The sequence below is a fragment of the Eretmochelys imbricata genome, chromosome 9 (genome assembly GCF_965152235.1).
Source record: "Eretmochelys imbricata isolate rEreImb1 chromosome 9, rEreImb1.hap1, whole genome shotgun sequence".
Classification (NCBI taxonomy): Eukaryota; Metazoa; Chordata; order Testudines; family Cheloniidae; genus Eretmochelys; species Eretmochelys imbricata.
The window spans coordinates 21576039-21819831 of NC_135580.1; the positions used below are offsets into that span (position 1 = coordinate 21576039).

The 243793-nt window shown below is 41.7% G+C and overlaps 2 protein-coding genes across 14 annotated transcripts; one reads left to right on the top strand and one right to left on the bottom strand.

Moving 5' to 3' along the window:
• Positions 1-37577: 37577 nt before the first annotated feature.
• On the top strand, positions 37578-229881 carry PPM1L (protein phosphatase, Mg2+/Mn2+ dependent 1L). Of its 4 annotated transcripts, none has more exons than XM_077826893.1 (5): positions 37578-37662; positions 38244-38952; positions 173563-173733; positions 213025-213186; positions 221377-229881. In XM_077826893.1, the coding sequence occupies exons 2-5, from the start codon at positions 38550-38552 to the stop codon at positions 221721-221723; spliced, it is 1083 nt and encodes a 360-aa protein (XP_077683019.1). In that variant the 5' UTR covers positions 37578-37662; positions 38244-38549; the 3' UTR covers positions 221724-229881. The 4 variants fall into 4 exon arrangements, with proteins under 4 accessions (XP_077683019.1, XP_077683020.1, XP_077683018.1 ...); XM_077826894.1 differs by having other exon boundaries at positions 37589-37662; positions 38212-38952; XM_077826892.1 differs by lacking the exon at positions 37578-37662 and having other exon boundaries at positions 37674-38952.
• B3GALNT1 (beta-1,3-N-acetylgalactosaminyltransferase 1 (Globoside blood group)) lies at positions 228651-241339 on the bottom strand. 10 transcript variants are annotated; one of them, XM_077826903.1, is made up of 5 exons: positions 241276-241312; positions 238762-238896; positions 237784-237927; positions 235121-235225; positions 228651-233835 (listed from the first exon to the last, which is right to left on the bottom strand). In XM_077826903.1, exon 5 carries the CDS (start codon positions 233739-233741, stop codon positions 232779-232781), a length of 963 nt encoding a protein of 320 aa, XP_077683029.1. In that variant the 5' UTR covers positions 233742-233835; positions 235121-235225; positions 237784-237927; positions 238762-238896; positions 241276-241312; the 3' UTR covers positions 228651-232778. The 10 variants fall into 10 exon arrangements, with proteins under 10 accessions (XP_077683029.1, XP_077683028.1, XP_077683032.1 ...); XM_077826902.1 differs by lacking the exon at positions 241276-241312 and adding an exon at positions 240378-240719 and having other exon boundaries at positions 238762-238899; XM_077826906.1 differs by lacking the exon at positions 238762-238896 and having other exon boundaries at positions 235121-235174; positions 241276-241339.
• Between the last annotated feature and the right edge of the window lie 2454 nt (positions 241340-243793).

Below are 243793 nucleotides of genomic sequence, written 5' to 3' on the forward strand. Positions count from 1 at the left end.
TTTCCATTTGCCAAAGAATAAATTCAATTTTAAACTATTATCAGCAAAAACTATCAAGTAGAAGTTGTATGTGAAGGTGGTTTGTGAAGAAAGATGATAGCTGTATGTTATTTCTGCTACAAATTATGTGGAATGATTTCCAAGATCTTAGTAAATTTATGGTAGGATCTGACTACCAATTTTAAGAAGTATACTGCTTCCCCTAACAATTTACAAACCATAATAAGCCTAGATGAAAAGTTTATCATGGAGCTTCTAGAAACACACAATATAACTGACAAGCAATGCTGGAGAAACACCAAATAATTTTTTTTCCCAAAGGCAATATCTTTCACTTGTCTCTCAACTCCATCAGAAAAGTCCCCCTTCAACATATTTATTTATAATCTACAAGATTGTATCCAAGGAAGAGGAAACTTGCCTAGCTAGTTCTGAAAAGATCAGCATATACATATCAACCCAAGGAAAATCAGGCAAGTCCCCTCTGTGTGTGGGGATGTGTGTGTGCAAGTGTGCTTCCAAACAGCAGGAAGTTAATAGCTAATGTTAGGTATAATTATAATATATTACACTTATATAGCACCTTTCACCAATCACAAAACATTGCACTTTTTTTTTTTTTTTGTATTATCCCCTTTTTACAGATAGGGAAAATGAAGCTTTAAAAGGTCAAGTGACTTGCTAAAGGTCACATAGCAAACAATTGCAGAGTCAGAAACAGAATTCAGGCCACTTTGCCTCCAAATCCTATGCTACAGCTAGTTGACTGTGTAGCCAATCTGAAAAAGGAACAAGTGTTGATCCTGCTAATAAAGATTTACATAATCTATTCTAATAATAAAATTGCATTAGTCTCTAAAGATAAAAGGGTATGTTGCAGTTTTTATAATATAAAGGCCAGTGGTGTAGTTGTAGCCCTACAGCAAGAGCTTCTGAAACTCCTAAATAGCATATGCAATAAATATGTTTTACAATCAACTTTGCCTCCTTCTTGTGGAAATGCAGACATTAACACTGCTAAAGATACACATTTCTTCTTACAGCTCCTATTTCAGGGCAGTGCTACTGCACTCATACATCTTTAATAGCTTCACTTTTAGTGATTGAGGTGCGTTTGTGCATACTTAAAGTTGTCTGGCTATGCTTAGACTGCATCTTCATCTGTTTCCAAGGGACACTTGGTGCACATCAAAATCTTGTCACAAAGCTCACACTGAGTGCTTTATGGTGTGTACAATACAAGCTGAAATTTCTAAAAAGAATGATTACAAATTCAGGTCCCTTCATGCTTTTGAAACAAGTTGTGAAGCCTGATGTTGCTGCAGTTTTCTGAGTAAATACTTCCTACTGCATACAGTAATTTGGAGGGAAGTGTTGCATTTGTGACAATTACAGAAGAGTAAGAACACAAATCTCTGAATCTGTTGTCAAGAGGACTGCCTATAGTTGCTCTTCTTTATGCTCTCTTCCAGCATGTGTACCTTTCACTTATTAGAGCAGTAATGCCACTATATTTACGGAAAACGTTCCGGTTGATTGCTGGAACATTTGCTCTAGAAATAAAGGAAACTCATCAATTCCCTAAACTAGAGATGGATTCTGGTTACAGGAGGCCCTTTCCCAGATTATAATCTTTCCACTATCCTTACATAGACCATTTTAGATCTTTTTGATATGGAATGCGTGGAATCCCTTGCCTCGCTGCAAACAAAATCTCATCTCTCCTGCAGCCTGATACAGTAACAAAATGGCAATTCCAAAAACAATATTACATGAAACTCCAGACTAAATAAATATTCTTCTCAGGTTTGGCTATCTCTGTGCTTTGTCTTAGTCTAAATTGTCTCTAGAGGTTTTAGCTGTTTCTAGGGCTTTTTCCCTCAGGACCTGTCTGGTCCAAACCCTAGGTGTCTTCTTAAATCTTTATTTTGGGTGTGATAACAAGCCAGCTGCACCACTGAGTCAGCAAAACTGACTTAACACTTTCCGAGGAGGGTTAACACCTGCTAACAGAGATGGGTGTTTCAGAAAAGCTCTGCCAAAGTTACAACATGCCACTTTTTCACAGCATTATTTTAAGATAGCAATATAGTTATTGATCAACTTCTAAATTAGTCATAAAAATAACAGGAAAAAGCCAAATACAGTCTAACTGCAGCATCGTTCTTTTTCTGCTTATGTCAGGTCATGAGTAAAAAGGTGCTAGATGAGAAAAATAGGTCTTGCTTTTCATAAGTGATGTTTTAAAGAGAAAAAATTTAGAACATTCAGCATATTCTCTGACGATAACAGTCAAGTCTTTAGAGGAATTACAGCACTACAAGATATTAAATCTGTCTTCTAAAATTGCTTTAACTATAAATTTTAAGTGTGCCTGACAGGAATTTTTCTCTTTTCTTTCTGTCTCTGATGCAGGAAGTTATTTTTACTAGAACAAATTTAAAATGAACAGAGCTTTTTAATATTGTTTCCAAATTTTTCAGAATATCAATTTTTAATCTCGTAGGATTCTTCAGTTATTTTAGTATGGATTCTTCCTTCCCCCCAACCCTAATCCCACAGGTCCAATATTGCAAACACTTAGGCACGTGAATAGCTTTGCTTATGTGAGTAGTCCCACTGACTTCAATAGAAATACTCATATCAATAAAATTACACGTGTGTGTAAATGTTTGCAGGATCAGGGCAATAGATCCTTAAGACTGTCAGTGTCTGAGGTTCAGATTGCATGAACATTGGCAGTTATACAGAGTTTGACCCAATTGTTCACTCTGTGCTCCTCAGTTTATTGTACAGTCCAATTCCCCTTCCTACAATATTGGCAAATTTAGCCTCCAGATGCCCAGCAGATACTGCGTATTTGTTAACTCCTTGAGAATAGAAATGCTACTTAGTGTCTTTCACTGAAACCCCAATTGGCACAATGGTGCTTTTGGATTTACACACATCTCCTGGGATCAACATAAGGGAGTGAACTGAACGGGGAAGAAGGTCAAGGTACAATAGTGGAGAAAGTCATTCACCCAAGGAACACATTTTTTTCTCCTTCCACATGGGCAAGTTACAAGGCCAACAGCAGTCAGCAAACATTAAATCTGCTTTATCCATGTCTTCATTTTGAAATCTCCTCCCCACAAGATTTCTAATTTTTTCTAAATAAAGCACAATTTTGGACTTACACATTTATACCATGTTCTAATCACCACCTACCTCTCTCTAAAACATACAATAGCTTAAATAATTATGCATATTTGGAGTCTTGCACATGCATCTGAAAGCAAAATATGGCCTACAAATTACAAATGATAATGAAGGGAAAGTGACACGCATTACTCTCCAGAAATGCATCACTTTTGCTGTCTTAGGGAGTGCCATTGACAGCTCTTAGAGGGGGTTGCATCCAACCCTCCCTGCAAAAGTGAAAGTCATTCAGCCAATATACAGAAATACAACTAATCCGGAAAGGAGCAAAGGAGACAGTTCATTCTCAGAGACTGGGATTCTGTTGTTGATTTTATCACCTAGATACTACAGGAATGAGCACACATGAGATAGAAAGGAAGTGGGGTTAAGGAAAGTGAAGGGCCTTCAGAATGTACAAAGTCACCAAGGGATGTTTTGTAAAATATCCAAAGGAAATAAGGACACTCCCAGTGTTTCAGGATAGGGCCCTTAAAATGTCATCTACTTTGTCAAAATGACTACCTTGTTAGTCACCTGTACTGTGCCATGTCCATCAGTGACACTATGTAACAGTCATTAATGAATTATGGGATCTGCAGTTTTATAGGATTTTTAAGTAATCAATCATGGTTTCTGACAGAGCTCTGAAAGCAATGCAACTGGCTATAGCCAACCTATTTAAGCAGGATGGCTCCTGCAGGTTCTGCTGTCACACTCATTTGTACTAACACAATGATTTCAGTTTACAGCAGTAAAAGGTAGATGTGTGCACCAGGAGTGGATCGTGTCCTTTACTTTGACCCCCTGAACCTACTATATTGCATGTGTTCCCACAGCGAGACCTAGTGAGACTCCAACTCCAACGCTAAGGAAAAGACCAATACACAGGGGTCATCTGTGCACTGAAGAGAAAGCTAATTCACCACATGCTGCTGTTATGTCTAATACTAAGGGATTATAGTACTCCTGTTTTACAGTTGTCTCACCTCAATCAAGAACTCCTACCAGCCCTTTCAAATTGGATGCTTTAGGATTCTACACTTGTCCTGTCACCTCTCCTTGTCACAACACTGATTATCCTCTTCACAGTGAAACTGCAAAGCAGAGACACAAATCATTTTTATGTCTTGTGTTTATTTTTTTGCCATACAGAAGTTACAGAAAATATCTATGTAGCAAATGGAGGAGCATCCCTCCGCTGGAAAGTGATATAACACTTGCCAAGCAAGCTGTTATTGAAGGAGAGAAGGTGACAGCTTCATTCTCTTCCTCTGTGTGCTGTCCATGCTGCTTCTGCTATTGCTCCTTCTGTTGCTGCTATACTGGCTCTGCTTTATTCCCCGGGACATTGAAAACAGTACAGTAACTGCCTCTATTTGCTGCACTGCGGGCAGAGCTTAAAACCAGGATTTATTCTGGCCTGAACCTTGACCTCTATAAAAAAAAAAAATGGACCCAGGCTGTGCTCATCTCTCTCTTGGCTGAAGTGGCAGTATGAAAACATTTTCTCTATGCTCCGAGTCCGACAACACTTTATGGTCTCTCTCTTAAATATAATGAATGAACATTGTCACCTAATGAAGTCATCTCAAAGATTTAATTTCCCATTAAAACTAATAGTGTTAAAAAAAATTTAAAAAAAAATAGAGAGAGAGAGAACCTCACATCCAATCCGTTTTTTGTTTCTGGGTGCAGGAGGAGCAGAGGTATCCAGCTCTGCTTTGATGTATATCAGATGCATTGTCCTGGGAACATCCCTGCAAGATTCCTAAACAGAAGTTTGAAACAACTACAGGAGGGAGTGCCCCAATGATTCCCTCCCAGATCTTGCAGTGAGCCCAGTGACTGCCAGGAAAGGACTTTGAGAGTGTGGTCAGTGCTATGTGAATATGCATATTGCACAACACAGCCTAAAGTTGATGTGCCTCACTAGTAAGTCTCATTGCCTTAATTTAAGGAGCTTCACAGTAACCTAGGATAGAAGAGTTTTCAGATACCAGTTTGCAGGGCAAGGAATTATTGGAAGAACAGGTGTTATAGAAGTATTTCCCTAGTACCAAGGAATAGAATAGTCCTCAGACAACCCCAAAGTACTTTATTAACATGAATCAAGCCTCACACTAAAGCTCCAAGTCCCATTCATTCCACAATTCTGTGGTCGAAGAATTTGACACAGAATCTATCCCTTGCTGAAAAATTGTGCTCCCAATTTTTTTTCAGTTGAAATGAAGTGGCCACAAAATATTTTTCATCCTATCTAATTTAAATGTGGCTGTTCCTGTTAGCCATATAAATGTATAGTCTTTTTCTGAATCCTACTAAATTCTTGGTCTTGATATCTTCTGGTATTGAGTTCCACAGGTTAATTATATGCAATATTAAAATAGATTTCCTTTTAGACTTTTTTTTTTGCCGTTAAATTCCATTGGCTATCGCTTGTTCACATGTGCTTTATCTAGTTTATGTATAATTTAGTATAGCTCTATCATGTCACCTCTGATTCCTCTCTTTTCTAAATAGTCCCAATTGTTTCTCTCTCTTGTCAAATGGAAGAGATTATTAATATTTTCCTTCTTAGTCACTGATCCCGACCTCTATTTCTGCAAAAATAGCATGATTAACTTTTTTCAAAAAGTGGGGGGAATCACTTTGACGACTTTCATATTTTGCTAATCTTACCATTTCATATACAGGATTGCTAAGCAGTCGCAAATGGGAAGGGAGATGATCTGTGCCATTATGAATGAGAGTGTAAGTGGTCCATGAGTCACTCTATTACGGCATGGCTCACCCTATGAAAATGTTTGAGAACTGCTGATTTAAGTAAGAGAGCATTAAGGCATCACTGGTTCAGATAGCTACCGTTGATAAGCACATTAGCAGGATGTTTCTGAAATATTAATATTTAAATAGTAGTAATAAGGTTTCAAAGTTGATGCCCTTCTGAGACAAATGAAGGAGTTCACACCTCCCTGTGATGGTTTTTAGTCCTTCTGGAGGCAGACTCAGAAAGGCAAGACAATGCAAACTTTGGATAATCAAGGCTTTGGACTCTTTATTTAAAGCCTGCAGAGCCTCTATCCCTGTGGCCTGGGCTAAGGCCTGCTGAGTTCAGAAGCGATGCTGGGAGGAACCAGGAAGAGAGGTTGAAGCTGCCAGAAGCACTCTTCCCTCCTTCCAACTACTCTACCTAGTACAAATTGCTATGCGGAAGCCCTTAGGTGTAAAAAAAGGCTTACTCTAGGTCATGTCCTTTTCCTGCCACTCCCGTTTCCTCACTGAGATGAGCCAGTTGGCTACTTCCATTGTCCAGGCCATACTTTTCTGACCATGTAGATGACAGGGGTTTTTGGATAATTGATGGTTGGATATACTGCATTATTTATTCTGCAGTGAAGATACTCTATTATATTAGTTATACTGTACTGCATTAGTTCGCACTCTGTAATCAGTCTTCACAAGCAGAAAGTAGAGGAAGTGATTTTTTTCAAATGAAGGCGTAGAAGCTGGAAAATCATTCATTCATTGAAATATCCTAAGTCTGCCAAACTTGTAGATTCCTTGTGTGCTGATATTTCAAATCCTACTTATGTCTTTATGATTCTGAAAACAAAAAAGCAGAATAAAAACTCTTCAGAAGTAGAATATACTACACCCCTACATTAATTACTGCTTAAAAGATGGGACAGCTTGCTCCTCTCCAGTGTGTCAGCTCAATACTTTTCAAAGAGTTTTCCTCAACAAAAGTCAATGCTGTCCATTGATAGTAATCACTAACATTTTACAGAGAAGGGAGGCTTCCTTCATATTTTATTCTTGTAATGATTAAGATAGGAAGAAAGACTCATTCAGAATGAGAATTTGAGAAGGGTTTTCTTTATCTTGATAAATTTTCAACCAGCAACTTTCAACAAGTCCTCTGCATGTCTGCACTACCAATATAATCTGTAGTGTTGCTTTTTCTCTTCAACTGAATGTAGCAAAAGTTCAGTATTTTCCTTTATATATGGAGCTTAAGCTGATTCTTTATCCAGATATTTTACTACATCTGTCCTAGTTTCACTAATTCTATAGAATAAGAAGTAGAAAACTAGTTTTGAATAGTCAAGTCAAAATTTAAGACTGTGGTAATCAAATGCCTCTGGGGAATTTATATAAAGCTATGAAACAAAAAGGCACACTAACTTGTGTACATTTTAATTTCTTTAGCTTTTCAAGGAGACTCATTTATTAACTTTACATGAATCTGTTACCTTCCTACAGGGAGAATGAGAAGTCATCTATAAAACTGAGAAACTTTCCAGTTAACTCTAATTTTACCTTCAGAGCTTTACCATAAAAATCCCATGTTACAGCTGTATACCATTTCTGCAACCCATGTAAATTGGACAGGAGTCTCTGTAGCTTGTCAGTGCCACAGGATGCCAATGTTAAAGGAGGAGTCACTGGTGAGCAGCACAGACACTCACTACCTTAATAAGAGCTGCTGCTGGCCAGTGAGTTAATTTGTCTCCTGCATGGCAACAAAATATTATCACTTGGCAAACCATGAATTGATGGTGCCTTTTGTATACGTTAAAACAGACTGAACTACTTTCACACACCAGATGTTAACACTTCATTTGTTATAAGTGAAACCCTGTGGCCAGAAATTTCAGAGGGAAAGTGCTCTCAACACCATCCATTGATGAAAAAAGAAAAGTGCTGCCTTACAGAGCTTTATTTGCATAGGCTACTTATCTACAATCCTCTAGTGACATTTGGGGAGTCACCATAACTGGAAACTGAATTTTGGAAAGTGATGGGTTCCCAGAGAAAGAGAGCGATAGTTCTTACTTTGTGGTAAGAAGCCTGCTTCCAAACAGCCAGGATTCTGCTCGAGGGTCCTGTGATGGGTTGGTTCACAGAAACCCCCTTGGGAACTGCCACCTGATGTGCTGGGACTACCTCTGAGTCCATTTTCCCTGGCAGCTTGGGACTTCAGTGCCCTGCCTGGTTGTGCTAGACATGCTAGCCCATTACAAATACAGACCCAGGTCTGAACCATGTCCCCCAAAAACTGCAGGATTAACTGAAAACAGCTTACGAAGTGCTCCTGTCTCCAACACCCAGATACCGAGTTCCCAATGGGATCCAAACCCCAGATAAATCCATTTAACTCTGTATAAAGCTCATACAGGGTAAACTCATGAATTGTTCACCCTCTATAGAGCCGATAGAGATATGCACAGCTATTTGCTCCCCCAGGTATTAATACTTGCTCTGAGTTAATTTATAAGTAAAAAGTGATTTTATTAAATATAAAAAGTAGGATTTAAGTGGTTCCAAGTAATAACAGATGGAACAAAATGAATTACCAAACAAAATAAAACACGCAAGTCTAAGCCTAATACAGTAAGAAACTAAATTCAGGTAAATCTCACCCTCAGAGATGTTCCAATTAGCTTCTTTGACAGATTAGACTCCTTCCTAGTCTGGGTCCAGCAATCACTCACACCCCTGTAGTTACTGTCCTTTGTTCCAGTTTCTTTCAGGCATCTCTTTGTGGTGGAGAGCCTATCTCTTTAGCCAGCTGAAGACAAAATGGAGGGATTTCTAGGGGCTTATATAGTCTCTCTCTTATGGGTGGACACCCCTCTCGCCCCCTGTGTAGAATCACAGCTACAAGATGGAATTTTGGAGTCACATGGGCAAGTCACATGTCGATGCATGACTCAGTTCTCTACAGGCCGAGCCATTGCCCACGTTAGCCCGAACGTTCCCAGGCAAGCTCAGATGTGGATTGGCGTCTATCAAGGTCCATTGTTAGCCAAGTACTTCCATTTACTTGAATAACCCCTTCACACTCTGTTGATCAAATCTGCCTTAGGTGCTTTTTATAGCAAACACTTTAAATACAAGCATAGAGCCAATGCTCATAATTTCAGATATAAAAATGATACACGCATACAAATAGGATGAATACATTCAGTAGAACATAACCTTTTCAAAGATATATTACATGGCATATCTAGCATAAAACATATTCCAGTTATGACATAATTGCACTCATAACCATATTTCTATAAAAGCATTATGGGGTGCAACATCACAGGTCCTAAGCATGCCTAGTTTCCTGCCCATGGGAACTTTACTGCAAGAGATAATACAGATTGAGAACTTTGCTGCAAGAGATGATGCAGAGTACAGGAGCTGACTGGACTCTGACAAGGCTCTGCCTACCCACCACATTACTAAAGCTCAATTGCTAAGCTGGATGGTGGTGCCTCCTGGTGAGATTAGGCAAGTAGCTCCTTTGGAACTGGAGACAGACCTGCAAAGAGATACCTGAACTTCTGCTACTCATTGATCCAAAATATGAGTGGGATTGGTGAGGTGGTGCCATCAAGGGACATTCTCATTGTTGAGTGGGAAGGGAATTAGATGGAGTTACTGTCAAAGTTACTAAAAAAAGGGTATTTTACTCTATCTTAATATCTATTCTGCTGCCAGGTTTCCCCAAGTTTATGGCTATTTCCCTTTAACCTAATAAAGAGTTCATTGTCTGTACACAGTCCTAGAGTGCTTCTGATGGGAAAGTTCTGTCTGTTCAGAGCACCCAGGGAAGGTGCTTTTAATTTTCCCAGGTTTCTGGGTGGCAGCTAGACTTTCTTTATTATTTTTCAGTAGGAACCCTAGATATATTGAACCTGGCCCTTCTTGCTGCCATTAAGCAGTTGGTCGAAGGGTTACATAAATCTCATCTTTTCAGCATAGATCTTACCATAGCTATTTTGGAGGCTGTGAAAGTCCAAGCTCTCTCTCATATACTTGGATTTCTTAGCTAATCATAACCAATTAATGCTTAACATTCAAACTAGACTGGAAGTGGGCTAGGAGTCTGGGACACCCTTTGGAAACATTCTGAAATCTGTAGAACTAAATTATTTAGTTTCTACAAATTACGTCCCCAATCCCACAAAGCACTTAAATACATGAATAGTCATGCTGACTTCAAGCATGTGTTCTGGTAGATGGGGCTCTCTGGCACTTATCTTGTAATGTAGATATAGACGTAGCTTGAGTCACCTGAGTAATCCTATTGAAGTCAACAGGACTACTCACACATGTAAAGCTACATCTGTGCTGAAGGGTTTGCAGGCTCAGCACTATTTAGCTTCCAAGCTAAGACCCTCCAGGTTATCTGCAAATGTAAAACGTCAATAGCATAGACACTAAAATGGAAAGATCACTTACTACAGGAATAGAAAGCATAAATACTGTACAGGGTTGTTATAAGATAGCCATTGAGACCTGATTAAATGGATGTATGTGTGCTTGTAACAGTTCTATTTATGCCTTCCTGTGTTCCTGTTAACTGTCTAACCGTTGTTTACACTGATCTTAATGCTTGTGCACTCATTTTCTTTAATCAAATATTTAATCATTAGAAATAACTTATCCTGCTAGTTCTGGTGTCAGTCACACAGCTTCACATAATGGATGTTAAAAAACAAGAAAATAAAGATTAAACTAGCCCTATCAGGCATAATTTTTCTGTCATGCTGCTGAACTGTATTATGCATCATTCACTTTTCTCTCAAATAGCCTTCTAAGTCATAGGTTCTCAACCCACACAAGGGCTCGGAACAGGTGTTGAAGGGCATAATTGCCTTCCTTGTCAATATGGCTAGATGTAGGTCCTGAAACTTTTAAAAACTGTAACCTGGGGTCAAACATAGAAAAGCTGAGAATCATTGTGGTTTTATTTATTTTTTGCATTACAATAGTGCCTAGAAGCACTAACTGAGATCTGAGCCCTATTCTGCATGGTACCGTTCAGATTAATAACAGTCGCTGCCACAGAGAGCTTACATTCTAAATAGACAATACTGACAGAGTTAGGCTAAGTCTACATTGCAAGACAGGAGTTTCAGGTACCCACCTATTTCAGGCAGGTTTGTACTCAGCACAGCTCAGCTATGCTTCCCCTGCCAATACCCATGCTACCTCAGATACACTGCTATTTGTACTCATGCTAGCTTGAGTATCACACCCCTAGTGCGTAGTGTAGACATAGCCTAAGAGGAGGAACAGGAGCATAGAGAGGTGAAGTGACTCGCCTAAGGTCATCTGGCAGGTCAGTGGCAGAGGTAGGAGCAGAACCCACATCTCCCAACTCCCAATCCAGATCACACTACCTGTAAAGCTGAATCCTAGGCTTTGTCTACACTGGTAAGTGAAAGACAAAACTTGTTCAGAGGTGTTAAAAAACACCCACACAAAAGACAAAAGTTTTGTTGACAACAAGTGCCAGTGTGAAAAGTGCTTTGTCAGCAGGAGCGCTCTCCTGATGACAGTGCTAACGCCACTCATTGAGGGTGGAAGTTTGTCGGCAGGAGAGCTCTCTCCTGCTGACTGTCATAAATATAAAGGGAAGGGTAACCACCTTTCTGTCCCCAGTGCTATAAAATCCCTCCTGGCCAGTGGCAAAACCCTTTCATCTGTAAAGGGATAAGAAGCTAAGATAACCTTGCTGGCACCTGACCAAAATGGCCAATGAGGACACAAGATACTTTCAAAGCTGGACGGGGGCGGGGGAGAACAAAGGGTCTGTCTGTCTGTCTGTGTGATGCTTTTGCCGGGACCAGGTCAGGAATGCTCTTCAGAACTTCTGTTAAATTAGTAAGTAGCCAGAAATGTGTTAGATTTCTTTTGTTTAATGGGTGGCAAAATAGCTGTGCTGAATGGAATGTATGTTCCTGTTTTTGTGTCTTTTTGTAACTTAAGGTTTTGCCTAGAGGGATTTTCTATGTTTTGAATCTGATTACCCTGTAAGGTATTTACCATTCTGATTTTACTGAGGTGATTCTTTTACTTTTTCTTTAATTAAAATTCTTCTTTTAAGAACCTGATTGCTTTTTCATTGTTCTTAAGATCCAAGGGTTTGAGTCTGTGTTCACCTATGCAAATTGATGAGGATTTTTATCAAGCCTTCCCCAGGAAAGGGGGTGTAGGGCTTGGGGGGATATTTTGGGGGGAAGACGTCTCCAAGTGGTCTCTTTCCCTGTTCTTTGTTTAACACGCTTGGTGGTGGCAGCATAGGGTTCAAGGACAAAGCAAAGTTTGTACCTTGGGGAAGTTTTTAACCTAAGCTGGTAAGAATAAGCTTAGGGGGTCTTTCATGCAGGTCTCCACATCTGTACCCTAGAGTTCAGAGTGGGGAAGGAACCTTGACATGGTTGACAAACAGCAGCTACGCTGCGTGCCTTTTGGTAGCATGGCTGTAGCATCACAGCCATCTTGCTAAAAGCTGCATGGTATGGACATAGCCCAAGCAAAGGGCTGCAAATATGCAGATGTGAGATTTGAGGTGGGTTTTTTTTTAAAGCATCACATTCTAACCAACTGAAGTTTAATACCGTCTTCTCACCTTAACATAAACTGTCCATAAAATCAAGTAAAGCCTCTTTTCCTCTTTACCACTTTAAGAGGAAGACAGCAAGTTAGCATTTCAATTACTAGACTGAATAGTGAGGGAATCCCCTCCCAAGACAAGAGTACTTAGGTTATTCAAAACTAAGGAAAACAGCAAGGAACCACAGAAGGACTTTACAGTGTTCCACTGTTCCTGAAAGACTTCAGTGATCTGGGAAGGGAGGTGAAGGAGAGGAATATCCAGACGAATATCCAAAGAAAGAAGGCAAAAGATACTGGAGGTGAACAGCTGATTAGGTAAATAGCATAGGGGAGAAGGTTTTGGTTTTGTGGAACACTGAGGCAGCTCTATGAAAAAGGGGTTGTATTGTTCTGATGGCTTCCATGTCAGTAGCTGGGGTACCAATCTCCTGGATGATTAGTCAGAGTCAGGAGGGCTCTAAACCAATGGTTCCCATGACATTTTTTGATGGCCTTAGAGTGCAGCCACCAACTCTTGCTGGTCGCTGCTCTGACACTTTTTCCTTAATACACTTAATTAACTTTAGAAAAAATAAATAAGCACATGTACACATCCAAATCATTGCAATTTATTTATTGCTAGCTAGTAAGTCTGCTGTGAAGTCTGCACTATTAGGTGCTGTGGCTCAGCCCCAGCACAAGTGAAGCACTGGATGGGGGGAGATGGATGGGGAGGCAGTGGGGGCCACAAGCAATGGCGGGGAGCCCAGGGATGCAGTAGGGGCCCTCAGGAAGGTGGGTTTGGAACTCTCCTGCCTCCTGTGGAGTCCAAGGTTCCTCCAGCATTGTGCCCCATGTGTCTCCTGAGGCAGTGTAGGGTATCGACCCCTGCTGGTGGTACCAACAAACTCCAAGGCAGTACATCCAGGATCAACAGGCAGGGGAGGGGGCCACTGCTTTGCTCCCCCCTTACACTCAATCACCTCCCAGAAAGCTGTTGTGCCCATAAAAAAAGCCACTGGTGTCCACATTTGAAAAACGCTGCTCTAAACAACATAGGAGCATGGTGGTAATGGGGCAACCATCGTACAAACATACAGATATATAAAACAGCCTCATGGTGTCATGCATGAGAGGAATCCAAGCATGGGCATGGAAAGAATACATTTTTAAATTGTCTGTATACTAACGATAGGAGCCGAGGTTTTAAACAAGGAGTTGGAAATGGTCATATGAAAACATGTGATATGGTTGTATGCATTGTTGTTGTAGCCATGTTGCTCCCAGGTTGAGAGAAGGTGAGTGAACCAATATCTTTTAAAACCCCCTCCAACTGCACACCTCTAGTTGTCACCTACCACCCCACACTGGAACCCATACACGATATCATTGGACAGCTAAAGCCCATATTCAATGGGGACCCTATCCTGAAAGAAATCTTTCCTGAATCCCCTCTTTTGGCTTTCAAACAACCCCTCCACCTCATCAGAAGCAAGCTCTCGAATCTAGGAGACACCAGCTCAAAGTGGCACCAGAACAACAGATGAAAAACCTGCAGACATACCTCTACTGTTACAATAATCAACACCCACCACCACAACCCACCTTTCAAGAGCCACAGGTTGGATACATGCCTATCACAATATGTGTCATACTTTATCCAGTTCACTAGATGCCCCAACAGCCACTCTGTGGGCAAAACCAGACAATCACAATGCTCTCAAATGAACTCACACAGGAAAACAATAAAAGACAAAAATATCATATCACCTGTGGGTAGGGCTCCATGTCTGTCGTGGAGGTCACGGAAGTCATGGTTTCCATGACCTCCATTACTTCTGCAGTGGCTAGTGTGGCTGACCCCAGGGCCACTGCCTCTCCCAACCCATTGCCCCTGGCCCCACTACCTCCTCCAGTACCCCATGCCTTGCTACCCACCTCCCCATCTAGGGCTTAATTTGTCCCCCAGCTTGCCAGGGCTTTGTAAATTTGCTGTGAAAAGTGATATTTGTATGTTTGTTAATATCACTTTTCACTGCTTCCCAGCTAGCTAGCAAGTCTGCTGCTGTGAAAAACGATATTAACAAACATACAAATATCACTTTTCAGAGCAGCAGACTTACTAGCTAGCAAGTCTTAAAGCAAACAAAACAAGCAAGAGAAACAACAACAAAAGACAAGAACATGCAAAACACTTTATTTTTGTTTCTATTCGGTTTTGGTCCAGTAAAGGATAGAGACAGCTATACATTATTTGTATTGAGTTTAAAAAACACACCCTTACATAAATAAATTACAATGATTTGGACATGTATATGTGCATATTTATTTGTTTTTCCTAAATTAGTTAAGTATTTTAGGAAAAATTATCGAAGCAGCCACCTGCAAGAGTTGGTGGCTGCATTCTGAGGCCACCAAAAAAATTGTTTAGAACCCCAACTAATTTCCCAGACCTGAAAAGCTCTTTGTAAACACCTCTTTCTCACCAACAGAAGTTGGTACAATAAAAGATATTACCTCACCCCCCTTCTCTCTCTAATATATGGTTAGCATATGGGTCTGTCACAGGATTATCACTCATTGCTAGATGGTGCCCCCTTTGGACAATTCCAGGGATTAGCTCCACCTGATTCAGCACCCCCTATCTTCTGCTGTTGTATTCTCCTCTCACTCACAGCCCTGGTCTACACTACGAGTTTAGGTTGAATTTAGCAGTGTTAGATCGATTTAACCCTGCACCCATCCACACAATGAAGCCATTTTTGTTGACTTAAAGGGCTCTTAAAATCGATTTCTGTACTTCTCCCCGACGAGGGGATTAGCGCTGAAATTGACATCACCAGGTTGAATTTGGGGTAGCGTAGATGCAATTGGATGGTATTGGCCTCCAGGAGCTATCCCAGAGTGCTCCATTATGACAGCTCTGGACAGCACTTTTAACTCAGATGCACTAGCCAGGTACACAGGAAAAGCACCAGGAACTTTTGAATTTCATTTCCTGTTTGGCCAGTGTGGCAAGGTCATCAGCACAGGTGACCATGCACTCCCAGAATTGCAAAAGAGCTCCAGCATGGACTGAACGGGAGGTACTGGATCTGATCGCTGTATGGGGAGACGAATCCGTGCTATCAGAACTCCATTCCAAAAGACGAAATGCCAAAATATTTGGAAAATAATCTCCAAGGGCATGAAGGACAGAGGCTATAACAGGGACCCACAGAAGTGCCGCGTGAAACTTAAGGAGCTCAGGCAAGCCTACCAAAAATCCAAAGAGGCAAACAGCCACTCTGGGTCAGACCCCCCAGACATGCCACTTCTATGATGAGCTGCATGCAATTCTAGGTGGTGCCCTTACCACTATCCCACCCTTGAACATGGACTCCTGTACGGGGGAGTCTCACGCAACAGGGATGAGGATTTTGGGGATGTGGAAGATGAGGAGGAGGAGGATGAAACCGTTCTCCCCAACAGCCAGGAACTGTTTATTACCCTGGAGCCAATACCCTCCCAAGGTGGGCTCTGGCCATTGAAGGTGGAGAAGGCACCTCTGGTGAGTGTACCTGTGTAAATATAATGTAATACAGAGTCACAATACAGCTGCTTTATGACTCAGTCCTTTGACCAGGTCACACTTTAATTTCCCTTTTGGGGGAGTCTTCTAAAGTCTCTGTCCACAAGCAGGATCAGGCAGTCTTCACACCTACTGCCCTGACAAAGTCACTCCTGTAATGAGTCAGCCAACTTCCTAGTCACTACCCTATGCAATAGTGCTCTGCAATGGATAGTAGGGGAGCCAAGGCCCGCCCTCTACTCTAGATTCCAGTTCAGAGGCCTGTCATGAGCAGTGAAGGGTTGTATCTACACCAACCTTACTACTTTTACCCCAGACTCCTTCCTACTATGCTACTTCTCTCTTGCTTTCTCTCTTACTTCAAAGACAGGAATTGTGCACTGGTGCCAGCCTCCTGGCTTTATAGAAGGCCTCTCACCTGTTCCCTCACAGGTGAGATTCCTCCTAATCAGCAACCTGTACACAGCCTAAATCTCCCCTTTTTGCAGCTTAATTGGCTGATTAGGCCCATCTGGGCTAATTCAGCTCTTTCAGGGGCAGTCGGGGGAGTACACCCCATCACAGAGTCATATGACTGGAATGTTAAAATTGATGATTACAACTTGTGCCATAAGAAGAGGATAGGGAAAAGAGGAAGGAGTAATACAAAACATCAAAGACACTGTTATTAGTAAAATTAAGATTATCCTGTTACAGACCACTTAATCTCAGAGAACAGGACAAACTGCTCTTTAAGCATCTGTCTGTAATATATAGGAAGAAAATTGTGTCATCTGGGGTGACTTCAACATATTTTCACACAGGGGAACATTTGCTGGACTCCTCAGTTGGCCAATAACAAAATTCCTTAGTTTCTAAAAATATTAGATAATTCTCCTCAAAATGTTCTTTGGTCTCTTTGTCACCTTCAAGGGATATATTCAACAGAGGCTCTATCAAGCTGCATCAAGAGTGATGAAGAGTAAAGGGATTTCATTTATTTTTAAAATAATTCGATATGCCAATCATATAGGAAGGCAAATCAGGTACAAATGTTTGATATAAAAATTTATGAAACATGAAATGGGCTCTAAGAGTAAGTCTTCTCATACACCTGAAACAATAGGTCTCTCTGAAGTGTCAGGGTCCTGAATAATTTTATGGTGCTTTGTAGCTGTAAAATGATGAAATACAGTACGTGAGGAAAGAATTAAAAAGATAATTGAATACTGGTTCATAAATCCATGAAGATTCAAATGCACGCTATCAGCATTAAACAATTCTTGCTAAGAAATATTTCTCCCCAGTTAGATTGTAAAGGTTAATAATAAGTAAAATCTTCTGCCTAAACATCTCTTACATTTCTTATAAGACATGACACCATTGACCCTCAGTTATCAGTCATTTGATGATTATGCCTGCGTTTGCTAGTAAAGGTTATTCTTCACTCTTTGATTAAATTAGAACATGATCTCAGACTTTGATTAATACAGAGTAGTAATATCTCATTCCTCCATTGAGGAGAATATGTCCTAATTTAGGATCAGGCCAGGGAGTAGAGTGAATGTACTTCTTCAAGTTTTGAAAGTGATCAGTCTTCTTAGAAGACCACTCGTGATATTTGCATTATTAATCATAAAGGTGGATATTGCATATATATAAGAGAAGATATTTTTAAACTAGCCATAAAATCTGTAAAGCTCTACAATAACAAATGGCCACTAACAAGAAAAGGGGACTTTTACAGGATGGTTGGCCCCTCTAACTGAAGGAGATCCAGCACCACTGTGCCAAAACAGGTGCTCCCACTTGGGCCAATTAAGTGGGCAGGGCTGCACCAGAGGCCATAAAGGATCTGAGAGAGGCTTAGTGAGTCACAACTGGTTGAGAGAGAGAGAGAAAAAGAAAAAGAAAAAAGTACCACCACCACCACCACCACCAGAGTCCCCTGGGAAGACAGGCAGTGAGAACATGGAGTGTAAAGGGTAAGCTGAGGAACCGTTTAAGTTTGTACAATAAAACTGCCTAAGAGATGGGGGTGTAGTGGAGGGAGTGAGTCCTTACCGACCTGGTGACAACCCCTGCCTTATTACAGGTACAAAAAAATGTGTATATAAAATGGTTACTCCAGAAACCTCCTTTCAGATATTTTCATATTTGGTGGCCAGAGAAAGAGTTGACGGCTTTTGACTCCTGACAGGCCTGCAGAGTCAACATAGCTAAAATTGAGTGCCCTCCAGAATCTCTTGTCTTGTGTATCATCAGTGTAATAGCTTCCTAAATTCCAATCAGCTATGAAATGAGGCTACTTCTGCATACCCACCTTTGAGACTCACTCTTGACTGAACACTATGTAAATACAAAGCACCATTAACAACTAATAGCACCCAGTAGACATAGCTCTGAGTCTCCAGTTAAAGCATCAGATCACACTCCCCTCCAGAGCCAGGAGTAAAACCCACAAGACCTGATTCCCAGTATTCTGTTATTGTCTAGCAAATAGTTATGGCACCCAAGGGCAAAGTAGTGTCTGCTAGAGATAGCAGCCTACTACTGCTATCTGTTAATAGAGCTGTTCCTTTAGCTCCACTGGTAGAAATCTGTGGGGTGGATCTGAAAGCCCTAAGTTCAAACCCTGCTGATGATTAATGTTTTAATCATTACAAGAATAAAATATGAAGGACCATCTGTAAGATATTACTAATTAGTATGGATGGACAGTATCTTTTGTGGAAGAAAACTCTCTGAAAAGCATTGAGCTGACATACATTGGAGAGGAGCAGGTTGTCCCCTCTTTTGAACAGCAGTTAATGTAAGGATGCAGTATATTCTACTTCTAAAAAGATTTATTGTGCTGCTTTTATTGGGATTCCAAAATTGAAAGTATGGGTGAAGGAAAGAGATAAGCATGGTCATAGAAATTCATGCACAGAGGATCCACAAATTCTGCAGATTTAGCATCTCTCAACAGAGAATTTTAATATTTTTCCTAGATTTTATGCTTTCATTTAAAGAAAAAATAAGTTTTTAGCCCCTCTTTCTGGAAAGATACATTGCAGAATGTAAATTCACAGATTAATAGATTCCAAAGCCAGAAGGGACTATTGTGATCATCTAGTCTCACCTCCTGTATAACACAGGCCATAGAACTTCCTCAAAATAATTCCCAGAGCATATCTTTTAGAAAAACATTCAACCTTGATTTAATGCACCCTGTGCAGCCTCCATTATCCGAACCTCCCATGTCAGAAAGCCTGCTATCTAACATAGGGCATTGTCCCCTCACTCTGTTAGATGTTAAAACAGCAAGTGTTTCCGCATCCAAACCACAACTAAAAAATAGGCCCTTTCCCATGTTGGTGACACACCAGAAACAAAATATGAGAGGAGAGATGGGGGGGTTAGGTTTCAGTTTTCGCCCATTTCTAGTTTTAATGGGATAATGTTAATGCCCTAAGGCAGTATCTGGTTCCTCCTTGCACTGAGAAGTAGTTTTCACCTCTAAAACTCACTTTTGTTTCACATTCCAGATCTGCTCTAAGCAACGAGTAGACTTCTTCATTAGGGCACAATATTCATTCATTATATTTAACGGAGAGACCATAAAGTGTTACAGGGGCCGGTATAGAGCAAAGCAAACATGTTCTTTCGTGCTGCTATTTCAGTCAAGAGAGAGATGAGCACAGTCTCTGTCCATTTTCTATAGAGGTCAAGATTCATGCCGGAATAAATCCTGGCTGTCAGCTCCACCGGCAGTGCAGCAAATAGAGGCAGTTACTGTACTGTTTTCAGTGTCCTGAGGAATAAATCAGAGCTGATATAATGGCAGCAGGAGCAGAGCAATAGCTGCAGCAGGAGCATGAACTGCACATGGAGGAAGGGAATGGGGCTGTCACCTTCCCTCCTTCGACAACAGCTCGCATGGGGCCATGTGCAGTGTTATATCACTTTCCAGCAGAGGGATGCTCCTCTGTATGCTGCATGGATAGTGTCCGTAACTTCTGTACGGTAACAAATAAGCATGACACTCAAACATGATTTGTGTCTCAGCTGCGCAGTTTCACTGTGAAGAGGATAATCAGTGTTTGACAAGGAAAGGTGACAGGGCAAGTGTAGACTCCTAAAACATCCAATTTGAAAAGTCTGACTGAGGTGAAACAACTGTAAAACAGGAGTATTTAGTATTAGACATGACAGCAATGTGTGGAGAATTAGCTGTCTCTTGAGTGCACAGATGACCCCTGAGTATTGATCTTTTTCTTAGTGTTGGAGTTGAAGTCTCACTAGGTCTCGCTGTTGGAACATATATGATACAGTAGGTTCAGGGGGTCAAAGTAAAGGATATGATCCACTTATGGTGCTCATGGTGCACTAATTTTTACTGCTGTAAGCTGAAATCATTTGATATATGCCATCATGTGCCAGCAATGCCCCTCTGCCATGTACATTGGCCAAACTGGACAGTCTTTATGCAAAAGAATAAATGGACATAAATCTGACATCTAGAATTATAACATTCAAAAACCAGTAGGCGAACACTTCAATCTCCCTGGACACTCAATAACAGACTTAAAAGTGGCAATTCTTCAACAAAAAAACTTCAGAAACAGACTCCACCAAGAAACTGCAGAACTGGAACTAATTTGCAAACTGGACACCATCAAATTAAGCCTGAATAAAGACTGGGAGTGGATGGGTCACTACAAAAACTAATTTCCCCCTGCTGATACTCGCACCTTCTTGTCAACTGTTTGAAATGGGACACCTTGATTACATTGGCCTCATTAGCACTACAAAAGTGATTTCCACCCCTTCTTGTCAACTGTTGAGAATAGCCCACTTCCACCTTAACTGAATTGGCTCATTAGCACTGACCCCCACTTGGTAAGGCAACTCCCATCTTTTCATATGCTGTGTATTTATACCTCCCTACTGTTTTTTCCACTCCATGCATCTGATGAAGTGGGTTTTAGCCCACGGAAGCTTATGCCCAGATAAATTTGTTAGTCTCTAAGGTGTTGTTTTGGCTGATACAGACTAACATGGCTACCATTCTGAAACCTGAAATCATTGTGTTAGTACTAATGAGTGTGACAGCAGAACCTGCATGACTCTAAGGTGCCACAAGGACTCCTCGTTGTTTTTACTGTTTAAATAGGTTGGCTATAGCCAGTTGCTTTCTAAGAAGCAGTGATTAATTACTTAAAACCCCTATCAAATTGCATATCCGATAATTTATTAATGACTGTTACATAGTGTCGCTGATGGGCATGGCATGGTACAAGGGACTAACAAGACAGGATCACTTCTTTGCGGAGCTGACAGTAAGCAACTTAATATGTTACTTGATGAGTGCCCTCAACTCCCACTGATGCCATATGGAGTTGAGATACTTTCTTTTAATCTCTAAGAACTACTACCTTGCAGAATGGTAATTAACAGCTATAAACAATTGTGAGTAGGGGACAAAGGGATGGAGAGAGAGAATATAAACAATAAGAAAAGGAGTACTTGTGGCACCTTAGAGACTAACCAATTTGTTTGAGCATGAGCTTTCGTGAGCTACAGCTCACTTCATCGGATGCATACCGTGGAAACTGCAGCAGACTTTATATACACACAGAGAATATGAAACAATATCTCCTCCCACCCCACTGTCCTGCTGGTAATAGCTTATCTAAAGTGATCATCAAGTTGGGCCATTTCCAGCACAAATCCAGGTTTTCTCACCCTCCACACACAAATTCACTCTCCTGCTGGTGATAGCCCATCCAAAGTGACAACTCTCTACACAAGTAAATAAATTGCTCAAATAAATTGGTTAGTCTCTAAGGTGCCACAAGTACTCCTTTTCTTTTTGCGAATACAGACTAACACGGCTGTTACTCTGAAACCTGTCAATATAAACAATGGGACAAAACCACAGTATTTGTCTGTTCCCCCCGTCCCCCCACTGTTTGTTGTTTAAGATTTTTAGTGAGGTTATGGTCAGGCATACAGTAAAGTAGGCAGCCCCAAAGCATCTCTTAAGGTGGAAAGTCAGCTGAGAGTAGAGTGTTTTGCAGGAGTGACTGGCTATAGAAAAGGAGTTCACAGCATCTGGTTGCATCATTTAACAGAGGGGTGCCATAAGAGCAAACTGCACCCCCAGGAATGAATCTGGCTCTCTTACCTTTTGCTTTACTCCGTGTCATCATGGACTGCCTCAGATAATGTGATTGTGGCAAACTTGCAGACAATTGGGTTTATGTGAATGCTGAGAGCAGTCACCCTTGCAGATAGGAATGATGGATTTAGTATTATCCTGGTATCATTTCCCTAAAACATATTGTTGATTAGAAGTTAATATTGATTAAGAGGATGTGATGGTAGGGCAGCCTGCAACTGTTTCAAACTCATTCCCCTGAGCTGGTATCACCTTCACAGTGTGGTGCCTCGGGAGACCTAGTATAGCTGTGGGAATTAGAAAAAATAACGGCGATAGAAAGAAATTTAAAACAAAGACATTCTAGTTCACCGAAGAATGTCATGTGAGGTCTCAAATGAAACTGCTGTCACTCTGGTCCTTAATATTGTAGTGAAATGTAGGTACAGATACTATTTAAGGAGTTGTGTGTGTATATACTGCAAATATCTTTTAAGGTCTGTGTGAAGGTACCAGTAAAGATGGAAAAACAGGTTTACCTCCAGACAGGAGGTTAAACTCTCTGTTAGGATGTAAATTACTGTTTTCAGTGTTGTTGTAGCCACGTTGGTCCCACAATATGGAAGAGACAAGGTGGGTGAGGTAATATCACCCATCTTGTCTCTTGGATGTAAATTAAGCATTGTAAGCTAATGCAATGACTGTCCATCTACATACAAAGTTAACGGGAAAGGAGCCCACAGGAATAAACAAGCCACGGAAGAAGAAAAGGAGTACTTGTGGCACCTTAGAGACTAACCAATTTATGCTCAAATAAATTGCTTAGTCTTTAAGGTGCCACAAGTACTCCTTTTCTTTTTGCGAATACGGACTAACATGGCTGTTACTCTGAAACAAGCCACGGAAGGTTATCCTGGATGTGTGCAAAGATAATGAATGTTGTGGGTGGAGTATTGCTAGAAGGCAAGAAGACACCCCATCTTCCTACCCTACAAAGTAAATGAACAGTGCATTTACATTAATGAAAACAGGATCTCAACCAACCTTGGCTGAAAATCCTGCAGAGAACTTTTGTTGCGATAAACTTCTTTAGGCAGGAGGTTAACCTGTTAGTTAAGTTTAGTTTCTAGAAAGCATTTTTGTTTTATATGTAACCATTTGTTTCCAATGTTGTTACTCACTATTACCTCAATCTTGAATCTTTGATAATAAATTTATTCTTGTTTTCACTATAACTATATCTAAGTGCTAGGATGTTAAGAAAAGTGCTGATCTTGAATTGAATCTTACAAGCTAGTGTGTTCTGTTCCTTTAGAAATGGTGGACCTAGTAGTTCTTTGAGTAGCCAGTATTAGGGGATGGATATCCCAGGAGAATGTTTCAAAGAGACTTGGGGACTGAGGTGTATGTGTTGTTAAACTGCAAGGCAAAGTAAGGGCTGACATAGCCAAGAAGAGAGTACTTGAGTGGCTAACAGGCTGGCTGTTGGTGGTAGAAAGGTGACACCCAGCTAAGCACAAGCAGGTCTCCTTCATGCATGCTAGAGGGAGAGTATAACAAGGTGACTTCACAATCTTGGGTGCTCTGGCAACCAGGCCTCACCATGTGAGATATGTTGGGAGCCTGGTAAAGCGAAGGTGGCATGGTTGGAGTACTGTTGTACTCCAGAAATCCACTGTTGCTGTAACAGGTCCCTTCTGGCCTGTTGCAGCTGAATGCAAGTTAGAGTAACCCTGAGGGAGCCCAACCAGCCTTAGGATTGGATGCGGGGAGGGTATAAAGGTGGCATCAAGTCACGTTGATCTCCCTCTCACCTCAGATCTGGTACCAAGCAGAACTCAGCCAGACTAAGAATCTAGCCCAGAACACAGCCCATGATATTTTACAAAGAGTGTATTTGAAGGAAGTAAAGGTCCAAGGAATTAAAGCTTGTAAATCAAAGTTATGCACGTCGCATAATGCAAATTAAACAGACTAGTAAGTAAACCAAGTAAAAATTAATGACAAAAAATAGGATTCTTTTGTTGTTGATTTCTATCTATTTGTGCCCAAGCCTGAGAAAGATGTAATAAAGCTATCAGTTTATTGCCAATTCAAAGTGGCTCTAAACAAATATTTGTTGCTTACACCTTGTTGAAATTTTCATTGTTGGTAAGTATGTGATGCATTAATCCACCAGCCACTGTTCTGACCCATTTCCAAATATATCTTCACTTTGTAGTAATGCAAAGTTATGATGCGATATAAATATTTAATGAGATAATGCATTAGCGCAAGGCTTTGGCAGTCAAGATAATCTTCTGATTCACCCATTTAGTTGTTCTGTGATGTCCCAGTCATGTACCAACCTCATATGAATTTATAACTGGAAAATAATGATAAGAAAAATACAAGCATTGAATAATTGCAACATTAAGGGCCTAATAATGGAAACCTGTGGGAAATGAAAGGGCATTTTGCAATTAGAGGGTTTATAAGTTATGACCATGATCAGAGACTTCCAGGATGAAATTCTGCTCCTATTGGGGTCCATGACAAACCTCCTATTAACTTCAGTGGAAGCAGAATTTCATCCCTGGTTTCTAATTCCACTTCTGCCCCTGTGTAACCTTAAGAAAATTGTTTAATCTCTCTGTGTTCCAGTTTTTCTGAAAGTATCTGTTATAAATCTGGATAGTCTGGTAACTAACTACCTGTGACTACAAAGACTACAGTAACTCTTCTTGTCCACCCATTTCTCTTCTTCCTCCCTATTTGTCTATTTCCTGTTGCACATTGTCTGTATCACAGACTGTGATCTCTCTAGGACAGGGATGATATTTGTTTTCTCTTTATACAGTGACTAGTACAATGAGGCGCTAATTCCTCTTTGGGATCCGGTGGTGCTATGACAATAACTAATTAGAAATTCAAAAAAATGTTCAAGCCCAATTCTGTTTCTTGTTGACTTGGTTTATAGGTGGTGGAGGGTGGTGACCATCACAAATTATCACTTATAGAGATATTGGCCCAAATTGTGTCTTAAAACAAATGTATGCATCTTCCCTTGACTTCAGTGTTTCTCGGGACACACTTGGCCATGTGTGATGGGGTGCCCACCCCACACAGGAATGGAGGGGGTTAAGATGGCCAGACAGGCCAATTAAAGGCCTGTCTCCTGGTTCCTCCACAGGCCACACCTGGAGGAGGAACCAGGGAGTAGGGAACTAATTGGAAGCAGGTTCAGCTGGGTAGGAACAGGAGTTGGGCCTGCTAGGGAGAAGGGACTTTGCTATCCCAGAAAGGGGGAACATTGAGTGACCTGGCTGAAGGGCTCAGTCAAGAGAAGAGGATGCTGTGGTTCTTGGAGTGAGAAAGGGACTGCAGGCCACAGAAAGAGACAGAGTGATGGTGTGCGAACTGTGGAGGTTGGGAGGTAGGGGTCTCCCTCTGTGCTGTTCCTGCCTGCAAGCACCGCCCCAAAGCTCCCATTGGCCGGGAACAGGGACCTGTGGTCAATGGGAGCCGCAGGAGTCGTGCTTGCAGAGAGGAGGCAGCATGCAGAGCCACATGTCTCTCCCCTCCCTTCCTCTGACAGGGACCGCAGGGGCATGTTGGCCCCTTCCGGGAGTGGCATGGGGCCAGTGTAGGCGGGGAGTCTGCCTTCGCCTCGCTACACCACCAACTGGGAGCTGCCCAAGGTAAGTGCCGCCTGGCAGGAGGCCGCACCCCAATCCCCAGCCCTGAGCCCCCTCCCGGAGCCAGCACCCTGCATCGCCCCTGCACCCTGAGCCCCCTCCCAGAGCCAGCACCCTGAGCCTCCTCCTGCACCCCAACACTCTGCTCCAGCCCGGAGCCCCTCCTGTACCCAAACTCCCTCCCAGAGCTTACACCCCTCACCTCCTCCTGCATCCTGACCCCCTGACCCAGGCTCAGCCCAGAGCCCCCACACTGTGAACCCCTCGGCCCCAGCCCAGAGCCCACACCCCCTCCTGAACCGCAACCCCCTACCGCAGCTGGTGAAAGTGAGGGTGGGGGAGATCGAGCGACGGAGAGAGTGGGGGATGGAGTGAATGGGGCGGGATTTTGGGAAAGGGACTGGGTAGATCCTGTGTTGCCCTTAAATTTAAAAAGTGATCTTGGGCGTAAAAAGGTCGGAGACCCCTGCCCTAGAGTGATGAGGAGGAGTTGTCAAATGAGTGATGAATCCTGTGACACCATGTTATAAAAAAAAACAAAAATATGGAATTCCTCTCTCTGTGACTTTTCTACTACCTGTGGTAAAAATATTCTTTTGTTTTGGGAACTCAAATGTTAATGTTTGTCTATTGAAAAAAAAATGTGTAAACCTCACATCACTAATCATCTCTGTGTGTGCATTCCTGGGTTTTCTGTCCAGGTACAGGGTAGTGAAAACACTCAACCTTCAATCTTGTGCTTCTCACCACACTCAGGACATGCACCAATGGCCCAAGAATATACAGCTTCTCTGTATATGCTCTGTGGTTTGGTGTGTATGTATAAAGTACACCCTGTACTATGTACCCATGTTGGTATGAGCCATGCTGAAAAAGCTTACTGTTTCTAATCCCAGTGTAGACAGAATTTAACAGTGTAATAAGTGCTGTATAGTCTATAAGCTAAACTATAATAGACTCAGCTGTTTGTTCCTCTGTATCTCAGAATTTGACATAACACCTTTCTAGCAAGAACAATTTCTAACTTTATAAATCTGAACTCTGCCTCTACAGCCAAACTGGCTGGTTCAGAATGGGTGGTCCAACCTTTTCAGTGCTGTGATTTGGATGCTTGTTTTGGATGCTAGTTTTCTACCGGCCACATACATAAATACATGCTCTACAAAAAGGATTCCTCCATGCAGCATAACATCACATGTATGGTGGGTGCAAGCAGAGGTGAAAGTAACATTTAACACTTACCGGTACGGGGGCTGGGCCTTGGGCGGAAGGGACTGGGCTGGAGGTCGGCATCCTCCAGCCAGCCCATTTGCGCTGCCCGGCCCATGCTGCCCAGAGCTCCAGCAGTGATTTAAAGGGCCCGAGGCTCTGGCCACTGCCATGATAGTGGCGGCCAGAGCCCCAGGCCCTTTTAAATCACGGACCCTGGAGCACCTGCTCCTCCCCATTCCCTGTCAGTGGTCCGACGGGGGGGAGGAGAGGCAAAAGGGGCCACGATGTTAAAGCACTTTAACGTTGCCTGAGTACGGGCTGGTACCGGGGGTCACTTTTTACCAGTATGCCGTACCAGCCCATACCGGCTTACTTTCACTCCTGGGTGCAAGGTCATGCCATATGGAGTATGCCATTTTGTGGACCAGGTCTGATGTGGGAGTGGATGCATTCAGGGGCCAGACAGAATCGTCCTGCAGGCTGGATCCAATCTGCAGGCCAGCATTTGGAGCACAAAACAGTACCCCAAACTGTATTACTACACTGGTTGACCTAGACAAAACCAAACCATATTGCAGCTCTGGGACCAGATCCTTTGCTGGTGTAATGGAGCTATGCTGATTTACACCAGCTAAAGATATGGTCCTTGGTATTTAAGAGTGAAGTCAAACCCAAGATAAACCATTTTGGCCTTTTAACTTGTGTTTGGAGGTGAGAAAAAACTTGTTCTATACGTAAATTCCTCCATTTCCCCATGATTTTATCTTTACCACTCCATCCCTTTGTTTTTATTCATCTGTATTTGTCTCACCACATGTATGTAAACCCAAGAGCAGAATTTTGCCAAATGGGGATTTATGTAAAAGATGCTGTTAAAGCACCACTTTCTTGTCCCAGGAAATCGCTATCAGTCATTCATCAGTATATACTATGGGCCTGAGTCTTAGGCCCCCTTACACTGCCAGAGCATGAGAATCAGAGACTATGTATTTGGGTACCAAATGTAGCCTATTATGAGGGAAGGGAAACTGAGAATCACATTTCTCCAGCCTCACTCTATGCCTAATTGATCACCATATTTGGGGTCAGGAAGGAATTTCCCCCCAAGTCAGATTGGCAGAGACCGTGGGGGTGGGGGTTGCTTTCCTCTGCAGCATGGGGTATGGGCCACTTGCAGGTTTAAACTAGCGTAAATGACGGGGGGTGGGGCACAGAGCAAGGGAGGTGAGGTAAGGAGAAGAGAAAGGGGAGAGGAAGGGGGAGGGGATGGGGAAGAGAAGGGGATATGGGAATGGGTGGGGGGAAGCACGAGCCCAGCATGTAGCATTCCCTGGGCAGCAGCAGCCCCAGCAGGGAGGCAACTGCATCAGCACCAGAGCAGTGACATCACCGCAGCAGCCGGTGCCGGAGTGGTTGCCAGTAGCAGCTGGGGCTCCCACATTATGCCGTCCCATCCCCCACAGCACCAGCAGCCCAGGTAGCACTGTAGGTGTGGGGAAAGAGCCAGTGAACCAAGGGGACTGGCTTCAGTGTGCACGTGTGTGCATGTGCACGCGTGTGCATGTGCACGCTTTGCCTCCCTAAATATAGCAGTCAAACTATGCCTATAGCCCCGGGACTGGAGGAGCTCTAGCTCCCTGCTGCGGCCTCCAGGCTGGTGGAACTCTCCCCACTGTGGCTCGGGGCCACGGCGGGGGAGGAGGAGACAGAGCTTCTTCAGTCTTGGGGCCTCAATGCCGGGGGGGGAGAAAGGAGCAAGGTTGTGGGGCCACAGCGGCGGGGCAGAATGGCGCTGACTGTGTGTGGAACGGGGCAGGGCGGCAGGGGGAAGGGGCAGAACTGGGACGGGACTGCAGGCAGAAGGGGTGAGGAGGGGTCCCCCACTTGCTCTGGCCCTGGGCCCCACGAAACCTTAATCTGACTCTGTATATAACACAGGCCATAGAACATCCCCAAAATAAATCCTAGAGCATATTTTTTAAAAAAACATCCAATCCTGATTTAACAATAGCCAGTGATGTAGAAGCCACCATAACCTTGGTAAACTGTTCCAGTGGTTAATTACACTCTCTGTAAAAAAATATTTGCCTTATTTCCAGTCTGAATTTCTCTAGCTTCAACTTATAGCCATTGGATCATATTATACCTTTCTGTGCTAGACTGAAGAGTTCATTATTAAATATTTGTTCCCCATGTACGTACTTACAGACTGTACTCAAGTCATCCCTTAACTTCATTGTTAAACTAAATAGATTGAGCTTCTTGAATTCATCACTATGATGCATGTCTTCTAATCCTTTAATTATGCTTGTGGCTCTTCTCTGAACCCTCTCCAATTTATCAACATCCTTCTTGAATTATGGACACCAGAACTGGAGACGGTATTCCTGGAGCAGTCGCACAATGTGCCAAATGCAGAGGTAAAATAACCTCTCTACTTCTATTCGAGATTCCCCTGCTTATGCATCTTAGAATTGCATTAGCACTTTTAGCCGAAGTGTCATGTTGGGAGTTCATGTTCAGCTGATTATCCACCATGACTCCCAAGTCTTTTTCAGAGTCACTGCTTCCGAGGATAGATTCCCCCTTCCTGTGTGTATGGCCTATAGCCTTTGTTCCCAGATACTACATTTAGCCATATTACAGTGTATATTGTTTGCAATATCCCTACAGCAAATTCCCTTGGTGGGGTTAAGTGAGACAAGGAAAACTCCACACTGAGATTCCTGGCATTCGCTACAAAATTAAAATATATATATCATTCTGGAAACAATACTCTGAAAGCTTTGCTGATTTTTAACTCTGAGATCAAAAGAAAAGAGAATGTTCCAACAAGAAAGTTAGGCTCTAGTTTCCTATTGTGAAAACAATTGTACAAGACAATTTAATATCTTGCAGTGCTGTAATTCCTGTGGAGATATTCTTTTCTTTGTCATGCCTAGAAAACACTCTGAATATTCTCAGATTTGTTTCTTTAAATATCTGAAATAATGAGCAATAATCATAAATCAGCAAGAGTTATAACCACCCCAAAAAGGTGTTCCTCCTTATCTGAAATAATTTTTAAAAAAAGAATGGTTTTATAGTTAGCACTGATATTGGATTTTCTGTTACTACTTTAGGCTAATTTATATGTTCATCAATAGAAGAAAGGGAAAGATATCTTGTAAGGTTCTTTCTTTATTTTAATACGTACAATCCTAATTCTCCATTCAGCTACGTTAGTGTAAATCTGGAATTGACTCCATTCTTATTACTCTAAATTTACCCTGAGGTAACTGAGAAGAAAACTTGTATCAAAATCTTTGTCACAGAGGATATTATAAAATATATATGTTGTAGAATTTTGATAGGGTTGTTACAAGCAAACTTCCATCAAACTGAATCCTAAATTATACTTTAACGTTTACAAGGCAGATTGTAGAATTACGGAACCACCTTTTCACAATCCATCCCCAGGGTGAATAATGATGCACTCAATCAGCATCCAGAGTAAATGAAATAGAATTATAGTTTGATTATTATTTAAATTTGCCTTATACATATCTTTATATAATTACATATTCTGAGAATAAAAACTTCTTGTCATTACAAGCAAGAAATTACAGCATTAATAGTGCTGTGTAAATTACCCAACAGTAAATTACTTTCCCAACATTAATTTTTGAATTCTGGTTACCATGGAAATTACTGACAAATGAAAATCGTGTGTTGCATATTTTCAGAATCAAAAACCTTTTAAAACTGAATTCCAGAGCCCCCAAATGATGACTCCATTACCCTATGCAATATATATCTAATCTGTGTTCTACCCATCACCATAGTTTCTGAATGTTGTATTTATAGTAACAGTTAATTTGCTGTTACAATTAACACCTCAAGTAAATGGAGTCAACAACCTTAGTATTCTGGTACTTTGTAAGCAGCAGAAGGAGCTGTTGAGCAAGAAATGCCTTTACATTTTCAGAGGTCATTATGTAATGACTGTTACTATCAGTGTAGTAGAGACTATGAATTTATGGAGTTAATTCTATTATTGTTCATAATTCAGTTCAGAAACTAACAAAATGCAAAAAAAAAAAATAACCACACACCAAAAAACTTATGAATTCACTATCAATTTGCAGCACTGGCATGGGTAGGATAGGATCCTGTCAGTGTCTTTCCACTTACCCCAGTGCTACAGGAAGGTGTCTTGCCTGAGTGAGCAGTGCAGGGAGCAAGCAGATTGAACCCAAAGAATGCACTGTAAAACACTTAGGTGTTCAGTTATTCATGCTGGCTCAGATCATTGGTCTGACTGAACATTCCTTCTGAATTCTATAGCTTTGCATATAAGGTGCCTAGCTGTGGAACTTGTGCTCAGATTGTTCCATTTTAACTATTGGACAGTTCCATTTGAAATTGTGCTGAATGGAAGAAGATAGGGCTCTGTAATACATGTACAGCATACTCTAAAGATGCTTCTGTTTCTACTGCAACTACTTTCCCAAACTTTTCAATTGTACCAGTTTAGCAGATTTGAATCTGGTCTGTACCCTGTAGTATCCCTTGCTCCCTATTCAGATGTGCATGCTCTAATCTAATCTACAGTTTGGGTTCCAGAGCATTCCATGTCATCAGGAATGTCATAAGGAAGATGAGTTTGTAACAACTCAAGCTCGCTGGCAGGTTAGAACATGCACAATTCAATAAGAGGCGGACATCAGTGTCTTGTCATTAATGGCCAGATTCAGCATGGTGTGGAGCACCTTCTACTCCCACAGGACTGAATGGGATTGAGGGTACTCAGCACCATGCTGAATCAGGCCTCTAGATAAGTATGTAGAATACCAGTCACCCAACCTGAAAAACCAATACTGAGTCACGTACTGGTGGCTAGGAACCACTACTGCAAGATGTATGACTCGCACATCATCCAGGATGGAACCATTCTGGTTCACTGTGTAAATCCTACTACAGCCTGAATTAAAACTGTCCATGAAACACAACTTTAATACAAGCAGTGGTACCCACAGGATACCATATACATTTTTATTTTATGACAGTGATGATTATTCTCTACATTTTAAAATGTATGTTAAACCTTTAAACACAAAAATAAAGAGAAGTAGATGTCAAAGAGAAGCAATAATTCAGCAGTTACTAAAAGCGTTACGGAACAAATGTTGCTGTAGCAGACACAGGCATCTCTCACATAAGGCTATTCAGCTAATATAATAAAACAATTCAAAAAGAAGTTCCTTCAGTGGACAGGCAGATACAGCAAAAAGCCAGGAAGAAACAATTGGCTCTCTGAGGGCCCATCAACACAGGCAAATAGACAGTCAGGGGATTGTGTTACCACGGTTTCATCTACCTGTTTAGATGAGACTAAACTGTAGCCTGGTCTACACTTAAAAATTTTGCTGGCATACTTATCTCTATTAGGATTGTGGGGGAAAAAAAATCACACGCTAACTGACATAGCTGTACTAGTGAAAGCCTTCCTGTAGACAGTTAAATCTGCAAAAAGGACCTTTTGCTTGTATAACTTCATTGGCAGCGGGTATAATAGGCCAGGGGAGGCTAAGCCTCCCCTGGTGTAGCTGTTGGAGCCTGGGCCGTGGTGTCCCTGCCTGTGCTCCGCCCCTACTCCCGAGGCCCCGCCACCTGCCTCCACTCCACCAACCGCCCCCAGGAGGTCCCCGCTGCCCTCCTCTCCTCCATCCCCCTCTGCTGCAAGGCCGCCACATCCCTCCTCTCCTCCACCTCCCTCTCCTGTGAGGCCCCCACCACTGCCTGGTGAGTCCCTCCTCTCCTTTACTCCACCCCGCTCTCTGGAGGTCCCCGCCGCTCCCCATGTCCATCCTCTCCTCTCCCCCACGAGGCCCTCCCCCACTTGCCGTATCCCTGCGGGCGGTGGGGGCCTTGTGGGGGAAGGGAGTAGGAGAGGAGGGATGCAGGGAGTGGCAGGTGTGGGGGTCTCATGTGGGAAGGGGGTTTGGAGGAGAGGAGGGACGTGGGGAGCAGTGGGCAGGGGGGCCTTGCAGGGAAGGGCGTGTGGAGGAGAGAAGGGGTCTGGGGAAGGGCTGCATGCGGAAGAGGTGGGACAGAGAGCTAGCCTCCCCCAGGGGAAGTTTCACCTGCCACCCATGTATAGCTTATTTTGGTCAGGGCTCAGGGGTCTATTACAGGAGTGGGTAGGTTGAGGTTCCGTGGCCTGCAATGTGCAGGAAGTCAGACTAGATGATTATGATTGTCCCTTCTGACCTTGTAGTCTGAGGCTATATCTAGAATAACACTTTTGTTGGCAAGACTTTTGTCGGTTAGGGATGTGAAAAAAAACAAACCATCCCTGACAGACAAAAGTTTCACCAACAAAAGTGCCGGTGTGGTCAGCAGTATGTCAAAGGGAGAGTGTCTCCTGCTGACATAGCTACCACCACTCGTTAGGAGGTGTGTGTGGAGGGATTAATTATGCTAGTGGGAGAGCTCTCTCCCACTGGCATAGAATGGCTACACAGAAGACCTCACAGCGGCGTAGCGGTATAGCTGTGCTGCTGTAAGTTCCATAGTGTAGACATACCCTGAAAATCTGAGCTTGCTGGTAGAACTCTACCAGTAGAACACTCGTGTAAACAAGGCCTGTATTGCAATCATGTTGCAAAACCCTGGATCCAAATCTTGGCCTGCAGCTAGAAAGCTTGCAACCCAATGCAGGGGGGAGGTTTGAACTGTATATATGAAGTAGATGACACTCGCAATAGAAATGTTGGTTGCCCTGAGAATACTTTTGGAGTATTCTCTTACTATACTATACAACAAATTGTGGTCTTCCTGTAACTGCTTTTATTATGAGACCATATATATTAACAGAACTGTATTGGTTGTGTCAAAATGCAAGAAATGTAGTTTGTGTTTAAATATATTGGAATATTTATAAAAAGGGCAAAGAGGATATGTTAATATCAATTCTTTGCTGAGACAAGAGGACAACCTTAATTTGGAAAATTGTTTAGTTTCCTTTTGTTCCTGAGCTGAAGGTAAATAAAGGTCAAAGCAATTATTGGGGACATTTTATGTAAGTATAATGGTGATATTCCTGAATTAAATAAAAGACGTGTTCCTCGTAATGGAAAAGTACTTAGAAGAACATAGAGAGAAACTGATGTGAGTTTTGAAATACTGGTGTTTTTACAAAGTCCTGGTACCTACAGGGAAGTGATTACGTGAGAATCTCAACTTGTTTGTTTCTAGCTCTTGTGATTGTAGAGAAAATCCTGAAAATGTGAACTGAGCTCTCTTCAAATGGCTCAGAATCCAGAAGGTTGGGCTGAGCTTTGAGATACTGTGGGTGAGGTGCTGGGGGTGGGGAAGGAAAGAAGGTGGGAATGTCTTTATCAGTGGGGAATTACATTACAACATTAGTAAAATCTGCAATATACCTTTTCATCTGATCAGCACTAAAATAATATAATTTGATCAGCTACTAACTGTTCCCTGCCTGCCCTGCCCCCCCATAGCATATGAATTGTGCCCTGTGTAGGAAGGCAGCATAGAGTAGTGATTAAAGAATGGCTCTAGGAGTTGGATAACGTGGGTTCTGATACTACTGTCAAAAGTGTCTACTAATTTTGGGAGCCCAACTTGAGATACCTAGGGCCTAACTTTGAGGTGCTGAGCACCCTTAATGCTAATACATTTCAAGAGGAGTTGCTGGTGTTCAGCACCTCTGAAAATGAGGAGCCTGATTTACCATCATATTTCTCCACTTACACAGCAATGTAACTCTATTGAACTCACTAGCTGTCACCAGTTGGGGCACCCAAAATTAAGGGAGGCTCCTGAAAATGTAGACCTAAAAGATTTTCTCAAGGTCACACAGCAATCCAGTGTTTCTCAGTTTCCCCATGAATATAATACCAAACTTTGTGTAGGTACTTGGTATACTTGAATTAAAAGTGCTGTATGAATGTTACAATTCAGTATCTTCATACCCAGCAGTAGACCTTAACTTTCCTGCTTCTGATGCCTGGATGTGAGAGTCAGATATATACAAATAGGTGTTTCTGGTTACCATTAGGTTAAGCTGTTTGACATAATGTGCTTAAACTGATCTTTGCAAAATAAGCTAAGAAATGTAGTGCTTACATATTTCCTTCTGACAAAGAAGTACGTGGAAGGGAAGACGTGTCCCTAAATACTGAGTGTTGGCCAAAAGGCATTCTATGTTGACTGGTTTTCTTGTCTCTTGTGGTTCTCTGATTAATTTTCCAGCCACACTTGTGTTGGTGGGGGTTATGTCAGCTGTCATATTCCTTTAAGGTTGGTTGATAAATTTGGTCAGTTTCTAAAAGCACCATTAGTCAGCTAGCTGGAAAGCATCTGCAACAGAAATAATATAGTGTAATTTTTCTTCCAGCAATGGTCTCTGCAATACAGTCACCACGTGGTAGCTTTCACTGGTTTCTAATTAGTAGACACACATCTATTGGCTAAAGATAGTCGAAAAACAAAACATTTTTTAAAAAATTGTGTTTTATTTTCTATTAAAAAGTCATCTGGATGGAAATGCTAACTGGCTCTACTAGTAGTTTAATCATTTGGAAACTGAAAATCTGCTACCTTCATTCCTCCACCTGTCTGTGAATATGAATATTTGGGACCAATTACCAAGCCCATCCAAAAATATTAATATTAAACTCCCTTCAGATCCAAATTTATCACTGTTTTGTTTTTTAACTTCATTAGATCTTGACCCAGTAAGATCATACTAGGAGTTGCTGCCATTGGATTTAGAAATATTCATCTTCAGTCTCAGCTGAGCTTATGCTTTCACTGCCATGTTCTTCTGATGCCACTTCCTGCTGAGATGAGGAAGAGTATGGAAAATCTGTAATATCAAAGCTGTAGTATAGTTTCATCTAGCAGTTTGCATCCATCTTCACTTCCATGTCCTTTCTTTTAAATGCATTATTTAAAAATATATTTTTGGCCTCTACCTCTGCAAAGAGAGCTGACCACTTGTCTGACAGAATCTGTCTTTTCCCCTATGAACGGAGCTGGCTGCAGATGACAAGGTAAATCACAAAGCCACAGAAGTGTTCAGAAACCACAAAGGTGACTCAAATTAACATTCATTTTCTTCTCTTAACTAAGCTGTTATACCAAAATTCCTTAGCACTAGAGTCAGTGCTGTTTGACAAAGCATAGGGATTAAAACCTAAACAGTTTATCCATTTACTTTTTCTTCTGAGAGTGACTCTTTTGTAAGCTGGATGTGTATTTTAGTTACCAGGAAATGTGTTGTAGCCTTTATACTGGCCATCTTCACAAGCAGTGTGAAACCATTCCCACCCCCCACATTAAGAGATTCACTCAACCTGCCAAGGCCCAAATGTGTAACAAAGATTGAAAGGAAGGAGCCCTCCACCCCTCTGAAAAGCTTATTGAAGATATTCAAAATGTTGATTCCTTCTTGTAACATTAATAACGTTCTATAACTTTCATTTGATTCTTTATTTCTGTTGTAAAGAGTTTTCAATAGCAAAAGTGAAGGAACATCAACTTTGGGTGGAATGAAGGTATGGATAAGGTCCTCCAAAATAAAGGCCATGTGCGGGGCCCTGGAGGGATAGGGGAACCCAGCCTTAGCTCGATGGACCCTTGCAAAGCCTTCTGCCAGCCTTCTGCCTGACACCTCACTCTGTCTGACGAAGGTGTTGCAGATGGGAGGCAGGAAGGAACAAGAGTTGGGAATTTTTCAACACAAAATTTTTTCATCTGAAAACCTCAATTAGTTGAAATAAAAACTTTTAACAGTTTTGATGAAATTTCCTCTGTGTAGATTTCTCAGGCCTAGGATGGAATTTCTCATCAGAAAGGGACCAGACCACCCCAGGGTCAACATTTCTGCATAGGGAAGATGGAGGCTGAAGTCCCTGCTCTGAAGCAGGCAGTGAGAGATGTGAACCCATCCCAGGTGAGCTGAATGCCAGAAGCCTTGGCTGCCCTGGGCTGGACTCTCTCACTCCCTCTTTTCACAAGAAAATGTGCAAGGTCTTGATTTCCCTTCCGACCCAACTGGGAACAGATGTTGAAACCTTCATTCCTCCCAACCCTATTCCTGTTTTGTGCCCAGCCCACGGTGGGCCAAGTCACCCACCCCTCAGTGCACAGAACCTGTCCAGACCGAGCCAAGCGTTTTCAGTCCTTGTCTAGGGTCCAGCCTGCTACTAGGCCGGGGCCAGGAGTCTTCAGTCCTCATCTAGCCTGCTCCCCAGACTACAGCCCCCAGCAGCCTTTGGGCTGGTTCCTGCCACACACGCGCGAGGCGGAAGCGCACGGTCTGCTGGGGCTTGTAGGCGGCTGGGTCCCTCTGGGGAGGAGGAGGTGGCTGAGCCCCGCCCCGGCCGGGGGAGGGACAGGCGCAAGACGTGGGGGCGGGGGGGCGAGAGGCAGGTCGGTACCTGCGCGCGGCCCTGCCGGTGCCATCGCTGCTGCAGGCGGACCGCTGGCGCCGGAGCCGGGCAGGGGTGAGGCGGGAGAGCGGGGTGTGCGCCCGAGCCGCCCAGGCCTGAGGGAGCCGGTGCCCGTGAGCTCCAGGCGGGCAGCAGCCGGGGGGCCCCTGGCTTTGCAGTACTAGCGGGCAGTGTCCGGATCCTGCTCCTGGCGTCCCCGCAGCGCCAGGCAGGCAAGCCGGGGAGCCTGCCCTTGTGGGGCGCGCGGCGTCAGCCGAGCGTGCTCTGCTCCGGGCGTCAGACCAGCCCCTGCAGCAGGCAGAGGAGGGGGTGAGCCGGAGCCCCGCTGCTCGTGGGTTTGCATTGTGCGCTGTTCTCCGCTGCCTCTGTCCGAGCCACCGGGCTGGCTGGCTGGATGTGCATTAGTAGAACAACCCAAAACACGAGTCGATTTGCTGCCCTGCATCAAAGCTGGCTGCAGCCATCCCTGTGTGAGACCCCTGAAGCAGGGGCCGCAGCGGGAATCTGACCTTGCCTTGCAATAGCAGAGCATTGTGTCATCGGGCCGCGTACGTCCCGCTGTAGCATCCGAATAACCCTGCCCTTGGTTTGTTGCACTAACAGAGAGTACATTGGTCTTTGCTATCTCACGTCAGATCTGTCCCTGTGGGAGCTAGCTGAAGCAGCAGCAAGAGGAGGTGGCGGCTAACCAGCCCTGTCCTTGTTGGATTACTTTGTAGCACCAACATGCGCTGATCTCTGCCTTGCATCAGAGTCATCCCAGCCGTCTGAGTGAGTGAGCCCACTTGAAGCAGCAGCAGGAGCAAGAGGCTGCAGCTAGCCCTGCCCTCACTGGGCTTGCATTAGCACAGCATGCATTGATTTGCTGCCTTGTCTTAGACCCATCCCAGCCATCGGGGTGCGTGGTGCATGGTGTGGGAGATACACTGTCTCTATAATAAATGATAGAGGATACAATGACTTTGCTGTCTTTGCTGGGCCGGATCATGCGTTACTTCTTGCTAAGACCAGAGACCCTGTTCCTGCTATGCATCAGCCTGGCCCTCTGGAGTTATTTCTTCCACACTGATGAGGTGAAAACCATTGTCAAGTCCAGCAGGGATGCTGTGAAGATGGTGAAGGGCAAGGTGGCTGAGATCATGCAGAATGACAGGTTTGGGGGGCTGGATGTGCTGGATGCAGAGTTCTCCAAGACCTGGGAGTTCAAGAGCCACAATGTGGCTGTCTACTCCATCCAAGGGCGGAGGGACCACATGGAGGACAGGTTCGAAGTGATCACGGACCTTGTCAACAGGACCCATCCCTCTATCTTCGGGATATTTGATGGGCATGGAGGAGAGGCAAGTTTGTGGGGTGATTAATGCTCACAAGGGGGAATGAATGGATGAGTCCCCATTTCTGGGGCTTTTGGGCCAGATGTTCACTTTTTTTTTTTTAAATTCCAACAGAGTTCCTAGGCTCAGGGGCAGGGCTAAGTCTTGGGTCTCCCTTGCCTTCCAGTATCAGAGCTCTTGGAGAAAACAGGGAGAATCCGTGCATCGACACGCTTTACAGCAGGGAATTGTTTGGACAGTAAAAGCTCCAGGAGGTGGATTCTGCCTTGCAGAATAATTAATACAGACTGCCTGGATAATCTTTTGTCAGGGAATGGTGTGATCTGGGCTCCCCATTTTGTGAGGGACTGGACTCAGCAACAGCAATGGGGGTTAGTCAAGGGGGAGACTACACAGAATAAACTTTTTTTTTTGTAAAGAATTAATATGAGCAACACTAAGTTTTCATACATAGGAAGAAGCTTTATTTCCCTCAGTAAACCATCCTCTTGGTCAAGGCAAGAGAAGCCCACGGAGCTTCTCTTTATCTCTTGCATCTCTCCTGTTAATGATTTGTTTCTCCTTTTGAGGGGAAAGCCAGGGAAATTCATGTTGCCACTAAAATTTTTTGCTTGCTGTTGCTAAACCTTTTATTTCCCAGCCAAGGAAGTTTTTCCTTTTTTCACGTTGTTTTCTGTGGCTTACATTATTACTTGATGAGATGCATCTTTACCTCAAACAGTAGTTGTGAAAACCTTCTTTAGGTTTCCCCCCCCATCTAGGAGTACAAAGCTGCCCTTTAGCTGTTGGCATTGCACACAAAGAGCAAGTTCTTGTAACCGTGGCTTATTTTTCAGAGTGGGAAGGAAATTTAGAAGGAAGGTCCCTTTATGATATCCTAGCTTCAGCCCTGTTATCTGTACAGTATCAGGTTTGTGTACGATTAGGGAAGGAGTTTTTCTGGAGGAGTTGGAGAAGAGAAGCATGTTAAAATTTCTTCTCACCAGTTGAAGAGTCTGTGTGTGTGTGTGTTTGTTACTGTGCCGTGGCATGATGGCTTTGGATTTCCTTCAGCTGCTCTCACATATCAAGCAGCCAAGGTATCTTCCTAGAAAAGCTCTGACAGAGATCAGGCACTCAGGGAGCACACAAGGACAGCAGCTGCTGCCCTTCTAAACCTAAATGTGCTGTTTCTAAACCCCATGCATTGGACAGATGGGAGAAAATTGCCTTTATCTCCTTTCAGACAAAATGATTGAGGTCTACGTTTCTATTGTCTTGCCTTGGTTAGGATTTTGTCACCTCAGTAATAACAACTGATTGTATGAGTAAACTTAACACTTCGATTATTAAAGGCTTTTGTCAGGTTTTTATATTTGGTTGTGACCAATACCGTGTTTTTCCCCTTGGATTGGAAGGAGGGGTACATAGCAATGCTAGCTTCCTAGCCATCCTCCAAGGAGTGGCAATTAAGTTGTATAGAGAACAAATTCATGCCTGCCCTGCTCTCCACAAACCTAATAAAGATCACCTCTGAACTGCTCTGTCCTCTGAGCCATGTCTGAAACCAGAATGTGGAGTAGAAATGCAAGTTTAAATTTTTTGAAAACTCTAAACAATTTTCGTTGTAGACACCAGCCAGTCAAACCATGTCTGGAACAACATTGAATTTTGTTTAAAAAGCCCAGTATAGACAAATACATAGTACAATCACTGTGTGTGTGTGTGTGTTCTGCCCCTCTCCTCTGTGGGGACAGGAGGTGCTAGAGGAAATCTAAGCACTTGTTTCCAAAGCTGAAGATACTAAATAATGTAAGATTAGAAAGTGCAATTAAATAACAAAAATATTAATACAAGTACTTTCACTTTTAATAGACATAGGTCTGACCTCAGATTCTAACACTATATACATGTGATATATTGAACTAATAACTTTATATCTCTGCAAACCTCATTTACCTTCTATACTAATATCCACCTGCTTCTGGTGCCTCTGAGGATTTGTTCTAACTGATTAACATTGTGGGCAGTGTTTAAAATAAAAAGCTCTAATTTTGAGGGCTTTAATAGATCTCTCCAAACTTTACTCAGGCTAATGTCTTAAAATACAGATTCCAGTACCCATTATCTAGCTTTCAAATGAAAGTATTGTATGGGTCCTTATTTACTACTTTTCTTAAGAAGCAAGTGTCTAAGCGCTTCATACATAAATGGTTTTCTGTTTTTGTGGTGTTTCATAAAAGAAAATGAGTTATCAGAGCATGACATGCCTGGCCTATGTGCATCACATTAAACACCCTGTGGGCATAACAGTTAATTTTATCTACATATGCTCTGTTGATTTGAAGAATAGCACAATGCTTGCTTTCATTGCATGCAAAATATTTGTCTCGTTTTGGAGTCTTATGTTTAAAGAGTTTTTCTGAATATCTGGGGAGGGGAATCCTAAAACATGGTTAATGGCTCCTTGGAATACTGTGCCTAAACATATAATAAAGATTTCATAATGACTTAATTTTCCATTATTTTTCTTTTGGCTAAGTAGCTTCTATAAAACCTCTTGTCTTGCATGCAAAGGACAAGTGAATGGCAATCCCTGACTTATATGTGGAACAATACATGAAGCAGATTTTACTTTTCTTAACAAAGAGCACTGCAAACATAAAATGCCGAATTAATTCTTCCCTACTATTTGTTGCCACATCAGGTGAAGGACAGAGAAGCATCAGCCAAGTAATATTAATTGCTGTGTAGTGTTAATTTGTGAACATTTTAAGTGTTTTAATATTTTACATAAGTAATTCTATTAGTAGTGTGGGTGATTACAAGACCAGAGAGGCAATCTTTAGCCTGAATGGTCAGTAGCCATCCACTGCAAATTTTGATGGCTGCCTAGACAATAAGTAGACAGTCAAGAATAAATATTAGTGGCATTTGTTATAGTTAAAGGTCTGGTTAGCTACTGCAGTTATAAAAGTTAAAAGGAAAATTACTTTGGGGAATGAAACTTGATACATTATATCATGTGTAGTGCAAACTTTCTTTAGGTAAAAATTGATTTGACTATTTCTTGAAGAGCAATATGAACTACTCTTACAGTATGTGTAGAGAAGTGTGTGTGTGTGTTTTAATGGTTAAGGCAGATAACTGGCAGAAGAAAATATGGAATCAGTTCATTGATACTTTATGGTGTGACTTTGGACAGTTCTCTTAAAGGTGATCTACAAATGGGGGTGAAAAAGCTGGTTGGGTGCCTTTTTTAGTTTCTCTAGGATATAAAGAAGGCTTGAAAGGCTGTGTATGCATTTTTAAAAAGAAATTTAGGTCCCATATAGGCTGGAAGAGTGTGAGGAATAGAAAACTAGTTAAATGGTATAATAGCAAACCATAAGCATAAAAACAGACCAGCTGAAAGAGGAAGGGATGTTTAGCCATACTTTAACATTGATAATTTTAAATGTGTAGCTGTATTGTATATAGTTGGCTTTCCTTAACAATATAGGAAGGGAAACTTTAAAAAAATCAATAAATAGCTACGTACTGGATGCTCCCAATAACTAGGGTAAAAGGAGCATTTTGCAGTTGATATCATATTGACCTGTTTAAATGCTCAGAATGTTGAATGTTCTTTTCAACTTTTTTGGGATCTTGGGAAAGGGAGAGGGCAGAAAGCATTCACCAAATAAACAGTTAATGGCTTATTTAAAATACTTGCAAACCACTCAGTACACCCTTTTGTGCCAGAAGATCTCGAAATTAATGTCCTAAGTAATCAGCGGGAGATGCTGATAATTGATTAACTTAGCAGTGTATAAAGTGGGTGGAGTTGGGGGGCGGAGAGCAGTGGCCAGCAGATAACAGTGTAGAGTCCTTACTAATGTTGTCAGGAATGTACTGTATGTAGGTCAACCTACCCTTCCAGCCTTCTGCAAATATTGTAAAAACTTTCTTAAATTCTGTGCCCAGTAAACCAACTAGAGATGATGGCAGACTACTGGAAGGAAAATAGTGTTTGCTTTTGCCTTTTTGACCAAAAAAACCCACCACCCCCGTTTCTTTTTCTCAAGCATTCATTTTTATCCTGATAATGAGAGCTTTTGGTGAGTGCATTATAAGGAAGAAAACAGGCTGATCAGTTGTTTTGCCTTTACTGATATCTTGAACACAGAGCTTGTCAAAACTTGTACCTGACACAGAGGTAATTGTCTATTTCCTGTAACACTGAAGATAAAGTTTCATCACTAGCATTAAAACAAATTAGCTCATCTTGGGCTGATTAGGTTCATTGACATTAAAGGTTCCTATTTGCAGACTTTACTCTTGCATTCTAGAAGTATTTTAACTTAAGTTATGTCTGAAGGAAGTAAATGAGCTTTGATTTTTATTTGCCAGATAACACTATATCTCATTTTTAATATACATTTTCCAAGACAGTCAGAGTTCATATGAGCACAAGGAATTGTTAGGGTTACTAGTGGTTTTCCTTTTATAGTAACTTCCTTCATTCTTCAATCTGGGATCCTTTGCAAAGCACTTACTGTTTACTGAGTAAATATTTACAGTGATGGGGTTATATTGATACATGATTCTCAAATCTCTGTTGGCCCAAAGAACCCCCCTTCCACCCAAAATAAAATGAAATATAGCAATTTCTGTTGTTGGATAGTAAAACAGTCTCAGCTCATGGGTATGATGTCAGAGAGAGACACTTCTCACATTGCAAAATAACTCTTATATCATTCTAATTAAGACCCGCTGTATACACAAGCTTGCTGCAGTTAAGCTAAAGGTATGGTATTTTAGCCAATTTTGTTAAACTGGTGGAAAACACTATGGTGGAAAACCTTATAGTCATTTTTAAACCAGGCTTATCTGTTTGGTTTGCACTAGCAAAAGTACAGGTGCAAGCCAAACTGAGATAAATTATTTTAAACAGATGTATGTGTCCAGACACTGACTTGCATTGGTTTAACTCAGTGGTTCTCAACTGTGGTCCACTGCTTGTTCAGGGAAAGCCCCAGGCGCGCTGAGCCGGTTTGTTTACCTGCTGCGTCCGCAGGTTCGGACGATCGTGGCTCCCACTGGCTGCAGTTTGCCGCTCCAGGCCAATGGGGGCTGCAGGAAGCGGCGTGGACTGAGGGATAATGAAATGATAAACAGAAGAAATAGTATTTTTCAGTTCACCGCAGACAACTACTGTAGTGCAATCTCTTTATCGTAAAAGTGCAACTTACAAATGTAGATTTTTTTTGTTACATAACTGCATTCAAAAATAAAACAATGTAAAGTTTTAGAGCCTGCCAGTCCACTCAGTCCTACTTCTTGTTCAACAAATTGCTAGGACAAACAAGTTTGTTTACATTTACAGAAGATAATGCTGCCTTCTTCTGACTTACAATGTCACCAGAAAGTGAGAACAGGCATTGCATGGCACTTTTGTAGCTGGCATTGCAAGGTATTTACATGCCAGATATGTTAAACATTCATATGCCCCTTCATGCTTCAGCCACCATTCCAGAGGACATGCTTCCATGCTGATGATGCTTGTTAAAAAGATGTGTTAATTAAATTTGTGACTGAACTCCATGGGGGAGAATTGTATGTCCCCTGCTCTGTTTTACCCGCATTCTGCGATATACAGGGCCATTGTTAGGCATACACGGAATACGCAGCTGCGTAGGGCACCACGTAATTTGGGGCGCCAAATTTCATGGTGCCCAAGGCAGCTGCATGCTGTGTATATGGTGCTGATTCCAGCAGCCAGCCCCATTCCCTGGTCAGTCCCCCTGCTCCGCCCCCGCCGTGCCCCAATTTGACCCCTTCCCCCAAACCTCTGCCCTTGCTCCACCCCACCCCACCTCTTCCCACCCCTGCTCTGCCCCCATCCCGCCCGCATTCCACCCCTTGCTCCCTCCCCGAGTGACGTGGCCCGCGGGATTAGCGGGGGTACTGGAGCCAGCAGAAGGGTTCTGGCTCACCCTTGCACTCACCAGCGGCGGGAAGCACAGCGACCCGGCCCCAACCCGCTCCGCTCTGCCAACTCCCAGCTGTGTTGCTCCGCTTCCCGCTGCTGCCGCTGGTGAGTGCAGGGGTGGGCCTGACCCCTTCCTCTAAGCGACAGGACTGGGAGCTGGGGGAGTGGAGCGGGCTGGGGCCAGGTTGCTCTACTTCTTGCTGCCACCGGTGAGTGCGGGGGCGTGGGCCTGACTCCTGCTGCTGGCACCAGGCCCCCAGCTAATCCTCTATGCTGCCCTGGTCCTCCCTGCCATGCTGCTGCCCCCGACAGCTCCTTGCCCTGCAGCCCTTGAGCGCAACCCTCCCCCCCACCCCGGCGGAGGGGCCGGGCCCCCCAGCGGAACGGCTGCTTTCCCTGCAGAACGGGTGCAGGTGCTTGGGCTGCGTAGGGCACCACTTCAGGTAGGAACGGCCCTGGCCATATATTTCATGTTATAGCAGTCTCGGATGATGACCCAGAACGTGTTCATTTTAGGAACACTTTCACTGTAGATTTGACAAAACGCAAAGAAGGTACCAATGTGAGATTGCTAAAGATTCGACCCAAGGTTTAAGAATCTGAAGTGCCTTCCAAAATATGAGAGAGACGAGGCGTGGAGCATACTTTCAGAAGTCTTAAAAGAGCAACACTCCAATGCAAAACTACAGAACCCAAGCCACCAAAAAAGAAAATCAACCTTCTGCTGGTGACATTGGAGTCAGATAATGAAAACGAACACGCGTTGGTCTGCAGTGCTTTGGATTGTTATCGAGCAGAACCCGTCATCAACATGGACGCATGTTGCCTGGAATGGTGGTTGAAGCATGAAGGGACATGACTCTTTAGCACATCTGGCACGTAAATATATTGCAACACCGGCTACGACAGTGCCATGAGAGAGCCTGTTCTCACTTTCAGGTGACATTGTAAATAAGAAGGCAGCATTATCTCCTGCAAATGTAAACAAACGTGTTTGCCTGAGCAATTGGCTGAACAAGAAGTAGGACTGAGGTGACTTGCAGGCTCTAAAATTTTACATTTTGTTTTTAAATGCAGTGTTTTTGGTACATAATTCTTCATTTGTAAGTTGAACTTTCATGATAGAGTTTACACTACAGTACTTGTATTAGTATTTTTCCATTCACCTATTTCTTTTGTTTTTTTACAGTGTAAATACTTGTGATCAAAAATAAATATAAAGTGAGCACTGTACACTTTGTATTCTGTGCTGTAATTGAAATCAGTATATTTGAAAATGTAGAAAACATCCCAAAATATTTAAATGAATGGTATTCTAATATTGTTTAACAGTGCGATTAATCATGCGATTAATTTTTTTAATCGCTTGACAGCCCTAGTTAAAATGAATAACTGCAATTGTCTGGACTCTGGAGACTTGACTCTTCAAACCAGCCTGTGTCTTGTAGAAGTGGTGTTCTGTAGAGCCCTGCAGTGGGACTGGGATAATAGCCATAATAGCTGGAGCAGGTGGGTAGGATTGTTGTGGGTGGGATTGGGTGTGCAAAAAAGCCCCCAGACTGTGGTAATTTGCAGGAAAACACTAAATCTCTCCTCAGTTTGTCATAAATAGAATTTCAGCCATTTTTTAAAAGAAAAATTTTAATACTTAAATTTAAGCATGGAATAGAAAGAAATTTGATGTGTATTATAACAAGGTTTAAGAAAGATTTGTTTTATTCTTTTAGTGGTAAAAATTGTCTGAATTCTGTTTATATAATAACGGATCCTATTTATTTTTAGTGGCACGGGGAAGCTCTCTCTCTCTTGCAGGATTTGCGGCATCTAAGGTTTTTGTGGGTGGGAACAGGATAAAAATGCAAGAAACAATGCAGAAGCGGGTGGGAGTGGGTATTGTGGAGCAGGAACAGGATGGGAAGGGGATGGGAGTGGGATTAAAAAAATAGTTCAGTGCAGAGCTCGAGTGTTCTGCTTCTAGCTTTTGGGTAAGAGAAGAAGCGTTATCTTTTCTCCCTCTTCCAGTGTTTCCTGGATGTTACAAGACAGATAGTTCTCTTCTACTCAATTCATATTTTCCCCCAGACTTTTTGTAGTCTCTTTACTCCTCCATAAATAACTACACTCTTCTGCTTCCCACAAAGCTCAAACAGCAACAGGAAATTGACATGATTCTTAAGTCTCATTGCTGCCCATAAGGTTCTATATAGCCCCTAGTGAAACTGACCAGTATCCTGTTAATTTCACTCAATTGACTGGTAAACCTGTGTACCAGTAGAGGCACTGGAACTGTAGGAAGGCAGCACTGTATCATCAGTTTATATTGGTTTGTGTTAGGAAGACCCTTTGCATCTAGAAGGGCTAAGTAATAACTTAGAAATATTAAAATGAAAGTTTTTAAATTTGTTAAACACTGATGATTTATGCCCCCACAGTTGCCAGAGAAAGCTTCTCCAATTCTCTGAGCGGATTTTTCAAGCCCTTTGATCGAATGCACTGAGTACTGTGTATGAGCACCCTTCTGATTTTTACATCCTTTAGATTGTTATTATAAAAGGATTTTAATACTTGCTGTCAAATGAAAAGTTGATCAGGAGAGTACAGTATAGAAAACTTAAATTCTGGCATACCTACAGACATTTTTTCCTGCAAGTTATCAGAATATTAGCAAATAATTTAGTTTATTGAATGAATGGGGTAGAGAGAGGTGGGGGAAGATTTTTAATAGCAGTTTGAGAGTTGTCCATTTATGCCATAATGCATTGTAAAATGACACAGTTCTTCTTGGACCTATATAGATGGTGCTATTTCAGACTGTCTATGAGTTCAATAAGTTAGTCCATGAAATAATAAAACACAAATACTTGTAGTGACTAGTAGAGTTTCAGGTCTAGAATAACAAAGAGGCCATAAAATATTCTGATTGAATTTTTGATGAAACAATGAATTTTTATTCTAGGAAAGTAGCTCAAGGCTGAGAGGTGCTCAGGTGGGATAGAGCCTCTAAATGAGTAGAGAAGCCCCAGGATTGTCAGGTAATACAATGAAGTGGGGCAGGGCGAAGAAGCAGCAGTATAATTATTCTTCTTGGGAGCCTTAATGAACTTCAGTGAGAGAGCTGCATGACAGCATGGAGTACCAATCATAGTGCTGATGATACAAATTGATTATTATGATGCTGAAACATTGCCAGCTCTCATCATCTCCGACCTTGTCTGATTCACAGCTGTGTGAGCAGCTGACATCTCCAGCCAGACAATCAAAGTACGTGTTGTAACTGCTAAACCACAATGCAATTATCCATTGCACCGCATGTCGGCAAACCTCAAAGCTCCCCTGGAGAAATGAACATTTATTTGCATTTACTTTCAATCTTAAAATTTCTGTTATTCCTTGCAAATTTTCTAGTCATCATTTAATGTTGGCAAATCTTTTTTTAAACAAAATCCCCCTTAGGGATAAACATTAATTTAATAAAATTCAGTTTTTAATAGCAGAGACTGTCAGTGCTGCGTTCAACCAATAAACTGTTTAATGAAATAAATCTCTTTACATTTTCATTTTCTACCAGTTATAAAACTTCTGGAAGGCATTAAGCATTTCTTCTAATCAGTGAAAGTGCATGTCCCATAATGTAGTTCTCTGGTCCATCCGAGGTCACGTACCATTTTAAAACAACTAAACAAAACACAAAAACCTTGCATTTAAGTGAGGATGTGTTAATTTGCAGGTAATCTAGATGGATCACTAAACTGAAATTGCCTAAATCTCTTCTCCCAAACCAGTGAGGTAATTGTATTGGGATAACTGGTTTTGATTTAGTGTTATGTAAAATATAAATTCAGGATTCTGTGCATGTGGCATGGAATCTTAGTGGGGGAAACTTAAAAAAAATCTTTTGGGTAAGATGTGATTTTTAGACCTGAATTTTAATTAAAAATGTTATAATTTGACATAAAAACCCTCTGGATTCTCTCTAGTTTTTAAAAAAAGTCTTTTTATAGGACACTGAACAAAGCTGTGAGGGATGTGGGAGATCCCTGAAATGTTTTATGAATAGGTTCTTCTGTTTGACTGTTGTTGTCATTTGCTGTATTGATTACAAGGCGTTAATTCCAGGCAGGCAGGAAAGTAGTAAATAGTCTCAAAACCGCACCGTTCACGGAATGGACCATGGAGGTGTCATTTTCTTTTTGAAGTTTACTCTGAACATGATGATTTCAACATCCTGGCTTGGTACAGGGCTGATGGGATGGATCCAGGCAGAAACTGGAACAAAGGACTTTAGGAGGGATAAAAGCACAACCCTGAAGTGGGGCTGAGGGGGTGTGTGAAAGAGAGGCAAGGACTTTGGAGCCTGGAAAACTAGGCCCACTTAAACCTTAGGTAAGATGGTTTTGCTAAAACCCTTTTCTCTTGTTATGCTGTGTTCCTACTGCTGGGATTAAACAATTTGTTTTTTGAGAAAACTATTTTCACTGGTGGTCACAACTCCCAAAGATGTCAAACCCCATCAGACCTGCTGAGTAATCACAGTTGGCACACATGTGGGTGTGAATAGCAGTGCCTACTGAAGTGCTGCACAGTAACCCCCCCCCCATGTGGATGCTGGGGGGTGCAAACTAAGAGATTCCTAGTTTGCATTAATGTAATCGTCTTCAAACAGGGCTATATTAACATGAACTAGGAACCTTTTAGTTTCTGATGGCACATCCACATAGGAGAGTTACTTTGGTACGCACTGCTATTTAGCCCCCCCCTTCCCTGTTAGTCCAACTGCAGAGCGGTGTAGAGACACCAAGAGGCCTAATACGTGGGGGAGGGGTACAGACACAAGGGAAAGGTCTCAGGCACAACAGACACTGAACTGTGACAAAAACGGTGGACCATATTCTGTCAAGTGCATGAAAAGTGGTGTAGCCACCCTGTCTTCCTCCATAAGTGGATATGTGGGCTACTGTAAGGTGTGTTTAACATGCACTTGTACATAGGCTACTAGCAAGCTTGCCATACTACCATTATATTTTAACAAAGAGACAGAATAGTTGAGGGCAAAAGGGAGTGTATGCATAGCAGCCATTAGTGAGTCAGGGAGTATTTGTCAACTTGCAAACCATGCCCCAGACACCTTGGCTACGGCCCTGCATGGAAGGCCTATGGAGCAGCATTTCCAGTGTGTCAGCTTTCCTGATTCTGGACACTAACTTCTGCTCTGTGCTCCTACTGCTGGCAATCAGTTTGTTGGCATGTGCCTATACTCATCATGACTCAGAACTTGGCTCAGTATTTTGTTTTCCGTATGAATATTTTGCAGTAGCAATTGATGGAGTGTCACGATTCCCAGAATTGTGTGGCCTTTAATGTTGCTTCTCTTCTAAAAAGAAATGCTAACATAAGATGCTACTTAAGTTTATAAACAAATATGGGCATGTTAACATCTCCTTTTGGAAGAGAGGTGAATAAGTATTCTAAATGTTGACTTTTGCAAGAGTCTTATACACAAGAGGGAGAAAACAAAACAATGCAAAAAGGTGTGTTTTTAATACAAATGAAGTCAACATGTAGCTAACTTTATTAAGTTCAATTCCTCATAATGAAGATGGGATTGCTATGTAACATTGAAAATGATTGTTTGAACATCTTATTTGTACAAGTAAGTGAACTGCATGGCAACTGAAGAGAACTTTTCTCAAAGCTACTAATTACAGCTGTGATGTTAGAAGAAATAGCCGACCATTCTGAGTGATTGAATCCCCTTTGGACGAACATTGCATGGAAGAGCCAAAGACTGTAATGCACTGGAATAGTACCTTTTTTAAAGGTAATAATGATATTTTTAAAGCTATGGGACAGAAGCACTTTCTATCTCCTTCTGCCTCCCAAGAAATGCTTGGTGGTCTGCTTGAATATAAAATAGTTGTTCTAAGTATGGTTGTGGTTGCGGAGTTCTACATGGGTTGTCTTCAAAACCAGCTTTACTCGAGCATCAGTCTTTGAATTACTTCACTGGGAGAATATACAGAGTGCACCAGAAGTCTTCATTATAATCGTTCTTTCCTTTTTATTTTTTTTAGTTGCTTGGATTGAAGCTAACAAATTCTTAAAAATAAGTTAATATAAACTTGTTTCTGAACTAGAGTGGGAATTCTTATAGCTGTTTCAGATAAACGAAACAGCATTTTCAATTTATAACACCATGAAAAAAGAATCAAATGAAAATGCATCCAGAGTACCAGCAACTTTTTAAGAGGCTGGCCTTCACCTGCACTGGCTTCTCCAAAGAGATTTAAAAGCTTTTTTGGCAGGTGGAATATACATCTCTTACTGAAGCCTTCCTTCATAGCCAGCTGTTTTAAAACCATGTTGCTGAACGACAGGAAAAGGCATATCCTAAAACCCATTATGATTAAAACACAAATGAATAGGGTCCTACCAAATTCATTGCCATGAAAAATGTGTCACGGACCATGAAATCCGGTCTTTTGTGTGCTTTTATCCTGTACTATACATATTTCACAGAGACCACCAGCATTTCTCAAGTTGGGGGTCCTGACCCAAAAGGGAGTTGCTGGGGGTTTACAAGGTTATTTTAGGGGGTTGTGGTATTGCCACCCTAACTTGTGCACTGCTTTCAGAGCTGGGCGGCCAGAGAACGGCTGCTGTTGGCCAAGCACCCAGCTCTGATGGCAGCATCCAGCCAGCAGCAGCGCAGAAGTAAGGGTGGCAATGCTATACTATGCCACCCTTATTTCTGTGCTGCTGTCTTTAGAGCAGGGCAGCTGGAGAGTGGTAGCTGCTGATTGAGGGCCCAGCTCTGCAGGCAGCATCGCAGAAGTAAGGGTGGCTATACCATGCCATGCTATCCTTACTTCTGCTCTGCTGATGACGACGACTCTGCCTGCAGAGTTGGGATCCCGGCCAGCAGCCGCTGCTCTCCAGCTGCCCAGCTCTGAAGGCAGTGCCACCAGCAGCAGCAGCACAGAAGGAAGGGTAGCAGTACTGCAACCCTCCCTTAATAGCCTTGCAAACCCCCTCCACCCCACCCCCCACAACTCCTTTTTGAGTCAGGACCCTGACAATTACAACACCGTGAAATTTCAGATTTATCTGAAAACATGAAATTTACAATTTTAAAAATCCTATGAATGCGAAATTGACCAAAATGGACTATGAATTTTGGTAGGGCCCTACAGATGGGAGAGAGAGAGCTGAAAATAAGACATAGTAATTATTAGAATTCTTGAAACTAAATTCATGAGCACCTGTTAAGCTACTCAGCATTTCTTTTCTTGGCAAGTTAATCAAGAAAGTGGTGACATCTAAGCTCCAGCATCACTTGTCCTCCATCAGCATTGTGTATCCTTCACAATAATTCTTAGGGCAGAACATGGTATAGCAAAGACCCTGCTAATTTTGATTAATCTAATGGCCTCAGATTAGAAACAATGCTGAATGTCTTTGCTGAATCACAATAGGATAGGTGCTTCGATCGCTTGGAGTCATGGAGGACACTTCTAATCAAGCAGACCCCTCTATTTTGTGGCTCCCCATAATACACAAAATTCTTTCCTCTCTAAATATCTGCATGAGACCTCTCAAGATGTACAATGTCATGGACTCGTGCTAGCAGTACTTTTAATGTGCAGAAGATACTTGACTACTTCGCCAGCTATGCACCTTTTGCTTCTCACCCAGGTGTTCTAATACGTGGAAGAGATAAATGGAGGGATAAAGAACAGGTAGCTAAAGCTCAACGGGAGGAAGACATAATTACTTATGGCATTATGAACTTTGATGGCTGGCTGTCTATAATATTGCACCTTTAAATTGTGAACTATGTGGAATGTTCAAAAACTGGTCTGTAGGTTTTTGTTTGATAATCCAAAATAGTTTCTTAGGGCTTGTCTTCATTACTGGGAGATTGATGCAGGTGCAATCGATGCAGCGGGGGTCGATTTAGCAGGGCTAGTGAAGATCTGCTAAATTGATGGCATAGCAGTCTCTGGTTGACTCTGGTACTGCAGCTCCCCAAGAAGAGTAAGGTAAGTCAACCAGAGAGCGTCTCCCATCAATGCACTGCAGTAAAGACGCTGTGGTAAGTCGCCCTAAGCTATGTCACGCAGCTGGAGTAGAGTAACTTAGGTCGACTTACCCCAGTGTGTAGACAAGGCCTTAGTTTTGTAAGATTTGTAACTGCACTGTGCTTACAGAGATCATCTTACTTACTAGTAGTCTAACCTCATTAACAGTAGACAACGTCAGACCAGTTGTCAAATTAGTATGAAGTCTAAGTCATGCAGAACTTCCCCCATATGGATTTCTCACAGATGGATTTCTTTCCTCTCTGACTGGCCAGGCAGACATGTACACTTTCCACATTGGACCACTGTTGTACATGAAACAGAAGCCACAGCCTCCTCACACCTGTTCACATCTGAACTCTACTAGTTTCCTTGTTCACTTCTGAACAGAATATAAAGTACTGGCCTATCTACAGAGCTATAAAAGAGAGGGACCTGGCTGCTACAGAAATTGCCTTACCTTCTGTGGCCTTGCAAAGTAGTTGTACTCCAGAGTGCAGCTGATGTGGCTATAAAGATCTAAATTTAGGTTATTGGTGGCTGGGAACAGAGCTTTCCTAGTAATAGGACGCTGGCTATAGAATTCTTTGCTTAAGAGACTGTATGGAGCCCAACCCTAGCTTTGTTTATTTTGAAAGGTAAGATTTAGCTTTCTGTAAAAAGTCTCTTCCATGGGAATGATGCCAATAAATAACTTGGCCCTTAAACGGTGACAGGTTTCAGACTGGTAGCTGTGTTAGTCTGTATCAGCAAAAAGAACGAGGAGTCCTTGTGGCACATAAGAGACTAACACATTTACTTCAGCATAAGCTTTCGTGGGCTAAAGCCCACTTCATCAGATGCATGCAGTGGAAAATACAGTAGGAAGATAGATATAGATATATACAGAGAACACGAAAAAATGTGGGTTGCCATACCAACTCTTAATGAGGCCAATCGATTAAGGTGGGCTATTATCAGCAGGAGAAAAATAACTTTTGTAGTGATAATTAGAATGGCCCATTTCAAGCACTTGACAAGAAGGTGTGAGTAACAGTAGGAGGAAAAGTAGCATGGAGAAATTGTTTTTAGTTTGTCTAATGACTCATCTACTCCCAGTCTTTATTCAAGCCTAATTTAATGGTGTCCAGTTGGCAAATTAATTCCAGTTCTGCAGTTTCTCGTTGTAGTCTGTTTTTGAAGTTTTTTTGTTGAAAAATTGCGACCTTTATATCTGAAATTGAGTGTCCAGGGAGGTTGAAGTGTTCTCTGACTGGTTTTTGAATGTTATAATTCTTGACGTGTGATATGAGTCCATTTATTCTTTTGCGTAGAGACTGTCCAGTTTGGCCAATGTACATGGCAGAGTGGCATTGCTGGCACATAATGGCATATATCACATTGGTAGATGTGCAGGTGAACAAGCCTCTGATAGTGTAGCTGATGTGATTAGGTCCTATGATGGTGTCCCTTGAATAGATATGTTGGCAACGGGCTTTGTAGCAAGGATAGGTTCCTGGGTTAGTGTTTTTGTGGTGTGGTGTGGTGCTGGTGAGTATTTGCTTCAGGTTGGGGGGCTGTCTGTAAGCGAGGACTGGCCTGTCTCCAAGATCTGTGAGAGTGAGGGATCATCCTTCAGGATAGGTTGTAGATCCTTGATGTTGCAGTGGATTGGTTTTAGTTGAGGGCTGAAGGTGACGGCTAGTGGCGTTCTGTTACGTTCTTTGTTGGGCCTGTCCTGGAGTAGGTGACTTCTGGGTACTCTTCTGGCTCTGTCAATCTGTTTCTTCACTTCCGCAGGTGGGTATTGTAGTTGTAAGAATGCTTGATAGAAATCTTGTAGGTGTTTCTGTCTGAGGGGTTGGAGCAAATGCGGTTGTATCGTAGAGCTTGGCTGTAGACGATGGATCGTGTGGTGTGGTCTGGGTGAAAGCTGGAGGCATGTAGGTAGGAATAGCGGTCAGTAGGTTTCTGGTATAGGGTGGTATTTATGTGACCATTGCTTATTAGCACCATAGTGTCCAGGAAGTGGATCTCTTGTGTGGACTGGTCCAGGCTGAGGTTAATGGTGGGATGGAAATTGTTGAAATCATGGTAGAATTCCTCAAGGGCAGCTTTTCCATGGGTCCAGATGATGAAGATGTCATCAATATAGCGCAAGTAGAGTAGGGGCATTAGGGGACGAGAGCTGAGGAACCGTTGTTCTAAGTCAGCCATAAAAATGTTGGCATACTGTGGGGCCATGTGGGTACCCATAGCAGTGCCACTGATTTGAAGGTATACATTGTTCCCAAATGTGAAATAGTTGTGGGTGAGGACAAAGTCACAAAGTTCAGCCACCAGGTTTGCCGTGACATTATTGGGGATACTGTTCCTGACGGCTTGTAGTCCATCTTTGTGTGGAATGTTGGTGCAGAAGGCTTCTACATCCGTAATGGCCAGGGTGGTGTTTTCTGGAAGATCACCAATGGATTGTAGTTTCCTCAGGAAGTCAGTGGTGTCTCTAAGACAGCTAGGAGTGCTGGTAGCATAGGGTCTGGGGAGAGAGTCTACACAGCCAGACAATCCTGCTGTCAGGATGCCAATGCTTGAGATGATGGGGCATCCAGGATTTCCAGGTTTATGGATCTTGAGTAGCAGATAGAATACCCCAGGTCGGGATTCTAGGGGTTTGTCTATGCAGATATGTTCTTGTGCTTTTTCAGGGAGTTTCTTGAGCAGATGGTGTAGTTTCTTTTGATAACCCTCAGTGGGATCAGAGGGTAATAGAGAGCTGCCTAGCAGCTTCTCGTTCATATTCCAACCTATTCATGATGAAGACAGCACCTCCTTTGTCAGCCTTTTTGATTATGATGTCAAAGTTTGTTCCTGAGGCTGTGGATGGCATTGTGTTTTGCACGGCTGAGGTCATGGGGTAAGTAATGCTGCTTTTCCATAATTTCAGCCTGTGCACGTCGGCGGAAGCACTCTATGTAGAAGTCCAGTCTGTTTCAACCTTCAGGAGGAGTCCACCCAGAATCCTTCTTTTTGTAGTGTTAGTAGGATGGTTTCTGTGGGTTAGCATGCTGTTCAGAGGTGTGTTGGAAATATTCCTTGAGTCAGAGATGTCGAAAGTAGGATTCTGGGTCACCACAGAACTGTATCATGTTTGTGGGGGTGGAGGGTCAGAAGGAGAGGCCCCGAGATAGGACAGATTCTTCTGCTGGGCTAAGAGTATTGCTGGATAGATTAACAATATTTTTGCGTGGGTTAAGGGAACCACTGTTGTGGCCCCTTGTGGCATGTAGTAGTTTAGATAGTTTAGTGTCCTTTTTCCTTTGTAGAGAAGCAAAGTGTGTGTTGTAAATGGCTTGTCTAGTTTTTGTAAAGTCCAGCCACGAGGAAGTTTGTGTGGAAGGTTGTTTTTTATGAGAGAATCCAGTTGTGAGAGCTCATTCTTAATCTTTCCCTGTTTGCTGTATAGGATGTTGATCAGGTGGTTCCACAGTTTCCTTGAGAGTGTGGCACAAAGTGATCACTCTCCTTACAATGTGTATGATAATCAAGGTGGGCCATTTCCAGCACAAATCCAGGGTTTAACGAGAACGTCTGAGGAATGGGGGGGTGGGGGTGGGGGTTAGGAAAACAAGGGGAAATAGGTTATCTTGCATAATGACTTAGCCACTCCCAGTCTCTATTCAAGCCTAAGTTAATTGTATCCAATTTGCAAATGAATTCCAATTCAGCAGTCTCTCGCTGGAGTCTGGATTTGAAGTTTTTCTGTTGTAATATCGCAACTTTCATGTCTGTAATCGCGTGACCAGAGAGATTGAAGTGTTCTCTGACTGGTTTATGAATGTTATAATTCTTGACATCTGATTTGTGTCCATTTATTCTTTTACGTAGAGACTGTCCAGTTTGACCAATGTATATGGCAGAGGGGCATTGCTGGCACATGATGGCATATATCACATTGGTAGATGTGCAGGTGAACGAAGAAATAGATTGATAGAGCCAGAAGAGTTCCCAGAAGTCACTTACTACAGGACAGGCCTAACAAAGAAAATAACAGAACACACTATCAGAGGCTCGTTCACCTGCACATCTACCAATGTGATATATGCCATCATTTGCCAGCAATGCCCCTCTGCCATGTACATTGGTCAAACTGGACAGTCTCTACGTAAAAGAATAAATGGACACAAATCAGATGTCAAGAATTAGAACATTCATAAACCAGTCAGAGAACACTTCAATCTCTCTGGTCACGCGATTACAGACATGAAAGTTGCAATATTACAACAGAAAAACTTCAAATCCAGACGCCAGCGAGGGACTGCTGAATTGGAATTCATTTGCAAATTGGATACAATTATCTTAGGCTTGAATAGAGACTGGGAGTGGCTAAGTCATTATGCAAGGTAACCTATTTCCCCTTGTTTTCCTAACACCCCCCCCCTCCGCCCCCATTCCTCAGACGTTCTTGTTAAACCTTGGATTTGTGCTGGAAATGGCCCACCTTGATTATCAAACACATTGTAAGGAGAGTCATCACTTTAGATAAGCTATTACCAGCAGGAGAGTGGGGTGGGGGGAGAGAAAACCTTTTGTAGTGATAAACACGTTTTTTTCATGATTTGTGTGTATAAAAACATCTTCTGTATTTTCTACAGTGTGCATCCGATGAAGTGAGCTGTAGCTCACGAAAGCTTACGCTCAAATAAATTGGTTAGTCTCTAAGGTGCCACAAGTACTCCTTTTCTTTTTGAATAAATTAGAGTGCTGAACAAATGTCCACAATCTTCATATTAGGGATGTTGCCGTTTCTGAAAGCTAGTAGTTCAGGAAACTCCATGGTTACTGGAGAGAATCCTGTGTGCAAATGAGAGAGCGTGCAGACGGTATATTACTGTAGTTCTTACAGTAGAGAGAGAGAGTGGTCAAGTTTTTGTTGAGAAGTAGCTCAAGGAAACCCTTGAACTCAGAACAAACTTACTGAGTAAGGCTAGAAGGGCAGGCTTCAACCATTGAAGAAACTGTGTACTCCAATAAACAGTTTCAAGGATGCAAATTTCTGCATCACATCTTAACCCACGTCATTAACCATTAAGCTTTCTTAGCCAAAGATCAAATAATTAGCAGAACTAACTTCAACAAATATCAGAGTGTGGGGATCATTGTTCATGAAAGCTTGCTGTACAGGTCAAAGAGAAGGCAGATTAAACACCCCTGATTTAGGCTAGCTTGGTCATCTCCAGGAACAAAAAAGCACAACATTTTCTTCCAGCTTTGTGGTTTCTTGCATGATGCTGCTGCCAGGGCTACCAAAGGTAATATCAGGCAAGACTTCCTTGACATACAGTGGAAACTTATTTACTACATTGCCTTTTGATAGAAGCACAGAATGCCTTCAAATGACAAAAGTGGAAATATTGGATGGTGACAAACATTACTTGTCTCACGTAAAGTTTGCTGGGCACTTTACAGGCTATAAGAAAATTATTTCTGGGAAGAGCTTAAAACTGTAGTGCAGGCATAATACAGATAAACAAGTGAGTTGGGAGGTATGAGGAACTAAAAGGAGGAGGGTGGAACTGAGCAGCCTAAAGAAGGGAAGAGGAGGGTTGTATGATGAGGGTTGGATAATGGTAAGAGGAGGAGGTGAGGTGGAGGGTGTGAATAGCAAGTGAGATAGCTTTAGTAAAGCAAAAGAACTTGGGTGGGGGTGCTGGTGGAGCAACGAGTTTTAGCAGGCTTAAGCCCTTGTTTAGTTTAAATATAGTTCTGCTCTGTAGAAATAGTGTTGTAGAGTTCCACACGAATGTGGAATTTTCAGAAGCACTGAAGTCACTTAGGAATACAACTCCCATTGGATTTGTGCTCTAAATTCACATAGGTGCTTTTGAAAATAACACCCTTTTTGTGTCAGTGAATTGTGGCTCAAATTGGCTCAAGTCAAGCCTCTCAAAATGGGTGCATATCGTTAGGTTCCTAGAGGCATATGCAGACACCTTAATGAGTGGCCTAATAATTGTGAGCACTCATTGACCTCAACAGGAGTTGCTAGGTACATTCCATTCCTGAAAATCAGGACGAAGTGAGGATTTAAGACCATAGGCATATATTTTGGAAAAGCTTGGCCTCAGTTCATAAATAGAAAGAGATGGTTTTTTCAGACTGTTGCATCTGTAAAAACTCAGCCTAGCATCTAACACCTAAGCTGGGTTCTTTCTGGTTTGTGCTTTACAAACAGTAAAGAAATGTTGAAGCTTTTCATGCCAAATTCTGCTGTCAGTTACTTGTGCAGCTACATTGTCCTCACTCAGTTATATCTAGTGACAGAATAAGAACTGGAATTTTGCTAAAATCTCTGATGCATGAGCCAGAGTTTAATTTGATTAGCAGTGTTGATTCTGAAGCACTAACAGGAGTAAAAAACCCTGTCACTAAAGTTAGAGTATTCTCCAAATACCCACTGGGGAGCAGATATTTAGGGTTAGATTTTTGTGATACTTTTTCAGTAGGTCTATGATTAATCACAGTTGTGATAAATGAAGGGGGTTAGCTCCCTTTTATGGACACCCAGCCAGCCAGTTAGCTATAAAATTCCTGTTAGTAGCTGTTCGCTACATGCTTTACCTGTAAAGGGTTAAAAAGTCCATAGGTAAAAGAAGGGGGTGGGCAGCTGACCAAAAGAGCCAATTGGAAGGCTTTCTAAAATTGGGAAAAAAGACCTTCCCTTTGTCTGTTGTGGCTCTCCGGAGAGGGGGGACAGAGCAGGGATGCTGTAAAAAGCTTTGGACTAGGTATGAAATCATCAGATCATACCTAGAAACTACTCATTTGAAACCCCGGATATGTAAGTAGATCAGGAAATGTCTAGGAAGACGCGATTAGGTTTATCTCTGTTATTTCTTTATGGCTTGTGGACTCCTCTGTGCTTACTCCAGGTGCTTTTGTTTTGCTTGTAACCCTTAAGCTGGACCTCAAAAAGCTATCTTGATGTTTAATCGGTGTAATTGTTTTTTTAAAACCTAGCAAAAAGCCTAAGTTCCAGATGTATTTCTTTCTTATTGTTTTAATAAAATTTACCTTTTTTTTTTTAAGAACAGGATTGGACTTTTGTGTTCCTGAGAGGTTTGTACATATGTTATTTGATTAGCTGGTGACAAAAGCTGATTTCCTTTGTTTTCTTTCTCAGCTCTTCCCCAGAGTGGGGGTGAAAGGGCTTGAGGGTGTACCCCCCACAGGACGGAATTCCCAAGTGCACCTTCCCGGGCTCTCAAAAGAGTTTTTGCACTTGGGTGGTAGCAGCATCTACCCATCCAAGGTCAGAAAAAAGTTGTAACCATGGGAGTTTAATAAAAGCCTGGAGTGGCCAGTATTAATTTTTAGAATCCTTGCGAGCCCCCACCTTCTGCACTCAAAGTGCCAGAGTGGGGAATCAGCCTTGTCAGTAGTTAACTCATGCAATTAACTCAAAAGAATTAATTGCGATTAAAAAAAATTAATCATGATTAGTTGCACTGTTAAACAATAGATAACCAATTGAAATGTATTAAATATTTTTGAATGTTGCTCTACATTTTCAAATATATTGATTTCAATTACAACACAGAATACAGTGTACAGTGCTCACTTTATATTTCTGATTACAAATATTTGCACTGTAAAAATGATAAAAGAAATAGTATTTTGCAATTCACCTCATACAAGTACAGTAGTGTAATCCCTTTATCGTGAAGGTGTAATTTACAAATCTAGATTTTTTTTTTGTTTCATAACTGCACTCAAAAACAAAACAATGTAAAACTTTAGCGCTTACAAGTCCACTGAGTGCTACTTTTTGTTCAGCCAATTGCTAGACAAACAAATTTGTTTACATTTACAGGAGATAATGCTGACTGATTCTTATTTACAATGTCACCTGAAAGTGAGAACAGGCATTCGCATGGCACTTTTGTAGCCGGTATTGCAAGGTATTTACATGCCAGATATGCTAAACATTCATATGCCCCTTCATGCTTCAGCCACCATTCTAGAGGACGTGCTTCCATGCTGATGATGTTCATTAAAAAAAACGCATTAATTAAATTTGTGACTGAGCTCCTTAGGGGAGAATTGTATGTCTCCTGTTCTGTTTTACCCACATTCTGCCATATATTTCATGGTATAGCAGTCTCAGATGATGACCCAGCACACGTGCATTTTAAGAACACTTTCACAGCAGATTTGACAAAATGTAAAGAAGGTACCAATGTGAGATTTCTAGGGATAGATACAGCATTTGGCCCAAAGGTTAAGAATCTGGAGTGCCTTCCAAAATCTGAGAGGAATGAGGTGTTGAGGATGCTTTCAGATATCTTAAAAGAGCAACGCTCCAATGCAGAAACTATAGAACCCAAACCACCAAAAAAGGAAATCGACCTTCTGCTGGTGACATCGGACTCAGATGATGAAAATGAATATGCATCAGTCCACTCTGCTTTGGATTGTTATCAAGCAGAACCCGTTATCAGCATGGACGCATGTCTTCTGGAATGGTGGTTGAAGCATGAAGGGACATATGAATCTTTAGCACATCTGGGACATAAAATATCTTGCAACACTGGCTACAAAAGTGCCATGCGAACGCCTGTTCTCACTTAGAGGTGACATTGTAAATAAGAAGTGGGCACCATTATCTCCTGCAAATTGTAACCAAACTTGTTTGTCTGAGCAATTGGCTGAAGTAGGACTGAGTGAACTCATAGGTTCTAAAGTTTTACATGTGTTTTATTTTTGAATGCAGTTATTTTTTGTACATAATTCTACATTTGTAAGTTCAAGTTTCACTATGAAGAGATTGCCGTACAGTACTTGTATTAAGTGAATTGAAATATACTATTTCTTTTGTTTTTAGAGTGCAAATATTTGTAATCAAAAATAAATATAAAGTGAGCACTGTACACTTTGTATTCTGAGTTGTAATTGAAATCAATGTATTTGAAAATGTAGAAAACATCCAAAAATATTTAAATAAATGGTATTCTATTGTTTCATAGTGTGATTAATCGCAGTTACATTTTTTAATTAACAGCCCTTTTGTCGCTTTAAAGAGAGCCAGATACCTTAAATTAATTATGAAATGACAAAGAGAAACTGAAGTTCAAACAAAACATTTATTTTTTTACTTGAACTGATTTTTTAAAAACATGGTCTGTAAGATGTTTGTAAAATCTGGTTATATTTTACATCCTCTTTCCTGAAGAGTCTGAATTAAAATGTCATAGGAAATGGTATCCGAGCAGTGTATACCTCCCTCTGTAATCACCAACTGCCTGGTTGAGAGAGGATAATGATTCTCAGGTTGCTAATTAGCCGTTCTTCATTGCAGTAGCTGAGGTTACAGCCTTATGTGACACCACAATTGAGGCCCTACGAAGAGCTTGCCCTGGTATAGCAAAGCGAGGGAAACGGGGACCTCATACTTCCAAAATATGCATGTGTGGTTAGGAAACAAAACAAACATTCATAAGAGATTCCTTTGAAAAAAAATCCATTTTATTCACCATAATGAAACACTAAAAGGCAAAAAATAAATTTGTTTGGGGCACATTTCATTTCAGCACAAGTAAAAGATCTCCAGATTTGTAGGCACTGCAGACTATTTTCTTGGTATGATTCCCAAAGAATTGGGATTTATTCCCTTTTAGGAATAGAGGCTAAAGCTGCCTTTTCAGTTTCGAAATGTTCCTAGAAGGACCTGTTGAGTTGAGTGAGATGTAGAAGTTGATGGTGTCAGAAGTGTTGGAAGACTTTTTCAATAGGATGTTTAGGGGAGAGAGCAGCCCAAGTGCCAGTGAGATGATTGCTACAAACAAACCCTTTTTTTAAACAAAAACAAAAAAACCCTGCTTAAGCCTTGTCATGGGCCAGTTGAAGTTCATATGCACCTGTGAAATTGTTGCTGTAACAGTCAGTGTTTTCTGACACTGGTGGATTATTCATTGTGTTGCCTGCATCCTGTCTACATTTAGTGTTCCAATAGTGGCTACAAGTGATAAAGCTGCAACCATAGGGACATATTTAGGAAAAAATGTACTGCAGACTTGGTTAGATCAGTGGTTCCCAAACTGGGGTTCGTGAAATGTTACAGGGTATTCTCGGGGAAAAAATTCCCTAATGGCGGACAGAGTTGTCCCTAGGAACACTGGGCAGTGCGGGGCCAGCAGCTGAGAGCCCCTAGATTTCCAAAAGCTAAGCAAATGAAAGCAAGCGTATCTATCACACGGAGGAGATTTAAACTGCAAGACTCCTTATAAGAAATAGAAAGGGAGGTGGATATTTTTTGCTGTTTTTAAAATTAAATAGGCAACTAAGTGTTGTTTTTTAAAATTATGATGAAGAGCAACTTTAAGCTTTGTTGTAATGTGCATTGTTTGCCTGGACTGTTCAAGACCTGAATGCTTGTGTAGGAGGAACTCTGAGTTGGCTCCTTAAATACCTTCATGCTGTTTCACATCTGATACTCCTTGATGAAACATAGGAGCCTTGTCTTATAACAGACTTCTTCAAAGTGACAAACTACGAAAGAGTGATCTTGGAAGAGTGTTGCTGTTTTCATAATGTAATAAAAATACTGTAATGATAAATAATTAATAATAAATAGTGTGTAATAAGCATGTCATAAAAACAAATTTTATATTTGCAAGATCAATATTTTTATAATTTATACTCAGGTAAAGGAGAAGATCCCTGGAAATATTCATTTTTAGGAGGGGGTTCACAAGACTTGACATTTTAGTGAAAGGGGTTCACAAGTTGTCAAAGTTTGGGAACCACTGCCTTAGATCCTAACCTTTTACTCACAATTTACATGGAATTCTTCAGTTCACTAAGAAATAATTCTATCTACTGAATGAAAAGAGTGACAAACTCAGAAAAGTAATATATCCTTTGATAAAGTTACAGGGAAGAAGAAACTTGAAGTCTTGGTGCTTGTATTGCTAATTCAATCTGTAATTATGGCTGTAGGGCATGAAGTCAGTAACTACATGACAATTTGAAATCCTATACAGAACACTAAAAAAGTTATGTCTAGCAGCACCATATAGTTGCAATTACTGTTGACCTTCTAACATCTGCCACATGACTGCGGTGACTATAAGTATCATGAATTGTAACCTGTGAAGAAAGCTCGTGTATAAACAAAACTGAAACATGACAGACTTTATTGTAATTTGCAAGTATCTTACTCTATCTAACTGAACTGTTGTACAGTGTTTAACTCCGCATTCAAGCATTAGAGTTTGTGTGGCTGCTTTCAGCAGACAGGTTGTAGCTTTTCTCCAATACGTTCTCCAAGCAAGTTCCAGAGTTTTCTGATGTCTTCATCAGTTCCCATTTGTCCCCTGTTTTTTACAAAAGCTATCAATTTGTGTATTAGTTGTTTAGCGCATACTAATGAAAAGGAGTAGCATTCTGGGGAAACCATTTTGAGAGCTGCAGGAGCTCTGGATATCTTTTGGGTGTGCTTCATAATATTGGGGTATTGTGATATTGTAATGATTGATATAGTATAAGAACTTAGATGGATGCAAAAATAAAATTTCAGATAGAATATAGATGCAATTTCAAAGGTCTGTTGCCAGTACAGCCGTATTAGAGATGAATAGGTTGCACACTAATTGCAATGCACCTTGATATTGATAATGTGCTTAAAGGTTTGCAAAGAGCCAAGTCTTGCTCTGTGATATAACATCTAATCAGGGAAAAGAGCATCTTGTGCACAACCCTGAAGCTTTAATGGATATTGGATAGTGCTTTAAATCTTCCTTAAGAAGAGAGAAATAGAGCTATAGACTACAGAATAGTATCAGTTTATGAATATTTGGAGATGCAGCCACCTCCTTCAGTCCTGCTTGATCCCTCTTTATTTCCTGCAAAGCAAGCAGAAATCTTTAATTACTTAAATATAATCTTTGGTAGCCATAGAGGAGTGAATATTTGATGCTCTTCTCCATGGTTTTCCTCCTATCAGTCATTGAGGAAAAAGCTGCTGGAAGGGCTCTCCCAGCCTACTCTATTCTATATAGGTTTTTACACCATGCTCGTTGCTGTATCTGAGTACCTTCCAGTTGTGCATTAAGCCACATGACTTGCATCTGTTACATGTTTGTCTTCTCCTCCACTCCCCAGGGGCAGAAGTGTATGAAGTGTTGTTAATTTATTTTCTTACACGGTTACAAACACATGGCAGTATGAATGTGTTTGAGAAGATCATGAAGTTTCTGAGTCCCTTAGCTCCTTTGGGAATTTGTGTCTGTTTTTGGCCCCTGAGAAAGCTCTGTCTTCTGCATAAACACACTTTACCATTATTATAGAAGGTTCTATTGTGCCATAGGAGTAATGGTTCTTGAACACTCTTCATCCTGGAGCTTTAAAGTTTAGATGGTCTTTTCAGTACTCAGGGCCTAGGCCACTGAGTGGCTTGAAGATAAAGATCAAGACTTTGAACTTGATTAGATATTCTTTAGGAAGCCAGCGTAGGGAGTGCAAGATAAGTTTGATGTATTTGTGGTAGCCAGTGGTGCTGGGGGAGACTTGCTGCTGGAAATGAGGTAGTGGTCCCCATATTGCTGTTAGTGGGAGTTGGGCATCTATTTCCCTTAGGCACTATTTAAAATCACACTCCAAATTAACACTGAAGGTCAGGATGGAGGTGCATTGGAAGAGCTTGCACAGTACTTACCTGTACTGTATTGGGATCTAGTCAGTGACATTGAGCCTTCTTTTTCATGCACACCAAAATCACACAAGTGTTTAGTTCATTGAGGAGGTGGGGTAAAAAAAAAGTCTATATTTATTTCATGATAGGATCACAGTGCATGCATACATTTTTATTTTGGAGGGCATTCTGTGCCAAAAAAATTAAAATTCTGCGCACAATATTTTAAAATTCTGCAAATTTTATTTGTCAAATAAATGTGGAGGCTCTAGCATGGCATTGGGGAGCACAGGCCACTGGCTGCACAGAGCTGGGAGCTCACTGTGCAGCTCCCCTTCCCCTGGGACACAGACTTAGTGGTGAGGCTTCACCCAACCCTGACACAGTGCAAGGACCGCGCCTCACCCAGAAACACCCCAGGGCCCTGCCCCTCAATGCCAGGTGCACCAGGTGTGGGCAGGTAGGCTCAGCAAAGCAGGATCCAAGTGTGGAAGGACTTAGTATGGGGTGATCCAGGTGTGGGTTGAGAGGGTTCTGTGTGGGCAGTCTGGGTGCGGGTGGTTCAGTGGGGGATCCGGGTGCAGAGAGGATCTGAATGCACAGGGGCTCGTTGGGGGTAGGGGTGGATGCCATGGTAATGGGACTCTGCAGGGGGGTCCAGGCGAAGGTGATCCAAGTTGCAGTGGGGGAGGTTTAGGTTGGATATTAGGAAAAACTTTTTCACTAGGAGGGTGGTGAAACACTGGAATGCGTTACCTAGGGAGGTGGTAGAATCTCCTTCCTTTAGAAGTTTTTAAGGTCAGGCTTGACAAAGCCTTGGCTGGGATGATTTAATTGGGGATTGGTCCTGCTTTGAGCAGGGGGTTGGACTAGATGACCTCCTGAGGTCCCTTCCAACCCTGATATTCTGTGATTCTGTGATTTGGGATAAGCCGGGAGGGGCGGGGGGGGGGTCTGGAAATGGGGGAGGATAGGTCTCAGCAGCGGGGTCTAGGTGTTAGTAACTCTGTGGGGGGGTCCAGTGGAGGAGTGGGGTGGGAATCCAGGTGCAGCTGGTTGGGGCTTGTTGGGGTGGGGATCCGGGTGCGGGTGGCTTGTTAGGGTGATCCAGGTGCAAGGGGAGCGGGGCTCATCGTGGGGGATCTTGGTTTGAGGGGGTCTGGATGCACGGGGTTGGGTGGATGGGGGAGCAGCTCCCTGTACAGGGATCCCTCCCCCTGCAGCTGAGAAGCAATGGGTGCAGGAAGGAGGGGGAGGGGAGTGCTTCCTGCAGCCGGGGGGGATGGGTTTGACTCTGCCCTGGATGCTGTCCATGGGAAGAGGAAGTCCCATCCTCCCCAGCCCAGACTACCAGCTGAGCCTGGCACAGGTTAGGAGCCATCAGCCAGGTCTTCCCCAGTCTCGCCTCCTGCCCCACAGTGATTTACCTCTCTGCCGGCTGCCCTGGGCACCCAAAACATACTGCTGGGGGCAGTTGCATAACCGCTCTTCTGACTTCCATTTTTTTCCTTGTCAGACAATCATTTTTCTGTGGGGAAGCAAAGAAATCTGCAGGAGACATACACTCTGTGCATGCGCAGTGGTGCAGCATTCCCCCAGGATTAATAAATGTTGTGAGATCATGCTTAGAAGTTCTTGTAAAGCTGAGAGCAGATATAACCATAAACATGGTTTGTACCCTGAAAATATATTTAGTAGGAAATTTTAACTGCTAAGATAGATGTCTGCGTTTGGAGTGAGAGCTGTTCTTGCCTGCATATGCATGTAAGATCAATGATACTGCTATATCCTCATTGATTTCCATGTAGTTTGTTTACTTGTGGGTGTTTTAATTTACAGAAGCTGGTTAAATGATATCCTTTCCTTGTGCGTGTAGATTTGACTTAACGGAGAGGAATGTAGAATACGGGGAAATATTCTTTTGCTCCCACTGTAGAAAGGTTGCTTAGGGCTGCCCTAAAAGTGAAGTTCACAAATATTTTACATCACCCACACGATAAAAATTGCAGCTGTACGTTGGCTGAATAATTTATTTCTCCTTGGTTTAAAGCCTGTGCCTTCCCCACTATAGATTTAAAGTTCTCTAAGACCTTTCTAGCTGTAAACTATCAAGGCATATGACATGAGAGTAAAATGAAAATCTAAATTGAGATTTAACCAGATCCTATATACGTAAAGAAAAAAGTGGTGGAGTGAGGGGGGGTGGGGGTGGGGGGAGGGAGGTGAGAAGAAAAAGGTGTCATGCAGCTTGTTGTCTTGATTTTGATTTATTTTTTTTATTTGGTAGGAGGCGTAGGGGTAGTGCTCAGTACTTCTTGTTACCAGCCCAGATTGCACTTTCAGTTCTAATCTGACTTTTTGGATCAATAGGGGCTAGAAGTGCTGCATGGAGGGTACTCACTGGGTACAGGTGAGTTCCTTGCGTGAACTGCAGTCTCTCACTGCTCAATTAAGGACTGGTATTGAGTTGGCTGTGAAGGGGGGAAGGTGTTGTGTTCCTCTCAAGCATGGAGGAGGATAGTGGCCATGGGGCAGAGCTTAGACGAAATATGTGAAGTGTGATGTATTGAAAAAGAGAAGGGGGCAGAAAAGTGCAGGACACTCCCCACCATCCTCAAAGACTGTTTTTTCCCACCAATTCAGTATTTCTAGAGCCGTGGTTCCCTGAGGCTGTTATTGGAGGCTATGTGCCTTGGGGTGGCTTGGCAGATAGCAGGTGGATTTCAAAGCCATCTAACAGTGGGACAAAGAGTAGTGGCACCTGAATCCGCTCAATCACCTGCCTGCAGCTCCTGGAAAGTAGTATCTCTGCCTTAGATCACATAACTGAAATATTGGAAACCGAGGCTGCGGACTCACTATACAAGTTGGCTTCCATGAAGGAATGGAAAACTCCAATCCAATGAACTTTTTCCAGAATGGATCCCAAAGTTACTATGTAAAAGGTAATAAAATTAAAAACAAAACCAAAAACAAATCAGACACCAGGAATGGCTAAGTAAAACAGACTTAGCACCGCACCTTCACTTATTGGCTTTCAGAACTTTAAAGACAAGGAATCCATTTTACAGGCTGCCATGAGAGGGATCATACTGAAAAGGGGAAACTCATTTTTTCCTGTTTTTTTTTCTCTCCCCTTTTTCAGAGGCAGGGAACTACATTCAGCCATCAAGGACTCTACTCAGTGTGTCAGATATCTTACTTTCTACCCAGCAACCCTGAAGGCCCAAGATTTTCAAAAATTGAAGCCTGAAGTTAGGCTCCTAAATCTGTGTAGGCACCTGCTTGACCTTCAAAAGTGCTGAAATCAATAGGAGCTTTTGAGTTTTTTTGGCATTTTTGAAAATCAGCAGAAATTCTATTTGAAAAAACTATAGATTCCATTTCCAGTATCTTCAGCATTATCCTCTGAGTGGGCGATCTTGTTTTCCAGGAACTGCAGGCATCCTTCCTCCTCCTCCCCTCCTCCCACATTGATTGAAGACAACCAACTAAAATGTTTGAATGATATAATTCAAAGTTTGTCATGATTACTTTCATTTACTATTAAACATGCTCAGCAAACTTCATAGTGCTTGAAAAACTCCATCTCTTATGAATATTATAATATGGGTATTTTAAAAAAAGGCGGGGGGGAGAACATTGTCTGTTACCTTATGTTCTTTCGTAATTATAAATCAGACAGGAACCAGCAGACTATTATTGGATGTTTCTGCAATAACTTTAATTATTCAACCTCTGTTCTGTCTATAATGTTGGTTGTTTAATAAGCAGTCCATTTGTTTCTGAAAAGGAGGGTGGAAATTGCTCTGAGAACATATTTCCTTAGCAACAAGAAGGGGGAAACGTGGTGGGGAGAGAGGAAATGTAGCAGATACTTCACCAGCTGAAAGAACGATGCAGTAAGTGGTAGCTCACTGCAAATTGATCAGTTGAGGGCAGCTGCTTGGCCCTCTCAAACTTAGAGCTAACCCCACTAAGTTGTAGTGTAGACATAGCCTGAGTTGTGATGCTTTTCAGCCATCTGCTTGGAGATCTCCACAAATAGTTTCTTCTTGTGGTGGTTGGCTGTGAGCTGCTTGCACTGACGTTTCTCCCCAGACAGCAAGGAGATCAAGGATGTCACCATGGCTCCAAGTGTTTGCTTGAGGCATATTGAAAGGCTTCAGGCGCATTATTGCAGTAATTCTGATATATTCAAATCCAGATTAAAATGGGCAAATTCTGGGCTTGTGCCAGGTTTTTTTTAATGGGGGAGGGGACATCTGATCAACTTGACCCCAAAGCAGTGGAGGGCACACAGGTAAACAGACAGGTTGGTTACAGATGCTTGCAAAGCAGAGTGGGATAGCAGTTGGAGGATGCATCAGGCGAGGTATTTCCAGTAGAGACAGGGAAATGTTAATATCATTATACTGTACAAGGCACTGGTGAGATCTCATCTGGAATACTGTGTGCAATTCTGGTCTCCCATGTTTAAGAAAGATTAATTTAAAGTGGAACAGGTGCAGATAAGGGCCACGAGGAGGATCTGAGGAATGGGAATCCTACGTGATGAGAGGAGATTCAAAGAGCTTGGCTTGTTTAGCCTAACCAAAAGAAGGCTGAGAGGAGATATGATTGCTCTCCAGAAATACATCTGAGGGAAAAATACCAGGGAGGGGGAGTTGTTATTTAAGTTAAGCACCAATGTGAACACAAGAACAAATGAATATAAACTGGCCATCAACAAGTTTAGGCTTGAAATTAGATGAAGGTTTCTACCCATCAGAGAAGTAAAGTTCTGCAACAGACTTCCAAGGGGAACAGTGGGGATAGAAAACCTACCTGGCTTCAAGATTGAGCTTGATAAGTTTTTATGGAGGGGATGATATGATGAGACTGCCTAGAATGGCATGTAGCTGATCTGCGACTGCTAGCAGCAAATATCTCCAGTGGTGGTTGATGGGACACTTTAGCTGGAGTAGGCTCTGAATTACTACAGAGAATTCTTTCCCAGATGTCTGACTGGTGGGTCTTGCACACATGCTCTGGGTTTAACTGATTGTCATATTTTGGATCAGAAGGGAATTTCCCCCCGGTCAGATTGGCAGAGACCCTGGGTTTTTTTTGCTTTCCTCTGCAGAATGTGGCACAGGTCACTTGAAGGTGTAAACTACTGTAAATGGTGGATTCTCTGTAACTTGAAGTCATTAAATCATGATTTGAGGACTTCAGTCATTCAGCCAGAGGTTAGGGTTTATTACAGGAGTGGGTGGGTGAGGTTTTGTGGCCTGCAATGTGAAGGACATCAGACTAGATGATCATGATTGTCCCTTCTGGCCTTAGTCTGTGAGTCTGAGTCTTGGGACTTGTCTACAATGACACTTTACAGCACTGCAACTTTCTCGCTCAGGGGTGTGAAAAAACACTCTCCTGAGCACTGCAAGTTTCAGCGCTGTAAAGTGCCAATGTAGACAGTGCACCAGCACGGGGATCCGTGCTCCCAGCGCTGGTAGCTATTCCCCTCGTGGAGGTGGGTTTTTTTTATAGTGCTCTCCCAGCACTCGGCTGCAACTACACAAGCCACGTTAAAGCGCTGCCACGGCAGTGCTTTAAGGTCGGTAGCGAAGACGTGCCCTTAGAGACTGCCGAAGTAGTGCATAATAGCATTGCGTCCACACCAACAGTCTGCACTAACTCAATTCACATCAAATTTCCACCAGAATAGGGAGTAAGTGTGCTTTAAGAGTTTGCATCATTTGTACATAGGCTTTTTCAATCTGCACTAACTCAAGTTAGTACAGACTAAAACCCCCGTGGTAGCCAGCCATACCCTAATTTATGCAAAAAACGAGAGCAATTGCTCATTTTATCCATGAACATAAATAGCATTATTTTGAAATAAATGATCAGGAGGCAGACTCTGCACAGGTTTTGTAGAAAACCTATAGAATTAAACACTAGAAGAACGACCATTCCATATGTGACACACAGAAGAAAAAAAAAAACAAAACTAAATCTTGAATGGATTTTTAGTGCTTTCCAAGAAGCAAAAGGAGAAGGTGAAGCAGCTCAGTTTGACAGTGTTCCTGAATTGAGGGCACCAAGAACTTTCTTCCATGCCCAGAACTTTTTAAAAATAGACAGATGTATGCTTTCAAAAATATCTGTGTTAATGTTTTGCTATCCTGCCAATTCTCCAAAAGTCACGTCCATAACTACACCAGAAGAAAATAAAAACTGATAAAGCATTAATATAAACACTTGATTCTACAAAATTTTATTCACCCTCAGTAATTCTTGATACAACATAAATACACAATTTTTTGAAGAACCTAGAAATCTGGCAGATGCCTAAGAGCAAAAAGTACATTTTGAAGTAGAGAGATCACAGCTGAAGTTTAGAATACTATAAAGGACTTTCTAAATGGTAAAACTCCAGTTGGTGGACAGTGTTGGCAGGGAGTTCTAGAAATCTTTACAGGAGTTTCTAATACTTCAAATGTTCACTCACACTCTTGAATAAGGAAAACTTCCCCAAAAAGCAATATAACCTACTTTATCCCCCACCCCAGAAATCTAGAAGACTATAAATTGTACCAATATAATTAATTTAGACATTCAAATACCAGAAAAAATAATTGTAAACCATCTACTTCTAACCCCATCATTACTAATTCACATGGACTAATCTGGATTTATTCTAGGGAAAGCCATAAATCATAATACTTAATGAACATTAACCATTCTTCACGTTAAACAAACAAAGGCAGCTGCTTTACAGCATTGGATGTAGAAAGGCATTCAGTAAAGTGCTTTGGATCTATATTTTTGTAGTACTGGAGATATTTATTTAATCTGACATCAATTTATAACCTGAATCAAACTGTTCTAAAATTTTCCATATGCATTGGTTTATTTGAAAGCTTCCAGTGGAGACTTTATCCTTTGAATATATAAATAGGGATGATTGTAGCAGGGTGGCTCACAAATGAAGTTTATTGCAAGCTACTTTTGGCTGTCTGCTGTGTTGAACCATTTTTTTCTTCCTCATTCCCTCTTTGTATGCCCCCCTCCAGCCGCACACTTTCCTTGAACTGAATTATGTCCTTGACTATGTATTGTCCTTGTTGTAGTCTATTTGTAGTAGAGATAATAGAAAATTTATTATCTTACTGTAAGATTCCCCTTGATGACACTGATTTGATTCTGCATTCAGCTCTTTGCCTTCAGGACACTGAAAAACCTAGCTCTCTCGTAAATCAAAAAAATGAGCTCCCTAGGACTTTATTACAAAAACAGACATTTGCTTCTCTCCTTGGTTCTTGAGTTGTGCTTTGGCTAATCTAAATTTATATATGAGATTAAGAAAACTCTTCTTCTGGTCTCATTGAGCACAAACATATGGAAAAATCTTAATTTTAAATGTTTCCACCTGTCAAGGAATGTTTGGTTGTTTTTGGTGGGAGGGGAGAAATTATTTGGTCATATCAGAAATGTCATGCCCCTTTCACCACTAAGGGACACACATACGTGCGACCTAGTTCACGTTCTCTGAAAGGAAGTGCGCCTGAGACAATCCTATTTTCATTAACATTAGAAATGTAGTATATGGAAACATTCTAACTTGACATGCTGAATGGCTACAGACTTAAAAGAAATCTGTCAGCTAGTTACCAGTAAATTTTGCACGTGTTTGATTTGCTTCAGTAATTGGTTGCAGCTGTGCATGTGTGATTTTTTATATATATATAGACTTGCTTATTATTTGAATTCTCATTTTGAAATACAGAATTAAAAATTCTCTGATGTGGGATGTTTGTTGTGATGTCTTACATAAGTGTCTAGCACGTTGGGACCACAAAAAATAGCAAAGATGCATTGCGACTTCATCATAACTTCAGCTGTGATTATGGAAGCAACAATAAACTATTGGAATTGACCGCATGGATTTTGCACTGTAAGTATAAGGCTGAGGCTCTTCAAAAACAAGAGGACCCATGTTGAACAGTTTGCCTTTGTTTTGACAGTTATTGGTTCTATCAGCAGACAACTCATAAACAATCTCATCTTGGCCTCATTGTTGAACATATCTTACAAGTTCTTATTATGGTTCATTTTCACAACGTAATCAAAAATGTCCATTTGCCCAAATTAGCTTTCATGCATCTTGACAGCTTGCACTGTTTCATTTCAGCCATCTTTGAAATGATAAAGAATCTAGACTTTAATAAACCACTCCATAAGTAGGTCTACTTCTGATGTTAGCTGTCGTTTCCTTTCTAAGTGACTTTCCTCTAAACTTTAAGTTAGAGGAAAGTCAAATCATATTTGTAAACTTAAAAAATGTTAACCCTACTGCTCATTCCTTATGGGAATAAAAGGTGGGTTAATGTTCTTTCTACACTACACAAGCAACTGACTGGTGGCAGTTACTTCAGTTACTTGACTGTATTCTGACACAGTTTGGCCTGGGTGGGGTAAGACTGTAGAAATGGTATTTTCTTTTAAATAAAAAAAAAACCAACCCTCTTAAACTAGAATAAATTCTAGGGTTATTTGTTTTTTAATCTCCTAAACCTTCCCCTTCAATGTAATTGCCTGAGCTTAACATTGTTGGGCAGCAAACTGCTCTCCTGTTGTTGCTAAACTCCGTTGATTGCTTAGTATGGTTGGGAGCTCTGTTTTAAAGAGATACAGAACATAAAATGAAAGGGAAACCATTTTAATTTTGAAACTGGAAAAAAAATTTAAATAATCTTAATTGAAAGTTTGTTTGGAAAACTTATAGTACTGGTTCAGATCCTTAATCTTCATAAGGGTAGCATTTTTTCTTGCTTTTCTTGGAGAAAAATCAACTGACTTGCTTTTTATCGTTTCTCAATTTGTTTTAACGTTTTTAAAGAGATTTTTTCAAATTAAAGTTTGATTTCAGAAATTGGCTGAAGAAAAATATTTTAAAATTACTTTAAATGTGCTCTTTATTGCAACACTAGATGAATATTCATACTTCTCCTTTTCTATAATTTGTCTCTCCAAATATAGACTCATATTGAAAGTGATTATGGCAGTAGTCAGAGACAGTGGCAGCCTTCCAGTGTATTGGTTTGGGATTAAGATCTCAGTCTGCAGAAGTATTTGCTTATTTGGTATTTTCAGTTCAAGGATTCAGTTAGAAAAATAAACAAAGTAACACACTTCTAGCCTGGCAAGATCATTTGAAAACCACTATGAATTAGAGCACCACGTAATATTGATTTTCAGTTTTTCTTATTTGAGATGTGAGGTTTATAAAGTCATTAAGATATGGTAAAACTTAATGGTGACAAACAGCAATATAAAAAGATGGAAAATTCAGTAATGGCATTCTTAAAAGGCTTCAGTGAGCTCTCTTCGGAGCATGTCTTCTGTGAAGCCAGTATGTGTAATCTGCCTCCTGAAGAGGCATCACTATTTGACTTTTTTTTTTTTTTAAACAAAAGGCAGGTGAACCTGCCCAGGTGAAAATAAATATTCATATTAATTTTAAAATTGAGTGTATTTACTTAAATAAAAAAGTACCTGTGGTGGGCTAGCTGCTTTATGAATGAATATGAAGACAGAAACCTTATCTCCAAAATGTACAGGAGTATCAACATGTTAACTTCTCAGCCTTTTGCTTGAACATATTGGACAGCGTTGGAAAGCAGAGAGATCAGACTAAAAATGACTTTCTACTCTCATCTGTTGATTACCATAGTTACAAATGAGTGGGATTTGTGTTAAATTCATGTTGTGTGACATAAGGTTGTCCAGCTGTTAGACAGGAAGAAATGGATAAACAAGGTGAGAGAAATCTCTTGTATGCATTGAAAGGTGTTTCAAGAGGCTAGTTCAGGGGTCAGCAACCTTTCAGAAGTGGTGTTCCGAGTCTTCATTTATTCACTCTAATTTAAGGTTTTGCGTGCCGGTAATACATTTTAACGTTTTTAGAAGGTCTCTTTCTACAAGTCTATAATATATAACTAAAGTATTGTTGTATGTAAATTAAATAAGGTTTTTAAAATGTTTAAGAAGCTTCATTTAAAATTAAATTAAAATGCAGATTTTATAAGTTTAGTGTGATCCTTGCCCGTGCTTTTCCTTGCTGAGGTTTCCAATGTCTGGCACATATTTGGATACTTTAAGCTGCACACAGGCTTCTGCGTGATCAGTTGTTAACCGGCTCTGAGAGGGACAGAGGACAGATTTCTTGTATGAAAATACCTGTTCACACAGGTATGTGGATCCAAATGCTGAAAGCATTGCAAACACAATTTTCTTCAAACAGGGATATCCAAGCAGGTCAGAATAGAGGCCATGATCTCTCTCGGTAGCTTCAAGGGCACTCTGCAGATCTCCAAACTTTGATGCCCACAATTCTGAGCTTTTTTACTGAATGAGCTGCATTTCAAAATCTTCAACACCTATCCACTGAAATACAGACAAATCCAAGTCGCTTTCGTTGAATTTTTCAGGTTTGATTAGAAAGGAAAGCATGAGGCCAAATTGCCGGAAATCTTGAAATCAGTCAGAAAATTCTGATTCCAGTTTTTGCATGTACATTCTAATCTCAACATCAAATGCAGTGTGCTGTTCCACGTGGCGTGATAGTGATGTAAGCAGCAAATCAGGACTTAAAAATATCGCAGTACAGTGGCACTGGAAGAATTTTTAAGGTGAGGGTGTTGAGCTGTGTCCCCTCTTGCCCCGTCTGCACCCCTCACTGCCCCTGGCTGGGGCCAGTGGGCTACAGCTGGGGCCAGCTGCAGAGCCCCAGGCCGGCGGCTGGGACCCCAGGCCGGCAGCAGAGCCACCAGGACTGGTGGCCGGGATCCGGGGCCGGCAGCGGGCTGAGCAGGGCCAGCGGATGGAACCCCGGCTGGCAGGGGGCGGGCAGCGGAGCCCCCGGGACCAGTGGCCAGGACCCGGGGCTGGCAATGGCCTGAGCGGGACCGGCAGAGGGAACCCCAGCTGGCAGGGGGCTGGCGGCTGGTACCCCAGGCCAGCCACAGAGCCCCCCAGACCAGTGGCCGGGACCCGGGCAGTGTGAGTGCCCCTGAAAACCAGCTCACGTGCCGCCTTTGGCACACATGCCATAGGTTGCCTACCCCTGGGCTAGTTTATTGGCTAGAAAATTACAAAGATATTACAGATTCAAGTACTCCCAAAGGGATATTTTTAACTAGAGGAGCTATTTTGTTAACATACATTCAAAATTATACAGAACACAGTTTTAAATGGTAAAAATAGCTAGCGAAATAATTCTGATTTTATTGTTGATTCTTCTTTTGTACATTGCCCCTTTTTAAAATTTGAAAGACTAGTGAGTTCATAAATCCTAGTACAGTTTTTTTTAGAGTTTCTAGGTTTTTCCTTTTAATAGACTAAAGATAGCTGGTTTACTTCTCAGCTATGACTACTAAAAATAAAATCCTATTTTTAATTACTTGCTTGTAAATAGAGATTTAGGTAGTATGTATATTATAAATGGCACCATTTTATAAAAATGTCAGAGGTTGGAGAATTAAACTAAACTATTGGAGTTTAAACTCCAGCAGTGAAATATAGTGCAGTACAAAATAGGAACAAAACCTGAGGGCCAGAAACAGTTACTTTAGAAGACTTCTTAATTACTTTAAATGTGTGAAGGAAAATTTGATCTGCTTAATACATATATAAATGTTTCTTTTTAAAAAGTGTGCCATAGAGAAGAAGCTCTTCTCAATCCTGTAATTGCTTCGAGAAAAAGCTCTTCTCAATAACTGTAATTAATGAAGTATCTGCATCAAAAATCGTAATTATTTTTTTATGTATCCGCATGTAGCACAGTCTCCTTGGGAACAGGTACGCATTCTGATGTATAGAATTCAGCAAAGTGATTTGATATGGGAGCTACTTCAAAAGCCAGTTGGTTATACAGTTCCACTCCACACTGTAACATTACTGTGGTGGGGGACCAGGTTATAACCAGGTAATGACCTGATCGTTAAGAGTTCATTTGTCAGTGTAGATGAGACTAAACAAACTTAAGTGTTTCTTTCCAAATTGTACTACAGATTGTTTGGTTTGTGTCTAAAACAATTTGGTCCAGTTTACACTGGCAAGACTGAACTTTAAATGTAAGAGCAGTACTTTTTGTAAAGTCATCCAAGTGGTAGCATTATGGGCTCCCCTGGTAGACAGTGCTCGCTAGGTGTCACAGATCTGGTTGAGCTCAGTCAGTTGGACACTCATCAGACTTCTGTGAGGGGATCCAAATGCCAAATTCCCCATGCCCTTAGCTTGCTGTGTCTGGGCAGAGTTTAGGCACTGTCTGGCTTTGGGTCCCTAGGCATTTATTTCAGGTACAGGCCTCATGTCCAACACCTCTCTTGGCAGTGGGGACCTGTGACGGGTTGCTCAACTAATTGTTAGGATGGTGCCGCCTCCTAGTCGTTTTGGGGAATAGCTCGCAAGATCAATACCACTTCCCACAGTTGCATGCAGTCTCTCACCACACTCTCTGTGTCTGCAGCACCTCTCTCGCTCCAGAAGCTGCTGCTGCTGCTGTCTCTTCATGACTTAGCCCTCTGGCCAGGTCACTCTACGTGTTTTCCCCTTCTGGGGTACCAAAGTCTTCCTTCAGCAATCTAGGCAGATCTCCCATTCACTGCCTTGTAGTGCCACTCGCTCAATGGCTGGCAGGGGAACCCAGGCCCGCCCTCAGTTCCAGGTTCCAGATCAGGGACCCTCTAGCCAGCAGTCAAGGCCCGTTCTTTTCTAGACTTTTACTGCCTTTCCCTAAGCCGTGTCCTACCTTCCTGGCTTCTCCCTTCTCCCAGAGAGTGACCTCAGACTTTCCCAGCAGCCCCCTTCTGCTGCCGATTTCCTGCCTTTATAATCCCAGCATAGCTCCTTCCTCCTCAGCATGGCTTCCTCATTCAATCAGGAAATTGCTTAGCCACCTGATTACTCTCAGCTGTGGCCTGTTGGGTTAATTAGCCCCTTCTCAGACTGCATTAACCTTTTCAGGGCAAGTGTGGGGTGTACACCCCATCACAGGACTGCATGGTCCAATTGTCTAGGCCCTGGAACTAATGCTGTCTCCCTTGAGCCTCTCTAGAGTCTCTTGCCCGTTCCCTAGAATCCCATCAGATGTGTGAACCTTCCGGTTTACTGTTTACCTCTTTGGGGGAATTTGACAGTGAAGGCCAACAGACAGAGACTTTGCACAGAATTCTAAATTGCTCTTTACTTAGCAGAACACAGGTTTATACAAAATAATAAACATACCAATATATGTTTCTCTGTCTCAGGTTCCTCACAACTCATGAGGGTTTTTTGGGTAGAGTCTTTTGACTTGTCAAGGGTCCTTTGCCTGCAGTTCATGGCTTCTCTTCAGAATCATGAAGCTTTTCCAACTCAGCTAGTTTTCTCTGACCTTGGCTGGTCAAGCAATTATACCGAAATCCAAACTGCTCCTGCTACAAAAGCCTGCCCATCTCTTTCTGTCTCCTGCCCAAAACTTCCTGTCCCTTCAAAAGCATTCACCTCTGTTCCTCTGTGAGTACTTTTCAAACCCTTTCATTGTCACCTCACTTCCTTTGTCCTGTTTGGGAATTTTCCACTCTCTGTACTTCCCCCTCCTTGCAGATGAGTTGTAGAAACTAGCTGCAGCCAGTCTCCTTAACGTGCTCAGTGTTTTGGTCAGAGTACAGTTGTTAACATAACGTTAGCAACTCTCCATTTCCCCTAGTTTGGTGGGTACGTTCTGCAGCCCATATCAGCAAGTGGTGGATGCCACATCCACATAGAGACATTCTCAGTTGTACAGACGGTTTCCCCAAATCATTCTACCAAGACCTATAATGACCTTTAGCTGGCCAAATTTCAGGGTCCATACTCTATCCTTCTCCTCCTTGATCTGGTCTGTCTACCTTTTTGTGATGTTGATCATACTGGACTTGAAATTCTGTCATCCCTGGGCTTTTATGACTGCATCCTCTCCTGGTTCTGGTTCTCTTCCTCTGTTTTGGATTGCTTCAGTATCTTGTTTGGTGGGTCCTTCTCTTCCTCTTTTTGTGGGAGTCTCCCAGGGTTCTGCTGTTGGCCCCTATTTTTCTCCTTCTTAAATATGGTGGTGACTACAAACTTCATGCTGTTGACTCACAAATATCCCTCTCCACTCTGGACTGGTCTCCCTTCATCCAAACTAAAATGTCAGAATTCTTGTCTAAACTCTGATCCCCTTGCACTGTTACTATTGTAATACTTCTTGACATTTTCTTGTCTGAGGACCAAGCCTACCAGCCGAGATGAAAACTACCTGCACTGCCATAACACTCCACTACCTGAGCCATGCTTTATACGGTCACATCAAAGGTTCCAAATCAATTAATTAATTTTTTTGCTCCCTCCCCAATAATTTGGCACCTCTTCCAGTGCGCGCACACCAATTCATGTATTCTGAATCCCCGTCTTTCCCAAATATGTTAATACTGAGCCCTTTTACCTGTTTGCAGGGTTCCTTTTGAGGCTACCCCTTCTTGGACATACACAAACCATCAGCATCCTACTTCCTTTCTCTACCTGTTTCCTCTCATTTCTGGTAAATCAGCTTGCATTCCCCCTCCCTTCTTAAAGGAGAAGCTGCATTTTTGCCCAAATTATAATGGCTTTTTGGCAGGGAGAAGGTTTGCAGTGTTCATTCACAGAGGTTCTGGGCTGTTTTAGAGTGAGCATGCTTCCAGGGTTGCTGGGGCACAGTTACAAATGTTACAGGGTTTGAAATGAAAGTAGTTACTTGTCAGTAATAAAAGAAGTCACATGAGAACATTTTCAGATACTTTCCAGTGGCAGAGTCATTTTCAGTGCATAATTAGAATTACTGTTTTGCTTTAGCATTTGGGAATACAAATCTGAAACGCAACCTAGAAAAAAAGTATAGTTAAATTTGTCATTTGTAATGTTGAATGAGTAGCATTACCTTTAAAATTCGATGTTTGCAGACTCTTAAAATGAACACTTTTTGCATCATGGTTGAACCTCTTACAATTAAACCGCTGACTGTCCAATACAATTCTCAGCTGGGGAAAAAGACCAAAGTTGAATCTGACAGTGCTCTATCACTCTATGGGTTTCTCATTTTGATCACCCATACAGAATTATCAGCTATAAATAGAGATAAGCTAATTTGATGAAGAGGCTGTGGTTCTGCAGATAATTGAACAAATATGTCCCTGTACTAAAAACACACAACTTCTCTCCCACCCAATCCCGAAGAGACAACAGTTGTGCTGGGGGTATGGGAAGTAAAGAAAATAGAGAAGAACAATAATGGATTGTGCAAAAAAAAAAAATCCCCCTACTTTGCATGCTTTCCTAATAGAAGGCAATTGTTCCTTTGAAAGCTTTCTGCTCTGTTGGCTTCCTTATTCTCTTGCAGGAATGGCGTGCCTACTCTGAAGCAGGGTATGCTGTTTTGACAAAAGGGCTTTTTATTTATTTATTTTATTTATTTATTTGCATTCACAAATGTTTTTGGTTGCCAGATCTTTTTTTTTAACTGATTTTTACCTTCGTATTTGGAGTGAGTTTTTCCTAACATCACTTATTTTTGTCTTTTAATCACAGTAAATTAATCCAGTGCTATCTCTTTTTAGTTCTGATTCTTATGCCGACAGCAGAGTTTTTGAGAAAGGTACAAAATGTAAACAGAGAGAAAAAACTGTGTAGCACTTCAGCGCTGGGTGGCAATAATTTAAATATTCAGCCAGTGTCGGATGACTTTGGTGGGTTCCCTGTACCTCGGCTACATCTTACCCTCCACTCTTTTCATCAGTCCTTTACTCCTGTTTTTAAGTTTCCTAATCATGTCAGCCATTCTTTCAGGATGCTCATATCTGCACCTTCCAGCTGAGCACAGTACTTCCTCTGGAACTCCATCAATGCTTTTCATTAGATGTCTCATCCAAAGTTTTGTGAAGATAATGGAAAGGCTTTCATTGACTTCAGTGGGTTTTTGGGTTAGGCCCTAACTGGTTTGTGGCAGACAGATGTGGATTAGATACTGTCTCTTGCATACGCAGTAAAACATTAGGGCCAGAAAATCACATAGTGACTTCTAAGTGTGTGTAACTGGCTACAGGATGTGAAGGGCAAAGACTTTGCATCTTGTCTAGGTACAGCAAAACCCTCTTGTATCTGGTCGCTCAGCCTTGCGTAGGCTTTGTCTACACACCCAGTCCAACATAAGTTTCGCTGCCAAAAGTGCTGGTTGGCAGGAGAGGCTTTTCTGCTGACATAGCTATTTGTTGGAGGTGGTTTAATTATGCCAGCAGGAGAGCTCTCTTGAGCAGTACAGCTGTGCTGCTGTAAGGTCCGTAGCGTAGACACAGCCTTAGGGATGGAGTTCATTCTTTCTCAGCATTCTCCTAGGATGTGCATCCTCTATACTTAGCATCTGATCTTATTTTCTGCTGTGATCTAGTCTTGTGAACAGCTCCCCGGGAACCAGTAAAAAAAAATGAAATACCTAAAGGTTTTCAAACTTAAGGTAGGTAGGTGATCACAGACCCATGTCTGTCTCATTTAAATGCTTCCACGTTTGTAGCCTTCAATTTTCCTTTTTTATTAAGAGCTATACTATGAAGTTGAAACACTTCCTGTTTAACTTCTAGACTGTTAAGTTTTAAGTACCATGTAATCACAGTTGGGTAACTCATGAAAGTCATGACCATGGAAAGCTGGGAGAGAGGATTCAAGATCATCAGGAGGATGAAGCTAATATATCTTTTTTTTAAAACGATTCTTCATATAGTGAATTCTGTGGCTTGGTTTACTTGTCATTTCATGAAGAACTGCTTTTTTGTGTGTTCAGCCTTCACTGCTAGCTTGGCAGAAGTTACACATAAGTGTCTCAAAGATACTTATGTAAATGGGAAGAGGTATTGATCCTACTTTCCAATATGTAATTTTTTATTGGGTTGTTAGTACAAATGATGTGCAAAGACTGTCTGCAGTGCTGCTTCTGTATTTTTCACATGCCTTCAATGATTTTTTTAAATGAGATTTTATTTTCCTAAAACTGGTGAAGCTGACATTGGGTGATTGATGTCCCAAAAGTGAAGAATTATTTAAAAAAAAAATTGGTACCGTATGTTCATCCTCTCCAAGTATAAACCTTTGGCTCACCCTTCTCTGTCCATAATTCTTTAAAACTCGGAATTCTGTGGTAGCCATATACCCAAGGTATCTGGAGTCCATCTCCTTACATACGAGATGGGACTCCTCCCTGAACGTATGGGGGATGTAAGGCACCAGTCAACTGATATTACACTGCTCTCCTTTTCTAGTGTACTTGCTGGCTCATCAATTCCATTGAAAATAAATACATAGCTGCATATTCTAATAGGAGTGCATATAATCCAAATGTTTCTGTTGTAGTGAAAATATTGAGTCAGCCAAGTATGAAAAATAATGTAGTGGCAGATTAAATATCAGTCAATAAGAATACAGCGCTCCGTTCTATATTTTAGATTTGTGTTCGTGAGTTAAACAAAGAAGTAACTCTTTCTTTATCCAAAATAACAAAATTATCATACAAATAAATGTGAACAGAACAGTTGCATAAACGTACTTAAATGTATTAAGAGCTTTAAAATGCAGTTGTATTCTCAGGGAGGTACCATAAGAAATTGAGAAATACAACTTTCTGCATACATGTTGGACAACGTCCTAGAAAAAGGTTATTTTCATCTCCTTTCTTTTCACAGCCCATTGCATATAATATGATCATGTTTTCTTTACAGGAAGAACCGAAATCTAGTTGCAAATATTTAACTTATTGCTTCTCCTTCAGTGAGTGTGAAAGTCTTTTAGAAGACCTGCACAAGCATAATTGAGCATATATTTTGCTTTGTCTTGCAGAAAAAGGAATGTAATGCATATAATATATGGAGAATTGGTGGAAATAAAATTTAAAATAAAAAGTACCAAGAGTATGTCTGTGTAGATTATGCTCTTGTTCTGGATCTTTGAAGATCTGGCTTCAAATTTAACATAAGGGTGCAAGTGAAAATAATTTGTTCTGTAGTAGGTGGTGTTCCCTTCTTCAAGTGACCACACAATTCAGCACAAGTGACAGTATGCACTTGGGAGAAGTACAGCACTGAAAGAATGGGAGTCTTGCATGTGTGGTAGGAAAAGCTGGTGCTTGGCATGAGCTCATGTTAAGGGTGTCTGACTTTCAGGAATAGTAATATTTTATTAAATTTCACCCCAAAATGAAAAAAAAAATCTTGCAAAGGAAAGCATGATTGAATAGGAAAGAAACTTGAACAGAGTGGGCCTGAATCTCGGTTAGGCAAACAGCTTTTGATGCATCTTTTGCAGCATAAACGGGTCTTAAAGTAGATGGAAATTACTCCATGCCTCCTAGAGGAAAGCTATCATAAGAGCTCTACACTGTCCCTGCTTCTAGCCCACTGTCCCTGCTTCTAGCCTAGTGGGTCTATGAGGAGCATACCAGAGTGCACTTCACTATGGCTGTTTTCTGTGTCCCAATGCCCAAAGGGGGCTGTGGAAGAGAGTATAAGTCAGAACGGTTCTGTGGCTAAGCTAACTTGTGCCTGGAGAGGAGCAGGCTCCCTACATTGCCCTAGCATACAGGGATTACAAAAGTACTGTAGTCCTCTTTTTTTTTCCCCTCCCACTTCCATTGTTGCCTGAAGTGTAGGAACTGAGTAAATGAAATATCAGGGCCTGTGTATCTTTACAAGACTTTAAATCAACATCAATGTAAATAAAATTGCCTGTCTGTTTTTTCCTAACCAAATAAATAAATAAAAATTCAGCTTCAGTGTGACAATCCAAATTGCCTGTGTGTGCAATTCTGATTGTTTAAAAATGTTTTCTACTGCTCATTATACAGTTTCATTAGTGACTTTTTGAACATTGGATTGGAAGGTGGACATGTAGCAAGTCATACCTCACTAATACAAATATAAATCTTTCGTGTGTGTTTACGTTCTCCCTGACTTCATTTCAATAGACCAAAACGTTCAGAAATTGATAATTAGTTTTTCTTTCCTAAAGAACATCTCTTCACTCAACATAGTTGTTCAAAATGCATGTTTTGTATTACTCTCTACTTTGTATTAGTTATGTCCATGATTCTAAAATAAAAATCCAGGTGCTTTTGGACATCTGCTGTAGATCACACTTTCTTTAAAATGTTGGTTCCTGTTCCTCTAAGTTTTCAAAGTGGTGCAGAGAAATTTAGCCATGTAATGGCTCTTGCTATTAAAGGGTGTTTCCACTGCTAAATCCTACTTTAGGCCTCAGGCAGATTCTCTGCTCTCTGTGTGCTGCTTAGGTGGCACAAAGAGCATGGCAACTGACTGCAAACCCCTAGCTGAGGATTCCCCAGGCAAGGAGCCGTTTACAGGAAATGTGGAGCCAGTTTTTATGCCATCTTCTCCATATTCCCCAGCAAGTATAGCTCGGTGGCAGGGACAGGGATTGGCCAGAGTGCTCCAGCAATTTCCAGTTGGCAGATAATATCTTGTGGGGTTGGGGGCTTAGCCCATGGCGTAGGTGCAGCCAGACAGAGAACCAGAACCAAAATGAACCTAGGTTCAGGAGAGAATCTCTCCCTGTGTCTCTAAGTGACATCCTCACTTATTTTAATGTAGCTTTCTGTGAACTTTATAGAATGAGACTGAAGTTTGTCATTTTATTCAAAATAGAATCTTGTGGATTTCCACATGTCTCTGCTATTGATCACTCACTGAACTGCAGGAGCCAATCCAAATGGTTATTGCATTTTCCATGTTGACTGTGGCCCTGAATGATGAAGAGTCCTTAATCTACAGCACAGAAGACAACAGATTTAGCTAGATATATACTGTTTTTGTCTCTTGCTCCAGATTGTGGTACAGGTCAAACTGACTGCAAGTTCAGGAGTTGGTTGCTGTCTGTACAGAATGAATTTATTGAATGATTTTTGATGAATGACTAATTATAGAGCTCTCCAAGTTCCAGTGTTTAAGGAACACACACTTTTAAATGTGTTACAAATGTAGTCTGCTCTGTTTCTCTCAGAGGGTCAAACTCTAAATGCTGGAGGTAACTGAAGATTAGTTAAGATATTTTTTTAAGCAATGAATGATGCTTTTAGTATGTATGGCAAGTGTTTCACAAAGCAAGAGATCAGATGGTATGCTAACACTGTAGGAATTGGCTGGAAATAAACAGTCCTGAGGAGGAAAGACTTATTTAAAAAAAAAAAAAAAAAAAGGAAATAGAGACAACCTGGGGAATTACAAACCAGTCAGCTTAACTTCAGTACCCGGAAAGATAATGGAGCAAATAATTAAGCAACCAGTTTGCAAACACCTAGAAGATAATACGGTGATAAGTAACAACATGGATTTGTCAAGAACAAATCATGTCAAACCATTCTAATAGCTTTCTTTGACAGAGTAACAAGCCTTTTGGATGGGGGGAAGCGGTAGATGTGGTATACCTTGACTTTAGTAGGGCTTTTGATACTGTCTCGCATGACCTTCTCATAAACAAACCAGAGAAATGCAATGTAGATGGAGCTACTATAAGGTGAGTGCATAACTGGTTAGAAAACTGTTCCCAGAGGGTTAATCATCAGTGGTTCACAGTCAAGCTGGAAGGGCATATCGAGTGGGGTCCTGCAGGGATCAGTTCTGGGTCCAATTTTGTTCAATATCTTCAATAATGACTTAGATAATGGTGTAGAGCAGGGGTTGGCAACCTTTTAGAAGTGGTGTGCTGAGTCTTCATTTATTCACTTTAATTTAAGGTTTCGCGTGCCAATAATACATTTTAATGTTTTTAGAAGGTCTCTCTCTATAAGTCTATATATTATATAACTAAACTATTGTATGTAAACAAGGGTTTCAAAATGTTTAAGAAGCGTCATTTAAAATTAAATTAAAATGCTGATCTCACGCCACTGGCCCGCTCAGCCCGTTGCCGGCCTAGGGTTCCTTTCACCTAGGCCGGCAGTGGGTTGAGTGGGGCCTGGGGCCGGGACCCCGGCTGGGAAAGGGCAGGCAGCCAGAACCCCAGACCGGTAGTGGGCTGAGCGGGACCAGTGGCCTGGACCCCAGACTGGCAGTGGGCTGAGTGGTTCAGCCCGCTGTCGGTCGGGAGTTCCGTCCGCCGGCTCCTGCCGGCCAGGTCCCAGCTGCCGGCCCCGCTCAGCTTGCTGCCGGTCTGGAGTCCCGGCCCTGTCCACATAGAGTAGGTACCTACCTTCTTCCTGGTTCTAGCCATTCTCTTTCTCTCTCTGCCCTGAGATGAGGGTGGGAGTGTGCTGAGAACAGGGCTGGGGGTGAAGGAGCAGGCTGGGGTTTGGGGTGCAGGGTCTGGCCAGGAGCTAGAATGAGGGAGGGGGCTCCGGATTGGGGCAGGAGGTTTGGGTGTGGAGCGCTTACCTGGACAGCTCCCATTTGGTGCGAGGGGTTGTCAAGGTTCCTCCCCCACTCTGAACTCTAGGGTACAGATGTGGGGACCTGCATGAAAAACCTCCTAAGCTTATCTTTACCAGCTTAGGTCAAAACTTCCCCAAGGTACAAAATATTCCACCCGTTGTCCTTGGATTGGCCGCTACCACCACCAAACTAATACTGGTTACTGGGGAAGAGCTGTTTGGACGCGTCTTTCCCCCCAAAATACTTCCCAAAACCTTGCACCCCACTTCCTGGACAAGGTTTGGTAAAAAGCCTCACCAATTTGCCTAGGTGACTACAGACCCAGACCCTTGGATCTTAAGAACAATGAACAATCCTCCCAACGCTTGCACCCCCCCTTTCCTGGGAAATGTTGGATAAAAAGCTTTACCAATTTGCATAGGTGACCACAGACCCAAACCCTTGGATCTGAGAACAATGAAAAAGCATTCAGTTTCTTACAAGAAGACTTTTAATAGAAAATAGAAGTAAATAGAAATAAAGAAATCCCCCCTGTAAAATCAGGATGGTAGATATCTTACAGGGTAATTAGATTCAAAAACATAGAGAACCCCTCTAGGCAAAACCTTAAGTTACAAAAAAGATACACAGACAGAAATAGTTATTCTATTCAGCACAATTCTTTTCTCAGCCATTTAAAGAAATCATAATCTAACACATACCTAGCTAGATTACTTACTAAAAGTTCTAAGACTCCATTCCTGGTCTATCCCCGGCAGAAAACCAGCATATAGACAGACACAGACCCTTTGTTTCTCTCCCTCCTCCCAGCTTTTGAAAGTATCTTGTCTCCTCATTGGTCATTTTGGTCAGGTGCCAGCGAGGTTACCTTTAGCTTCTTAACCCTTTACAGGTGAGAGGAGCTTTCCCCTGGCCAGGAGGGATTTCAAAGGGGTTTACCCTTCCCTTTATATTTATGACAGGGGTGCAGGTGGGAATGTGGGTGTGTGCGTGTGCAGGAGCTCCCGTGTGGTGTTCAAGGTGTGAGTGGGGATGTGGGGGGTGCAAGAGTCAGGGCAGGGGGCTGGGGGTATGTGAGGATGGCGCAGGAGTCAGGGCGGATGGCTGGGTATGTGTTGGGGGGTGCCGGAGTCAGGGCTGGAGTTGTGGGGGCGTGCAGGGGTCAGGGCACGGGGCTGCGGTGTGTGGGGGGTGCAGGGGTGAGGGCAGAGGGCTGGGTGTCTGTGAGGAAGGTTCAGGGCAGAGGGCTGGGGGTGTGGGGTGGGGTCGTGGGGGTGCTCCCAGCTCCCTGCCCTGAATGGCTCACAGCAGGGGGTTGGAGGGGGTATGCCCTGATTCCACCCCCCTTCCCCAAGGTCCCTGGAGCAGAGAGCCTGCTGCGGCTCCACTTTTACCTCTCCTGCTCCGTAGCAAGGGCTGTCAGCTGATGGGCTGCAGGGAGAGAGAGGAGGGGGGGGGGCAGGAACCCAGCACGCTGGGGGAAGAGGCAGGGGGAGGGGGAAGCTTGCCTGCCCTGCAAGGAGAGAGCGGGGGGGCGGAAAAGAGCTGGCCGGGCCAGGCAGGATTTTTAGTGGCACGCTGCTGTCCGCCCAGGTCCGGCAGAAAGCAGCGTGCCATTAAAAATTGGCTCGCGTGCCGTGTTTGGCACGCGTGCCATAGGTTGCCGACCCCTGGTGTAGAGAGTATACTTATAAAGTTTGTTGACAATACCAAGCAGGGAGGGGTTGCAAGTGTTTTGGAGAAGAGAATTAAAATTCAAAATGATCGGGACAAACTGGAAAAATGGTCAGAAGAAAATAGAATGGACAAATGCAGAGTACTCCACTTACGAAGGAACAATCAGTTGCACACATACAAAATGAGAAATGACTGTCTACGAAGGGATCTGGGGGTTATAATGGATCACAAGGTACCTGTGAGTCACCAGTGTAACGCTGTTGCAAAAAAAGCAAGCATCATTCTGGCAGGTATTAGCAGGACTCTTGTAAGCAAGACACAAGAAGTAATTTTTCCACTCTACTCCATGCTGATTAGCCCTGAACTGGAGTATTGTGTCCAGTTCTGGGCACCATATTCCAGGAAAGATGTGGACAAACTAGAGAAAGTCAGAGAATAGCAACAAAGATTGTTTAAAGGTCTAGAAAACATGACCTCTGAGGGAAGATTGAAAAAATTGGGTTTTTTTTTGCCTGAAGAAGAGAAGACTGAGAGCGGACATAACCATTTTCAAGTACATAAAAGGTTGTTACAAGGAGGAGGGAGAAAAGTGGTTTGTCATTAACCTCTGAGGATAGGAGAAGAAGCAATAGCTTAAATTGCAGCAAGGGTAGTTTAGGTTGGACATTAGGAAGTTTTTCCTAACTGTCAGGGTGATTAAGTACTGGAATAAATTGCCAAGGAAAGTTGTGGAATCTCCATCATTAAGAGATTTTTAAGAGCAGGTTAGACAAGCAACTGTCAGGGATGGTCTAGATAATACTTAGTCCTGCCATGCAAGGGACTGGACTAGATGACCTCTCAAGGTTCCTTCCAAGTCCTGTGATTCTATAATCTGAAGCCAGATAAAACCAGGACAGCCAGAATCCAGAAGTGTACAAGAACCATTTTTTAAAAAAAAAAAAAATTCTCTTCTACATGTTTTTATGCATTAATTTTGCATTTTTAAAAAAGCTTAATCTTTTGCAGATACTGTAAGATGCATGCAAAGAATTCCTGTTCCCTCCTTTCCCCTTTTCAAAAAAGCAAAGATCTATGATAAAAAAATTTTTGCAGCTAGTACAGCTGCTATGTATTTTAGCTATAATAAAAGTTGTAGTTTGAAGGGAGGCAATTATTTCCATCCATTTTCTTTTAAAGGTGCTTCAGTAAGAGTGTTTTAGATAGTAGTGGGCTAATATTTTTATTTTAGTGGAATTCTGTTCTTCAACGAGGGGATGCATCCCTTATTGCACATATTCAATGGAAAGAACCCAGAAACAAACACCTGAAAAAGCAGAGGCGATTTCCTGGGTTTTTGAAGGAGCTGTTGTGCATATTCTGTTCAACTAGTCTAAACAGGCCTTTTATTCAATACACTTTGTAGTAGTCATCAAAAGAGTAGAGAAACTGAGGCCCATTGTGGACTTGGAGTGGTTAAATCAATCTAAGTACCAGAAATTCAAAATAATCCTTGGGCACCACTGTGTCTACAATCGGCCAAGGGCGGTTCCTGGCCTCAGTAGAGATGAAAGGATGCTTACCTTCACGCCAAAAACCCTAAGCGTTGCAACTGACCTGCTATATTTCCAGATATAACCAGTGAAAAGTTTCAGAGTAGCAGCCATGTTAGTCTGTATCCACAAAAAGAAAAGGAGTACTTGTGGCACCTAAGAGACTAACAAATTTATTTGAGCATAAGCTTTTGTGAGCTACAGCTCACTTCATCGGATGCATTCAGTGGAAAATACAGTGGGGAGATTTTATATACACAGAGAACATGAAACGGTGGGTGTTACCATACACACTATAACAAGAGTGATCAGGTAAGGTGAGCTATTACCAGCAGGAGAGAAAAAAAACCTTTTGCAGTGATAATCAAGGTGGGCCATTTCCAGCAGTTGACAAAAACATGTGAGGAACAGTAGGGGAGGAAAATAAACACGGGGAAATAGTTTTACTTTGTGTAATGACACATCCACTAATTAGGCTTGAATAAAGACTGGGAGTGGATGTGTCATTACACAAAGTAAAACTATTTCCCCATGTTTATTTTCCTCCCCTACTGTTCCTCACACATTCTTGTCAACTGCTGGAAATGGCCCACCTTGATTACAGTCACCAGCTGCTCAGCTCTGAAGGCAGTGTCGCCACCCACAGCAGCACAGAAGTAAGGGTAGCAGTACTGCAACACCCCGTTCAATAACCTTGCACCCCCCCAACTCTTTTTTGGGTCAGGACCCCTACAATTACAGCACTGTGAAATTTCAGATTTAAATAGCTGAAATCATGAAATTTACAATTTTTAAAATTATATGACTGTGAAATTGACCAAAATGAACCCTGAATTTGGAAGGGCCCTACCTATGAGGAAAGGTTCAAAAAGACCTAGGTATGTTTAGTTTTCAGAAAAGGAGGCCGAGGCTGAGGGGGCTGATGACAGTCTTCAAATATGTTAAGGGCTGCTATAAAGAGGATGGTGATCAATTGTTTTCCATGTACTCTGAAGATAGGACAAGAAGTAATGGGCTTAATTGGCATCAAGGGAGGTTTAGGTTAGATATTGGGAAAAAATGTCTAACTATAAGAATAGTTAAACTCAGGTATAGGCTTCCAAAGGAGGTTGTGTAATCCCTGTCATTGGGGGATTTTAAGAACAGGTTAAACCAGTGGTTCCCAAACTTGTTCCGCCGCTTGTGTAGGGAAAGCCTCTGGCGGGCCGGGCCGGTTTGTTTACCTGCCGCATCCGCAGGTTCGGCCAATCACGGCTCCCAGTGGTCGCTGTTTGCTGCTCCAGGCCAATGGGAGGTGCTGGAAGCGGTGGCCAGTACGTCCCTCAGCCCGCGCAACTTCCAGAAGCTCCCATTGGCCTGGAGCAGCGAACCGCGGCCACTGGGAGCCGCGATCGGCCAAACCTGCGGACGCGGCAGGTAAACAAACTGGCCCAGCCCTCCAGGGGCTTTCCCTGCACGAGCAGTGGAACAAGTTTGGGAACCACTGGGTTAGACAGAGACCCCTGTCAGGGATGGTCTAGGTTTACTTGATCCTGATTCAGTATTGGGCCTGCACTAGATGACTTTTCAAAGTCCCTTCCTGCTCCACATTTCCAGGTTCTGTAAGTTAGTGATGTTTTTTTCTTTCCAGCTTACAGAAAAAGGCTACAATTACTTTCTTTTCACTGTTAAAGTGCAGTGGCATTTTCACATGTATTGAAACCATCGATTCATTGGTCACTAACCTGTTAATTAAATGATGTATGTTCATTCTGCTTTAATTGTATCTTTTATGATGAGTAGCTATGAACCCAGCGTGTTTGTCAAAACAAGTATTCAGCACGTGAACCTTGTTTTAAGAAGTCATTTGTTTTGACAGCAGTCAGCCTTATGAAAGATAAATGACATGCTTATTACTATCTGTTTCATGGTTTAAAGCACCTCTCAAACTTCTTCATCAACAGTAATGACTATGATCAATATGCAGCTGTTGCAAGTAAAATAAATTCCTAATTAACTGTATGAATAACTTAAATTTCTTGATTTCTTCCCACCCCCTTTAAATTTGACAAAGACTTCCAAGTATAGATTTATTTCTACCATATGCTAAAATAATGATTTTAAATTAGCAACAATATGCTTCTATAAAATAACATGGAATATGTACTTACATAGCGTCTCTTTCATCCAGGGAATCCCAAAGCATTTTATAAACATTAAGTAAGCCTCAAAAAATTGTGTGAAGTAGTAAGTATTCTTCTGGTTTTGCAGATGGAAGTTCTTGGCTGTTAAAGCCTCAGTTTTTGGCTGTCCAGCTGAGACACCTAAGGCCCAATTTTCAGAGTTCCTGTTGACTTGAAAGAGTTGTGAGTGCTCAGCACCTCTGCAAAACAGGCTTTAGATGTCTCAAGTTGGACATCTATAAAACTGAGGAGTCCAGAATAGGGGGCACTTCAGAAAATTCAGACCCAAGTCACTTGCCAAAGGTTTCCCAGTGACTGACTTAATCAAGGAGTCTGTAAAAGAAACTAGGAGACCTGACTCCCAATCCTTGCTTTAGCCTGTAGAAAATACTGCCTCCTCTTGTCTAATTCCCTCTCTCCCCCCCCCCTTTTTTTGGAAGGGAAGTGAAACTTGAAGAGAAGATAAACAGTCTTATTTGAAAAAAAAATATGGGGCCATGCAGGTACCCATAGAACCTGGATTTGTGCAGGAAATGGCCTAACTTCATTATCATGCACATTGTGTAAAGAGTTGTCACTTTGGATGGGCTATCACCAGCAGGAGAGTGAATTTGTGTGGGGGGGTGGAGGGTGAGAAAACCTGGATTTGTGCTGGAAATGGCCTAACCTGACGATTACTTTAGATAAGCTATTACCAGCAGGACAGTGGGGTGGGAGGAGGTATTGTTTCATATTCTCTGTGTATATATAAAGTCTGCTGCAGTTTCCACAGTATGCATCTGATGAAGTGAGCTATAGCTCACGAAAGCTCATGCTCAAATAAATTGGTTAGTCTCTAAGGTGCCACAAGTACTCCATTTCTTTTTGCGAATACAGACTAACACGGCTGTTACTCTGAAACCAGTCTTATTTGATTGTGTTCTAGAAGATTTTGCTCTTTGAAATGGCAATTAACTATGCAAGAGGGTTGTTCACTTTTCATAAAGCTATTTACATATTTAGAGAAAAGATTAGGAGTACTTGTGGCACCTTAGAGACTAATAAATTTATTTGAGCATAAGCTTTTGTGAGCTACAGCTCACTTCATCGGATGCATGCAGTGGAAAATACAGTAGGGGGATTTTATATACACAGAGAACATGAAACAATGGGTGTTACCATACACACTGTAACGAGAGTGATCAGGTAAGGTGAGTAGGAGAGAAAAAAAAACAGAGAAAAGATTGGCATCATGGAATGATTGTTCTCTGCTGACCCAGGGTTGTGTAATGGTCATGTGGAAACCATGTTTTGAGGGGAAAGCATGCCATTGGTGTTCCCTAGCCTAGGTGTCTGTATGTAAAATGCAGTATCAATCAAGGCCAATTATAGTGGGAAATGGAGCATTGGCAACTACACTGTTAAGAGGGAAATTATTTTAGGATATTCTTTCTAAAGAGAAGAGTCTCCAGCAAATTCATTTGCCCAAATTACAGATTTGCAGTATAAAATTAAATAGGCACTTCAGTATTCCTGAACTGAGGAATTATTCATAGCATAATATACATATGAATTATATTTAGAATGTGCAGATTCAAAACTCCATTCACTTTGATTTTACTCATGGATGTTAGTAATATTTTATACTATGTTACCATGTATCTTGGAATTGAGTAGGCATGAGTGGGTTTCTTCTGTGAAACATTGTTTTATCAGCCCAGAGGAGAAAGAATGCAGAAATAGAGTTTTGCTTTTAAACCCTGTAGTCATTCAAAGTACAGCATGGAATGGAGAAGGATCTTCTGATTTTAGAAAAGAAATCATGAACTTTAAAAAACTTCAATCTGTAAGAAAATACAACCTCTAGTGATGTACAGTATGTGTGGTACTGCTGTGTCATGAATATAAGGGAAGGCTAGCAACCTTTATGTATGCAGAAGTGTAAAATCCCTACTTAGCAGCTGTACTGGATTGCTTTACCTGTAAGGGGTAAAGCAGTTCAAATAACCTAGCTGGCACCCGACCAGAAGGACCAATGGGGAAAGAAGATACTTTCAAATATGGGGGGGAAGGATTTGTTTGTTCTCTTTTGTTGTTCCTTCTCTGGACAGAGGGAGAAGCCAAGCAGGTACAACTTCTCCTGAAAATATACCTGGAATAATCCACATAAAACCACAGAAATTGTAAGTAGGGCAAGGAAATGCGTTAGGTTCTCTCTTGTTTTAGCTTGTGAATTTTTCCTATGCTATAAAAATAGTTTTATTCCTGTTTTTATAACGGTGAAGCTGAGCCCAGAGGGGAATCCTCTGTGTTTTAAATCTTTTTATTACCCTGTAAAGTTACCTTCCATCCTGATTTTGCAGGTGTGATTCTTTTACTTTTTTCTTTATTATAAAGTACTTCTTTTAAGAACCTGATTGATTTTAGTGTCCTGAAGACAAAGGGTCTGGTCTGTGCTCACACTGCTAAGGCAATTAGTTGGTATATTATTCCCAAGCCTCCCCAGGAAAGGGGGTGAAGGGACTTGGGGGGATATTTTGTGGGGAATAGGGATTCCAAGTGACCCTTCCCTGAATTTTTGTGTAAATCACTTAGTGGTGGCAGCAATACCATCCAAGGACAAGGAAAGGAATGTGTGCCTTGGAGAAGTTTTAACCTAAGCTGGTAGAATATAAGTTTAGGGAGTCTTTCATGCGACATCTGTACCTCAGAGTGGCGGGGGGGAGAACCCTGACAGCTGTAATCAGAGTAATTGATACTCTTGGATCCAATATAAAGTCGTCTTCTTAATTTTCTTAGTAAAAACATGTATATATTCTTTGTCAGTAAACACCTAACAGAATTGGGCTGTGTATAAATTATCTGTTATGTCTCCAGTATAAGCACATAAGATTTGTTGCCATTGTAAATGCTGTTCAAGGAGGAGAGGACTGAATTGGTCAAAGTACAAATAAGGGTGACCTGAGTTGTCTTTCTGTCTGTCTTTCTGTCTGTCTGTTTGTTAACTTTTTCACCTCCATTATATATATATTTTTGTCATTGAACCATTCTTGTCATGATGGACCTGTGACTTGCATGTGGTCCTGTTTAATTATGCAGCTATGTAAAACCAAATCAGGTTGGTGTAAGTAGTTACCCTCCAATGCCTGTACGCTATGTTAAGAAAAATGAGTCTATCATTCTGAGCCCAATTACACTTGAGCACATCTTTTCCTTTCAGAATTGCTGCCACCACCACATAGATGCTCGCTGGGAACTTTATGGGCAGACTTGGCAGAGTGTCTAAGGATGGAATGAGCATGGAGACAGAATTGTCCTCGCCCCTGGAGGGGATTATTCTCCAGATGAGGGTTGAGGCAAATTATCAGGATTTTGGGAAACTTGCCGTGTCATTGCCCAGGCTGTACATATCCCTTAAATAAACAGAACTTCAATTGCCAGAGCTGTTAGCCTTTCTCAAGCATAAAACTCCATTTAAAAAGAGAATATAAAACAGGGGTTGGCAACCTTTGGCACATGATCCATCAGGGTAATCCACTGGCGGGCCATGAGATATTTTGTTTATGGTGACCGTCCACAGGCACGGCCCCCTGTAGCTCCCATTGGCCGGGAATGGCAAACGGTGGCAGCTGGGGGACTGTGAGCAGGTTTCAGGGGGCTGCCAAGCAGGGCCAGCATTCGACTTGCTGGGGCGCAAGGTAGAAAGTCGAAGCTCCACTGCACTGAAGCCGGGGTCCTGAGACCCGTCACCCAGGGCTGAAGCTGAAGTCTGAGCAATGTAGCTTTGCAGGGGCCCCTGTGGCATGGGGCCCCAGGCAATTGCCTGGCTTGCTACCCCCCAACACCGGCCCTGGCTTTTATATGCAGAAAACCAGTTGTTGTGGCACAGGTGGGCCGTGGAGGTTTTTATAGCATGTTGGCGGGGGGGAGGGGCTGTCTCAGAAAGAAAAAGATTGGGAACCTCTACTCTTGTGTCTGATACCTCTCTTGATCACTGTGGAGGAGTTTCTGTCCATAAAGTATCTTTTCTGTGGTGAGATGTATTGTAAATTTAAACTATATAACCAGAAATGATATATTCCTTACAGTGATGCTGAGAACATTGAATCATGTTACTTTATTCTTGTGATTACAAATCACATCTTCTCTGCTGTCATTGTGGGTTTCATATCTGCATCAGCCCATTAATAGTGCAGGATACCAAGCCTTCTTTAGAAACAAGTTTTATTAAGTTATTTCATTTTAAACATGTTGCCATGCCATCATGCAGACAAAAAACATTCAGATCCTAAATAAAACACGAAGCTGCTCCTCCTCTCTCCGTTACAACACTTAAACTAGATATGTGAGCTGTCTAATCTTTAAACTGCAAAACTAAAACACTTCTTCTGAGATTGATTTTAAAGCAATGCCTTTTCCTTAAGTTGATGTTGGTTAAAGTTTGTTGCGGACAGTGTATATAAGTCAAAGGGCTAATACAGAGAAATGCCTAAAAGGAATATATGTTATCTTTATTTATAGCAATGTAATGGTGTTAAAAGTATCATAAATTCTTTAGAGTGTACTGTTCTCTTTCAGTGACGCTTATCAAAGACTATTTTACCACTTTTCTTAAATGATGTCCCAGGAACAAGTACCAAATATTATTTAACATTTAACTTTCATCTGTTATTTTTCCCTGCTGGGTTTTCAGCGCAACGTTAGTCTAAATGTCAAAAAAGGAAGCTATAATCAAATTAAATCTTTCTTTGTGATTTAAGGATTCACTATAAATACAAAGAAACAAGGTAACTCTATTTCTCCTAACTTTCTTCACCTCTTCTTGTGGGTCTAAAAGGAAAAATTACACTCTTTGAATGTTTGTTTTCATAGACTGAAAGGAAGGGACTTCAATGGGATTTGTATGTGAAAACTGAATGCAGAATCTGGATCTTTCTTTCCTTCCTCTGAGTAGTCTCTTCAGCTGTGCCTTACGCTTTTACTTACACTGCAGCTGCCCCCTCTGTCTGGGTTATCGCCCTCCTACATTTAAGCCTGATTGAGAAAATGTACAATTAGATGTTGAGTGTGATTTGACCCAGTCTACACAGGCTGCCTAGCCAGTTTCAGTTGAGAGATGGTCAGAGAGTCATGCTTAAATATAATTTTCAAACACTGCTTTTTCCTCTAGTGTAGACAGTCCTATAGAAAACATCAGATTGTTCCCACATTTCAGATCTTTTCTTAAACTCTCTTTTCCTTTAACATAGTATTTACAATACATCCTTTCACCCTTACCCTCCCTCCATTACTGCATCTTGCATTCCCACCTCACTGTAACAAGTCCTCAGGAACACTTCTTTAGATATTTACTTCCCTTAAATTATGACTTGATTTACACTCACTGTTTGTATATCGGTGACAGATTGGATTTTAATCTGTCCATAATTCAGATTTGGTAAAGTAGAATTAATTTTAGAATGAGTTATGAATATTATATAAACCCTGGACCTTTAAAGGGGACTCATTCAGCTCCTGGCTGATGCCTTCAGCCAAGACAATTAGCATGTAGAAGCATGGTAGTTATGCCAGAGTAAAAGAGTAGAAAACACTGAAGAAGGGAGGGGATTTCTAAATTTCTTCTTATTAAGGTAAATAAGAGTCATAGGTAGAATGTGTGTTTTACTGGGATATATTCTTGAAAAGAACTGTTTAATTTGTGGAAGAAAAAACAAGGAATCAAATTGTTTAGAGCAGGAACATTCAGTTGACGTGTCACAAGATGCGTTGATGATATTCCTAGAATGAACATCTTTGTAAAATCTTTAATGGGGAATGTTCAATAAAATAGCTTTTGGCTTGGAAACTAGGGTCTTCTGTGCTCAAGCCGCAGGAAAAGTTACAATCCACTTCATAAAACTTTGGGAAGCTCTGTTTATTATGGAAATACTGACCGTCATCGCTATAGTAATATAGGTATCACTTCATTACAGTCTTATCAGGACATGTCTAAATATTAGACACCTCATTTCTGAGACAATAATGCAGTGAATGAAAGCTGCATCCTGTTTTATTAACTGCAAACACTAGCATTCATGCATTGTTAAGGTTGAAAAATCAAGCACTTAAAAGTTGGGAAGTTCCAAAAAGAAAATTTCTGCTGTATCCTTAAGTCTGCCAAATACACATGGTTCATGTATGTATGTATGTATTTCAATTTTCAGCATTAAACACACACAGTAATATGTACAGGTTTACATTTCATAAGGAGAACAGGAACAGAAGAACTACATATGTGCAACTTGGCATAACTAATGTTGTTGTGGCTGCTAGAAAAGGCTAGAATAAACTTCACTATGACTATGCTAATTTAACCCTCCATGGAGGGTTAGTATAGGCCCACTCCATCATTTTAATCCTCCTTGTGGCAGAGCAGACAGAACTCTGTGCGTGTGGTGGAAGGGGCTATGAATCATGGAGTGAGATGAAGGAAGGAATATCAGATCCACAGTTGCGCACATCTAGAAGTCCAGCCCAACCCCCTTTCTTCGTTCTCTCCCCTCCCCCCCTTGATGCAGATGCAGGGGTGCTGGAACAATTTTTATAGTGGGGGTGCTGGGAGCCATTAAACCAAACTGTAAACCCTGTATATAATGGAAATCACCTCAAGCCAGGGGGTGCGGTAGCACCCCCAAGACCTCTAGTTCCAGCACCTATGTGCAGATGAGTTGTAAATCTACCCACTCCCTATACCCCCATTTACTCAAGCTCCGTGTGGGGTGAGGCAAACTCAACTTCAGTTTACAAATAGCAAACCTCGAAAGCAGCATTATAAAAATAGCTTTCTAGTAGGGCTGTCAAGCAATTAAAAAAATTAACCAGGGTTGATTGTGCTGTTAAACAATAATAGAATACCATTTATGTAAATGTTTGTGGATGTTACTATTTTTTGTTTTTACAGTGCAAATATTTGTAATAAAAATAACTATAAAGCAGAGGTGGGCAAACATTTTGGCCCGAGGGCCACATCAGGGTTCGAAACTGTATGGAGGGCCGGGTAGGGAAGGCTGTGCCTCCCCCAAACAGCCTGGTCCCCGCCCCCTATCCACCCCTTCCCACTTCCCGCCCCCGACTGCCTCCCTCAGAACCCCCCACCCATCCAACCCCCCCCCTGCTCCTTGTCCCCTGACTGCCCCCTCCCGCGACTCCCCCACTCCTAACTGCCCCCCGCGACCCCACCCCCATCCAGCCCCCCCCCCATTCCACAGCTCCTACCCCCCACCGAACCTCTGCCCTATCCAACCGTCCCCTGACCGCTCCCGGACCTCTGCCCCATCCAACCGCTCCCTGTCCTCTGACTGCCCCCTGGGATCCCCTGCCCCATATTGAACCCCCAAACCCCCTTACCATGCCGCTCAGAGCAGCATGTCTGGAGCCGTGCTGCCTGGCCGGAGCCAGACACGCTTCATTGCATGAGCGCGCAGCCCCTCCGCCCGGAACGCTGCCCACACGGCGGCGTGGCTGTGGGGGAGGGGGAACAGCAGGGGAGGGATTGGGGGCTAGCCTCCCCAATGGGGAGCTCAGGGGCCGGGCCGGATGTGGCCCGCGGACTGTGGTTTGCCCACTTCCGCTGTAAAGTGAGCAGCGTACACTTTGTATTCTGTGTTGTAATTGAAATCAATATATTTGAAAGCGTAGAAATACATTCAAAAATATTTAATACATTTCAGTTGATTCTCTATTGTTTAACAGTGCGATTAAACCTGCAATTAATCACAATTTTTTTAACACAACTAATTTTTTTGAGTTAATCGTGTGTATTAACTGCGATTAATCGACGGCCCTAGTTTCTAGCAATTTAAATGTGGCAAAAGATGTTTTCCTTTTAGCACTGATGATCTTTTGTCTGCCAGAAATGCCTTCATATCTAATCCATGAAATGCATGACTGAATAAGAACTGCACTGTCTCACTGCATGAACAATAATGGTGACTGAGTACCAAATAGATGACAGTCAGTAAACTAGGTTTCAGAGTAGCAGCCGTGTTAGTCTGTATTCGCAAAAAGAAAAGGAGTACTTGTGGCACCTTAAAGACTAACAAATTTATTTGAGCATAAGCTTTTGTGAGCTACAGCTAGGGTCTTCTTTTATTCCAAAGAATGCACTTGAATAGACAAACCAGTCATAGTAAACCTTTTCGCTTTTGTAAAACAGGAATTCTGCTTAACTTGTTTTTGTTCTAAATCCTCTGAATCAGATTCCGTAGTTTAGATTAATCCTTCTGGAGTGTCATTTTTCAGAAGTTACCTTCAGAGTTTATAGAGAACAATAGTACAGAATTATCTTCTGATTCAGTGTTCTATTATATGTTGGTCCTTCTTGTCTTTGCTTAGAACTAGCATCACATTCCTTATGTGAGTTGGATTTTAATAACTTTCATAAGATGTAGTGGTAGTCTCCCGTCCTCCCACTTTACCTTTTGGGTTGAATTCCTGTTGACGTATCTCCAGCTCTATTTTTCTTTGTTCTGGGACCAGGGTGGATTTGATTTAAATCAAATTGATTTAAATCATGATTTAAATCTTGAGTCAGGAAGACTCAATTTAATCTTGGATTTCTACATAAAAGTGCATTCTTGTTGGTTGTTATAACCTTAATACATAGTCTTCACAACTCAGAGATAGATTTAGGTTTCATTTTTAGAAGGTATACACTATACATTTTCAAAGTGATTTATTTTGAAAACTTTTCAGATTAGTTTTACAGCTATATCAGAAAATGAATGATTGTTTGGTTATTTCAGTACCAAAGGTAATCGAAGCAGATATTTATGAAGTCATTGGGAGGTGAACTATCTCCAATTCAACAAGTTAATCATTAATATTTGGAGGATTTTCTTGCTGTATTAGGAGGAGAACATCACCAGACGGACATTTAAATTGTTTTATTTAACTAAAACAACATTATGTATTCTGGATTTTTTTCTTCAACAGCAAACATAATATTTTAACAAAACAAGCATATGAATTTTTGAATTTAAACATTCAAGTTTTTTAAAATCATGTTTGTTTTTGTTATAATTGTTTCTAACTAAAATAGTCTAAATTTTTTTTTAAATATTTCATTTAACTATATCAGCCAGGTCAACATGAGAAACTTAAGATATTGGCTTCTGCAATTGACTCAGTCATCTTCTCTTTAATTTTCCTGTTTGTTCATAATCTGGAAAAGAAAAACAAGCTTTCCTGCTTTTTCAGGTCCTAAGCGATTTCTCAATTTGGAATGAATTAGTCCAAAGGAAGAAAATATTCTTTCTACACCAGCAGAGGAAGCTACTGCTGTTAAAAGTGAGATTATCACTTTAACAGTCTCTGAATCCAAGTGCTTAAATGACTTCCACCAGTTCACTGGTATGACTTTCTTAAAACGTCATCAGCAAACATATTTTTTGAATGGTTCTTATTCCCTAAGTGGGTCTCTCTTACAGCCTGCTGCCATTATAGATTTTTCCTTTTAGTGAGAGAATGGTATGGTAGATCTCAAATCAATGAAGGCTACACTCAGAAAGACCTCAAGACTTCTGGAATATGCTGCTCAAACAGTTTCACTTTTGTTTCTGCTGCCTGTCCCTCCCTTCTAACATTTGTCTCCAGACTTCTTCTCCTTGTCCAGATCTATTCTGCCCCCAGTAAACTTCTATTCACTGAACTTTTTGAAACTTTGCAGTTTTAGAGAGAGGTAAGGGATTGACTCTGTACACAAATTTGCAGAGGTACAATAGGGTTGACGTCTGTTATTTCTCACCTCTATATATTATTTATTTATTTAAAAACATTTTTGCTGTTAAGAAGCATGTTATCTCTGGAGACACAAATCCACAGTTTGAGAACTGCAAAACTAAGCATCTCTTCTGATAGTATCTTCTAGACTGAGCCCCGCTGGCTAGATAGAAAGATTAACCTAAATAATCTTTACAGAAGCCCCTGGAACCCCATAAAATTGGGTCCCTAATCCATGAACTATTGGAACTCATTTACAAAACTTTTCTTAAACATTTCATGAATATATTCTCATACTATAGAATTAGAATTTATAATCCCTATTACATTATAGCTCAAATATATTTCATCATGGATCTTAATTAAAACTATCTTTAGGTAGGTTTTTTCCTCAAAAAGCATTTTATCAAAAAAATCTGATTTAAATAAAAAAAATCCAATGTTTTTTTAAAAAAAAAAATTTATTTTTTAATTTTTTTAAATAATTTATTTTTATCCACCCTGTCTGGGACTGAATTTGTACCTTTTTAAAACCCATATCACAAATGCTCCTGTGCTTTTTGTGCAGAATACATTTTTCTAGTTTGTTTATTTTTGTTGCTAGTAAAAGATACCAGCTTAACAGCTCTAGAGACTGAAGTACAGAACAAGCACAGCACAGGATGTCAAAACACCTACGTACAGGTTAATATACCTATAATCATACAAATCCTCAGTGGGGGTGGGACTAAAACCTTCATCTTTCTTCTCCGAAAATGGGCTTCTCCTACATGAACTGGCAGTAGTAAAAAGTCCTTTTTATCCTCTCTGAAACGAGACACTGACTGTTAACACGGTCACACTGACATTCTTTCGTTCTCCTAACTCCTACCCTGCCATATACAAGCAGTGTATATTGTAATGGGTAGCAGCTGTGTGAGCTCCCCTGCCCTACTCCAGCAGTGAGAGCTTTAGTTAGGATTTGTCTGCATTTGCAGTTATTCAGGAATAACTACTGAAGACTCCATATGTAGGCACTCCTATTCCGGAACATGAGCGTTTTGTTCCGGTTTAGCTTAATCCAGTTTGAAAGTGTTGGAGTTATTCAGGAATAGTTTTTGTGCTTTAAATTTATACCCTACCTTAATCTGGATTACTTTTCAAGTGTAGACAAGTCCTCAATATACAAGATTGCTAATTTCTTGAATGCTGTCTGTAGTGAAGATTTCACGATGGGGACACTTTTCTAGTAATAGCTGAACAAAGGCTACCAACTCAGTTCATGTAGAGTAGACCACTGAACAGCAATAAACTGGAAACAACTTTTACTCCTGGGGGAGTTCTGTGCCAAAAAATTAAAAATTCTGCAAAATTCTGCACATTTTATTTGTCAAAATAACACTACATAATTATAGCAGTTTCAATTATTTTTGTAATTTATTTCAAAATACCCGTCAGCAAGTATGTCTGTGACAACATAGATGCATACAAAAATTCCCCCAAGAGTAAAGAGTTAAAGAAACCCCTATGACAATCCAGTTCCTGTTTCTCTGCCCTCTCCTCACCCCGAGCCCAGTCAAGGGGCCAGACACCCAGAACCCCTCCTCCCAGAGCCCAGCTGTGGCCCCCCCCAGCCTAGACACCGTCCTCCCTACCCCCCCAGAGCCCAGTCGGTAGGGCCCCCCTAGCTCAGACACCTGCACCCAGCCCCAGAGCCTAGCTGCGGGCCCCTCCCCCCGCCCAGACACCTGCCTCCTTCCCCATAGGGCTCAGCCATATCCCCCTCCAGCCCAGACACCTGCTGCCTACCTCTCAGAGCTCAGGGATCCAGAGGGAGAAACAGCCTGATGCTCAGTCCCAGGCTTGTGTGGAGTTACCTGCGTGCTGCCATCTCCTTCCCTCAGAGCATGCGGAGAACTGCAGCTGCCAGGAACTTGCTACTCCCCCCTCCCCCTACTGCAGTGTTTTCTACATGCGAGATGTGCTCTGCCTGGTCCTGTGGCCCCAGTGCAGCCAGCAGCACTGCAACCCATTTCTGTGGGGGAAAAGGAAAATCTGCACAAAAAACATTAATTTCTGCAGAATTCTGCATTGCGCAGTGGTGCAGAATTCCCTCAGGAGTAAGCTTTGACACTACCAACCTGAATTGTGTGTGAACTGCCACATAGATGTCAGCTTCCCTGAGCTACTCAATCTCCTTCCCCGTCATACTTTATTTTCAAAACAGGGCCATAATCAATGCTCGTGCTTATACTGTATGATTTCCAAAATGGGCTTCAGAAGGCCAATACACAATTTTACCCTTTAGTCTGATGTGTAAATCAATTTCACCATAACTAACAAAGCATAACATTATGATTGTGAAGTAATTGGAGTTTCTGTAGCATGAAGGATTTCTAAAGCAGAAACAAATCCATTTGAATTTTTTTAAACAACTGTGCATGTTATCAGCAACTGAAACATTTAAGCTTCAGACTCTGCACCTCTCTGTGGATATCACTGTGCAAGCAAAGCAATCTGATAGCCAGGGCTATATTTATACTTCTCATTAAACAAAAATGCATATAATCTTTTAGAAAGATTCCACATTTTGCAGTAATAGATTCTCAGTTTATGATATATTGGAGATGCAGGTTCACTACAGCGTCCTCATTAGCTCATGATGCGTTTCTTCATTATTTTTTGCAATGGAACAGACTATCATGCTACATATATTCCTAGGTATCCTGTATTTTGTTTAAATAAACTATAACAAAATACAGGATTGATGTTAATTCACTATTGCATATGAGAGAGATTATATACAGGTTACCTTTAAGTGCTTAAGAAGGAATCCAAACAGGTAACAGTAGACCATGTCATGTTCACTGCCATACTGTGTAAATGTCAGTGAAATGTATGATATCTCATGGGTGTAGCAGAGGAGGGTGGGAATTAATGATTGTGAATCCAGTTTATTTATTTTGGAGTGGAAGTTTTGTTTACTTGTATCTTCAGTTTGTGTCAGTGTTTTTAAATACGTTAAATGTTTGAATAACTTACAGGTTTTAGAACATTTTCCTTGAGGTTTATGAGAGAAGTATCATCGTATTTAGAGCTGTTATCTCTATACAACTGACTCATAAACAGTTTTCTCTAACCATAAAGTGATTATATCTTGGTAAATGTTTTTGCATTCACATCCAGAACAAAATTACCTCTGAAATTCAAATCCCAGTGCTACGGTACTTTCCCTTGATTCTCGGTTTGGGATCTCGTAACTGTTCCACTATGAAAGGTATTTCTTAGGAGTTTAAGTAGCGATAGCTGGGAAGAAAACAGAGGGGAGAAAGCTGAAATATGAAGCATATGTTGGAGACCATTTGGCCACTTATTAATCATAGGATTTAAAAAGGAGTTTACAGGTTGTGCATGCTTTCTAGTATTAAAACTGTAGCTCTGTAAAATTTTAATTACAAAATGTCCAAATGTTGGCAGACAACAATTTGTTTTTTGCTTTTAATTTTCATTAAAATTCAAACCCAAAGCTGAAAATAAACTTGGGTAGTTGATGTAGTTGAACCACTGTGAACCATTCTGCCACTGACTTGTAGTGTGACCTTGTCCAAGTAACATACTGTACTTTTGTGTGTCTCAGTTTATCCAGCTGTAAAGCATTTTGAGATCTGATGCCAGCACTGCACAGAGGCAAATTATTTAGATAGCAAGCTTAATTTATTAGACTATAAGCTCTCATTTGTTATATGTTTGCACAGCACCTAGCACAATGAGGCCCAGCTTAGCTGGAGCATTCAGACACGACTGCAATATAAATGCTAATAATAATCACCTCGCCCATATGTATATCTTAGGCCAATGAATTTTGTATTCTTCTCTTTCTCATTTTTTTGGCTCTACTATGGTTGTTATTTATTAATTGTATTATCATAGCACTGAGACATTCTAATAATGAACAAGGACCCCATTGTGCTAGGTGCTGTACAAACACAGAAGCACAAGACAGTCCCTGCCGCAAAATTTTGCAATCTATGTATAAGGCGAGAGAGACAGATGGATACAGACCAACCAACAGGAGTACAAGCAAACAGTGAGATAATATTGGTCATCGTGATAGGTTGTGGTCTTACCACCAGCAGCTAAACTGTTGTCAATTTTTTTTGTGGGCATCCTGGCAAAGGAGAGTATTAAGGAAAGATTTGAAGGAGAATAATGAAGTGGTTTGGGGATGCTTACAGGAACTACCTCACAAGCATGAGGGGCAGCTAGTAACCTCTGCTGCAAAGGCTGGTGCTATAATTGATGTTAATGGTGCTTATACTGAAGGTTGTTTTATTCCTTGGGGAATTCTGCACCAGTGTGCGTGCACACAATTCATGTCTGGCGCAGAATTTTTTTTCCTGCAGAAAATACATTATTCCTAAGAAGTGCTGCAGTTCCACCTTTCGCCCACCAGAGGCTGTTGTGGTGCTAGAATAGCTAGCAGCCGGCTGCATTCATCACAGCACCCTGCCCTCGGAGCCAGGTTAGGACAGACAGAGTGCGGCACATGAGGTTGCTGGGGGGTCACAGACGGGTTCAGAAGGGCTAGTGGGGGGACAGACTGGGGTACGGGCTCAGGCGCTAATGGGGTGTCAGCATTGAGCCAGGGGCTGAATGGGAGGGGGGCTGCAGAGCCACATAGGGACAAGGGATGGGGGGTTTGGGGACAAGGAGATGTGCCTGACTGAATGGGAGAGGCTTGGGGTCATCCAGGGTCGGTATGGGGGAGGCTCCCCAACTTCCTATCAATCTTCCCTCCACCAAAACAACCCTAGTTCATACGTCTCCCAACCACACCCAACAACCCTCCAGGTTCACTCCCAGGCTCCTTCCCTCTCCTTCAGCTCCTCCCTTACCCCTGACTTCCCCAAGCCTTTGCACTGCTTCTGTATTGTAGTTTAAATGAATTACTCAAAGTTCTGTATTAATATGCTTAATAAGGAATCTATTTGTCAAAAAAAAATTACCTGAATCTTTTTTTTTTGTCTGTCTGTATTGTTCCAAGCATACTTGCTGACAGGTATTTTGAAATAAATTACCGAAATAATTGAAACTGGCATGATTATATTGTTGTTCTGACAAATAAAATATGCAGAATTTTGTAGAATTTTAAATTGTTTGGTACAGAATTCCCTCAAGAACTCTTATTATTCCTTTGATTTATAGTTCTTCTTAAATAAAATACAGGATAAGGAATAAGAGCCACAATTTTGCTTGTGCAGATTGTTTCCTAAGGTCAGAAAACAGAGTAATTCCCTAAAGAACTACAGTTGCCCTGACTAGCCAGGAAAACTGTATGGGACCAATCTGAATAATTCACAACGTGATGAGGTGGGGTCAACAAAGCAAGTTAGTAATCTAAACATGTCACTTACTGCTGTGACCAACCTAGGTGTGTCCAAACTGGACCCTACTTCAGTTTTAAGATTTGCGTCTCAGAGCTGACAGTATATTACACATGACTGTGCAGGAGCTCAGTTGATTCTTTACAATTAAACAGTTACTTAATTTAAACAAGCCTGAACTGCTAATATGTTCAAAATCCTTTTCATGCAAGTCAGGTCATTAACTGGAACCAGAGCAATCTCTAGAAAAGCCTTAAGCATGTTTCTCCCTTCATTAATATAAATTAAATTTTCTCTGTAGATGTTATGGGCCTGTAGTGTATTTAAGGGTGATGTTGCATGGATTCTAAAACTGTCAAACAGTTTCATGTTTATTGGATTAACCTCTAACCTTTCTAGTTTTAAAAATATCTCAGAACATTAGATGTAAAAAAGCCATTATTTTTTGGTTTACGGCTACATGTTGGATGTAATCTGTTTCATTTTTCATTTTCTGTAATTATTTTTCCAACCTTTCTTCTATGGCAGAGACAATATATGAATTTCAATAAACTGTGAAAGGGAGTGCGTGAGGGGAATAATAATTTTGAGATGTGGGGATAGATTGCTTGTCTACATTTCTTTTTAAACAGAAGTTTCTCCCTCCTCTTTATTTTCCAAAGAATAGTTCCTTATTATTAATTGTGTTGCAGTAGGGTCCAAAATATATCTGACGTGGTGGGATTTTTCCAGGCCGCCTAAGTAATTTCGGAGGACAGATCCCAATGAAAATCAGTGTGACTTGTATTCCAGATTACTGGTCTACACACAGTTTTTGTACTGATTTTAGTTATTTCTATTAGAGCAGTGATTTCTTTTTACCAAAATAATTAAAGTGGTACAATCTCTAGTGTGGATGTAGTTATACTGGAAGAAAAGTGTCATTTAGGTGGTTAATTTTTGCTTAAAAAATTGTACTATTTGGCTTTGCCACCTGACTTGGAAGACCATTCCACATACTTGCCACTCTGTGTTTAAATTGAGTATCACCTCATTGCTTAGCTTTTGCTCGCTGTGCCCTGGTCTACACTACAAGTTTAGGTCGAATTTAGCAGTGTTAGATCGATTTAATCCTGCACCTGTCCACATGACGAAGCCATTTTTGTCGACTTAAAGGGCTCTTAAAATCAATTTCTGTACTCCTCCCCAACGAGGGGATTAGTGCTGAAATCAACATCGTTGGGTCGAATTTGGTGTAGTGTGGACGCAATTCAACGATATTGGCCTCCAGGAGCTATCCTAGAGTGCTCCATTGTGACTGCTCTGGACAGCACTTTCAACTCAGATGCACTAGCCAGGTACACAGGAAAAGCCCCGAGAACTTTTGAATTTCATTTCCTGTTTGGCCACCATGGCAAGCTCATCAGCAGAGGTGACCATGCAGTCCCAGAATCGGAAAAGAGCTCCAGCATGGACCGAACGGGAGGTACTGGATCTGATCGCTGTATGGGGAGACAAACCCGTGCAATCAGAACTCCGTTCCAAAAGACGAAATGCCAATATCTTTGCCAAAATCTCCAAGGGCATGATGGACAGAGGCTACAACAGGGACCCACAGCAGTGCCGCGTGGAAATTAAGGAGGTCAGGCAAGCCTACCAAAGAGGCAAACGGTTGCTCCGGATCAGGGCCCCAGACATGCCACTTCTAGGATGAGCTGCATGCAATTCTAGGGAGCGACCCTACTAATACCCCACCCCTGTCCGTGGACACCTGCAAGGGGAGAGTCTCACGCAACAGGCATGAAGCTTTTGGGGACAAGGAAGATGAGGAGGAGGAGGATAGTGCACAGCAGGCAAGCGGAGAAACCGTTCTCCCCAACAGCCAGGAACTGTTTATCACCTTCCCAAGGCAGGCTCCTGGACCATGAAGCAGGAGAAGACATCTCTGGTGAGTGTACCTTTGTAAATACAGTACAGGGTTTAAAAGCAAGCGTGTTTAATGATTAATTTGCCCTGAAGACTTGGGATGCATTCGCGGCCAGTACAGCCCCTCCTTTTAAATGGCCAATCAAAGAGGTGCTTGGTATGGGAAAGGGGGGTGCTGTTGTTTGAAAGCATTCACACATGTTATGAGGGTTGAAGAAGCTGAAAGACTGGCTTACCATGGCTGCCTGCAAGCTGAATTCTGTTGCCCAGCCCTGCGTGTGTGATCTCTCACACCAAACCAGCAGGCCCTCAATAGAAGAGGCAAAATGTGACCTTTTGTACTGAAAGTACATGTGCTATGTAATGTTAACAGCTTGGTTCACTTTGAAAGAGTCTACCTATTGTTCTCTAAAATGTGTCTTTTTAAATACTACTCTCCCTTTTTTCCTCCCGCAGATGCAAATGTTTCAACACTCCCCTTATCTCTGTCCCAGAGGCTAGCGCAGATAAGAAGGTGAAAAAAACACACTCGCGATGAAATGTTCTCTGAGCTCATGCAGTCCTCCCGCACTGAAAGAGCTCAGCAGAATGCGTGGAGGCAAAGAACGGCAGAGTCCAGGAAAGCAGAAAATGGACGTGAGGACAGGAGGGACGAGCAAGATGAGAGGTTGCAGGGGCAAGCGGAGAGGTAGCGGCAGCATGATAGAGGAGGCAGGATGCAATGCTGAGGCTACTGGGGGATCAAACTGACATGCTCCGGTGTCTGGTGGAGCTGCAGGAAAGGCAGCAGGAGCACAGATCGCTGCTGCAGCCCCTGGGTAACCGCTCACCCTCCTCCCCAAGTTCCATAGCCTCCTCACCCAGACGCCCGAGAACGCAGAGGAGGGGGGGCTCCAGGCACCCAACCACTCCACCCCAGAGGACTGCCGAAGCAACAGAAGGCTGCTGTTCAATAAGTTTTGAAGTGCAGTGTGGCCTTGTCCTTCCCTCCTCCCCTCATCCACCACCCCACCCGGTGCTTCCCTCCATCCCCACCCCTTCCGGGATACCTTGGCAGTTATCCCCCTATTTGTGTGATGAATTAATAAAGAATGCATGATTTTGAAACAACAATGACGTTATTGCCTTGCAAGTGGTGAACGAAGGGGGGAGGGCGGTTGGCTTACAGGGAAGTAGAGTGAACCAAGGGGGTGGGTTCTTATCAAGGAGAAACAAACAGAACTTTCACACCGTAGCCTGGCCAGTCATGAAACTGTTTTCCAAAGCTTCTCTGATGCGCAGCGCGCCCTGCTGTGCTCTTTTAATCGCCCTGGTGTCTGGCTGTGCGTAATCAGCAGCCAGGCAATTTGCCTCAACCTCCCATCCTGCCATAAATGTCTCCCCCTTACTCTCACAGATATTGTGGAGCACGCAGCAAGCAGTAATAACAATGGGAATATTGGTTTTGCTGAGGTCTAACCAAGTCAGTAAACTGCCCCAGCGCGCTTTTAAATGTCCAAATGCACATTCTACCACCATTCTGCACTTGCTCAACCTATAGTTGAACAGCTCCTCACTACTGTCCAGGGTGCCTGTGTATGGCTTCATGAGCCATGGCATTAAGGGGTAGGCTGGGTCCCCAAGGATAACAATAGGTATTTCAACATCCCCAGCAGTTATTTTCTGGTCTGGGAAGTAAGTCCCTTCCTGCAGCTGCTCGAACAGACCAGAGCCCCTGAAGATGAGAGCGTCATGTACCCTTCCCGGCCATCCCACATTGATGTCGGTGAAACATCCCTTGTGATTCACCAGTGCTTGCAGCACCATTGAGAAGTACCCCTTGCGATTTATGTACTGGCTGCCAAGGTGGTCTGGTCCCAAGATAGGGATATGCGTTCCGTCTATCGCCCCACCACAGTTAGGAAATCCCATTGCAGCGAAGCCATCCACTATGACCTGCACATTTCCCTGAGCCAGTATCCTTGATAGCAGCAGCTCAGTGATTGCACTGGCTACTTGGATCACAGCAGCCCCCACAGTAGCTTTGCCCACTCCAAATTGATTCCCGACAGACTGGCGTTGCAAGCTTCCAGAGGGCTATCACCACTTGCTTGTGAACTGTGAGGGATGCTCTCATCTTGGTATTCTTGCGCTTTAGGGCAGGGGAAAGTAAGTCACAAAGTTCCATGAAAGTGCCCTTACACATGCGAAAGTTTCGCAGCCCTGGGAATCATCTCAGACCTGCAACACTATGCAGTCCCAGTCTGTGCTTGTTTCCCGGGCCTAGAATCAGCATTCCACGGCATGAGCCTTGCCCCATTGCCACCAGGATGTCCAAATTGCCAGGGGCCATGCTTTGAGAGAAGTCTGTATCCACGTATTCATCACTCTCGTCATGGCACTGCCGTCGCCTCCTCGCCTGCTTTTGCAGGTTCTGGTTCTGCACATTCCGCAGGATAATGCACTAGGTGTTTACAATGCTCATAACTGCTGTGGTGATCCGAGCGGGCTCCATGCTTGCCGTGGTATGGCATCTGCAGGAGAGCAGAGTTTCAACGGAAGCGGTGGCTGAAGACGGATGCCACGAGAATAGATATTTATAGAGAACAACGAGAGGACCTGCGAGGTGGATTCATGAGAGCAGAGTTGCAGAGGAAGCGGTGGAGGATGATGGTTAGCACCGCACACATTTCGTGAGGAAGAACACACGTACCCGGGAGCCCATGACAGACAACATGGAGAAGTTTGCTATTGAGACAGTAGCAGCAGAGCAGAGTTCCAGCGGAAGCGGTGTATGACGACTGTTAGCAGTCCTCCTGTACCGTCTGCTGCCAACAGCACCCAGGACACAACAGCGGCGGTGTCGGTGAGCTGAGCGGGCTGCACGCTTGCCGTGGTATGGCATCTGCGCGGGGAAAAAAGGCGCAAAACGATTGTCTGCCGTTGCTTTCACAGAGGGAGGGGCGACTGATGACATGTACCCAAAAGCACCCGCGACAATGTTTTTGCCCCATCAGGCATTGGGAGCTTAACCCAGAACTCCAATGGGCGGCGGAGACTGCGGGAACTCTGGGATAGTTACCCACAGTGCACCGCTTGGTAAGTCGACGCTAGCCACAGTAGAGAGGACGCACTCCCCCAACTTAATGCGCTTGGTGTGGACATACGCAACTGACTGTATAAAATCAATTTCTAAAAATTGACTTCTATAATATCAACCTAATTTCATACTGTAGACATACCCTATGTGCTTGTGATATCATAATTTCCCAATTTCTCCATCATAGTCTTTCAGGTTAGTCAAGATCTGAATTTCTGATAAGACAGGAGCAAGAAAGGGTGTTTGCACGTTTCGTCTTTTAGGCCCTCTCTATATACTATAAAGAAGTGTGGGTTGAGCGGAAAAGAAGACAAGCCCAGTTTTTAGAAAATCCTTTACAGGAGTAGCTAATTCTGTTAATTTACATGTAGTGCACTGTGTATATGGATTTTTTTCATAAGAATAGTGACTGTTTGGATCTAAAGAATTTTGATAAATAGGTGTCATTTCGGACATGATTTTATGTCTTCAGTTTCTTATGATCCCTTTTCAGTTAGATAATTATGAAGGAGTTTGGTGGGGGATGCAAATAAGAGTCCTAGATGTTCTGTAGCTGGATTCGTTGCTTCTTGAGCTGCTATGATAAAATGACTCAAAGCTGATGGGGCCAAAAACATTGAGTTGGGGGGTGTGCTCAGTCAAGTGCCTTGCGTGTTTTTGGTGTATTCTGTAATTAAAATAATCATCTGGTAGAATTAGTACACCTCATAGCAAATGGCAAAATATTTTTCTTTTTAAATGTACTTGTCTTGAAAGAGGACTGTGGGCCCTCTCTCATCTGTAGAAATGTTTTGAAAGCATCTCCTCAAGCACTGAGGGTTGGGCAAGATGTATGAAATTGTGGAGGATTAAGAAGAAGAATGTGGAGGAGTTCTCAGGTATGAATTCCTGCATGCCAGCTCCTTTGAAACAGAATTCAAAAGCAGCTACTAGTGGGTAGACCAAATGCCTGAACATTTAAAAACCAGTATCCCCAGCTTTCTGTAGGTATGTGGTCAAGAAAGAGCTATGTACTATTTTCAGAACAAATCCAGAAATGTCTGAATAGGTATCCTGACAATGAAGAACTGTTCATTTTAGTGAGGTCAAGACAGATCAGAGCATTTCTGTCACTTATCAGGAATTATGTGGCATTTTTACCAACAGATACTTTTTCTTGATCTTATTTAAAGAAACAAGTAAAGATATCTTTTTTTCTATGGACTGGGTGCTGTCCTGTGCAACTTGTAGTTGTCTGTCTTTGTGCTAGTTGCCTATTGATACAAGAGGCTCCAGCTCCCTCCTTTTGCCCTCTAGCTACTTGAAAAACAATCTGTTCCCTGATTTTTACCACCTCTGCCCCCGCCTTAATGGATGGCTGTTTAAAGAACAAACAGTTGGACGATAAAGGACCTAAATTGGAACTTGTAGTAATCCAAAGAGAGTGTTGCCCTTGATTTTAAGCAGAAAAATCAAACAATTTCAGCACATTCCTTGTGTGTTTGTCAGGTTATGCCTACACTGCAATTGGAAGTGTGATTGCAGCTCATGTAGGCACACATATTTTAGCTTGAATCTGAGAGTCATTGAGTGTAAGGACAGAAGGGATGATCAGATCATCAAGGCTGACCTCATTTATAGGCTTCTAGCCCCACCCAATCACCCACACACTAACCCCAACAACTGGAACTAGACCAAAGTATTACAGCCCACAGGAGACTAAACTCTGCCTGTGGCACACAGTAGAACAGGAGGAACCAAAAGATACTAGTGCCTGAGGCCCCTTTGAAGTACGGGAATCGATTAAGTGAGTTATAGCCAGGTGATTCTAGCAAGAAACCTGTAACTGCAGAGGGCAGGGAAAAAACCTTAACATCACTACCAGTCTGTCCTGGGGGACAGTTCCTTCCCCATCCCACATATGGTGATCAGTTTGAGGCTGAGCATGTGACCAAGAATGAACCAGCCAAACACTTGAGAGAAGGAATTCTCAGTGCCATTTGAGAACACTGGCCCACCACATCCTGTCTCTCATCTCCAGCTGTGGCCATCTCTGATGTTTCAGAGGAAGGAGACACAACAAACCCAGAATAAAATGGGGGTAGATGTGGTGGGGAGGAATTTCTTCCTGACCCTGACAGACCAGCTAAAGCCCTGAAGCATGAGATTTTAGGAACATAAGACATGAAGTGGAAGGGACTACCAGGGTTGCTGTGCCCTGCTCCCCAGCGCTACGAGCAACCTATCATACAACCCGACTCATAAATTTATCAAGCTTTCTCTTACAAGTAGTTAAGTTGTTTGCCCCCACAACTCCTATTGAGAAGTTATTTCAGAACCTCACTCCACTGATAGTCAGAAACTTTCTTCTATTTTCCAACCTAAATGTATTCATAACCAGTTATCCTGATGTGTTCCTGTGCCAACATTGTCCTTTAGCTTAAATATTCACCTTCCCTGGTGTTTACCCCCCCCCCCCCCCCGCGAAGTAATTAGAGAGCAATCACATCCCCTCTTGGTCTTTGTTCTGCTAGCCTAAACAAGCCAATCTTTTTCAGTCTCTTCTAGGTAGTATGCTAAAACTAGCAGTGAAGGTGCGGGCCATGGGCTTCAGGCTAAGCCTGCTCAGAACCCTGGATACCTACTTACATTGTTAGCCTGTGTTGAAGCCAGCACCACCACATTTTCACTGGTTGGTGTGGGGTTTTTTAGCGGTGTTAGCAAGATTAAAGCTAGCACGGGTGTGCCTGTCCAAGCCGCAGTCACGCCCCTGACTGCAGTGCACACACATCCTCAGAGACCCCTTACTGTCCCTTTATGAATGATACGTAAGGCCCTACTTGAATTGCGGGATGATTGTCAAAAAATTGTGGCTGTTGTGGACAAGCCATGGAAAACTGCGGAAAAGTAATAAGTGACATTATTATTTATGGTAATAAAGTCCATTATTGGTTTTCTGCGATTTTCTGCTGTCGGCCTCCTGGGGATGAGAGCGGGAGCCTGGGGCTGACAGCAGGAACATGGGCTCAGAGCAGGGGCTTCTGTTATTGGCTGTCTGTAGCTCACAGCGGCCGCGCAGGGTTCCACTTTCAGCCCCACACACGGCGGGGATCCTGCTGTCAAAACTGTGGTGGAAGCCTAATATTGTGGAATCTGCAGTTTCCTCAATATTGCTAGTTAAGTAGGGCCTTAATGATCTGCCATTGGATAAAAGCCCATTTGTTGTCATTTTTCAGCTGAAGACTCATTACATTTCAAAGTGAGCTCCAACTTAGACATGAAACACTTTATTTTAAGACATTGTTTTGAGTCATATCTTTAGTTTTCTTTGTTTCATAATAGTAAAAGTGCCTCACCAAATGGAGCTCACTGTCACCGCTACCAGGCTAACTGCACCTCTGACCCCACCTTGTCTCTTTGAGTGCACCCTTTTTCAGGCTTTAGGCCTTAAGCTATCACCTTTCTTATGATGGAATCACACAGTTCTTCTGTTCTGAGACTAAACCCTGCATTGCGGTCTCCTGTGTTTCAGCTATGATTACCTCAGCAGGTCTGACTTCTGTTCAGTACCTTTAGTTGTTCTTTAAGTACATGTAAGTGTGCACACGCCTCATGCATGCCTACAGTAGGCCCACACTGACTACATCTCAAAGAACTACAGTTACTGTATGGTAAGCAGCCATATTTATTTTCTCCGGGAGCAATGACAGTGTTATCCAGAGACAAGACACCCTTCTTAGAGCAATGGAATATTTATTAGAACAAAAGCGTTTAAGAGAAAACAGATATTTCAAACAATGAACCAGTCTATATGCTTGTATGTCTACCCCTAAGACTTACCATTCCCTGGAAGAGGGGAAGGTCCAAGCTTTTTTAGATCCTCCCACAGGACCTGTCTGTGTGCTCAGTGACAACATCCCTCCCCATTTGCTTCCGGGAGTCTCATTTTAAATCTTGCCCAGTCCTTTGATCATTGTTTTCACAGGAATCAAGTCACATTTAAACTGTTTATAAAGGTAGTGTGGTAGTCGTGTTTTTGTGTGTGTGTGTGTGGAAACTAACCTAAAGCTGTTCCCTGTAGCACAGCATCCCACCTGCAGAATAGTTTTTGGAACAGAGAACTGATCTGTAATTCTAGAGCCCAACCTCCCAGAGATTTATTATAGTTGGTCTATGATTCTTTTTATAGAAGGAGTGTTGTTCAGAGGTGGTAGGGAAAATGCTATAGATCAGTGTGTGGGGGGGCGTGCGTGCATGTTTCCTTTTGGGTAACTTGTGTTTTCAGAGCTCTTTGAGAGTTTGGATATGAGCACTGTGCCCATGACTTGTATTGCCTCACACTGGCCTCTGACTATCACCCTGTCCTTACTGCACTAAATAAAAACATACAAAATGTTTACAGCCGTGGATTGATGAAGGCTATTGTGGAAAAACCTGAGCATGTTGAATATAATGTTTTTTTTGTAAGGGTGCAGTTTCAACAAAGGTAAAATAACATCAAATGGTGCAGCTTCCTACTACCCCTGCTTCCTGTTGGAAATTTCCTTTCAAAGACACAGTTGTTTTCCTGAAGTGTTTCTGTTGGAGGAGGTTTGCCTTTTGGGTCTCTTCCTTCTCAAACTATTGTCATGAGATCCCTCTGCTTTCATCTTTTATTGGTCTGCTTGACCTTGAACATGTCCAAAAATAAGAGGTGCATTTCTGTGCAGTTTTTGGAACTGTGCTAGGGAGATGCTTCAGCAGTCACGTAAACAAAAATCTCTCTTGTCAGCATCCAACAATTTCCTTATCTCCTTTTACGGAGGCTCATAAAGTTGTAGAGATCTCCCCTGCTAAGTTCAGGAAATAAATATATGAATTATTAGCAAACGTTAAATCCAGATGCCAGAGTCTAATCCTGTGATTGACCTAGTTTGTGATAATATGGAGATATGAAAAGAGGACATGCTTTTTATGCTTGTAGTAAATATTTCTATAAGTTACTGAAGTATCTATATATTTCTACACTTTAAGTGATTTCCAGATTATTCAGGGATAGACTCATACGTTTGATTTAAAAAAAAAAATTCTTATTTTGACCAGGTATCAGCTATTGAGTTAAAATTCCCAAAAATGTATATTTAAAATATTACAAGTAACATGCAATGCTGTTTGTTTAGCATACACTGAGCCAAGTTTTCAACTGTGAGCAACCTAATAAGTCATCCACATCCCACGTGTGGATGCTCAGGTCAGTACTCAAGTATATGAATGCCAATTTTAATTTCTGTCTATCCTACTTAGATCGGACCATCACTGTAGTATCTGGGTGCCTCACAGTCTTTAATGATTTTATCCTCACAACACCCCTATGAGATAGGAAAGTGCTAGCATAATCCCATTTTACAGATGGGAACTGAGGTACAGAGAGAGGTTAGGTGACTTGCCTAAGGTCACACAGGAAATCTGTGGTGGACCAGGAAATCTGTGGTCTCCAAGCTCTAGGCTAGTGTCCTAATCACTGGACCATGCTTCCTCTTTACGGCTACAGAATTTGGATATCATCTTAGGGTGTTCACATCTTGAAAATGAGCTCTGTGTTTTCTGATAATGCTTATCATGGAAAAGACAAAAATAAGTCATGTTATATGATACACTAGTATCAATAATGTAGCACCTTTCATCCCAAATACTTCATAAACTGTCCGCACTGGAATGTCTTCACCTGTCAATGAAATGTAGGCAGGCCATTCATCCGGTTTTAAGACAGTCCTGCTTTTCTAAGGTTTGTTCCCCATTGGGTACTGAGAGAAAACTGGATGTGCTTTTGTCCAGTGTGAGATGGGACGCTATTTTGAAGAGTATGCTACCTCGCCCACACTAACATGGCTGCATGCGAGGTCACACCGGTGGTGGCAGGGTGGCATATGCTTCAAAATGACATCTTCATGTAGCATGACCGTGCGCATATGGTGCAGTTGAGGTCACGCTGGTGGAGGTGGGCCCATTCTATTCCTGGAAGTACTGGAATGTCCAGTATTCTGGGGATGTGAGTGGCTACCTTAGTGAAATATAGTTTTCCCCAGAGTGGAAAGCAGCAGTTCTTGTAACAAGTGTACAATAATTCTACATACCACATGAGGCAGAAAAAGAGAAGAATATACTGTATCAAGTTAAAACAGATGGGGAATTCAGATGTGCCTACCCAAAGAAATTTGTCCAGAATACAAGGATAACAACACTGCTATGAAAAATTCCATGATGTTTTCAGTGACTCTAAATGCTTAGGACTTAGATTTTGTATTTCATCCAAAATATGGCACTTCCTTTAGAAAGCTAATGACCTTTAATGTGCTGTTTGGAGGGAAGAGTGCCATCCTAGTTCTCCCAAACACCAATTCCTGCAGCATCCCGTAGGGTTTTTTTGTTTTTGTTTTTTGAGGTCTCCCATCTAAATATTAATCCTTCATAGTTTGGGAAATTGGACAGTATCACAACCCGTGGAGTTATGACTGCAGATACAGAGTATGAATGTTACTTCATATACTCTAGTATGAGAAATCACTCACCGAAGCAGTTAAGGCATTATTTCTTCTCCAAATGCATTCAGACTGAAGTTTGCATGCTTTTTCAAAATAACTCAGACACCTCAGAAAGGATTTGGGATAATTTAGTTAGCAGATATCTGCTTTCTATAACCTTTATATTTGCCAGATTGATGTGACATTTACTAAAAACTCAGCTATAAGAGATTTTTTGTAAGTGCTATATTTGTAACTGTTTTGAACTTTGGCCATTTTTGCCAGCCATATGGGAATGGTGTCTAAATGAGCTTTTTAACATATGAGCTTTTTCAGCTCAGTTGTTGGAAAATATGTACTGTGGATATGGATAAAGTAAAATAATTTCATTTTTAATTGGATTATGTGTAATGAGCCATTGTGATTAGTGCTTAGTTACAATTTTATGTTCTATAATGCAGTTAAATTATTTTAGATGTTACAAAACAGTATTAGTATTTAATACTTATAAATCCTAACATTTTGCTATTTAAAATCAGTGGTTCTCTTTCAAGCTCTTTTAAAGAGAATTCATTCTTAGTATGATCACATCCCTCTTTCCAAATTCTTCACAAGAAAGGATATTTCCTGTTGGTAACTGTTTCTCTTCAGAATTTTTCTGTTAAGAACAAATTGTTGTTTGATTTAGTGCTCCTGAAAGTAAAGCACTAATTACGCTGCTGGTTTGTGTCCCTTACAGCAAGCTTAGAACTTCAAAAATCATCTCTGACCTGTGACATGCCTATTATTCCAGTTTTGTGCTTGTCTTGAGTGTAGAACATCAATCCTCCCCAGTTGTGTCCTGGTTTTGTGGTATGCGCAAATTAAGAATATGATGAGACTGTGAAACTTGTGTTCACTTGTAATATAAACAAGGATTGGATTTTAGATCCCTGTGGTGAAAGATTAGTGTTTTCAACACTAAGTAAAGTTATGCTCCCTCTACTGTGGCTCAGTTGGTAGACCCATAAGTACATTGTACATTGTTGATGGACCCATCAAGTACCCATAAGTACAATGGGTACTTGTACAAGTACTCATAAGTTGGGTCCATCAAGCACCCAACTTATGGGTCCATCAAGTACAAATGCTGGGAGTCTGCTGTAGACCACCAGACCGGGGGATGAGTTGGACAAGGCTTTCTTCCAGCAACTAACAGAAGTTACTAGATCACAGGCCCTGATTCTCATGGGAGACTTCAATCACCCTGATATCTGCTGGGAGAGCAATATAGCAGTGCACAGACAATCCAGGAAGTTTTTGGAAAATGTAGGGGACAATTTCCTGGTGAACTGCTGGAGGAACCAACTAGGGACAGAGCTCTTCTTGACCTGCTACTCACAAACCGACAAGAATTAGTAGGGCAAGCAAAAGTGGATGGGAACCTAGGAGGCAGTGACAATGAGATGGTCGAGTTCAGGATCCTGACACAAGGAAGAAAGGAGAGCAGCAGAATATGGACCCTGGACTTCAGAAAAGCAGACTTTGACTCCCTCAGGGACCTGATGGGCAGGATCCCCTGGGAGAATAACATGAGGGGGAAAGGAGTCCAGGAGAGCTGGCTGTATTTTAAAGAATCCTTATTGAGGTTGCAGGAACAAACCTTCCTGATGTGTAGAAAGAACAGTAAATGTGGTAGGCGACCAGCCTGGCTTAACAGTGAAATCCTTGCTGATCTTAAATGTAAAAAAGAAGCTTACAAGAAGTGGAAGATTGGACAAATGACCAGGGAGGAGTATAAAATTATTGCTCAGGCATGCAGGAGTGAAATCAGGAAGGCCAAATCACACTTGGAGTTCCAGCTAGCAAGAGATGTTAAGAGTAAAAAGAAGAGTTTCTTCAGGTATGTTGGCAACAAGAAGAATGCCAAGGAAAGTGAATGAGGGAGGCAACCTAGTGACAGAGGATGTGAAAAAAGCTAATGTACTCAATGCTTTTTTTGCCTCTGTCTTCACAAACAAAGTCACCTCCCATTGGGCAGCACAGCACTGGGAGGAGGTGACCAGCCCTCTGTGGAGAAAGAAGTGGTTTGGGACTATTTAGAAAAGCTGGACGAGCACAAGTCTATGGGGCTGGATTCGCTGCATCCGAGGGTGCTAAAGGAGTTGGCTGATGTGATTGCAGAACCATTGGCCATTATCTTTGAAAACTCATGGCGATCAGGGGAGGTCCCGGAGGACTGGAAAAAGGCTAATGTAGTACCCATCTTTAAAAAAGAGGAGGAGGAGGATCTGGGGAACAACAGGCCAGTCAGCCTCACCTCAGTCGCTGGAAGAATCATGGAGCAAATCCTCAAGGAATCAATTCTGAAGCACTTAGAGGAGAGGAAAGTGATCAGGAACAGTCAGCATGGATTCACCAAGAGCAAGTCATGCCTGACTAACCTAATTGCCTTCTATGATGAGACAACTGTCTCTGTGGATGAGGGGAAAGCAGTGGATGTGTTATTCCTTGACTTTAGCAAAGCTTTTTATACGGTCTCCCACAGTATTCTTGCTAGCAAGTTAAAGAAGTATGGGCTGGATGAATGGACTATAAGGTGGATAGAAAACTGGCTAGATCATTGGGCTCAATGGGTGGTGATCAATGGCTCCATGTCTAGTTGGCATCCGGTATCAAGTGGAGTGCCCCAAGGGTCGGTCCTGGGGCCGGTTTTGTTCAATATCTTCATTAATGATCTGGAGGATGGCGTGGACTGCACCCTCAGCAAGTTTGCAGATGACACTAAACTGGGAGGAGAAGTAGATACGCTGGAGGGTAGAGATAGGATACAGAGGGACCTAGAGAAATTAGAGGATTGGGCTGAAAGAAATCTGATAAGGTTCAACAAGGACAAGTGCAGAGTTCTGCACTTAGGATCGAAGAATCCCATGCACCGCTACAGACCGAATGGCTCGGCAGCAGTTCTGCAGAAAAGGGCCTAGGGGTTACAGTGGACGAGAAGCTGGATATGAGTCAACAGTGTGCCCTTGTTGCCAAGAAGGCTAATGGCATTTTGGGCTGTGTAAATAGGGGCATTGCCAACAGATCGAGGAACATGATCATTCCCCTCTATTCGACTTTGGTGAGGCCTCCTCTGGAGTACTGTGTCCAGTATGGGCCCCACACTACAAGAAGGATGTGGAAAAATTGGAACACGTCCAGCAGAGGGCATCAAAAATGATTAGGGGGCTGGAGCACATGACTTATGAGGCGAGGCTGAGGGAACTGGGATTGTTTAGTCTGCGGAAAAGAAGAATGAGGGGGGATTTGATAGCTGCTTTCAACTACCTGAAGGGGAGTTCCAAAGAGGATGGATCTAGACTGTTGTCAGTGGTACCAGATGACAGACCAAGGAGTAATGGTCTCAAATTGCAGTGGGGGAGGTTTAGGTTGGATATTAGGAAAAACTTTTCGCTAGAAGGGTGGTGCAGCACTGGAATGGGTTACCTAGGCAGGTGGTGGAATCTCCTTCCTTAGATGTTTTCAAGGTCAGGCTTGACAAAGCCCAGGCTGGGATGATTTAGTTGGGGACTGGTCCTGCTTTGAGCAGGGGGTTGGACTAGATAACCTCCTGAGGTCCCTTCCAACCCTGATATTCTATGGTACGTTGCAGTAACAGTTGAGTCCAGTAGAGAGATAGCAGCAGTTATATAGCTAGAAACTTAGAACTGGAGCAAGGTTCTGGTTTCATTTAGGAATATGAAAGAGGAATATCCTATGAAAGAAAAACCTATTCCTCACAAATACCAAAACATTTTGAAACCTACTGACAGCTTAGCTTAACACAGATATTTTCAGGCTCTTTCATGCATCATCAATCCAATAGTATGGCAGTTCTAGAAAATACTTGAGCTTTATAAGCTAAGATTTTCCAGATGTAAAATAACCTCCTTACCTGATGGATAAATTATTGTCAAGCATTAAAAACACATATTTTACTAACTGAATCTTCTGTTTAATTTTTAAAAATATACACAAATAGATGGGTTTATGATGCTACAAAAATGTGCTAGTATGTTTCTGTTGCAGCTAGCAGAGGTACGTAAATCCAGCTTTAGAAAGTCAGAAAAGTGCTATGGTTTGATCAGTCCAAACATTGATACATTTTTTGAAACAAACTTTTTTTTAAAGCTATTCCTGAATTAATATGCCAAGAATTTTTTTTGGGTGGGGGGTTATGTTGTGACATTTCTCCAGTCCATTCTTGTGCTGTTGGTGACCTACATGACTTCCATTTCCAGTTCATATATATTTTATTATGGGAAGAGAGTTTTTAATAGTTTCTGCATATATGAGGTGGCAGTTTTGACTTGTAACAGAATGCTCAGCTAAGCAAGTTATGAATCCAGTGGGCTTTCTTCATCCTTATAAAGCCGTGGGTGTTTTGTAGTAAATTAGTCTTCACTCTAGCTTCCCATTTTCTACCACATCAGATTTAAACTATTTGTCCTTGCCTTCAAGGCCCTATATAAATACTCTCTAGCCTACACTTCTGATCCTCTCTCCCTGCACTCTGTCAACAATGCCCTATTCATTTCTTTCTCTCACTCCCAAATCTTTGACTTCCCAATTGACTAAGCAACAGCCCTCCTCACTTTCAAGTCCCTCCTACAGAATTACTTTTTCTATGGTGCTTCACCAGAAGTGAACATATCACCATCCTAAGCCTGCCTCCCTGCCTCCCCAATTGCCCTTTCCCACACATACTGAGGCCCTGAGTCTTACTTACATTATCTTAATCTTATGTCTTCCATAGAAAATGGTTGGTGCTAAATAAATACTATTAATTATTATCATTTGGATAACCAAATGGTTTTGGGAAATGCTGTATTCTGAGCATGCTCAAACAGAGGTAGTGGTATCTTGGAACAGTACTTAAGATCAGATATAATTTCATATCTATTTGATTTCCAGTGATGAGCTCCTTCTGACTAGTGTTAACACTAGTGATGATGATGAAAGGTTTAAAGTAGGGCTGTCAATTAATCGCAGTTAACTCACGCAATTAACTCAAAAATTAATTGTGATTAATCGCATTTACAACAATAGAATACCAATTGAAATTTATTAAATATTTGTGGATGTTTTTCTACATTTTCAATATTGATTTCAATTACAACACAGAATACAAAGTGCACAGTGCTCACTTTATATTATTATTTTTGATTACAAATATATGCAAAAATGATAAACAAAAGAAATAGTATTTTTCAGTTCACCTTATACAAGTACTGAAGTGCAATCTCTTTATCGTGAAAATGTAACTTACAAATGCAAATTTTTTTGGGTTACATAACTGCACTCAAAAACAAAGCAGTGTAAAACTTTAGAGCCTACAAGTCCATTCAGTTCTTACTTCTTATTCTGCCAATCGCTAAGACAAACATTTACATTGACGGGAGATACTACTGCTTGTTTCTTATTTACATTGTGACCTGAAAGTGAGAACAGCGTTTACATGGCACTTTTATAGCTGGTGTTGCAAGGTATTTATATGCCCAATATGTTAAACATTCGTATGCCCATTCAGTGCTTCAGCCACCATTCCAGAGGACATGCTTCCATGCTGATGATGATCATTAAAAAAATGTGTCTAATAAATTTGTTACTATACTCCTTAGGGGGAGAATTGTATGTCTCCTGCTCTGTTTTACCTGCATTCTGCATATATTTCATGTTATAGCAGTCTCAGAAGATGACCCAGCACATGTTCCTTTTAAGAACACTTTCACAGAAGATTTGACAAAACAGGAAGAAGGTATCAATGTGAGATTTCTAAAAATAGCTACAGCATTCTTCCCAAGGTTTAAGAATCTGAAGTGCCGTCCAAAATCTGAGAGGAACAAGGTGTGGCGCATGCTTTTAGAAGTCTTAAAAGAGCAACACTCTGATATGGAAACTACACAACCCAACCCCCCCAGAAAAGAAAATCAACCTTCTGCTGGTGGCATCGGACTCAGATGATGAAAATGAACATGCGTCAGTCTGCGCTGCTTTGGATCGTTATCAAGCAGAACCCATCATCAGCATGGAAGCATGTCCTCTGGAATGATGGTTGAAGCATGAAGGGACATATGAATCTTTAGTGCATCTGGCACGTAAATATCTTGCAACGCCAGCTACAACAGTACCATGCGAACGCCTGTTCTCACTTTCAGGTGAAATTGTAAACAAGAAGCAGGTAGCATTATCTCCTGCAAATTGTAAACAACCTCGTTTGTCTGAATGATTGGCTGACCAAGAAGTAGGACTGAGTGGACTTGTAGGTCTAAAGTTTTACATTGTTTTATTTTTGAATGCAGTTATTTTTTGTACATAATTCTACATTTGTAAGTTCAACTTTCATGATAAAGAGATTGCACTACAGTACTTGTATGAGGTGAACTGAAATAATTTTTTGTTTTTTACCGTGCAAATATTTTTAATTAAAGATAAATATAAAGTGAGCACTGTACACTTTGTATTCTGTGTTTTAATTGAAATTAATATATTTGAAAATGTAGTAAACATCCAAAAATATTTAAAATAAATTATATTCAATTATTTTAACAGTTGTTTAAATTTTTTTAATCATGCGATTCATCACGATTAATTTTTAATCGCTTAACAGCCCTACTTTAAAGTGTTATAAATCACCTGATGGTTAGATAGAAATATTAACTCTTTCAAAAGCTAGCATGTAGATTACCTTTATACATTAATAATAGAGAGAACTCTTGATTATTGGATTTCTGGATCTAGTGATGACAAATGAATCTGAAAAGAATGTTTCTTAAGACTTGCAGAGGTGCCATAGTAAGATAATACAGAATTTAACAACAGGGAATTAAATGGGGATTAAATGAACATAAAATCAATATATACAACAGCTGGTTTAAAGAAAATAACACAATAAATTTTCCAAGAGAAGCATGTAGGGGGAGGAAGCTGTTTTTATAATCTATCTGCTCAGTCCAGCAGGTCTAGGTGACTCTCCCCTGGAAGTATTTCAAATCATAGTGGAGAAATCCAGATTTGAAGGGGAGTGGTGAGAAGCATGTGTTTTAAACATCAGTTGCTGTAATTTGCTCCATGTTACTATAATTCAGCTTTTAAATACATGAGACACTCACAAACTGAGAAATCATGTGATTAAAAACTACAGTAGCTGGAGAATGGCTCAGTCTAACAAAGGAGTCATTGAGAGGGATCTCCTAGGACTTTTCTCCCCAACCCAAAACAAACCTCCAAACAAAGCTTTATGTAGGACTGTGGTATTAGGAATGTTCACTAATGTTTCATGAGCCTTTGTTGTTCATAAAGTATCTGCAAACCTGGGAATTTTTTCAGTGTGAACCCACAATGCTATATCAAACTTAATTGCAAACAGTTGAGTTTTATTTTGATTTGTAAATAAAAAGGTGTAAAGATGTTGGAAAAGTGAAAATACTAATTGTGCAAAGAATTTATTTATTTCTGAATGGTCAAACCAGACAAATCATCTTCCTTCTGCCTCTGGCATGTAAGCTGCTCCTTGGATTGTGCAACTGAATGACACAAGACAATATCTCTGGTCCCAGGCACAACCCTAGGAACCTCCATCTTGCAGTGTCCAGTTATGCCCGCTGGACACTGCAAGCTTATATGAGTTTGTCAGTTTAACAAAGAAATTGATATGTACCAGGCTTGTTATCCCAAGGGGAGTCTCTGATACTCTTTAAACCAAATGCACTGCTTCACGTAGAATAAACAAACAGATTTATTAACTACAAAGATAGATTTTAAGTGATTATAAGTCAAAGCACAATAAGTCAGATTTGGTCAAATGAAATAAAATCAGAATGCATTCTAAACTGATCTTAACACTTTCAGTGCCCTTACAAACTTAGATGCTTCTCGCCACAGGCTGGCTGGCACAGCCAGGCCCTCTCCTTTGATCAGCTCTTCAGTCGCTTGGTGGTGGTGTCTGTAGATGTAGGTGGAAGAGAGAGGAAGAGCATGGCAAACATTTCTCTTTTATCATGTCCTTTCTTCCCTCTTGGCTTCCCCCCACTTTGGAGTCAGGTGAGCATTACCTCATCGCAGTCCCAAACAGACCAAAGGAAGGGGGGTGACTTACTCAAGAGTCCAACAGATCCTTTTTTGTTGCCTCAGCCACTGTCCTTTGTCTTGTGAGGCTGGGCTGGGTTTGTCCCATACATGCCCTGATGAGGTGTAAACTGCCCCTCTGCTCTTGGAGAGTTTTTGCCTGGGCTTGCTTTAAGCCATGAGGACACATTTTGAGCCTCATAACTATATACATGAAATTACAAACTATAGCATGACTATAACAACGACTATAACATTACTATAACAACAATGCGCAGTGCATCATGAGTCTTCCGAAGACACCCGACATGACAAACTTTGCATTGGATACCACACAATCATTTTATAAGGATGAACATGGGAGTGTAGGGTGTTCCCATAAGGTATAGAATGCATCCGATGAAGTGAGCTGTAGCTCACGAAAGCTTATGCTCAAATAAATTTGTTAGTCTCTAAGGTGCCACAAGTACTCCTTTTCATTTTGTGAATACAGACTAACATGGCTGCTACTTTGAAACCAACAATTAATAAGATAGACTATTTGAATCTAGCCAGGATCCTTAACTCTGAATCTGTTACACAGTAGGAAAGCAACCTTTTACACCTTACCTTGTTATCCAGATATTACAGCCTACCACCCTCACATACCATAGGAAAAGGCAGTTCTCCAAGTTTGCTGGGATTTGGGGTTGATGTGGGATATGTTGTTCCTTTCAGCCTCGTGTTCTGTAGATGACCACAGTTATAGTGCTGCTCTTTCAGCTTCAAGAGAGACTCCAATATTGCCCATTAAATTAGTCACAAGGAGTTCTTTGTGCAACAAGGGTATGTTTACACTGTAGCTGAGAGAAAGCCTCCTAGCCAACAGACTCTCAGTAGCAGGGCTCTGCTAGCATGCTAAAAGCAGTGTAGACATTCTGGCTTGGGTGGTGGGTTGGGCTTTTAAGCTTACCCAGCCGCCTGGGTCTGAGCTCAGGTGGCTAGCCCGAGTGTCTGCTGGAGCCTCAATGTCAACACTGCAAAAGAAAAGGAGTACTTGTGGCACCTTAGAGACCATCAGATTTATTTGTTAGTCTCTAAGGTGCCATAAGTACTCCTTTTCTTTTTGCGGATACAGACTAACACAGCTGCTACTCTGAAAAATGTCAACACTGCTGTTTTTAGCATGGTAGCTCAAACAAGCCTGTCTGCCCAGGCAGGGAGGCTTGCTCCCAGGTGCAGTGTAGACATACCCCAAGTGACTATCCCTCAATATAACCTCCCTGTCAGCCCAACGTTACCTCCTTCATGATTTGACTGAGCTCCACTGGAAAGAGGAACGAGTGATCTGTGATTACTCAAAAAACCTCCAAACAACCAGTGTCTCACTGCAGCTTGATACTTCCACATAGTCCCTGGGTGGACCAAAATTTCCTGTTTCTAAATCCAATATAAGGAAACTTGAATTTGAAATTGGAGAAAGCAGTAGGGTCAACACAAATTGTTTTCCTTATGTGCCAGATCTCCAAGCTATGGATTTTTCCAGCCTTCCTTTTGCAGAAACAGGATAGTTGTGATTCCCCACAGAGAACTAAGTTACAGCTAAGAGTTATCTGAATTGTTGCAGCCGCCCACCCCCCCACCTGCCCTTCAAAATCAGAGGTGGGGTTTTTATTTTACTTTTTAATCAGAGGAATGGATCTACACTATTCAGTAGTCAGGAACTAGGAATACAAAGTTGTTTCCATGTATTAAAGTATATAATTTTTAAAGGTCTAACAAATGGCACACTTGTTTAGTTCCCATTGGCATAGTCCATAGAACAAAATTTTCTCATTGTTATTGTCAGCGCTTGGCGAAATCTATCCAATTCCACCTTCTCACTTCTTCATTATAACACAGAACCTTTAGCTCCACCTTGCAGAGCTGAAGCATGCAGGTTTGCATATACTGGATTTGTAGTATGTGATTTGTGATCCAAACAAAGTTGATCACTCAAAATGCTGCAAGGGGGTGGAATTTTTCAGAACTCAAATAGATTAAACTACATCATTGTGGAAATAATTTCAGACAGGCTTTTGTTTCTCATCAATGTAACGATAGCATTTGATATTTTATTAAAAAGTAACGTGCCAAATCTGACTTGTTTTTTATGCTACACCCCTTTAATAGACAGTGAAGAGGAAAACAGCCACAGAATTGCTTGAGAGCCAATCATTAAAAAAAAAATTGCCCTGAGCTCCTTGCCATATTTCCACCTCAATATATTTACTAAATGAATATTTTATCAGTCTGACAGAGCAGAATGGAAATCATTAATATTATTAGTTTTTTTAGAAAGAGTTTTAAAATAAGTGTCAGTTATTTTGCTTAAGAAAGAAACAACCTGTACCTTAGAGTGCACATTCTTCTTGATTTATATTGTCATGGATAGACAATACAAACAATGAAGGTACTCTGCAAATGATATCTAGCTATCGGGTTTCGTAAATTAGTTTTCAAGTGAAAACAAGAATATTTCTTGAAATCATAAGTATAAAAGTATTTAAACTCTTTCAGTGCTTGCTGCTTGACATTGTAAATCTACATTACATTTAGCTTACTTAATGGCCATGATCCAAAGCACTGAGAAGGGTTAATAGGACATAGCCGTAAAACAAAAAATACAATAACCTGTAATAAAAACCAAATCACCCACTAGTAGTTCTGAATCTAAATAAAATTCTGGGCCAATTCCTTGGCTCTGGATAGAAACTTGCAGCACTAGTTGCGGGTGCATAATTTGCATAAAATTCATCTTTGTGCTTTCTGGATCTTTAGACTGTTGTATGCAAGGCCAGTGCCCTTACATTGACCACTAACAGCACAAAGGGCCTGAAGAGTAGTCAAGGATCTGTGTGACTTAGACATGTGGATGCTGGTTCACCCTTTACTCTAGTCACATCCCTTAGCTGGCAGCAGGAAGCATGTGGGAGGTTGTACATCACTGGAGGATCCCTCTTGCACTGGGGTGATCCTCCCATGTCTGGTTATACCAGCTGTGTGGACAGAATCCATTGGTGGTGTAACACAAAGTGATTTCACTACACTGGTGAATATAGCCCATTGGGCTTACAAGAAAGGGGATGGGAAATAAATTATCGGAAGAAATAGCATTAAGAAGACAGAGTCCTGAGACGGGATTTAAAATAAATGAGAATTTAATAAAGAGAGAGGGGCAGGAAGAGATTTCCGAAGAGTTGGGGAGAAGGACAAAAACATGACATTTAGAAATAGCGATGGAAGAATGAAGCTTGTAAAATAGCAAGAAAATAGATAATGTCTTGTAGTTCCTCAATTACAAGTGGAAGCTAATGTAAAGCTTTAAACAATTATGATAACTTTTACAAAGCAAGAAGTCCGTTCATGATACAGTGTAATGAAGAATTTCCATGTGTGATAGCTCTTATCCAATGGAATACAATCAGATTAACTGTGATGGCTTTTGTCACTGTATTTCTATAATTGCTGCGTGGTAAGTACTACCTTTTCCCATGCTACTGTGGAACGGTAATCTCACTTTCACATGGTATATTCCACATTGTTTAGGTTTTATATGCCATTTGCCTATGGCATAATTTGGTCTAGATTTTTCTGTGTCCTTTCCTTTCCGTCTTTTGAATTTCTTAGTCACGTTCATCCCTCATCTGACTTGTAGCTCATATTCAAATTGTCTAATACAAAATTCAGAAAAAACAATAAAAATCCTCACCAATAAAATGTTTTTATGGTTTTAACTACCAATGTGCATCAAACATGAGGCTTTTTATCACGGTTTCCTACAGCAACTGCTCAGCAAATTTGATTTACCAGTTCACTAATATCCTTGGTTCGTAAGTGTTGCATATACGTGTTTCAAAAGGGGGCTTTATGGACAACATAAATTGAAATGAGAAGTTCAGAAGAAGACTTGATTAAATTTTCTCAAGCTTTTTTACGTATTTATTTATTTGGTATTGACATTTGCAGAGCACCTTAAATGGAAAATAAAATTGTGTTTCTTTAAAGTATAACTTCTGTAGATAAACAATGCTTAAATTAAATTTACCATGTCATGCTGACTTGTTCTTAGTTAATAAGGTTTGATTCCCTTTCTTTTCAGAACACTTCAGTTATAATGTATTTATATAGTTGTAGCTCTGCAGGATGAGGATCATGCAATCCAGTATTTATTTTGTAGAAGATTTGTTGTTGTTGTTTCCGTAATGGGGTGGATTAAAAGTATTCAAGATTCAATCAAAAAGGCCAAGCAAGGCAAACTAATCTGGCTTTGCAGTATTGAGCTGGCATATACACTGTGAGATGGATTGGCATAGTGCTTTGTTTTGTTTTATTCTGTAGCTTGCACAGCTACCTTCCATCACTTTCGAGTACAAAGTTCCTGCTTCTGATGGGAGCCTAGCATAGCACTTCTTGCCAACAATCACCCCAACCAAAGAAGCTGTTCTCAGAAAAATTGGTTTTTGAAAATGGGATAATCTCTGTTAAGAGAGAATCAATAGGCTTTAGGTTTATGCAGTGCCCTGATGTTGAGCGGAGCACTGAATAATGTCAGAAATTGGGGGATCTGCCTGCAGAAAACCTCTTGGAATTTATTGATGCTCTTAGAAGCAGCATTAACTTCCAATCCATGATTTTCTTTCTCTTTGGGGAAAATTGTGTGCAGATGCAGTTTGGCGCACTGGACACCCAATGTATTGTGATTGTACAGGATGGATCTGGGGCAATGGGATTATCTTGTGTGCTTAACTACAGCACCAGAGAATTAAAAAAATGAGTGCCTAAAAATCCTAAATCCATATTTAGGCACCTAAATAAGTAGTCTGATTACCAAAAGCACTGAGCAGTAGCAACTCCCATTCAGTTTAGTGAAAGCTGCCTTTAATATCTAGTGCCTCTCCCTTTACATATTATCAGGGTGGATGAAAACTGATGAATTTTTTTAAAAGGATGTTTTATTTAAATGGGATTTTCTTGATTTTAAACCAGATTTAATATTTAAATTAAATACATTTTCCTTTTAAAATAAAACATTTAAAATTAAATTTAAAATTGACAACCTACGTTATGACCTAAATTTACTATAATTATAAAAACATTTAAATTAAATTTAAAAACTATTCATGCAGCACATGTGTGCTGCGGAAGTTTTAAAGTCAGACCACTAAACTGGTGGAAGTCACTAGCTAAGCATCTGGAGCCAGAGTCTGATGAAATGCTAAAGCAGCTTTTGACAGAAGTAGTCTCTGCTGCAGGTTCAGAGAGAATATTTTCTTCAATTCAAATTCATTTAACTACTTCAGTTCAGTGGCTAGCTCACTGGAAGCTGAATAAATAGGAAAGCTTGTTTTCCTCTTCTAATCTATGACTAAAAATGTGAATGGGATCTACTAGTTCTAAAGTCTCGAAGCACATATTAGCCAGTAATAATCAGTTCCGGTTCTTAACTCCAGATAATACTTCCCTTTTTAATAAATCAGTTAGTTTTATATGCAAAACTTGTCTTGATAAGCTTAATATTTTTAAAATATGAAGCACATTTAGGGTAGTTTTGTTTTTTACAAATAAGAATTTTAAAATGCTGTTTTTGTACATTTTTAATTGAATTCCAATTGCCATCCAAATGCAACTTGATGCAAATATGAAGTTTAAAAAAAAAAAAAAAATCTAGTAAATAAGAAATGTGTCTATCATTTTCTAACATAATAAAGTAAAAATTAATAATCTGAATTGTGACAACGGCAGGCCAGATGGCAGCTCTTGCCCAGACTGCAGGCATTAGTTAAGAACTGACAGCCTTGTAGCTAGAGACCAGGCCAGGTCATCTGTATGTTAGGTTTGCTCAAAATAGGTATTAGTTTTATAAGAAAGTATTTAGTGTTTAAACTCTGAACTACTTGTAAATTGCTGCATGCATTAATCTCATTTATAATGTCTGTATTCACTGCTATAAGAAAATATGTAAGTCTTGTTTTACAACTTTGAAAATGATTGCTCTGAACTTGTGAACTTGTCAAAATCAGATGGGCCATCAAGGACCATTGCAATACAAATAATTGGTTAATGTGGAGAAGTATGTGCAGAAGACCTCATCCCATTGCTTTGAATGCTGGAAAAGAAAAATAAAAATAGCTGATGTGAAGATTTTTCAGCCTTTTGGCTGATTGAACTCTAAAGGGCCAGAGACTAAATTGAAGCTAGAGATCCCCAGGGCTGCCTTCTGGGACTGCTCTGAAAGACTCTTTGAATTGACAGATCACTTCAACTCTGTCCCTCTTAGGATTTAGATGGTAACTCATTTGTATGTATATGTTTGCTTGCTTTAACCTGTAAATAACTCTTATTCCTTTTTTCTAGTTAATAACCTTTAAATAGTTTATTACAGGATTGGCTACAGGCAATGTCTTTGTAAGACATCTAGGCTACCAGTTAATCTGGAGTAAGTGACTGGTTTCTTGGGACTGGAAGCAACCTGAATGTGGTCTGATTTTTGGTTTAAGTCACCATTTATCATTTTAAATCCAGTTTGAGTGGCAAGATAGACTGGAGGGTCTAAAGGGACTGTCTGTGACTCCATGGTAAGACTGTTATAGTGATCCAGGAGTTCACATTTGCTATTGACATGGTGAAATCTAATTATAGAACACAATACCAGTTTGGGATATCTGCCCTTTTTTTGACAATCTGCCCTGAGATAGGCACTCACAGTCGTGAGCCAATCCAGACAGCGGGACATGAATAAATGCTTTAAAATGTTTATAGTGTATCCTCCTGGTTAGCAAAAAGAAATACCAAATGGCATGTAAAAGCAATCTATGTTAAGGCCTAAATATACCATCATTATAAAGACAGGTTTCAGAGTAACAGCCGTGTTAGTCTGTATTCGCAAAAAGAAAAGGAGTACTTGTGGCACCTTAGAGACTAACCAATTTATTTCAGCATGAGCTTTCGTGAGCTACAGCTCACTTCATCGGATGCATACCGTGGAAACTGCAGCAGACATTATATACACACAGAGATCATGAAACAATACCTCCTCCCACCCCACTGTCCTGCTGGTAATAGCTTATCTAAAGTGATCATCAAATTGGGCCATTTCCAGCCCAAATCCAGGTTTTCTCACCCTCCACCCCCCCACACACAAACTCACTCTCCTGCTGGTAATAGCCCATCTAAAGTGACAACTCTCTTCACAATGTGCATAATAATCAAGGTGGGCCATTTCCTGCACAAATCCAGGTTCTCTCACACCCTCACCCCCCTCCAAAAACCACACACACAAACTCACTCTCCTGCTGGTAATAGCTCATCCAAAGTGACCACTCTCCCTACAATGTGCATGGTAATCAAGGTGGGCCATGTCCAGCACAAATCCAGGCTATTACCAGCAGGAGAGTGAGTTTGGGGGGGGGGGGGGTTGAGGGTGAGAAAACCTGGATTTGTGCTGGAAATGGCCCAACTTGATGATCACTTTAGATAAGCTATTACTAGCAGGACAGTGGGGTGGGAGGAGGTATTGTTTCATGATCTCTGTGTGTATATAATGTCTGCTGCAGTTTCCACGGTATGCATCCAATGAAGTGAGCTGTAGCTCACAAAAGCTCATGCATCATTATAAAGATCATTTAAATTAAATTAAAAAATAATATTCATGTAGTACGTGTGTGCTGCTGAAGTTTTAAAGAAAGTCAAACCACTAATCTTCTGTAAGTCACTGGCTAAGAATCTGGAGCCAGAGTTGCAAATGAACAGGTTGATAACAATTAAAACATTTCTTTTGGAAAATTACTAAAAAGTACAAATATAAAACAAGATTAAAACTGATTGTTTAAACCAAGGTTTCCTAACTGCTGATTTAAATCAATCCACCTTGCACCTTATCTCTGGGTTTCCATGGCTGTGTGCTGCCTGGGCTCACTTCATACTTTTCTGACCCTCCATCATAGCCCACTTTGAGGTTGCACCTCCTGTCTCCCTTCTGTCCACTCCTCACTTCAAATTCATTCCCTAGGTGATCTTTCACTCCTGTGACTTCCACTGTCGTTTCAGCGTTAGTGGCTCCAAAATCAGTTTCTCCCTTCTACCCTCCATCTAGCCATGTGTGTCTGACTCTATCCAATGTTTCCTGTGGATGTTTCATTTGTTGTGTTCAAAACTAAGGTTTTCTTCATCTTGACCCCCCCACCCCAACTCTCTCAACATCCACCGATCCTGTCCTTTATCCCTTCTCCATAAAAATCAGCATCAGCATTCCTGTCAACCATTCTCACAACTCTGAGGTCCTCTTAGACTCTCCAGTCTCATTGCCTTGTAAAAATGTACTGCTACTTCCTCTATAGTGTGTCCCCCTATCTTTCAAATTCAGTTGCCAAGAAACTATTCCATTTATTAGTTGTCTACACCTTGACACCACCAGCCTTCTACTCTTGAAACCCTTTCTCCCATGGCCATCATTCCAGTCTATGCAGACACAGCAACCAAAATAATTTTCTTTTCCATTCCTTTTTATTCTGACCACAACTCATCTCTTCTTAAATACTTACTGTGGTTCCAATTCTTGTAAAGTTCAAGATTCCCTGCCCTTCACCTTCAAAACTCTGTCCTGGGTTATACTACTGAATATTCTATTGTTATGTTATTTTTGTATGCAGTAGCACCTAGGAGTCCCAGATGTGGGCCAATACCCCGAGCGTATTAGGTACTCTGCAAACACAGAACATAAAGGTGGTTCCTACCTCAAAGAGCTTACAGTATATATAAGACACAATAGGACGATATCAATAGTTACATTACAAGACACAACAGGAAGATATCAATAGTTGTCAATGATTCAGAGTCAAGTTGGAAGGACATATCGAGTGGGGACCTGCAGGGATCTGTCTTGGGTTCAGTTCTATTCAGTATCTTAATGAATTACTTGGATAATGGCTAAGGTTAAGATTTTGTCAAGAGCCAACTTGCTAAGAAGTATGAAGTGGGAAAGTGAGATTTCTTTTAAACATTTTTAACATCTGAATTTTAAATGATTGCAGACACTATTGCCTAATATTTAGTTTTGGAAGGTGAGATGGAATAGAAGGGAGAGGTTAGGGGTCAGGAGCTGTGTGACAGATTGGGGAGTGTGGGGAGCAATTAGTATGGGAAAATTGTGATATTGGTGCTGAGAACTAGTACCATGGGCCTATAATTATTGCCTTGTTCAGTTTTCCTGTTTTTAATAGGAGGCTAATAAAAGCTCAGTAGAGGGCCTTCCAATTAATTGGGAGGCTGTGTAGTCCAGTGGCTAGGGATCTGGATTGGGAGATCTGAATTTTGATCTCAACTCTGCCTCTAACTTCCTGTGTGATCCAGGGCAAGCCACTTCTTTCAGTGACTCAGTTTCCCTTCTGTAAAATGAAGATAATGATGTCTCCTCACTTTCAGATGCTCAGATATCATGGTGATTGATGTGTTTGGTAGGAGAATTGAATAGAACTTATTTCCACAGAGTGTACATAAAGCAGTGCTGTGGGAATGGCGTCCTTACACCCCGCTTTCCTTTACTCACAATACCAATTTTGAAACAGTTCGCCTCTGCTATGCGTGCTTAGGCTCCATAGATTAAAGAGGTGGCAATTCTGAGGTCACTGCCAGCACTTGCTTTGCTAGAAAGTCAGGCAACACCCTATTTTGCTGCCTAACCACTTGACAAAGCAGATTCTACATTTTACTGGGCTCTCCGAATGCCAAACATGTTTTTCTTATTTAGAAATATTGGCTCAGCCCCATTTAAATTCCTGTTCAAACTTGTAGAAGCTAAAGGTTAAATATTTGTGGGAACTTTCCAAAACGTTAAGTTCTGTTCCATCAGTTGCTTTGCTACACGTTTCCAATAAAGGTACGTGCATTCCATCATCTCAAAACTCGCTATGAAATCTGAAAATTTCAGACTATGTCACTTTAATATACAAACATACTGAGCAATACAAAAGGCTTGAAATCAAAGCTGTGCTGTTATCTCTTCAGAGCAGGAGCTCTTTCAGGGAGGTTCTACTGGAAAGGCAGAATAATTTCCAGTTGTGTCTTTGAAGTTTTCTGGTGTGATATCACGGACATTTAATGCATGCTGTGTCTGCTCTTAAAATAGTGAGAAATTGCAAAGTGAAGCGATGACACAAAGAAGCTGTTTAAACATTTAATCAGTCTCACTTTTTAGAGTTTGCTCATTCAGTTTCAGTATGAAGCAAACCCAGTCATGTCAGTATCTTTCAGTCTCTTACTGATGAAATTACTTAAGTTAGATATAGTAGTGTGGTGGTATGATATACAAAGTACAAACTACTGAATGTGATGATTACAACATACACTTAAATGGTATTAACTCAAGGTTCATAGTATGTGTCTGTTATTACAGTCAATGAACATAAAGCATGACTCCAACAGAATTTGGGAAACCTAACAGAATTTATTTAGTTCATTCATTATTGTATCTTACAGTGCAATGGAACTGATTGTTTCACTCACCCAAATGAAATAGTTCCATTCTAATTGTCTCTGGTTTATTCACAACTTTTTAAATAACAGAGGAATGATGTTTTTGTGGCTAACCAAGAGTTTGCTGGAATACTGAATCCTAATCTTAGCTCTGCCACAGGGTATCTGTGTAACCTTGGATAAATCACTTAATTGCTCACTGAGGTTTCTCCATCTATTAAATCAGGAAAATCAGGACTTGAAAAATGTACCTGACCTTCTATATTTTTAAGGACCAAACCTACCAGCCATGGTGAAAATACCTCTGTGGCCACATTCCTGTGATGTAAAGAAATAGTTATGTATTGTGTTGTCTACTATATTTAATGATAACATATTTCAATCAACTTTCATTCTTTGAAAACATGTATCCGATGAAGTGAGCTGTAGCTCACGAAAGCTTACGCTCAAATAAATTGGTTAGTCTCTAAGGTGCCACTAGTACTCCTTTTCTTTTTGCGACTACAGACTAACACGGCTGCTACTCTGAAACCATTCTTTGGAAGTGTAACTTTCATCTCCCTTGCTTTCATGACACCTTTCTCTCCTTGCCTTGTATTCCACCCAACTGTAAATTTCTTTTTGTTTTCCTGTGTTTCTTTTTGGTGTTGTCCTCAGTGTCTATTTCCTCTTTTCCTTCTCTCCCATTATTTCCCCTTATCCCTTTCTTTCCATGTATGATTTTAGGCAAATTACTTAATCTCGCTGTGCCTTATCTACTTGGATACTAAAGTATAGGCACCAACCCCGTGGGTGCTCCGGGCCTGGAGCACCACGGGGGAAAATTAGTGGGTGCTCTGCACCCACTGGCAGCCAAACTCTCCTCCCCTCCCTGCCCCCCTCGCCCCACTTCACCTCCTCCTCCGCCTCCTCCCCTGAGTGCGCCGCGTCCCCACTCCTCCGCCTACCTCCCAGTGCTTCCCACTGCCAAACAGCTGTTTGGCGGCATGCTTGGAGGGAGAAGGCGGAGCGGGAACATGGTGTGCTCAGGGGAAGAGGTGGGGCTGGGGTGGGGATTTGGGAAGCAATCGGAATGGGGCAGGGAGGGGGAAGAGTTGAGGCGGGGACTTTGGGGAAGGGGTTGGAATGGGGGTGGGACAGGGGTGGAGTTGGGGCGGAGCGAGGGGCAGAGGGGGGTCGAGCACCCACCGGCACAAGCAGAAGTCGGTGCCTATGTACTAAAGTGATAGTGGCAATACAAGTATCTAGAAGGATAGGCACAATGCTATTTTAACTCCTGCCTCCGAAGATGTGAGCATATAGCTTAGACACTCCAATACAACCCAATATTGATGGCAGGTGAAGCATCTGGGGAAGGTGTGAGGACTGGGGAGGACAAACAATCGCCACACAAACAAACAGAAGTGCCACTCATCTGGAGGGTAAAATGGAAAGATATGGAGAACTTTAGAGAATTTCACTGCTGCTAGCAGCTATCGCTGAGCTTCGGCGTTCCCAGATTTCCTTGCTGCGGACAAGGCTTCCTTGCTGATTTGTTCCCAGCTGGGAGATACCCACATGGAAAGGAGGAATGTGGCAAGCCTTATTCTGTCTCTGTTCCTCCCTTTAAGGGGATGGAGCAAAGAATCCTGCAGAGAAGTCCCAGCATGGGATACCCCATACCCTCTACCCCTGTGCACCACCTCAGTCAGGCTCTACATACAGGTTATTTTAAACAAAACAAAAAGATGGGGGAGGGGGGAATTCTACCCTCAGGTGTGCATGTGTAATTGCTATTTTTTTAAGTGAGGGTTGCATATGTATAACTGAGGACAAAATTTGGCCCTTATCTGTTTAAATGCCTTTGGATTCAATAATCTCAGAAGGCATTTGTAACATAGGCAAGAAAATCTTTTTAATATGACTTAATTTGACTATGTACCTTGTAAAGTGAGACCATAAAACATAGTTGGGTTTTTCCTGCCTAGAGACCCAACTTGCACCTTACACCTTGTCTTTCCCAAAGGATGCTGCTTTATAGTGTTACTGCATACTGAAATGGTGGTGATAATGGCTCCAGAAGATGGGTACACTGGGGACTTTATCTTTTTCTGTTTATGCATTTTAATTTGCTGCTTTTCAGTTTGATAAAAGTGCCTGTCTGTTTGTTTAATGAAGTTTATATGCTGTTATAGCTATTTTAATTAATAATGCAATTACTATCTGTCATTAATCCTGCCCACACTGGATGGTTGTGTGTTTCTTACCTGAGGGTATGTTTTGAGGTGTGGTTTTTTTATACTATTCATATTTATTGTAAGTTGACAAGTACTGTAACTTGAGAGGCAAAAAATAATAATCCTAAATTAAAGACATTTTCATGGCAATTGTTGGGGCTGTGTGTTTCATTGTATTGCTGATCTGCCAATTCTTTCCTTCACTCTGCTTTTTGTTGGGGGTTGGGGAGGGGAAAGAATTACTATTAACTATTAATCTCAGTGTAGGGTCAGGGAGAGAACTACTCTATGCTGTATTTCATGTATTATAGAGATTACTTTGAGTTATATACCAAGAGACTCAGTACCCTCCAGCAAGGCATGTTTTTACCTGAAGGATTCTTTTAAGCTGACTTTTTACATTTGCTCCTCTGTAGGATTTATAAATATTAATTACTGTGAATGTAAGGGTCTCTCTGGAGTAGAGCATTGCAGGTGCCCCATTTTGTGGCAGTCTGGTTGCTTCCACAGTAGGCATAGCCTTCTTCTTTCCTTCCCTGTAATCTTTGAATTTGTTCAGGAGTGGCTCAAAAAGGACTTAACATCCTTTGGGTGCAGGTATTGGCCCATAGTGCTCTCAAAGGCTACTTAATGGAGTGTAACTCCTTAGTGGTCAGTGTCCTAAGGCGTTTCCTACCTCAGGGCCCTCTCTGGACCCTTACCATAGCCCTGAAAGCCCTCTGTTAAGACCCATTTGGACTACAGTAGAACCTCAGAGTTACGAACACCTCGGGAATGGAGATTGTTCACAACTCTGAACAAAACTTTAGGGTTGTTCTTTCAAAAGTTTACAGCTGAACATTGACTTAATACAGCTTTGAAACATTCCTATGCTGAAGAAATATGCTGCTTTCCCTTTATTTTTTTAGTAGTTTACATTTACCACAGTACGCTGTATTAGCTGGCTTAGTGGGGTTTTTTGTTGTTTCTGTGTGGTTTCTGCTGTTGCCTGTTTGCCTACTTCCAGTTCCAAATGAGGAGTGTGGTTGACCAGTCAATTCCTAACTCGGGTATTCCTAACTCTGAGGTTCTACTGTATTAAATTGCTTTCCTCCTCACTTTGTCTCCCAGAAAGTTTCCTTCCAAATCACCGTTACTTTGGTCACGAGAAAAGGGGAATTAGCAGCTCTGACCTCCAGCTGACAACATCCACAAAGAGAAACTAGTTCTCTACACTGGTTCTGTTTTTCTTCCAAGGTGGTGTCTGCTTTCCATCTTAATTACATTTCCCTCCTTACCTTCTAGCCTAACCCTCCAAACAGTGAAAAAGAAATTTTGGCATTCCCTCAATGCCTCTCGCAAAGCCTACCTCTCCTGTGCAAGAGTTAATGAAATACAATTTCCTTTGTCTTGTTCAGGGGCCCTCTGGAGGGAGAGAAAGCTTCTATCTATCCCACTTGATCCATTCCTGCATCCAGCTTGTTTACTCTGTCAGTTTTCCTTGCATGGTCAAACTTCTATGCTAGTGCAGTTGCCCGATGTTGGGTGAAGAGAATCTAGACCAAGTGACTAGTGAAATGAAGGGTATGATAGGTTAACCTTTGACCTTTCCATTTGGAAGTCATTGATGGGGCAACTGTGAGAGAGAAGGATTGGGCATGAAAATCTTGTTTTCTACTTAGACACCTCCTGCCTTTCCGAAAGCTAAGGAACAAGAGACCCAGGGTTCACAGAGCTCGGTCATAGAAAACAATTGATCCATGGATTTTTAAGTCCAGAAGAGACCATCTAGTCAGATTTCCTGCATACCGCAGGCCAAAGGACTTCCCTGAATTAATTGCTACTTCAATAGCTGTTGTTAAACTACAGCATACCTTTTAGAAAAATATACAAGAATCCACCACAACCCTGGGTAAGTTGTTCCAATGGTTAATCACCCTCGCTGTTAAAAACATGCACCTTATGCTAGTCTGAATATATTTAGATTTAACTTCCAGCCATTGGATCTTGTTATATCTTTGTTTACTATACTGAAGAGCTCTCTGTTATCAAATTTTTGGTTTCCATATAGGTACTTATAGACTGTAATCAAGTCACCCCTTAACCGTCTCTTTGTTAGGCTCAAGGAGCTCAGTCTATTTTGTTTATCATTATAAGGCATGTTTTCCAATTCTTTAATAATTCTCATGGCTCTTATCTGAATCCTTTCCAATTTTTCAACATCCTTCTTGAAAAGTGAGCACCAGAACCAGACACACTATTCCAATAGTGGTTGTACCAGTGCCCTGTGTAGAGGTAATATAACCTCCCTACTCCTGCTTGATGTTCCCCTGTTCAAACATCCAAGGATCACATTAGCCCTTTTATGTACAGTGTTGCACTATGAGCTATGTTCAGCTGATTATCCACCAGGATCCCCAAATCTGACAAGCAAGAAAAATGTGTTTTTTCTGGGTGAATGGTCCTGCACTGCAGAAGAGTTACAGGCAACAGGAATTTATTTCATTTTTGAGTGGTGCTGAATTATAAATAGCGAATGCTACCCTTTCTGAACCAACTTCTTCCCCATTATTTGTAGCATAGGTTGACAATTGGCCTTCTCAAAAACTTAGTGAGGAATGAACCTCAGTAAAGGAGCTAAAATTGTTTTTTAAACAGAGCTCACTGAATCATCAAAGTCGTTACCTTGATAATATTTAATTTCCATATTCATTGCTAAAGGAAAATTTCATCAGGCCCATGTGTTAAATTTGTTTAAAAGATTAGATGGCTGCATTTTTCCTTTTAGCTGGTCATGCCCAGTATTTGTTAGAGCTATCAGAGAGATAACGGGATTCCAGTAACTACTGCTGCTACCAGCTGCTGTTTCGCCAGCTACTTATTAATCTCTCATGTTCTGCTAACTGATAGGCACTACAGAACACATCTGCAGATCCTGGATTAACCCGTAGGCTCTGCCACATCAAATACTTTTTTTAAAAAAAATCCTGAAGTGGTTTATCTCCATTATTCTTACCTTCTTTTAATTACAATACTGGATGTACCATAGAGAGTTTTTTAATGGGATTCCTTAATGCAATGTTTTTAAGGTCATCTGACATTTGTTTGGGCCTTTCATTTTCATTAAGAGTATTTTCAGTGTTAGACTCCTCCTGTAGAGTACAAGCTTTCTCAAACTCCGAGCCAGGTCTTCTGGAGAGGAAGGGAACAGCATCTTGGTGGAGTCAGAATCTTATGTGTTCTCTTCTTTAGTAATCTTGGAAATAAGAAAATGCAATTTGCTGTCTGGAGTGTACTGTGAGATTTCATGTCTGTTTGCTCCAGCTTGAGCCTCTCTTATTCTCAGCAGGGCTACAGCGACAGAGCAAGGTTTCCTCTGCAGTGACTCTTTCCAGCCATTGGGGGCTGCTGTGACCCCAGCACTGATGGCAAGGAGATCGACTGTTCAGCTCTCAGTGGTACACCCTGCTGGTGTCCAGCTGTCATGAAGCCTCCAGGGAGGAGAAAGAGGGCAGGAGGCAGCAGCCAGATTACTTGGAGCCCTTCTGGGAGGGAGGTGAGGGAGACTGAATGGGAGCACAGTGGTTCAAGGGGGAACAGTTAGGGGTGGGGGAGCACACTCCTATGATATTGGCCAGAGTGACAAGGAGAAACAGGGGCAGAATGGCTGCTCAAGGATCTTCCTCCCCTCCAGTACAATATCACCCAGCTGCAGTCTCTCCCTCCACCTTTAATTACCGCACCTTCAGGCTGTCCCAAGCTCATCCATCTCACTGAACATGTCTCGGTAAGGCCATTATGAGCATACTCTAGTATCCACTAACGGTTGGTATTTGTGAATGTGGGCTGGAATTCTGAGTTGTCTCTTGAGCAGCACAGCCTAGGTGAGGGAGGGGTCAAGGGGAAGACAAAAAGTGGCTTTAAGCTGCCTTTTGCAACCTTCAAATTCTGGACCCAGCCCTCAGCACAACTTGAACAGTTACATCAGTCTTGGCTGGCTCCCAACATGGGTTCCAACTGCCTTGCTTCCTACCATTGAACATATCCTATTCTGGGAGCTCTACCAGATGTCTTCATAGGTCTTCTCTGCCATCCCTACTCCAGTGGAGAACTCTCCTACATTACGGGGATTCTTCTGGGCCTCTTACTTGGTTCTACATGGAATATTTATAAGTATAGAGGATAAATGAGAACTTATAATTTTACATATCAACAGTACATAGTTATCTGATAGTTCATGCTCATTTTCTATTTGTTAGTCGTCTTGTACTTTTGAAAATATATTGGGATCATTCCACATAATTGTTTATGAAACAGATTTTGTTTAGGGAAAACTTGATCTTGCCCTTACTATGTAAATTACTGAGAGTTTTTTCTTTTTCCGCTTTTTTCTTCCTTCTCTCCTTTGTGTATAAATGCCTTTTCTCTTCTTTGAGAGCACAACTTCAAAAGGGGTCTAAATCTGATGTCTATTATTTATAAATAAATGTTACACACAGAAAAGCTATGGTAGAAGAAAATTAAGGTTACAAAGTCAAGCATTCAGAAGTTAGGAAATACCAGAATGAAGGTTGCAAAAGCAACCTTCATTTGGTCCCCTTGTGCCTATGCATTATGATAGTTTTTGCTTTTATCATTTCCTAATCTTTGAGTAGTTGACTTTGCAACATGAATAATGTTCTTTTAATGTAAAGGGGGTTTTTGTGTGTGATTTCCTAGATTTTTAAAAAAGCAAACTAAAAATACAGAAATTCCATCATGTGGCACCGTGTTGTCACCCTGTAGTGGTGGATTGTACTGCCACTGGGTCAGCGGGGATCCAGCTACAACACATTGACTGGGTTTCAGGCAGTAATGCAGCCAGACTGGAGTCGGCTGTCCCTGGGCCACTTCCTCCCCTCGGGATGTGCCTGGATCCATGGGTATTCTCTGTCTCCTGGGGGTAGATAGCCAGCAGCAGTCCCAGCAACTCCTCAGTGCTTCAGTCAGCTAGTGGCTCCAGCAGCTCTGGCCAGTCCTCTGCTCACTGGGGCTTCTCTTCAGTCTCCAGCCTCAGGAATGAGCGGAAGGCATCTGTCTCCTCTGGCAGCTGTAGTCCACCTGAGCTCCCAGACCCACCCTTTATACTTCCTGTCCTGCTTCTTATGTTCCAGTGGGAGGGGTGGCCATGGTGTGGCTCCACCCACCAGGACTCAGAGAGTGGTCCCTCCCTCTCTGCCTCAGAGGAGGCCACTCTGCCTCACTAACCACATGGGTTACTGGCAGATTGGAAACTTTAGAACTCTGCCACTTGAACTAATGGAGGAGCTGACAGCAATAATAGATTGTCATTCTCTATGGGCAACCAATACAAGGGGGACAACACACACTTTGCCAGTGAGTTTCATAGATATTTGCTGACAGCAGAGAAATAGTGAGGTGCAGGAATCTTGGGTTCCATTCCAGGCTCTCGAAAGGAGTGTGTTCTAGTGGGCACAGACTCTTCTGCCCATGCCCCAAGCTTGACCACCTTCTACCCTGTTCCCTCCAACCTGTCCTTGTCCCAGTGCTGTTTGTCCCCATCCTGGATTCTTATCCCAGGACCCAGTTCCAGTCTTCTTGCCTACTCAGTCCCAGTCACCACTACTCAAGCTTCTTCCCCAGTCTTTTTGCCCAACCAATTCTAGTTCCTCTCCTGCCCCAGCACCTCATCCAGTCCCCCTGTCCTCCATTCCTGCTGCTGCTAGCTCCTAGTGCTAGTCTCCCTTCCTAGGATCCTCATCTAATCTCAATCTTCTGCCCTCCTCCCCATCACTGTCCCACTTCTCCCCACATACCACAGCTCCTTGTCAGATCTGTTCCTCCTTCCTTGTTTTCTTCCTAAGTCCAAGACTCCTTGTCTAGCCAGTTCCACTTTCCCCTTCTTCCCAGTTCCTCACTCTATCTATGTTCCCTCTGTCAGTGAACTGGCTCCCAGTCTCCTTCTCTCCCCCCACACCCGATTTCCCTCACGGTATCCCATTCCCTGTCTCCTCTCCCACACTGGTTCCCAGTCCCCTTTCCTAGCTACTCATAGGCACAATTTTCTCTCCTCTCCTTCAGTCCCACTCTCAGCAGATTCCTTGTCCCAATCTACTCCTTTCTGTGCTGCCTGGTCCAGTTTTTGTCTCCTCTGCCTTTTAATCAGACGGCTTCTTCCTCCACACTGCCTGGGTGCTGGTGGGGGCATTGTTCATACAGGGGAGACAGGCTCCCTGCTCCACATTCCAGAGCAGCTGGGGAACAGTCATTACAAGAATAGTTTGGGCTCACCCTTCTTGTCCTAGACTGGAGGGAGCATGCTCAATCTGCGCGTGCACAGTCCAATCACATGTGTTACCTGGGAGGGGATGGAGCGTGCTCTGTGGGGATGGTGTAGGCAAAGCCTGGTCAGCACAAGGGGACGTGAGAGACTCAAGCTTGCTCAGTGAGTATGGAATCTTCAGAGAGTTTAGCATTTAATACCAAGGAAATGGCCAGATTTAGCAGACTTTCATTGGGATGGCAAATGGGTCATCCCTGACACAAAAGTCATCGTCTTCCAAATTTAAAGTCCATGCTCTGAAGTATTGGGGCAGTAATGTTGTGCAAAAGAAAGATCACCAGAATTTTTTAACAGCGGGGGAAAACTATTTATTTTCTCTAGCCTCATTCTTGGAAACAACGGAACTATTTTTGTCTGAAATGAAATTTAAAAAAACCAGCCTGAGGCGGACACCTGACCTGTAGAATTTCAGCGCAAATGGTTAAAGTTTGGCACAGTTCTAAATAACTGAAAACAGAGTCTTATAATGAGAAGTGTTAAGCAACCTTACTAATAGTGAGCGCTGCCTGTAATACATAGATAAACACGCACATTTCTCCAGTCTCTCAGCTCAAACTGCAGCATTCTAGTTGTCTTGGATTCAGCCTAGTAAATATGCTTTCAGATTAACTGGAATTGCTGAAAGAGATGATCTGTCAAATCATTGATCCAGAAGAAGCCATTTAGACCAAAATATCACTGTATAATCACTCATTTGTTGTTCGAAAGGAAAGAAGAAAATTTAAAAAGGAAAAACACCCTTGTTGCTATTTCAGTGTGTTTTGTAATAGTTTATAAGTACATTTTCCCCTAAATTGAATTAGCACAGTGATTTGATTCCTCATTGTTTATAGCTGGTTGTACTGATGTTAAAAAAGAATATCATCTGACTTCAGTTCTTCCTGCCTGGGTGAAGGTTTATTGAGAAAACTATAGATGCTCAGCAAATAGACTTTATCATTTTTATTAATGTGTTAGTACCGTAGCAGTCACTTGAAACCACAGTGCTCACAATTTGCTGAGACATAATAATGACCTTGCATTGTCAGTTGCTAAAGTCCTAGAACTGTTTTACAGAATTAGTGAAAGCTTTTGATCTAATGATTCATTAAATTGTTTGTATGTATTAATCTCATTACTGTAAGCTGATTCAAGTACAATTGCTTCTGTAACTGGTTGACCATAGTCAATTGTACTTCTCAGGGATTTATCTAGTAAATTATCAGTAAAACTGGGATTAAGTTTGACATTCCTATTTTTCTTTCTTTGGTTCCCCATTCAAAATTTTTTCTTATGTTCCATTAGGTGTAAATCATACATTCTGGCAAGGGGCTGTACCTATGTTTACTACCAGAATATTAGTATCATCTTGATACTTTCAACCATGCTTAAGTCCAAAAGGTCCACTCTGGCTTCCAAAGGTCTCTAATTGTTTGGTTTTTTTCCTTTGGCAAAATAGGAATCCAGGCCTGCAAATGTACCAGGATTTTTAAAAATGTATTACCCTAATTATAATAAGCTTTAGTTTCATAATTAATAGCCTAGCTGGGACATCATAAATTACTTGTTCCCTTGTTGTGCCTCTTGTCTACATAGTTTTGAAAAGTAATCTAGTCATCTTATTTTTAGGCTGCCTAAAAATGATTGGTGGTCAGTGACTGTTGGCTCAGATGTATAATTAGGTTTTTTGATTCATAGTTCATATATGTGCCCATGAAATCTGAATATTAATGGATGCATGTACTTCTAAATTTGTGAGGTCAAAACTCACATTACTCTGTTGTTCTGTTCTCTCTTTCTCTCTAATTTATTTACTGGTATTTTCTTAAATTCCGTACTGGTATGGGTCAATAAAACAATTAGAATAAAATAAAAATGATCAATCATCAATGGCAAACCTATATTGACTTCACTGGGGCCAGGATTTCATCCTATGTTTATATAAATTTGGATATCTCAGTAGTCATCCATGGTAATAATTCTGATAACTTTTAGCCAGAATTTATTTATTTAGTAATGCATTCTGTTTTTCATCTATGGTCCATGAGCTGGAGTATAAATTTAGGAATGCATACTATCCTCAATCCATAGCAGATCTGCCACTAATGTCAAAAGGAAGTTTGCACGGAGATCAAGTGTAGAATATATCCTTTATGCAGTAATAATCCTTGTAGTTAAAATAATTATTTGAGCAGCAATAGGGCCTTCACTTTTTTTATGTGATCGGTGCTTAATTATTGTGTTCTGCATCATTCACTGGAAAAACATGCTCATCTCTAGGATTGCTACTGATTCTGCCTGTTTTTCCTCTTCCTTCCGCAGCTACCTTTCTCTGTTCTCTCCTCTGTTCCTGTCTTTGTGTGTCTCCCCCTTTCTTCCCTCTGCACTTTCTTCCATGAATCAACTCCCAGTTCCTTCCTCTGTGGACTTGACTTCCACCTTTTCCCATGATACAGTTAGTGCTAAACATTTGGCAAGTTGTTGTTAAGTTCTAGAGTTAATCAACTTAAAAAGATTAGGGAGTGTTCACACCTTTCGGAACTCTTGTTTCCTGCTGGTTGCAGAATCAGGAAAACATTATCAATTTACATGCAGTTCAGACTTTTGCAGGCATGAGTGCTTAAGTGACTGCTTAAGTGGTGCAGAATCTGAACATGCCATTCAGACCACAAAATACACGAAGTGGGGGAGGAATTCTGCACCTAGGCTGGGTGGTTGACATAACTATTATGATGAGTAGAAAAAATGCAAATAACACAATCTTCTCTGTTGCACTTCACCAGAACACTCTTCGTTGCATCTGATCCAGGTCTCCCATCCTTGCATACAGTGACCATTCTTAAGTTTGGTATATATTCATGACAAATTTGTTTGTTGTTTTAATGTCAGAGGCAGGATATGGAGGTATTGCAAGTATTTTTCTTGTGTATGGTCTTACCGGGCTGCAGCATACAGAGAGAACATGGTTACAACATGGGATTAAAAGGATCAAGATGACGTTAAAAAACGGTATTAAAGTTAGACATTTTCAGATCAGCAAGTCCAAATAACTTGCATGCAAAAGTTTTAAAAGAGCTGGCTGAGGAGCCCTCTGGACCATTAATGTTGATTTTCAAAAAGTCTTGCAACACTGGGGAAGTTCCAGAGGACTGGAAGAAAGCTAATGTTGTACTTATATTTAAACAGAGTAAATAGGGTGACCTGGTTAATGATAGGCCTGTTACCCTGACATCAATCCTGGGCTTGCTGAAATGAGATTCAATTAATAAAAATTAAAGGAGGGCAATATAATTAATGCCAATCATCCTGGGTTTGTGGAAAATAGATATTATTAAACTAATTTGATATCATTTTTGGTGAGATTAGAAATTTGCTTGATAAAGGTAATAGTATTGATTTATTATATTTAGACTTCTGTAAGGCATTTGAATTGATACCACATATTTTGATTAACAATCTAGAATGATATAAAATCAACATTGCATACATTAAATGGATTAAAACTGCCTAACTGATAGGTCTTAAAGTAACTATAAATGGGGAATCATAATCAAATGGAGGGGAGGGATCTGTTTCTAGTGGAGTCCCAGAGGGATCTGTTCTTAGCCCTATGCTATTTAATTTTTTTTTTAATGACCTGGAAGAAAACATAAAATCATGATTGATAAAGTTTGCAGATGACAAAGATTGGGGGAACAGTAAATAATTAAGAGAACAGGTCACTGATAGAGTGATCTGGATTGTTTGGTAAGCTGGACACAAGTAAACAATATAGTTTCAATATGGCCAGTTGTGAAGTCAGACATCTAGGAACAAAGAATGCAAGCCATACTTGCAGGATAGGGGACTTTATCCTGGGAAGCAGTGACTCTGAAAAAGACTTGGGGGTCATAAGTGGATATGTTAATGTGTGATGCTGTGTCCAGAGGCACTAATGCAATCTTTGGATGCACAACCAGGGGAATACTGAGACCTTGTCTAAAGTAACCTTGTAAATTGATTCAAGTTACACTAGTTAAGTTACATAAGTTATGAAACTTAAGTTGATGTAACTTACATCAACTTACAGTGGTATCTACATTGCACTATGTCGACAGAAAACGCATTCCTGTCAGCCGAGCTTCCGCCTCTTGTTGAGGTGGAGTACTGAAGTTGACGGGAGAGTGCTCTCCAATCAACTTATTGTGTCTTCACTAGACCCGCTAAATTCATGCCTGCTGCATCGACTGCAGCAGTGCCGATTTAGCCCATAGTGAAAACGAGCCCTGAATAGGAGTAGACAGGTTCTATTACCTCTGTATCTGGCACTGGTGCGATTGTTACTGGAATACTGTGCCCAGTTGTGGTTTCTACAATTCAAGAAGAATGTTGATAAATTAGAGAGGGTTCAGGGAAGAGTCATAGATACTAAGGTCAGAAGGGACTATTATGATCATCTAATCTGACCTCCTGCACAACGCAGGCCATAGAATCTCACCCACCGACTCCTGTGATAAACCTCTCACCTATGTCTGACTATTGAAGTCCTCAAATGGTGATTTAAAGACTTCAAGGAGCAGAGAATCTTCCAGCAAGTGACCGATGCCCCATGCTATAGATGAAGGTGAAAAACCTCCAGGGCCTCTTCCAATCTGCCCTGGAGGAAAATTCCTTCCTGACCCCAAATATGGCGATTCAGCTAAACCCTGAGCATATGGACAAGATTCACCAGCCAGATACCCAGGAAAGAATTCTCTGTAGTAACTCAGATCCCACCCCATCTAACATCCCATCACAGGCCATTGGGTCTATTTACCATGAATATTTAAAGATCAATTAATTACCAAAATCATGTTATCCCATCATACCATCTCCTCCATAAACTTAGCGAGTTTAATCTTAAAGCCACATAGGTCTTTTGTCCCCACTGCTTCCCTTGGAAGGCTATTCCAAAACCTCACTCCTTTGACGGTTAGAAACCTTCATCTAATTTCAAGTCTAAACTTCCCAATGACCAGTTTATTTCCATTTGTTCTTGTGTCCACAAGAGCTTACTGAGTTTAAATAATTCCTCTTCCTCCCTAGTATTTATCCCTCTGATATATTTATAGAGAGCAATCATATCTCCCCTCAACCTTCTTTTAGTTAGGCTAAACAAGCCAAGCTCCTTGAGTCTCCTTTCATAAGACAGGTTTTCCATTCCTTGGATCATCCTAGTAGCCCTTCTCTGGACCTGTTCCAGTTTGAATTCATCCTTCTTAAACATGGGAGACTAGAACTGCATACAGTATTCCAGATGAGGTCTCACCAGTGCCTTGTATAACGGTGCTAAAACCTCCTTATCTCTACTGGAAATACCTCGCCTGATGCATCCCAAGACCGCATTAGCTTTTTTCACGGCCATATCACATTGGCGGCTCAGAGTCATCCTATGATCAACCAATACTCCAAGGTCCTTCTCCTCCTCAGTTACTTCTAATTGATGCGTCACCAGCTTATAACTAAAATTCTTGTTGTTAATCCCTAAATGCATAACCTTACACTTTTCACTATTAAATTTCATCCTTTTACTATTACTCCAGTTTACAAGGTCATCCAAATCTTCCTGTATGATTTCCCGGTCCTTCTCTAAATTGGCAATACCTCCCAGCTTTGTATCATCCGCAAACTTTATTAGCACACTCACACTTTTTGTGCCGAGGTCAGTAATAAAAAGATTAAATAAGATTGGTCCCAAAACTAATCCCTGAGGAACTCCACTGGTAACCTCTCTCCAGCCTGACAGTTCACCTTTCAGTAGGACCTGCTGTAGTCTCCCTGTTAACCAATTTCTTATCCACCTTTCAATTTTCATATTGATCCCCATCTTTTCCAATTTAACTAATAATTCCACATGTGGCACGGTATCAAACGTCTTACTGAAATCTAGGTAAATTAGATTCACTGCGTTTCCTTTGTCTAAAAAATCTGTTACTTTCTCAAAGAAGGAGATCAGGTTGGTTTGGCACAATCTACCTTTTGTAAAACCATGTTCTATTTTGTCCTATTTACCATTGACTTCAGTGTCCTTAACTACTTTCTCCTTCAAAATTTTTTCCAAGACCTTGCATACTACAGATGTCAAACTAACAGGCCTGTAGTTACCTGGATCACTTTTTTTTCTCCTTTCTTAAAAATAGGAACTATGTTAGCAATTCTCCAATCATACGGTACAACCCCTGAGTTTACAGATTCATTAAAAATTCTTGCTAATGGGCTTGCAATTTCATGTGCCAGTTCCTTTAATATTCTTGGATGAAGATTATCTGGGCCCCCCGACTTAGTCCCATTAAGCTGTTCGAGTTTCGCTTCTACCTCAGATATGGTAATATCTACCTCCATATCCTCATTCCCATTTGTCATGCTACCATTATACCTAAGATCCTCTTTAGCCTTATTAAAGACTGAGGCAAAGTATTTGTTTAGATATTGAGCCATGCCTAGATTATCCTTGACCTCCACTCCATCCTCAGTGTTTAGCGGTCCCACTTCTTCTTTCTTTGTTTTCTTATTTATATGGCTATAGAACCTTTTACTATTGGTTTTAATTCCCTTTGCAAGGTCCAACTCTACTTGACTTTTAGCCTGTCTTACTTTATCCCTACATGTTCTGGCCTCAATAAGGTAGCTTTCCTTGCTGATCCCTCCCATCTTCCACTCCCTGTACGCTTTCTGCTTTTTCTTAATCACCTCTCTGAGATTCTTGCTCATCCAGCTTGGTCTACAACTCCTGCCTATGAATTTTTTCCCCTTTCTTGGGATGCAGGCTTCCGATAGCTTCTGCAGCTTTGATTTAAAGTAATCCCAGGCCTCCTTTGCATTTAGATCCATAAGTTCTTCAGTCCAGTCCACTTCCCTAACAAATTTCCTTAATTTTTGAATGTCAGCCCTTTTGAAATCAAAACCCTAGTTGCAGATTTATTTTTGTAAATCCTTCCATTCAGTTTGAACTGAAATAGCTCATGATTACTTGAACCAAGATTATCCCCTACAACCATTTCTTCTATGAGGTCCTCACTACTCACCAAAACCAAATCTAAAATGGCATCCCCTCTAGTTGGTTCAGCAACTGCTTGATGAAGGAACCCATCAGCTATCGCACCTAGGAAAATCTGAGCCCTATTATTATTACTAGCACTCCTCCTCCAGTCTATATCTGGAAAGTTAAAGTCTCCCATGATCACACAGTTTCCATTAGTATTTACTTTATTAAAAACATTAAAGAGGGCTCTATCCATATCCAAATTAGATCCCGGTGGTCTGTAGCATACCCCAAGCATTATCCCAGGGGAGGCTCTAGTTTTCTTCCCCAATGTAATTTTTGCCCAGACGGACTCTGTCTTATCCATTCCATCGCTTCTTATTTCTTTACATGCTACCTCATCACTGATATACAATGCTACTCCACCACCTTTACTTTTATTTTGGTCTTTCCTAAACAGCACATACCCTTCAATACCTGTAGTCCAGTCATGACTACTATTCCATCATGTATCTGTTATCCCTATAATATGTGGTTTCACTTCCTGCACCAGTAGCTCTAGTTCCTCCATTTTGTTACCTAGGCTCCTCACATTGGTGTACAAACATCTTAATTTTTGCTGTTTGGCCTCGCTCACATTCTGTGCCCTGTTAGGCACGGTCATTCTACAGCCAGTATAACCTAATAGACTGGTATCCACACTGCCCTTCCTCCTTATATACATTCTCCTATCCACAGCTGTATCCTTTCTTACTTCGTTTTCTTCCCTCTCAATGCTAAAATCTGGCTATCTGGACATCTCCCAACCATCTCCCCCAAATTCTTAGTTTAAAGCTCTCTTAATCAGTAGTGCCAGCCTCCATCCTAGAAGTCTATTTTCTTCCCTACTCAGATGAAGTCCATCCCGAGAGAACTGTCCTCTGTCCATGAATGCCTCCCAGTGGCCATACATCCCAAAGCCCTCCTTATAGCACCACTGCCTAAGCCACCTGTTGATGGTCATAATCTTGTCACACCTTTGTTGCCCTTCTCTAGGAACAGGCAGAATCCCACTAAAGATCACCTGAGCCTCAATTTCCTTAAGCGTCTTCCCCAGCCTAGCATAGTCTCCCTTAGTACTTTCCAGCGAGAATCTAGCCATATCATTTGTTCTCACATGAAGGATAATTAGGGGATTCTTTCCCACTCCCTTTAGGATCCTTTTCAACCTCAGGTCTACATCCCGTATCTTAGCACCTGGAAGACAGCACACCCTTCTATTCTCTGGATCAGCTCTGGTTACAGGCCTGTCTGTTCTTCTCAGTAAAGAGTCCCCGATCACATAGACCTGCCTTTTCCTGGTGATGGTGCTATTCTCCAGTCTATCCCCTGTTCCCTCTGGCTGCAAATTCTTTCCATTCTTATTCTCCCTTGTAATCCTCTTCAACCCATCCTGTATCCTCCTGGGGCTCATATTTGGTGTAGTCTTCATTGACTTTTCCCCTTTTCCTATAGGACTAGCCGCTCTTCTCTTCTTCCTTGCCCTTCCACCTTCAGTGACTACCTGCTGAGCCCCTTCTTCATTTTCCAACTCTGCAAACCTGTTCTTGAACTCTATTTCTCCTTCACTAGCCCATCTTTTCCTCTGCCTGGTTCTTTTAGTCACATGCTTCCACTGACCACTTTCCTCACCCAGTCTCCCCTCAGAATTCCTCAGTCCTGCTTCCATCTGCAAGTCTGAGCTTTTCCCTTCAGACACCTCATGTCTTTTCTCCATAATCTGCTAGAACCCCTTTCTAAACTCAGCCAGATTTTCCACCTGCATCTCCAAACCTCAGACCTTTTCCTCCATCAGCTCTATCAGACGGCATTTCATGCAGACAAAACTCTTACCAGGTAGCCCCTCCAGGATCATGTACATACCGCAGCTTCCACATCCAGTCATCTTCCTTGTGTCTTCCACTACATGAGTCACTCCCACTGCTGCCTCTGTATCTGTCATAGCCTTCCCACCTAAATCCTGTTAATCTGGGAAACACAAACCACACCAAACCACCACCACCCACAGCAAAAACAAACCCCAAAACAAGCACCACAACACAAACTCCCACTGACATTCCCCTGTTTACAGCTCTGTTTGCTAGCTCCTGTGCCACTAAAGCTGTCTGTGCCACTGCCTGACTGGCTGGCTACCTACCTTTATAGGACCCCTAGTCAGAGAAGCCCCGCCCCTTAATCAGGACTCAGCTTCTCTCCCAGCACAAAGCCCCTACAAACCTCTATACATACAAATAATACAAATACAAAACCAAATACAAATACCTTCTTCTCCAACAGAACTCCCACTCAAACTCCCCTGTTTACAGCTCTATTTGCTAGCTGCTGTGCTGCTACATAAGAATGATTAAAGGATTAGAAAACCATGCCTTAATAGTGAGAGAACAAAGGGCTCAATCTATTTTGTTTATTGAAGAGAAGGTTAAGGGGCAATTTGATCACAGTTTAGAAGTACCTAAATGGGGAAGAGAAATTGTTAATAGAGACCCTTTCAATCTCGTTGACAAGAGTATTACAAGTTCCAATAGTTGGAACTTGAAGCTGGACAGGTTTAACTCGAAATGAAGCACACATGTTTAACAAAAAGAAAAGGAGTACTTGTGACACCTAAATTGGTTAGTCTCTAACCACAAGTACTCCTTTTCTTTTTGCAAATACAGACTAACACGGCTGCTACTCTGAAACATGTTTAACAATGAGGGTAAATAACTATTGCAACAGTTTACCATTGGCTGTGGTGAATTTGTCATCAATGGAAATTTTTAAATCAAGATTCAATGTTTTTCTAAAAGATTTGCTGTAATTCATACAAGAATTAATCCAGGGAAGTCCTTTGTCCTGTTTTATGCAGAAGGTCAGAATATATGATGACAATGGTCCTTTCTAGCCTTGTAATCTATTAATTTTAAATGAAGATTTGAGGTTCTGTTTGTGGCCCTGCCACTTAGTGTACATCACGCAAATCAGTTAACCTCTCTTTGCTTCAATTTCCGCATTTGTAAAATAGGTTTATTACTTAACTGCCTGACATGGAGTTTGTATCTTAATTCATTGATCTTTGTAAAATGAGATATTTAGAGGAAAGATAGTATAGAAATATATCCCTAGTGCAAGATGCAATATATTATTTTATGTTTATTTCCACCTTTTCTGCTCCAAGACATGGAGCAGAAGCAGATATTATTTTCTCCACAAATGCCGTACAACTATTCTGCTATAAGCTTGATATTACATAAAAAATTTTCATCTGACTAGTGTTTTGGAGAGAGGGAAGGAACAGAGCATATCATTTTATATTACAAATTATGTTGACTTACTTGCTTCTTATCCTAGGATATTTAAATAAACAACCTATTTAAAGAGTGAAAAGTGCCATCTTGGGGAAGTAACTAAAATGCAGAACTTAGAACCATAAATCATCAGCATTTATCCGTTAGTTTTACCTTTTCCATTTTGTGATGTAATTATGTGGAAGCGCTTGTAGCCATGCATCCAGATATAGACTACGTCAAGGAAGAGCAAGCTATCTGTGCTTGAAGCATAAAATCAGAGCAAAGCTCTACAACAGATGGCCTCTTCTTTCCACTTCATGGACACTAGTTCTCACTGGACAGTTCATTATTTTCTACAATTGAAGCAGCTGTGGATTACTGTAATTATAGACTTAATATATCCCTGATAATTCAGTGTGAATACTAATTCAAACTTTACACGTCTCCTTAGAACCAGGTTAATTTTCTCATGATTATGAGACTTCTGATTGACTAAAGACTTTGTGAAGCTAATGTTGCGTACATTTTTCTTGTTTCAGAATCATGTGTGCACTGTTTGCAGGATGACGGTCATGCTGTTAGTGCTCAGTCTTGTGTGTGTCATAAAACAGACTTTTTGAACTCTGGAGACTAGGGACCACGTGGCTAGGCAGCAGTTCTGCAGAAAAGGTCCTAGGAGTTACAGTGGACGGAAAGCTGGATATGAGTCAACAGTGTGCCTTTGTTGCCAAGAAGGCTAACAGCATTTTGGGCTGTATAAATAGGAGCATTGCCAGCAGATGGAGGGACAAGATCATTCCCCTCTATTCGGCATTGATGAGGCCTCATCTGGAGTACTGTGTCCTGTTTTGGGCCCCACACTACAAGAAGGATGTGGAAAAATTGGAAAGAGTCCAGCGGAGGGCAACAAAAATGATTAGGGGGCTGGAGCACATGATTTATGAGGAGAGGCTGAGGGGACTGGGATTATTTAGTCTGCAGACGAGAAGAATGAGGTGGGATTTGATAGCGGCTTTCAACTACCTGACGGGGTTCCAAAGAAGATGGATTTAGGCTGTTCTCAGTGGTACCAGATGACAGAACAAGGAGTAATGGTCTCAAGTTGCAGTGTGGGAGGTTTAGGTTGGATATTAGGAAAAACTTTTTCACTAGGAGGGTGGTGAAGCACTTGAATGGGTTACCTAGGGAGGTGGTGGAATCTCCTTCCTCAGAGGTTTTCAAAGTCAGGCTTGACAAAGCCCTGGCTTGGATGATTTAGTTGGGGATTGGTCCTGCTTTGAGCAGGGGGTTGGATTAGATGACCTCCTGAGGTCCCTTCCAACCCTGATATTCTATGATTCTGTGATACCTTTCTTGCATCATCCTTTTTCTATGAATTACTATTAGTCTAAAATACTGAAAACTGCTTTTGAGGGTTTTTTAAATTACACAGTGATCAAAAATGGTATAATTCATATACACAAATTGTTCTGTGTGCTTGAATATTCTTTTATGGGAAAAGTACTACTTTTTTTATAACAGGAAAAGTATACCAAGTATGGCAAAAATGTAATGCACTAAGGGAATGCTCTTAAAGTGTTTCTTTGCATATAACTATTTTAAAACATGTTTCTTTGCTTTAAGTGGCAAATTCCTAACATTTCTAATGTCATATAGAGGTCTTATATTAGGGTCTCACAACCCCAGTTATGTTCTGCTATTACATATAGATATTAAGAGCCTGCCTATCTTCTTATTCACAAAGTTTTTGTACCAGTGTTCTTCTGACTTCAGTTGGGTTATTCCTGATTCATGCTGGTGTGAGAGCACAATCAGATCCTAAACATCTAGTGCCAAATTCAGGACTCATACATGCGTTCGGTACTCTTTGAAATCAGTTGATGTGGCACACATGTCTGAAGGCAGAGTTTTGATATCTACTTCAATCAACACAAAGTTTTCTTGCATTGTAATGTGAATAGACTGTCACAGTATTCTGAGAAGATATGCTCTCCGCAGTGAATCTAAGGCCTGGTCTGCATTACAAAGTTTTGCTATCAAAAGTTGTCTTGTCAGCACAAGATTGCAGACATCCACACCCAAATTTTATGCAAAACCCAGACTTTCTCTGACCAAAATAAAACCATCTTCTCAAATGACGTAAGCCCTCTACCAACACTTCTGCTGGCAAAATGCCAGAGTGGATGCTGCATTACCTGTATTGGTAAAAATAGTCCTTTAGCAACGGACCTACAATGTCCCTATCCTTGTGACAGTGACTGCACCTGACCCAGTTTTGAACTCCTCTGTCCAGGGCTCTCACTGAGCACTACCCCTCTTCAGATCCCTACCATGTTTGGAAATGCCTGTTTTCTTTTGCAAGCACAGCTACTAGCCCACCTCTTCGAGCAGACAGGTATGGCTCTGCACAAAGATGAGCTTCAGCTAAAATTGTGCTGCTGCCTAGTCCAGGTTCTCCTTGACCTGTGGGAAGAAGGGGCATCATAAACACAACTGTGGAGTAACCATGGGAATAAAGATGCCTCTGTGAACATTGCTAAGGGGGTGCAAGAGCTGGGCTATGAAAAGGAGGAGAAGCAACGCTGGGTAAAGGCAAAGAAGCTATGGCAGTCATACCAGCAGGTGAAGGAGGCCAACAGAAAATCTGGGGCAATGCCACCCATACTTGCTGCTTTTGTGGTGAGCTCCATGCTACACTAGACGGGTACCCCACCACCACACTGAGTATGACTGTGAACACCTTGCGAGACCAAGGATGGGAACCTCAGTAACGACGAGTTCATTGCAGAGGGGGTGCAAACCCTATGGAGAGCCAGGAGCTCTTCAGTACCCAGGCCCCAATGAGCCCAGAGAGGAAGAGGAAGGGAGGTCAGGTAGATATATTATTGCATGACCTTTTTTTAATGTATAATTTTTTCCCCCTCCCCATCATGGTGTCTGAAACTTCTGCTGTCCTTTCAAAATGGCAACGATTTGTGCATGGTCAATGTACCAGTCTGGGAAGAATGACCCTGCTTGTATCTTCTCAAAAAGTCCTGTGTTTCTAAAGATGTGAGTGGCATGCACCTTCTCTGACCAGCCAGTGTTAGTGTCAGTGAAACATCGCTGGTGATCCACCAGTGCTTGCATAACCATGGAAAAATACCCCTTTCTATTTACGTACTCAGGGCTTGTCTACATGGGACATTAGTGCACATCAAGCTAGCGTATGACACTACAGAACACTGGCTTGTCATGCAGTAATGTCCTATGTGGATACTTCAACAGCTCACTTAGAGTTCTGTGTTGCACTTTGGCATACTCCCACTTCAAACGGCAAATAACTCTGGAACTTTTAGTGCACTGTAGCAGTGTCCACACGGAATGTTACTGCATAGCAAGTTAAGTGCCATAGATTCACATGCTGGCTTGCTGTGCCCCAAGCCATTGGAGGCAAGGTGTGTGAGGGTGGTGATGAATCTGTATAGGTGTCCTGTCTATCACCCCGTCATAGTTCAGGAAGACCATTGCTTCAAATCCCTCTATCATTTCCTGAACATTGCTGAGAGTCAGAGTCCTGTGCAGCAGGAGATGCTTCGTGGCTGACAGCTGCCCCCACCACGGATTTGCCAGCACTAAATTGATAGCACACTGAGTGATTGGAAGTGTGCAGCCTGGATTTCTGTGCATGATCACCACATACTTTTCCACTGTTGAAGAAGCTCTCATAATGGGGTCTCTGTGCTGATAGCTGGAGCAAGCTCGGCACACAACTCGAGGAATTGGACCTTTTGCATCCGAAATTTCTGCAGCCGCTGCTGATTGTCCCAGATCTGCAATATGATCCCACCACCAAGTGCTCATTACATAATTTCAGAAGTGGTGCTCCACCATGTGAAGATGGTCAGCGAATGCTTACAGCACCTTGTGGTTTTTATGCACTGTTTGCATCATCCATTCTTCCTTCTTAGTTGTCTTATCTTCATCATAGCACTGGGACACTCTGGGTGGTGGTAGTTGTTGAAGTTTGGCAAATATACAGAAGAATATGTGCCCTGTCTCTAAAACAGGTGTGAACTCTGCTCATCTGTGCATTATCCACATTTCTATTGGCAAAATGTTGAAAAATGGCATGAGGAACTTTTTAAAAATGGCACAAAAATTATGGGACATATGGGATGGAAGAAAGTGAATTGTGGGAACTTGATCTAAGGCACCCATAATTCCCTGAGTGTAGTGTTCATATCCCACAATACACTGCAGAAAGCCCCACAAGGCAGTGTGCTGGACAGTGGCCCAGAGGACACTGGAATGCCTACCTGCGATGTACTGTGTTTTTTGCTGACACAGCCTCTCTCGGTGAGGACGTGCGACACTGGCAAGAGCAGCCAAGAGTGTTCTACTGACATCTCAATGTTGGCAGCTGCATGCCAGCAAAAGTTTTATTGGTAAAACTTTCTAGTGTAGATAGGGCCAAGTTTGCACTGAAACAGGAATCATGAGGGTGTCCCCAAGCCATCTCACTTCCATGGTAGCACAGAACAATGCTGCTGCTGCACTACCTCTGGGATGTCAAGGAACAACACCTATAATTATTATAACAAGATGACATGAATACACTTGTTCCCAGGTTTTCTAATTCTCTGCACTTCTGCTACCATATATCACAGGTATTAAAATTTTCCCTCTAGGGATATATATAAGCTTTAGTTTGAGGGAAATCTGATATTCATTTTGGATTAAAATACTGCACATTGTTGGATGTGCAAGCCTTCAGGCTAACAGGAAAAATGGAAGGCATCTTCACAGCTCTCCAGAATAACACAGCAAACCTTTCTGGAATTCTCATTGGCTGTGTGGTTATTATGACAGATGACGACAATTTCCTGCAATATCCTGGACAAACCTCATTGAATTAAGTTTATTACCTTTGGGGTCCATTGTATTAAAATTCAATTGTTTGTGTTATTGTGAGATTGTATGTAGCTTCTTTAGGAGGAGGGAGTATGCTAATGTAATTCCTCTGGTTATCAGCCCTTTGAAGCTCTTCCCTGGGGAGGGGTCCTGTTGTCTGGTCTCTACAAAGGTTCACACGAGATGCTCTGGAAATCAACAGACAAAGAAAGGACCTTTGAATAAATAGCCTGAGTTTTTAAGCTGACAAAGGGTATGTCTACACAGCAAAACAAACCTGTGGCTGGCCCGTGCCACTGCTGACTCGGGCTTCTGGGGCTCAGACTACGGGGGGGCTGTTTCATGGCTGTGTAGACTTCTACGCTTGGGCTGAACCCCTGGGCTGTAGGACCCTGCAAGGTGGGAAAATCCAGAAGTCTACACAGCAACAAAACAGCCCTGCACTCCGGGCCCCCCAAGCCCAAGTCGTTGGTACGGGCTAGCTGTAAGTTTTTCTTTGCTGTGTAGACATACCCAAATGGGAAGGACTGCCAGTCTACAGAGGGCCCCAGTCCTTTGGGAAGGGTTGGAAGGACTGACACTGGCCAGAGCCCTTGTGGGAAAAGGGGGTGATCTCTGGTAAACTTAGTAGCGAGTGTAGGTTCTGTTGGTTTTAATGTGTTTTCTCTACAGTGCTTTACCTTAAGAATAAAATATCTCCTCTTAGAAAGAACTGTGTGATAACCTATAACTGATATAATGTAATATATAGCTATTAATAATCTCTGAAGAGAAGAGAAGCAGACCTGTTTGTGTGCCTGACCGAGTAGAAGGGAATATCTAATCTACAAAATTTGCCCTTTTTTTGCTGTAGTCATGTTCAGAAAACTGTCACATTTCTCACCCCCCCCACCCCTTTTTTCTAGGGAGAGTGGTCACTTTGGATAAGCTATTACCAGCAGGAGAGTGAGTTTTTGTGTGTGTGTTTTTTTTGAAAAAAAAAGGGGGTGGGGGGGGTGAGAGAACCTGTATTTGTGCTGGAAATGGCCCACCTTGATTTTCATACACATTGTGAGGAGAGTGGTCGCTTTGGATAAGCTATTACCAGCAGGAGAGTGAGTTTGTGTGTGTGGTTTTTGGAGGGGGGTGGGGGGGTGAGAAAACCTGGATATGTGCTGGAAATGGCCCACCTTGATTATCATACACATTTTAAAGAGAGTGGTCACTTTGGATGGGCTATTACCAGCAGGAGAGTGAGTTTGGGGGGGGGGGGGGCAGAGGGTGAGAAAACCTGGATTTGTGCTGGAAATGGCCCAACTTGATGATCACTTTAGATAAGCTATTACCAGCAGGAGAGTGGGGTGGGAGGAGGTATTGTTTCATGGTCTCTGTGTATATAATGTCTTCTGCAGTTTCCACGGTATGCATCTGATGAAGTGAGCTGTAGCTCACGAAAGCTCATGCTGAAATAAATTGGTTAGTCTCTAAGGTGCCACAAGTACTCCTTTTCTTTTTACAAAATACAAAGGTGATCAGTTTGTGCAATGGCTTTGTTTCCCGCAAATCAGTGGGCGGGAATTCTTCATTCTGCCAGTTCCCTACATTGGAAATCTATTTTTATTATAAATGATGACCTCCCTTCCAGGTAATTAGATTCTTCAGTTGCCTTCTATGTGATCACGCTTATCATAACTGTTGTCTGTAGCATTAAAAATGGTGCACTCGTTTTCCACAGACTTTGAAGGTCACGTAGCATTTGCCTTCTTAATAAACAGTTTGTAATAAAGTAGCTTGGTCAGTTCTTGTACATGAAACCATTTACAAGTGTGCCTGTGGATATGTCTTTTCTGCTTATGAGTATTATCTTATTCACAGTTTTGATGTTGGAACTACTCTGATTTTTGGAAAAGAGGCTTTCTCAATTGTGCATGGAAAGTTATGTAATTCAGTAGATGACATATCTGTTGTATTCCTCCTACCCAATTGCTCTCTATGTTCAGCATTCACATTACCATCTGTCAGTGATGATGGAGGGTAGCAAGTAAGAGTTTGCAATGAGCAGATTCCCCGATCATTGTCAGTTTGAGAAGATTTGCCACAGGTGCATTTTTATTCTGATATATGTGGTTTAATGAGACTTGCCTAATTGCCCCACAGGCTGCTGTAGAAGTGGTTCAGAGTATTCCATGTGTGAGAAATATTCAAGGTCAGTGAATTTGCATCAGTGAAAGATTCTGAATTTTAAAGGTTGAACAGATTGGTAATTCCAGGCCATAAAAATTTTTGAGCTGTAGCAATCTGTGCAGAATGTGATAAAAATGAAGACGTATGTAACTTTCCTATACGTATGGCATTGTCTTTCGCAAATCAGAGACTCTCCTCATCTTCTATATAACATCTCTGCCTGTCTCCATTTTAAGATGATTTTTAGTCACTGTTTGGACAATACCAAGATCCATTCACCCACCATTTGAAGTATTAGATATTGTCCAAAACAGCTCAAGAGCAATTTATAGTACTAGCAAGAGACAGGCAGGAAAGCACCCATAAATATATGAAAGATGGGTACAGTGTCTGAAATGTGATATATGGTATATAAGATATGGTGCCTTTTCCTAAATTCCTCACTACTGATATTTGAAAATCTATTTGAAATCATCTTTTATAGTAAATCAGGGTGACTTTTCTCTGATCCAGTCACCACTTGCCTTTTAGAATAGATTTATGAAGAAACCTGGTAATTAACTGTTTCAGACTTTCACTTATACACGTGCAATGAGAGTCCCAAACAGTCACACTACAGAAAAGGAGACCAATTTTCAGCAATGAGTTAGGCCATGACTACACTACCACTTACGTTGCTCAGGGGTATGAAAAAAACACTCCCCTGAGCGACATAAGTTTTGCCAACATAAGTGGTAGTGTGCATGATGCTACGTCAATGGAAGAGCTTGTCCTGCCAACATAGCTCGTTGGGAGCTGTTTAATTATGTCGATGGAAGAGTTCTCTCCCATCAGCACAGAGCGGCTACACAAGAGATCTTACAATGACACAGCTGCATCAGTACAACTGTGCTGCTTTAAGATCTCCTAGTGTACACGTAGCCTTAGTACGGATTTTCAAGCACTTTCAGTTTGAATATAGATTCTTCGTCAAGTAAACAGACATGACGTGGAAAAAACTGTAGCTGAGGGATGCTAATTACTCTTGGGATTCAGGTTATTACAGAGTGAGACATTTCCTAGTGTGACTTTAATGTAGGTTTATTCAAAGTGAATGGAGGGAAAATATGATTTTGTGAATAACCTCTGCTTTTTTATTGCATGAATTTTTTTAAAAAAATAAAGTTATATTATATTGATATGATAGCTTTAAAATCAGTTAGGTACTTTTTGAGTGAATTGGAGTAGGGGCATTTAGGAATGGAGGTAAACCCAGTGAGAATTCAAGCTGCTGCATTCTCAAGTATTGGGAGTAAATGGATAGAAACATCCTCTCCCCCTCAAGCAAATAATAGGTTACTATAGATAAGCCTAGAAATGAGTCATTAATCTACGTTTCTCAGTCCTTCCTTTTGAAGCAGTGATCTGTTTGAGGAACGAGTTAAAGTGGATTTCTCCAAAATACATTACCAGGAAGTTACCAGAATTCAACAGCTTGCTCGGTCCAATTAATCAGAATTTCCTAAACTCATGTCACAACGTTAAATGTCATGGGAGCAGTCAAAAATAGGGTCAAGACTTCTCTATGTTTTGAGGACAGAATTAAACAGACCCCTGTAACAGAGAGAATCGAAGCTGTATGAATCAAAGTGCTAGGTATTGCAGGTTTCCTTAGTCCACAGTTTTCTCAGGCTATGTGTGCTCTGATAGAGGATTTGACCTTTACAAGATTGTTCTGATAGACCTGTATCTTTCTCAGCTTCAAACAAACAAATCACAAGGTCTCATCCCAAGGCTCTTTTAGATCATCATTTTTTTTGTTTCTCTAGCTTTCTATTAAATGAGAAGTGAAGATGCTATAAACTGTGGACTGTAGAGAGTAGATCTAGAATGGAAAGTTGTCTGTGAAGAAGATGACCATTGTTTACCTTTGCCCAATGGCTTCCAACCATTTTATAGACCTAGGTAAGGAATCTGTCATGTTTCATAGACAATGGTGAAATAAATTGTTTAGTATTGTATGTCACATGCTTCAAAAAAACCCAAAGACTTGTGACCTTTCACAGATAATATTTTGTTCTCTCACTTGCATTGCGGAATGTTATTTCACCTTATCTATACCCTTAGATTGTATAGGAACGTACTAGAAGATTCTGTAAATCCAGTATATATCTACTTGTGCAGCTGTATCACTGAACAACCTGAGCGTCCCTCAAGATCAAGCCTTAATGCCTCTATCAGGATAGAGGAAAAATCTGTAAAGTTGCTAGAGAGTTGTTTTAGTAAAACCCACAAGAACTTGAATATTTTTTGCATTTAACTCACAGTATGATTCATTAAAACCTGTCATGTCACACACAAGCAGGATTAGAAAGTATTTAGTTTATTATGGATGCATTTATTTGAATCAAGGCAAGATACTGGAACCATTACTTTCTGTTGCAAGGTCTAGTTTTGTCTCAGATGTGTGCATAGATTCCCACTTAAGTCATTTGGAAATGTAGGACTGAATTTTAACATTTTCTGGTGACAAGGAAGTTGGCTCCTTTTTTACAAACCACAATATCTAGGACTACAGTACACAGATAGAAGAGAAACCAGTCTTGAAGGAGTCTAGTAGGGGTGAATTGGATTCTGCACTGGCATTTTTCTAGAGACCTGAGTTCTAATTATAATACAAATGGAAATGTGTTTTTGGTTGCATCATAGTCTTATAGACTTGCCTACGTCACAGAACCATCAGAAGAGTCTGTCTTGTCTTGTCTGGTCTGGTCTCTTTACCCAGGACTAGATTAATAGGGGTGTGTTTGATCAGGATTAAAGTGCATTAGCCGAACTGTCTGTATGGAACTTTACACAGTTCCTATCCATACTGTGCCTGGTTTTAGTATTTAATACTCCCTCAATTTCATGAGGACCATATTCTCTCACATTTTTAACTCTTCAGGGACTGAAAATGACTCCTTCCTTCTTTTAATAAGGATTTAAGCATAAAATTTCACATAGTGCTGTTGTCAGTACCAGCAAAAATTCAGCTAAAGACTTGCCTGTCACAGTGTAGCAGACTGTAACCCAACCCAGATTGTAATGTTCTGTAATTGAATACCTTGCAGTACCTCCATACTGAGCAAGTATATGCATCGTGACATTATTTTTCCAAGGAGCCTGGAGCCAAAGAGCAGCTGTCAGAAGTTTAATGATATGCTACTGTAACAAAGATGAATTTCAAGGTAGACAGAAGTAAATTAAAGTATGTGCCGCCACTGTTACTGCTGCCAGATTGTCATGTACATCCAGCTTCCTGCAAGGGCAATGAAACCTTGACTGTGCTAAAAGTATGACAGAATATTAGCCCTCTGAAATACCCTTTCATGCAACAGCAAGGTGCTGACAGAGTTTTAGGAGGCTTGTGTTAACCTTTCTTGGGTTCAAATTATATACATAGTAGAAGAACCTGCAGATCTGATCTAAATTATTTTGCACATAATTCAGCCTTATTTCCCATTTTTTTTAAATATTATTTCTTCTTCTCTTTTCACTGCTGTACCCTGAATTCATCTTACTCCTTTTGCTATCATGCAGTCCTCTAGCTAAAATGGTAGTTGATTGTTATATTTTCTTTTGAGCTGGAACTCTTCTGCTGCTGGTTGTCATGGGAGGGTGCAGTAGGCAGTTTCCTATGCTTAAAAGGCAAACACTGAGCTTCCGTCAGTTTCAGGACCGGTGTTCTGTAGAAGCCTAACGCCATTCCTGATATATAGGCTCCCAGATGGTAGCACAAAGTGGTGCTGTTATACCACTGAGAAAGCCACTCCTTCCCCCACACCCTTCTCTTAATAAAAAAAGTGAAATGCCGCTGTTTCAGTAGAGCTTGGAAAAAATTAATTGTCCTATTCAGTTCAATGATGCTTGAAGATATTTCTTTGCTCAATGACCATATTTCAATTGTTCTTATAATGTGTAGGAAATGTGATTTAATGAAATCAAAAGAATTTGAAAAATTCAGATTCCAGAATTGACTTTAGGAAAAACAGCCCTAAGACCTTTTTAGATTTTTTTTCATGGGGAATCATGTTTATCACAGTTAAATACTATTCTGTTCTATACCATGCTCATCGCCCATAACTGAGTGCCTTCTAGTCATGCATTAAGCAACGTCTATCACATGTTTTGTTATTTAATCATGTCCCCAGAGGGAGAAGTATGTGCAAAAGAGTATCTTGTTTTGGTAGGGTGTGGGTTTTTCTTTATAAATAGGGCTGTTGCTATGTGTGTGTTAGAGAAGGTGAGATCAAAGAAATGTGCCTTACACTTGGAGCAGAAAAAGGTGAGATTTGTGAATGTCCTTAATTCCTATGTATGTCATTTCATCGTCTTGGACCACTGTGACAGTCTGTACTCCATGTTCACCCCTTTTATAGGACCATGATAAAGTTTGTACAAAGTATGTCTTGTGAGGCATCATTTGAAAACTCATAATTTGCTGATCATTATTGTCCTGTAAAATATGTATGGTAACACTGTATGTAAAGTTATAAGATTCTACTGTATGATATTACTAAGACATGTTCCAAGTCTGGAGAGCAGTCACAAGCCAGTTCCCCAGAGACAAAAGGCTAGCTGATGCCTCAGCCAGGCATCAACAAAATCAAATGGACATAATGCACTGGTTAAGTGGCCATGCTTTGGCAGGAAAGAGGATGTGGGTGAAAATCTACATCTTGACAAAGAAACAGCGGGGGGTTCCCATCCACACAGACTTTGTCTCCTGAACCTCAGCTGGAAATGATTCTCAAAGAAGAGAAAGAACTATAGGAAGGGAGAGCAGATGCCCATGTTCTCTCCCTTTCTCTCTACTCATGATTAAGGCTAAGATTTAGTCATGGGTATTTTTAGTAAAAGTAATGGACAGGTCACAGGTAGTAAACAAAAATTCACAGCCCGTGACCTGTCCATGTCTTGTACCATATAACCCTGACTAAATCTTGGGTGCTCTGGAGGGAGGCTCTGGGGGCGCCAAGGATGCTCTAGAGGGGGGCTCAGGGGGTGTCAAGGGTGCTCTGGAGGTCAGGGCTCCAGGGATGCCGCTGGGGAATGGGGGCAGCCTGGGTGTGCTGCTGGTGCTGGAAGGGAGTGGCAGGAGGCAACTGGGGGGTGCCGCACTGCTGGTGCTGGGGGAGGGTGAGACAGCAGCAGCATGCAGCCTTGGGCTGGTGCTGTGTGTGTGTGCCTGCGATCTGAGACTGCTGCTGGTGCTTGGAGAGAGGGCGGGGCGGCCTGAGACTGCTCCAGCAGCAGCTAGTGCAGCTGGCCTGAGGGCTGCCTGAGCAGCTCATGCAGCCCTTTGGTCAGTTGCACACCTCTCTGCAGAAGTGAGGGAGGTCCTGGAAAGCCTCCGAATCCGTGACCTCCATGACAGATTTGCAGCCTTTCTCATGATATCGACAGCACTTGAAAAACATAGGAAGCAACATTGGAGTGGGGGAGGGATCCTGACTGAAAGAAATTCATCCAGTAAGACTGTTGGAACATGTGGTGAGAGAGACTTTGCTTTGAATTCACTTAGCTTGTTAAGTTAGGCATTAGTTGCATTTTACTTTTATTTTCTTGTAACCAGTTCTGACCTTTATGCCTCATTACTTGTAATCGCTTAAAATCTATCTTTTTTTGTTAATAAACTTGTTTTATTGTTTTGTCTAAACCTATGTTTGGATTGAAGTATTTGGGAAACTCCATTTGGGATAACAGGATTTGTGCATATTATTTTCTATTAATAAAATGAAAGGCTTTATATGAGCTTGTATTGTGCTGGAGAGAGCTGGGCAGTACAAGATGCACATTTCTGGGGGAAAGTCTGGGACTGGGAATTTGCTAGTGTTACTCTGCAGTGGAATTCAAGAGTGGCTGGCTTATAGCACTCATACAATATAACTGGGAGTAATTTACATGCTGCAGGCTGTGTGTGAGCAGACCAGGAGTGGTGGCTCTCACAGCAAAGCAGTGTAAAAGGTACCCCAGGTTGGAGGATTGAGGGGACACAGCTGTTCATCAGTCCAGATTGTACCTTGGGTAATGTCGCAACCACCCCCAGAGAAATTCTGTCTCCTGCACAGATGAGCTCTACACTTACTGTTCCGGATCACAGTCTTTGTCCAAAAGCTTTAGACAGTCTTTTAGGTAGCTGGGGCCCAGGACCTGGAATACTTGGAAGATGAGGACTGAAACCTTGAACTTGATTTGAAATTCTGTGGGAGGCCAGCGTAGAGAGCAGAGGACAGGATTGATGTGTTTGCAGGAGCCTGTGTTGCTGAGATGATGTGCTTCAACGTTCTGTACTAGTTGAAGTTTCCTAAGTGCTGAAGGCTTCATGCCAAGTTATATCACATTGCTGTAGTGCAGCCGAGAAGCAATGAAGGCAAGAATAACTGAGGTCAGGTCTTTATCTTTCAGGATGGGATGGAGTCTCCTATCCAACTAGAGATGGCCGAAAGTGTTACTCTTGGATGCTTTGAGAGCTCAGTGTCAGCTAGGAATCAAGAGTACTCTTAGATTATAGACTGAATTGATCAACTGTGAGTGTGTGCCTTCAAACAAAAGAGACTGCACAGTGGCTGCATGCTCTTCAGAATGCTTTCTTCTACCCACCAGTGTCACCTCTGTTTTGTTCAGGTTCAGCTATCTATGTGGTGAAGGATGGGTAGAGCTGTGTATCACCTACATATTCCTGGCACTTGAGTCCATGTCATCTGACCAGTTCACTTAGTGGTTGCATGTAGTTGTTGGTTTTGGTCTATTAAGACACTCTCTTAATTTATTAAATGGCAAATTCAGATCCACTGCAGGTGCTTTATAGTCCCATCAAAATAATTTTTTAGTCTGATCACAGTTGTACTTATTTTAGTTTTTGAAACCTGTAGAGATTATCTATCGGACGTCTTCATTATTTAATTTTTTTATATCTACCATAGATGTCATATGTAAAGGCTGCAAGATTTGCATATGTTTTTTCTTCTTCTTTAAGAAAAATGTATTGTACATGAGAGATTCAACAGATTTTTTTTCAAAAGTGTTTCAATTTTTACTTTAGTCTCCCCTTCAGATTTTGTTTTTAGGTCATCCTATAAGTAGTCTTTCATATGTGCATGTCATCACTTGTTTAAATAACCAAGTGGTGTCTGTCTGCCTTTCTTGGCTTCAGAAGGTTAAAGAACAGTCTAATTGTTTTCCTGTTAAATATAATACCTCAGTATGACAGTGGTTTCCTGAGATATGTTTGGAAATATAAATCACATAATTTTTTTCTGTACCTTTCAGAAAATATACCCAGTTTAAGAGTGAATGTTGAAGTATTATGTTATCTTCAGATTATGACATGTACTGAAATGGTTGATCTCAACTTGGCAAGTTTTGAAGGGGCTGTATAATCATCTTGATGAGAATTAAAAATGTACTATGTAATGGATATATGTTGTAAGGAGGGTTTTCTGGACAAAGTTCTGTTATTTGTATCCTTTATTTTAGAATTGTCTCAGTAGGATAATACAAAAATATCCTTATAAAAAGCATAAACTATTTGCAAGGAAGAATTAAATGTAAATGCCTGAACTTGACACCAAGATAGGGAGAGGCTAATTACTTTATGGTGTATCTTTTGGCTTTCCAGTGCTGTGAGAAAATGACTTAAAATCTAGCATTAAGTATGTTGTACTCATTTAGTGAGATCTTTTACATTTTATGGAATAATGTTATTTGTTCTGTACTGCCAGGTTGCAGACAAATTGAACACAACTACAATGATATTTTAAGGTGTAATTTAATCACCAATTGACTTAGGGATACTAACTATAAACCTGGGAAGCGTGTATGTGCAGAACTAAAGAGGTAACTTCTGATCAGTCTCGGGCCTGAAATAGTTCATTTTTTAAAATCTTTTTTGATTCTAGCAGGGAAGCCCAAGCACTCAGCAATGGCCTTTGCCACCTCTTTCCTTTCCAGCCGTGTTGGTATGACAGGAGAAAAAATCACATGCCTAGAGAGGAGAAGGATTTTCTGTTTGAGTGGAGTTCATGAAAGGTTCCAGCACTGGAAAAGAGAAAGCTATCCTGTATTTCTCCACAGAAGACAGTATTAGAGCAACCTTCCCCCACACTGACTCAGCAAAGTATCTCATCCTTCATCTGAAGGAGCCAGTTAAATTTTAGCTCATCCCCCCTAATTTGGTACAACCATGCCACCATGTGTTAATATGCTTCTTTCGGGCATTGACTGGGCATAGTGTAGTATTCTTTTATGTTTTTTGTTGTATAGTGTTCCTGGGTGCTTCTACTACCTTCTTTCCCAGAGCTAAGTGCATTTTAACAGTGGGAAAAGCAATTGCTTTGTATGATTCGAAGGGTGATTTAAGTTCACATAAGACGCTACTTACTCATTGTGCGATGTAATACTGTAAGTGTGTGTGCATGCACGTATATACATTAGCAAATTTAGCTGTGGTTGTAAATGACTGGTCAAGCATGGGTAATTGTAACTGAATTACTGAAACCAAATGTTGCACCATAAACTTCCTGCTGATTAATTTAAATATGCCTCAACTAGGGATGAATCCAGTCACTTCAGTGTATCTCTAATTCACTACAGTTCTCTAGGGGGCATAGTGATTCCATCAATGAATGTGTGTAACTCCCAGTTACACTAATGGAAGTGAAAAGTACATAGGAAAGTCTTATAATTAATTCCAACTTTATTGTATTCAGACTAGTCTTTGTGCAAGGTGTATCATTCAAATACAGTGTGTTCAGGCTCTGATTATGGCTGAGTCATAGGAGGTCCATGGTTAAGGTTGAAATTTGCCATTTATTGATTGATTTGATTTGATTGTATTACTGTAGCACCTAGGAGCTCCAGCCACATTATATTAGGTACTGTACAAACACACAAGAAAAAAAAATTGGTCTAGGAACTAAATCTATGTGTATAGATAATATAGGCCACTAGCTTTTGGAAGGAGCATGCCAAATTACGTGATTTAGAAATCCACATTAATACGGTGTGGCTCTGTGTCACCCGCTGGTGGCTAGAGTACATACAAAGATTTATGATTGCTGCTGTAGTCATGCTGATAGACCCGGTTCTGTAGTTCAGGTAGTAGAGACTCATGCTTTTACTTCCCAAGTTCACTCCCTGCAGGTTACCCAAATAGTAGACGTTAAAAATTGTTATAATCTAATCCATGTTTGATGGCCCTTATAGGTGATTAGTTTGGTGGGTCCCAATTCCGGCCCCTGTGGGTATGTCTACACAGCAAAGAAAAATCTGTGGCTGGCCCATGCCAGCTGACTTGGGGTTCCGAGGCTCAGGCTACAGGGCTGTTTCATTGCTGTGTAGGTTTCTGGGCTTGGGCTGGAGCCCGAACTCTGGGCCCTCCCACCTCATTGGGTCCTTGAGCCCAGGCGCCAGCCCGAATCCAAAAGGATACATAACAATGAATCAGCCCTGGAAGCCTCGTTGGCTGGCACGGGCCAGACATTGGTTCTTCTTTGGTGTGTAGACATGCCTTATGCTACAAACTCATCGTTGTGCTTTGCACAAGATTTTAAGTTCTTTGAATCAGAGACTGTCTCTTACTATGTATGTAGTGCCTAGCACCGTGGAATCCTGATCTCAGTTGGATTCTCAAGCCACAGCTGCTGTAGCAGGGACCAAAATAACATTACTCACAATAAATTTGTGAAAGTTAGCGACAGTAGTGTTCACTTTCACATTAGGAGTTTGCAGGGGGAGCTCAAAAATCAGAAGACAGACCAAAAACCATGATTTAATATTTAATATTAAAAACACCACAATTTTAGGGGCCTGATTCATGGTTTTGGCACTTTAGGGGGATGGCAGTGCTAAGTGTGAATGTTATCTTAAGTAATTTCCTTTTTTTAATAAAAAGTGTTTGCAGTGTGAAGAAATATATTGGAGGAACATTAACTCTTAAATTTAAAAAGAATTTGTGTATGGGGGGGAGGGTAGGAGGAATGTAGATAAAGCTGTCCAGAAGAAGTTGCAGTAAGAGCTAATTGACGCATTTGGTTCTTTTCTGTATAGTCAGCAGCAGACTATGTGAAGTCCCGCCTGCCTGAAGTCCTGAAACAACATCTTCAAGACTATGAGAAAGACAAAGAAAACAGTGTGTTGTCTTACCAAACCATCCTGGAACAGCAAATTCTGTCAATTGACCGAGAAATGCTGGAAAAATTGACTGTATCCTATGATGAAGCAGGTATATTCACTTTTCTTTCTATGTTGCAACTAATGGAAAAAATGGGTCAGCTTTCCTTCAGTCTTGAAATTCCTTTAAGTTGCTAGTGGTTGTGTTGGAAAATTTAAACTTTGGCCTCAAAGTTATGAAGTGACTCAATAACACATTTCTTCTACTAAAATCAAGGAAATGCTCCAATTCAAGGGTTGAATACCACATAGCTGGAAGAACAGCTATTTTGCTAATGATGGTTTTGTCCTTTTTAACATACTGTTGGTGGTGGTTGATCTACTCTTACTTTTTTAATGTATCTCCAAATTTTGCTACCTTGTAGCGAAGTTCAAATCAGTCTACCTGTGCTGCCTTCTGCAGTAATAGTGCAACTGTTCCTGAACTGTAAGCCCCAAAATTGACATTGGTACTGTTGTTCGCTTATTATTATTAATAATAATTATTATTATATTTTATTTATTTTATATTACCAGAAATGTGCTAAGCATTTTCCTAAACAAAACAGAAAGGCGTGGATCCTGTCCTGAGGACAGCATAGTCTAAATTTTAGATGTGGCATGACAAGGGAGGGTAGCCAAGAGTAGAGAGGTGATGAGGTGACGGAAGACATGAGTTTATAGCAATGCAATCGTATGGTTCTTCAGTTTTGGCATTTGCACATCTTGATAGTTCAAACAGGGTTTCTTTATTGTTTATTTTTTAATGTTTGTTATTATTTACTAGCTTCTTGTCTTAATCCAGTTGGTAAGCCGCACTCTATTTTCTAAGTCCTTGATGCAGTCTTCAAATATCACATGTCTCAAACTGGGGTCCGTGGACCCCTGGGCGTACCTGCAAGGCTACTCCAGAGGGTCCGCTGGGTCCACTGATCAACTCCTCCCCCTTCCTCCCAGTGCTTCCTGCACATCAGGGAACAGCTGTTCTGTGGCGTGTGGGAGGTGCTGGGAGAGAGGGGGAGGAGTGGGGACAGGGCGCGCTCAGGGGAGGGGTGGAAAGAGGCAGAAAAGAGGAGGGGCAGGGGTGGGCCTTGGGCGAAGGCATGGAGTGGGGGTGGGGCCTGGGGCTGAGCTGGGGGGCGGGGCTTGGAGTCCACGAAAAAATTTAAATCAAAATGCGGGTCCTCGGGTTGCTAAAGTTTGAGAACTGCGGTTCTAATACATTCCCATCTTGGGAAACTGGGTACAGCATTTACATGCTGATACACAGAAGCTGACTTTCAAAAATAGCCATCAATATGCACCAGGTATCATGTACCAGGGAGCCCTACCATCTGGAACCCTAACCTTTACCCTCTGAAACCATAATTCTAGTCCGGGGAGTTGAGGTTATGTCCTGAGGATATTATCTGAGTTTAAAGGAATGTTTTATATCCAGTCCTCTTATCTCCCAGTTTTTCTTACCAGAACTATCTATTATCTTTTTTGTAAGCTATCCATCTTATTTAACTCCACTTGTTTCAACAGTTATTAACTGATATAGTTAGTCTGACATCATTAATGATGCTACTGCGCAAGCAAGGAATCAGATAAAAGGGGACCTTATTTGTTTCAGTATTAAAATAGTTGGGGGTGTGTATGTACATATCTACTGATACACAAATATTTTAAGAGCCTGATCCTAGAGTTGAATTTATAAGATGGACCCTTGCACCTGTGCAGAGCCCTGTTGATATCATTGGGACTCTGCCTGGATATAAGGATCTACTGATAATGATGCAGTTGCAGAAATAAGAACATTGTATGCATTTTTGTGTATATTACAATTTTGTGTTGCAGATTTTGTGTGAACTCGTTTCATTCAACGTGTGTGTGTGTATGTTAAAAATATACCATATATTTCTACAAACCCAAATGTGTTTTGATGGCATCATTAGTAAATAATACATCATGTAAAAATAACATAACCTTAATAACTCTTTACTACTTCCATAATACTAATCAAGAATGTTTATGCAGAATAATTTAAATGCTAAACAAAATACATTAATGAAAACTGCTTTTATAGATGCCATTAAAATGCAGTCTGTTAGTCATTGAAGAAATAGCAAATTTCCTGAACATATTTTTCCTCCATCTTCATTTCAGTGAGGAAATGAATAGTTTGCACACTTTCACCAGGGTTGTGTACTACAATTTTTAATACCCGTTTTGTTTTTTAAAAAGCACAGATATAGAAGATTCACACAAAAATATCCTTGCCTGCAGCAACTTGCCATCCTTTATGAACAAAGCTATTTAACATATATTCTATGTTGTTACTATCACGTCAGTAAGCAAATACTGTTTAGGCTTTTCAGTTTTTTTAGCTGTCTTAGTTTAGATGGACATAATTGGGGAAATTAATTAGGATTATTTTATTTCCAGGGCTTCTTGAATATTTGGTCCTTGCCGCTACTGTAGGAGGTTTAATTAGTATATGAATTATTATAAATAAAATGTGGATGTCTTATATCAGGCTGCAGTAGGAATTTGGTGGTATTCACAAGTTCAGTGTTAACCAATAGCTAGTCACAGTTTTAGGGTTCTGTTATTCATATGTTCTTGATTCAACGTTACGCTGCTTCTGCTGACTTTAATCCCTTTATTCTCCTCTACCAGATGTACTATCTATCTATTTCAACATAAATAATTTCATGTCCATATTATGACAGGGCTACCTAAACCCATTTGTTGGTATTTCTTCCATAGCCTGATAGAGTAGCCAGTGAAGCAATAGAACCACAAACTCAGGAGGTGCTAGCTGTCCAAAAACCTCTGCAATAAATGTTTTGTCACATAGGTAGTGATGAGGTGGTTCTAGCACATGATAATGCAGAAGAAATTTTTAGAGAAAACACATTAAAATAACCCCAGAAGTTATTGGAGAAGGACTCTTCATAGTGAGAGAGAATTCTTAATGAGCAGCTTCTGAACTTCCACCCCAATTCCTAGATTGTTTTCCTCTCTCCTTCCATTGTTGGTCCCTTGTCTGTCTAAAGTATATGGTTTCTGTTACCATAATGTCTGAGCAACACACATTCGCAACACCCCTGCAAGATTCGGAAAGTACTATTATTCCTCATTTTACAGATCGTATCTCTGTCCCTAAGTGACTTGCGCAAACTCACACAGGAACCCTGTGGCAAAGATCCAGGCAAGCGCCCCACTGGACCATCCTTCCTTTCAGTATCTAGTCCTCTTATGTCTAGTCTCTCACAAAAAAGAATAGTTGGGAAGAAGTGGCTACATCTATCAACAGCACCAGACTAGATTAGAAGATAATAGAAAATTTGAAGAACATAGTCCTGACTTTCTAACTGTAAATCTTTTTAGAATAATTTCTAAACCCCTCTTTCCCATATGTTAGAGGAGACCCTTACCATAACCCAGAACAGAGATCTGAACTCTTGAATCCCAACTGGAACAGAATTTCAGGGGAAGGAGGGAAGGAATCATTAATCTTTTAATTTCATCCTTCCTGTGGAAAGATTAGCATGAATGCTAAATGTAGAGATTGAAACACGTTTTTCCCCAGTATTTAAATGTAGGCCTTACCACCATCAACCCAATTCTTGGCAGGTGTCAGCCAATTCATCTTTTCATTTTGCAGAGCTCATTGTTTGTTCATATGAGCAAAGAAGGGTGTAGTTGGTGCAAACAAATGCCAGATGCATTTGTAGAGGCATTGTGAAAACGTCACACAACGTTTTTGGTAAATTCGAGAAACGTTGATTACATCGCAATAAGAAACTTGAATGGCTCCTAGCTTTTCTAGTTTTTCCTTCACCATCCATCATGCGTTAGTTCAGATATTTGTAACTTCTTTTTGCATGCACATCAGTGTACTGGGATGTAATTTACTGGAAAATATGCTAACTCCATATAGGCAAGTCCATAATTGATTTTGACCCAGTAATAATCTTCCTGAATAATCTCCTAATTACTGTCATCCGAGGTTCTCTTCCTTAAATCAGCTTTGGAAAACCAAATATGCAGTAGTGTCACATTTGAATTATTTTTCTTACAATGTTGTACTTACGCTTTAGTAGCCAGATTTATTTACTTCATCTGCTTTGTTTATACTCTTGCCTACTGATTCTTTTTAACTACTTTGATCTCAGAAACTCTCAATTACCATACCATTTGCAGATTATACATACCGTGTACTAAAAAGATATTTAGGTTCTTGAAGGGCAAAGTACTTAACATGAACAGCAAAGGATTTAATTTTTTTTAATTGTGCCTTTAATTCTGCCTTTGTTCTATTTTAAAAATATCTGAAAGGCCAAGTTTGGTCTTCCCTGGTGTCTCTGGACAAGCTTGGATATCTCAGGATGTGTATTATGAGGTCTTAACAGGGACTTCTATTATCCAAAATGTTAATTACTTGTTGATATTAAACGGTTTATAGGATTGGTATCTTTGTTTTTTGTTATAGTCATCTATTTTTAGTCACTTTGATTCATAGAGATTTGTTAGGAAGAAAAAAGTAGTTGAGAAAACTGACAATTCTTGTTGAATGGATGAGAAAGAAAACATTATTTTCCTTTATTGAAAAATACATGTCTGTGCAATGGAAACCACTCGGTGCAAATATTTGGGGATTTAAATGCTGAAATGAAGCAATTGTGCAGAGTAACTATAAACATAATTAAATTAGAAAAGTCTCTCAACATATAATACATTTTAAAAATAATACCTAGAGGAACATAATGTAAACCAAGAGCCAATATTTAGAACCGTAATCAGGAAGAAATACCTCTAATTGTAAAAACGTTGAGCTGTAGCTGGCTTAGCATTCTAATCAAGTCACTTGTTTACTACAAAAGAAGTAAATGATGCTACCTGTTCCTGAAGTGAGGTCTGATTACAAGTACAGTACAAAATGTGTATACTTAAAAATAATTGCTGCAGTTGTTCACAATTCCAAGTCCTTCAGCTATTCAGTGATACAGCAATTGTATTGGAAGCATCACCTTCTCCCATTGTGTATAAAAAAAACCAACTGCAGTATTTTTGCCAGACACCTTTTAACGTAATAAGAAGGTCAAACCATTTCCAGTATATATGGAATGCAGGAATGGGACGACAAAAAACACAGTAATTTAAAATAGAACAGATTGTTATAATATCACTTAAAAGTACACTTTTACACCAGCAGGAGAGTATGCTGGATGTCAGCAAAATGTATCTTGTGGCTGACGCTTCAGTGCTTAACATCTGTAATCACAAGCAGCTGGGGTTCTGTTAAGTGTCAGCCAGAGATATTGAAGAGTTACAAAATATGAAGTACCTGATACACTGAAACTTCATTTTGGAAATTGGCTTTAACAAGGCTTTACCCTTAATGGTATTGCACTCATACAAAGACAAAAAGGTAGATAAGCATCTAAATTATTACTTTATGTGGAGTAAATAAATGTTGCTCGTCGTTCTTATGTTGAGAGCAATTTTATCAGCCATCTCTGAGGTTAAACTGGACTAATGTGGAGCTTCTGCCTGCTGCTCAGAAGCAAGTACATTTCAGGCTCCACTTCCCTTTACAATATCCAGTAAACTCCTTGGAGGAGAAGTACATGGATAGCTGCACTCTGATGGCATAGTTATAGATGTCTTAAAATAACCCTCAGATAGATGGTTTTAAATATCTGTTTATATTAACTATTACTTCCCTCCTATGACTTCCAATATTTTGCTCCTTGCAGAATTCAAGTCTTTTTAAACAACAAATTGTTAAATGCTAAGTACAACTGTATTTGGGAAAGATCCTGCTAAGGTTTATCGTACAATTTTGCTTGTTAATTTTGCCATTTTGCCATAGCATGCTATATTAATAATTTGCAGCTTCAGCGGAGTCAACGTTCCTAATGCCTCTCCTTGTAAATCTTTCCCTGTAGAAAATCAGTACATCAAAGCCAGCATATAAAATGAGATCATCTAAAAATAGTCATATAGTCATATGTTGACAAGCTTTTTTAGTGAAGTTTAACTAAGAAAGCTTCACAAAATGAAACCAGGCCAAATGTGACAGATGCGTTCAAATCCTCTCATAATCTTTAAATCCCCTAGTGTAAAAAATGGTATTCTTGACTAGCTAAAGTTTAGTTAATTTTGTTCAAGGGTACCGTTTTCCTTTGGAGCCTTATTGAATGATCCTCTTTCTTATATTTACTACATTTATAAATGTCTGGGACAGTTAATATCTAGTCTGTACAAATAAAAGATTAGGATATTTCTAAGACATCACGGCACTGAATTTTTGAGTATATTTTCAGAAACTAGTCAAAGACCAATAGGGGATTCTTGTAATATCCCCCCTCCGCCCGCCCAAGCCTATGATGTTAGCTTAAAAAAAACTGATGACCTGTACCCTGAAGGCTTTTGGAACTTCAGTATGTTGTCTATCATTCTATGGCACTCCAGATACTCAATTTCTCCCTGCCATCAAGTGACAACAGAAAACATTGAAACTTAGGTGATGTAATTACCCCCTACAAAATGTGCCAGCCAGACCAGATCTCACTCATGGTTTTTAAATCTCTGGTAGGTAAAAGGCATCTCTGTAGCAAGCACTTTGGAATAGGGTCACTTGAGGTCTGAGGGAGCTGGCAATCTTAAAGCCTGATGGCTGCTGGTGTGCATGTATGCTCTGCGCTTTCAAAGATAATTGGAAATATTATAACTGTTCGAGGCAATAGCTAGATTGTTAGTGTGCTGAGGCAGCTGGTTATTTTTATAGTCATTGGTGGCTTCACTGTTACCTTGTCTGCCCCATTCCTCCCTCCCCATTTGTTTGGGTTATCCACCTATTTCATCATATGCCAAGATTTTAAGTACTTTTTCTATTATATGTTTGAGCAGTGTTTAGCACACAGGGGTCCTGATCACTGATTGGGACGGTGAGGGGCTACCACAAAACAAATAATAATAAGGCTGAGTTACCTCTCAGTCCACACACCTGAAGCACATTACCGCAGAAAGGTGATTGCTGCATCTCCACATTTCTACAAACCACTTTCTGCGTGTTTATCTGAACTGATACCCTATCTGAGGTAACTTTATCTTATTTCAGCTGCTGACACTGTTAGCCTGCAAGCCAGCTGCTCTCCTACACAGAGTTCTTTGCTTTGAAAATTATGCTTTTTAGTCTATTTGCTCACCTTTTTCCTTTCTAATCCCCTTTCAATATGGCTAGCTAAATGAAACCAATCACATCTGAGATTTATTTTGTCACTGAGCATTTGTACACTAGCAACTCAGGTCCCTAGCTGTCCAAAAACTCTGATCTTAGGAACAAAAGTTACTTTCAACTGAGGAACAACACAGGATGTGTCTATGCTGCAATCAGATCTATGACTGCAGCATGTGCAGGCATACCCTAGCTAGCTTTGATCTAGCTAGCTCAAACAACAGTAGCAGTGAAGCCTTGGCAGCACGGCCTGTACAAGCACCCCCAAGGATCCTGGGTATGTCCTTGAGTGGCTAGCCCGCGTTGACACCTTTACTGCTACTGTAAATGGAGGTAGCTAGATTAAAGCCGGCCCATACTATATCTACATGTGCTGCAGTCACACTTCTGATTGCAATGGAGACGTACCCTCAGCCATTAGTATCGTAGTATGTCTTACACTACCTGTATATGAAATGGGGCTCTTCACACCATGGCTAATTCGGTCTCATCAGTGCATTCTCTCCGCATTAAGAGTCACACAACGCCTCAAAGCGTCGTCGTCTCTCCCCAATCCATGCAGGATTAGATGATGAATCGCCCTTGTCAGGTGGATTCTCCTTACCCAACCCGGTGCTGGTTAAGCTGCGTACCTTATGTAAGATTGCTTTAGGACTCAACATTCTGTAAACTACATTCAAGCCCAAATTTAGAATTACTGGATTTCCCTCAGACTTTAGGATTGGAGACTGATGGCAGTCTGCCTGGATCCAGGGGCATGCACAGGGATTTAAATGTGACTACTTTTGGAAGGGCACCTTAAACACCAGATCCCCCCACCTATGGCCCCCGGACCCCACTGCCTCCCCCACCCATTGTCCTGAGCTCCCTTCTCTGTACCTCAGGTGGGCTCCAAACATTTCCAAAGGCTGCAGATGAGGAAGGCAGGCTTCCCCGTGCCCCCCCTGGCAGAGCTGTGCAGCCAGCCCGGCCTCCCTGCTCCAGGCTCCCTCCAGTGGGGCTCGGCGGGAGTGCCAGCTGCAGTGCCTTTCCCAGGAGCGTTCAGTGGCACTCAGCCTAACTGCCACCCTGGAAGAAAGAGAGGAGGACAGGCTCAGGGATACCAATCCTGGCAGGGGGGCCTGGGGAGAAGCTAGAGACAGTGGCGGAGATTATTATTGGGGTGGTAGGGGGCATGCCCCTGCCTGGATCCAAGGCCTTGGGTCCTTGAGAAGCCACTACATTCTGACTGAAATACAGAGAGGCAAAAACATCAAAGAGTAAATGTCTGTCTCACAAAAAGAGACCCTGGTAATGTGGTTGCTCTTTGAAGAGGGTCTGGGGCCTGGCAGTGTGGCTAGCCCTCTTCCATTTACAGAGCTTCAGTGCGGTCAGATCAATCTGGTTCCGCTCGGACAAATTGACTATAGTAACTTATGCAAACAAGGAGAAAAACTGAAGTAGGGGCATGAAAATGAAAGTATGAGGTGTATTTATTTTTGTGTTGTATGCAACATCTGTGACTGCTGGTAGCAAATATCTCCGATGGCTGGAGATGGGACAGTAGATGGGGAGGTCTCCTGAGTTACTACAGAAACAGTGGAGCACCCACAGAGACAGCACCCGAAGAAGAATTCTTTCCCAAGTGTCTGGCTGGTGGGTCTCGCTGACATGTTCAGGGCCTAAGTCATTGCCATATTTGGGATGGGAAGGAATTTTCCCCCAGGTCAGATTGGCAGAGACCCTGGGTTTTTCACCTTCATCTGCAGTGTGGGGCATGGGTCACTTGCTGGTTTAAACTAGAGTAAATGGGGGATTCTCTGTAACTTGAAGTCTTTAAATCTTGATTTGAGGGCTTCAGTAACTCAGCCAGCGGTTATGGGTCTATTACAGGAGTAACCAGGTGAAGTTCTGGGGCCTGCGATGTGCAGAAGCTCAGACTAGATAATCACAATGATCCCTTCTGACCTTAGTCTATGGATGTATGAATAAAGGCCTGAAAGTTTTTTATTTGTAATAAAGTTGGGAGGTTTTCTGCTTGCTTTTTATCTCTTTAATATAAGGGATCTAAATGTTGATCTTCTCTGCTTGAGGCCTTGAAGGTGGGGTCAGAATCTTGATACACGTAACTTGTGAACCCTACAATTTAACTGAAGGAGTGGAATTGTTGAATGAATAACAGACAACGTTTCTTCAAAATGGATGTTAGTCATTGACGTTAAGGGAACCAAAAAGATTGAGTCTGACTTATAATCCTTTCACCTCTCAAACGCAAAGCTTTCAGGTTGTTGTGATTCTGTAATTTCACTAGTTCTCCAGTCTCTATAATCTTTCAAGGTAGAGAAGACTTGAATGTTTTATGGGTTAAAAACAAACAAAAAACAAAACAAAAAACCCCAAGCAACGTATTTTTTTTTCTTTTGATAAAAACTTGGAGGGTGTCGTTCCACATAGTGGTGCCCAAACTTTTCCTGTTGCGCCCCTCCTTACCAGTAATTGAATCTGTTCGCACCTCCCCACCTTCGTTACTGCGCAGTTGGTTCAGCAGAGGAGCTTGGGCTGAAGGCGGAGCTTGGGGCTGAACTGGGGCTGGGGGAGGAGCTGGTGCTAGAGGCAGGAGATGGAGTGGAGCTGTGGCTGGGGCCAGAGCAGGCGGCAGAGTGGAGCAGGGCTGGGAGCAATGTGGGGCTGGGTGCTGCCCTCTCCCTGTGGGGACCGACCTGAGCCCTGCCACACATGCCCCCCAAACATTCCTCTGCACCCTGTGAGGTGGGGTGTCAGACTTTGGGGATCACTGTTTTACATCATAAAGAAGCAAACTTACACATAATGAAAAAGCACAAGCCCAATTTTTTCCCCTGTTTCAGGTTACTTTTAATTAACTGTTGAGGTGTCTGACTTCAGAAATAACACTTGTGGATGCATGCAGAGCATGTTGTTTTGCACTGCTTATCTTAATATTATTTCAGGCAGTGGTGGTATAGGAAGATGTCAATTTGCTGGAAATTCCAGATCGGAAGAAAGAATTCCCACTCCAGGCTTTTGATAGAAAGCCATCCATCTGTGGTTTGGAGATCCTTTGTTGCCTGGTGACTGATTTGGACAATGATGCCTGGAGAGCTCTAGTGAACTATGAAGTGGGGTGTGGAAAATTTGCTCTGCCTAGAAACTTGAGAGACCATTTAGAATTAGAGTTCCTTCTGTATGAGAAGTTCTTCTGCAGCAGAATGGACAAAAATTTGTGCCAGTATAAACAGAATGCTGAAGTAGGATGTAGCAGCATAGAATCACCACTGGATATGCCTTTGTAACACTCTGCCTTCCCTTCCTTCCACCCTGAGCAGTGGTACTCCACTGCACTGCGGTATTGAAGGACTTTGCCACTGCTTAGGACTTCATACTGTCATGCAGCAGACTTAAAATCTAGGCTGCCTCTGAAAACATTTTAATGCTAGTGCCAGTACGTGAAAAAGCACACTGCAAGATATATACATGTATATGGTTGTGCTGCCCATCTGTAGGGATTACTCTGCTTGCACTCATAATCCCTGTTTTATGTGCATGCAGCATTTCATGCCAAGTTAAATCGTTGGTTGCATGTTTGTCCCCCACCCCCCATTTGGAATCCATCTTGGATTGCACATGGATGGGGAAAGAAGAGAGGTAGAGGGTGCAGGAAAAATGGAGGTTCCTTCAAAGTCCACGTTACAGCACATAACATAACATCCCCCATCAAAGTTGAGAGACTGGCCCTAAACAGGGAAAGCCACACCCCTTATGCTGTAATATCTCCCATAACATCAACATATAATTGGTGGCCCCCATATAGAATGTGGGGTAAACAATGAGGTGGCAAAATTTGCAGATGATACAAACCTACACAAGATAGTTAAGTCCAAAGCAGACCGTGAAGAGTTACAACGGTATCGTTGGTGGTCCACCAGTTCCTTGGTGTCAACATCTGGCTGCATACTAGTAGGCAGATTTCTTGGATGGCATCTCTCCTCAGGTGCTGTGAAAGCACAGTGGAAATGTAGCCAGGCGCATGCAATGTGGGGGTTAAACACTATAGAAACTGGAAGGTGCTTTTGGTGCAGAAGAAGGGAGTAGATTGGGGGCAGACAAACCTTTTGGTTTGAGGGCAGCATTGGGTTTTGGAAATTGTATGGAGGGCTGGTTAGAGGAGGCTGTGCCTCTTATCCTCCCACCGCTTCTCACCCCCTGACGCGCCCCCCCCCAGGACTCCTGCCCCATCCAACCCCCCCTGTTCCCTGATGGCCCCCCCATTCCCTGCCCCATTCCCCCCCGCCACTCCCTGTCCCCTGACCGCGCCCGGAACCCCCACCCCTGACTGCCCCCCACTGCCCCATCCAACCCCTCCTCTTATTCCTGACTGCCCTCCGGGACCCCTGCCCCATCCAACCACCCCTTCTCCCTGACCGCCCCTGGAACCCGTGCCCCTGACTGCCCCCCGCTGCCCCGTCCAACCCCCCCTCTCCTTCCTGACTCCCCCGCCCCCGGGACCCCTTCCCCATCCAACCACCCCTTCTCCCTGTCCACTGACTGCCCCCTGCTCCCCCATCCAACCCCCCTCTTTCCCTGACTGCCCTCCCGGGACCCCTGCCCCCATTCAACACCCCTGTTCCCTGCCCTCTGACTGCCCAAACACCTATCCACACCCCCGCCCGCAACCACCCCCCGAACTCCGCTGTCCTCTATCCAACCCGCCCTCTCCCTGCCCCCTTACCGCACTGCCTGGAGCACTGGTGGCTGATGGCCCTACAGCCACACCGCCCAGCCGGAGCCAGCCATGCAACTGTGCAGCACAGAGCACCGGGTCAGGCCAGGCTCTGCAGCTGCGCTGCCCCAGGAGCTTGCAGCCCCGCCGCCCAGAGCATTGCACTGGCAGTGCAGTGAGCTGAGGCTGCAGGGGAGGGGCCGGGCCAGGAGCTCAGGGGCCGGGCAGGAGGGTCCCACAGGCTGGATGTGGCCCATGGGCTGTAGTTTCCCCACCTCTGGAGTAGGTAGAGGGTAAGAAAATATGGTCCATATAGAATTGCGGGAAGGCGTTGGAGGACTCTCAGAACTTGTGCTTCATTAGCCTCTGTCCTCAGTGGAAAGTAGGCAGGTTACCAGCCTGGGTTAAAGTGGAACCTGGGCTCAAAGCTATATGACCTGCCTGGCCAGCTAGCCCAGGTTTAAATCACCACTGAACCCATGTCAGATGTCTTTGTGTGTGGACAGTAGGAGGGTTGGGGACACCTGGGTAAGAGTCTGGGTTACTTCTTTAGTGAAGACGTTGCACCCCATAATGCTTTATAGAAATATGCTTATGAATGTAAATATGACCTAAGTGGAATATGTTTTATGCTACATATGTCATGTAACATATCTTTTCAAAGGTTATGTTCTACAGAATGTATTCATCCTATTTGTATACATGTATCATTTTTATATCTGAAGTTATGAGTGTTTGCTCTGTGCTTGTATTTAAAGTGTTTGCTGTAGGAAGCACCTAAGGCAAATCTGGTCAACATAGTGTGAAGGGGTTATTCAAGTAATTGGGAGTACTTGGCTAACAGTGGACCTTGACAGATGCCAATCCACATCTGAGCTTGCCTGGGAACGTTCAAACTAGCATGTGGACACTGGTGTCAGCCTGTAAAGAACTGAGTCATGCATGGACATGTGACTTGCCCATGTGACTCCAGAACTCCATCTTGTGGCTGTAATTCTACACCGGGGGAGAGAGGAGTTTCCACGCACAAGAGAGACTATATTTCCCCTGGGAAATCTCTCCATTTTGTCTTCAGCTGGCTCAAGAGATAGCCTCGCCACCCCAAATAGAGGCCTTGAAGAAACTGGAACAAAGGACAGTAACCACAGGGGTGTGAGTGACTGCTGGACCCAGACCTAGAAGGAGGCTAGTCTGTCAAAGAAGTTTATTGGAACATCTCTGAGGGTGAGATTTAGCTGCATTTAGTTTCCTACTGTATTAGGCTTAGACTTGCGTGTTTTATTTTATTTTATTTGGTAATTTACTTTGTTCTGTCAATACTTGGAACCACTTAAATCCTACTTTTTGTATTTAATAAAATCACTTTTTACTTATTAATTAACACAGAGTAAGTATTAATACCTGGGGGGGGGGGGCAAACAGCTGTGTGTATCTCTCTATCAGTGTTATAGATGGCAAACAATTTATGAGTTTACCCTGTATAAGCTTTATACAGAGTTGTCAAGGTTCCTTCCCCACTCTGAACTCTAGGGTACAGATGTGGGGACCTGCATGAAAGACCCCCTAAGCTTATTTTTACCAGCTTAGGTTAAAACTTCCCCAAGGTACAAACTGTTTTACCTTTTGTCCCTGGACCTTATGTTGGACCTTATGCTGCCATCACCAAAGTGTCTAACAAAAACAACAGGGAAAATGCCCACTTGGAAACGTCCCCCCCACAAAATATCCCCCCAAGCACTACACCCCCTTTCCTGGGGAAGGCTTGATAAAAATCCCAATTTGCATAGGTGAACACAGACCCAAGCCCTTGGATCTTAAGAACAATGAAAAAGCAATCAGGTTCTTAAAAGAGAATTTTAATTAAAGAAAAAGAAAAACCTCTGAAAATCAGGAAGGGAAATACCTTACAGAGTAGTCAGATTCAAAACATAGGGAATCCCTCTAGGCAAAACCTTAAGTCACAAAAAGACACAAAAACAGGAATATCCATCCCATTCAGCACAACTTATTTTATCAGCCATTTAAACAAAACAGAATCTAACGCATATCTAACTAGATTGCTTACTAACTCTTTCGAGGAGTTCTGACCTGCATTCCTGCTCTGGTCCAGGCAAAAGCATCACACAGACAGAGAGAACCCTTTGTTCCCTCCCACCCACTTTGAAAGTATCTTATCTCCTCATTGGTCATTTTGGTCAGGTGCCAACGAGGTTGTCTTAGCTTCTTAACCCTTTACAGGTGAAAGGGTTTTTCCTTTGGACAGGAGGGATTTAAAGGTGTTTACCCTTCCCTTTATATTTATGACAAGAGTAAAACTGATTTATTCAGGGTTTGGACCCCACTGGGAGCGGGAGACAGGAGCACTTCTTAAGCTGTTTTCAGTTAAGCCTGCAGTTGTGGGAGACGTGGTTCAGACTTGGATCTGTGTTTGCAGCAGGAAAGCGTGTCTGGCTCAAACAAGGCAAGGTACTGAAGTCCCAATCTGGCAGGGAAAACGGGCTCAGAGGTAGTGTAGGCACATGAGGTGCCCACAGTCCCAAAGGGGTTTCTGTGATCCAACCGGTCACAGATGTATCCATAGTTGGGAGATCAAGATGTGCCAGAAACAAGCCTAGATAACCACTTAAAGGTGTTATACTCTTAATCCTCTCTTTTCTGTGTCTTTCCCACATCCTTTGTTCTTCTCATTGCACAATGTCCAATGTTAGACCCTGCCTAAAGAGTTTACAATCCATCTTTTCTGTTTGTTTTTTAAACAGACTACTTTGACTACTGAATAAATAATTCTTAAATGCCTACCTACTGTAAAACCCTATTTATATGCTAATAAGTTTTATTTGGTTAGGAGTTAATGCAAGTGATCTTTCACTTAAGTGTCTTTAAGATAGCAGAAGAGCATGACAGTTATTTACAGAGGCCCTCAATTAAATTAGCTGCATTCTGATGTATGATTGTGCTACTGATATTTGTTAGTCCTTCATAAAACCTGATTGCCAGAGCCTATGGATAATGCACTTGTAGTAAAAACAGTTTGTCAAATGTAATCGCCAGTCCTGAAGGGGATTTTCGAACAGATGTGTCCTGTTAATGTTAGTGCTGACTGAGCAATCAGATGTTCACAGCATCTATAAACTAGTTGTTATTTATACTTCCCTTGATGGATTTGCTAATTAAATCCCTTAAATTGATTTTAGTACCTACCAGCTGAGACTTTTCTCACAGCTGATGTTTATTAAGGTAGATAGCCCAGAAAATCCAGGTTCATTTTTTGTTTCAGATTAAATATTTTGTGCCTGATTCTCCACTAACTCACAATAGTGTGAATTAAGAGTAACTCCTTGGAACTCAGAGTTACACTAGTATAAACCTGATGCAAATGAGAGAACAAGATCCTTCTTATGTTTTCAACCAATTTTCCCTATTCCACTGACTGCTAGTCTGTTTAATTTTCAGTCTTGATTTGATTGCCAGTCTAGTTACTTCAGCTAACTAAAATCAGTTAAACATGTTCTATGTATTATTCCAGCCAGTTACTATAAGTCATAGAACTCTAATTCAGTTTTTAGCCTTTGGCACAAGTGACCTGTGGTTGTGTCCAGCCTCCCTGTTCATATAGCTTTATAGCTAAAATCATTTGAAAAGGATATCAAGTTGTCCGTTAGCCTGTTTGCAAGAGGACAGAGCAAATATTGGAATACTGAAGGTCAGGGCTGGCTCTAGGCTATTTTTGCTGTTCTGGAAAATTTATGCACTTCACAGCAAAACTCACAATCACTAAGCATTTTGCTGCCCTTATACTGCGCAAGGCAGTCTGTTCTGCTTAAAATGTAGACCCTGATTCTGCTGCAGGTCATTGTCTAATTTACTTTTTCAAAGCAAATTAGTGTCACAAATATAAATCTTGAAATATTGTTGGCTTTGAGGTTATAGCATCTACCATTTGTCTGAAAACACTAAAATCTGCAGGTTGTTTTACTTTTACATTTGGGTTTGGGTTATTTCCATACTTGAATATAGTATTTGGTTTAATGAAATTCTTTAGTTTGTTGGCTGTTTGGTGATATTGCTGTAGCTTTGTACCATGTGCCAGAGCTTTGATTTTTTTTATTTGATGTCTCATATCCATACATGACTGTATTTCTATTTCATGTCTGCATTAAAGCTTAGCAGCTGATAGTCTTCTTGTTGAATCCCAGTTAATATGTTGCCTGAGAAATATTCAACGATGTTTTCATTGATGATTTGAATGGAGAAGATAAAATGTTTCTAAATTACTTGTGAGATCTGGTTTAGTGACCAACCTAATGCCTGAAGAATATGGAATGAATTCCTACCTGTCCTTATTTTGTGTGTGTGTGTGTGTGTGTGTGTGTGTGTGTGTTAAATCAAACATTCATCTTAAACAGCAATTGTCTTCTCTAGCGGCAGTGTATGGAAAACACTAACAGTGCTAAACTTTTGACAGTGATGCAGTTCCTAGTGGATCAATAGACACAATGAACCTACCATGGTACATCAGCCTTATGAAGGTATTTAATTGAGTCTGGGATCTCTCTCAACAGAAGTCATTGACTACTATCTTCCTGTATGACCTTCATTAGTTTATGCTTTTTCCTTTAAATTCTGTCCATTCTTCCCTATAGTTAAGTTGCTATGATTCTCACTGAATCACCCTATTTTTTTCATTCTATTCTGTATAGGTTTTTATATCCTACTTATCACTGTAGTATTTGAGTGCCTTCTGGTCGTCCTTTAAGGCACATGACTAACATCTGTCACGTGTTGTTTGTTCTCTCACCCTCTCTCCAGAGGGAGAAGCTTGTGCAGTGGAGCATCATGTTTTTGAAGTGTTTTTTTGTACGGGAAAAAATATATACCCCTGTTGTTATGTGTTTATGTCAGAAAAGGCAAGGTCAAAGAAACATGCCTTGCAATTGAAGCAAAAGGTGGTGAAGTTTGTTGTGGTCCTGAGTTACTGGGGGAGTTCATCCCACAGTCAGACTGCCTCCAGAGAAGGTTTGTGCCTTGCCTAGACAAGCTTTACTTCTATTGTTGAGAATTCCTTTGTGCCAGAGGAGAATACTTGTCAATTATGACCTTCATCTCGGATCTTTAAACAATCTTTTAGATATCCTGGGACTGGGCCATGGGGCGCTTTGAAGATAAGGATTGAGACCTTGGACTTGATTTGAGATTCTATGGGAAGCTAGTCTAGAAGGCAAATTTGATATGTTTGCAGTAGCCTGTGTTGCTGAGGAGATGCACTAAATACCTTACAGCCTTATACTGTACATTTTATTCAAACCCCATTTGAGTCTAGAGAGAGAGAATATTTTCCTGTGATTGATGGGTAATTAGCTCATTTGATTCCTCTACTATGTTCTGTTTTGACCCAATACAAATGCATCAACTCTGTTCTATCAAGACTTTGAGAATATTCAGTACAGTTGCCAAACTAAAATGAAATTCACTTAGCATAGTGACTTGAGTTAAAATTACACAGATGCTTTATAAGAGTGACTCCAGATCAAAATAGATAAATAACATGCAATTGCCCTTAAACTTTAGCTCTGCACTTTAGTGTAAGAATTGGAGAAAACACATTCAAGAACAGACTGAGAAAAATCAATTTAATTCCTAGTTGAAAGTAACAACTATAACTAGAAGTTAGATAGAAATGGTGATTTTTAGTTCATAGATCACAATATAGCTGACTTTTGAACAAGAAAATACTAAATACAAATCCTTTCATTTATTTTATTTTTATGTTCCTTTGTGTATCATTTTATAAAACCATTTGTTTTCTGATTAATACAAAAGCCTATTTGCATAATTGTAATTACACAATGTACTCTGCATATTTTATACATTATTAACAAAGTAATTGACGAGGAAAGAATATTCCAATTTTTGGATTAAATCCCATTCGCAAAATTTATCATTTTGTTTCTAGAGAGCATTCTGGTAGGATCATAGTGATGTAACACATTTTTTGCTGTAAACCAATTATACAGCTATTGTTTCAACTTATCAATTAAGATTTTAAACTTCAGCCAAGACCAGGAGAATTTCTGAATAAAATTTTAATTAGTTTAGTACTTTTTAACATACAATAGGAAAACCACAGTAGCTTTGTGGTTCAAGGCACTTTTTTGCATGCTACACAGTTACTTTGTTTGTTGCATAGCATATTACAGGTTTCTTGTTTATAATATTGGCTGTTTGTTTTGTGGTGTTTTGTAGAAGGAATATTTTAAGTCACGGAAAGTAGTTATTGCCCATGCACATTAGCTGTTTATCTCTTTAAAAATAATATATTAGAAACCTTGGGAACTTATTTTGTCATATGGTATGCAGAGTAGATTCATTATATGAAACTAAGATGGTTTTGTGTTTAGTGTACTGTGGTCTGAAAGCTCTTTGAAACTATTAATATCACAAAGTAAAAAGTGGAATTTATGACGGTGGTATAAAATTTCAGCCTTGCAAAAGTGTCTTGAAAATGTATTAGTGCAAGCACAAAATCTACTCTCTGTCTGACCTTAATGATTGATAATGAAAAACTAGTGACATTTTAGTCACCCATCAAAAGAAGAAAAAATCCTCAACATAGACAATTTTTTTTTGAAAAGCTGCAGTTCCTACAGAGTGCCTTCCTAAAGCCATTCACAAATATGAATGAATTTAGGTTCGTATCACCCTGCAAAGTAGGCATTATCTCACTCTTTTGGATGGGGAAACTGAGGCATAGAGCGGCTAAGTGACTTTCCCACATTCACACATCTATAAGAAGGCCAAAATGGAATCCAGGTCTCCTGGTCCTCTGCTTTAACCATTTGAACATTCTTTGTCCATTCACAAATTACATTAAGTCCCAGTCTGTTTTAAAGTAACACTGAGAACTTGATTAAGCCTACCATTGCAATGCTATTTGATAGTTTAGGTTCAGACTCTGTCCTTAATAACTGTGTGAGTAGGGATTGTAAAGAGGCAGCATGGTTGTTTTTGAGAGCAGGGGACTGGGAATCAGGACTCTTCTAGGTTGTGTTCCCAAATCTGCTATTGACTCACTCTGTGAACCAGGATAAGGCAGTCACAGCAACATTTGCAAAAAGAGCGCACCAATTTTGTGTACCTAATTCTTTGAGTATCCAACTTGAGACTCCTAGGCATGATTCTTCGAGGTACTATGCATCTGCTGCTCTTATTGAGTGCAACTGGGTTTGTGGACCTCTGAAAAAGCAGGCTCTAGGTGTGAAAACATGGCCCCACTCAAGTCAATGGGAATGTTCTCACTGATTTTAGAGGAACCAGGATTTCACCCAAGGTGGTCAGTGAAACTGGAGACACTCAAAACTAGTCAACTCTTCTGAAAATTTGTGCTTTAATCTCTCTCTGACTCAGTTTATCCATCTGTGAAATTGGGCACAGAGACACTGAGGCACAGGTAGTGTTGGTGAAACACTTTCCATTTATCAAGTACTTCTCCTTTGAAGATCTCAAAGTATTTTTCTTATTAATTTTTTAGGAGTCAGTCTGGACTTTCCCCAGTGTCTGAGGGGTTGGAGCAAATGTGGTTGTATCGCAGAGCTTGGCTGTAGACAATGGATCGTGTGGTGTGGTCAGGGTGAAAGCTGGAGGCATGTAGGTAGGAATAGCGGTCAGTAGGTTTCCGGTATAGGGTGGTGTTTATGTGACCACCGTTTATTAGTGCTGTAGTGTCGAGGAAGTGTGATTATCATACACATTGTAAGGAGAGTGATCACTTTAGATAAGCTATTACCAACAGGAGAGTGGGTTTGTTGGGGGCGGGGGGGAGAAAACCTGGATTTGTGCTGGAAATGGCCCACCTTGATTATCATACACATTGTAAGGAGAGTGATCACTTTACATAAGCTATTACCAGCAGGAGAGTGGGGTGGGGGAGAAAAAACCTTTTGTAGTGATAAACTCCCATTTTTTCATGGTTTGTGTGTATAAAAACATCTTCTGTATTTTCCACAGTATGCATCCGATGAAGTGAGCTGTAGCTCATGAAAGCTTATGCTCAAATAAATTCGTTAGTCTCTAAGGTGCCACAAGTACTCCTTTTCTTTTTGCTTGAACTAGCGGTTCCTTCCCCTGGGCTACTTCCCTCTCCTGCCCTTCAGCTTGTGGGGCTTCCTGCCCTCCCTCTTCACAAACCAGGTGTCCCTTTACCTAGGGTCTTGGTCTTCTTAGCCCACTGCAGCACTTCTCCAAACTCTCCCCTGCTTCCCTCCAAACTGCTCTCTGCTTCAACTCCTTCCCTTGTCTGACTGAAGCAGGGGGTTTTATCAGGTGACTGGCTTCAGGTGCTCTAATTGGCTTCAGGTGCTTTAATTAATCTTTAGCAAACTTTCTTCCCTCTACAGGGAAGAAGGCTCCCTTCTGGCACTCTCCTGCTGCCCTCTGGCCTGGGCTTTCCTTGCTTTTTGCCCCTGCTTTAGTTTCCCCCTCCCCCCGGCGACCGGGCCAAATGCTTTTTCTTTGTTTTTTTTTGTTTTCTGGAGGAGGGGGGAGGACTGCTAACCCGCTCCCTGGAGGAGGGGAGTGGAAGCCCCCAGACCCAACTGTTTTGCTGTTTGTTTGTGGACCCGCAATTAATCGTTTTCTTATCTTTGCTTGGCATTTTTGGAATGCTCCACAAAGACCGGGAGAGAAGACAGCTGACAGAGAGATCGCCCAGGGAAGCTACAAATCATTGTGGAGGGGGCCGTAAGACTGAGTAACTTTTGAACTGTACTCTCGTGTGGGGGGAGTTTGACTGTGTCTTGACTGCGTTTGTAGAGGCACAGGGGGTGCGGCACGGAGCTGCCCCCCGATCCATCAGTGCCCCCCCCAACACTACTACAACCGTCACGGCCCCCCGCCGTCTGTCCCTGCTGACAACCTGCCATCTGCCTCTAGCCTCAACTGCTTGCTTTGAATTCCATCATCCGGACCAGACACAACAGCTGACCAAACGAGACTCTTTGGATAAACGCGCGTGGGTCCGCGTTCCCCACCCCACCCCCGGACTGCCCACCCCACAGTTTGCCCCTACTACCTGACCCCAACTCCTGTTTCCTTCCCCTGTCCAGTCCGACCCATTTGGCCCCCCGCCGCCTGCAACCCAACAGGGAGAAGTGGTTAATCTGCTTCCCCCTCCTCCTTCTGGTATCTCCCCGTCTCTCCCTGCTCACAATGGCGGGGAATGAGAGGGGTGAGGCCCCTCTAACAACCTCAGTTGCCCCTCCCCCACCTACCCCTCTGCCCAACCCCCAAGCCCCCCCCCACTGCTGCCAAAACACCTGCCACCGCCCCCGCTGGGGCATCAGCAGCCAGAGGCATCGGGGCGACTATTGCCGCTGCTACGCCCACCGCCCCCCAGATTCTAGGAAAGCACCCCCCCGGTTAGCCGGAAAGGCCAGGGTGAGAAGAAGGGGAAAGGCCCCGCCACAACCACCAAGCCCTCCATGGCAGAGGCTGCCCCCACCGCTGTGGCCTCGTCATTGACCATGGCATCCCTCCCCGCTGTTCCCTCCACCAACTATGCGAGCATCCCTCCCCCGGCCCCCAGGGCGTATGCCCGGGCGGTGGCAGCCCCCACCCCGCCTGCCGCGTCGTCATCTCGTCCACCCACCGCCTCCGCTACCGTCAATAGCGGTCGAGGCCCCTTTCCCACCATGACCAGGAAGCATGGCGTCCGTTGCCTCCTGGTGCCCACCTCGCCCCACATGGAGACATACGTGCAGGCGTTGGCGAGGGTGGTAGGACCCACGGCCATTGTGGCGGCCTCCAAAATGTATGGGAAGGTCGTCTTTTTCTTAGCACCGGAGGCTGCCGCCCAGGAGGCGGTGGAGAAGGGCCTGGCGGTGGGGGGGCGGTATTTGTCCCCTGGAGCCACTAGAAGACCTGGGCGTTCGCCTAGTCCTGACCTCCGTCCCTCCTTTTCTACCCAATACTGCCCTGTTACCCGCTCTCTCCACCCTGGGGAAACCCGTTTCCGTCATCAGCCCTCTCCCATTGGGCTGCAAGGACCCCACCTTCCGTCACGTCCTTTCGTTCTGCTGGCAAGTGCAGCTTCTACCGCCGCCGGCGGCACGTGATGGAGAGGCGCTCAAGGGGTTCTTCCTAGTCCCCTACCAGGGAGCCCGCTATCGGGTCTACTATTCCACAGGAGAGCCCCGGTGCTACCTCTGCCGATCAGCGGGGCATGTCCGAAGAGACTGCCCCTTGGCCCGGCGGGGAGGGGCACCCGGGACCCCCAAGACCCATCAGGACATCGGCTCCGTCGTTGCCGACGCCCCTGGCCGCCCGAGATCTGAAACCACCTCTCCTCCTGCTCGATCCACCGCTGCTCCTGCCCGGGCCCAAGAGATACCTCTCCAGACGAGCGAGGGAGCCCTGCCCTTGCTGTTAACAATCCAGCAGAGCCTATGGAGGAGGGTGCAGCAAAGATATTACTGGGCATAGGAGAGGGCCCGCCCCAAGGAGAACCGCCCCCCCCTCATGCTGCCTCACCACTACACCCCCCGAACCCCTGAACCATCACCTCTGCCCTCCGACACGACCCCTGCTAACCAGCCCCCAGACGATGCTATGGAGGGCTGGACTCTAGTCCAGGGAAAGCGAGGCAAGCGGAAGGCTCGAGCTCCGCTGCACCCATCCGATGCGGAGGCCCCCCGGAAGACCAGGGAGGGAGGCACTGACACTGAGCCTTCCGCTATGCCCACGAGTGAGATCCATCCGCTGGTGTCGGGAGGGGAAGACAAAATAACCCTCCCCTCCGAGACCCCGGAGGAAGCCCCTTCTGCCCAAATACCACCCGAACCCCCTGCGAACCCCGAAGCGACCGTCGTAGCAGGCACCAGAGGGGAGACCCCCGGGGTGGCAGAAGACGACCTCTTCTCCATGTATGAGGAGATCGAGGCCCTAAGTTTGACCCTGGTCACCCAGGGAGAGAATGACCTATTGCCGGCTGGCCTCAATCTGGGCAACCTTACCCCAGTCCTCCTTTCCCCATGCTCCCTCCCCCTAACCGCCTTCCCGAGCGAGCACCCTGAAGAAGGTGGTCCACCACCTGAGGCCATGGCTGCCAAATCCACCACAGAGCCTGTGCCTAGCATCACTGGGAGCCCCCTCCCCACCCCCTTAACCCTCGAATCTGTTCGGGAGGCACTACCTCTCAGCTGCTTGCCTCCCGAAGCCCAGAGCCTCGCCTCTGCCCCCGCCCCCACCCCTGTCCCTGCCCAATCCACCTCCTCCTGCAATGTTATTGCTGCCCCTGGAGTTATTTCTTTCCCGTTTTTTGCGGATCCCCCCCAAGGAGCAGCCTTTGCATTTTCCTGCCGCGACCCATTAGGAGCTGCAGTTTTCCCTCCGCCATCCTCTTCTACCCCAAGGCTTGAGACGGACCTAATAACTTTAGCCTGTCAGACGCCCCGTCGGTGATCTGCACCCTGCCTGCCCACCTCAGCGGACCACGAGGCTGCACCAAGAACCCCACCAGGGAATAACCCAGAAATCACAACCCCACCCCCCCATGAGCTGCGAAAAGCATTGCGACAGTTTTTAGAAGACATCCGTGGCTCCCGCAACAGGGTACAACAGCTAGCTCTCCAGCTCTGGGGGCACTTTGATCAAATCCTCCAGGTCACAAGCGCCCTTATAAAGGAGGGTAAAGGGAAAGAAAGGCACGGTGCCGCGGCCTACGGGCGGGCCAGCAGCTTCCGTGACGATTTAATCACTTATGGGATGGGTCACGGATTGTTGCGTAACCCACCCGGGGCTGCAAACACCACCGCTAACAAGGAACCCCCACCCCTCCAGCCCTCCTCATGACACCCCTCATTATTGCAACTTTGAACACTAGGGGCTGTAGGATGGCTCTCCGCAGGTCCCAGTTGCTCTCTTACCTTCGGGAAGGGGGGTACTCTGTGGTTTTCCTGCAGGAGACCCATACGGATCCGACCGCCGAGGACAGCTGGTGGCTGGAGTGGGGGGACGGGGTCTACTTCAGCCACTTCACGATTCGACAAGCTGGAGTGGTGACCCTGTTCTCCCCCAACCTACGGCCCGAGGTGCTAGGGGTCACTGAGGCCGTGCCGGGCCACCTGCTGCATCTCCGAGTCTGTATGGATGGGCTCGTGGTCAACCTCGTCAACATCTGTGCCCCGACAACAAGCCCAAAGCGGCCGCAATTCTATCAGCGGGTGTCCGACTTCCTCAGCACCCTAGATTCTCATGAGTGCTTAGTCCTGGGAGGGGACTTTAACACCACCCTCGAGGAACAGGACCGCTCAGGGGCTGAGCTGAGCCCGGCCGCTGCGAACATTCTCCGAGAAATAGTCGAACATCACTCCCTAGTAGACGTCTGGCGTGACCACCACCCAGATGACACTTCCACGTTCACCTTTGTCCAGGTGGAGGCCCAAAGGTCACACCACTCTCGGTTGGACTGTATTTATTTATCCCGTTTCCATCTTTCACAGGCCCACTCCTCCAACATTCGGCCAGCCCCATTTTCCGACCATCATCTAGCCACCATAACAGCCTCCCTCCGTACAGAGAGGCTGGGACCGGCCTATTGGCACTTTAACAACAGCCTGTTGGAGGATGAGGGCTTCGTGACGTCCTTCCGGGAGTTTTGGCTGGCCTGGCTGGTGCAGCGGCGTGCCTTTCCCTCGGCACGGCGATGGTGGGATCTAGGGAAGGTGCGCGCCAAGCTCTTCTGCCGTGACTACACCCGGGGCACCAGCCGACGGAGAAATGCAGCGATAGAGCACTTGGAATGGGAGGTCTTAGAGATAGAGAGGTGTCTGGCCGCCAGCCCCGAGGATCCGTTCCTCTGCAGAGCGTGCTGGGAGAAGCGGGAGGAGCTCCGAGCCCTCGAGGACCATCGGGCCCGAGGTGCCTTTGTTCAATCCCGCATCCGCTTCCTTCGGGAGATGGATCGCGGCTCCCATTTCTTCTACGCCCTGGAGAAAACAAGGGGGGCCAAGAAACACGTCACCTGCCTTCTAGCAGAAGACGGCGCGCCCCCCCATCACGGATCCGGTGGAGATGTGTGGGAGGGTACGTGACCTCTACACAAGCCTTTTCTCCCCGGATCCGACCGATCCTGGCGATTGCAGGGTGCTCTGGGAGGAACTCCCCACTGTCAACGTGGGCGATCGAGACTGACTAGAGCTGCCTCTCACCCTGGCCGAGTTCTCGGAAGCCTTCCGTCGCATGCCCACTAATAAATCTCCGGGCATGGACGGGCTGACCGTGGAGTTCTACCGCGCGTTCTGGGACATTTTTGGCCCAGACCGAGCCACTGTCTGGGCTGAGTCTTTGCAGGGCGGGGTCCTCCCTCTTTCGTGCAGGCAAGCAGTGCTCGCCTTGTTGCCGAAGAAGGGGGACCTCCGTGATTTACGAAATTGGCGTCCCGTCTCGCTCCTTAGCACGGATTACAAAATCATAGCGAAAGCAATCTTGCTGCAGCTAGGGTCCGTGATGGCGGACGTGATCCACCCAGACCAGACCTATACTGTCCCGGGTTGCAGCATTTTTGACAACCTATTTCTAGTCCGAGATCTTTTGGAACTCGGGCGTAGAGACGGTCTGTCGTTCGCCCTCCTGTCTCTTGATCAGGAGAAGGCGTTCGATAGAGTGGACCATGGGTACCTCCTGGGCACTCTGCAGGCGTTTGGATTCGGACCTCAGTTTGTGAGTTTTCTCCAGGTGCTGTACGCTTCCACGGAGTGTCTGGTTAGGCTCAACTGGACCCTGACTGAACCGGTCAGCTTCAGGTGAGGAGTAGGGCATGGGTGCCCCCTCTCGGGCCAGCTGTACGCTCTGGCGATCAAGCCCTTCCACTGTCTCCTCTGCAGGAGGTTGACGGGGTTGGTGCTGCGGGAGCTGGAGCTGCGGCTGGTCCTGTCGGCGTACACCAATGACATGCTCCTCGTGGTCCAGGACCCGGGCGACTTGGCGCGGGTGGAGGCTTGCCAGGCCATCTTTTCGGCAGCCTCCTCTGCCCTAGTCAACTGGGTCAAGAGCTCTGGCTTGGCGATGGGGGATTGGCGGCGGGTGAGCTCCCTACCCACCCGCGCTTCAGACCATCCGGTGGAGCGCGGGTCCACTGCTCTACCTAGGCATTTACCTTTCTGCCACGCACCCTTCTCCGCCGGAGAACTGGCAAAATTTAGAAGGCGGGGTGATAGAGCAGCTCCGGAAATGGACGAGGCTACTCCGATGTCTCTCCCTCCAAGGGAGAGCACTGGTGCTTAACCAACTGGTCCTGTCCACGCTCTGGTACTGGCTCAACATCCTGGTCCCGGCCCCGGGTTTCCTGACCAACCTCCGGACATCGATTCTAGAGTTCTTTTGGTCAGGAATGCACTGGGCCCCTGTTGGGGTTCTTCACCTACCCCTGAAGAAAGGAGGGCAGGGCCTGAAGTGTCTGCACACTCAGGTCCGTATCTTCTGCCTCCAGGCCCTGCAGAGGCTCCTTTATAGTGCAGGTAGTTCGACGTGGAGCATATTGGCGCACGCCTTCCTGCGCCGCTTCCACGGGCTCCGATATGACCGGCAGCTCTTTTATCTCTGTCCGAGAGGTTTTCCGCGAGACCTCTCCGGGCTGCCGGTCTTCTACCAGGACCTCCTCCGGACCTGGAAACTGTTTTCAACGACCAGGTCCATGGCGGCCATCATGGGAGCAGATCTCTTCACGGAGCCCTGCTACACGACCCCCAGCTCCGTGTGCAGGCGGCGGAGTCCCATTCGGTGCACCAGAGTTTGGTCCTGGCGGAAGTCACGAGAATCGGAGACCTCCTGGACTACGACCGGGGAGACTGGCTGGATCCCGTGATGCTCGCTCAGCGCATGGGGCTCTCCAGACCTCGTACCCCCCGGCGCGTACTTCAGGAGGTGAAGGCCGCCTTGACACCCGCTGCTCGGGCTTATCTCAACCGAGCCCTGCGCGAGGGCGCAGCCCGCCCACCCTCTACCCCAGGCCCGCCGGATCTTTCAATTGGGCCCCTACCCCGTAGATCCCAACAAACCCCTAACCCTTTCACTGCGAGCCGGCTGCATGAACTGCAGCTGGTCAGCTTCCAAATCGCGCCATGGAAATATTTATACACACTCACGCTTCACACCCTCCACGCTCACACCCTGGTGTCCCGCCTCGATACAAAGTGGCGGGACCTCCTGCCGCCTTTGGAGGGTGAGCAACCCCGGTGGGCCAGCCTATATTCCACCTTTGTCCCGAGGCCCATCGGGGACATTAGTTGCCGGCTCCTTCACGGAGCTGTGAGCACGGGCGTGTTTTTGACATGGTTCACCCCCATCCCGGATACTTGCCCTTTTTGCAATGTGAGGGAAACCCTGGCGCACGTATATTTGGAGTGTGCCAGGCTGCAGCCCCTTTTCCGGCTTCTCACAAATATTTTATTACGCTTTTGGCTACACTTTTCCCCTCACCTTTTTATCTACACACTCCCCATTCATGGCCCCACAAAATCGCAAGATCTCCTGGTTAACCTCCTCCTAGCCCTAGCTAAAGTAGCCATTTATAAAACCAGAGAGAGGAGGTTGGCTAATGAAGCGTCCTGCGATTGTAGGGCCGTTTTCCAATCCTCAGTACATTCACGTATCCGGGCGGAGTTCCTCTGGGCGGCGTCCACCGACGCCCTTGACACCTTTGAGGAGCGGTGGGCGCTGTCCAAGGTTCTCTGCTCGGTGACCCCATCCGGTTCTCTCCGTCTGACCCTTTGATTGAGGGGAAGAGCGAGAGGCCCCAGCCGTTGCCACTGTGGATACCATCATCACTGTCACTTAGGAGGGGTCCTATCACACGTGGTGTACGTCCCCCCCACCCCCAAACCGCCCACCCCACAGCCATGCCCATCTTGTCGGGCGCTCTCAGGAGAGGGATAATCGGTGACACTGGGCGTGGCACTAGGTAACTCGAGGGGGTGGAAGACCATGAGTGTCGAGGAAGCCCCTGCTCTAGGCCACCAGGTAACTCAGGAGGGTGGAAGACCACGAGTGTCGAGGAAGCCCCCCAGCTCTGGGCCCAGGCTAGCCTGAACACTTCTCCCTCCTGAAGGCTGCTGTGTTATACCTTGTGTTTGCTTTTGTTTTGTTGCATAGTTTTGCTTTATCCTTTTTTGGTGATTCCTGGTAAGTGTTACATAAATAAAATTCTTTTCTGCCTCAAAAAACCCTCTCCTGCTGCCCTCTGGCCATGCTGTATCACAGTGCATATAAATGTGTTCCAATTTTTCCACTCTCTTGAATTGGTTTGAATAATTATATCATCTTTGGGAGACTATTTAAGCTTGAAAATATTAGACCTTGCTTAATTATGGTATAAATTCATGCCTGAGTACCACTGAATAAAGGCAGGAAAAGTTCATTTTCAGTCCAGCAAAATGAATACCTGATTCCCAGTCTCTCTGTGTGCTCAATGGATATGATGGATTTGCGTTCTTCTAGTGCCAAAAATCATGGAAGCAGTGAGGAAACTATATACCAACAAATGTATCAAAATGGAATCCATACTTTCCAAAAGTAGCTGATTTTTTCCCCCTTACCATTCAGTCTCAAGTCACTAATAGTAAAGTATTGATTGTCAAACAACATGGGGAGGATATAAAATGTGTTTGGATAAAGGACTGATTTGGTTACGGGTAAAAGCACAGGTCAGTATGCGGTGGACAAAATTTCGTAACTTGGGGGCCTAAAGTTAGGCACTAATTAAATAAGTGGCCTGATTTCAAGAGGTGCGGACCACCTGATAGAGCCACTGAAGTCAGGAGAATATTCTGGAGTTACACAGATGAAGCTGGAAGCAGAAATTTGGCCCAATATATTCAGCCACTATCTGTAGTCTTGGTGTGTGCAGCTTTATGTTTCTAGTGGAATGCAGAATGAGGAGTTGTGACCTTTTGTAATTTTCTGTCTGGTTCTTGAGCCCACAGCAGGTGCTTTTCAAAGCAATATACCTATATTTGTTTCTGCATCCATATCTACTCTTATCCTTAGCAAACTGGTTATATTGGTCTTGGTTATTCTTTCATTACCAACTCAAAAACTTCTTCATTTAACACTACAAATGCTGGCAGGTCTCTAATTTCAAACAGTCACCAATATTCCTGGTCTTAATGAGAATCTGCCTGACTCGTTACAATCTCTTTACCACAGGCCATTCTTCTTGTTCGGTTAAGCATCTGGGGCTTTTTAGCTACATTCTGAGCTGTTTTCTGCATGCATGCTGCTTGCTCTGGTGGGGGATGTCCTCTGGAGCCTTTTAAAATCTCCCGATCTATTGCTAATTTTAAAATTAAATACCACGGTTTTGCTATGATCATGTGAAAATTCAATTTGTGCCCTGACCGTCTGCCACCCCCTAATTCCCTGCAAAATAAATTAACATAGTGCTGCAAGGAATTTTTCTCACTTTGCTAGTTTGTGGCTGGGTTCCCTCTTGGGGTGATCTGACTAGCCTACAATTTTTAAATGCACTTGCTAGTAATTTCATTGAGGGATTTTGTTCCTTTTCACAGCCAAAACGGCTCTATTGTTCTTTTTATTTTACTGTGGCAAATTGCACTCAGTGGATATCGTGACTTGCCAATTCTTTTCCCAGGTGCCTTTGCTCTGAAAAGTAAATTTCGGCGCTTGGGTGGCTTCCCTTGCTCATTCTTCCTCCATTTCTTGAGAGTTTTATCCCATTTCTATTTAACCCTCATACCTGAAGAGGTATCTTATCCCCTTCTAACTTAAATAAGAAAAAACAGCCTCTCTTGTCAATTGTTTGGATATGTTCTTCATACTATTATTGCATTTATTATCACATTGTTTACTGCAACATTCTTTGAGGTACGTACTCTCAAGGAGTGAGAATCCTTCATTGCTGGTATCTTTTGAGAAGGGGAAATTACTTGCCTTATAATTCTCCTCTGAAGATATCATTATGCAAAATTCTCTCTCCCACCCACTTCCTCTCAGAGTTAGGGGATTAAAATAATGAGTTTGTGTGTCAGGTGTCTGTCTTTTGGACACTCATTTCTCCATTGCCCATTTTCTTTTCTGGGACCCCTTTTTCATTTAAGAGAGAAGGGGGAAATTGTTGTATTTTATATGTAATTAAAAGTATAGGGATCTGTTGCCTGCTGCTTTTGAAAGATCCTGGCTCGAATGTTCTGAGGCCTCTGAGGTTAGAGCAAGTTTTGTGGGGCAAATCCCTCAAACCAATCTACAAGTGCTGCAGAGGGTCAAAAACCTTGAACACCACAAAAGCTTCACACTTGGGGCACAAGACCCATAAGTTGCATGATGCTATCTTCAGAGGAGCAGAACTACAAACCAAATAATTTTCCATTCCTGTAGCGCATTGTAGATTTTATTTTTATTAATTTTTAAATAGCGATGTTGTTGGGTAGACAAAATAATTATGTAAAACCCAGAAGAGTCAGTGCATCCTTGACTTTTACCATTTGCAATGTTTAACTGTAAATTCTAATTGTAGAAATCTTATTCCATTTTTACAAAAATCTGTCTATGCAGCCGGTATACTACAGGGTTTCAATATCCTGGTGATTTCTTTTTAAACTGCTCAGCAGGGTATTATTCAGCTGGTTGTAACTAGGGTCTAATACAACATGTGTTTTCAATTTCAGACACTTTATGTTGGGAATTTTCCACTGTGCAGTTACAGTAAATCTGGATCCAACAGACAAGAGCACAATGTTTTCTACCTCTATACAAGGTTAAACAAATGAAATAAAAATAGATGGAAAAGAAAACAAAGTAAAATAAGTTTGCTTTCTCATGCAATGGCAGGGTGCATGGTGAGGTCAGGGATTCAGTGCTAACTCAGCCATCATTCAGGCACTGCAGTAAAGATTGAAACTACTGAACTTTCATAAATCAAATTGGACATTATATCCTTTCCTCAGTTCTTTCTCTCATGCTAACATAGCACATATATACCGCAAGACTATATTCATAGTTACATCCATAATTACAAATGCCAAACAAAAATTACATTTATGAAATATTTTTCTTTGTAAATGTGTTGATCTCCAGAGTGTCATCTGTAATATTTTTCAGGTTTCTGTACATCTGATGGTATTCGTTTTTACCTTCTTTACATAGTCTATGGGAAAAAATATGTGTTCTGTTAGCATCACTAGAAAAGGGGAAGGTTATTTGCTGAGCATCAAGATAAACTTGTTCACATGGGAGACAATGGATTCTGTTACAAATGTCAAACTAAGAAGGCAACAAAGGTTAAAAACTGAGGTTTTATGCTATCCACTCACCTTCCAATTACTATATCTTTTTAGAGTTACTCTAGAAACTCTGAAAGTAAAAATAGTTGTAAAAGTATGGCAAATGTACAGATAACAGCTGTTGTACTGTTTGTGAGTCCTGTTACATCTGGTTGCCATTTTGGATTTCACTCCTGAGATGCAATGAGTCTTTTTCAGCTTTATTTTCAGTTCAGACAGGTTATTCGACCTTTACCTTTGCTCCACCACATTTGGCTTGAAATGAAAGCTTTTAAAAAGGTAAAAGAATCTGTTTTGTTAGATCGTAGGAGCATATCCAAAAAGGCAGTCTGGATTCAGCAGATTTCACGACTCTCTCGATCCTTGGAGTCTGACAGCACTTTACTTACTTCTTGTACCTCTGTCACAGGAAACTTAGTAAATGAGGGCACATGAGGGCACACTTAATTTTCTTATTCAGAAGGAGCTTTGTGCAGTTGAAAATACTAATAAACTGTTGTGCAGGCAGATAATTCAGTGACCTCAAAGTTGTTGTACGTTGTTTTTTAGTTTGAGTGAACAACTGCACTGTGCCAAAATAGTTCGCATCCTTCATTTGAAACTGCAGACTAACAGGCTTGCTACCCAGAGTCCTGAAAGGTCTCTGTATAGGGTTTTGGTCTGTTTATGCTACAATTGTCTGTATTCTCGCTGTCCGTTGCTTAAATATTGATTTTAGTCATCTTGTGCATATTTCAAAAGACGTGCAGTAGTGAGCTGCTTATTTTTAGTATTGCCTTTTTTACCTTTTATAGAACTTAAAACTTACAAAGTAAGGTCTGTATTCTGTCTTCGACCTTTTGGTCGAACAACTCAAATCTTATCCTCTCCTATATAAGGACTAGCTCCAGCTGGCAAATCCGTGTTATCTTAAGCAGTAATAATAATAATAGTCATATATAACAGGAACACTTATCCATAGATCTCAGATAACTTCACAAATATGGGTAAGGATCATCATCCCTAATTTACAAATAGAGGTAAATAAGTCGTTAAGATTGTATACATACTAGGCTTTTAAAAAAAAAATTCCCACCGTTGTTGTTACTGGTGTATCTCCATTGGTGGTAAGTAATGATGGAAATGCTAGTACAGACAGTGCTCTAAGAAGGTGCTTGTGTTTAAATCACAGAGTCCTCTAAATCTGCTTAGATCAGATCAATTCAAAACAGTAACTCTAGTAGCCACTGGTGCCTTGTCTGCGTTAGGTTTCAGAGTGGTAGCCGTGTTAGTCTGTATCAGCAAAAACATCGAGGAGTCCTTGTGGCACCTTAGAGACTAACAAATTTATTTGATGCATCTGATGAAGTGGGTTCTAGCCCATGAAAGCTTATGCCCAAATAAATTTATTAGTCTCTAAGGTGCCACAAGGACTCCTCGTTTTTGTCTCTGTTAGTGCTCTCAGCATTGCTACCACCAATGCAGCTGCACTGGTGGGAAATTTTTCATATCTGGTACAGACAAGATCAGAGAAGTTGAAGTTGTACAATGAGCATGTGGCAGAGTTGGTAGCAGAATCCAGGTTGCATGGTGCTCAATCCCATAGGTTACGACTGGCCCTTTTAATGTAACTCCATTTTAAATAAACTCAGTGCCTTCAGTACAATTTTGTTTGACCTTTAGTTAAAGAATGTTTCTGCCAAGCAAATGATTTTTGTTGGCTCCTTGTGTTTTTGCATAAAGAGGCTTCTCTATATATATTGTAATTAGGTGAACACTCAAAATGTTATTAAAGCTAATGTTAAAAAATCATATAATACATAGTTTGAGAAAAGAATGTCTGTACATTTGGGTATAGTGCTTAGATTATCCAAATCCAAAGTTTGTTTTTAAAGTCATATGATACATAGAGTACAGTAATCAACAACAAACCAAATTTAGGTGAATAATTTAACAATACAGTTTAGGTATTAGAATCCGAATACTTGGGTACATCACTCATGAAAAGTTGTACAGAGATTTGCTTGTGGAAAGCAAAATATAGCAATGAGTGGAGTTTGTCCCTCAGTAATTGAGAATTAGGTAGGTTGTCCATTTAGAAAATACAATCCATGTGGAAAGTATTTCAGTTACTTTCCTGACTGTGCTTCTCATCATACTAAAATTAAAATTTTTTCTTAGCAACAAACTGGAAGCTGTTCCCACTTACTTTTATAAACTTTCAGTCAGCTGCAAAAAAAATTATATAACCAACTGTATAGTGAAAAATATTTCCTGGTTGAAGCTGTGTAAAGCAGACCCTTATTTGAAAAGTCATCCTTAAGAACCAGCACACTGCATCTAAACAGAATATTTTATTTATACCAATCATGACATTATCAAGTATGAACATAGGGATTGCACTGAAACGCTGTAATTCTGGATATGGACAACCATGCAGCAAGTCACTGACATTATAAGGATTTAGATTTAAGACCCCCAGAACATAGGCTCAAATCCTAATTCATCTCTTCAGGAGCCCAGGCACAGAGGCCTGAAGTCACTGCTAATAGTTAGATGTATAGGACTTCTAGCTTGATGAATTCTCTGAATCTTTGGTTTAAAATCTTTTGTTTAAAAAGATGCAAGTTGGGGAGATCCTGCCTTGAAAGCACTCCATGCGGTCCTGAGAGGCCAAGATATGAGCCCTTGGTGAAGCAGGCTTGCGAGCATTGCTAAATCTATGATCTCAGATTCCCACTAGACCAACATCTGTAGGACGTGCCATCAGGAACCTCTTGCAGAACTCCATCTGTATATAACCCATCTACTGACTCCATGCATCTCCCATGGTCCCCTCCCTGGCACTGGCAGCATGGCTAGATCATCCTGTTGCCCTCTGCTCACAAGAAGCTGCTTCCCTGCTACTAACTGGCCACATATGACTGCTTGTCAGTGCAGCAGTAACATATGGTCTTTAAGTTGTGGTTTCTCCACAGCTGTGTAGAGTAGCTGTTCCCCTCCACCTCCTCCTTTTGGCTGCATAGTGGTTCTGCATCATTAGTTATCTGCCTTTTATAGTCCTAGAAGCTACAGGCAAATTCCATAATTACAGGTGTGCGTCTATGTGCAGCCCTCCTGTTTTGCCTACCCCATTTCTGTGAGGGTTTGGTTTATCTATTTTCCTGTGATCCATATAAGGATGGGCATATAAGTACTGTAGAAGTGGTTTGTGTTTTCTGAGATCCATTTTTATCGAGATCCCTTTATGCACCGTACTCCTTCTAATGTAGATAAATAAATACAAGTTGGAAAAGTTATGAAAGATTTTGGATACTGCCCATCACTGTCTTTTCCCAGCTAACGCTATTTTTCCTTGTTAGTCTCAATTATGCGAGATGGTAAAAACCTCACTCTCTTATGAATAATCAGATATAAATTAGCTAACAGAGGTGAAAATTCACCTTGTACTTTTTTGACCTAGGTAAAAAGAAAAGAAAGCAACCATGGAATTTAAATTTTATTTACTGTTAAATGATACTGGAGTATGGATTATGTTGATGTGAAACTAAATTAATTTCAGCAGTACTCCATAGTCTAAGCTGAATGTCAGGAACATTCTTTGGAAGTATGTAAATGAACATTAAAAAAGGCTTGTTTGCTTGCTTTGTCCTTTAAAACATTCATTAAATTGTGATAGCAAGTCTAAAGTCTCCTAAAGCAGGGCAATATTTTTTAAAAGCTAGAGTTCAAATGTATATGACCATCAATATATTGTAGTAATGGAAAAGAATTAAAAACAGAAGGTGTTTTCTTTGTTGGTTTTAGTTTTGTGCAGCTTTCTACTCTGTATCAATTAAATATTGGAAATGAATAACATTTCTTTTGTTAAAAAGATGATGGAACTGGGATGACACATCAGTATTGACCACTGTCACCTATGTGAGTGGATGAGGAATATTAAGAGCCCTCAGCCTGATGATGAATGTGTTTAGCCATGCCTTCCTGTATTTCATTTTTGCATCTCTGGGTTCCCTGCTGGCAATTTACATTGTTGGCATTTGTTTTGATGGGCATTCTAGCCAAATAATCATACTCTCCAGCAATTTATGAAGCACGAATTGTGGAAGGCTTGACGTGTCACAGCTTTTGCTGCCATGTCCACTGGATATTTTGCTTGCTGATTTTCAGTTAACAGTACAATAGGGCCCTTCATCAAGAATTAAAGCAAACCTCAAGAACATGTTCTCTCTCTCTCTCTCTCTCTCTCTCAGAAAAGCTGGTTTGTTTACTGATGTTTTAATGTCTATCTGCTATTTTTTCATTGTTAGTTTTTGATGGAGTAATTTTATTTATATTGATAAATCATTGTACTAAAAATAATCCGGTCTTCTGATGTGTTTATAAATGTCATAGGCATCTGAAACACGTAAATACTATTCAGTAATTCAAGGAAATTCTCTTTACACAGAGCAGTTTGTCTGGAAGTATTCTGTAAAATATATCTTGCCTGAAACAGAACTTACTAGTTCATGAGTATTTGTCATATCGTCCAGAGACGAAAACACAGTAGGTGTCTAGAAGAGAGGCATATGTCCTTGCCAGCTATATTGAAATAGGGCAGAAAGGAAAGCAGGGAAGGGATTACCAACAATTGTCATGCAGAGAAGTATGTTTTGTAGTTAGGATGACTTACAAGGTATCAGTTGGTTTTTTTTTTTTTTTTTTCTGACCTCCAACTTCAAGGGACTAAGGAATTCAGGGTGAAGGGACAGAAATGCAGGAACAGAAACAACTGATACACCTCCAAAATGTTTACCGTCATTGTTCCCTCTGATACCCCACAATAACATTCCTCTATTATTTATTTGTAACAATTCCTAGTTCTTTGTTTTCAATGACAGCATGAAAGTTACAGTATGTTTACATAGGGGGGTTAATCGTAGATAATACCAATAGCATGCAGGTGAGGCACCTGTCCCACTTTCAGTTTGCAGTGTGTAAACACACGATGGCAGTTTGCTGTGAACTGAGAGGGATGAGTTAATTCTCAGGGATGTCCTGTGGACCTTTGCTTTGCGGCTGAACAGAGTGCATCATGGGATTGTTTTTGCTGTGAATTGTGGGATGCAAAGGGGGAAGCCAGGTAGGTTCAAACTTTAAAAAAAAAAAAAACATGTTTCTGCTGTTTCCATCCCATGCTTCCTTTTGTGTAGGCTAGCACCATTTTTGAATTGCTGTGTGCCAGCATGTACCCAGAAATGCACTGCACTGCCATGGTGACAAGCGCGACTATGTAGTGGCTCTTTCACTGGATTACAGCATTCAAAACTGAACGCATTTGGCACTAGACTTTGCCCGCTGCACCACTGAACAGATAGTGCAGGGGAATATGCAGCAGCAGGAGAAACCCTACAAAGCTCTTGCAGCAGGATGAGGATACCGAGCTGTTGGAACTAAAGGACCGGTTCCTGACTCAGCTACACAGTGCTCAGTACTGTATCTAGGCCCAGCAAACCAGCATGGATAGGTGGGAAAGGATCGTTTTGCAGACCTGGGGTGACCAGCAGTCGTGAGAGAATTTCAGCATGGGGAAGGGCCATTTTTTAAAAGATTTGTGCAGAACTAGCCCTGGAGCTGCAGCTGTAGTGGAGATAAGGTACTCTTTAGCTGGGTTGCAAAGCTGGGTAACCCTAAGCAGCTTGTTGCTGGCTTTGCACACATGAGGTTCCCAAACTGCATAGAGGCAACTGATGGCACCCAAGTGCCTATCATTTCCCCCCCTCCGCTCCATAGGACCGCGACAGAGAATTTATAAATAGAAAGGGGAGTTTCTCCATCATTCTCCAAAGACTGGTGGCCCACGATGGGAGGCTTACAAACATAAATGTTGGGTGGTCTGGAAGGGTCCGCAATGTGAGAATCTTTTGGAACTCAGTTTTATTTAAATTAATGGAGAAAGGACTGTTTGCCCGAGTGCCCACTGTGGACATTAACGGTGTGGAGGATGGTCCAGTACTCTGGGAGACTCCACTTTTCCTCTGGTACCCTGATCAATGAAGTTATTCACAGGCTGCTTCGACAGAAGGAAGGAACATTTTAACTATCTCCTGAGTATTAGCAGAATGGAGGTTGAGTGTTCTTTTGGCTGTTTGGAAGGCAGATGGTGCTGTTTATGCAATCATTTGGAAGCAACATAAAAAACCATCCCGACCATTATAGCTGCATTCTGTGCTCTGCCCAATATTTGTGAGACTAAAGGAGTAAGTCTTAACAATGGGTGTGAGGGTAGGGCACAGAGACTTGGTGATTTGAGCAGCCAGCAAGGTGCCCCATAGAGAACGCTCACACACTGCGGAATATTGTCTGGGATGCCTATTGTTCATATTTTGAGTCTCAAACATGCTAATCTGTGGAGGGGAGGATGGGGGTAGACTGTGAGCAGTACAGTATTGCTTATGGATGGTGGAAGTGGGACATTATATATTTTTGTAAAACTGTATGAATTATTTTAGCTTTATTTAAAGGATTTTATGTTACATGCAGTGATGAATCATAATGGACTAAAATGGATTATAAATGGTTTTTATTATGAAACAGTAACAAAGCCAGAAATAAGGTTTGAATTGAACTGATGGATAACTAACAATTGCTTTTTGTTTGAAAATACATTTACCAAAACCATCTGACTAAGCAACAAAAATCAAACCTTTAAATAAATTGTGCAAACCAAACTGAAAGTGCAACAGTGCAAAAATGGAGTACAATATTTACCTAGCTGACAGATAGGTTGTGGGGTTCATGACTGCAAACTGTTGTTCATTTTTATTTATTTTGCAGGCTCTCTTTTTATAAACTCAAATTCTTGTTTTATTTCTGTGATTCTGAAGTGTTTTGGAGCATTTATACCATCTTATATAGGTGCAAGTGTAATCCATAAGCAATGAGCATTAATGTAATGACAATTTTGAAGTTACCTTTTGTTACAAAACTTCATATAGATAACTCGTCTGGGCCTCCAGGTCACACAATGATTTGTTTGACTTTATATTTGGCTTTTGCCTTCCCCAAACTAATACAAGATACAATGTGTATATAAAACTTTATACATAAAATCAAGTTAATCAGATTCCAAACTGGAAAAATGGAAAACATGAAATAGTCGCTTGATTAAACTTGGCTTTTTTTCATTTTCATTTCTACTAAATGGACAAATGAGCCACAATACCTGCATATCCTTATTTATTTGGTACGACAACCAACAAACTATATTCTTCAAATCTCTTATTTACTAACAGTGACCTTAGCCACTTCGCTCTTGTCTTGTTGTAGAATATACAGTGCAACGTATCCTCAAGTTCGCCCTTACCAGTATCTTAAATCATACTTTATACCCTGATAGCTGGCCTGCAGAGGATGTACAACCTATTTACATCTAATGCTGAGGGTTGGCATGGCCAGATGTACATAAGCTCCCAATTTTGACAGCTGTTCTTTCTGTAAAGGAACACAGAAGGTTATACTTCGACCAGATTTATTTTATTAATGCATTTTTTAAAGTAGTAGCTGCCATTCAGTAAGGCTGTTACTAGGCTGTTGTGCCAAGAGAACTTTTCTCTCCTATTACTTTCCTTGACCAGCAGGAGAAGACAGCTATCAGGCCTAGACTGGGATTTCCCCCATCCCAACTTCTCTCTGCCTTTCTTAATTTGAAGCACATTCTCCTGCCAGTGAATTTTATTAAATCTGAGCAACAGACACCTTATTTTTTAACACCTATTTTACCCATCATCCCATGAGAGAGAAATACAAGCTGTATCCTGGAAGAAGTTTCTGTTTCCAAGCAGGTTTATGCTATAGAGTCATTTTAAAAATGTCTAAACGACAAAGCAGATGAGAGACGCTGTGCTGCGGGAATGACCCTGTAATCCCAGCCTATCAGAGTTAAAATCTGATAGATTAAAAATATTGTTAGACAAAATGGACTGTCACATTTGATCAATGCCATTAAAAAGATTGTCATCAAAGTACTAGATGTTTCAGTCAGATACATGTGCGGCTGCTGTTCCCTATGGCTGCTGAGTACAGATAAAAACTGAAGAAACTGCAGTGTAACTAGTGGTGATGTTTTTCATTGTCTTGCCTCTTTTTCTCCTGATTCTTTTTCAGGTACTACCTGTTTGATTGCATTGCTGTCAGATAAAGAACTTACAGTGGCCAATGTTGGTGATTCACGGGGAGTCCTGTGTGATAAGGATGGAAATGCTATCCCTTTGTCTCATGATCACAAACCCTATCAACTGAAGGAGAGAAAGAGGATTAAAAGAGCTGGTAAGATTTTAAACTTGTCAGTTCAAACAAGGCATTCTTTAATAATTTATTCTGTAGATAATACACAATTTTTTTTCATATGTGATGTATGCTCCTGAAAGGTGCCAGGTTGACATCTTGGAGAATGAAGTTTCTATATGGTATAGAATATTTAGCACTTATATAGCATTTCTCAGACATAGATCTCAAAATTCACATGGGAATCAGAGGCAGAGACAGCAATTTGTTCAGGATTCCTTGGCAAGTCAGTGGAAAGCTGGCAATAGCTCCCAAGTCTCCTGACACCCCATTGAGTGTCCTATCCACTGCACCCAGTTGCTCACCTCCACAGAATAGTTTAATCAGTGGTAGCAGCAATGCAAGCTTCTCCATACAACACCAACAACCTTTGCTGCAAGAGACCACCTCTAGGAATGAGGGCAGTTGAATCTGCATGACCTATTTGAACCTCACTACCTCCACTGAAGCTACTATCAAGAATGCCAGCTGGAATTGTGGTTTCAGAACATAACACCTGTGTGATAATAACTTTAGTTCTGAACCACAGTCATGAAGGGTTTAGGAAGATGTTTCATATTTAGTGAGTGGTATATATTGTTTTAGGGTAGATATGTAGTTTGAGGCGAAGAATTTAGCAAGACTGAGGAACTGGACATGTGTATGAATAACAAGAATATCCAGTTACATTAGTTAATCATAGAATTGAATCATAGGACTGGAAGGGACCTTGATAGGTCTCCTAGTCCAGTCCCCTGCACTCCAGGCAGGACTAAGTATTCAATGCTAACAAAGAGTATTGGAATAGAGATAAAACCACATGCTTCAGAGTTTAAACCAATCTAACTATTAGGATTAGAATGAGATCTTCATAGGGTCAGATTATCTCACCTCTGCCTGTTGCAGGGTTTCTCCCAATCCCATGCTCTGGGTGTCCCTGAACCTCTCCAGCTCGAAGTTGTGACTGGACAACAGGGGATGGATCACTCAATAATTGCCCGATTCAGTTCATTCCCTCTGAAACATCTGGCACTGGCCACCGTCAGAAGACAGGATACTCGGCTTCATGGACCCAGTGTGGCTATTCTTGCGTTCTTCTCAAGCATCTGGTCCTGGCCACTGTCAGAAACATGATCCTGAACTAGATGGACCTTGGATCTGATCCAGTATGGCAATTCCTGTATTCCTGTGTAAATGAGCAGAAGCATCTAAATTGTTTGTGCATCAACAGTTCATTGTCCCGAGGAATCAAAAACTTGCAGATGCTCCTTATAGTTTTTCAGTCTCTTGAGTATTCACAAAGATACAGTGGACATGCTTGTTTTAAACCATTATAACTGCTCATCCCTCACCTGAGGAGACTAGATAAATTGCAGAAAAGAAATTTGGTGGTAGAAAAGTGCCTTCCCCATCCTTGTCATCCACTCCTCTTACATCTATCTTGGGATATCATGATCATTCTATATGACAGAGGCATCTTCCCAGGGGTGTTTTTTATAACAAGGGATGCTGGTGTCTCAGCACTTGAAAGACCTCCAGTCACATTGACCCCATGACAGCATTCTCTGTCTCTAGTACTTGTGCTGCTCAAATCTACCTTTTCTATCTTCCTTAACCCTTTGTCTTTTAAAGAAAAATAAGCCCCAGAGCCTCATTCTGATGAATTTTTACTCTCAGACATCATCCATCATTTAGCCATCATCATTGTCATAGTTTAAGGCAACAGCACTGTATTCACCCTCCGTGGATTCTCAAGGACAGCCACTGTAGGCTCCCAGCTCCTCAGCTGTCATTTCTCTTGGGTGGAAACCCACATCTTTCCCTCCTGATCAGGGATTTTTCCAGGCTGCACAGTTCCCTGCCTATACTGTGATACTCCTAGTAAGCTAGACGGCCTAAACAGGCCAGTGTCTGCACTTTGCTGTCTCTTGGAAAGTTATGAACAGCTGTAATTGCCCATAGCTACACAGCTCTTCCTAAGCAAGCACATTTATTCTTAAGGTGGAAGCATTACAGAGAAAACATTAAATACAAAAAATAACCTATGCATATACTAATAAGCTTACCAGAGATCACCTCACCTTCAGTAAGGGCTCTGATAGGAGTCAGTCCTTCAGACACTGCTAAGAAGTTTTTCTGTGGCTACAAATTCATACCAGCATTAGCTGAGAATTAGCACCCCCGTGAATAGCTTGGTCTTTCCTTTATGCAGTTGGGCCTTTGAACTTGAGACTCTGGGAACAGGTAATCAGTCGACATTGATCCCCTTCTCATGGCATAGCTGCAAAAGGCTGGGCTTTTGCATAAACAGAGGTGGGGAACTTGCATTCACCTCCCACTAGAGATTCCCCAGGTAAACCACTTGACACTGCTTTGTCCAGAAGTCCATTTTTTGTTTGGCACATTATACAATACAGTCCTTTGAAGTTCATAATAGTTCCCAGAGTTCACATCGCCTCTCTCCCCTACAGAAGTTACATACAGTCTTGGCCAACACTAATACATAAATCATTCATTTAATACAATAGACTCCAAGGATACTTAAACTTAATTCAGTAAGGTTTTTCAAGGATATTGCAGGAAATTACCATACCTGGAACTCTTGTATCTTAAACAGGCAGCCAATCACATCATTGTTGGGTGGCCTTAGGAGGCAGGATAGTCCAGAGCAGCAGACTGGAAGTCAGGAGGCCTGGCTTCTGTTCCTAATAATGCTGTCACTGAACTGATGTTTGGCCTTAGCACAAGCTCTTCTCTGTCTGTAAAATGGAGATGATCATGCTTATCCCCCATTGTAAAGCATTTAGAGATCTGTGAATTAAAACTGTGATAAGTGCTCAGTATTATCATCAGGGAGTGGATTGTGCAGTCTCCTGAGATGCTTTTCTTCCCACTTCTTAAAAAGCCCCCAAAAACTTCCCACCACAAAATGGGATTTTAGAATGGCTTCTGTTAGCACTGTATTTATTAGCATTCCCTCCCATTCCTGTTTTTCTAAATTTGTACCAGACAACTGCATTCTCAATTCCTTCGTTTTATGAGGATGAATGTTAGTTATGGATTTGGTTTTTTTTTTTAGCATGTTGCATAGTGCCCCAGGCTCCAGGGTATGTTTTCAATAGAACCCTCTCTCCTGATTCCTTTTCTTTCAGTACTGGCTGTGACCCTGGGCCTTTAGGGAACCCAATTAATATCAAAGTCCTCTTTATCCACAAATTGCAGTTACAGCCGCAGTAATATCTAATGTTAAATGCAGGACACACTCTCAGTAATGGCAATAGAAAGGACAAATATCTGGCAGTGATAATGTGCAAAAATAAGGGGATATTGAGAAGATCTGAATGGTAAACCCAGTCTGTGTAGTTTGTCCTCCACCAAAGAATTGCAATAAAAGAACAGGTTTCAGAGTAACAGCCGTGTTAGTCTGTATTCGCAAAAAGAAAAGGAGTACTTGTGGCACCTTAGAGACTAACCAGTTTATTTGAGCATGAGCTTTCGTGAGCTACAGCTCACTTCATCAGATACATACCGTGGAAACTGCAGCAGACTTTATATATACACAGAGAATATGAAACAATAAAAGAACAGTTTTCATAAACTGTGCCTTCCTTTTCTAATCCCCAATCTCATTGAATTTCAGTGAAGCACACTCTGGTTATTCTGAGCATGATCAGCTGAGAGTTTAAGCTTTTCTGACATACTTCCTTTTGATTAGAGTTCCTTTTATCTTCAGATTTTATTATAATTATCATTGTTGTTATTAGACCAATACCTTTTTCTCTGGATGATAAGCAAGTCTACTTGGAGCAGAAATCCAGAACAGAGCAGAAGCAAGAGCTAGCCAACATTTCTAATAAACTTTAAAACTCTAAAGGTCTGTCCTGATAGTTCCCTTCCCTGTTCCTGTGTTTTTGGCCTAGATTATCTCTAAGGGCTTGTCTACACAAGGACATTGAACTTCTTGATTTTTTTTTCTTCTCTTTGGAAGAACAGGTCTCATTAGAAAGATGAATGTTCTAGCTCTCTGCAACTCAACAAAAAATACTCTTGCTAGCCTCACTTAATGTGTTTTCCTCTCTGTTGTGTATTGTCCCGTTTTTATTATCACGATCAATATAACCCTCTGCTTTATAATGTAGACAGGGCTATTAACGACACAGACACCAATCCATACCTCTGCTAGGTACTTTTACATATTGCTTAACAGCCCTTGAGATTTTAATATGTATAATAAATATAACATAGACACAGGGTGCTAAAATTGTAATTATGAAGTTTATAGCAGTACTATAATATATCTGTTACCCCTCTTTGCTCCATTTTTCCATTAACTGATCATAAAATTTTTATGCTAATACATTTATAATGATTTAAAACCATGATTCCACCTTTGAAGAGGTGGACAGTTACTGTCTTATCAAAGGCAGTTACAGAAAGATCCAAAATAACCACATCATGATGCTGAATTACAATTTTTCCTCATCACATTCCATCATTAGAAGGCAGTGTCACAATCCGGGCCTCATGTATAATACAGTTATGCAGCTGCATAATTGTGTTGCAGGATGAGATTTCACTTAAAAGTTAAGTCCCTAGCCCTGGGGTGGAGAAGACAACCATCAGAATGTGAACCTGGTATAAACTGATGCAGTAATCTCTGTCTTAGTCCGCAAACAATAGCGTGAAACATTGGCTCAGAGAAAATGTTAACTTTCCTGTCAGTGGCCTTTTAATACTGAGGTGACAAATATCACCTGATCTGTCACTTTTGGATGTAGTCGCAGACCTTGAGGTGGGAGTGGACTGGGGTGGCTTGATGCTGTCAAGGGTTGCTGGAGTGAGAGATGAGGAATTAAGCGCCTTCCCTCTTACCTCAGTGAGCCCTCCCCTCCTATTCACAGCCAGAAGCGGGAGGGAAAGAATCTTCTCCTCAATGCCAAACCCCTCAGCTGGCTCCCAAAACAACCTCACAGCTTCCTGTGAGCTAAATCCCCCTTGTATTCTCTACCTAAAAATGAAACCTCGATCTTCTCCTGACAAGTCCTTCATTGCTGCTCTTCATTGTCAGAACAAAACTTGTAGTACTTTGAAAGTACAAATTTTGGGGGCTGCCTAAAATAAATTAAATCTAATACCAAAGTAAATAACACAAGACTGACTGGACTAGGAGAGGGGAGAAACGGCTTTTGGGAGTGAGATGCCACATAATGCTGGAGTCTTTGCCACATAGTTTAGAAATAATGTGTTGCATAAGTCACCGGAACTTGATCATAACTTAGGATATGTCTACACCAATGGCTCTCAGCCTTTCCAGACTACTGTACCCCTTTCAGAAATCTGATTTATCTTGCATACCCCATGTTTCACCTCACTTAAAAAATACTTGCTTACAAAATCAGACATAAAAACACAAAAGCGTCACAGCACAGTGTTTCTGAAAAATTGCTTACTTTCTCCTTTTTTACCATATAATTATAAAATAAATCAATTGGAGTATAAATATTGTACTTACATTTCAGTTTATAGTATATAAAGCAGTATCAACAAGTCATTTTCTGTATGAAATTTTAGTTTGTACTGATTTCACTAGTGCTTTTTACATAGCCTGTTGTAAAACTAGGCAAATATCTAGATGAGTTGATGTACCCTCTGGAAGACCTTTGTGTACCCCAGGGGTTCGCATACCCCTGGTTGAGAACCAGTGGTCTACACTATGGAGACTATACCAGCATAGCTATGGTGGCATAGCCCTGTAGCATAAATGCAGTCTACAACCACTGACAGGAGCAGATTTTCGGTTGGAATAGGTACACCATTAGCTATGTTGATGGAAGCTCAGAGACCCAGTCGGCTGTGAAGCATTGAATTAGATGCTTGCCTTGAAAAAATTCCATTTAGGGTTGTGAAGAGCCACATGCAATTTTGGAGCCACAAATTGACTGTCACGGATGTATATGCAAGTTATTCACCTTGAACAATATAATCCTTTAAACTGAGCTGTCTAAAAAGCAAAATTTTGTATTGTTGCCAAAATCTTTTTTTCTGTTAATAGGGATTATTCCTCGTCAGTAACCGTTAGAGATGCAAAATATTTGGTTTTAATGAGAATTTTTAAGTATTCTCTTTTCAATCATGGAAACAGAAAACATTAAAAGTAGTAAAAAATACTTTTTCATCCAGCCCTGTGGTATACAACATGTGCCATAGAAAAACTTCAGTCATTGCTTTACAAAGACAGCAAAAAAATTATTTTGTATCCATCAGTTCTTGCTGTAAATATTAGAATAGGTAGATACAATGAGTCTGTTGCATCAGATGTCTTCTCTGTACGCATAATAAAAGCTACAGGCAATGCATTCCTTGAATTACAGGGTCACAATTCCTTGAATTATGGCATGCTCTAAAATTAACTGTCATGTATTGCAAATTTTATGTTTTTCCTATCATCCCAAAACACACAAGACTACATTCTGACTATTTGCTCTCTTGTAGTCTTGGTTTTTTCCCCAGTTTGTCCTGTGGATCTTCTGCACAGGCAAATAAGTGCACTGGCTACATGTCGTTCCAAGAGGCCACTCAAAAATGTATAATTACATATAGCAACTGCCCAGGGTTTGATTGACTGTATGTTTGAAAAGGTGTTTCAGATACAGTCTTAGAAATTCCCAGTGTCAGGAACTGTGCATGTCTTAATATTGAGACACCATTTTATACAGTCTTCAATGGAGGTGGGCAGGGAGTGAGAATTATGTACAAATATTTGAGACTTCTGAATAGAATTTGCCTTATACCCCTCATTATTCACTTTGCAAACATTCAGGCAAAAATGTTCTGTTCAGACTGATGTTCACATAAATTAAGTTTCAGGCTTTAACCAAGAATCAATTAACTGAAATACAGTTTCAAGTGGAAGCAGAAATAGTTTAAAGATTAGGTCATCCAACTAGAGAACAGGGAGTCATGTGACTTTTGTGACCTGTCATGCAAACCCAAATAATCAGTTGTGGATAACATAGTTGCAGTGAATAGTTTGCAAGCAATAATAGGCTGGAATTTATTTGCAAGGCAAAAAATATTATTTTGAATAGCAAATTTGTTAAAAAAAAAAAAAAAAAAAATTCTTTTACGGACAATTGGCAAATCATGAAAAATGACTGCATTTGTCAAATGTGAATTTTTCATGCATGTGGAGTCCACAGTGAAGACAAAGTGACAATTTTACTAATTTTTCTTCTTTTTGGATGAAGAACTTCCATAACTTTAATGCTTATGTTTTAAAGGGAGCAAAAAGTGTCTTAAAATATAAATAAATCTTGATCTGTTAGTTCCATGCCTTGTCCTTGAGCATTATACAGTTACCTAGCACACCAACTTCCTTTTTAAATCTTATTGCTTAAGGACCAAAGCCTGGCCACACTGAAGTCAGAAGGGGAATTTTGTCATTGACTTCAGTGTGACCATAATTTTCCCCTCCTCCCCCTCCATTCATCATGAATTATCCTTTGCTCTGAGGATGGTGCTGCTATTTGTAGCAAGCAATCAGCTCCCTTGTATTTTCTGTGCTGAAGGAGAATTGAATTGTTTTCAGAACAAGAGTGTTCTGGGTCGTCATCATTATTGCTCACCCAAGACAACTTGATGGAGGTGTCCATAAATGCTTTTGTATATGTGCCTTTTGATGAGAGTGAGATTTTGGTCTTGCTGCAAGTGTTTTCAATGTTCCATTTCCTTCTTACATCCTCCCAAATGAGGGGAAACCTGTTGGTGAATTGTACAAAAGGAGAAGAGCTTTATTAAAACCAGAATCTAGAGATTCACTTTGTATATTGTCTGAGCATTGACACAAGGCTCACTGGAAGGTAAACTGCTTAAAATAAGGGAGACCTCTCTGTTCACAACAGTTTGTCAGACTCATTTGAGGAGTAAAAAACACAAAGTTGTGCTTTGTTTTGAAAGGAGGGCCATCCGTGATGTTATGTTTCAACTATTTCAATAGCACTGGCTTCCATGTAGATCCAATCCAACTCTTCCCTGCATTGTCTTGACGTTTATCTTACTTCAGGCATCTTCTGTTTTTTTAGATATGTGATGTTTTTCATCTGTTTTTTTTCACAGATTTTTTCACAGATTTTACAGTGAATCTGGCAGTAAGTCATAGAGATTCAATTTAATAGAGTTTGTGTTTCATTGCAGGTGGCTTCATCAGCTTTAATGGTTCCTGGCGTGTTCAGGGGATTCTGGCCATGTCCCGCTCACTAGGAGATTATCCACTGAAAAATCTGAATGTTGTTATCCCTGACCCAGATATTCTGACCTTTGATCTGGACAAACTACAGCCGGAGTTCATGATCTTAGCATCTGATGGCCTGTGGGATGCTTTCAGCAATGAAGAGGCTGTTCGATTCATCAAGGAACGCCTGGATGAACCACATTTTGGTGCAAAGAGTATAGTTCTGCAGTCATTTTACAGAGGATGTCCTGATAACATAACAGTTATGGTGGTGAAGTTCAGGAATAGCGGCAAAACAGAAGAACAGTGAATTTATAACAGCTCTCTCCCTCTTCTCTAGTGAACTTAAAACAAACTCTTGTATTTTAATGTGGTAGAAAGTTCTAGTAATTATCATTAGGATTGTATGTAAAAGAAATGGGAAAGATCCCTCTGATCTGTTCTTTGCTGAACAAAAAGAACAACACGGCAAGTATGTTTTGGATAGTTATAATAATTAAGTTCCCCACATTGTCCTGCCTCACGTGACCTGCCCCTCCTTTGAAATGGAAGGGTCAGGTCATATTCTAGTTAATTTCTAAGGTTTAAAATTGCTGCCTAAGGCTTTTTCAAATACTGATGATTTCTTAATTTTCCTTTCTGATGATTTTCTTAATTTTCCTAGCTGAAGCTGCATTCAGTTTGGCACTGAAGGGGCAAGGCAGTCATAAGCGAGCGATAGGAATGACACTGCTTTTCACTCATATATGTAACTAATCTCACAACTGCACTCTTCAATGCTTCGCATCCTTGTTTATCTAATCTGCAGTGATAGATTGAAAAAGATTTGTAATTATTGGTCTGTGCTTTACATGAAGAAAAAAGAGAAGCTAAATGCTAGCCTCTGCCAGTCCACAATTGGCCACCCTCTTCATAATTTTATAATGAAATATGCCCTTTTTACTATATGATTAAGTAAATAATTGAGTTCCGTGTATCCATGTGATTATCCAGTCTGTGTATAATTTTCATTACACTTTCCCTATGCCGTACTGTATTCAAATCAACTGATAAACTCCCTCACCAAATTCTGAGGTTTGACGCCTTCAGTCACCAAGAAACTAGTTCTGTCATTGTTGAAGAATGCTTAGCATTGATTCAGTTCACACTTGCTTCTGCTTTTTAGCAAAGAATTTTCATAGACAAGTAGAGAAAAAAATACAAGATGCTTTCAAGCAAGGCAGAGCTTTTTATGATGTTCTGGGGAGGGTCAGTAACACTGAAACTTAATTCAAAATATTTGTCAAGGAAAAAAACCCTAAAACAACGCTTATGGCACTTAGTGTTCAACGCTGTACACCACCATTGCCATGTAAATTATTGGGAATATGCTTTAGTGCTGAAACATTCTTATAACTGTAACCAAGAAACTTTTAAGTTCTGATTTTCAACAATAATTGTATTTGGAATCGGTGAATAATGTAAATTTTATTATAGACAGCAACCTTCCGAACCTGGTATAGATCTGGAAATCGCTGGTTACTTTATCATATAGTGATCTGGAAACAGAACAGTAACAGAGAATAGATAGTGTCTTAGCAGAAACCTTGGATTCTTTTTGTGAATAATAGGTCAGACATACTAATGAAAACCGGAAAATCTAGAACAGAAAGGTGTGGGCACAGGCTTCTTACCTCATTTTGAGACCTTCATGGAATTGATTCTTTAAGTGAAAGATTTAATTAAAAGATCCAACTGCTGTACTAAGGGAAAAAATCAAGTTTAGTGGATTTTTAATTGTAGCTTTGCAATCAAACTGAAGTCGTAAGAGGAAATATTAATGATCTCACTTCAGTTAAATTGCACTGATCTCATTTCTAAAGCTCTTCCAGGTTAGAGTGCTCTGAAATGATGTGAATGTTGTGCAGAGGTTTCGTGATGGTCCTTATAAGTGTGAAACCCTGTACAATGCTAGAGCAGGAGTTCTCAAAGTGGGCTCCAAGGATCATTTGCTGGTCACATGGTGAAGCCTTTGCCTTCCCCTTTCCAGCTGCTTTGAGAGGCAGACAGGCCTGTCCTTGCAGGAAAGAACCCAAAGCGTTGTGGAAACAGCTTCTCAGGGGAAAAGAGAGAGGCTGAGAAGTTTACTCCACTAAGGTACTGCTACAAATGTAGAGGAGGAACCTGTAGAAATGAGCAGGGGATACAGCCCTGGAGCTATCTCAATCGAGTACTTCAGCAGAAAGCTGAATTACTTCAGCCTCTGGCTACAATCTTGCTGTAATGAATCTATCAGTTATCAGTTAAGTCTCCCATACATACACAGGTGGGGAGCTGGAACTAGAATGATGGTCCTTCAGCTACCAGAAAACCCCACTCTGTATGCCTCTACCACATGAGCTAAAGGAAATTTCTCAAAGCAGGTACTAAGATTAGGCCCTGCACCCTCCCTGTAGCTCAGCCAATAGATCACAGAAGGGAACTTCAGAGCTCTACAGGAGTGCTGGTAGAGTCGCTTCACCTCCTATGGAGCAACTAGACCTGTATCAGGAGCCCAGGAAAAAGGATTTGACTGTGTTGTTAACTGTAGATTTACAAATTCAGGTACCACAGTTGACACAGGTAAGGTGTCGGGGTGGTGATTGGGAAGGCAGGTAGGTGATCCATGAGATACTGTTGCCTTAGCAGTGAGCCACAGTCTAGAGCCTTGCACAGGACTATTCTTTAATCCTGCTCCCACTATTATGGCAGCAGGATCTATGTGATCTCAGTCCTGCTGCAAGGCTGGGCTCTATCAGTGTAGAAGCATTTGAGAAACTCAGTACAGGAGCACAGAATAGCTTTGTGGGTGGCACTGACCTATGTATTTATTCCAGGATTAAGACTCAGAACTTACTCTTGCCTGATAACTAAACAAAGCTATTTCAGCCTATGTTCAATGTTCGCATTTGTGAAAGCATTAGTTATTTTTCTACCTTTTCTTGAATTTTCCTTTTATTTTTTTCCTTGATGGTTAACTCCTTTGCTATACCCTGTGTATGAAACCTGTAGCTTTAGTAGTCTGCCATAGCACTGTCAATAACTGCAATAACTCCCTTCCTTTGCCAAAGAAATTCACTTCCACCATCTGTGTTTGATGTGACTGGTGGATTTTACTCTTAATTTAAAAAAAAACAAGGGGCGGAGACTCACTTTAGGGTTAAAGAAAGTGGTATACGAAGAGGGAAGGGACTGTGCAAATTTGCCCTCACGCTCTGTCAATGCATCTACCTTAAAAACCTACTTTCCTAGGGTTTTCCCTGTAAACCCTGCCAGTCATGTTGAAGTCTCTAACAATTTTGTGAGGTGGACAGCTACCCACAAGGGACAAGACTAAGAAGATCTACATCTCCCTTATAAAAGTCTTTAACGTTCAGGTGGTTGGGATGCTCACCTGGGATGTGGGAAACCAAGGCTCAAGGCCCTGGCTCCACATCAGAGTGGGGATTTGAAAACAGGCCTCCTGTATCTCAGATGCATGCCCAAACCACTGACCTACTGTGTATTCTTATGAGGGATGGGCACACATTGCTTTTCCCCTCCTCTCCCCACCCCAAAAATGTCCTGATCTCTTTGCCCCCAGCTGTCTTGAAGGGGGTTAGGTGTGCTCGGAGCATACCTATTGAAACAGGCCCCACAGGCAAAAGAGGCAGGGAATACCTTGCTTGCAGTGAGCAGCTTGGTGGTATCATTACCTTAGGTGCTTTTGCACAGGCCCCGCAGCAGAAACTTAGGCACCTAGGGAGCTTAGGTGGGTACCGGGTTAGGTAGCATCTGAGCAGGGGTTTTTAGGATTTCAGTGGCACCTAAGTGTTGGACTTAAGCATCTAAAGGGGCAGGTAGGCACCTAAGTCCCTTTGTGGATCTAGCCTAAAGTGGCTGTATCAATGTCCAAATACCTGGTCCCTTGAGCCTGTGTGTCCAGATGTGAAAGGCCACTATACTAAACTGGTGCCCATGTCCAACATATGTATTGGTCATTATTAAATATTGTAAACTTGTAGTTATACCTCACTTTTTTTTTTTTAAATGTTGCTCTTATTGGCAATGGTATTCTAAACTGGTGGTTTTCCAGAGCCAAATTAACTGAGTACACTTTTATACATATTCTTATAGCAGACCCTTGCAGTTTTACTGTGTTGTGCTGTACTGTGAACTCTTTGCAAGGACTGTGCTTTACTAATTAAAGAGCTATAATCTATCCTCATATTCTGGCTGTCAGCGAAGTCCAGTTGTACATAATACACTGCCTTTCTGTGTGATCATCTCTCCCTCTAGTGTCTTGCCCAAGGAAGTATAGTAGCCTACTGACTTAAAGTTAATAGAGTAGAACCTCAGTTACGAACACCAGAGTTACGAACTGACTGGTCAACCACACACCTCATTTGGAATCACAGTCAGGCAGCAGCAGAGACACCCTCCCCCTCAAAAAGGCAAACACAGTACAGTACTGCGTTAAACATAAACTACTGAAGAAAAAAAAAAAAAAAGGAACTTTTAAAAAAAAAAGATTTGACAAGGTCTGGAAACTTTCTGTGCTTGTTTCATTTAAATTAAGATGGTTAAAAGCAGCATTTTTCTTCTGCATAGTAAAGTTTCAAAGCTGTATTAAGTCAATGTTCAGTTGTAAACTTTTGAAAGAACAACTGTAACGTTTTCTTCAGCGTTACAACCAACCTCCATTCCTGAGGTGGTTTAGCACAAGCAAAAGATGCATGTTCTTTAAGGATGAAATTTACCCCAGTGCAGAGATCCTGTGTAAGGTATACGCATGCCCACTGCCCAGGAGTGAACTTTATACTAGTGCTGAAGGTCCCAGATTCAGTCTCCATTGATGATTATGGTGTCTGGACATATGCACCCATGGTTTATTACATATACAGATCCAAGAGCAGAATTTAGCCACCAAAAAGTTTGAGGACCTGTTTGGTATTTAGAGCCATGTCATCAACTTGCCCTGCATTCCTTGCCAAGATCTCTCCAAACATGGTTGTCTTACCATATCATATCAGCGAATGCATTTGAAGCAACTTAACTGTTTGTTGCAGGCATCCAAAAGTTTGGTGACAGTACAGCTTGTTCAGGCCACTGTGGCCAAACATGCAGGTTCTGAAATTCACAGATCTCTCGGTTGGCAGCATCAGCTGTTTTATTTTTTTTTATTTTTTTTTTTTCCTGTAACATTTAGTGTGAAGCACAGGAATGGAAGTGTCTGGTCAGTGAAATGGTCCAGAAGATGATTTTTAAAAATAAAGGGCTTGGTTAGTGATCTTACTCCCATTGAAGTCAGTGGAAGATTTGTCATTGATTTAAGTGAAAGGATCAATAGTAAAATCAGTATTAGATTGTTTGTGCAGTGACATTTGTTTTATGGTAACCTACGTGTGGTGGGTAAAGCGTTTAGTGTTCACTCCGTATAACAGCTATCTGATGGTGCTTTTACTTTATTAAAGTCAGAAGAAATTCTTTGCTTTAGAGCAGTTAGGCCAGATTGAAGTAACAATACAATATATTGCTAAATAAATTCTAACTCTGTATTTTGAAAATATAAATTTTTTTTCAAGAAACCAGCTACCTTTTAACAGACAAGATGTCACTGTACTAAACATTAGGAAGATACTGGTGATACATGAGTGTTTTTCACATGGATGGGGAAAAATCAGCATTTTTCTTTTAAAAAAAAAAACCTCAGCCTTCCATTTTCTAAAATAGGTTTTAGGCCTTAATCTTGAAAGTTGTTCTGCAGCAGTCTACCAGTCCAGAGTAACATCTAGGATCAGGACCTTAAAAAAGTAGTTTTGGAAAATAGAAGGTTCAGGTTTTTTATTAAAGCAACAGGCAATTAATGTTACTAGTAGCTTGAGGTTTAGCAGACATGTAATATAGCTGCTAATCTTTAATGGTGGTTAAGTTTGTAATTATCTTTCCAAATCTAAAGACTGGAACCTCATGGGATGTTTACATTCTAAATTAAGCATACTTTTGTATATTGAATTACTAGGTTTGTTTATATAGCACTGAAGGACTTGGTTTTTCTGTGTCATATACAAAAATTTCATTGAGCAGGACCTCTGAACATGGAGTATATATAGAAGCAGCTATTACATGAGTATCTTAGGTACAGTAAAATGTACAAGGTCAGAGCAACTGAAGCTTATCAAACTATAAATATGATTGTGACCACCACATTAGAGGCCTTTGGAGGAAAAAGGTTTGAATCCTACTTTTAGAAGAGGCTAGTTTCTTGTATCTTCCTGAGGTCAAAAGGGGAAAAAGTCCATATTCCTTGAGCCACAGAGGGAAAGGGGGACAGTATTTCCCCGCATTTACAAGTCCTAGGGTCCAACAGCTCTATCCCTTGAACCTTTGGAGGTGCATTAGTTTATAGGGAAACAGCTGCTCAGAAATCCAGTTCAGTGTGTATTCTATACAGGTAATTCATAATAAATCACTAAGCAGTTATGGTTAGATTCTTTATCAATCTAAATGCAGAATCTATGCAGCCATAACACCTTGGTTTCAGTTAATGGTCAAATATTGGTCCCAGAACAGACAATCATGTCTGTCTGAGTAGAGTCTAAGTACAATACCACTTTTTAAAGACTATCACACAGGGAACATCCCTTTAGAGCGTTAGTGTTCAAAAGCCAAATGTCTGAAGTTTTTGTTCTATATTGAATCAATTCAACTCTCCTTGCTACACTACTCAGATAATACAGGTGAGAGATGTGAAATATGGACAGTTTACCAAGGCTGGTTTTACCAATAAGACCTAGTTCTTGGCTAGTTTCAGGACCATTCCCTTTTTAAATTTATTATAATGAGACTTTTGGGATCCCTATGACTCTACTACTGTAGTGGATTGAGGAGCAGGGGCTGGGGGTATGCAGCAGCATACTTTAGAAGTAATAATACAAAGACTAGTATTGCAGTTAGAGATTGTAGAACCATGGCTGGCTCTGTTATATGGAAGAGTGCTCAGGAAAAATGCTTACACTTTTTTATGATTGGGCTGTTTGGGTTGTTAAAAACCTATCTGATCAGTGCAGTATTTTCCTACCTTTTTGTGCATTATAAGAGCAGAGCCTGAGGTATGTATGACAGTAACTGAACCACACTGTCTAAACAAGTAGTGTTTACTTAGCTAAATCATCAGAGCCAAGATTCTCTTTATGCTTTATAAAGTTTGCAGTTGCTTTTCATTCAAAACCAAAAGCACTTAAAATTTGTATTTTTATTTCAGAAATACAAGTTGTGAGAGAAAGGTTTTCACTATAGCTTTAAGGAACACTGCAGACAAAGCATTACAAAGAGTCCTGGGTAAGCCAGCAGATTACATTTTCCTTATTTTACATAGTGAGTCAGCATGTATGTACTACCGACACCTTAAATGAACTTTTAAAAGTCTGGCTATTAAGAATCAGTCAGATTAATGAAGATTGCAGAAAGTAATGTAATAAGTAACTACAGTCACAAGGCTAGAAATAGTGAGGTTTTAGCTATAAAGTTAAAAACACAACAATTATGCTCAGCTGGGTTTAGTTTATTCTACTTGATATATTCAATACATTGCAGCATTTGCTTGTTTTAAGGATGCAAAATAAAGCCCCATAGTTGAAGGTGAGACAAACTATAATAGCACAAGTTATATTCTCTCGGCGATTAGAAAATTACTTTATCAGGCATCTACAGAAAAACAATCTAAAACCACATGGGCCCGTTAGAGATTATAATCCCTTTTTGATTATCAGAGGCCCAACATGTATTTATAAACTAGTTTACAGTTTTCATATTTTAGAAAACATGGACCCCACTACACAAGGAAATAAGATAAAATCCATATATCCTTGCCTTGTGGAAAGTATGTTTCCCTTCCATCACAGATTACTACTAGTATACAAACATGGTTTTTCAACCTTTGAAGTGCAATTTTTTTTTTAAATAGCATCAAGTAGATCACTTTAACAAGCAGCATTCAGAGGAACACATTTCAAATCCCTCCCAAATCATATATTCTACTTCAATAGGAAAAGCTACAATTTTCCTATAAGGATCCAAAATGTCACTCAGCCTCAATCTCCTTGACATCAGTGGGAATTTTGTCTAAGTAGTGCAGCATTGAGTCCCATGTTTGCAGCTTCTGGGTTTTATAATTTAAGTAACATATCTGATATAGACAGAAGATTAGGAATTCAGTGTTCACATCCTATTTAGTTTACCCTCAATCAGTTTCTAGTTCAAGTTTGTGTCGTACATTATGTACACTGTGAATCCAGACTTCAAGCATAATTAAATTCAGTTTAAATTACTCCAACTTTTAAAAACGAACTATACCAAGATAAATGAAACAGGTGATTTAATACAATTTTCTGTAAATCTACTGTACATTTTCTTTTTAGTACTGTACTAATAGACATAAAACAATGCCAAAACTGGGTACAGGCAAAGAATATATGCAGTCTGTGGTCTTCATTAAAATGGTTCATCCTGCAATGCACCTAGTCAGTTTAAGTATTTACTATTTGTATTTGAAGGTACGCAGTCAATGAATCCCAGTAAAATGTCTAAACACTTAAATCTGCAAACTCTACTGGAAGAATATACAGGTGATAGATACAGTGGTAACTTTACATTGTGAATGCTATTTTCAATACACTAGAATAAAACTCTAAATACTAAACATTGTTTGATGCATTTTTGTGCACACCACCTCTGTGAGAATATGTATGGTCCTAAAGGATGTTTGACCTGCTTCATCTGCGTCATTTGCAAGGCCAATAAGTTCATAAACAGGGTCATAAGAAATCTTAGGCTGAAGTTTACACTTCATTTCTATCAGAAGATGTTAAGGGGACGGAGTTGTTTGGGTCCTACATTAAAATTGACTGATGGTGTAAATTCATACGATTATTTTAAACTCCCCTCTTATAATCAGGTTTGTTTTTAAAAATAGCCAACATTTCCGTTGAAATAACATGGCAAGCAGTATTACACATTTTATGCTTCTAGTAATAAATACGTTCAAATCTGTTTAAAAACGGGAGAAGCAAGAAAAATGTCTAAGTTACTAAGAGGCTGTTTCAAATTAAATCATCAGTTTTGTAACTAAGTTACAATTTCATGTTGAATAAACTGTGTATAAATCTACATTTCTGAAGGCAAAAGCCGTGCAATCGCTGATCAGTGAACCTTGTCAGGCACAAAAGTATCTTGCTTGGAGAAAGTTACTTACTTTTCTCTTATTGTCATACCTATTTTTGCAGCTGCAGCCATCTGCCTTGCATCAGCTTTGTGAAGACTGAAGTCTTTTGTGATTCCACCTAAAGTATTCTTTTAAAAAGCAATATTAACCACTGTCCAACTACACTGAATATCAGCATTCATGGGGCAAACACTCACTATTAAATAAACGTTCGTGTCATGGTAGGTTTAAAATAATAAGCTGTTTTTGTAGGTGAGAATTTTTCAATGTATGCCCAGTCATTGGACAAGATGATATATACAAGTTGAGCATGTTCCTTCCCACCCAACTGTAGTAAAACTCATATCAAATCATAAGTGGATCCCAGAAGTTTAGTTGTTGCAGTTTTGCAGTAATTTCTAGTTCTAAAATTAGAAGAGCACTTCCTCCCCACCATATTTAAAGAAGACATTACCTATCTTTAGAATTTCATTAAACTATACAAGCTAGTTTAAAAAAATAAAACACACAACCTTGAATTGAATCACAGTGAGCACCCTTCTAGAACAAAGTTCAAAATACTGGGGTCTACAGTTTGTGGTGGTGAACACAATTTTCTCCCCTAAATACTAAAGTGGAATCTTAGTCTTAAATTAACCTGTAAGATATCATGTATGGTTATACAAAGTTATCAAAATTCAACACTGATCATAGTACACATTAAAAAATATTGATGAAACCTCATTCTTGGTACTAGTAGTGGAGTTATTTTATACCTATTCTACATTTGTCTCTAAGAGACAATTTAAAAGAAATTAAATGTAAATATCCTATCATTAGCTATAGTATGAGTAGAAGTAAAGTGGCAGTGCTCTGTCATTCTAGATGTACAGGATGTCACTGTTGTATCTTTGGTATGTGATAGATTTTAGATGTATCAAGAATAATAAATGTGTTAATGCACTTGCAGATTCTGTATTGTCTACCAGAAGCATAAACTACTGGAAACATGGCCTTGCTGATATGACTAAGACAATAAAATACCCGTCTTTACATAAAAAAAAATCATTTGTTTTCTTGTGTTAAGATTCCTGTTAGAAAAATGTCTAGAAATATTTCCAAATTTTTATTTTAAACTCTGAACCAAACAGTTCATTTTGCAAATGAAAGTTGATCTCAGCATTTGAAAGCCATTTCAACTGACAAGTTTCACAGCAAATCTCATTGCTTATTTTCCCTGCCTGGATTCTGGTAGGTGTGGAGATGAGCCTATTAGTGCATAAATTTTGCTGTCCAATTTTGCATAGTAACTTGAAAGTAAGTTTATTTGAACTAAGTTACACTGCTGTAGCTCTGGCCCTCTATCTTAATATACTGAGAACACTGTTACCACTAAAATAATGCAGCTTTCTGAAGCCATTAAGGCAATTCTATAAAATATATATATATAGGCACCTAAAAAAGCAGCCAGATTTTCTGAAGTGCTGAGTATCTAGAAATTCTGCTGATTTCAGTGAAAACATAGGAGCCTAAAATTAAACAGCTAATTTTGAAAATCTTGGCACAATATTTCTAAAGGAATCATTGGGGTTGACTAAGCAAGCAACTTTGAGCATCATGCAGTGCAGAGGACGAGTTCATGTGTTGATGGGGGCCCAGGATGAGACATTCCCTAGAGTAGGCGGGGTACCCATCTGAAGGAAAACAGATAGCACTTTGCCCCAGGATCTGGGTTTGTGGGACAGTTCTTTGAGAAAAAAGGGGTGCTGCTCCTGTGGTTCCATAAGACAACAGATTCCTGGGGAGGTGGCAGGAAACTCAGGCAGGATGACCCCATACTTGCAGCAGACTGTTCAGAAATGAACCAGATGGGTGGAGTGAGCAGAGTACTGTTACCATATAATCTAAATAATTCTGGAATAAAAAAGGTGCAACAAAGTCTCATTCTCAATTTAAAAACACCATACTGAAAACCCTCTAGAGATATTCTGCTGTTTTAATTGTGCCTCGTAATCAGGGTGGTACCATAAGCCTGAGTGATCCTTTCTAAAACCCCATTTCCTTGTTCTACAAAACTCAATTTACACACTTTCTACAGTGCAATTCAAACCAAGAGGCCAGGACAAAACAGTCAGCTTTTGACAGACCTATATTAACATGGGATCATTAGCAAATGAGTGAAGTGTCTGTCAATAAATCCTGCCAAAATCTCATCAGTTCACTTGAAGTGATACCATGTACTGCAATCAAGTGTCTATATTTACAGATGTTAAAGTTAATTTTGTATAAAAAGAAGAGTTGTGTATCTTCTAGAATATGGATGTTCACATTTAGCATATTTAAACAAATTCCAACATAAACATCTTCAAATTTAATAGGTTTGATATGGCTCATCATTCCATAAATCTTCAGAGCCAGTTTTCCATCAAGTATATACCCCATTCCACTACAGTATGGAGGATATACCTTAAATGGATATTCATCATAAGAAATATATGTTTTTCTGTAAAACCCTCTGTAGGAAAAGTTATCAATTAGAGGGTAACCAGTAAAAAAACTGTCTGAAGAATTTATATTTTGAAGAAACGTTACTAAGTTGCCAGGGTTGATGAAAACATCAGAATCAGTCTTCATAATGTATTTAGTATTTGAACAAAACTCAGACACCCATCTGAATGCCATGATTGTTTTCAAGGTAAGATTGTTATAAGTATCCATAAAATCTTGGCGAATTATGTCACCATACAGAATGCTTTCATCTTCTATCGATAATGCATCTAAGCTGTCTTCTCTTTCACCTCCTTGCCCTAATAAGAACAGTACTAGAATCTGACGGTCCCCCCAGGATTTTTTAGAACCCCATGTTACTCTAATGGCCTGCCTTGCCTCTATATCCATAGGTTGTGAAGACACCAAGATGACCAGAAACGGATTTGTATCTTTGCATTTCAAACGCTCCCGCAGCGTGAAGAGGAATTTCTGCTTGTAAACTGGCTCATATTCATAGAAATACATCCAGTTTGTATGCTCTATCACAGTATGCGAAGGAAGTGTCATGTACCATGTCATTATTATGACAGAAAGCATAGAGAGTGCCAAAAAACTCCATTTTAAGTATTTCATAGACATATTCACCAGAAGCAGCTACAAGATAGATGTGTGTAGCAGAACTTCAAGAGGCTTACAAAGTCCTGGATCAGAAATTTTGAGAGCCAGCTTCTTGCTGAAAGAAATGCAGATGGAAAAGGTTAGTACATTAAGAATGCAATTGTACTCATTTTATTATCTGCCTAAAATTGTAACTACAAAACATAGCTTGATATCATGAGGTCAGAAAAGGAAAACTACACTGGCCCTGCTAAACACTGTTCTTTAGCCACCACTTATATCTTGAATACCACATACTGATTATGAATGAAGTTTGCTTGTAACTAGAGGAGTGGTGACTGATCTTATTCATGGCTTTCTCCTTGGGAGTCCCATCTACTAAAGGACCAAGTATAGAGCACTCTTAATTCCAGAGACAGTTGAGGGCTCTCAGCACATCAGCCTAGTGTTTTAGACTCATTTAAAGCTTGATGCTGGAGGGATGGTGGCACACAAAAACAGATGACTAAAGTGTTTTTTTTAAATACTGCTCAAAACCCATAAGTTAGCAATTTCTTTTGATGGAAAGAAGGTAAATAATTTTATTACATTTGTAGTTTGAGATTTTTATGTAAGCAGGAACTGACCAGGAGGATATAAACAAAAAAACAAGACAAAAACAAATGCAGACAAATATGCTGTCTCATCCCAACACAGTCGCATCTCCTCATTAACTGCATGCTCTTGGCTGAATATGCTAATGAAGAGTCAACTTCTATACAAGCAAACTGAACAAACATTAGAATTACAAACCTACATCCATAAGTATTTCAGTGACACACACCAAGCTCTTTATAATATGCTCAACACACAAAGATGGCTATTTCCTACAAAACAACTATATAATAAAAAAAAGTTTGTTTAGTTATGCACATGTTGAACTAGCCAACTACATAAAGGGACAATCTACCCAATCCTGCCAGAGAGCTTTGTCATTGACTTAAATGGGAGCAAGACTGATCCACTGTACAGTAGATCAGGTTCAAACCTTAAGGTTTGTGCCAGAAAACTTTGCAAGCTTATCATGTAAATACATACACCTCTACAATGACTTTTAGGATAGTCTGGTCAAGCCAGAATATCCTAATAACTGCATGCAATATTATGAGGCTTCGACACATACAAAACTGTGTCACTGCAATTTAGCATGTGCTTCTATGTGCATTATTTGGTACTTGCATAATGAGTATTTTTGAAAGAAATTCTAAGAGTTATGGAAAGATACTCTGAATCTCCAGTTTTGCAAATTAGAAATTGTCTACGTACACTTTGCTTTCACATTATGGCAGTCTAACTTTCCAATTAAAAATTACTTTGGTATAATGATATGTTTCAGAGCACTAGAGAGAGAGAATGTTTACCTGGCAACTGTATCACTGCTGTTTGTATTATTCCTCCATCCTCTTATTCATCTACTACACAAGAAAAGTTTCTGTGAACATTTCTCTTCTGATGGTGCCCTGGAGCTGATGTCAAAGTATGTTACTGTTAGACTTCACTGTCTAAGAGATTTAAGATCTTTTACTTCATTATGAAAGAGGAAAATATTGAATTCCACTGCAGACCTAAAACCAAAAAAACCCTACAACTTCCACCCTTCCTCCCTCCCCACCCCAAAAAAAAACCCCCCCGCAGATGAAATTAATCAAATACAGCAGGGGAATGCAGCTGATAGCACTAAGAATCCTGATCTCCTTACTCAAAACTCCAATGAAGTCAATGAGATTTTTCACCAAGCAAGGAAAACAGGAATTAGCCCAAGAAGCAGAACAAACTGAGGAAGTTATGATGAAAAAGGGAGCTACCAAAGTCATTTTTATGCTGTTAAGTTTATTAACAAGATGGCCTTACTCCTGGGCCTCAGAAGACAGCAGCAGACCTCTGAGGGGATGTCATATCCCAACTAGTTTCAGAGTAACAGCCGTGTTAGTCTGTATTCGCAAAAAGAAAAGGAGTACTTGTGGCACCTTAGAGACTAACCAATTTATTTGAGCATGAGCTTTTGTGAGCTACACGAAAGCTCATGCTCAAATAAATTGGTTAGTCTCTAAGGTGCCACATATCCCAACTAGCAATTCCTCCTCATATGGATAGGAAGAGCCAAGCATGTTTTATCCTGAAAGGAAAGACTAGTCAGTCAGTAAACAAAGTAAAGCTTACTCCCTAACATCACAAACTATCAAGCAGCATGGGACTCAAGCTATCATCAGAGCAACATACTGCCATGCACAGCATGCCATTCAACAGAAACTACATACAAATCCCATTCCAGAATGCAGTGAGAATAGAATCAGTAGTCTGTAGTCAACAGGAGTCTTGCCATCAACTACAATGGGAGCAGGACTAACCCTATCCATAGTTTCTACTGATTGGTTGCTTTACAGATAATGTAAGAATTGGCAGGTGACAACTGAGGAAGATAGCAGCACAGAGAGTAAAAGATATGAGCTAGCAATCTTCAATGTATACATGCACACACAACCCAGCTGATCCATTCTCTCACAGTAGTCTCCCAAAATTGACATGGGATTGCACACAATATAATCATTAACATAATGAGTGCTGATAGTTATGCTACAGCAGTGGCAGTGTTAACAAAGCTTGATGTGCAAAAATCCCTACTCCAATATGATTAGAAATGGTATCCTTGGAAAGCACTTAAAAAAAAAGATGAAATATGCCCATCTGCACCATACAAGAGATTAGGTATTCCCAAATAAACAAGTTCTGTGTTCAGTTTTGAGCTATTGCTAATAAGCAGGGATCCTAGAAATCTGTTTGCCAAAAAAAACATGAAATTTGTTTTTACAGAGACTCTTTAGTTTTTACATTTTGTAAAAAAAATAAAAACATACACAGTGAAACCCTGATTTATCCAGTCTAACTGAGATCAGGGCCAAATCGGATAATCAAAAATTCTGATAATCAGAAGAATGGGCAAAGAGCTTTCTATCCCTTATTTTAAGATGGGAAGCTTGGGCAGTCAGCCTCGGGCAGCTGGTGGTTCAGTTAATACAATGAGTTGGGTAATGGAGGCTCAGATAAACATTGTGTTCAACTGATTTCTGTAAATATTGTGGCTAGGGAAACTAAAGTTCAGTATTTCACTTTAATTGCAGAAAGACACAGATATGTATAGATTTTATCAGAGCATGGGGGGGCGGTGTTTTCCACAGAAAACTGGGATTCCTGCTAATAAGTAATGGTATGGCATTACCAAACTAATTACCAAGATTCACTACATTGTGGGAAGTTCAGTCACTCTTCCTATTTACAGGAAGATCTTATCCAGTCTTCTCTTATATGGACATTACAGTTCATGTGGTATTTCTCCTTGCCCACCTCATAAGGTGTGCTATATGCCAGATGTTCCCTTTCACTTCAGAGGCAACTGCTTTTCACTGACACTCAATGTGTATCATTTAATATAGTTATAAGAAATGTAAAACCATATTTTAGAAGGAGAACCTGGTTTATTCCCCTATCTAAAAGGGACTGTGTGTAGGCAATTATAGTTGGATGTCAGTGACTGTCAGGGTTCTCCCTCCATGTGATAAAACCACTGCCTTGATCCAACTCTGGATCCAGATTCAGGATGCTGAAAATGCAGTAGCCTTCTCCTCCTAAAAAAATAAAAACAGGGCCTCCAGGATAGGATTGATATATTGAGTATTATGTGACCATGACACCAATTTGGACCCTCACCTTAAACTGGCACAACAGTATTGACAACTCCAAGCGTTCAAAAATCATGAGATTTTTAAAAAATTACGTTTACAGTACTATTTGTTTGCCTTCTAGTTTTGGGGCCTTTTCGAGCTTTTGTTCACAAGTACAAGGGCTAGAAATTTTTTTTTAAATGACAGCTGAGATTCTCGTGTAATCACATGACCCTAGATACTTCAAAAAAAAAAAAACCAAATATCACAAGCTTGTTTAAGTCACAACAGTGAGCTAGACTGTGGATCCCTACTAGCTCGTCCAAGAAACATATGTGGAACATAGAAAACATCCCCAAACCTACCATTGTGATGTTAATTCCAGATTACTCTCATCACCACTGTCAGATGGGGAGGAGAAGACAGTGTTCATGGCCTAGCATGGGAGTGATCTTCCGCTGCTTTTGGTAATGATGTGATGAAGGATGAAGAGGCCCCAACTCCAACCTCTGAAAACGGGGAAAAAAACTCCTAAGGGAATAGAAATGCAAAAGTAGGAGCATCTACACAAACACATTCACTTGTTTCCTCTTCACACCCTATCCTGGCTTAAATACACCCCATCCAGAAGCCTCAAATGTTATCAACCCTGCAATCAAGTCTACACAGCCCTCTGAGACTCCTCCTCTCCTTCCCTGTTCAGAGAGGAATGAAGGAACAACACGGAACAGGTTTGCTTCAGGAGAAAGAAGGAGCTGCAACAGAGCTACTGGTCTCTCTATATTTTAGCAACCTGAAAACTACCTTGTGTTCAACCACACAATTTTCAATGGCATACCAGCATGGAAAGACATCATCCACTCTAAAATTTAACCCCTCCAATGCTCGAGAGCACACAACCCCTATACCAAAGCTAAGGGCCAGCAACACAACAGCAGAGTCAGAAACTGCTACATGTAGCAAAAGCTGACACAAGGCAAAATTTACTATCTTCACCTCTCTCATTCCCCTGGGCCAGAAGTAGCAAATTATAATAGGAGGGTTGTCCTTGTCAGAATTTGTTGCTCCTCACTTTTCCCCATCCTTGTGATGTCAGTTTTGAATAAAATTTGACTTAATGCTGCCCCATGGAGCTAGCAATAGCGACTGGCAATGGTTCAGTAACAGTGCTGACATAATAAGCAGACATGAGGAACAACAGAGACTGGGCCATTGTTTGCGCGTGTTCTACAGATTCAAATTCCGGCACTTATCTGCATGCACTCCAGCTGCCATTAACTTTGTTAGATTTAACTTTATAGAATTGCAGAGATGTGTCTGTAATATGAGAAATGCATATGTACCTTGAGGGATCAAATATGTCTCATTTCAGCACTGAGTTCTACATGCTTTGTCAGTCTGGGATGGTTTGTGTGCAGCAAGCTCAGTGTCTAAGTGTGGGTAGCTCCTGTTTGTTTAGCTGAACCTAAGCCCAAGTTCTGCTGTAGCAAAGAGAAAGAGTTAGACTTCATTTTATAATGCTCATGTGCTGCATTCCCAAAGTATGCTGCAGCATCTCTAAGGAAAAAGGATAACAATGTGTGTTATTGGGGCATTACCAAAAGGGAGGAAAGTTATGGTCACATTGCAAGGGTGCCACATTCCTTAACTTTGTACTTCCTGTTTTTTAGAGGTTTAAGTTTAGCTACTCTCTCCACTCTGGAAAGGCATGAAGCAGCACTAGGCAACCTTCATTCTGCATTAACAAAGTTTTTAGGCAGTTAATTTCCTTGGGCTTGGGGTTTTTTTTTTTGTTTTTCTTTTTAAATATATAATTTCTCAGCATCTCCATAACCCAGCTCTCCCTCTCCACTGCCTCTGGCTAGTTGGCAATAATTATTACCACAGTCACCGAAGACAATGTTGCATGTTAATCCCTTTACTACCCAACACCATCTCCCCAGGTCAGGGGCCTCCTGTCTCTGCCTGTTCAGCAGGTTGGTCTTACCTGCTTCCCATGCCAGAGCAGACATCAGCAGAGGTCCTGCAAGTTAAGAAGCTGGGGAGAGGATGCAGGAACAGTGCAGGAACTAACATGGAGTCAGGCCTATTTTTTAGAAGGAAAATAAATATGGAGGGCATGTCTGGACCCCTCCTATGCACCCCATACTTCTCTGCACAACTCTGACCTCCCTCTCTTCCTTTAGCAGCAGCATAAGGAAGGGTGAGTCTGGAGCACCTTCCTTACTGCAGGAGGCAGCATGATTTAACCTTAACGGTTTTTTTTCCCCTCACATTTTTTACCTGTAATATGAAGTTGCTCTAAGACAATTATTCACTGGAAACATTCAGTCTTATTTATATGGTCAAATATATAGGAAATATATAAACATTTTCATCTGTAATGCGAAGCAATTTTGGCAAAGGGAGGATAAGTTACTATAATTTGAAATCATTGGTTGACAACTTGTTCATCTCAAAGTATTCATTATTTAGCTTAATTTTTCCACACTAACATTTTGTTATGGTGCAGCTATACTGTTGCAGTTCCAATAAAATATTAATCTGGTCTAATCACTCAGTTAGTAGGCCTATTTTTGGACCTATGTTTCATACACAACCATAGACACATCAATGAAAACCCCTAGTAAGGATACGCTGCAGTAGTGTAATCTTGATCTGCTGCAGTTCACAGTGTGCCTGTTTTTAAAGGTCATGATTACCTACAGTGCATTACAAAGACACAAGAACTTTGCAATGTTGCTGCTACATTGGCATAGGTAAACCATTTGAACAGGAAAAAGAAGTGGAACTAGAGTTATGACATTGTGATACAGTGCGTAACTTAGTTACAGGTAAACAATGACATGCATCTGAATAGAGTGAATCAAAAGAAGGGATAGTGTGCTAAGGGCAATTAGTAATAAAATACCATTTTAAAACCAAGTAATTAAAATAAATGGTAAGATGCAACACTTACAGTGGGTAACAAGAAATGGAGTCCCATGTAGGCTCACCGTATGGTAGCTAAGCCAAAGCTGGCACTGCTGTCAGGCTCCCTACAGACAAGGTATGCCTGCGGAGGCATTCTCCTCACACAGACCCAGGCAGAGTTGTGACCAGTTTTAGGGTGGTGGACGTATCAGGGAACCAACTTTTTTTGGCCACTCAGTACCTTATTTCAGGCTGCAACACGTCGGCATAGGGCTACACTGCACTTCTAAGGCCACAACCCTGGGGCAGGGGTGCTAAGGCAGCACAGCCAGCCAGGAGCACCTGCCCCTCTGGCAACCACTGCAGGTGGCTCACCCCATCCACGGGAACGTCAAACCACTCTGCAGGGCTCCCCTCCCTGCCACCCCATCTCCCTCTTCGTTACCCCCAGGTCCCGCCCCTCTGCCCCCTCCTTCCACCCAGGGCCGGCTCTAGCTTTTGCAGCCCCAAGCAGCGAAAAAAACTGCCGCCGCGGACGGCAAAAGGAAGAAGCTGCCGGCCCTGCTTCCACCCTCGGGGCAAGCTACACCCATCCCCGCCCCCCCCCTTCTCTCCCCTGAGCCCCCTCCATAGCAGCAGCCGTTCTGAGGGCCAGTAAGGGGAGGCTGAAGCAGACGTTACTGAGCATGCGCAGTAACCCTTCCAGGGAATAACGGTCCTGACATCAGGATAGTCGGAACGGAACCCTCCCCAGCGCTCACAAATCCCAAGCCGCACGTCCCGCCAGCTGCCTCTCGCGCTCAAGGGCGCGTGAGCCCGCAGCTAGCCTCGCCAGCCGCGCTCAAGGGCGGGTGAGCCCCCAGCTACCCCCCGCCAGCGGACCAGCCCTCATCCCCCTCCTAAGAAGCTGACCCCTTGCCGCTACTGACATGCCTAGACCCTACCTTCGGGCCGCTCGCAGACCTCACCCCCGCGCATGGTCGGTGGGTGAACCCCCCCACTTCCGGGAGGCCCCGCCCGCCGTGGTGGGAGGAGCCCCGGACCGCCCGCCCCAGCGGCGCCGGGCCGAGTCGTTGTTCCCCCATCCCCGGCCGGCCTGTATGGTTAGGCGGCAGCGACATAGGGAATTTGAGAATCTCAGTGGCACTTAAGCATGGGACATAGATGCCTAATTGCCCCGTTAGACGCCTGTGTTCCAGTGTGGACCTGCCCCATAGGGCTTACTCGCCTGCCTCGCTCCATTGACTTTAATTCCAGTCTCCAGGTGTGACTTAATACGCCTATCCCATTGACTTCACATTGACTACTCATGTTAGTCAGCACTCCTGAGACTGATAAGTGTTTGAAGGCTTAGTTCCAAAGTTAGAGTACTAACATACTAAAACGTGTTGCTGTCTTGAAGAAAAACATTGCATCCCATTAGCAAAATCCCACATCTCACTGCTAAAAGATAATAGAGAGATCTGAACAAAGGCCCGGATCCAAACATTGAGTCACTTGGATTCACAGCTGAATCACAATTTTGCAACTGGCTCCTATCTCTGTACAGCGCTATGTGTTTAATGGGCTTAACCAAATTTCTGAATACAAACACCCTCAAATTATGGGGAACTTTGGCTCAGAGCCAAACCACATCTTGGACTCTGTAGCTAAAAGGACAACATCAAGGTATTTGTCATCTTTTAATAAATGTTGCTTATAGCTAAAGGCAATTAAGTAGACCTAAAAAGCCGTAAGTGGCTTAGGAGCTATGGGCTAGATTCACAAAAGGCCCTAGATCAGTGGTGGGAAACCTGCGGCCTGTCAGAGTAATCTGCTGGTGGGCCGCGAAACAGTTTGTTTACACTGACCGTCCCTCAGGCACGGCCGCCCGCAGCCCCCAGTAGCCCCGGTTCGCTGTTCCCGGCCAATGGGAGCTGTGGGCGGCCGTGCCTCAAGGACGGTCAATGTAAACAAACTGTCTCGTGGCCCACCAGCGGACTACCTTGGTGGGCCGCAGGTTGCCCACCACTGCCTTAGATGCTTAAATCTAAGTAGGAGTAGGGAAACCACCTCCTGAATCTCCTACATCGTGGCTAAGTGCTCTGACTGCCAGGCTATAGAGTCATTCTCTTTCACTGGCCCAATGATTCCAAAGTTGGGTGTGGCTATGCTTAGCATTGCCATGCCTACATTTCTGTCTCAGTGTGCTTTAGTGAATTCTCCTCTGCTTACTAGATGTTTTCTGTGAAGGTCCCTTCACTTTACATTCACTGCCCACCTTCAAAGCTTTGCTACTCTCTCACTCTAGGTTATGAAGAGGGATGAGCATTATGACAGCAGTTACTGGTGGAAGAGGGAGCAATTTCTTTCAATCTTTATTTTGGCTGCCTGTTGACAGTTAGGGGTCTGGCACAATTACTGGAGTAAGGATGATAATAAAGGGAGCTGTAATAACAAGTGTAGTTAAAATTATGTCTAGAGCAATGGATAGTTCCTTTTCATGTTAATGAATCAAAATAAATTAAATCATATGTAATATTTTAAGACTATCACCTTGAGTGGCTCTATAATTTCAAAGACATTATGAGGAAAAACTAGGACTTGCTTTGTCTATTAGGACCTGAGAATCAAAGTTTTATTTATTTGAAAGCAGTAAGACACTACAAAATTGTATAATTCTAAATGGAAACATAGGCCTGATCCTCTGAGGTGTTGACACCTTCTGAAAGGTAGTGCGAACCCTAACACCTACAAAAGAATTCATAACTGAGGGTGCTCAGCACATTACAAGATCAGGCTCAGAGTTATCTGAAAAGGGTGTAGCCCAAACTTTGGAATTTTCTATGTAAATAATAATTAGCCTTGGGCCAAGGAGGTGGTGTTTGGCTTGAACATAGGCTGCTGGTCAACATGCAGCTATCCCCTGGCTAGGATTTGGGTTTACATTTGACAGCACCAAAATCTCATGAACTGTTCTGGAGAGATTTCTGTCACCTTGGCCTGCATCTGAACCAGATTTAGAAAATAGGCTCCGTCCAGTTTTGAGATTGCAGTTGAGTCCCAATTCCACTAATAATGAAAACACTGAACATTTGTAAAAGAAAGCTAGAGATTATGTATTGTATGTTATTTAGGTGGAGATAAATGGTAACCCTAACTACTAATACTTCTGGGTGTTCTATATAGTTTTAAAGTATTGTGACATTTAAGAGAGCACCAGGGAAGATCACTGAAGTCAATCAGAATTATACCAGGCTTGATCCCTATGTAGATCCACAGAAAGTTCTGGAAAACTATGAGTGTCATACTGTTTAGAAACAATTAGTCTCTCTTGATTTCCCTTCTCTCCCCTCTCCCCACCTTGTTCCATTGCCTAGCATATTGGTGCAAACACAAAATCTTTATTTGCTGTAACATCACAACTTGTTGCTGTGGGTGTGATTACACAGAAACAAACAGAAGATTATGATTTCAGGCAAA

What these genes read in the sequence shown, in the direction of transcription:
- PPM1L (XM_077826893.1), top strand. Translation starts at nt 38,550, where the DNA reads ATGATAGAGGATACAATGACTTTGCTGTCTTTGCTGGGCCGGATCATG. An exon ending in TGTATCCTATGATGAAGCAG is followed by an intron (nt 173,734 to 213,024) that starts GTATATTCACTT and finishes ATTCTTTTTCAG; the next exon opens with GTACTACCTGTTTGATTGCA. An exon ending in AAAGAGGATTAAAAGAGCTG is followed by an intron (nt 213,187 to 221,376) that starts GTAAGATTTTAA and finishes GTTTCATTGCAG; the next exon opens with GTGGCTTCATCAGCTTTAAT.
- B3GALNT1 (XM_077826907.1), bottom strand. Translation starts at nt 233,741, where the DNA reads ATGTCTATGAAATACTTAAAATGGAGTTTTTTGGCACTCTCTATGCTT.